This window comes from Colius striatus, chromosome 1, assembly GCF_028858725.1.
Source record: "Colius striatus isolate bColStr4 chromosome 1, bColStr4.1.hap1, whole genome shotgun sequence".
Lineage (NCBI taxonomy): Eukaryota > Metazoa > Chordata > Aves > Coliiformes > Coliidae > Colius > Colius striatus.
In genome coordinates, this window is record NC_084759.1 from 130,884,243 (window position 1) to 131,172,600 (window position 288,358).

The 288,358-nt window shown below is 37.8% G+C and overlaps 2 protein-coding genes and 1 non-coding gene across 3 annotated transcripts; 1 reads left to right on the forward strand and 2 right to left on the reverse strand.

The window, feature by feature from the left end:
• Nucleotides 1-4,284: 4,284 nt before the first annotated feature.
• ANO2 (anoctamin 2) lies at nt 4,285-190,152 on the forward strand. The gene is made up of 25 exons (XM_062007412.1): nt 4,285-4,303; nt 11,299-11,483; nt 15,533-15,931; nt 40,024-40,122; nt 45,082-45,233; nt 46,448-46,502; nt 49,252-49,300; nt 52,658-52,713; nt 52,875-52,916; nt 57,270-57,334; nt 73,766-73,900; nt 76,508-76,668; nt 80,274-80,356; nt 92,467-92,550; nt 145,977-146,051; nt 152,083-152,284; nt 156,785-156,896; nt 157,880-157,937; nt 158,791-158,891; nt 166,699-166,847; nt 178,572-178,724; nt 178,833-178,885; nt 180,734-180,915; nt 188,242-188,347; nt 189,871-190,152. The coding sequence occupies exons 1-25, from the start codon at nt 4,285-4,287 to the stop codon at nt 190,150-190,152; spliced, it is 3,057 nt and encodes a 1,018-aa protein (XP_061863396.1).
• A 12,823-nt stretch (nt 190,153-202,975) lies between these two features.
• Nucleotides 202,976-203,081, reverse strand: LOC133624717 (U6 spliceosomal RNA). The gene has a single exon (XR_009818068.1). It is a non-coding gene; the product is annotated as a U6 spliceosomal RNA (small nuclear RNA).
• A 33,729-nt stretch (nt 203,082-236,810) lies between these two features.
• Nucleotides 236,811-237,599, reverse strand: NTF3 (neurotrophin 3). The gene has a single exon (XM_010199676.2). The coding sequence runs from the start codon at nt 237,582-237,584 to the stop codon at nt 236,811-236,813; it is 774 nt and encodes a 257-aa protein (XP_010197978.2). The 5' UTR covers nt 237,585-237,599.
• Nucleotides 237,600-288,358: the final 50,759 nt, after the last annotated feature.

Here is a 288,358-nt window from a genome sequence, read left to right on the forward strand (position 1 = left end):
AACCAGCCAGATCCATGCCTCTCTTTGCTATTCAGTTGTGGATTCAACATGTTGAATTGTAAGCCCTTTTTTTTCTTGTTATTCATTCAAGACATCCACTGTTCCTGAACAGATAGAAGTGCAGGTGTTCTAAGCCTCTCTATTTCTTCTGCTATGGTACTGCAGTAGCCCCAGGAAGAGAAACCAGTTTTAATTGGCACCGACCCCAATTACTGTAGTAGAACTATGTCACAAATTTTCCTCCATCCTTGCATTGGTTCCCTGTTGTAGCTGTCTCTGCATATTAAGGCCTCTGACAGACGGATTTGGGTCACCCAGGTAATCAGTTGCATAGCAGCTCATTTGAAGCTGCAAATAAGCAATACCTGGAACAGAAGCCTGCGACATAAGAGAGGATCAGAGAAAAGAAGTGAGCAGGGAGTAAAAGCAATTTCTTCCTCTTCCCCTTTACCATTGCTGAGCTGCTCCTTTGTTTCTATCAGTGCCCTCACCCAGACTGACCCTTCTTAGCTCATGAAGGCTTACAGGACTGCAGTCTAAGGGCTTATGGCTGCAGACAGATCTAATCAGATAATTGTATTAGTCAGACAGTAGCTTATAGGACATACAGGAGCATCCACAGGGACAGAGAGCGCCACAGTTTCCTGGAGCTTCTGGAAAGCAGACACACACAACTAGTATGTTCCACTAGCAACAAGGTGGATGAACAAATCTGTCCAACAGAGAGGCAAACATTCCTGCTTTCATTACTTCTACCTCAATTAACAAGGAAAATCTTGTGAATACACGTCTCTCGAGAGAAATAGGCTAAACCAAACTGACTTTCAGAATGAAGCAATTAATATTTTTTCCTAAGGAGCTCCAGATTATTTATTGGAAAGCTGCTTGGTTATAGGATCGAACTCATAGCAGAACTAGCTCAGTGTAATTGCATAAACAGAACCATATTAAATCAGTTCAAGAATATGTGCCTACTATGTGGCTTGTAACTTGGTTGCAACTCTGCTTTCAAGCATCTGTGTCAGTGGATGGACTACAGTAGGTATGCAATACATCTCATGAGAATTTGCTGTATTTTCTTATAGAATAGAGTTCTGTGGTCTATATGGTTTTATTCGGGGATGTCCACCAACTGTATATTCCAAAGACAAAGCCCTGTCATGCTCAAGGCTAGAAGCAACTTTTTCCTCTAAAATCCTGTTATAGAAGCAGACAAGCAGGAAAGAGCAAGAGAAAGGCAATAATATCTCTTTAATGGACTGAGAAGGTACATCATTTTTTGTCTTTGAGTTGCTGGCATGAGAATCAAACTTTTTGAGGCAGCCTGCCCCCAAAGATCTGTCTGTTGTCTAAAGCTCTAGTGGTGGTCTTGGAATTCTTTCATGCAGGTTTTGATTGCTGTTTAATTTAGTGGAGCTCTACTGTTCTCAGAAGCATTCTTTCCTGTCCTGAAGCCTATAATGAAGTACCTGCTCAGTAGAGAGCTGTATACTCCAAGACTAGCAGTGTGCTAACACATCAGACAGTACTGTACGTCAAACTGCTTCATTGACATTCCCCAGCAGAATCCAGGCTTTGTGGAACATGGTTTGTACATACTACTTGTGAGCCTTGATGGCTTTGAGTTATCTTAGTATCTGCCTTTCCAGCAATGACTCAGAATGCGTTCTTCCACTTCAGAAGACCATCTGGATCATTGAGCATGCTGCAGGATAGATTTACAGGAACATTAAATGGATTTGGGGAGCAGTCTTATATAACTCCTTAATTATTCAAAGCATCTAATCTCTCTGCTAACTTTTACAGACTTGTAAGCACCACTCCTCTACAGCAGGTGAAACACAATCTGCTATGTTGGTATTATTTGTCACAGCTCTGTATTATCAACCAATACCATACCTAGGTACCTCATGATACGCAGTGATGTCAAGATAGGATTTTCTGCATTGGAAAATGTCCTTAAAAATAGACCACAGACATAGTTCCATTTTAGTCAGATGGATATTGCTTCCTATCATATGGCCTCCTGTGTATATTATTTATTACCTGAGCTAGATGTATTACCTGTAACAGACTCATCTTTATGGCTTATGAGAGCTAGTAATTTGAGTCCATACAGGCAGAACTTTGTGTCCACAGGGATCCCAGCAAGACCTGGCTCTACACCGCCATACTATTCCAAAATTAGTGGATGTGACTTTCTGGTTTAGCATTTAGTTGCTGCAGCATATATCATGGTTTAAAAATGCCATAATTTTCAGCACATTTTCATTAAACTCTCCCAGACAAAAGTGTACACAAACCAATAGGTTTGTTCTCTGGACAGAGAGCAGATTAATTGGTTATAAAATATCAAGGCAAAAAGCAACCGCTCAACTTCTGCTCCCCTTGGAGTATTCTCCTACTTTGTCAGCAATAACTTACCAGGAGCTATATGGGATTGTAAAACGCCCTATACCAGGTAAGCATGAACTACACTGAGATTTGTGCAACTGTGGATATCTGAGCAAAGCAATCAAGCAAAGAGCAATTCTTTGTTCAAATGAATGAGATGTTTATGCAATAAAAAAAAAAATTACACCTCAAGGCTTGTACTCATGGGCTTGAGTGCAAGCAAGAGCCTGTTTGAAGTAGTATCTCTCCTGCTAGAAAGCTTACACACAGCAGGTGGGGACAAGTTTTTAAGATTTTGTTTGCTTGTTTTATTTCTGCAATCTAATAGTTTTTAGATTAGTCGGTCCAGAACCTATGGCATCTGGATAGTCCTTGTTTTGTAACTGAAGGCAGTTTCTAAATGAAGCTGACATAAGATACTAGCAGGGTGAAAAGAATAAGTATTTGATACCTGTTGATACATCACCAAGAAGTTAGGAAATGCCATTCCAAAGAAGGGACTAAGAAGAGTGGGGCAATTTAATTTTTCCTATCTGAAGACATTTTTCTAATTGAATACTAAAGCAATGGTTAAAAATTGTTCTATGACATTTAATCTACTCATCTTCCCTGTGTGCACAAGGACAGACTCTCATCGTTACTTTTCACTTTTCATCAGGAGTAAATCAGAGTACAGAAAACTTTGACTGAGCTGTTGAGGCCAAGTAAAGAGATGAACACAGCCATCTAATTTAATCTCTTTGTCTTTGGTCTGCCTACGGTTGCCCTTTTAAAGAAACAGCTATCTAGTGACAATTTGTCCAGAGTTTAAAGTAGCATGTGTATTTCTTAGCCTCACTGGGAAATTTTTACAGCTCTCAGGCCAAGTTTTGGGACACAGTAACCACACTCTACAAATGCAGTATCTTTAATAGCTTGGCACAGTGCACCAGTATGTTTCTCTGTGGCATAGACAGCTGGTCATGACACAGTGTGTGATCCTAATTCACAGGCAAGTAGAAACACTATACACAGTCATTGAAGAAATTTACTTCTGCATCTCACAATACAGAGACTGTCCTTGTGTCACAAATCTGTTAAAAATATAAAGATTTTAAATCCAAATAATTACACTTCCCTCCAATTACCATTAAAAAATAAATCTTTCCTCAGATGATATTAGTCATCAACAACTTTTCTTCCCAAGACATCATTTAAATTGTAAGGTTGAAGGCTAAGCACAATTCATCACCTGTTCTGATTAGACAGTTTATTATAAGATAATCCCCTGAATATTTCATGCAGGAATGGCAGTGCTGGATCCAGGTAGTAAGGTAATGTGAGTAGTTGAGATAGAGCTTTACAAAAAGGTTTCTGCACTTACCTCCTACCTGTAAGCACTATAAAGCTTTGCAGATATAAAGACACTTTTCCCCACAGAAACCGCCTCCAAGATGATCTAATCCTTGATTAATGTTTTTTTTTAACAGAGCGGGCTCTGTTGTAAAGCCCTGGTTTTATATTAGCTTTTTTTCCTTCTCTCCTACACTATCTCTCCACTGCCTTCTGTGGAGTCTGGACAAAGTATGCCTGTTATTATGTTGTTTGCCAAGGCATTATGGAGCACAAAGACAAGACGCTGAAGTTCCAGCAGATAATTACTGTGGCCTCTCAGGTCGAGGGAATTTTGCCTTTTTCCTTCTCTTTCCTCCGTGATGGTAATCACCAAAACAGAAGTTCTTGCTAAGTAGCTTTGGTTTGTGGTTTGCTTAAAGCAGGATCAAGCCAGGATGGAAATAGCTGCTAGTGCTGTCTACTACTTAAGCCAGTACAGAGGCAGATTGTGCACCTGATCAGTGTAGACTCATCCTATTAGCACTGATGCAACTTCCAGCCAAACCTTCAGGCAACATGGAAACATACGTGCCCGGTAAGTTTATTCTCTACTTCACTGTTAATTGCTGCCTATGGTATTGACTAGGTGGAAAGAGGGTGGGTAACAATGAAAGGAATACTTTGAAGTGATTTTCCTGTCTCCTTTCAGGGCATTTAAAAAAAAGGTAATTAAAAAAAATTCTGTGTCTCAATTTACATACAGACCACTCAAAGATAAAACATTCAGAGTTTGTTTCTTCTGAAGCCTCAGAAATGTGGGCCAGCATTGTGATGCATGTGAAAAAGACAATCACTAGACAAATGCCTTGAGCTGGACTTCTGCTGTTTCCATCTGCATTTGCCTTATTGCAATGCAACCGGGGGATTGAGTAATATCCTTTTTCAGAAGGCAATGTGTAGCAGTGAGCTTTCAGTTCCCACACATCGGGAACAAATCTGCTCAGTGCATAAAACCGTTGTATTTGAGTTGCTAGTGTACAAATGCAGAATAACTTTCAGTGCTGATATTGTGTCACTATTACTTTAGTGATAGCCAAAAGCTCTGTGGTTGTTTCTACATTGTCTCATTGTTTCTAGGGCTGTAGCTCTGCTGTGAACTCTGAACTATCATGCAGCACACTGAATCCTACTGTTTCTGTGCTCTCTCATCCAGTCCCTTTCCTAAAATAATTTCTGTAGCAGACCACAGTGTGCAAAAGAGCCATTAGATTTAATGCCCACTGATGATCTTTGTTGAGTTATTCCAGCATCCTTTTCCTGTCTCAGATCCTTCACTGTTGAAGTTAGCCCTAATATATACTGTGTGTCAGAAAAATCAGGTACTTTCTGTAATCTTCACATGCAGAATATAATTAACATAAACAAACAAAAAACCAAACAAAAGGGGAGTTTATAAAATTACACACATGGTTGTATTGTGTAGATAATGCTCCATTAATTCTTCAGGTAATGCAAACATTAACAAGGCAGCTCAAGTTTTTGTTTAATACTCTGTGGTTCTCACATCTCTGCAATTCTTCTCTGTTTCCTTCAGTCTTGACCTTTCAGGTTCATAGCCTTCCATGCTTTAAGAGACTTAGCTCATGGTATGTGCCAGAAGTGAGTGAGCATCTCCATTAACTCAGTTGCATTCTTCTTGCTCCTAAAGCCAGAGGAGGTGGGTTCTGTGTACAAGGGGCCACCAAGTGAGCACAACCACAGGTTTTTACAATTTTGTCTGTGACCATAGCTGTTCAAACCACTCAAAGCCAGCAAGCAGCCATGCTCTCCCTTGCCTGCCCCTGTTTGAGGTGCTGCAATGCTGTTGTTTCTGGCAACAGTTCAGTGACAGGTTGTCAGGGCCTGGATCACATGATCCCATTTAAGTGTTTAGCTGGTCATATTAAAAAGTTTAGCTGACTGAGACCAAGGCCAGCTCCTTCACTGATCAGAGCTGCTGTGAAGAAAGCTGGCAGTAAGAGCCTACCCTCCTTTCCCTTGGGAACTGCTTTTATGCTGAAGCTCACTCACCGCAGCTTGTGCTGTAGTCCAGCTGAGCTTTGTCAGCACCTGGTCTTGGACCTTTGCCAGTTTGGCTCTGACCCAGACCCAGAGGCTCTGCTTCCCAGCTTGACCTCAGACCTGCCTCCTCACTATTGCCTTGCAGGGGAATCACTGAGCTGTGCTCAGCCTTGATCACTGTCTCCAGCCCCAATCCTAACCCAAACTTGCTGCTCTCTATCTGAGCTCTCTGTCAGTAGGCTCATTCACTGCTCTGTCCTATCATACTCTGCTCTAGGTTCACCTTCCCCTGTGGAGAAAATGGGCATAGATCTCATTTTCCCTAAAATGACTGCAAGGGGATTGTTATCATCCTTTGTGTCAGCAACTCTTCCCTTAAAAAAAAAACAAAACAAAACTGTAAATGTGCACACACACAAATAGCCAGAGGGTTATGTACAAGTCACATGTTAACAGTGTCCTGAATCATTATAGTCTCAGAGTGCATGGTGATACAGGAAGAAGCTCAGTTTGTGCCAGAATGACTTGTAATTATGGCTCCAACAAACTCAAGAGTTATTTCCTTTGCTGTGTCTTCAAGGCTACCAGTAGTGCCTTTTAAGAATCATAGGAATTAAAAACAGAGAAGGCTTTTTGGATTGTCTCTAAAGCACCATGGTACAAACTAAAGCAAATTTCAGATTAGAGATTATGAAGCCTACCACATACAGGAGGGACTTAGAAGAAGATTCTGGGAAACAAAAGTATGGGTGTGGCTTGCAGGACGTAACAAAGATCAGAGATGGAACAGTCCTGCTGAGGCTTATGGTAGTCAGCACAGCTACACACAGTTCCCTGACTAGTTTCCATCTTCATCACATTGTCCCAACCCTATGCCCAGGGCTAGCAGTCCTCATGAGGAACGAAACTGGGAATACAAGCAAAGAGAAGAAGAAAGGGAGATAGAAGTAAAACCCATAATTTTTTTTTAGGTTTGCCACTTCCTACCTGTTCCCTCCCAGCCAAGTTTCATCAAGAGACAAGAGACCCAAATTTGCAGCCTGCCATTTTTGTGCTTATATAGTACTTTCAGACTCTAGATGGGAAGGGAAAAAAATTTAACAGTCTGGGTGCATCTGACTATCTGGATGCTATTCCAACATTCAGTTTGGAACACCACGTCTTGAGCCTCAGCAAGAAGAATCTCTTGGGTAGGAATAAGTATCTCCACTGTGTCCTTTTACAGTTGGCTGTACATAAGTATTTTCCCTTTTCCAGCCTCTTAAATACGATCAGAAAATAAATACTCTTTATAGAGAGATCTAATGCTGAGTCTAGTTATGGGACTGATACAGTAGAAGCATTTAGGTAGTAAGGGACTAAACATCTAAATAGTTCTTAAACCAACCTGAAGAAAGAAGTATCACATACCTTAAACTTATTAGTAGTTAAATAAAAATGATTATTCAAATAAGGAGTTGGAGAACACTAATCTAAATTATCTTTAATAAAAACTAATTAACCTTTTCCTTCAAGTAATATTGAATAAAGAATGGATTTCCTAGGCAAAAATTTATTCCTAGACATTTCCTCTGGTGGCCTGTTTCCTTTAAGCTTAACCAAGGCTTATCTAATTAGCATGAGTTCCCTTGTGTCTGAAACTCTTTAATTGAAATATTAAATAATAAGTAAGTAGTACTTTGATGAGACAAAAGGTGGCAACCTAAAAAAGAAAACTGCAGTTAAAAAAGAAAACTGCAGTGCCATGGAAATACTCACATACTTATACATGTGTGACTGGCTCTATTGAAGCCAGCAATTCTAGATGTACACGTTCAGAACTAAGGAGTCATTAGCTTAATGGGGACCTGAAAAACACACATACAAGCATGGCACATATATCTCTACTTTACAGAAGTTATGTTTAAGTCAAGCTACCTAGAAACTATTAAACTCAAGTAAGTTTTTTTCATATATACTGGGGAGGGAAGGCATAAGAAAGTTGCCAAACAATACTCCTAAATTGCAGATGTTTTGAACTGCCTTGCAGGAGAATGTGTTTGAGTACAGATATTCTTTTGACTGTGCTGTCTTTCAGAAATGCAGCTCATTTTTGATACTTAACTGGAATGAGAGGAAGATCTGATCTAGATGAACCTGCTTCTGATCTGCGACCTGATCTAGGTGAACCTGCTTCTACAGGGGAGTTGGACTAGATGATCTCTAAAGGTCCCTTCCAAACCCTAGCATTCTATGATTCTATGATTCTAAATGAAAGCAGACCAGCATCTGTGCCCTGGGAGGCCAAAGCCTTTACAATGTATTCTACAAGTAGTTGTGCCTATAATAGTCTGACCATCTGGATCACTCAGATTAGATAATTGGCTGTTACTCAGGATTTAATACTGAGCTCCTAATTAGGCAGACTCCCTTACTGCATATTTCACAAGCAGTATGGTTGTTTAATACACCCTCTCAGTCCTTCCACTTTTGGCAGTATGTGCAACTTCTTCATCATTGTACTTTAGACAAGGAACTATCAACTCAAATGTTGAGATCAATCGGTGGACATGCAGCCAACCCTTAAATTTAAAAAAAAAAAAAAGCAAAGGAGTTCAGAGATACTGAGCAGCTAGATGACTACTGGCTGTGAATTGATGCTGGAACCAGAAGAGCTGGTCACTGATCTCTGTGCTGGAGGTCCCTTGTCCTTGGAAACCATTTACAACTCAAAGAAGTTTGACTGGAGGGTTGGCTCCCAGGCTACTTTTCTAGAATGAATGCAGTTCTTGAACATTTGCTTTCCACGTTGAGTACAAGATTCACTCTACTGCTGTTCTCTGGGGAGATATATATAGATATTTATATATATATGAACCAAAGCTATGCATATGTGCATGTATAAAAATTTATATATATATATGCACAGAAATACACACATACAGCTTGTTTCTATCGATACTAATTCCTCTGGAATATTTACAGAATGAGAGCATGTAAGGCCAGATGTTGTAAAGGCTTACAGGGTAGAATGAGGTCAGGCAGCATCTGAAGCAGAAGCCCCTGAGGCCCTCCAGTACCACAAGCAAGCACTGTCAAATGTGGAACTCATTCAGAATAAAATGTTTTGGTTCAGTCAGTTTGATTTCGGAAGATGAGAAGCTTTTGGGACAACAAGAGCATTCAGAATTCAGACATGGAAATTGCATTTCTATCAAAAAATCCATTCCGACTGGAAGTCCCTGACTGCCTCACCTGCTTACTAGTGTTAACCTCAGGTTCGTGACACAGTTTCTTAAGGTTGGGAAGCATAATGGAAATGAAATCATTTTATTGTAAATGAACTGCAGAGTTTTTTTCTTAGTCTCGGTCAAAAGGACTGGGAAGAAAAAAAGGCTTTAATTGACTACACAACGATCTTGAGAGATATCCCAGGCTTAGTCTGAAAATACTGGAGAAACACTGTGTGTAGCCTTTGGGAATGAAACCTTCACTTATTAATTATTTTCCTTGGAATTTCCCTTGTGGCATCATTATATGCTTCATTAAAGTAAACCATGTACAAGTCTCCTTGAGAGATCAGAAAAGGAAGACTGGTGAGGCAATCTTCTGTATTGTTCAAGCACTGCAGGACTCTAATCTATTATTGATAGGAAACATAAGAATAATCATAACATTTAGGGGTAATGTCTGTGCATTTCCTTCTTTAGCATTTTACTTGTCTCTTCTCTTAACACATAATTGTGGGTAAGTAGATTCAGCCTGGTTAGAGGACATACCAAATCAGCAGTAAGACACAATGTCTGCCTTAGACACTTGGAAAAAAAAAAAGAAAAAGAAAAAAGAAAAAAAGAGAAAGGGATTCAGTTGAGGGGAAATATGACTTCCATATTTTAGCAATAAACACCCTCCTGTCCCCAGAAAAAAGGAAAAAGTTTTGCTATCATCATCTATAACAATGTATCCTTTTAGATTTTCCTTGAATTATTTCGAGATGCTGATCACTGCACAGCTCCATAGGTTTCCTGCATACAATCATCTCTTTTAACCCTCCATCTTTTAAGATGAAATGCAATGTATTTCTGCCACCAGTTGGCTGTTTCAGGAGTGCAGGAGAAACACTCTTCAGTCACATGAAGACTGAGTAAAAGCACTGTATCTCTTCCCTCCTCCTTTATCTCCATCACCATGAGGAAATTGTGGAGGATCACTTTCTTGTTGCAGAGAAAGGTGAAATCACTTTTTTATAGTGCAAATCTCATAGATCAGTTTCTCACAGATCAGAAATTACCTACACTATGCTATTGAAGACTCTTGTTTCCTTAGATAGAAGGTGACAGTAGAGGAAGACAATACCTAATAATGTCTAGTAAGTCGCAAGAAGAGCGGCTATGGATGCAGTTTTTCCCTGAATGTACAGGAGCTGATAATGTTCCAGTTATTTTTTCCTGGGGAAGACAAAAATTCTGACTAGTGCTCTGTCTCTTCAGTGGTAGCAAGGCTAACGACATGGGCAGATGGATCTACGACACCTGTTTTTTCTCTCTGGTAGAAAACACTAATGCTTGAAGGGCCAAGCCATAGTTTTTCTCGCCAATAAATATCTCAAAGAAACCATGAGTGAAGATCAAGCAACCCCATTTCAGTTATTGCACCACTAGAGGGGGAAAGAGTATGAAACATTGATTTCTGTACCCATTACTTTTTATAATTATTTTTTTCCACTTTTGTACTGTCTGTATGGGATTCACTTTTTCATTTCCTACCTGTGACTAAGCATTATTCTCACAATCTGTTATTGCTGTTCCCTGATAAATGCAGAGATATAGACTATGCATGGTGGTGAACATGGAACCCTCCACACACTCTCAGTTGTGCTGCATTGTGACCATTTGTCAATATAAGAGATGGGGAATGCATCTAAAACTAAAGGGTTCAAGATGTTAGTCAGTTAAAACATGTAGGTATAAACTTAGACACACTTTATGAATAAGTATCACATCATTATAAGTGTAAAAGTTAAGAGCTCTTAGTGGAGAATGACTGTTAGCCAGAAGTTTGTATCTGTACCTGATGCCAGTAGAGCAATTCACGTCACACTAGAACTGAACCACAGTCCTTATCAGGCCTAGTTGTCAGCCACAAGCAAACACGACTCCGTTCTCAGCCATGTAGTTTCCATCCGGCATGAATGCTGCACCCAGAGAACCAGTGCACAGCCACTGAAGACACACAGATTGCTCATGTTCTGGGAGGTGCTTAGCTAGCTGCAAAGTACAAACTTTGCAGGTCCTGGCCTTCTGAATGAAGTGCAGGAGTACACACACTGTTCACCAACCAGGGTAGTGCTAAGTGCAGTGTTTTTCATTATTATCCTGTCACCAGTGTTTCACACGGGCAAGTGCTTGTAGTTCCTCTGCAGTTGTATGCACCCCTCTCTCCTGAAATGCAGCATCTGAAGTTGAATAACATCTATCAACTGCAGTATTTCCCATTCCTTTAGGAAACTACTGTCACAAAACCTGCTTTGTATAACAGTGCTGATCTCAGATTTTCCTCTAGCCTCCTCACATCCAGCTCTGAATGGACAAAAGACAGCAAAACCAGCAAGAGGCTCTTTTTCGGCATACAACAGCAAATACCTCACAGTTCCTCAAAACCGGACTTCCTCTCACAGCAGTAGGATCAATGGAGCTTTTGAAGCACCAAGCTGTACGGAGTCCTTTGGCAGTTCTGTAAGTAGGATTTTATCTTCTTTAACTTACCTTTAATGCCTTTGAGGTGAGGAAGAGGCTCAAAGCAGAGTGATGCACTCCTGTGTCTTAGGCAAATCTACTCTGTACTGGGGAAAGTGACTATGCAAGTAAGCTGACACTACAGCTTTAGTGTACAGGAAAAACTAATTGCTCCTGTAGTATCACCAAGCTTTTCTTAATTATTTACTGTAACTAAAATCCTCACAGCAGGAATAGGGGGCATGCTCTTACCCTTAGTGTAAAAGAGATCTGTGGGTTGATGACAAAATTGGCTATTCTTGTGCGAACCCTGAGCCAACATGTGCCCAGGTGTTAGTGTGGGCTGGATTGGAAGGCAGTAGTGTGGCTGTGGTTTTCAGAGCACAGCTGTTGTTAGAGCAGATGCCTTTTGGGTGTTTGTAGTGATATATTGGCTATTAGAGGACTAGAATAAAGTTGTCATGAAATGTAAATCCTATCTTCCTGATTTCTTGACTGCTTGTCTTGTAAATATCAAGAAGCGTGAATATGAGACTGAAGATGGTACTTTAAATCACCGATTCTGACTTTTACAATGACTGTGAGAGGGTAAGAGTGAAAGATATTGAAAGTTTCTCCAGTGACATTTTGGAAATTACAACTCGTGTTTCCTCCCTAAGAAGATTTTCCATGTCACATGGGGAGGAAAGCAGTGCAAATTTTAGGCCAGAAAATGTCCTTGATGAAATCTGTGGGATTTTTTATTTGTTCTCTGTGCAATAGACACCTATAATAATAGGGATGGCGTTTTGCTGCCAAAAGTGAGGAAAGGAGTCAAGAGAAGTGTGTGGGGAAAGAGGCATTGTTGTATCTCCTCATCTTATTACAGAATCACAGAATCACTATGATTAGAAAAGACCTTTAAGAATGTTGAGTCCACCCATTAACCTTACATTGCCAATCCTATCACTAAACTAAACCATATCTCTTAGCATCTCATCTATGTGTCTTTTCAATATCTCCAGGGGTGATGACTCCAATACCTCCCTGGGCAGCCCATTCCAATGCTTAGTAAACCTCTCAGTGAAAAAGATCTTCCTAATGTCAAATCTAAGCCTTCCCTGGTGCAACTGAAGCCCATTTCCTGATATCCTATAATTTGTTACTATCGATAAGAGATCAACCCTCACCTCAGTAGAACTCCCCTCTAGGTAGTTGTAGAGAGTGATCATGTCTCCTCTCAGCCTCCTCTTCTCTAGGCTAAACATCCCCAGCTCCCTCAGCTGCTTCTCATAAGACTTGTGCTCTAGACTCTTCACTAGCTTCCTTGCCCATCTCTGGACACACTCCAGCACCTCCATGTCCTTCTTGTAGTGAGGAGTCCAGAACTGAACACAGGATTCAAGGTGTAGCCTCACCGTCACCAAGTACAAGGAGACAATCACTTCCTTGGTCCTGCTGATCACACTGTTTCTGATATAGGCCAGGATGCCACTGGCCTTCTTGGCCACCTGGGCACACTGCTGGGTCATGTTCAGCTGGCTGTCAATCAACACCCCCAGGTTCTTTTCTACAGGGCATCTTTCCAGCCACTATATCTCAAGCCTGTAGTGCTGCTGGGGGTTGTTGTGGTCCAAGTGCAGCACCCAGCACTCGGTCTTGTTGAACCTCATGTGACTGGCCTCAGCCCATCGATCCAGCCTGTCAAGATACTTGTGTAGAGCCTTCCTGTCCTCAAGTAGGTCTATGCTCCTGCCCAGCTCGGTGTCATCTGCGAATTTACTGAGAGTGCACTAAATTCCCTCATCCAGGTCGTTGATAAAGACGTTAAATAGAATATGCCCCAGCACAGAGACCTGGGGAACACCACTGGTGACCTGCTGCCAATTGAATTTAACTTCATTCACTATGACTCTCCGGGCCTGGCCATCCAGCCAATTTTCCATTCATCTCAGACTGGGTCCATCCAAACCACAGGCAGACAGTTTCTCTAGGAGGATGCTGTGGGGAGACTGTGTCAAAGGCCTTACCAAAGTCCAGGATGACCACATCCACACCCTTTCCCTCATCTACTAAGGCGGTCATCTTGTCATAGGAGGACATAAGAATGGTCAGACAGGACCTGCCTTTCACAAAGCCATGTTGACTGGGTCTGAACCCTTGATTATCCTCTATATGCCTCAGAATGGCACTCAGGATAATCTGCTCCATAACCTTTCCCAGGACCAAGGCTAGGCTGACAGGCCTATGGTTCCCAGGGTCTTCATTCTGGACCTTCTTGCAGATGGGTGTCACATTTGCCATTTTCTAGTGTGCTGAGACCTCCCTGGTGAGCCAGGACACTTGATAAATGATGGAGAGTGGCTTGGTGAGCACATTTGCCAGCTCCCTCAGCTGTGTAACTCCAGCAACATCAAATGTTGCCATGGTGCTCTCTCAGGTGGCTGGGATGTGCCAGCCAGCTGGGCATGGTAATAAACAGGAAAACCTCTTAGAGACTTGTCATGTTTCTCAACCTCCCTGTTCCCTCCCCCTCTTTTTTATGTGCTTCATATTTCTATCTACATTTGCCAGTAAGAAAGGAGAGGGTACTTAGAGCCCATCTTCTCTGAAGTCAGCTAATGAATTGCATTGTACCAGTGAACTGGTCATGGTGACATCATTACCTCTGCACTATATAGCGTGAAACCCTCTGGAAGGGAGACTAGAAATCTGCAACAGATTTTTCTTCATTGTGGCAGAGATGGATCCAGGAGGTCTGCATGGACTGCCTGTGAGTACTACATGAAAGTGTATCGAACTAGGAAATGGGGAGTTGCAATAAAATGCTGTCTCCCAAGCAGCTTTATATTCTGCCAGAACGTATTGCTGAGTGTAAGTTTAGATATGCCTAAGGGGACTATATATACACTTTACACATAAAGTATTTGATAAGTGTAATGTGCAGAACAGATTATTTGGTGATAATTTAATGAAAGAATGGAGGATGTAATATACATATAAAACCAAGACTTTAGTGATATGATGGCTGAAAGCTACTTTGTGGGAAACTAAAAGTGAAGCAAAGCAATGTGAAACAAGAATTTGGGAGATGCTGGGGTATATCATAATATGCAGATTTATATAATACCTTCAAAAATTCATATTGTGTTAACAAACAAGAAAATTGTTATAGAGCATGGTGGTTAAATTTGCTGTAGACAGCTCTGAGAAGTGTTTTAAGCTACAGTATGAGCTGGAAGTGGAGGTTTGGAAAACATATGAGCTATCTTAGTGAATGAGAAGTGAATGTCTTACATTTGGTATCAGAGCTCCAAATGTGCCACAGAATTGCTGTCCAGGCAAGTACCTTCAGCTCAGAAGGATTCAGATACTGGAGATAAGGAGGCAGGGATGGTCTGAGGAGGTAACTGAGTGCAATATAAGTGCTTTGAATTATTTTAGTCATTGATTTCCTTTTGCAGCATCACTGATCAGTCACATAGTCCTTTTATAAGATGTTAAAATACAGGTCATTAGCTGTTAGATATTCATGGAGTCATATCAACTCTAATTCCTACTGTTCCAAAGCATTTGTCTCTCTTGCTGTTGAACTACAGTGAAGATATATCTCCTGTTTTAGCTCACATTAAGTTCTTCCCTTCCTTCTTGTGATTTTTCTTCCCTTCCCTTCACAGCTTTGCCCCACAGCATATCCTTTCTCATATTCCAGTCTCTAATGTGATCCTTATTCTCACTTCTCCATCCCATTCCAAATGCACATGTCTTCTCTTGAATGGTCTGTGTACATGCAGGACAGAGAGTGTTGGTGTGTTCCTCTGTACCTAACCATACGGAAGGTATCCCCTGTGTTGGGATAAGGCTGCTACCTTTAGTCACTCCTCTTGTTTTTTTATGGTCAGAGGAAGTCAGCGTGACTTAATCTGGTCTGCATATTTGTGGGTCATCCTCACCCCTGGCTGACCTCCAATTTTGACTCTGTGCAGCTTCACACACTTGTGTGGAGATAGACCCCAGGCCTATCTTCTTCTTGGACTCTTTCCTGTGAGACTCTCATGTTTCTCTCCCAGATTATAAACAATTACCTGGATGGCATGCAAGAAGGGACCATGCACAAGGTGTCCTCAAGTATCATGCATTTCAAGGACAGCAAGAGAAAGGTCGACTACGTGTTAGCCTACCACTACCGAAAACACCTTTCTCAGCACCCTCCTGGTGCAGGCTCAACAGAGCCAACTTGTGGATCCAATTCCTTGGCCCCAGTGTCAAATGGAGGGTCTAGGAAAGGCCATGCAGAACTCCAGCAGCAGCGGCAGGATGGTGGCCAGCGTGCACTGCAGGGGCGGCCAGGACCGGAGGTGATTGACCTCAGCCCACTGGACACCCAGGAGGAAGAGAAGCAGCTGCAGCGGGAGGAATACGAACACAACCTGATGGAAGCAGGGCTGGAGATAGAGAAAGACCCTGAGGTAAGAGGGGCAGAGTTGTACCTCATGCCTGGCACTGGGCAAGGGTCACTTTGATGTGGGAAATACCTATGTGTAGGACATAACTGTGGGTGGGCCATGCTAGTGGGGAGGCCAGGAGTCTGTCTGCAGCCATGCAATAGGGCCCATCCCAGCCTGCCTTCATTCCTGCCATGCGTTAATGTTAACTGAGAGGCAAATCACATTCACACTATCTCTTAAAAATATGTGCCACTTCTAATACAGTCTCACTGGCTCCTCCCTGCCATTGTTTCTGCAGACACAGCACCTGCAGGTTATCCTGGAGGTGTGTCTCATGACCAGCTTGAGGAGCTAATCCTGTAGACTGCTGAACAGCAGTTCAGTACTGGACATCCCCGGGTCAAATGCTCCTGCTGTAGCAACACTCAATTAGGGATCTGCAGAAATATGTTGTGCAAACTATTTTATACATAAAATATTATGTATAGCCAAGAAGAAAATGTCAGGAGTGTTATTTCTGTGTTGCTTGGTTATTTCTGTGTTGCTTGGGAAATACATCGTCATTATATTGTGATGCACTATTGAGTAGCAATTTCAATCATCAGTATAAAACATCTTTCTTTATATAAATGTTTTTATGGCATGCAGTGAACATGCTTTTATTACCGAAAAAGAAAAAAAGTGCTTACCTTTTACTGTTGTTAAGACAAAGAAAAATTCTCAAGTAATTTACTGGAATACAAAGCATTGTTAAGACATTTGATATTTTCTCAGAACAACTTGTTGATTTTCAGCTTTCTTCACAGCCATATGTAAGATTTTTTGTTACTTCTTCATTCCACCCACAAAGGGAATGCTGCAACAGGAGAACCTCCCAGCCTTTAACGTATTTATTCTCACCACATGTGTGTGATGTTGAGTAACACTATGGTTGTACCAGCTGGGAGCTGTGGTTAGGTTACCTGACTGTGGACAGTCAGTCAATTGAGTATGGGTCTTCCAAATCCCATGTTGATGCACTGAGTACTGTGCCATCTCTGGCTTCTTCGAAAGCCACAGATATTTATATCTGTTGAAGGGAAGTCCCTGCTGGGTTGTAGTTTTCGGTGCTTTATTGGTTTTGACATCAAATTTAAGAAACTTAGGGCCTCTTTTCAGAGGTGCTGAGAACTTAGAGCTCATATTGCTTTCAGTGTAACCATTCAATGCTTCCAAAATATAGACCAAATCACAGATTGTGTCTGAAAATTGGAGTCTAGTTGGCTTGGTATAGCGTACGCACATTGAATCACTGGCAAGAATAGAAAGAAATAGAAAGACCTTTTGACTCTCAACAGTTTTTTCCCTGCTCGGTTTGCCGAGTTGCAGGTGGCTATGAGTTGTATTTCACTATACAGCCTGGCTGAACCATCCTTGCACTGAATAGAAAGAAATGATCTCAGATTCTGATTCTTTTATGGTAAGAATGGGGACTAAGGTTCAGTAGTGCTAACGCATGACTATCTTACCGCTATGATTTTTATGAGAAAATTGCATAAACCCCATGAGAACAGCTGCTTTTGGAGGCTTCTTTCGGTTATACTTTTCATCAGAACCTAAAATATCTAGCAGTAGATTTGGATTTGATTATTCATTTCATTACCTACTAGAAGTCCAGCTGGATTCAAACTCTGGTTCAGACCCCTTCCAAGTGATGATCTGAGCTCTTAAATAATACACAAAGTAATAAATGATATCACAGATTACTGATCAAGAAAAAAATCTTTTTGTCACAATTTTCCTTCTGAAGAGGAAAAGATTATTTGTAAATGATCCCAAAAGTTCAGAGGAAATTATTTGGTGAATACTTCTTTTATTGGAAAAATGAATTGATTTTGAAAATTACAAAAAATGCAAACTTGTCACTTCTCTATCTGTATATGTGTATGTAAACAGGCACTCCTGTCCCTGCATCACACAAGGTGTAAAATCAAAAGGGAAAGGTGTTTTACCCTCCAGAATCTCCTAAGAAACTGCAAGAGGCTATGCTTTACCTTCTTAATTCTGTGCCCAAGAAATGTGGCTATTGTTTCCTTTTCTGTGAAGGGTACAGTTGATCTTATATGTTGGTTACAATTGTATGTTGAGCTGATAAGAGAATAAGATCTGATTTTAGTCCTTGGAAGAGCGTGTGTCTGTAGATTCATTTAACTCGGAACAGTCTTAATCATAACATGCTGTATTTTTGGTGTGTAACACAGTGGGCTTTCAACTACTACATTTCTAGTGGTTTATGCTAAACATGCATGCTTAAGTTTTTTTCTTGTTACAGTGCTAGTATAACAAGTGGTTCTTTTTCATATAGTATTGTTGGAAGCTGAGACTTATTCTCTAAAACATATATCACTTGCCATATATTTTGGACCAGGTCCTAAGGTGAGTCTGATCTGCTGCTCAGAGGGTTGGCTATAAAAGTAGCTCAAAACAGTCTCCTGTGCTGCAACTCCTGTATAAGAAATTCCACTTTTGGACCTGTGGGTTGTAGCAGGCCTTGGTTTCTCTACCTTGTGTCACCTGCATATGGTCTTGCAAAAAAAAATATTCATTTAAGAATAATGGGGAATATATAAGTAATAATAATAATAATAATATTATTTATCCATGTTAATGAGTACCTCCTGGAGCCAATGAGAACACATACATACTGAAGTCTTTTGTGCCGTAGGTCCTTGGATTTTGTATTTCGCTCTCAGTACAGCACGTGGAACAAAGCAATACTTCTTTGGAGACCTCTTAATGTACCAATTTTATAAATGTTTAATGGTCATTTTTCAACGACTCTAGTTACAGAAGCATTCATTAGCTAAAATATGTTCTGCTCCTGTATGTTACTTATATGGGGCTGAAATGTAATACACAGCTCTTATAAAATTAAAGTTGAACAGGCAAGGTAAGGTTTTCAGTGATAGTGAAGCAGACGTGATGAAAATATTGGCAAGTTGATTAACTATTTATGAGGAAATTGTGTCTCTCTTTTAGAGAGGAATTTGGATTATCCTCATGAGAGTAAGGTGTGGTTCAATCAGTAATAAAATAATGATCTATGATAACAGGTGGTAAGAGATAATGGCTGTGCTGTCAAAGCTGGAAAGTCCATGCTATGAATCCTGTGTTTTAATGATTGCATTCTGACTTGAATAGATGAATGGGCAGACAGACTCTGTGTATTTTAATTAACATCCAGACACTTAATGTTCAGCTGTTAAGTACCTTAGAAAAAATGTCTTCCAAAGGATTTATAGAAATTGAAGTGGTAGAAAAAATGGGCCTGAATATTATCAATAACATTTATAGAACTCTTGGGCCAACAATGATAAATCTCATCAGTTGTCTGTATGTTGGGAAATGGAGGTATCAATACTTGAATTTCATGTGATAGTAGATCTGGGATGTGCATTTTGGTGATACTTATAACAGGAGCCAGGCAAGAAGCATTTGATTTTTACAGATATTTTTGTATAATGCTGTTTTTATCAGACTTGCCCGGTAGGAATGGCAAAAAGCCTCCTGAATTTGTGACTTTATTTCATTGTATTCCTGTATTGAGTTCTGTCTACCTGCTGAAGGAACTACTTCAATTTCTACAAACTCCTAGATAGATGAGGAGCCCACAGAAATGCACGTCTGCTAGGGAATAACAGGGAAAGAACTGAGGACTTGTAGCATAGGGGATGAAAAGTAACAAAAGTAGCTGCTTGGCTTGTTCTTTATGAAGAGGATTATTAAGTATTGGAACAGGCTGCCCAGGGAAGTGGTGGAGTCATCATCCCTAGAGATATTTAAAAGACATAAATGAATTGCTGAGGGACATGGTTTAGTGGTTGGGCTTGGCAGTGTGAGGTTAGTCGTTGGACTTGATTTGAAAGGTCTTTTCCAACCGTAATGATTCTATGATTCTAGAAATACATGAAAACATTTTTTAATTAACAACGGTCATATTTGCAGCAGAAATGTTAATCTGCAAATTAAAACCATGGAGTCAATTAAATAGCAATACAGGAAGCCCTGAGGGATGTTGCACTGCACTGATGATGCTAGCTACAGTGCCTGCAAAAGAGACTTGAAGGCTGAAGTAGTGATAATTTCTGTAAGGTGATTAGGACAATGTAGTTTGAATTCATGAAAATAAAGTAGTAAAAATTGAGTTTGAGGATTTTAGTCTGGGATTTGTTGCTTTTCTGATATTTTAAAAGACAGAAACCATGCTGCTGTTGATTGACATGAGGAATCACATCCTATAGGTGCTGGGTGAGCACTGGTCCAACTGCCAGTACCTACTGCCTGATACAACTTAAGCTGTTCTTTGGCAGAAGAAGAAATCCTGAATTTCAGAGATTCTTCTTGTAGGAGAACAGGAATATGCTTTGCTTTGGTGTCCCCATGCAACTGTCTGCTTTATCTGTAGCAGTAAACAGCCGTACAGGTACCTCTGATACCAGAGGAGTGATCACTTCTGCATTTCTGCTGATGGAATACTTGCTGTTTGATTTTGAGTTTTTTTGGTAGCATTGCTTCCAAGACACGATTTTGTACTTCATACAAAGGAAAACAGGGAGGTCTGCCTGCAGCTCCTTTGTGTAAGCAAGAGACATTGAGAATTCTACCTGGGAGTGGACACAACACTGTAGACAAGTGTTCCATGGTTTTTATATGTTGCTTTTATATGTATATATATATATATATATGTTCATTTATGTTTTATCCTGCTTCTATTTGGCCTTTAACAGAACTGAATATGGAAAAGCTTTCACTGTCTTGAGGCTCTGGATTGTCATAGTAAGCATCATTCTAGTGTTATTTTTTTTCATCTCACAAATCAGAACAAAATCCAGTACATTTTTATGGAAATGAAAAATAGGTGACAGAGAAGGAGTTAGAAATCAGAAATGAAAACTGGAATATGAGAGGGAGAAAGAGAGAGGGAGAAGAATAATTAAAAGACCCTGAAGGAACATAAAAAGGAAAGAAAAAAATCAACCAACCAATGAACCAACCAACCAATGGTACCATGGCACCTGTGCCAAGGGAATTATATAAAGTAGCATTCACTAGCTTCTGTCATCTCAGATGTGCAAATGAATTTCATCAGAGAAAAAGCTGTGGGGTGTCTGACTGTGGAAATTAGCCTTTGAAGAATAGGAATGTTGTATGGGAAAAAAAAACTGTTTGGGTATGTGAGGGAGTGAAATTTGCTATCCTTCAGCAGATCCAGGCAAAGGCAATGTAAATAACGACTCAGGATTCTGTGATTCTTTTAATATGTTTTGGACACTTTTATGGTCTTCTTGCTTTATTGATGACTCTAATGGCTGTGTGTGTCATCCTTCCCAAACTGAAGTTATTGAAATATCAATTGCTCATGACATTATGACTAGACAGGCAAGCATATTGTCCCAAGATGAGAGTCACTGTAGGGAAGAAATTATTCTGTTCCAAGTGAACAACTAGACATTAAAGCTTACTCTCCTCTCTCCAATGTGGACTGGGCAATGGACTGTATCAAATTGTCCCTTAAAAGGGTCTTGCCTCGATAATTATTTAACATACCACAGGTTGGGACTTCTAGATGATAAAAGACTAAGCTGCAGCTTAGTCAGACTGAAATTTGTTCTCTATATAAGCCATGTTTTTGCTAATGCCTAAATCTTGAAAAAAAGGAAACTGTGAAACATTAGTCATATAGAAGACTGCAATCAGATTGTTTTCATTTAGAAGCATCTTTGCCAGTTACCATAAGGTCTTTTAACTCATAGATCAAGGCAATTCATTCGAGATTCTATCACATATTTGTTTCTGCTGTACCAGATCAGCAATTACTTTGGCCTGAATAGAACAAGAAGGAAAAAATAAAATTAACAGAGTGGCACCAGTCTGTACAATTTCCATTAAGGTTAATGGGAGTTTGTTAACTAAATCCCCATGCACAGCACGAAAACATTACCCTTTGGGATGAATTCCCTTCAGGGCTAATAACTGTGTGCGCAGTAGTAAGTCTTCATTATTTGTACAGGTATGTGCTCATGGCGATAGGTGTAAGAAAATCGTGTAAGAAGTGGATATTGATTTTTGTGCAGTTATTCCAGGATATCATTGATGTAATAATGATTTCATCACCTGAAACAGAACAATTGGACAAAATTATGTATTTTATTTATTGTTTTTGTAGGACTTCCTCTCTCTCTCGCTTTTTTTTTTCCCTTCTCTTTTTTGTTTCGTTTTGTTTTATGGGGATGATGAATATATTTGCTTTAGTTCTATACTCAATCTCTATTATATAACTATTAACTCATCATTCACTACTGGCTTCTACTTTCACTTCCTTGATATCTGTAATAATTTTAGAGCATTATTGAATTTGCTAAAATGATTGATGCCTATATATTATACTTTAAGGAAATTCTTCATATGAATTTAGGTTGATGACCTTGGAATTTCACAAGACATCTAGTAGTGAGAATGTAGAGGTGGCCATTACCTTCTGTAGGTTAGGGCCAACACTGAGTATGCTCTAATACCAACGTCTTTCTCTTCCAGAGGAGCACAGTGCATGTCCTTAAAACATGGCATCACTTTACCAGCTTGGAGAATGGGAATTTTCTGTAGGTTCTGTCTACATGTACACCAAACACAGTCATGTTTTACCTGGAGTTATTCAGTAACACAAACAAAATTTAGCATCTCAGAGATGGAGAATATATTTAAGGTCTTGCAAATAGTTAAGGAGACTGTCCAAGCTGTAACCTCCAAAGTGCAAATCCAAACTACTGTTATTCCTTAATTCCTTCAAAATGAGGAAGGAAATCCCTGCCCATCCTATTCTTAGGAGTTTTCTCCAAATCACTAAGAGCCCTCTGTTCCCATTGAAGCTGGCCACAGGACTTGAGGGATTACCTTTCTGTCATAATGCTTTGAAACAAAATTGCAACTTCACTACAAGTTCTGTAGGTCATCTTCAGTTTTTCTGGGTAAATTTGCAATTGATTCTATCTCTTTCTGACCATATTCGTCTTCCACTGTCATCACTTATTTGTAAGTTGTAAACCCCTGATCCCTACCTTATTTTCAACTCTCACACTCTACACTTCATTTTACATTTATTTAAATATAAACAATCATTCTTTGCTTTCTTTGTAACATTTACATCTGTCTAATTGCCACTAAACCCTGTTACATAGTCAAGACAAAGTAGCATCCTGAAGATCACCTATTGAAGGTGCTTGGAAGGCTGCTACATTCTTTCATTGCCCACACTCTAGATAGTGAAACCTAGGAAATTTCATATGATATACTTTGTTATGTAAGCATACTTTCAGGCTTTTTCAGGATAGGTCAATAGGCTGCAATGCCCTGTACTTCTGGCAAGCTTACTTGCTTATCACAGGTCTCTGCAAGTTCACTGGATAATGTTTACCTCCAAGGGCACCTCTCGGATTTCATGGGTCAATGCAACTGCTTCACTTCACCAGTGCCTGACCTGCTCACCTATGTCTGACTTCTGTGTATTTGTCACCATACCTTCACAACAGTCTTCTGCAGCACCACTCCTCTATCCACTACAGGCCACTACTCTTTCCAGGATTCTCTATTTCTGTCCATGATGCTCTTTCATCTTCATATTCAATACCTGTAGCAATCCTGCCACTCGCCATGACTGTTTATCTGTCTTTGGTCTACATTAAGACAGTCCTTCACCCTTCCCCGCTGTTCACCAATCACAGTCAGTTACAGGCCTATGTGAGGTCATAATGTCCAAGATATCTAGTCTTCTGTGAAAATCTGGGGAATGCTACGTACATGAGGACGTCATACTTGACAACTACTTGTCCGTCAAAGACTGCTGTGAAAAGTTCTGGCTTTCTATTATTCTCTCCTATTTTAAAGTAATACTGCCCTTAAGAAACAGCTCACCCAAAGCTGGTGAAGCTCAGCTTCAGTTAGGCACCAAAGTTTGCTCATTAGAGGACTTGCTTTACTTTTCAACTGCTCTGTTCCAGGAGGCATTTGAGAGCACGATGGAAACAGTATAAGTCACAGCTTGCACCGCAAGGGATCCTAGTTTGTTTTTCACCTGTGTGCCATGGTTTGCAAACGATTCTCCTGGAAAGTATTTGTTGGTTTAGGAGCACAGTATCATATCTGGCCACCAACTGGCAAGTCTTTTCACTGAAAAGTTGACATGAAGAATGAAACTAATTCTTCTGCTGTAAACTAATGTTAGTTTCCAGATCTTCATAATGGTCGACTAGCCTTATCAAACTCAATTCCTGTCAGGACAAATCTCACATATTAGAAACCTGCTGGATTATGTTATTAAAGACAGCTCATTTTAGTATGAAAAAAAGTAGGTGTAGTTTATAATACAGTGACTGGTAACCCTCCCAATATCAGTATAGCCATTCTGTAGTAATGTACTGTGCTCCTTGTAATTAATTCTCTATTTCCATTGTTTCATAAAAGATGTAAATATAATTATAGGGTAAACCCAATTTTATTAATGTTGCAGAATTTTAAGTACCACAAAAGACTAATAGGTAGCTCTAAAATGTATTCCTTCATTTGAATGTGTCAGTGGTAATTATCAAAGAAAATAATTGGCATATAATTATGGAGCACTCCAGTGCAATTAAAATCACAATAATAAGTGTAGCCAAGGAACTATATATCAAAAGCTGCAAGCCAAATCCAAGAAGTGATGCAATGAGCATCTTTCTGCTCCCCGGACCCTTGAAAACAGATGGGAAAGTGGAAGAAATACAAGAAGAAGGCAGCTATTTCCATAGTATAAACCTAAGCGGTCTTTCAAGTTGTGGTTTTGTCCAGCTGGGGACAAAGAAAGAGTGTTCACTCATTCCTCCCCCTCCTGGTTGAATGGGGAGGGAAACCAGAAAAAACAGAAAAAAACCCACATAAGTTGAAATAAGATCAGTTTACTAGAACAACAAAAAGAAACTAGTTAAGGAAAATCAGTTCTAACAATAGATGAAGAGATATACAAAGGGGATGGTGTGTGACACACTTGCTCACCAGCCAGGACCCAACACAATGTCTTTGGACCAGCAGCCGAAGCTGGGATTCCCAGGTACCCCTCCCAGCCAGCTATATGTACTGGGCATGACGTCAGTTTGGTATAAAATACCTGTTGGCTGGCCTAGGTCAGCTGTGCATGCTGTACCCCTTCCTATTTTCTGATCAAAGTTAACCCTATCCTAGCCCAAACCAGGACACAAGTAGGAACAGGACAGGGTCAATTCATAAGGTATGATTCTGTCCATGTCCAATGTCAGTGCCTGTATTGAGATATGTGCTCAAATAATGAGTATAAAGTGGTAGGCACCTGTGAAGAACAAAGTTCATCCTGGCTCTCAGCTGCCTGTCCAGCCTCATCGCCTCATTGAGAGGAATAGTAGGAGCTTGAGTACTTGCTGTTGCCTCCTTAATGTGAACTACTCCTGCAGCTTGTCTCCTTTGGCTCCTTGAAGTAGCAGCACTTGCCTTGTGAAGACTGACTGCTAGGCTGAAAATCTGGCAAGATTCATACCCGTGCCTTTCTCCATATCAACACCAAAACTGCTGTAAAAATGTTAGACTTTTAGAAGGACTAGAACTTAAAGTAACTGTCATTAAATGGAGGAGAACAGGGCTAGGAATAAAACATGACTAGGCCAAAAGCTATCCCATGTCTCAAGATATCAGTGGGGACAAGGTCTCCTGTCGCATTGTTCACGGCATAGTGTCTCGGTTCCTTGTAATTCTGGTTTCCAGTTTTCATGTCCTTTATTGTTGAACCAAAAACAATAGAAAAATGAAGGTGAGAATTAGATGAGTACTCTTTTGTCATGGTTTTATGAGGAGCTGCTTTTGCTTGTTAAGGGCGGGGGCGGGGGGGCCTGCAGTGGAGACCTGCTAAAGAGCTCTCAGAGTTTCCCCTGGCTCTGGGGTTCGGACTCACCTCCAACTCGGTCAGGCCAATCTGGCACCTCTGTGATCACTATTTAAAATATTTAAAATATTTGAAATGCATAGAGGGAGTTTGAAGGGAAGAGAAAGATGTAGGTGACCACACAGACCCTACAGCCAGGAAAAGACAGAAGTGATGCTGGACCAGAGATGTCCTTGCAGCTCATGATGAACAGTAGAGACCCAGTGCCAGAGGGGATGAGAGCTGGGGACTCTGGGTCAGAGGGAACGAGCAGTTTAGACCCCAATCCAGAGAAGATGAACTGGGGTTGCAGTGCCCGGTCAGAGTGGCGTGTGTGGGAGACCCTTAGCTGGATCAAGGGAGGACTGGCGAGGAGCACTTCTCCTAAGGAGTGTGATAAGCAGCAAGAGAAAGTCAGGAAAGGACTGACTGCACCCCCCCTATTCCCTGCCCCCGGCACTGCTTATGGAGGGAGAAGGCAATGATACCAGTCTCAGGGCTCTGAGCCTGGGAAGAGAGGAGGGGTGGGAGTAAAGGTGATCTTAAACAGTTAGTTGCACTTCCATAATTTGCCCTACTCTCTATTATTTTTCCGTTGGATCTTTCTGTTTGTTATGTTTTATTTCAAGGCAGATTAAATTACCTCGCTGTTATGTCCGAGACCACAAGCAGAAATTAAGCCCTCCCTGTCTTTCAGGAGTTCCGAAGTCTGTGTTACATTAGTCTAATCATGGTCTTTTGTCCCTGGATGGATTTAAATCATGACATCTTTTCACTACTAAATTTTCAACATACAAAAGCATTCACATGCAAGGGAACAAGAACGAAAAATGGAAAGTTGTCTCTTGGCAGCATTTCTGTATTAATCTTTATAGTTAATTCTCATTACTGAAAACATACTTCCCATGGCTTCTGTCTTGACATGATTTTTTTTCACCTGCATACAATCTCTGTATTTGAGCTTTTCTTGCTCTCAATGGATTTCTGTCTTTATTCTGTCATGTTCCTGTAACAGTAGCAGCTGTATTTATTATAGATTGCTTTTATAACTAATTATAACACTTCAGTTATTAACCATACAATAAACACCAAATAAATTCTTCATAATTTTATAGCTATTAATTATTGCTTACTATTTTGTTCAATTGATGGTAAAAAGTGCACTACAACTCTAAATTGAATATTACTTTTTTTTAAAATGTGAATCTATAAATATATCATAATTAGATATTAACCTATTTCTGCTAACTGTAGGAAAGCAAACTGTATTGGAATGAGATTTTAATGGAAAACACATTTATGACTGATCAAAAATATTTTGGGATTTATATCAATTCAATTATTGATTTCAGGGAGAAATCCCCACAGTTCCAGAAAGATGTGCTGTTTGCAGTACTATTTTTTATAGACTATATTTTTTTTCTGATTTAAAATGCTGTTTCAAGATGAAATTTGTCTACATGTTATTAATACCTAGGTATTTAAAAAATCAAAAGACAGAATAAAAATGGTCAGACATTAAAATTGAGCCAAACAAAAGGTTTTTTCTTGCTGCTGTTTTCATTTTTGCAAGCACCCTGAAGGTACAGGACATGCTGATCTAAGTCAGACTGGGAGGGATGTTGGACTAGATGATCTATCGAGGTCCTCTCCAACCCTTAAAATTCTGTGATTCTATGTGTGATTGTGGGAATCTTCTTCTTTCCTGCCCTGAGCAATATGTCTTGCATGTTGCTCTCATGGTGCTTCCAGTAGTTGATCATTCAAGTGTGGATCTAGATGAAAATTAATTTCTCTTTAAAACTAGGATTTACTCAGCAGTAAACAAACTAAAGAAACTCACTATCCAGTCACGTTAATGTGACTGCTGGCTACAGGGGATGGAGGAGTAGGTGTGTAGCCACATGGCTAGGGGCAAGGAGGAATTTGGGACCACAGCATCTGTAATTTACACCAGGCTGAATTAATAAGAAATGGCAACCTACCAACTGCCTGCATGAGTTCTGAACCTGCTCAATGAGGTGCTCAGATGGATAACAGAGAGAGGACCAGCAGAGGCTGCCTTAGAGAATAATAAAGCATGATATTCTGGCTCAGGACTCACTCTCAGTGCTACTCTCTGTATTTGCATACAGCTCTGTGGGAAGACCAAAAGCTGCTTTTTCCTTTGGTGAGGGCAGAGGCAGAAGGTTTGAATACCAAATCAATCTTCCTGGAGGGTCAAAATTCAAGCAAGGGTTTCTAATATAGGTATATATATATTAACATATATGTATATATATCTATGTGTATGTATACTGTACATGTGTATACATCTATATCTGTACTAACGTGTGGACCATGGGGAATTATGGTGGAGTTATATAAACTTGTATATGTGTGCTTGCTTTTAGTCAAAAAGAAGCATTGCAATTAGTTGTATTTTTTTTTGTAAACCATCTCTATAAATATTTGAAAAGAGCTAACACATGTTGAAAATATTTAGTTAACAGTCTTTGTTGAAACAAAATTTAAGAAAGCTCTAAAATGATAATATCCTACCAGTATTAAGAGGTCATGTCATGTATGTGTGAATGTTGCAGTTGAAGCCTGTTTCAGCCAAAACATCTGTCCAGTTACCTGTGACTAATGTGTGCATTTTTTTGGCAAAAGCCCCACTCAAAATTTTTAATAGTGAATGATAAAGTTATATTTGTAAAGTTTTAACATCATGTGCAAAAGTTACATAGCCATATCTGGATCTATGTGGTTACTGCTATTCATACTACTGTTGGTGCATGAAACGTGATAATCCAGTGTGTTTTGAATAAACACAGAAGATAGATCCTGTATTATCAAGATTATCATTCAAGTATAAGAACAGAGCAACAAGATAAATTGCAGTGGGAATACAAAGAATCAGTACTATGGACCGTGCTCTTAAACTTTTGTAAGTAAGATTTCAATCAGACCAAAGAACTTTATAGTTAAAGATATTACAATACCTTTAAATGATCCTTGGCCACAACTGCAATATTTGGGAATATTTGTGTAATATAAAGACCAATAAGGATAGATAGTACTGCAAGGCAAAGACAATTTTCTGTATTGTTTTTTTAGTAAGCCAAAATATGTTACTAATTTGTTGCCATGCCTTGGTCTGATAACTTCTTGTTTGACAAATGCTGCTTAAGTCTGCTACTTTTTTTTCTTCTTTGGTTTCCATGACCCCAGTTTTGCAGAATGACTCTGGATATCTCACCCCAGAATACTCTCCCTACTGCATGTCAAGAACAAAAAGCATCTTGTAATCAGTATTAAACAAATAGATTTGGTGATGTCTCCTACAAATGGACCAGTTTTGCTTGAGATATTTACTGAAGACTGGTAAAACACGTAAAAGAAACACCCAACTCAACTTCCCCTCTTTTTTTTTTTTTCTTTTGATCTCAATCCTGATAAACTGATAAACTTAGTTAATAGTATCATTTGATGTGTGATGACCTGAGAACTGTTCATGTATGTTATTACTTAACCCAGTGATATTAAATGTGAGGAAAGTGAATTCTATAGCAGTTTGTGTTATGAGATCATATCCTGAGGTTCTTCCTCAAGCAAGCAGTCACTGAAGGATCACACTATACTGAGGCACTTAAAGCTTAGCATAATGCGAGTTTTTGCTACAGGAATTGCTTCCTGTATGTTCAGCTTCTGAATGCTCCTGAAGAACAAACTTAGGATACAAGTTTAAGTGTGTGAATTTATTGCAGCTTTAAAACCAATGGCTAGATTCTTCAGGCCTTAGTAACACTAGTATAAAGAGATATTTTTTCCCCATTAATTTAAGACATCTTTGACACCACTCATGAGTGGTTATCATAATGTATAGAGGGAGATATATTGGAGAGTAAATGCATTAGAAGATATAACTAAGGATTGTAAAGCCTAACTTATGGGAAAGATTAGGTTTGGGTATCTTTTACCTCTTAGAAATAAGCAAAACTTGTAAAACTCTCCTGAGAGCAGCTAGCTTTTTCTATGCAAGATTTGGGTATTTTGTTCTGTAGCATGATGTGTGTGTGGCTTTGTTACATAAGCTCCTTTTTCTGAACTTGTAATGTTTATCAGAAAATAATAGTACTTGCTAATGCCATTCAGTATGGCAGAGGTCTAAGAAAAATTGGCAGAAATATGCTGATGCAAAGGTACAAAATGTTCAATATGCTGCAATATATGTATAAAACTGTCTAGACAGATAAACTATGTGATTTTTCAGTGTTCTAATGTAAAACAAGCACAAAGATTTATGAAAATGACAAAATAAGCATTACTTCTAATGAGACACAAAATGAATTTTAAGATGTGGATCAAGGTACTTGCTGCTATGGGTATGTAGCACCATATTTATTACAAAAATCTGGTAGTGATTTCCTGTAAATTTCAATTTGTATGATACCATCAGGTTTGGACTAACAAACGTTACATTTTTACTTTGCTAATTCATCTCCCTCAAGACACAAAAAACTTTGGCATTGTATCAGGTTAACATTCATATTCTACATTCTATCTGCTAAGCGTCTTTTTCATAGTTGAAAGTTAATAGCCCACCCAACTCTTACAGCTCTAGAAGTGATTTTTTCAACTTTCTACATAAATTTTCATATTTCAATGTCAACGCAAAAATAAAATCTTACTAAAATATGTTTTTGTTGAATGTCGTTGAGAACCTCCAACTTTATAATATATCAAGCTTTACCAAACATAGCTATGGTAACAACATTTGCTGACAGTTTATTCCCCATCTAAAGTTAAATTCTGTGTTTTCTAATCTCACCTAAGAGAAAATAACTCAATATTCTTGTAGTATTTGATCATTGATGTACCTTGACTTACTCAGTCATAGATCTATGGGTTTAAAAGGAAATGACTTTTCAAAGCTGGCATGGAGCATGCTGTACTTAAGTTTTGTTTCTGCTTATTCCTGATGAGAGCTATTAAGAAGAGAAATGTTTTTTTTCTCAAGTAACCAGAGTATTGGGACATATAACAAACCAGCATCATTAGCTTTCCTCTGTCTGATTGATATTGAAAGTATATGAAAATACTACTGACTCTTAAGTCTAAATAAAAACAGGTGGTTTTTTTCCCTTAATTTGCTCTTTCTTCAATCAGCACATTCAGATTCCAAAATAACTCTGACCTTTTCATCTTGCTGACAGACTGGCCTATGTCCAGATTCAAGTGTGTTCAATTTTCAAGTCATAACCTTTAATGATTCCCATCTAAATAGCTCTGTTAACTTGGTGTATCTGTGCCAAATTACATCATTTAACAGCCTAGCCTGACAGTCTTGTTAAAACATCAGGAGGAAAGCAATTGTATCATAATCTGTATTATTTATTATAAATTAGTCATCAGACTGCAGCACAACCTGAAGAGCAAGGAACTACTCAGTGGTGAGATTATGAACTAATGACAACTCTAGAGTCCCCATTACTCTCTAGACCAGAGGTATTGTAGCATGCGATATGATAGAAAATCCATGGTAGAGATACCTTCATCAGTCAGGTTCCACTCCACTGAACAGAGAGCTGTTAAACAGACTCTTTTTTAACTGACATAGAGGTGGCCTGTGTGACAACAGTGAGTCACAGCAGCCTATAATGTTAGGCACTTCGATTGCTTACTGTGCTATGCAGTTAATTGGAGAAGACTTGATAGTAGGAAGTAGGATGTCAGATATTGGGGAGAAAGAAAGGCATAAAGTCTGCACTATTAGCTTTGGAATAATCACTCTAGAATGATCTACCATTTGAGACAGTCCATAAACGCAGTACTGTGCCTCTAGTAGTTGCAACGATAAAATGTTTAGGAAAAAATAGGAACAGTACAAACATTTATGACACTTTTACTAATATGCTCCAGATTGCAGCTACTTTCAGTTCATACTCCTTGCACTTTGCTTATCTAGTAACCTCCTGTTAATCTAAGTCTGGTATAGTTTCTTCTTGAAACATCATAGAGTAGTGCACCCACAAAATCTTTTGACAAGAAAAATGTACTACTCACTTCAATAATATCTATGTCTTTTTGCTTGTTTTGAGTCTTACTCCCAATAGCTTACCACGGCTTTGTCTAAGGCTCTTTAGTTTTTGTCCTGAAAGAGACAACAACCAACCCATTCACATTGCCTTTCCTTATGTCATAAAATTTTATACATTTCTTCAAAGTTTTCCTTAAGATTGCTCTTTTTTAGAATGAAAGACCTCAGTCTACTCACTGATTCCTATGTAGCTGTCATAGCAAAGATTTTATGATGGTTCTTGCTCTCATTTGAACCCATTTGTAGTCTGATTTATCTCTTTAGAGATAAATGGAGACTGCATATTGAATTCAAGATGTGCATATAGTGTAAGTTGTTGTGTTTCAACACTATTTTTTTTGTTACTATTCCTTTGCTAATGGAACATAATGTTTGCTTTACTTCTTGGATTTTACAAAATATTGAGATGATATTTTCAAGGAACTTTCTGTTTCAACCCCAAGATATTGCTGCTGACTGGTATAGGTGAATTCAGACTCCAGCATGGTACATTTGAAACTGACTTTAACCCATGGATATTGCTTTATATTTATTTACACTGAAAGCCATTTACCATTGTTCAGGCTTTTATGCTTATAAAGCTTTGCTACAATATTTCACAGTCTGCTCTTATCCTTGCTACCCTGAAAATCTTCATCAGCACAATTTGTCTTCTCACTGCTTATCTCTTTTTCCAGGCCACTTTTGATAACTCTGTACAGTGCTGATTCTGTAAAACTGCTTCCATGACTTCCTTTCAACAGTACAGCAACTCCTTCTACTTTGTTTCCTGTTGTTTCCTGTTTACCAATTATTTATCCACCTCAAGACCTCTTGCCTTATCTAAAACGTCGCATAGTGTTACCGTGTTTCTTCCCTTTCTTTAGATGTTTATGCTAATGCTGTAAGTGTCCAAGGAGGTTTTGAATTCCACCCTAGCAAATAAGACAGCCAGAACACTTTCATTATCTTCATCTTAATCCCCTCACAGTAAAGCCTCTGCAAATATAACCAGCCTTCTTTTTACTGCTGCTGATCTTTGGTGAGAGATTTCAAAGGGAGACACCATGCTGAAAGGGATTGTAACATGTGATTTGGAGAACACACTTAGTAAATAAAATACAAACCCTTCAAAATATTTGTCTTAAGGGTGATTCAAAATTGAATCTTTCAACACAAAATTAATTTCCCCATATGCATATTTGTTAATATCCCAGATCAAAAATTGAGTGATTAAGCAATATTTTAAGATGTCATACCTCTGTTTTTCAGTTTGATATCCCAACCACTCTCTTTTTTTAGATTTTATTTTTTCTCCCACTCCAATTTTTTTTCTTGAGATTGAGTCAGCTAGAGTGGGGATTCAGTCTCTATTTCATTAATTCTCCTGCTGGTAACATGCCTGTTATCTGGTCTAAAGATTGACTTCCATGATCTCTCAACTTCATCTGGAAAATTGTTCACGGTAGAAATCTCTGTACACATTAGTATATCTCATTCTCTCAAGAGGAATTGCATTTTGCCCTTTTTAATGTTAACTCTTTGACCTCAAGAAGTTTGTTGATTTTATTATTGATAATCAAGTTTACTAGAATGTATTTTACAGAATATTGGCTTATTTGCAAGCTAATCTGGCCCTGAACATAGTCAGGCCAGAAGATTACGTGTTTTTCCATTGACACTGCCAAAATACAGGAGGTGGTAGAGTAGACATCCTCTTCCATTTCTCTTTGAGGAAGTCTGGTTTGGGTGGCTTTTTTTCAGTTTTACATTTTATTATTATTTCTGGTAAAATTGTGATATGCTTTTGTAGCAGGAAATATGTGTCGTTGAAATAGAAGAAATTTAATGATAAAGTTATTCTAAACAAATAGGGAAGATTTTGCTTTACATTTGAAAGTCAAATTTTTCATTCCATAGTAATTAGTGGCCATAGATGAATATTTGGAAAACAACCAGGAAATTTTACTAATATTTAAATCCAAAATGTACATTCTTAAGGAAACCTGAAATATTTGTTACCTCCATGTACGTTCTCCACTAAGTACTGTGGTAATGTATGGGCCTGTGCCTTTTTTGCATTTGTCAAACTTGACAATCTATTCTACATTTGTACTTGAGTTGCTAACAGCTCATTTGCATTATGTTGTGTGCTATTGAATAGTTCCATCTTCTTCAGGGGAAAGATACCTGTGTTTTTAGGCTTCCTGTATAATTTTCCATTTAGAAACACTTTCTGTCTATAGATGAGTGGGAAGATTTTGTTTGGAGAGGTTGTAATGCCATGAAGAAACTTTGCAAAGGATGTGCAACGCTAACAACTTCATTCCACAGTGCTTTATCTAAGGAATTAAGTTTATATAGGTTTTTTTTTAAAGTGTTTTGGACAGATCGCTCATTCCAAGGTGTTCTGTTCTATGCTTATACACACTAGTATATTCTTTAACTGTTTAAGTTGAGGTGGGAGTGAGTTAAATAAACAGGATATTAACACTGACACTGTTGGTGGAAACGAAGAAAGATAAAGGCAAACTGTCAAAATGAGTAAATTATTGCAGCTTTGCTATGGTCTGAAATTTGGATTTGAGTGTGTCTGTTTCGTATATTGTCAAACAGTTAAAAATAAACCTAGTTCTGTGAACTAGATGGAGTTTACCTTTCCTGTCAGTGAATGTCTGTACTTTGCATCTTTATACTTGTCCTATGTGTGATTGGATGTCAGGAGTGGTACAGCTTCTTGGAGCTGTTAAGGATTGTACTGCTGTTGCAAGAGAATCTGCAGCCATTAATGAGGATCTTATTTTGCTAGGCACTATATGGCAATACATTAAAGTAATATATACCCCAGATAAATAATTACAGTAGAAAAGAGGAAGTTTGGCAAAAGGTAAAAAGACCAGTTTTTTAAGGAAAATATGAAAATTGTAAGATGTAGCCATACACTCATATTTGTTTACTGTATTATTTGAACACCTCTCAATCCATGATATATTTATCTTCACAAACAACTTGTGATAGACAGAAGTTCCATTTTCTCAATTTAATCAGTCACAGAAAGAATATAATTACATCTCCATGTCAAGATGTAGGTCTTGACATCTCATGTAGACTAGTGCAGTGACCTTCCTTTTCACAGTATAACTAATATACATTTTAATATTCATGCTTTGAAATACACTGATTTTGTGTCTTGGGTACAAGAACAGAAAAAAGACAATCCTTGTAAAGATAGAGATTTAAGATTTTTTGCACAAAACATAGACACTTTCACAGTCACTGTCTGAATCTGGCAATGCCATCTCATTCCATCACATGCTGTCCATGCAGGGGGCCAACAGTTCAATATTTGACTCAGCTTTTATCAAATGTATGTGACCAGAGTACTGTGCTAGTAACAAGAAATTGCATTTTATTTGCATTATCACATCGCATTGTTATTTACCTCAATTTCCAGGGCTAGTAACAAGAGTGTAGACATTAATTTTGAACAATTGCATTTGCAGACATGACTGATCCATTTGGTGATGGAATAAATGGAAAAATGATTACTTTTTCTGAACTAGCACCTGTCTCTTTTCTTTTCTTTTCTTTTCTTTTCTTTTCTTTTCTTTTCTTTTCTTTTCTTTTCTTTTCTTTTCTTTTCTTTTCTTTTCTTTTCTTTTCTTTTCTTTTCTTTTCTTTTCTTTTCTTTTCTTTTCTTTTCTTTTCTTTTCTTTTCTTTTCTTTTCTTTTCTTTTCTTTTCTTTTCTTTTCTCTTCTCTTCTCTTCTCTTCTCTTCTCTTCTCTTCTCTTCTCTTCTCTTCTCTTCTCTTCTCTTCTCTTCTCTTCTCTTCTCTTCTTTTTTCTCTCTACAAACTGTCTCGTTATTGCTTTTCTAGTGTGACTAGTATTACCAATGTCAGTAAAAGCTGTCTGATTACATTAACTGAAGTCATTAGAAGCTTGCTGTCTGTGTGTGCTTGGTATTTTTTATCTATTTAGTAATCATAGACGGATAAAATGTTTAAGGCCCAGATAGTTTGTGTTTTTAAAAAGGAAGTTTACATGTTTCAGATTTTATATTTTATGCCTTTCTATTTCCAATGTATGTTCTTTTTTAAATCATAAGAAAGATTATCAGACTCAGTCAACAGTTAATTACATCTGTTCAGCTTTTTTCTACCCTTCAGTGTTTCTCTTTTCTTCATAAGAAGATACACAGCAGAAATATATTTCTTTGGACACATATTTTAAAATAACACTTACTTTAATATATGCCTTATATATAACTATGTTCCTTTAATGTAGGATGAGTAATGAGTGATTTTATTGCGAGAAAATCATTGAAATACAGAATCATAGAGTGGTAGGAGTTGGAAGGGACCTTTAGAGATCATATAGTCCAATCCCCCTGCTAAAGCAGGTCCACCTAGATCAGATCCCACAGGAACGCATCCAAGAAAGTCTTACTAAAACGTAGCATTTAACTGTGAATTTTGTATTTATAGAGTTGCTAGTAGCCATATGCTAACCACAGCAAAGTCTGAGTGTCTCTCAGTTTATTGGTTTTGCTCTTTTTGTTGTCTTGACTGTGACACACAAATACGATGCCCTTAGCATCTTATGCTTTAGCTCACATTAGAGGTGTCTGAATAAATTGTTACTTCATCTTGAAGTGACATGACTGTCACTTGAAAAATGCATCATTGGGATGAGGTGAGATGGGAGTCAAACCGGCTTGGCAGAATAGTGGCACTATGAGAAACCTTTGATCTGGATACACGGTACTGCACCGTCTACATACTGTGCTCTTATGGAGCAACAGGACTTCTCCACAAGCTCCTATTGCAACAGAGAGTTTCATAGAGGTGCATCTCCTCAATCTGTTGCCTGTCCTGCAAGGGCTGGAACTGAAAATCTGTGAACTGAAAGAGATTAATAAAAGTGTGGTAATTCTGTTATAGTGGTTCAAAAAAATCCCACATTATGGTTGGACAAATATACCAGCCAAAGTAGGTGAGAAATACAGATATGCTGCTAACTGTAGAATGACAAAATACTCATTTCATACCTAACTTTTGTAGAAACCTGAGTTCAATGATAAATCGAAATTTTTAGGCAGAGAGAGTTTTTCTACTTGTCTAGCTATTATGCTTGTCTGGCCATGTTTCATAACATTCAGCTTTTAGTTAAAAAGAATAACTACCTACTGAGATTTCACTAGTCAAATTATAATCTGCAGGAGTATATTATTTATAAACATCTATTTGAGCTTTCATAGTTATCATATTTTTTTTTTTCTACTATAGCCTTGATGATGAGAATTTTGCAATAAATCTTAGACTTTCAGTTCAAGGAAGTGTTAATATATTTCACTGTTAAGACGTGAAGGAGAAAAAGTCTCTTGGAAAAATCTGAATTTTATTCAGCCTTACATTTCCACTATAAGACAGAAAAAAAAAGCTATACGGAGTGCTGTTAAAGTCCTGCTTTAAACTACTTGTACATATTAGACTGAAAGAAATTAATTATTTTTCTTCATGTGCTGATTGAAAAGCGAACTGGACCTTCTCAATTTTCTTTCCTTTGACTTTAATGCTGAGTTTTCTTATTGAAATGAGGAGATCTAATTCAACTTTATAAAATAGAAAAGAAGCCAGGATATAAATATATCTTGAATAATTCAGAATCAGCTTCCACTTTTGAATTTTTATTGGAAGAGCTTTGCAATATGGAATATAGATTTGATGAAAAAAGGATCATGAAATCTGTTATCTACATAGCAGTACTTAGTCATTTGAGTAAAATAATCAGGAAGTGCAATGCCATAGACATAGAACAATGCATAGCTAAGAATAAAGTGCTGTGGGACATAAGCCGTAAGTGAAAAAGGACTTGACTAAGGATGACTATATTAAGTAACAAGTGAACGGTCAGACAAAAATGACATTAGCCAGCACAATGCACTAGCTTTAATAACACATCTAAAGTACAATGAATAAGCAATGGTGATTATGAGTTTTCAAAATAGAAGACTGATAGCATTTCCTTAGAGAAAATATTCAATTATATGCACTACCACGTGTATCAGACACTATTTAGTGGATGTCTCTAGTAGGTGGTTATAAATCTACTCTGACAATGAGAAAAAACAAGTTCTAACTTTTAGTAATGTTTGCAATACAACGAGCACTCTGGGAATAAGTTAGCTGAGCCAGTCGTCATAACAATAATGATAAAAGGTGCATACAAACAGGCAACTGGAACTACTTAAAAAGTGGGGAAAGGAGACTTAACAGAGGAGTAGCTGGTATAGATCTATATTTTGGTGTCTCAGTAGAACTGAGTATCTGATATTAATTCATGAAAAGCACAGCTTTCCAGCATATTTTTGTTCAAATATACAAAGGTTGTATTCTTCATCTCGTATTTTCTCTCAACTTATCTGATTAATTTTATTTGCAATCTGCGCAGTCATATGAACGTAAGCTGGAAACAACTAATTAGATAAGACTGTCTTTCCACTTGCCAATGTGGAATATAGTCCCTCAGACAGAGGACACATTCTTGATTTTAGCCAAAAGCTGATGAGAAGCTTCCTGATGTTCACACATTGAAATTTAAACTCTCATCTGTTATTATTATATTTACAGCAAATGATTACCAGAACATCTGCTCATGCCCAATACATTTTTACTTGCTTCTCTTAAAGCTGACTTCCCCAGTGGACTGATGAAAGAGACATTCTGCAGCTCATTCTACTCTTTGAAGTAACATTGATCAGCTGAAGAAATGTCAGCTGAAAGTGATGTGGTGATCTTTTGAGTTCATGTTGTAGCTATAATGGAAATGAAAGCAAATTGTTGGCAATAAGAATAGTAGGATTTCCATCTAACTCCATTTTTTCCTAAAATCAGGAACCATTATGAAACATTCAGCAAGTGCATGTTTGGTGTTTACATGAAGTTGCCTGCATTTATAGGCTTGGAATAGATTAAACACCAGCTCTAAGATATGATACAGCTTTATTTGGAAATTGATATAAATTAGACGCAAAACAAACAAATCATTGAGCCTGAGAGTAGAGGCTTTTCTGAGGTAAATGAGTAAAACAGTCTTTTAGACTTAGACATATGTTTAGACTATGACTCATATGTCTATTTAAAACTTTTCTTAATACAAAGCTTTTGAGAAAAAGAGCTTTCTGGGAGGCAATTTTCAGCAGAAGATGCTAAGTTTCCATGGATATGGCTTATGTTCCCAGCTTTGAAGAATAACATTGTTGATTGTAGTGACATTAAGCTATGTCTATTAACATTACTTCTCTACACATATGCAACTGTTTGTACATGTAACAGTTCCTGACAGGTGGGGCACCTGGGTTTTGCATTTAAACCCAATATGTAACCCAGCTATATTTCTCATCAAAATGGACACTCCATTTCAGTTTTCTTGTCTCACTTCTAAATTTCAGAATATATGAGGGAGTGCAAATAGGGGTTCCTGCTCCCCTGAAGCAAGGAGACTGTCCTGATGCCTACACACATATGGGTCGAAAAGTGAAAAGTGTTAGTATGCCTTAGCACCAAAGCCCCAGCATGCACAGAGCTACAGAAAAATCATTAATTTTAGACTCTAAAGTCTCCATCAACTTCCACATCCTTCTCAAAGTATGTCCTCATAGCTACTTTCTAATCTCCCTCCCAACTTCTGTTCATTTCCAGAGTGAAGCATTCATCTGAATAATTTACTAATGTAATTTGTTTGTGTGCACTGATAAAAATTCTGTATCAACATGCCTGCATTTCATTCCATTAGCGTTACTACTCCAACCTGGGTTGGGCCTGCTCACTTGTAAGCAACTATTAAGCTTTGGATAAAATTGAAAACAGGAACTTAAAGCAAAGCCCACTCAGAGCAGAAGAAATGGTTTTGTCTTAGTTGGTTCAAATAACCACTAAAGACTACTAATGAAGGCAGATGACTTACAAAATATCTGAGTGTAGAAGCCTAGTTGTAATAGAAATTGGTTATTTACCATGATTGTCTACTGTTGCATTATTGAGTTAGAGCTGACATCTTAAAATACATTGTTCTCACTATTTTATGTTTCAGAATAAGAGCCAAGGATTAAGTTTTGTCCGTATACATGCCCCTTGGCAAGTACTTAGTCGAGAAGCGGAACTCCTTAAAATAAAAATGCCCACTAAAAAGGTAAGAAATTTCCATCTTTGGTCAATTAGTTGTATTAGTGGAGGAGGAGGAATCAGAATTGTAGTTGAATGTATAGAAGCCCATGGAATTAGTTTATTTCAAAATCAGGGTGAAAGTACTATCAGGCTTATTCTACCACACTCCCAATTATTTGGAGGTGATTTATATTCAGAATTGTATTTAAAATGGGATTTTCAAAGGCCACAGAGTTAGCTGGCTGGCAGTCTGCATTCAGAAGAGTGATGGCAGAGGTGAGTTTTAAGAAGGGCTTGGAAAGCTGAGAGGATAGTAGTTATTTGGATTTTCATCAAGGAACTTTCCTCAAAGGTGAGATGCAGTATGGGGGTTACTATGACAGCCGGTGATTGCTTTAAGATTTCTCTAAAGTCTGGGTATTCTGAGAGAGTTAGTCTGTTTTGGTGGTATCAATGACTTATCTGAATTCAGACTTACCAATTGTCATTAAAACTGTCTGACTGTCTTCCTTACAGTCTTTACAGTCTGCTTTCATCAGAGTTGCTGGCAAACATTGTAAATTCTGAGTAGGAGATCCCAACATTTTTAGTCTTGAAATGATTTAGCATATCTAATAATTCCACTGAAGTCAGGGGAACTGCCTTATGCTTTCAGTTAATAATACTAATCCATTGCACTATTAAATGCTTATTCCACCCCATTACCATTAGAATGAAAGGATAGACTAATTTTACTTTATTCCATGGAGTACTTTTGGTTTGTTTCTTTGTTTGTCTTTTTCAATATTGATTGTTTTCACCTAGCAAAAGCTTCAGTGTTATTCACATCTCATGGTATTAAAATCTCTCACTGTCAGAAGCTTGGCTAAGCTAATCTTGCATACTCTTCCTGCATTGTATTTGCATACCAGGAAAAAAAATTCTAGTTTCTTCTAATCAGACTTTGAAAGTGAGTGTCTTTTGGACAACTATGGTACCTCTGTCCTTTCTGACACATTGATGAAAGTGCAGGATCTTCCTAAAAATAGACTTACATATTAATCACCTTTCTTTGATCGCTTCCCAACTTCATTTCTTTTGTTCAGTTTTAGTGCCTGTTTGCTTCTTTTTCCTTCCCTCTTAGGAATTTTCCCCTCCTAGTTTTTTGCAGATACATTGAACCAAATTTTAAAACTATTTTAATTGATGAGTGTTGTCATCATATTGTTCTGACTTAAGATCAGGAGCTGATAGTTTCCAATGTCTGCTCTAGTCATTCATGAACAGATTCACGTACTCTTCTCTAAGCTGAATATGCAAAAATAAAGCAGAGTATGTCATGAGGCCCAAAGACACTGGATCATCTGGGATAAAGACATTTTCAAATATTGACAAATCACTTAATTTAACCGCTATATAATTTACATTATTTATAGCTTCCTTTCCTTTAAAGCAATAGATTTCAATGAACAAATCAGAAAATGTGCATACTTCATTTTGAATGAGACTGACATATAAATGACTAATTTATTGAATAGCGTGACAAATATTCAAAGAGTAAATGAACGTGCAGTCATTGATTAAGCAGTTGTGAAAACAGTATTTGGGTTTGTACTTAAAATTTGTTTTGGTGTGTAGAAGATGACAAAATATGGCTACCAAGAAGGAAAATAGATCTCAATTTTCCCAAAAATTCACCCTAGATAATATATTGTTTTGTATAACTTCACAGAATCACAGGATGGTAGGGGTTGGAAGAAATCTCTAGAGATCATTTAGTCCAACCACCCTGCTAAAGCAGGTCAACCTAGATCAGGTCACACAGGAATGCCTCCATGTGGGTTTTGAAAACCTCCAGAGAAGAAGACTCCACACCCTTCCTGGGCAGCCTGTCCCAGGGCTCCTTCAACCTTACAGTAAAGTAGTTTCTCCTGTATTTTCAAACTTTAAAATGCTATATCATTTTGAGAAAGATTGCTGACAAGTTTCATTGATTATATTATTTTTCTATTCTCTCATCTGCAGAAATGGAACACTACCAATGCAAACATGACAGGAAAATATTGCTTATGTGTAATGATTTTTGCAATTAAAGATAGTTGGAAGAGAAATTTCCTGTGAAGAAAGAAAATATTCACTTTGAAAAACTGAAATCTTGTTTTTTTGGGGACTTAGCAACACTGAAAAATTCTTTCAGTCAACCAGTAAAAATAAAATTCTGGGTTTTTTTTTCAGAGAGACAAAAAAGTTGTTTTCAAGGCAATCATTGAGACTTGGTGGAATGCATTGCACAACTGGAATGCTGGAATGGAGGGCTATAGCCTGTTCAGGAGGTATAGACAGGACAGGTGACATGGAGTATCTGTACTTTATGTAAGGGAGAAGTTTGACTCTACAGTCCTTGCAGTTAGGGATCATATGGTTAAGAGCCTCTGGTTGAGGATTAGGGATGGGAAAACAAAGTAGACAATGTTATGGGTGGCTACTATTGATTTCCTATCCAAGATGATAATTTTTTTTATAGGAAATTGTGAGACATTTCTGGATTGGTAGCCCTTGTCCTTATGGGAGATTTCAACTTCCCAGGCATTAATTGGGAATACGATACTTCAGTGACAAACAAGTCTGAGAAATTTCTACAGTATGTTGAAGATAATATTTTGTCAGAACTATTCAGTGAGCCAGCTAGGAAAGATGCCCTCCTAGACCTGAAGTTTGTGAACAGAGAAGGTCATGTAAGAGATACAATTGTAAGTGGCTGTCCTGCACACAGTGATCACAAAATAGTTGAGTTTAAAATTTTCAGTGTCATGAGAAAAGATCAGATTTGTTATGCTAGGTTTTGAAAGAGCAAACTTTAAGCTATTCAGGGAGCTAGTTAGCTGTGTCCCTTGGGAATCTACTTTTGAGGTCTTAAGAGATCTAATAATGCTGGTCAATTTTTACAAACCATCTTTTAAAAATACAAGGATTTCAGTGTGTCAGAAGTCAAGCAAAGGAGGCAGAGTCTAGCTTGGCTTAACAGGGAACTCTTCATGAAGCTCAAAGAGAAAAAGAAATCATACCACCTCTGGAAGCAAGGTCAAGATTCACAGGAATATTACAGAGTTGTGGTTCTCATATTCAGGGAGAAAACAAAAAAGGCCAAAGCTCATCTAGTTGAAACTGCCTAGTATTATGTTAGACAATGAATTTTTAAAGTATGCTCATAGCAGCAGGTCTATGGAAGATACTGGACTGATACTTATTGAAGATGGACACCTGACAAATAGGGATAAAAAAATGTTACCTCAGTCTTTAATATTAACGATAGACCTTGAGCTGCCTGGTTGCCTGAGCTGGAAGACCACAAGTGAGGAAACGATGACTTTCTGTGTGTGGACAATCTATTTGTCAAGGCCTATGTGTATCAGCTGACTGTCTATAAGTCTGTAGGGCCTTATGGCATTCATCCCAGAATGCTGAAGGAGTTAGCAGATGTTACAGCAGTACCTCTTTCAATCCTTTACCAAAGGTCTTGGGAGCTGAGTAGATCCCTACAGACTGAAAGCCAGATAGCATTATTTCAATTTACAATGAGAGTGAGAGAGGAGACCCGAGAAACTACAGATCTGTTAGTCTAACCTCAGTATTGGGAATAATTACAGGGGAGATCGTAACAAGATGCTACTGAAAGGCATTTAAAGGACAATGCAAACATCAGGCACAGTCAATATGGTTTCAAAAAGAGAATGTCCTGTCTGACTAATTTTATACGCTTCTAACAATGTTTTCCTGCCTAGTGGATGATGAGAAGGCAGTAGATGTTTTGGGTTTTTTTTTTTTTTTCCTGAATTTTATTAAAGTTTTTAGTAGTGTTCCTCACAGTATCTGTCTGGACAAGTTGTCCAACTGTGAGATGAACAGGTTATACAGCATGCTGGGTGAACAACTGGTTAAATGACAGGGATCAAAGAGTTGTGGTGAATGGACCTACAGCTGGCTGGTGACCAATCACCAGTGATGTTTAGCAGAGCTCAATTCTATGGCCAGTTCTTTTCAATATCTTCATCAGAGATATGGATGCAGGAGTTGAATTAATCATTAGCTAGTTTGCAACAAGTACAAATTGGAAGAAGAGCTTCTGGAGAGCAGCCCTAGAGGTACTGGTCTATATCAGACTCAATGTGAGTCATTCAAGCACCCGGGCAGCCGAGGGGGCAAACCACATACATCAAACATAGCATAAACGGCTGGTCCGAATTGGTGATTATCTGTTGTATTCAGTGTTGACGTGACCTCACTTTGAGTGCTGTGTGCAATTCTAGGTCCCACAATTCAGGTAAGGATGTGAAGGTCCTTGAATGTATTCAGAGGAGGGCAACAAAACTGGGGAAAGGGCTGGAAGGAATGTACTATGAAGAAGACATAAGCTCATGTTTGGTGAGATTGTCTGTGTTTCAGGAAAAAAACCTTTCATATCTCTGAGGAGCTCACTAGCATTTCACATAATTCTGAATCAGCAAAAGCTAAGTCCTTTCACTTAAAACTGCCACATAGTCTTGAGTCTGGCATCGTTGCTCCTAATGGTATGTGTTCATGTACTGTCAGACCATACTAGCAATTATTACTCAGGAGTAATTTATTCTGATGCAGTATACTTAAGAGCAGGTAAAAGCCCTTCCTGCTTTGTCTGCTTCCTCCATTCCCAGTTACAAAGTGAAAATGGTTACTGTGCATTTCCATCATCTCCTTTCAGGTCCTAATTTAGTTAATCAGAATGTCTCTTGTATTAAAAATTTTCCACTGAGTTTTCTTCTGGAAGTAGCTTGAGAAAGACATGAACTTCTAGGAATTGAAACATTTACGGATTTAGGTCCTTGCTGTTATACAGGAATATTTCTTCAGAGAAGGCACTAGTTTTAATTAGAGATTTAAACAAATGTGTATAGGAAATTTAATCTTTTTTTTTATTAACTGGATTTTCAGAAGTGACATGCTAATGTACAATATTTTATTTACTCAGATGTATGAAATCACAGAAGAAGGGGGAATACTCAAAAAGTTAAATGAAATATGGTGCAAGTTGACTGAACCTCTGCAACCCCAAGTGCCACAACAAGGAAGTATCAACATGAAAAACCTGTCTTACCCGTTTTCCAGAGAAAAAATATATTTGTGAGTACTTCAAATTATGATGAGCAATGAACAAAACTGTAACTTATCATTCCAATGTTGTTGTTTTTTTTTTCCTATCAGTATTTAAATCAGAATTCAGGAATTCACTGAATGTTTCTGGAAGTCCTAAGGAAATAGCCAAGTTGTCAGATTATTCATGGATAACTTTTTCAGTTATAAAAGCATATGTCTACATGAAAGTAAATGAGCATGCATTGGCATCAAGTCCAGTTTCAGTGGCTTAATAGAAATCTAAGTTGCAGAGGCTTTCTACCAGTGTTCTGCTGGATAAGGCACTGGAACAAATGTAACAAATAAAATATCTTAGTTTTGAGCTTGAACAGTAACAATCCTACCACCAAATTCCTGATTATTTGATTAAGGATATTGCTACCTGTTTTGGAAAAAAAAAAAAAGAAAGAGATAGTAGAAATATGTAATATTTTTTTCTCTTGACAGATTTATTATTATAATTAAAATTTGGCTAATAATATTCAGATAAAGACTCTTGACATCTGCCCTTTCACTCAAAATAATATTTCTGGTCTCAGTTTGACATTAAACACTGTTTTTTCCTCATAGGTGTCTCCTTGTATTTATATTTGATTAAAAAAAACCCCAGTAATAAATATAATGACACATCATATATTTGTCCTCTCTGACAACTATCGTTAATACTGAATACAAGTCAAATTGATTGAGGTGAACAAACTGGGAAGCTAATTTCACATATGATGATTTTAAGGTTTAAGGGAATACTTAATTCCAGTGGAATGGTTATTTGAAATAAAGTATAATGTTGACTGGTTAGTCACCTGGAAAAGGGTAATGAACATCTGCATTAGGCTAGTTGAAACCTAACAACATAACCTCAGAATGTTACAGTGTTGAGGGTATGTTATAAGGAAAAGATTAAAAGATAATACAATAGACAAGCTCTTCTTATCCAAAAGGCATTTTATGTTAGTTGATATTTTTGCATTTTTATGCCCACTATCATTGCAATCCTATACAACTCTGAATTACTAGGTCTTAAACAGTCTACTGTCTACTATGTCTACTATGCTGTACTATTTAATCTATATTTCCTTTAAACATCTGATTTGGTAATTGCTGTGGCTTCTAAATGAACTCTAAATCAGAATCTTGTGTTATCTTACTTATTACTGCCACATCTGAAATATAACTGAAGGGTTTTTTTCTCAATGTTTTAGGTATAACATTAAAGACAAAGATACATTTTTTGACAATGCTACCCGCAGCCGAATAGTAAGTAATCATAGACTTCTTGTGATGAATCGGATTTGTTTTAATAGTGAATCTGGTGACTACTTTGCTAATTTCATCTGCATTCCTCTGTTCCTGCAAAACACTAAGCAGTCATAAATATGTAAGAAATGCCCTTCTGAAACTGCTCTGTGAGGAGATGCTATGTAGGGAGAACTTGTACTCAGTTGTTATTAAATCCTTCTTCCAAATCTTTAACTAGATTTTATATTCCATAAAAGGATCTCCTCTACAATCCTATAGTAACTTTCTAGCTCCCATAGCCTTTGGTGAGAAACTTTGTATCGTGTTCCTGAGATCCTGCTAGGTCTCCACAATGTCAGTGAGGCAAGATTTCTTTTTACAAATGCAATGCCAATTCCTTTCTAACATGCTATGATTCACCTATACACACTTGGGTTGCATACATACAGCTTACTTACTGATCACTTTATGTGCACCTTAATGTTCCATTTCCAAATCCAAAAGCTAAATGTTTTCTTACAAAGTCAGATTTTGTTGTGATTTTCTTTACTGTAAAATTTTCATTCTACTTGAAGTCCTTATATTTCACAGAGTTTTATGAGGATTTGATGCAGTAGAGTTTATCCTACAAATCTCAGGCCACATAATCCATTACTAGGACTGATCATAGCGTTTTTGAATGGTAACCAGTGGCCTCAAGCCAGGCATTTATATATGGCCTCCATGGATGAGCAAGGATCTGCTGGGACAACTCAGGCAGAAAGCAGCCATCTATGAGAGGTGGAAACAGGGGCTGGCTTCTTGGGAAGAGTATAGGAACATTACCAGGGCATGCAGGGGTGCAACTAGGAGGGCTACAGCCCTTTTGAATTAAATTTAGCCAGGGATGTTAAGGACAGTAATGAGGCATTTTTCAAGTACATCAGCAGCAGAAGGATGGCCAGGGGGAATGTGTAGTGACTGCTAAACACAGAGGGTGCCCTGGTGACTGAGGATGCAGAGAAGGCCGAAGTACTGAATGCTTCTTTGCTTCAGTCTTTATGGGCATGGCTGGCCCTTGGGAAGCCCAGTCCAGCAAGGGTAATAGGATGGCCAGGACAGCAGAGGACTTGCCCTGGATGGAAGAGGAAGAGGTTAAATACTTGTTGGCCAAGCCTAAGGCTCATAAGTCAATGGGTCCTGATGGGATGCATCCTAGAGTGCTGAGGGAGCTGGCTGATGTGGTTGCTAAGCTGCTCTCCATCATTTTTGGACATCCATGGAGGAGAGGTGATATGCCTGAGGACTAAAGTAAGACCAATGTTGCTCCAGTCCTCAAAAAGAGCAAGAAGGAGAACCAGGAAAACTACAGGCTGGTCAGCCTCACCTCCATCCCTGGAAAGGTGATGGAACAACTGATCCTGAATGTTATCACTGAACATATGAAGGAAAAGATGGTTATTGGGGGAGTCAACATGGGTGAAATCCTGTTTGACCAAGCTGGCATAAGTTGATGGCTAGATGAGGGGAGAGCAGTAGATGTCATCTACCTTGACTCCAGCAAGGCTTTTGACATTGTCTCTCATAATATCCTCATCGGAAAACTCAGACAGTGTGGGTTGACTGAGTGAACAGTGAGGTGGATCAAGAGCTGGCTGAATGACTGAGCCCAGACGGTGGTGATCAATGGCACAGTTGGAGGCCTGTGGCCAGTAGAGTTCCTCAGGGATTGGTTGTGGGGCGAGTTTTGTTCAATATCTTCATCAATGACCTGGCTGAAGGGACAGAGTGTACCCTCAGCAAGTTGACTGATGACACCAAACTGGGAGGACTGGCTGATTCCCCAGAAGGCTGTGCTGCCATTCAGCAGGATGTTGACTGGCTTGAGAGTTTGGCAGAGAAGAACCTCATGAGGTTCAACAAGGACAAGTGCAGAGTCCTGCATCTGGGAAGGAACAACCCCATGCACCAGTACAGGCTGCAGAAGAGCAGCTCTGCAGAGAGAGACCTGGGAGTCCTGATAGATAATAAGCTAACCATGAGCCAGCAATGTGCCCTCGTGGCCAAGAAGGCCAATGGCATCCTGAGATGCATCGAGAAGAGTGTGGCCAGAAGGTCAAGGGAGGTTCTTCTCCCTCTCTACTCTGCACTGATGAGGCCTCATCTGGAGTCCTGTGTCCAGTTCTGGGCTCCTCAGCTCAAGAGGAAAAGGGAACTTCTGGAGAGAGTCCAGCTCAGGGCCACCAAGATGATCAGGGGACTGGAACATCTTTCCTATGAGGAAAAGCTGTGGGAACTGGGGCTGTTTAGTCTGGAGAAGAGGAGATTGAGGGGTGATCTTATTAATAGTTACAAATATCTAAATGGTGGCTATCAGGAGGTTGGGACATCCCTTTTTCTATTATATCTAGCAACAGGACAAGGGGTAATGGGATGAAGCTTGAACACAAAAAGTTCCACTTAAATATAAGAAAAAACTATTTCACTGTTCAGGTGAGGGAGCAGTGGAACAGGCTGCCCAGGCGGGTTTTGGAGTCTCCTTCCTTGGAGGTCTTTAAGACCCACCTGGACATGTTCCTATGTGACCTGATCTAGGTGAACCTGCTTCTGCAGGGGGATTGGACTAGATGATCTCTAAAGGTCCCTTCCAACTCCTACCATTCTATGATTCTATGATATGAGTGAAGAATATTTTTTGTTTGTTTTTTAAGAAAAAAAGTTTTATTGCTAGCTTGATGAAAATAATGCTAAAAGATGATTTGTGTTATGTCACTGTTCTTCTCCACAGGTACGTGAAATTTTGAAGCGCACTTCTACGAAAGCCAGAAATAACATGGGTAAGAAGGAGGGAAGATAATAATATATATTGTTTTGAAAAGAATTGTTTAGGTATAGAGTATAATTCTCACAGAGCACAAAAGTATGCTGGCATATCTTCACAAAAAATATATATTGAAACGAATGCTTTATCCAAGTAATAAAATCAGAATTTTTAGTCCATTATTTGGATAGGACATAGTAATGGCAACTTGCTTTTCATTTGTACAGGTGCAGGATCTGGCACATAACTCACATTTCATGAGTTATCATAAAATTAGATTTGATCATTCTGTGATCTGCTTTTGAAAATTCAGATGTCAACTACAATGTGTTGTATTATTTCTTCCAGGAGTAGATTTTTCATGCCATTTCAATAGAATAACACATCTTTCTTGGTTATTTTTATCACTCCAGCTTTAAAAATTGTGTCCATAAGCTGCATCATAAAATATATGACTCAACTGACTGTTTCAAAGATTCTGTGTTATACTTTTAGAGTAACCCTGAAATATTTGTAGTTTTGATTTTCTTGAGGTTCAGAAAATATACAGATGTATTTACTTTCTTTCATTTTTACGTTCTTTGTGATATCACAACACATATTTCCCCAGTGGAGAATTGATACTGCTCCTTGTCTGGCATGTTTTCTGGAAGTCCTTCTGTAGGCTTGACCACTTATGTGCAGATCACAATGTCCTAGGGTAATGTGCTTGCAAAGAATTAGTATACTGTAACAACAGTTTCCCACAAGGGTCTAGTGAAGCTTTGAACAGTGAAGCTTCAGTAAGAGATTATTTTGGTACAGCAACTGCAGTAGAAAATAGATTAATTTAGATTTCCCTGAAATGGCAATATATTTTTTCCAAATTATATTAAAAAAAACCCCAAAAAATGAGATATCTGCGCTTTTTCAACCAAAAATACTTGGCTTTGCCTAGTACAAACTTTTATATTTATGATTATTACATGGTTTCCTTTAAGAAAAAGAGATAACTAGCTGAAAAAATGTCAAGCATTCTTCATTTCTAACGAATGCTACCTTAATTTACTGGATTGTCTCAGCTGGCATTCAGAGAACTGTCCTGGTGATTGGGGAGGCCATGCTTTCTCTGGGAGCTGTGGAGCCTGTCCAAGAAAATTTCTTTGAGTGAAGTCTTTTAGAGACAAGGCAGTGTAAGGTATACTAAAAAAGAAGCCTGAAGTGAGAAAGCTTGAAAGAAGCAATCCACCCTACAGGAGACACAGTAGGAAGTGAAAGAGCATTTTATGAATGTTTTTTTGTTGGGTTTTTTTTTGCCTCTCACTGAAAGTTTTCACTACTTTAATAGCTTGTTCTGGTTTATGATATAATAAAAGCCATCATTAGAGATCAAAGCATTAGTAGTGATTTTTCAGGCTTTTTTTTAACTCTAAGACAAAAGTACAGGTTGATCGACTTCAAGTTCAGGTAAGATCAAGATCTCATTTGATATAAAGCAAATATTTTAACCTTCCTGTCCATTCCATCTTTCTGGCCCATAGCCAAAAGTTGAACATGCATCAGATTTTACTTACATTCGCTACTTGTTTTGATATTCTGAGATCTCCCCTAAAAGTCCTATGCTTTATATGTTGCTAAGGTATTCCCATCTCACCAGTCTTAGGACTTAAAACCACTCATAATTTAAAGTGTTTCTTTAAATACACTTGGTAGGTTCTGTTTTTTTATGATTCCATTGCTTATTTTGCATGAGAGGTAGGACAATGATATTGGAAGTACTTATAGCAGTTTTTGGTTTTCATGAACGTGTGCTTCAGAGTATAATAGAAGGGATTCTGGATGAGTTCTTGTGTGATCTATTCTAGGTGGTCCTGCTCTGGCAGGGGGATTGGACTAGATGATCTTTCAAGGTCGCTTCCAACCCTTAAGATTCTGTGAATCTGTGATATAAGAACACTTCAAACACATTTGCTCATCAAATTTTACATCTGTGTAAAGCTGAATCTGGTTCCACTTCTATGACATTATACAAGGAAGACATATTTTCTTCTAGCACTATTTTAAACTTTCCAAACATACAGTGGAAGACTTGACATTATAAAAACATGAGGATTTCCTGATTCTATTAATGTATGTAGAAGTGAGGGTATTTGGCTTTGTAACAAGGCAGACATAATGCCCATCTAACATCTCTAAGCAGAGGCTTTTCCTTGGATGTTTCAGAATGATCACTGTGCAATTTGACTGTTTGACTGTTTTTTTTTTTTTTCTATTTCTAAAGACAAGTTAGCTGTTTACTTTTTACTGAGCATTGAAAGCAAAGAGGTCTGGAATAAGCTACTATTCTTAGTTTTAATCATGATCCTACAGAATAATCTTATTCACCTGCAGAAACTGAAGATGGAATAGCTATAAGAGTCATAAGTCTTGAGGGTCAGAAGTAGTCTTGTGTATGCCTATAGGTGCTGTAGTTATTAGCTCAGGATTTTTTCTAGCACCTTTGGTCACTCTGATAGTGCCATGTCCCTTCATCTTAGGATCATAGAATCGCTATAGTTGGAAAAGAACTTTAAGATCATCGAGTCCAACCACTAACCTCACACTATCACTAAACTTAACCATATCTCTCAGCACCCCATCTATGCATCTTTTGAATGTCTCTAGGGATGGTGACACCACCACCTCCCTGGGTGGCCCATTCCAATGCTTAATAACCCTCTCAGTGAAAAAGTTCTTCCTAATGTCCAATCTAAACTTTCCACCTTTCACCAGACTTCCTGTTTGCAGGACTCAACGGTTCTGGTCCTGTTGCTTCTGGCTCTGAAGTATAATTATGGATTTGGTGAGCACAAATGGATCTAACTCATGCAAACAAACCAAAATTGTTTCAAAATCAGAAGAATGGCCTTATATAGTGATAGGAGGAAGGGTAGAAAACCCAGCAGTTGGTTCAGTGAAAACAAGATCTGATTCAATATTAGTCAACAGAGAGTGAAGATTTCTTCAATCACCAACTTCTGTGAAAGTGTGTTTTTTTTTTTTTTCCTTCTGTTTGGATGTGTCAATGCTGATCTATGGTTCTGATCACTGTAAAGCTTAAAGGACTTCCCAGACACTTTATTCTTCAGTTGCATGACTCTTTGCTATCAAGAAAATATTCAAAACACTCTTTGTACTGCACTAGTTCACTCAAAGAAAATAAGTCTTTCTGTGAAACATGTTTTCCATAGCCAAGTACTTCTAGGTTGGTATGTAATCATCTTGACATGACTTTTATTATTTTCAGTAATACGTCTCAGTGCGCTTTGTAATGTCATCACATGAAATCTGTAATAGTCCTCTCTGTTTAACTATGCCTAGCTATTGACCATCTTATTTTTTTTTTTCCTTTTAGGTATTGGCACATTAATAGCAAATAATGTTTATGATGCAGCATACCCACTTCATGATGTACGTATATATTAAAATATCATTCTCTGATAGTATCACTCAATAGTGAATATACATTGTTTATTGCCTGTGACAATGAAAATATACTCTGCGTGTGAGATTTTTATTGAATTTTATGTTTTTACATCAGTTACTGCATTATATGTATTTTCTTTCTTTAGGGTGAATATGAAGGCCAAAATGATGACATGAATGAAAGAAAGGTAAAATACATTTAAAAATTAATTTTGTATTAGATGTAACATGATACATGTCAATTAATGTCCTAAATGAAATTGTAAAGCATTAGTCAGTGTACAATCAAGTAAAGTTTTTTACAAATACATCTAATTTTGCATTACTTTATTTCTGGACATAAAAAAATTTCACAAGACTTTTTTTAAAGTCTTCTTATGAAGTATTTCATTGAATTTAATATTTACACCTTGAAATGCTTCAAATTTCCCTTCACATGCATAAACAAAATTTTTCAATGTCAGGAATCAAAAGTTGTTAAATAAATTATATGATTATTTTCTTTCTGCAGCCGGATGGTACTGTAGATCAACGGTTACTAGGTTAAAAAATAGTTGTATTTTTCATTTGACTGTTCATTCAATCGAATTACATGCAATTTCTACAAATATGCTTCCAATTATTTTGTAAATAAAAAGTTTCAAGCTATCAAAACACTTTTGAAAATATGTCACCCATTGTTTGCACAAGAGAAATGGATGCATAATAAAAGACTGCCTGAACTCGGTATTTTTAACACATATGCTCACTATTAGAAATGAGAATGCCTGTTTAATTGCTGTAATACATTAAGATCCATTCCATGTTCTCTAAAGTTTGTGGATTTTTTTTTCCTAGATATGCAAGCACTAAGATAGGAAATGAAAAGGGAAAATTGTGGGTAAAGAAAGGGGGAAGGGAAGAATTGTGAAAAAGATAGTATTTGGATGCCTAAAATACTTACTCTACTAGAAACTAAATTGTATATGTACTTGGTGACTTGTATATTATTTCAGAAATGTCTGTAGCTCTGTGGTATTATACGTTGGTATGTGCCATTTGTTACTTTAAATAAGAAAATTTGGCAAAACACAATGTATTTCTCAAGAGTGTAATTGCCACACATGATGATTATTTGAGCATTTGAAGTGAAGTTTCAATTCATAGGCCATATAACTAAATTAATTTTCTCCAATGCTGGGTTAGTAAACATTTGAAAACATCATCTTTGTAGTTTTTGGTAAACAGTGTTAGCCTTCAGCCACTAGATGTCTTCATGTACCATATACAATTTAATTTAGTAAGCAAAAGAGACAATGTTGGAAAACAGACTATAAAGAAAGAACCTTGTATATTTATGTCTGTGAATTTGAACTTTTTGTTCATGAAGAAATTTTCTATTCTGCTCTGGAAGAATTTTCTCTAAGTTACAATAGTGATGCAGTAATGGACTCAGAAAGTCAACAAGCATAATTTACTGACTGATAACGTTAACAAAATTTTTAGAGAAGAAAGAAAAGGAAATATTAGTCAATCAAGGCAGATTATATATTGTGGAATAGGGAAGAGGAAGGCCTAAGTGAACTAGTGTCTGGAAAAATATTCACCCCACTTGTTGAATTTTGTGCTGCCTTCTTTTTATTCTGCCTATTAGACTCAGTTATGAAGTGTTAAGTATTAAAAACATAAAAGTTCCTTTCCAGAAATACTTCATTGATTATTCACATATGTCTCTGCTGCCTAGCCATTTAATCTGCTGTAGTATTTCTATGCATAACATCATCTGTTTTCTGTCTGAATCTAATAGTCTCAGTGTTTAATTTCCTGAAAGGCCCTGATCAGGTTTAAAGGAAAGTGGGCATTTTTTAGCTTCTTTTTTTTTTTTTTTCTCTGCCCCTTTTATTGTGCCCATTTTAACTTATCTGTATCTTCCATTCCAATTGTCTGTTGTATATGCCAAAAAAAAATGATGAACTGAGCTTCTCTGGGGTACTTACATCAAGAAATTAACATAAATAATTAAGGTTTATGAACTGGTTCATAATATAAAAGATTAATCCTTACTAATCCTCTTCAGGATTTTCTTGGAGAAAATGCACAGTAAAATAATCTTTTTGCCACATCCTATGAGATTTAGAAACCAATAGTCAATGAAACCCACTGTTTTCCTGGGACTGTTGATTGGAGCAAAAGAATTTCCATTTTAGTGTGATTTCTGCTCTAGAAAAAAACACAAAAAACAAAAAACAAACCCACAACAACTGTATTTAAGAAAGATATTGCACAGCAGTATGATAAAAACTTACTATGAGTATAAACACTGACTTGGTCTTTTTTAAGCTTCTAGCCCACTGGCAACTTGTAATTCATCACTGCTAGCAGTGTGTTTGACATTGAGAAATATATGAAGGATTTTGTTCCTTATCTGGGAGATACACGACAACACTGCAAGAATATTTGAAGCACATTGGAAAGTGATATTATGAACTTACAGAAAATACTGCATTTAAATGAAGCTGATAAAATACAATAAAATATATTACAAGTCTTTTCCTAGAATTCCTTTCAATTTAACAAATATAATAAAAAAATATACATTCCAGTTTCCAGATTTAAGCTTAATCTTGAAAAATTGCAGTGCTGATACTGTAGTTTACTGTGGGCAACATAAATGAATGGAAAATATTAATGCCATAAACTCACCTACAGTGTTATGGCTTTTGGAATCAGAATAACCAGTGTGATTCTATAGTCTGACATAATGTCATAGCAACCTGTTCCCAAACTTACTGCAACTTTAGAAAGAGCTTTCTTTCTGAACTTTGAATTCCATTCTGTAGCTACGTTCACAATAGATTTCGAGTCGTTGAAAGAATTTAATAACTCTAATGTTCTTGTTCTGTATATCTCAGTGAATTCATTTATTAGAATGATTTTTTATGAAAATATTTAAAATGGTAGGTAATGCTTTGGGAAGTGCTAAAAGGTGATTTTTAAGAAATAACTACAAGCATTCATATGACAATATCAATATGGTAGCCAGGGCTCTTCAACTCTTGTTGGAGCCAATGAAAATAAAATGAAATCTCATCACTTCTTTCCACAAGTGCAAAGCATTTTGCAAGACTGTGCTCTGTAAGAGCAATATTCTAAAAACCCAGACTCTTCACTCTTGAATCTCATTATTGAGTTCCCAACTACTTCAGCAATGTAGGTTTATTCCTTCATCTTTGAACAGAAAATGCTTTATGTTGTATCTATAATGAGGATGCAATGGCATAGCTCTATTCACTTCAATGTTTTCAAGCCAGTTTCTGTATTCTGAACCATACCACTTTTTCAGAACATGTTTGCAGGATTTGGGTCTTAATTGCTCACTTGATATTTATTTAGTTCTTCCACATAGCATCTGCGACAGGAGAGGCATTCAAGATTCCAAAATATTAATTCAACAATTACTCTACTGCACATTAACTGCAATTTCCATGAAACAGGTAAGGGACAGTCAGTGCTCACAGCAAGGGAGGAACTAGAATATGAGGGCATCTCTGGGAGCCAGCACATATTCCACACAGAAGCTCATTCTCAAAACACAGTTTCATCACTATTCCAATTTTACTAAGAATAATGTGCTGCTTTATTCTAAAGTACCTGACCCCACCTCTCAAATGCCACTCTGGACCCTCTCTACCTCTTTTTTGAACAGTGAAGAGGCTTGACAATTGTCTTTTTGGATGATACAGATTTATAGTCCATAAATAATGATATGGTTAATTTGTTTTCATTTCTCATCATATTCTGGTTATTTGTTTATTTTTTTTTATGCACTCTGTACTTCATGCTGACATTTCTCCTGAGCTTCCTTTGCTCTTCACATAATTCTGGAAAGCTTTTTTTTTTTCCAACAATCTTTCTGGATTATTAATGTTTATACATAGTTATAAAATGTACTGCTATCAAAGTAACTCTTACCGAATTGTTGCTTGATAATTTCAATCTAGCACCTGACTTTAGTTTCAGATTACTGTGAGATCTTCCACATCATATTTATTGGTTTCTTTTACAGCCTCTCAAAAGAGTGTCACAGGTTTCCTTTTCCTTCTTGATAGTTCAACGAAGTTGTATCACATTGATCACAGCAATGAAAAAGGGAATGAGGAAGACTATCCTCAGTCCGTTGCCCATTGAAATTGAGTATATTGTGGTTAAGGTACCACAGGTCTTGAAATGTTTCCCTTTTAACCCTGACTCTGTTCCACAAGACTTCAGCATTTGTTATTTTTCTTTTTGAGCCCTTCTATTTAACATCAGTATCTATTAAATGTAGAGGAGAGGGCATAGGTATGTGGAAAGTTGTGTATACACCATTCTTGCATTGCTAGTTTGGTTGGAGTCTTCTATAACTGTCTGGAAAAAAACATATTTGGAAGCTTGTATTGAAGCATGGGAAACTGCTTTTTATAGTATATATATTTTTAACTCTTAGAAGATATTCATAAAAACAGATGGGAGCAGTTGTGTCAAGCTAATTTTCTGTTGTTTATTTTTATTTATTTATTTAGTTGCTGTATCGAGAATGGGCAAGATATGGAGTGTTTTACAAATTTCAGCCTATTGACCTCATAAGGTAATATGGTCTTGCAGAAAACATTAAGGAACCTGTTTCTTGCTGATGCAGATTAATTAAATTCCAGTTACTTTAGCAAATGAAATCTTGTATTGATTAGAGTATTGAAAATAATGCTCTCACTACTTTTCTGTAGCTGATGATAGTTTACTGCGACAAAAGTACACTAAACAATAATGTACCTTTGTTTTCATATAGAACTTACCCTTTGAAGAATGTCATACTTCAGATTTTTTTCTAAATGCACTCATTCTTTCAAAAAAGAGGATATTTTGTAATAGAATAGGTAAACTCAGAACAAAATTACAACATCTTGTACATTAGAAAATATTACAAATGTTACCTTAAATCATGACTGGCTAGAGGAATTATCAAGTTTTCCCAAATCCAACAACTCAACTGAATTGAAAATAGAGGTACATCTGCTTACACTCTATCTTCATTTGTATTTTGCTGTGTCCATTATAGTGTTTCACTACACTGATATGATTTCATAGAAATTATGTGGTTTAAATTTCTGTGAGAAAGAAAAGAAGAATGAGACATGTGTAATTCATTCTCTGTTCTCAGAGATGATTTTTCTTGCTTTTATCTTCCATACTTTGCTTGACTGCAAGTTTGACTGTTACCACTAAAATAAATGTGGTTTTTATTCTCTTGGATATGTTAGAGCTTTAAGATATATATACCTGGAGAATTACCACCCTTTTCTTCCTGCAAGTGAAAAACCAGTCTGCACTTCTGTACCCTGGGATGAATTTGAGCCCAGTCGCAATGTGGATGCTTATTCCTTTGGCAAACATGAGTCACATTTTGATTTTGATAATTTACTGTGATCCTTCCTTATGTTGATTAGATGATATTATTCTTCTCTTTTTTTTTTTTTTTTTTTTCTGGTTATGAGAGCACTGTGTAACTTCACAAGTTTATATTTAGGCTTTGATGGAAGGAAGCAGAAGCACTTATTATGTCTTACATACAAAGTCCGTTCTAGTTGATATTTTCAAATATAACTCTGTTGAAGTATGTTGTTTACATAATATTCACATCCTCAAATTAATTTAACTTTTTAGTGTATTTTTTTTTAATACGACTTGTAGCAGAGTATATCTTTCTAATCCTGTTTCACCTGAATCCTGTTTCAGTATGCAAATTGACATTAACTCTTGTCATGGTTTTGCCCAGCCAGTAATGAAGCACCAAGACAGTCTCTTGCTTGGTGCCCCTATTCACCCCCATCCTCCTTAGGATGGCAGAGGCCCCAGCAAAATGGGAGGAAAAAGATAAGCAATATTTGTGGATTGAGACAAGGGCAGGGAGGGCTCGCTGCCAATTACTGTTCCGGGCAAAACAGACTCCAGTACTTGACTTAGAGAGGAAAGTAGGAAAGTTTATTCTACTAGAAACAGAACAGAACAAAAAACGAGTAGTATTATGAGAAAATTACAACCAGTACTTTAAGATCTCCCTCCTCCATCCCTCCTTTCTTCCCAGGCCCAGCTCACTGCTCCCAGTATCTCTACCTCCTCCCCCCTCAATGGCTCAGGAGGCTAGGAAATGGGGGATGTGGTCAATCTCTCACAGATGGGCTCTGCCGCTTCTGTCTTCTCAGATGAGGATGACTCCTGGTATTCTTCCTCTGCTTCAAGACAGAGTCCCTCCCACAGGACACAGTCCTTAAAGTTCTCTGGTGTGGGTTGTTCCCAGCAGCTGTGACTTCTGCCAATACAGGGTCCCTCACACAGGACACAGTCCTTAGTGAATATCTCTGGTGTGGATTCTTCGTCACGGTTGCAATTTCTGCAGATACAGGGTCCCTCCCAAGGGGCACAGCCTCTTCTGGGCATAATTTTAATGAGCTGCTTTGTCGTGGGTTCCTCTCCACAGTTACAGCTTCTATGAATATTGGATCTCTCCCTCAGGACACAGCCTCCTGCAACCACAGTTTTAATGAAGAGAATCACTGCCCCTGGATTGGAGTCTATAATGAAGTGATTGGGTCCCTTCCACAGGACACGGCCTACTCCGGCCATAGTCACTGTCCCTGGCTCAGGGTTATTAGCAAAAGGAGTCACTGCCTCTGATATGGGGTCATTGTCAAAATAAGTCTCTACCACTGATGCGGGGTCTTTAGCAAAATGCAAACAAATCTCAGCTTCACCAGTCCTCTTCTTAGAAAGCAGGGGAGTCTGCTCCAGCACACCACTTCCTCTCTTTCATCACTGACCTTGGAGTCTGCATGGTTCTTTCTCACACTTATCCCACTCCTTGCACCACCACCAGCTGGAAAATAAGAAAAGACAGAAGTGAGGAGAAACAGGAAGAACCATGCTCTTCCAACTTCGTCTTAAAAAGTGATTCGTGGAGGCATATACTGGCTCAGCCCCACAAGTGGGTCTGGCTCAGAGCTGGGGAGAGTTTCGAGCAACTACTTACAGGAGCCATCTTTACAGTTCCTTTCCCCTTTACCAGAAAAGATTATCATGTCATAGAATCATAGAATCATAGAATGGTAGGGGTTGGAAGGGACCTTTAGAGATCACGTAGTCCAACCCCCCTGCAGAAGCAGGTCCACCTAGATCAGGTGGCATAGGAACATGTCCAGGCGGGTCTTGAAGATCGCCAAGGAAGGAGACTCCAAAACCCCCCTGGGCAGCCTGTTCCACTGCTCCCTCACCTGAACAGTGAAATAGTTTTTTCTTATCTTTAAGTGGTACTTTTTGTGTTCCAGCTTCATCCCATTACCACTTGTCCTGTTACTATCTACAATAGAAAAAAGGGATGTCCCAACCTCCTGACACCCAATATTTAGATATTTATAAATGTTAATAAGTTCACCCCTCAATCTCCTCTTCTCCAGACTAAACAGCCCCAGTTCCCACAGCCTTTCCTCGTATGATGTTCCACACCCCTGATCCACCCCTGTTCCACCCCTGGTGGCCCTGCACTGGACTCTCTCCAGCAGTTCCCTGTTCCTCTTGAGTTGAGGAGCCCAGAACTGGACACAGGACTCCAGATGAGGCCTCACCAGTGTAGAGTAGAGGGGGAGCAGAACCTCCTTTGACCTGCTGGCCACACTCTTCTTGATGCATCCCAGGATGCCATTGGCCTTCTTGGCCATGAGGGCACATTGCTGGCTCATATTTAGCTTATTATCAATCAGGACTCCCAGGTCTCTCTCTGCAGAGCTGCTCTTCAGCAGTTTGACCCCCAGCCTGTACTGGTGCATGGGGATTGTTCCTTCCCAGATGCAGGACTCTGCACTTGACCTTATTGAACCTCATGAGATTCTTCTCTGCCCAACTCTCAAGCCGGTCAAGATCCCACTGAATGGCAGCACAGCCTTCTGGGGAGGTTTGTCATGTCAAACCATGACAATTCTTTAAATGAAGTGCCTATGCTGGAAGACTAGATATAGCACTGTATAATTACTATAAATCATTGTTAGTGCCTCAGTACCTTTCTTCTGGTCAGACAGTTGTTACCAGTTTCCAAGTGATTGTACATCAAAACTAGGAACTATGTATTTGTTATGCTCAGTCTTGGTACAGACCAGGGAATACCGACCACAGATTCTCCGAGGTCTTGTAGAATCATAGCATCATTGGAATTAAGATCATCAAGTCCAACCACTAACTTAGTGCCAAGTCCACTGCTAAACTATATCCCTCAGTGTCCCACTGTAGGTGGGAAGACATTTCTTCTCTCCAGAATAAGTTTTCCTTGATACAGCTTGCAGCCATTATCTCTTGTCTTTTAGCAGTGGATCTCTAATGAGTTAGAGCAAGTCCAGAAAATATACAGTAAGTATAAGAAATACAATAGAATTTCAGGTTGAATGCAACTTTTATCAGTTAGGAGCTCTAAATGACCAATGAAGCAACTATGCTAAGATTACTGATATCACAAAGAAATGAGAGATAAAAAAGCTCATCTAATTCCCAGAAAAAAATGACAAGTTATCTCTTAATCAATATCTTGAAACCCCTGCAGATGTGAATCCATATATGAACTGAAATTCCAAATAGAGAACCATCAGCAGAGAGGAAAGATCCCCTTTTATTATCCTGTTATTAATACAAGACTGTAGAGCAGTCAAGCACAACTGCCTGAATTTTAATTGTGGTGGAGCTTATTTTAATATTAGTGCTTCTAAAAGGTCCCAGCTCATGAGCTTCTTCTAACCTGTCTCATTTTTCAAGTTTGAATTCCTATTTCGTATTGCTAGGACTTCACCTAACTTTGTAAGAACTAACAGGCTACATTATCTATGGCATGATTACTTTCAAAGCTCCAAGTGCCTATGTCTTGATGTAAAGACTAAAACTGGGAAGATGGGGTCATTGTAAAGATTAAGACAATATATACAGTAACTCTTTTTGCAGGAGTAGGTGGAAAAGTGTGTTAACCAAAATATTATTTATAGTGTATAGCACGTAAATCAAAACCTGGGAGTTTGTGTTACTCAAGCTGTCTGCCTAATATATTTCCTCCTTCCTGTTTTTTACTGTGTTTTTCTTTGGTATGGAAAATTGTTTCAACTTTGTGTGTAATGAATTCTGACCCTTCACTGCAATGTGCCTGCGTTGAACCTGCTCTTGACCGAACAGTCACCAGTTCCCCCCATTCCTGTATTTGAACACTGTTTTCCTAAAGCACAGCAGCCTGTGACTTTCTCTTCCTGGAAGTTTTAAAAGTAGTGACAGACCTGTGATGTTTCAAAGTTTGATTTTCTTGGCTCTGGATACTGTTGCCTTGACTTTCAGTGTCTTGGGGGCTGTGTAGTGCAGTGTTCAATGTAAGCAATCAGTCCCCAAATGTGTATTACTGGTTTGCCTTTTTACTCTTTTTTTCTTTCATCAATCACCACAAAAAACAAAAGTGGGTATATCTGTTTATGCTACTTAGGACAGATTAGTTTTAAAGGAGCTGTTGATCCTCAAAGCTCAGATTATCCTTTGCAATTTAATTCTTCTGCTTCCCTGTCACTTTTCTGTTACTGTTGATTAACCAAACCAAACATCTGATCTTTATTTTTTATGCAATGTAACCACTTTGGCAGAACATAACCTTGTAATATGTGATTATCTTGCAAGATTTGGACAGCCTGCTCTAATGCTTTCCTCAGAGCTAAACCTAATCAGTCCAGACTAAAAATTTATGAGAGCCGTATATACAGTGTCTCACTTCGTGATGGACTAACTGAGACAGTCAGTCAGTCTTGGACTTCCCAGATTTGCAACAAATACCTGTATCTTTTCTGAAAACCAGGTTTCAAAGAAGGGAACTCTTTCTGCACTCATATAAAGCCAGTAGTGAGAGTAGTGAGTTCCCTTCACATATTCCCTCTTCATTGCTCAAATGACTATCAACAGCTTCCATAAGGCTGCAGAGAGAAAAGCAAGCTCCAACATGGTAGATGTGCAGGGTAACACTCAGTTCCTAATGCCTGGAGAACAGTTATGTTGCTAACTTTTCTCTCTATTGAGGCAACTGCTAGATCAGATGATAATTTACCACCTTTTGAGTAATTCATCACTTACAGTGAGGAGTCTGTACACTATTACAGTGAGGAGCTTTTCTCTGACAGTTTTATTCCTCAACAGAAATGCCTTTTCAGCAGAGTTCAAGTATGTTTCAGATTTACCAACTGATTCTTTTATTTTAGAGCCCCCTTTCTTCACTGTCTACCAGTGTAGTGCTCCTCATATTCCAGGGTTTCCTTTCTCTTTGAGGCATGAGGGACCTTGCTTTCTTTTTGGAGATTAGTGATTAGCATGTTTAGTGTTGTACTTTTCCCCTTAGTTTCATGAAAACAGTAGCATTCCTCTGAGATGACACTGATTCGTGGAACCATAAAGAATGTCCCCTTATGCTAGGTGATTAATGACAGCAAAAAACAGAATTTTTCTCTGTCTTTAGTAGGCATATTCTCAACATTCATAAAAATGCTGAGGCCATATGCAAGGAATTGGTTATTAGAAAAAAGAGGAACCAGCATTAAGCCTGGGAAAGTGCAGCAATTGAGCAAATATAGCATTAAGTAGAAAAATGCCCATGAGCACTACTAATAACTTTGGCAGTGGTCCATCTAGCTCCTTTCCAAATCTCTGCTGAGAACATGCCTGAGGCAGTAATCTGCCCTTATCTTTTCACTATAACCCTTCTGCACTTTAAGACCAACATCTTTTTATAGTTCCAAAGAACTATACAGCAAAGATTTATTCCCAACATGGGGTACATTCAACTTAAAGTCCATCATTATTAAAGCAGTAGGTATGGTGGGAAGTGCAATGCTAGCATCCACACCACCTTGATGTTGTCCTCAGTACCAGTTTTTACAGCAGAGAACTTCCTGGAGGGAGTCAAAAGCAGATGGGACCCTGAAGCAGAGTCCTAGTTGTTGAGAAAAGAATACTTTTGGGGGTTGGACTAGATGATCTTTTGAGGTCCATTACAACCCTTAAGTTTCTTTGATTCTGTGATTCTCCATCATTACCATCCCTCTCCCTTTACAGTGTCTATGTGATCTCATTACCCCTCACACACCCAGTTTATTTATAAGTGGGCTTTTGCGTCACATCATATGTTCATTAAATGACCTGCAGATTAGGTGCTTGCTACTAGGACAGCATTTCATATCTGCAGTTGTAGGGAATTTCCCCTTCACCCTGGGAACTTCTCATCACAGGACTCACATGAGTACTCTGTCCTGTGTTTACTGCAAAGCAGAGAGTTTTTGCTCATGGTGCATAAATCACAGAAGAATTTGTATGGAATTATTCTTCTAGATTGAAGGCCTGTGACTGGAGTGAGATGATTTACTTACAGCTCTGCATTTAATAGGCTTTGCCAATCCTGTAGGAAGTGGTTCTCTAGCTGTTTTGGCAAGAGCTTGGTCTTATTTATCGGTGCTTGTTTGAGAGATGGAATTTCAAACCAGTAGGTTTGTATTGCAGTGGTGAGGAAAACCAGACCTCTGCTTTCTGATAAACATAATTCCCAGGCTTCAGGTCACTGTCTGAGCACTAAGATCCTCATTACCATCCATATTTCTGACTCTTTTGATAGGATTTTCAAAAGCTAGATCCAGCAAAGGATGTGCACATCTACATCAGTACTTACATAGTTCTCTGGTCAAAATAGTCTTAGCTCTCGGCTTTTCTGACATGTGAATGGTGTCAGTTCATTAATCATCCCTGTGACCCTTCACTGTACTATCTGGTATGTCCCTATTTCTCTTGTACTGAATACAGTACAGTACTTCCACTGTGGTCTCCCCAGTGCTGACCAGAGGGGAAGGATTACCTCCCTTGACCTGCTGGCAATAATTTGTCAAAAGCAGCCGAGTATACCATTCACTTTCTTTACAGCACCTTGCTCTCTCAGGTTTGAGCTGGTGTGCACCAAGACCCCCAGTTTTTTTCTGCCAAGCTGTTTTCCAATTAGGTGGATGCCAGAAAACAACTGGTGCAGGGGACAGCTCTTCCTTAGGTGCAGAACTTTGACTTTCTCCTTGTTGAACTTCATGATGTGCTTGTATCATAGAATCAGAGAATGGTAGATGTGGGAAGGGAACTTTAGAGATCATCTAGTCCAACCCCCCTAGCAAAGCAGATCCACCTCGATCAGGTCACACAGGAACTCATCCAGGTGGATTTTGAAGACTTCCAGAGAAGGAGACTGCACAACCTCCCTGGGCAGCCTGTGCCAGGGCTCCCTCACCCTCATAGTAAAATAGTTTTTTCTTATGTTTCAAAAGAACAGTATTCCAACTTCATCCCATTACCCCTTGTCCTGTCAATAGATACAATAGAAAACAGGGATACCCCAACCTCCTGGCATCTATAATTTATATACTTACAATATAAATATTAATGAGATTCCGCCCTCAGTCTCCTCTTATCCAGAATAAAAAACCTGCAGCCTTTTCTCATCAGGAAGAAGTTTCAGTCCCCTCATCATCCTGATGGACCTGCATTGGACTCTCTCCAGAAGTTCTCTGTCCCATTTGAGCCCAGAACTGGACATAGGACTCTCGATGAGGCGTCATCAGGGCAGAGCAGAAGGAGAAGAGAATGTCCCTTGACCTATTGACCACATTCTTCTTGATGCACCCTGGGATGCCATTTGCATTCTTAGTTATCAGGGCACATTGCTGGCTCGTGTTCAGTTTATTATCAACCAGGACCCACAGACTCTGCAGAGCTGCTCTCCAGCAGGTCAATATGCAGCCTGTACTAAATATGATCCAGGACTCTGCACTTGTCCTTGTTGAACCTCATGAGGTTCCTCTGTGCCCAACTCTCAAGTCGGTCAAGATCCTGCTGAACGGCAGCACAGCCTTCTGGGGAATCAGCCAGTCCTCCCAGTTTGGTGTCATCAGTGAACTTGCTGAGGGGACACTCTGCCCCCTCAGCCAGGTCATTGATGAAGATGTTGAACAAGACTGGCCCCAGAACCGATCCCTGTGGAACTCTACTGGCCACAGGCCTCCAACTCGATTCTGTGCCATGAATCACCACCCTCTGGGCTCTGTCATTCAGCCAGCTCTTGATCCACCTCACTGTCCACTGATCCAAGACACACTGCCTGAGCTTTCTGATGAGGATGTTATGGGAGACAGTGTGAAAAGCCTTGCTGAAGTCAAGGTAGATGACATCCACTGCTCTCCCCTCATCTAGCCAGCCGGTTATGCACTCATAGAAGGCTATCAGGTTGGTCAAACAGGGTTTCCCCTTGGTGAAGCCATGTTGACTCCCTCGATAACCATCTTTCCTTCATATGTTCATATAACATTCAGGATGAGTTTTTCCATCACCTTTCCAGGGATGGAGGTGAGGCTGACCATCCTGTAGTTTTCCTGGTTCTCCTTGCTCTTTTTGAGGACTGGAGCGACATTGGTCTTACTTCAGTCCTCAGGCATATCACCTGTCCTCCATGGATGTCCAAAAATGATGGAGAGCAGCTTAGCAACCAAATCAGCCAGCTCCCTCAGCGCTCTAGGATACGTCCCATCAGGACCCATTGACTTATGAGTGTTAAGCTTGGCCAACAAGTCTTTGACCGCCTCCTCTCCCACCAAGGGCAAGTCCTCTGTTGTCAGACTGTTGCTGGACTGGACTTCCCAAGGGCCAGCCTTTGCCATAAAGACTGAAGCAAAGAAGGCATTCAGTAGTTCTGCATCCTCGGTCACCAGAGCACCCTCTGTTTTCAGCAGCGGGCCTACATTCCCCCTAGTCATTTTGCTGATGATGTACCTGAAAAACACCTTCTTGTTTTCCTTTACTTTCCTGTCCATATTTAATTCTAAAAGGGCTTTAACCTTCCTGGTTGCACCCCTGCATTTACAAAGGCCATGCACACATCACAAAATGCTCTGTAGGACCACTGAAGCTTTGTATTTTCCCAAAACAGAGAGGAGGATGTAGTGCTTCTGTAGGGATGGTTGGGCTTCTGACTAACCAGCATTGTGTGGCTTGCTTATACAATTGGCAGGTAGTTAGACGTAATTTCCATCTGTTTCATCCCATATCTACTTATTATGCTTCTATTATTCTTTCTATTACTATAAGTAAACAAAAGCATTTTTGTCAGTTTATAATATACCACCACAAACTATGCCCTTCCAATTGTATTCTAATAGATTCTTGGAATGGAAGCAACAAGGTTTGTCAAATTTATGAAGCTCTATGAATGACATTTTTAACTTCTTTCAGGGGTAAGGTTTCATCTTTTTCTCTTTTAATTGTAGTTAGTACACAAGTTCTGTGATTTTTATTCTCGGTATTTTCCCCAGGATTTTGAATACATTAGAATTTGAGAACTTGTATATTCCCATTGTCCGCGCATACTTTCTCCCTAAAACAATGCTCTATTACTGTGTTGAATAGTATTTCTTAAGAGACAAGAAACTGGGAGAAGTCATTGTTCTACATCTAAGTGAATATAAGAATATCTATTCTCTAGGGAGTTACAATATTTTGACAGTAGGTTTTGGGTTGTTTTTTTGTTTGGATGTTTCTCCTGTAGTAAATCTCAAATAATATTTCACAGTGCCTTGAAAGAAAATGTATTTATGACTGGTACAATCTGTAATTTAGACAAGTTTGGCTCCAGACTTCAGGTAACATTAGAGGATACAACAAATATTTGTTAACTAATGTTTTCCATCAATAACTTTAACTAAAAGGACTTGATTAAATGGCTGTTGCAGCATCTTGCTTCATTCTGCGTTCAGGCAACAAGGGTCAGATTCACAGTTTCTTTGTTGGTCTTTGGTGAATGCTCTTAGCTAGAAGCACTGCAGATGACTCAGTGCATTAATTACTAGAGAAAATACACAGGGTATGACATCTTTTATAGAAGTCAAAAGCCAAGCTGTGGCTCTGAACTTGTTTCTAGGTCTTATTGATTTGGTACCAAGTGTTTACAGCAAATGAGACACATTTGCAGATGTGGACACAAATATGAACTTTAGAGATAGCTTTCAGCATTTAGGAATTGATTTAGAGTTCTTGCATGGGCTTGTTAACTGTTTTCACAAATACCCTTATAAACATTCTCTATTGGCCAGTCTTGATCTTTATCTCCAGCTTAGGGAAATCTATGTGCTTTCAGCTTGGACGGAGGCTCCTTTTTTGTTTTCTATATCCAAAACCATTTGGCCTCTAACCGACTTTTTCTTTCCTACCTCAGATTCAGCTGCATTGTAATTCAGCTGAAGTTCCATAGTCATGGTTGGGGTTTTTTTTTCCCTCTTCTTGAAATTTTAATAAAAAAGTTTTTCAGTCTCTTGGCAAGTTGTTCCAAAGAGGGTTGTTTTTTACCAGGAGTCGTTCTTGGCTTTCATATTGCTCTGTTTGGTGCACTCTCTGTATATCTAGATTTAGCACTGATACATTTCTTCTTGGGACTGTCTGGATAGAATATGTGTGTATGTGCTGTCAGGCAAACCCATGGTAGAAATCTCTACGATCTCTGCATGCACAGCAGCCTCAGTGCTGCTGCTGAGCAGTAATTCCACCCAGGTGTCCCAGATGGTTGTAATAAATGCTTGAATCCTGCCCTGAGAAAATTTCCAAGTGGAGAAAATATGACAAATCCAGAAAAGTCTGGACATAGGCAACTCTACCTGGAGTGAAATGATGGAATATACAGAGATGTTATGTCTTGTTCCTCATTCTGTAATAGTGACTGAGGTTTTCTCTATACTTCACCAGTATTTCTGAAATAAGTCTTCACTTCTGAGATGAAAACTTCAATTTGGTGGTAACTATTACCTCAGAAATAAGGGAAAAATCTCCTTTTTCTGAACTTAATACGTGCTAGAAATTAGTTCAATGTTTAACCTCCAGTTTAATGATGGATTTTCTTCTGGTGACAAAGTCCCCTGAAGGACTTGTGTTTCTGACCTCTGCAACAGATTGCCATTTTCTTCACTAGTCTATCATAGCTGTTCATAAGACCTACTCTGTTAACTGGTTTCCCGGAGTCATGAAGGTAATGCATGCCTGGGCTGGAAGGTAGAAAGGGAAAAACTTTTTAAACTGGTAGAAGACATGTTCTGACATAAACTCATACTTTAAGAGGATTGCTTGTCCTTCCTCCTTACAGTAGAAGCACCAGAATTTTGTCTGTGCAAATAGATCGATTTTGAAGGCATAAGCAACATGTTACATGTCTGACCATTTGCACAGGCAAAAGCCTACCCAAGAAGCAGCTGTAAATCAGTTTAGTTGTGCATAGAAACTATGCCATCACCATAGGGGTGGTGGAATGAATCGTTGCAAATATGAAACAACATCTGTCTTAGAATGGGGTATGGAAATTTAAAAAACTGAAGAGTTTTGAACAGATTTCTCAGTTAGGTGACTCAGTGTTCACAGTCTGTTCCTTACTTTTTAAACTTTGTTCCTGAGCTACTCCAGAGTTCTTTCCAGTGTGTGTCACACACCACAAGATTTATTCACATTCCAGGTATCCCACACTTTTTTTTTCACAGAATGAAAAACTTAGGGCTTTTTTTCCCTCTGTCTTTCTCCCTCCTTCCTCAAATCTTTGTCTATTTATAAATTGCACAACTTGGCATGGAAGTGCTGTGACCGACATGCAGGCATAGAGTTTAATTATCAATTATTCTTTTTGATGTTGTTTTGGCAACCAGACAGAGGGAAGTGTATTGCAGATGTCTGGTTGAAGTGTTATATGGGTGAAGCAGAGGGAACTGAATAAATATTTTCACTATATCCTTCTCAAGACTTTGTCTTCTAACTCTACCATGCGACAGAATATGCTTCCTACAGGTGGTTGGTGGTGGTGCAGTTTTTTAATGCAGTTTCAGATTATTTGCTTGATTCTTCAGCTCCTGAAGAAGTTATAGATTATTTGGCCATTATTTCTTTCCTTAAAGACATGTTTCTTACCCAAGAGAACTTAGCGCTTGGTAGAAGACCATTTTACTAACATCCCAAAAGTTTTCCAAAGTGAATGACAAAAAATTTCACCTTGTACAGTAACAACACCACACAGCACAAAATGCATAGCAGCAGTACACATTCATTATCATTTGCCTTCTGCTTTGGATGAGAACTGCTGGTCTCGTTGCATATGTTTATATAAAGGCACATTTCTCTACATTAGAATACAGCTAATGAGGAAATAATGCTTATGCATTGCAGAAGTCATACTTTTTTTTTTTTTGTGACACTGCAGTGCCACAGTTGCACTCGGTGAGCATACTTTGGAAAGCATTAGTCCTTAGCTTTGTCTGGGTATATGTGAACTGGCTATGAGTTAGCTACTGAAGCAGGACAGAATTCTCATCTCAATTCTCCTGTTTTTCCTTGGCAGTGTAAATCATGAGTAATTTCTCAAGGATGATAAAGTGTGACTGGTTTTATCCCAATGTAAACAAGAAAAGATGCCAAGTTCTTGGTGTAAATATAGACAAACTTGTAAAAATTCCTTTTCTTGATGTGCATCTAACTCTGCCCTACACATTTTCTTCTTTTCATTCGTAACAATCACCCTATTTTTTTCCCTTTAAAAGTGAAAAAATAGAGAGAATAGTATGTTCACATTTGAGAAAACATATCATCCTGATTTCAAAGTGAAATACCATTGCAACTTGCTAACATGAAATTATTGAACTTGAATAGGAGTGGAATGCTTTCAAACCTGGTAATATTATGCTGATGTGCATTTTTAAAGAGACTTTTATCAGGATACTAGAAGGAAATTCATCTCATGGTATTCTTAAAGTCTGATCCAAAAATCACTGAAACCAGCTGTGACTGAAGTAGGTGTTATCACAGGTGGTCACAGGTGTTTGCAGAGATTGGATGCTTGTTCAGAGCAATGGGACAATAGTTTTTGGGACATGTCAAAAAAGGAAGGAGTATGTCCGCATCCTGTATTTTTCTAGCTTGATAAACTCAGATGTAACTATATCATCAGGCTTCCAAGCACTGTCATTGCTGCTTCTTAGATTATTTCACTTTCTGGCCCATTGGTGAACTGAGCTTGGGCACAGAAGTCTTAATTTTTTTCTTTTTTTTTTCAAAACAATTAAGCCACAGAACACTGTGTCATTTTCGTCTTGGCAACTGCTTTTTACCATGCTCCCAGGACACTGTTGAATTCTTTTCACTTTCTCTTGGCATGGATTCAAATAGCAACTCTCTGCTTTGTAGGTTACAGATCACATTTATCACTGGAAGGCTTCATGATTCTAGAGGAAGCCTCATGAGCCATAAGCTTCTGCTTCATTGACCCTGGTCTTTAATGATTTTGGGATTTGAACACTTTTTTTGTGCTAATTTGTGGCCCTTTGTCAAAACAATAGACAATTTTTAAAAGCTCAGATTATGTGCTATTTGTCATGTCTGATTTGACCTGTTTGGAACACTGTACTTGCTCTGAATGTGTCCAACTCTACAAATAAGGAAGGTGTAAGATGACAGATAATCAGAACAATTTCCTCCTTCTTGTTCCTTATTGTTTGGATGTATTCAGTGATGTTTGCCTTACTGTCAAATGCAAGGTCTGTCACTTCTCAGTTAGGGAAAAACTTGAGAGTAAATGAAATCTCTCCTATCTTGTGCTGCTCCAAGGCCATTGCTGCTATATGTTGAGTGACACAAGAAAAAAAATAGGATATTTTATTATTTCTATGTTTTAATCCAGAATTTCCTGTTTCATTTCATATTTTAAAAAGGTATTTCAAAACAACTGTGAAAATAGGGAAAAACTTCCTCCTAAAAATTACCTCCAAAATTACCTGGCATATGCCAGGTTACAGGGTAGTCCCAGAGTATTCAGATTATATTTGCATCATAAATATTTACATTCATAATTTTATAAGATTTACTGTATCTTGTAATATTTCCTTATATTCTATGCAAATGTGATAGTTCTTTGTCACAAGATACTTAGAAACTATACTATGGTGTGAATGCAGTTGCTAAGCTGATAAATATTTTTCTTTAAGATTGATTACTGCAAATAGTATTCCCATTCTGACTTGTGCAAGTTGTCTTCCTGAAACATCAAAGAATTACACAGCTAATTAAGTTATTACCATTTAGGTCACTCTGTTATGATTCTACTTGTGTTGTCAGGAGCTTCACACATCTGTCTGTTGCATATAATAGCTTTATAAATGTCAGGTATAGGGGCTGTACTCCTTTCCCAGAATATTCCTGAAATTTCTCTGGTTTTTTTGCTGGGTCTGCAGGTAATGACATTGCCCTATACTGTAGATAATGTTGTCTGTGTATCATCTTAAAGTACTTTAGTTCTGTTTTCCCTTTTATGACTGCATGTGAATAAATGGGGTTATTTAGACATAAGCAAATATAGACGTTTATGTAAAGAAATACTGAAATAGACATGACTGCACTGCCTACTTTCCTGTGTGAGAGTCTAGGAATGTGAAGTTAACTGCAGCAGTAATGTCATAAAAACAGCAGAAACTGTAATAATAAAAAAAACCCACTGTTGCTACACTTTTTCCCTTCATCTGAGCTGGAAATGACTGTGGAGGCTTGTCTTGATGTCCCATGGCTCCTTGTCTTGGTTTCACTCCTGCCCCTGTCTCTCTGTGGCAGGAGTAGCCTGGCTGTGGGATATAGCTTCTGAAGTAGAGCATTTCTGTTTTGCTTATGCTGCTGAAAGGATTTGAGCTCAGCTCTACAGACATGGAAGTTTTTCATTAAATTCTGTCAGAATAGAATTATATTTGTTAAAAGAAGCCCTGGACCTCCACAATTAACCACTTAACCTCTCAAATTAACCATTTAACCATTTTCATTAGGAATAATTTATATCTAGGGTGCTAAGCTTGGATGAAATTTTCGTAATATGTGTTCAGAATCCATCTCAAAGTGGGATTGTGCTCAGCTTTTATGAGGAGTTAAGTCATACCTTTCTTTTATTAGACATGTTATCTTAGAGTTCTTCTTTTTCCTGCCACTACAGTGTGAAGGTATGTCTCACTATTTCAGATGCAATGTGATGCCCTGAGTGCTCTCTGCATAGCTTCTTTCTGTCCAGCATTCCTCCATCTTATTCTTTGGCTTGTGAAATGTTTCTAACCATGTTGTTTTTTGTCTAATTTAGTTTCATTTAACTGACGATAAGTTCTTGAACTTTCTGAAGCTCTGGGTGTTTTGCAATATTTGTAATCACACCTAACAGTACTTTGGAATGATCAGTGATTTTCATCTATGTTTAGTTTACTTTTTGCAATGTGATTCACAAAGATGCTGGACTGAATACTAGCACATATTTATCAACATTTACAGTGAATAGTTCCTTGGGGTAAAAATTGTTTTTTCAAAGCAATTGTCCAAAGACTGTTACTTAGTAAAAAACATTATTTCTGAAAAGCCAATGCTAAGTGTGCAAGTGATCCTCCTTTAACAGCAACTCAAGGTTAATAGTCTTTTCAGATATCAGAGGATGTTGTCAGTATATTCCCATAGATGTCATTTCCATGTCTCTCAACAAATTAAACCAAGAGGACTACAGAGGCAAGAAATAATGGCATATCTAGATACTCTTCTGAGGACTTGAATCCTTTCCATTGTTTTCTGCTAAGCATTGGTTTGATATTCTACTATGCTTGATGGAAATAAAGAATATTTGCCTGACTGCATTTAAGAGATGTAAAAGCTGCAGCCTTCCCTGAGCAGATATTATGTACTATGTTGACACAGGACTGTCTTCAGCTTCTCAAAATGGAAAACCTTAAACAATCCAAATCACTGTCTTTGTTTCATTATACTGACTTCAAGATACTCAGGGTTTTCATCCATGTCTTTGACATATTTTAGGTTTCAAGGATTGTTAATAACATGTACAACACATTTGAAAATTATAACCTCGACACACTGGATTTTTTTATTTGTTTTTACTTTTCTATTTCAGAAAGTATTTTGGAGAAAAGATAGGACTTTATTTTGCATGGCTGGGTTTATATACAGAATTCCTCATTCCGTCTTCAGTAGTTGGGATTATTGTATTTCTTTATGGATGTATAACCATTGAGAGTGACATTCCTAGGTAAGCATCTCTGTGATCAAGAGTTTGTTATTTGAAAATTACAAGATTGTGCTTTTTGTTTGTAATCCATAGTGAGAGTTGGTTTTAATTGTTTTTAACATGCCTGAGGAGGACCTATGTATCATTAACAACAGTGAACATTATAAATACACATATATTGAGTAGATAAGACATTTGGATGACATTTATTTGTCTGTTCAATATTGGAGATCTTGAAACAGAAATGTATAGTAAGTCTACTACACTATTCAAGTTCTTTTTTTTGACATCTTGTTGTGTTTTATGAATGCATATATCTTTATGCTTAACCAGAAAGACATCATGCAGAACTCACTGCAGTTAATGAAAATACAGCATTCAGTACTCTTGGATTGCTTTGTTCTTCTTAGTCAAATCAGGCTATTTGCACAAGATAAACAATAGTTAACAGATTTTACATATTTGGTATCCAAGTATGCTCCCTCTTGAGAGTTACAAAAAAAATGTTCTGTTTTGTGCTGTGTCCAGAGGATGTTACACTAAATAAAACCTGTCACACTGACACAGTGATGTTAATGTCAGCTTTTCAGTGGGAAAAAAAAAAAAAAAAGAAAAAAAAAAGAAGTATTCTTCCTCTGTTACTTGTGTTTGACTTCTGGTGGGCACTGGATACTGTATTACTAGTAATGCAGGTCACATTCTTTGTGGCAGCTCCTGTGTTCTCTCAAATAAATTGGCAACTTTTAAAGTGGACCAGTGCTCTAGGACATTATTACTAATAGTTACACGGCATCTAACAACATAACTGAGTCAGGGTTTTTTTTCTTAGTCGGATCCAAATGAATTTTGATGGGCTGTGCTTGCCAGTGGGAAAGCTTGTACTGACATTTAAATATTAGATTTATGGCTAAAATGTATCTGCAGCACCCTCTACTGCCTTTTGAAATAGAAGAGAACATTACTTTAATAGTTTGATAGCTGGGAACAGCTGTATGCCTTTCATATTATATAATATTAACCATATTGATACTACAGTTTGAATAATTCCTGTTTTCATTTGAAGTCACAGAAAAAATACTATTTAATGATGGTTAATACAGGAACTATTATAATCACAATGTGTCAACTCTCAATGAAGCAATGTTGCAGGTCTTTCCTTAGCTCACAGTCCTCATAAGCAAGGACACTTGAGCTTTGAACTACTCAGTTCACCTGAGTAAGACTGTGCAGGTTTGCAGGTCTTTCACACCCAAAACTTATGAGAAAATATGTCAAAAAGGGATTGGTTAGTAAGAGAGATGGTGATAATGATTTTTTAAAAAGATTTTTAGAAACTTGCTTAATACATAACAATAAGACTAATAATTAAACGATGACTTTAAAGATTTAAAAATCTGTAAATCTCTTACCTCACATTTTCCAGAGGACATCTGAACAAATGTAATAAGCTGAGGGAAAATAAATTTAACTTAACATCTGAATATATGAGGCAGAAGTAAAGCTTTCTATTTTTTTTACAAGATCTACTGCTGGGGGAAAGCAGAAGTGAAGCTTTCTAGTTTTTACAAGATCTCCTGCTGGGGGAAAGGGAATTTTTCCCCTATTTGTAATTTTGGAAAATTAAATTAGCACTATAAACTAGAAAAACAATGAGCTATGGGGACCAAGAGTACTACATCCATACTCAGCATTCAAATTTGAGAAGCCTGAAATATAATGGTATCTGATCTCCTGAAACCACTGTGCACACGACTTCTGGACACCTTTAGTTAGTATGGGTTCCTAAAATAACTACTCACATTTGGAGAATTTATCCAAAACCTTATGGCAGACAGTGGTACAGATGAGAATTGGTGTTAAAACTCTGTGCTGGAAACACTCCTCGCTCCCCTACCCCAAACTACTACTTAAGAAATAAAAAGCAGAGTAGAAGTGAATCTCAAAGTAAATGTTGTGCAATATAACATCCTAGCTAAGAATGAGACTCTTGGCTGGCTCAAGACTTTTAAATTCTGCACTCATAGATTGGTTTATATCAAAACCTAGCATATCTTGCAAATGACATGACATTTATTGTGTCAGCAACATAGACCAATCAGCATGTGCAGGTGCTTATTCTAGCCTTTATGCAGACTTAGATGGCCAAATCTGACACACTAAACAGGATGGTATTCAATGAGAAGTTTTATGTCACCATTTTAAAAATATGTGTTTTGTGAAGGACACTTGAGAATTCTTTTTTGTGAATTTAAATCTGGTCTGTGTCAAATCACGTAACTGACTGTAGAGGTGACAATTTCCACTTTGACTGTGTCTTTATTTTCTTTTAGTGTGGTTAACCTGTCTTCAATAGTGAAGTCTTTACTGGTTCACTAATTCAGTGTGGTGATTAGTTCAGTTGCTGTGTTGCATTGCTTTTCTGTAGATAAGGTGTCAACAAGCAGTTTTGAATTCCAACTGATTGCAACATGACTTGAAGAAACACACAACTTCTGTTCTCTGCAAATGCATGCCACATATGTTGTAAATAGCTTGGAATAGCTATGATGTACTGCTTGATATCACTGTTGTACATGTCCCTTTTCTGAGTCATAATACTCTAAGAATATGTGCATTTGTAATTCGTAGTAAAGAAATGTGTGACCAAAGCAATGCCTTCACAATGTGCCCCCTGTGTGACAAGTTTTGTGATTACTGGAACCTCAGCTCTGCTTGTACTACTGCTCGAGCTAGTCACTTATTTGACAACCCTGCCACAGTCTTCTTCTCCATCTTTATGGCTCTCTGGGGTGAGTATTTTTTTGCCTGTTAACAGTGTCATTTTATCTTTGGACTCAGGAGATAAGTGAGGGCTGCAATATGCAGTAGTAGAACATATAATATAGTTCATATAGATATATAGAATGCATATAGAATATAGCTTGAATGTGATACCTATGGCTTTGTGAAACTGGCAAGCCTCAGAAGGCCAGTGACAAGCTGGCTGTGCTGAGCCTGAACAAGGCAATATTACAAGGCTTTCTGCTGTCAACAGAAATCTTTGGAATAAACGGAGAGAAGTTGGGTAGTTCAGGGAAGAAAAAGGTGTCCTTTCTCCCTCTACTACCTTGTTTACCGGCATTTTGAATCTTTGACATTTCTTACATCATTTTTCTTCATTTTCCATTGATGTAGCAAGTCCCTTTAACACTTGCATTTTGGACCAGAATGTATTTTGGGGATTAATATAGTGCAGGCAACAATGGCAATATATAATTTTACATGTATATCTAATTATATGAGAGAACATAGATAATATATAATATCATATGTTAAATATAATAATATACAATATAGTATATATTGTATGCTATATATGATGATATATGATACCTTCTATACTACACATATATACTAATACTCTCTCACTGAGAATACCAAAGCATTTCATGAACACTAATGAATGCTTTGTAACATTATTGTTTCTGGCCTCACCCCTGAAAAGTGTACATACTGTGCATGCATGTATTATTATCGGTGTTATGCCCTCATTCACTCTGGATCTTGTTTCTTGTGAAAGTTAAAGGTGTAATTGTTACTCTAAAATCATTTTTACTTCCCTACTCAGTGTTACCAAAATAAAATTTTCATTCTTAATATGACATCAAGCAAATATGTTATTGTATTGTAGCAATCCTTCAGCAATTGATGTTATACTTTAAAACCCTATTAAATGTTATACTAAGTGTTATAAATTTAAATAAAATTTGAGCTTCACAACTGGTTTTAGAAAGGACTGATTAGTGGATTGGTGTTGGACACGGATAGCACAGGGGTTTTAAAGAATTTGCAGATAGAATAGATCATGGAAGTAAGATTTGTTTACCAGTTCCTGGAAACCAGAAGTTGAAGAATATGTAAGCACTATGAGAGAAAGATACTGCAAAACAATGATTAATGTAGAGACTCTTACAATGACTTATATTCCTACTTCAGGTTGATGCAAATTACAGAGCTGACTGGCAGATAAATGTCACATTCTACCTGCTGCCATGAAACATATAACACACTACCTTGTCCAAGTTTCTATGTAGCTGTTTGGATAGTATGTGTATGACTGACCATTTATTTACTCTTCCATAAGTAAAATGATATGTTCCTGACAGAGAATCTGTACTATAAACATTTCCATGCAGCCTCATCCAAAACAATTATATTTTTTTATCAGCAATGCCTTGTGCAAAGCAAAATGTTGATACATCCTTGTGCTGGGATAGAATCTCTAAAGAAAGAACAAAAAGTTCCATATACATTGCTTTTAAAATAAGACATATAAAAATAAAATTCTTTCTGAGCTATAGTGTGTTCCATGCCCCTCCAAAACATATTTCCCATAGATTGGAAAAGTCTGTTCTTGGGACCATGATAACTGAGCTTGTCAGTGCAAGAAAATACAGATGTCATATGCAAAGAATAGCAAAGTGAAATAAAGTATCCCTCACTAACTCTGCCCATCTTGCCTAGAGAATATTAGATTACACCAAATATTGCTGTCTTACTACTAGGAGACTGTACTGGTTATTTTTAGAGCTCTTTTTGATGAATGACAGATTTCATTCACACACCTAATCAGCTTGTCTAACAGTATCTTGAGTAAGTATTGCCTGAATGTTTCTTCAGTTTTGTTTCGATAGTATAGTGATGTGGAAACTGACATATGACTTAAAATTGTATGCTTAAAACAGGAAAGTATAGTAATTTGGACTGACTTCATTTAATGGTGATGTTGGACACAAGTTTTTCATCCTCACTTGATTAATTCTGACTTACTATCGTTAATTATGATTAATGTCACTGGTGTTCTGGGGTGCTGAATTACAGCTGTCAGATGTGTTTATTAGAAGGAAAGTGAAATATAATGGAACTGGTTTTTTTATAGTGTAAATCAGTCCAAATGTGTTGAGTTTAGAACAGTTACTGCATGCACCAAATAAGTTCTTACAGAGCTAAATGAGGAAATAACTTTTGGAATAACAGGAAAAAATGGAATGAGTAATAACACTCCATAAAATAATCAAATGCTTTTGTATTTAGGATATATAAAACCCCCTGAGTTTTTAAAACACACTAAACATAGCTTTTAAAAGTCCTCTCCTCTGTGAGGAAGGAAAAGTGAAAGCAACTTAATTCCTTAATGTCATGATTTACTTTCAGTGTATTTTCAGTCCTATGTTTAAATTATATTTGTTTCTTCCATGATGGGAGAATACCTATGCAGAAAATATTTGCAGTTGTCAGAAGAGATTCTGTCTTGTACAAATCATGTTAGTTTAATAGTAGTCTAAATTTCCCAGCATTATCTTACACCATGTGTAAGATAAGTAAGGTGGATCTAATTCTACACTGCTATGTATTGTGCAGCTATCTACAAGATATTCAAAGTAAAGTAAATGCTGCCATGATCCATCTCCTTTTCACCAATGGAAAAGATGAAGTGAAGCATAAGAAAATGGAAAACAGTGCCCACAGTTATTTAGAGCAATAACTTTTATTGGTATAATGGGGTTTTTTAGTTGGTATATTCTGCTTTAATATTGACATAGTCATTTGCAAATGAGTGTCCACAAGTCAAAACTAATAAGTGCTATTTCTAATAAATCTGCAAGTCCACAAATCAAGAGCAGCTAGGCAAAGATCTAGAGGAAACAGTAATTATGAGAGAAAGGACAGGAGACTGTAAATGTGAGAAAATAGTACATCTGTTCCTTCATATTGATGAAAAAGGAAAAGCAGAAGACCAGACTACTGACTAGTCTTTTTAGAACAAAATCACTATGTCTATGCAGAACAAAACTGTGCCATTATATTTCAGAAGAATATTATTTTCTGCAAATTACTGAGAGTCTTAGTTTATGTATACTTATCAATAATTTATTTCAGTAGCAGTCTACACCTACCTTCTTCACATCTTTCTGACTGATTAGGATCACAGAAACAGCAAAATCAGCTTGGCCAATTAGAATGTTGCAGATTAGTATTTAGACTTAGATTTTGTTTCATTATGTTTTGTACTCATGTATTATAGAACAATTCATGATAAATTTAGAGAGATGATATTCTTGTGGTGGATGCCAGCAGATGGGAGTTCAATATCATTCTCTGAAAAGAACTTACCAATGCCTTTGCACAATCCATTCTATATCTTTCTGTATTTTATTTGTAAAAAGACAGTAATTATAATTTCCGTGCTTTGCTTGTGTTGTTTCTTAAAATTTGGCTTGGGGCTGTTTCTTAGTGTTTATTTATAAAAGACCTAGCATAATGAGATTCAAATATCAGGTATCTCTTACAAGTAATCAAAATATTCATCACAGTGCATTCTATTTATAATTTAAATATTATTTTTTTTCTAAAGCTACTATGTTCCTTGAACAATGGAAGCGTTTGCAGATGAGACTGAGTTACTTTTGGGATCTCACTGGACTGGAGGAAGAAGAAGTAAGTTTCCTCTCTCTATGCTAATTTACTGTATAAATTATTCTATATCTGAAGATATGTATTGATATTTATATTTCTCAAGGGTGTTCTCCAGTCTAATGCGGTTCATAGCTTTGTTTTTCTAAATGGCTATAGTGGATACAGTCTTGAGTACCAATGTATCAGTAAAGAAGTCATCACCTATAGCTTGCTGATCAGCACTCTAATTTTAATAACTAATATTGAAAAGGATTGATATGTGTAGATCATTCTTTGCTGAGAATACCCATATGCTACTGTACAGAGTTCAGTAACAGAACAGTACAGAGTGCAGTTAACAAGAAGATACAGAATAAGTACTTTGTCATATAGAAGTGATTTAATTATGTAAACAAAAATTCTCTTGTGATGATGATTGTGACATGTCAGGGTAACATAAATAATACGGATTCCATGCCTGTACTACATCTATGATGCCTTAGATAAAACACCCTGAGCTCTAGGTATTCATCCACAAAGATGTTGCAAAAACCAAATTGGATTAGTTTCTTCAGAACTATTTTTAAGTGTCTTGCTTCTAGCTCTGCCAGAGCTGACTAAAAAAGTGAGATGTATTTTTTATTAATATTTACAGTATCCCTATTTTTTTTTTTTTAGCTCTATTCTTCTGCATTGTTTCACGACATGAGCTGTGTTCTGTTTAGGATTAATTCTCACCAGATAATTAATTTTTAACTCTGACTAAAGAGAGTGCAATTACTAGCTGTAAACATCATACTAAGAACAGGCAGACTTTGGACCTTGCATTACATATTCCCTATCAACAGATGATGACATAGCACTAGAACAGTGTCATAATGAGTAATTCAGAATTGCAGCAATTGTATTCTCACTTATTGCAAATGGTGAGCTGAGTACTTGTATGGGACAATTCAGTATGCCTTGATCTCTTCATTGACTAAATAAAACACGTCAGGTTCTTGGAAGGTGAGTTGTAGGCCTACCTTGGTTTGTTTGAGAGGGTTTGAATAGATTTCTTTCTTGATAAACCCACTAGTTTTTACTGAATTTCACGTTCATCACTTGCAGTACAGAATCCTAAGGTTTAGCTCAATATTTGCAAAATGCTGTGAAAGATTTGTGAGGTCTTTTGATGAGGAGCTATCAAGTGGTAAATGCTTGTGGACAGGAACTATGGGATAAGCAAGAATACATTGTTCATGACAAGTGAAGGGGTGCTAGACACATTTCAGCACATGCTGAAGAATTAGGAACCTGGAATCATAAAACTAGGCCTGGAATGAACCTTGAGGTCCATTTCTTGTGCATGGCAATATCAATTCTACTTAAACCATTATGAAAAGATGTTTACCCAATTAATTCTTAAATAAATCTAACAGCAGAGATTTCAATTCCTTCCTAGGCAAACTATTGTAATGCTTATCTATCTGTACTGCTAATAAACTTTTTCTAATGTCTAACTTAAATCTCCTTGCTAAATGTTCATTTCTTGTTCTTTCTTTCAAAGATAAAAGATTACCTCTGTCTTCTTAGCAAAATTCAACACAATATTATATCTGTCATAATTTTTTTGAAAGTTGAACCAGACTCCGCTCTTTCAGTCTTTGTTTTCAAATCCTTTTCTAGATGTCTGTTTACTCTTTTTCCCTTCTGTACCTTTTGGAGTTGATTCAGCTTTCTTGAAGAATAATGCTTTGAATGGATGTTTCTTGACCTGACATCTTAAGCAAAAAACCATGTGCTGTATCATCTTGTGACAGATTTTGGTACTTAGCAAAAATGAAAGTTAGACCAGTATGGTTCACCTGCTATCCAGTAGATTCATAAAGTTCAGGATGAGTTTGTCTTTAAGATAGACACTGGCACTATGTTTCAGTGGTTTTGAAGTCCTGAAGTCTTTACGAAATTGAAAATTGTGATGGAAAATGGATAATTGTGTCTGATCAGGTTAGGCCAAAAGGATCTAGAAATTGAATGCACAGGATCACTAAACAGAGCAAGAAAAAAAGAGATAATAAAAAAGTCCAGGAGATTTAACAATTTTAAGGCTAGATGGGGTAATTTATTGTTTTAAATTTCTTTAGAAAGAATTTCTGGAAACAAGGAGGAAAACATACATAAAAGTTGAAGAGCTGAGAAGTACATTGTGACGATATTGAAACAAATGCTTCAGTATCATTTTTGTGGACTTCTGACTACAATGTTTTCAGTAAAATTACTTTCTTTAAACACATTGGAGCAAATCTTTTGCTTCAAAAGAGATTAATTTAGTCAATTTATTTGTAAATAGCTTGGCAAATGTAGTCTGAGAAAGGAGACTCCCAAAGGCTTGCATATATATTTGCTGTTGGCAGCTGTACAGACGTTTTGCATTTCTACATCCAAAATCTGCAAAAAATAATAGGTAGCATTGGGTAAAAATGAGTAAAATAGAGTGCTGAAAGAACTGAGCAACTGATAACTAACTGACAGAGGGAAAGAAAAGAAACTAATGCAGATCAGAACCACAAAAACAAAGACAAGGTATTACCATGAATGAGCACTCAATGTGTTTGTGTAACTCACTTTAACAATTTGGGCATATATTTCTTTTTCAGGTAGTGTAATAAGGCATACAGACATCAATAAAGCAGGGGTATAGGTGGGAGAATCCATACTCTCTTCTACTAGTGAAGAAACAGGTGAAGAAATACTGAAGGAATGATAAATGATCTGAGGAGCAGAAATCATTGGCCTTCAATAAATTTTTATAAATTGTATTTCTAAGACCCAGAATGTTCCTATGTTAGGTGGAAGAGCTTTTACTTCATTTTACAACAATTCTGTGTAAACTGAAATAGAAATGCAATTATAAAAGATGAAATCTTACAATTTGGAGCAGGACTCAGACGAAATGCCAAAAGTAGAGGTCTTGTTATTGTTCAAATACTCATGCTATTATACTGTTTCAGTACAAAAAGGAGGAACTTAAGAGTCTGTCTTTGTTAGAAAAAGATGTGATAAGTTATAATTTTAATTTAAAATTGGGTGCTCTATAAAATGTTTGGAAGCCATCTTATTCATTCTCTTGCTGTTTGATGACTTTAAAAGAAATAAATACCTTTCAAAGGGAGTCTTTAAGATACTCTGTGGATCATCACCAAGTAAACAAAAAGTAATAAGAAAGATAAATTTGGTAAAATAGAATTAAATAAGAAGGACACTTGGTGATATGAAATACACTTACAGATACATCCAATTCTCTCCTAACTTAGTCATGGTTTATCTTCTCTACTACATTTTCAGCATCTGTTAAGGTATGATAAATTTGATGTTTTCACTTCTTCTTTTACCTTGCAAATTATAGGAGCAGACTCCTTTTTTTTTCTGAAGTTTTAATAGTGCCTATTGTAAACAATCAGTACAAGATATTTTCTGAATGTTGTCACTAAACATATGAAGGAAAAGATGGTTATCAGGAGGAGTCAACATGGCTTCACCAAGGGGAAAGATAGCCTTCTATGAGAGTATAACTGGATGGCTAGATGAGGGGAGAGCAGTGGATGTCATCTACCTTGACTTCAGCAAGGCTTTTGACAGTGTCCCTCATAACTTCCTCATCAAAAAGCTCACACAGTGTGGCTTGGATGAGTGGACAGTGAGGTGGATCGAGAGCTGGCTGAATGACAGAGCCCAGAGGGTGCTGATCAATGGCACAGAATAGAGTTGGAGGCCTGTGGCCAGTGGAGTTCCACAGGGATCGATTGTGGGGCCAGTCTTGTTCAACATCTTCATCAATGACCTGGATGAGGAGACAGAGTGTACTCTCAGAAAGTTCGCTGATGACACCAAACTGGAAGGACTGGCTGATTCCCCAGAAGGCTGTGCTGCCATTCAGCAGGATCTCGACTGGCTTGAGAGTTGGGCAGAGAGGAACCTCATGAGGTTCAACAAGGACAAGTGCAGAGTTCTGCATCTGGGAAGGAACAGCCCCATGCACCAGTACAGGCTGGGGGTCGAACTGCTGAAGAGCAGTTCTGCAGAGAGAGACCTGGGAGTCCTGATTGATAATGAGCTAAATATGAGCCAGCAATGTGCCCTTGTGGCCAAGAAGGCCAATGGCATCCTGGGATGCATCAAGAAGAATGTGGCCAGCAGGTCGAGGGAGATTCTGCTCCCCCTCTAATCTGCACTGATGAGGCCTCATCTGGAGTATTGTGTCCAGTTCAGGGCTCCTCAGCTCAAGAGGGACAGGGAAGTGCTGGAGAGCATCCAGCGCAGGGCCAACAATATGATCAGGGGTGTGGAACATCTTTCATACGAGGAAAGGCTGCGGGAACTGGGGCTGTTTAGTCTGGAGAAGAGGAGACTAAGGGGGGATCTCATTAATATTTACAAATATCTAAATAATGGATGTCAGGAGGTTGGGATGTCACTTTTTTCTACTGTAACTAGCAACAGGACAAGTGGTAATGGGATGAAGTTGGAACACAAAAAAATCTATTTAAATATAAGAACAAAATATTTTCCTATGAGGGTGATGGAGCAGTGGAACAGGCTGCCCAGGGAAGGTGTGGAGTCTCCTTCCTTGGAGGTCTTCAAAACCTGCCTGAACACGTTCCTATGTGATCTGATATAGGTGGACCTACTTCTGCAGGGGGGTTGGACTAAATGATCTCTAGAGGTCCCTTCCAACCCCTACTGTTCTCTGATTCTCTGATTCTATGATTTTCGTTTGCTTGAAAAATGAAGCAGTGAAAAGCTTAATCTAATAAAATAACTGTGTATTCACAGCTTAGTATTCTTGGTGGACAAAAAAAAGAACAGCACTGGTAAAATAGTTTCACTACAATATTTTGGATTACCTGAAATCTCTCCTTTCATCCTGACTAAATCCTCAAAGTTTCTGGTAGCAACGAGATCTTTGATTTGGGTTATTTTCTCCAGATGCATTTTCTCACATTTTTTCCAGGTTTATTCCGATTTTCCTGTTTGAACTACATTTCCAAATATTTTTGACCTATTTGTATGGTTTCTTTACTAATTTTTCTTCGGTTTCCTCACTTCTTCCAGTGAATCTTCTGTCATCTTCATTAAATTCTTGTTAATGCTAATTATTTAATGATCTTAGGATAGCCATGGTCTTCTGAACAAGTCCTTTTAACACAGTGCTATGTTTTAACAAAGTGCTATGTTTAAAAAAATGAGAATTTTATTAGGATAGTTGGGAAACGAATGTTGAAAACTGTATGCTAGCCCTCAGGCCTTAGGGGAAACTATTTAGTACCATCTATTGCTCCATGAAAAAATTACACATGATGGCAGACTTTAAACTTGTTTTAATTTGTAAATTTTAAAAAACCAAACCTTTGCTTGCCAAGAAGTTAGTAAATATATATTACTACATTTTTTTCATTCAAAGACTCTTGATCCAGGGATGTGCCACAATATTCTGGGTCTCTACTTAATTGTCCTTTATTCATTTCTCTCTAACAGATATTCGTTTCCTTTCTTTTATTACTTTTCCATTCTCAGTACCTCCCGTGTCTTTACCAGGACTGATTTATCTACAAGCCTCAAAACTATTAGATTCCTTATGGGTAGTCTTGATTCCTCAGGATGTTGCAATGAGCCACTCTAAAGACTGGACCACCTAGTGTATCAATTCTTTCTTCCTACAATCCCTTGGATTGAGAGGAGAGGCTCACTTCTTCATATTCTCTGGTGTAAGCACAGAGGTGAGAAGTTGCTTGGAGTATGATGCTATGGAGGAGGAGCTGGAATGAGGTCTTCCAGTCTTTGCAGCACAGCTCTATACTGTGGTTGGTGTTGCTCAGGGCATGGCCATGGCCAAGTAAAGTGGACTATGTTTGTAGCATAAAGGACCAATTAATTAGATAAGCTTTCACACAGAATAATCAGGGCATTAGACAGCGGAAGAGAAGAGTATGTGGGTTAGAAAGATCTTTTTCGTAATGGTAAGCCATTAAATCAGATCATTTGTAGCGCATAACTTCATTTATAGATTGCAACTGCATAGCAGATTAAGCCAAACTCCACATTACCATGATACAACTGTTCCAGCCATGCAATCTTGTTCTACCTCTTACATGCATGCTGTCAGTCAAACCACTGAGTTGTGAACAGTTTAGACATCTGATAGAACTGAAGGGTAGCTGGAGATAGGAGAGAGATGAAGTTATGAGTTGTTATTCTGGTCATACCATGCAGCTGTATATGTGCTGGTGTTAGTGTAAGGACAGAAATCGAAACATGTTGCACAGGAAGGAATTAGGTCTAAAAGTGTGGGAGTCCAGGCTTAGATTGGTTTATGCTGCTGGGAAACTCAAGTCATTAAATTCAAGCCTCAAGTCTAAAAGATTTTGCCTACAAATTCAAAGTTGATATTGGCTTCAAATAAGTTGTTTTCATGAATATTCCAGGCTGTAAATCCCATCATTACGATATTTATGGGAAGGGGTGCTTGTACTACTGAAACAAACTAATAAAGACTGAAGAAATATTTGTAGTCAAAGAAATTTTTAGTTCACATGAACTAAAGTATCTGTATTTCTCTACATTAGAGAAGAGCCAATGCTCTAATATGGATCATGGTTCAATTTAAAAAATTAACTAAACTTGGTTGGTGAGAATAAACATCTTCTGGAATGAGATTATTCTGGAAATCATAAAGTTTTTGTTAGCTTATGTTTTTTAGTAAGTGTACCTTAGAATGCTGAAATGTCATTCCTTTTACTGGGAGAGATTGATAGAGACTTTGAGATCTGGCATGCTAGAAACATTATTACCTTATGTTCAGTTATCTATCGCTGGTAAGTGAAAGACAGTGAAATTAAAGACATCAGCAGCTACTTGCCAACTCAATCATAGATTTAAAATCTCTGACCTCTGAAGATCTGTAATAACCTGAAACTACAGAATGTTTGCCTCTTTTGTGCATCAGTGAACTCCCCTTTTAAGCTTCTCTCTGAGCTTCTTGGTTTCATTGCAGTGCATAATGTGCAATAAGAAACTTTGGACCAATGACAAGTTCAAGGCTTGGAGTCTCAAGATTTTCGTCTTGCTTAGAAGAAAAATACTTTATCTTAGTTGAAGCAAACTTGATTTCTAACATCCCTAATTTGTAGTATATTTTGTCTTGAGACCATAGTGTTAGGATTTGTGAAATAGCTATTTTAGAAAAAAATTAAAGGCTTTTGCAGTATTTATTTTATTTTCTTTTGAGAGCTACAAATCTGTAATCCATCCAAAGTACACTCAATCTTAAATATTGACAGAGAAAAATTACCATAAGTGCACTCCTCTAAAGAGAGCCTCCAGAGCCAAATGTTCCCACAGTTACACATATACACACACATACACACACACAAAAGCGAACAGCATCTAAGGAGGAAAAAAATCCATTCTTTAAGAATATTTCTTTGAGGAAGGGGTTTTGTGCTTGTATAATAGCTAAAGTGATGGTCCTAGTCCATAACTGCAAGTACTTGATGCTAACAGAGGACAACTAAAACAAGTAATATATACAGACATTTAAATTTTCCAGATAATACATAAGTGAAGTTACAGCAATAGTGTTAGTTGGATGTTATTCCACTGACAAGCTGGATGATGTGCCATTTAAATGACTTAGCACCTAGCTTTATGGATTGTTTTCTTTATGTTTGTCAGCTCTTTTGTTTCAGCAATAGCTTATCATGCAGTAGGATAAATAATTTTAAGCCAGTTTTTCAATACCATAGTTCAAGGGACATCTGGCTTCACACAATGATTTCGGAGTATTTAGATGGATTAGATTTGAATGAATATCTTGATATTGCAATGACAGCATTTGGTTGTTTGATCCTAGCTTAAGGGCACTTGAAAATCTGAGGCAAAATTTAAAAATTCAGTTTTGCATGTAATCCTTTAAAGCACTACTGCTGTTTTTACTCAGTGGGGGCAAACAAAGTCATTATATCTATTTATCTATCTATTTGGAAAACATGTTTCCATAATATACCTTATGGATTCTTTTGTTTTAACTCCTTCAGTTTTGTGTTGCTTTAGAATAACCTCTATGACTGAGTTCCCAAGTAGTTGTACTGTGGCTTTTGTCTTTTAACATCCCTAAACTTGTAATAATATTAGGTGACTTTTTCAAGCTTTTGTTTTAATTTTACATAAACCAAATGTGTTGTACAAGTGTTCTGGAATAAAAAGTTTTTGAACATCTACCAGTGATTCCTTTATATGTTCTGAGATATAAAATACTTCTCCTTGAATCAGTATCTCATTACTAGGACAATCTAAACAAATTATTGATGTGAATAACAATTTCTTCTTTACACTTCTCCCCATCACCTATTGTGTCATCATCATAACAAATAGAGGGTTTTAGTCCTTGATTTGTAATAATTAACCCTCTTGTACCAGAGAACAGCTGAACTCCCTGTTCTGTTCACACCAAGTTTCCATTTTGATTTCATCAAAAAGTTTCAAAAGTTTCATTCCAGTTCTCATTTGTGGAAATCTTCCCTCCTACCAGTGTTCACTGCTTTCCTGCTCTGTTTGTGTTCAGAGTATTAGGATAAGGCTGTTCAATAACTTTGCAGTTTTCTTTGATTTTCCTTAAGGTGTAAAAAACTGAAGTATGAGCTTTTTTTTTTTTTTTTTTTTTCCAGATAACTCCTTTGGTTTGTTAGTTTGGTGTAGTTTCTAAGGTTCAAATTTTTTCTTAGCAGTCCAGATGTGTTCATCGTGCTTGGTTTGTAAAATTCCATTACCGCTTTCTTACTAAATCAAAGAGAAATTAAGGAGAGATTGGTTCATGTGATATACTCAAATCAGACTTGATGATTACCTACACAGCTTTAATTTGCAATGTATAGTGGATACAGATACTGTATGTTTGAGACAAATCCTGGAGACTGTTCTCAGGGAAAATTCCTACTGACATCAATATAAGTTTCTTCTGAGTAAAAATTTCATGATTTAGCTCTTTGTTTTCAGGATGGGAACTATCATTTTGTACTCTGAGCACTCATTTGGCCTCAAAGTACCTTGGCTCACACAGTTTTCAATAAGTGTCTGGCAGCTGTACTGGCAAGCTTCCATCATCGTGGGGATCTGTACTTATCCCTACACGGACATTTGGCCTCCTTCAAGTCATCACAACTATTTCTAGCTTATTGTCTTTAAGTGTAGAACTTTTCCCATTTTCAGACAAAGAATTGATCCTGAATCACACTCTTTTCAAGCAGAGTGGAATTGTTCCTTAACATCCATGTATATATGATCAGGACCAAGTGTCTCTAAATCTGTAAAGAAATTTTTCATGCAACATACTCACACAAAAGAATATATAGATACACACATTTCAAAAGGCTCTGTGGTCTCTTCAGTCAAGGGTAAGATGACTTGGCAGATTCAGTGAAGACAGATCAACTTTTCCAATCCAGATGTTGGTGTATGAAAAGCAGTTAAAACAACATGGAAATGTCTTATTAGGAAAGTGAAATGATCATATTTTAACAGAATATGCATTCAAAGCAAAACTGTCAATAGCAAAAAAAGTAAGTTATGGTAAAATGTTCTGCTTGGCATCTCATTTTCTCACCTTGTTTCCTTTCAAGACAATTTTCAAAAGTTGCTCTGATCTCTGACAGCTGCCCCTGGTGTCCCAATATGCTTTGCTTGGCAGAAAATAAGAAAAAAGGAAGAAAGCCAACTCACCTCTGCAGGTGCTCCCATTAGATGCCAGTTTCTTACAGCTTCATTTACCTCATGTCCTTGCTTTCATCAAACTATCTCCATTCACATTCCCATCCACGCCTGATGCCTTCATTCTTTCTTCATTTAAGTCTGAAGATTTTTTTTTCAACTATCTCTGAACCTTATCTAAGGAAGTGTGACAAATGCGAACCAGCAAGCTAGTGAAAACTTAAAAAACATCAAGACACATGCTTGGACCACAGTATATTTAAACATTCATTATATCTTTGTCTTTCCTTTTGCCATCCTGCTCACCACTTGTTTTGCTGCTAATCAACTTCAGTAATGTCAGAGATTATCTATGACTTATTTCATAGAGTTACACTTATAGCACTTTGTAAGTAATAACAACAGTGACCCTTGTGACAAGAACTGGTAAAGTGATTCTGGAACTCCATTCATTGTGGAATTGATTTTTATGTGAGGTATAAGTAATATGAAAGAACTCTGATGCAAAGAGTCTCACTTGCACCCTTTAGAATGTTTTAATAATTTGAATAGTACATGAAATTACAAGTGTAAAACAAACTGTCATGCTAGCAATTTCATTATATTTGCTTGTTATAGTGTTGTAGTGCTGGAGTCTCAAAGGTGTAGCCATGTTTGAGCTTTAGAGAAAAAAGGTTTGTTCAAACCTCTCATGTTAGTACCAGACTCCCTGGGAGCAGTAGAATATGTGTACAATAGTGAGACTGCCTTTAGGATAGACATACATATGACTTGTTAAAAATGATACAGAAATATTTATTTAAGGCATTTATTTAAATGATAGTGTGCTCACATACCTGTTCAATGTATCAGGAAAATCTCATGATCAGGATAAACAATACATTGAAAATCTCACTCTGTCTACATACTGGTGTGCCACAAAGAATGTTCAAGATGATATCTGATGTAGTGAAAAAGTTACAGGTAACAGAAAATGAAGAGAATAAGTATTCTCCCAAGGAAGACTGTTGAAGTTCCATGCAATAGCTGTTTTTTATTGCCCATGAGGATTAATTATTTTTTTTAGGTGTTTTTTATTTTCTTCACAGCTATCAGTTTAATTGAAAAGTGTTAGTAGGTCAATTTTGTGACTGGACTGATATGCATATGATCATATACATATAGTAAGGATAGATGGTATGACCAATGCCATAGGAATAGCTTTTTTTGTGTGTGTATGAGATGTATCAAATTCAAGTTCCAGGCTCTGAATGAATTCAGAACTTGGTGCAAATAAAGAGATACGCAGCATTTGCCTTCATGAGCTACTCTTTAAAATCCTGGTAAGTTTGTGCTATTATGCCTGATTTATCTTGTAATTTGGAAAAGAAAAATACAATTTGCAAGTAAATCTTAAAGGCTTTTTTATAGGGGAAACTAGGCCAGATTTGACAGCCCAAGAGAGATGAGGCAGCCACAGCTCCATGTCCCCAGGTCTAACCTGTAGTGAGGCTGAGCACATATTCCCAGTAGGCATACATACACAGAGCACACCTATACACCAGATATATGCATATACACATGGCCAGCCACAGGGATCACAGAGACAAACACAATAGGCACAAAAAACACACAGATCACAGTAGTCTCATCCTGCTCCTCTCCCTGGCTGAGCAGGATGAAGGTCTAATAGTGAGGATATATATAAGCACATATGCACAATACGTATTTCTGGAATAGTAGGAATTGGTTGGCCTGGTAGCTTCCCCTCATGTACCTCCAAAGCTGTGACTCCCCTGGTCCCCCAGCAGCCAATCCACCCTGGTCTTGACCTTGAAGGACATGCACTCCAGTAGGTCACAATCCTAGAGACTCCCAGATCCTGTGGTTTCTCTGACAGCTGAGATTCTTCAGGCCCCTCTGACATCTAACTTCACCATGAGCTCAACCTCAGAGACTGACACATCCCTATCACCCAATTTACTTGCAAGATACTCCAGTACTCTGGCTTGAGCCCCACTACTGCTTACATACTCAGTCTCATACCTGCACTTGCTCCAGTTGCTGGTGGTCAGACTCCAATACAGACCAGCAAACTATACGCGACTAGCCTTTTTTAACCCCTTTTGTCTCTATTTTTTTCACAGTTATTCCTCACCAAGTGACTTAGATCCCTTCCTTCCCACCTTTGATTCCTCCCCTAACATCCCATAGTAAGTCCTATGCAATTCTTAAATGCCCTTCACCTGTATCCCATGATGTATCCGATACCTTTAGGCAGTGGTCCCTCTAGTCTGAAAGGTAAGGTGCTGTAGTGTTGAATTATCGTAATGTGTTGGATTGTGAATAAGTGACTTGCATTCTCCTTTTTTTTTTTCCTTCTCTCTCAATCATAACCACACATTTGGCTGTTTTTTTTCCTTTTTCAGGAGCATCCCAGACCCGAGTATGAAACCAAACTTCTGCAGAAAAAGCTGAAAAATAAAAACATCACATCAGAAAGTTCAAATGAAGTAAGACATAACTTGCTTTTTTCACTTATGCAGGATTTACACTTTGTTATATTGCAATTATCTTTTTGTCTGTCTCCGGTGGATAGTATGTTAAAGGCACTTTTTGGTACTCTTAATCAGCCTTGTAAGTTGCTTGCTAGGAGTCTGGTATTATGCAACCCTGCAGTGCCATTGAAAATCTTTGTGGTGATCACTTTCTTAGCTCTCTAAAGTAAAGCAATTTGCACAGAAATATGGTTGACAGGTGATTTGGGATATAATCTGTAGAGTGATGAATTATAATTAAGATAATCACCAAAGGAATTCTTATAGCAAGGACCTAGAGTTTCAGTACTCTGTGGACAATAAAGAAAATAGCTTTTATTTAAATTATTTCATTTGCATAGGTAACACTGACATGTCAGTATTACACAGATAGGAAGTTTTTATGGCTTTTCCAGTGTAAACTAAAAAATAATAATTGATGTATTATTTTTAGACTGAAACGTGTTTATGCTTTGTATGTCTACTTAAAACACTTTTTCCCCCCAATCCTCTCTTATAAAATGCTAGTAGAGGTCTACTTTGGCTTGGTTAACCATCGTTTATTCCCTGCATGCCCCATGAGCCAGCAAAGTCAAAGCATTACAAAGCCATGTCCAGTTTTCAGGTAGAAAGAAACAGTTTAATTTGTTTAAACATTGAAAAACGTTGTTTGGTGTGGAGAAAACTCCAGTTTTTAGGTTTATTACAACAAATTTAGCCTTGCAGAGTATTAAACAATTTAGCTATCTCTTTCTTCTGTGATTGCCATCAGGACTGTGAAGTGTTTCCAGTGAATCTTTCATCTCAGTGAGACTGCCTTTCACCTGTTGGGCCCAACTAAATTCCACATAAGATGATGGAAAGATTCTCAGTTACTTTAATGAGCTTTGGATCTTGCCCAATACGAGCAGGGACACTCACGTAGAAGTATGAGGAGGTCTTCCTTTACACATTAAACAACTCTCTAGGCCTTCCAAGTGAGGGATCAAAGACTATAAAAGACGGATAAAGCAGTTGCTGCCATTCAGTTTTTTTATGACTTAAAGTAAGTGAAATCTGGAAACAAATCAGCAATTAATGCTGTAGAATATTGGACTTCTGTGGTCACGAGGCAGTGTTAGGTGATTATCCTGCTTAAATGAGACACAGAAATCATAGCATTATAAATTAGAAATTAAGGTAAAAGAAAGCAATGAAAAATGCTGAGAGTGCAGGTGGAAAATGAAGTACAATATAAAGGTTCAGCACTATAAAAATGTGAAAAAACTCTTTTGAGACATCAAGAAGGGAAAGGTTTTCCTGAAGTATTTTTTCTCCAACTATATTTTGTGCCAATGCATATGGAAAAACAGCACTCGGAAAGAAAATATTTGCTTGAAGATTTTGGGATATCTGTATGCAGATTTCCTCCTATATCCTTATAGGAGACAAAATCCTATTTTGGAAATTGATGCAGATGTTTTGAACTGCAAAATTCCTGATTTTTAGTGATATTTAATTTTGAAGCATTTTTGAAAACAAAAATTTTGTTTTATTGAGTCATCTAAGTACTTTTTGTAAAAATTTCCCAGAGTCATCTCAATCTTTTTTCTAAAGTTCATTAAGATTAAAGTATTGTAATATTTACCATCAAGGTTATTCATAGGTAGCAAATACTTATTCCTTTGTCAGAACATTTCATTTGAGTTGATAATTCATCTTACAGTTTACTGACTACTATCCCTCCCCATATTACTGAAATACGTTCCAAACTTCTGATCAATTTTTCATCAGTCAACACTTTGCTTCCTAGTTCTGTTGCAATTACTTTTTTTTATTTTGCTGGAATTCTTTCCAGCAGATAACACATTAGTCTGGGTTTCAAAGATATTTTGTTAAGTGGTTTTACCTTAATGTCTTATGATATTATAATGGTGATAAATGTTTGTATGTGACCTACTAAAGAGGAAAAAGATCAGATCTTTAATTGAAGTACAATTATGTCCTTCATGTTGTGCTTGATGTAACTGTAGAAATGTACTGTTGCATTTTGCTTTAGAAGATCCTGAAAAGTTAGACACAAAAGTGACTAGTATTTAAGACTGCAATAGTTCTTCCGTCTAATTTGCAGAAATTTTTAGCTTTTCTTTTTCCTGCTTCAGATGGCTATATGTTCTACCCATTGCAAGATCATAAGCTCAGGAGCTTTTGCGTGGCATATTAATATTAAGGCACAGGTTTCTGTGTGGTCTCTGGCTCAGTACATCAGTCTTGTTGGGTGGAAGCCAGGGTGTAGGACTTCATCATGTTAATAATGCAGATTTAGTGTCTGGATGGACATGAAAGTAGATGTCTCTCTGTAGTTAAAGATTCAGTCCTCCTAATTTCTTGGTTTTGTATGAATATACAGATGTCTGTGAGGTCTCAGTCTCATCATATATTGGTTGACAGTGTAATGGTATGGCATAAGTCCCTGTGAAGTTCTCTCCTGAATATTTTTAGCTAACTAGTGTAGTTTAAAGGCATATCTTTTGGGTGTAGTTGATCAACAACTGTGCATATTGTGGTGATATCAAAGGCTCTGACATCACTGCCTAAAACTTCTCATTACTTATCCAATGTGAAGTCAGAAGTCTCCAGTTCAGCAGCTGTAGCTTGTTGGGATAGAAATTATGCCAAAGCTGTGGCTATTATGAGAATATGGATTTAGAGCTTACTTAAAGGCATATATTTCTATAAAATTACTGGCTTGTTTCCAGTGTGTTAATTCCTCTGTTCCGGTGAGGATGTGACTGGTTTTATGGCAAGAAATAGAGCTTTTATGTGGAAAACTCTATGTGCAGTTCATTTTTTTCTTCTTGCCTCACTCCAACAAGGAATCCCTATAAAGCTAATTGGGTTATTTTTGCAATGAAGGAACAGGGATTTCATTGTGGGTTGGTTTTGTGATTGCAGAAGAAAATCAACATTACTTACATACTTTCTTAAGTGACAACTTGGGAATACCTGTTAAGAAGAAATCTACTTGAATATAGAATATGTTTGCTGTTGAAGTGATTAAGTTTAATGAGTGTGGAAGATGCCCAGCACCTGTCAGGGCCAGTAAACAAATGAGTCACTCTACCCAGGCAATAAATTCCAAATCAGTTTGATGAGACTGGCAATAGAAAGTATTGCAGATATAATGTATTACTTACCTAATGGGATTTGTGTTATAGAATATAGTTTTCATATTTATGCTACTGTAATCAGCAAAGAACAAACTTTCAGCCTGCTCCACCCTATGTGGTTCAGGCTGTTTCAATAAATATTTTATTGGCTCTTTTGAGAGTGGGAAAGAAACTGTGAGGGCTCAGAGCACTTCACAAAAGGTTGGTATGAAGTTACTTTTACAATAACACCCTAAGGCTCTATTATTTCAGAAGAGAATTTATTTAAGGATGAAGGAGTTGAAACATTTACATGAAATGCCTCAGGCTAAGTAGCAAATGCATAAATAGACAGTCCTTATGTATCATGACATTAACTTTTAAAAATAACAAATTCTAATGGATTGATTCTGGAAATCTGCAGTGATGTGGCTTATAGTCAGTAGCACTATGATTCTTTGCAGGTACAAATATAAAGGCTTGCAATGCAGAGCTTCTTGATTCATATACATTAAAATACGTCTTTGTATTTGCTAAAGGCTTATTTATACATACATGAATACATGTGTGTGACCATTTGTGGAATTATGCAGGTTTTTGTAATAAATTTTTGTATAAAGCAAATTAATATTATTTTTTGCTGTCCAATACAGTATATAACATCAAAGATGAGGGCAGAATAATTAACAAATAGGTTAAAGTTACTGTGTCTGCAAGATGTTAACTGAAAAAGGCGTTGGATATTACTAATCTTCTGATAAGCTCTCTGTGCAATAGTAATGTTCTGAATGGAAATACATGTAGGTCAGGAAATGAAGATTGGTCTTGTGCCTGAAAACATCCAGATGGGGCTGATCCAACTCTCACTGGAGCTGATGGAAAGAAAGCCTTCCAGACATTTCTTAGAGACATGGATAAGGCCTGGAGTCCTTTTCATTAAAATATCCAGCTGATCTGGCAAACTTGATGCAACATCATATATGTTCTTATCTTTCCTATTTGGCAGGAAGATGAATAACACCTTCTACATATTTCTCAAGGAAAATTATAGAAAAATAGGGCCTGCCTATTGTCTTCATGTCGTTACTTGAAGCAAATCCTGAGACTAAGAGAATTGGACATTCTGCCTTGCCTTTAATTAACTTTAAATATGAAAGTGGCAGAATAAGTTATTTAAACTGTTAATTCAGCTGATAGTTGAAACAAACAAACATTTCTTTCTGAATCATTGTTTCAGTTAACAACTGAATTAAAGCAGGCTGGTTTGAAAAGGAAGATCTCTAGTGTAAGGATAATACAAGTAATTATAAAGTAGAATTGTACATTGCTGATTAATACTTTGCATACATATTTTAAAAATTTCAACATTGAAAAATATGAAATAATAATTCTTGCTACTAGTTGATTCCTTATCCAGTTTTGCATAAGCAAATCTCCCTCAAGGCCTCAGAAACACTTCAGATGTAGAAGCACACTTCTTAATTAATCAAGTCCTTGATTAACTAAATCCCTTCCTTTACTAAAGTCCTTTCCTTAACTAAAGGAAAAATCTCTTTTAATGTATTAGTTGTAACTCTGTAGAAGAGATCAGAATAATGGATTATAAATACCAGTTTGAACAATCAGAACTGTAAAAGAACTATGAATAAATCCAGAGTTCCTTAATCACTGAGATGACTTATTTAGCATTTTTTGGACCTTGTTATTAATGTGATTAAAATACAATTTTTGATGCAGTATTTCTTACGTTGGCTAGTGTCTTTTCAGCCTCTTTCATTGATTTGTTGCTTTACTTTGACAAATAACTTCACTTTACAAGTATTTGGGATAATAAGATGAATATGTAATGATCGATTGTTTTTTTTTTCCTTTTCAATTTATTCTTTGAATCTTTAGCTATTGAAAATAAAAATGGAGAATGATTGAAGATGAATAAGAATACTTACGATTATGTATTAGAGAGAGAACTATTTCTCTTTATTGCACCAACATTTGGTTCACTAATGAAATCAAGCAACATTTGAAGGATAAATGTTACAATTCTGGTTATTTTAATATTTATTTAAGTTCTGGCTTACACTAGTTTTATACTAGAATATTCATATACAGAATTTGTGTCTTCAAAAGACTTTTGACATGGTCTTTGACTATTTTTCTTTGACTGTGAGGTATATGTGTACTCAAATCTGTACTGTTTTCTTGGAATTTGGTTATCATATGAAGTAGGGCAAAAAATGCAGTTAAAATTGTTCTACTTTATCCCCATGTGGTAGGATTTTCTCATTTGTATCAAATGAATGAACTCAATGTATAGGCACAGTTCTTTGCTCTAGTGTTTGGTTAGTCCAGTCAGCCATCAGAAACAGATAATTCTTCCAGTACTCCTGATATGACAAAATAGTATGCTTAAAAATATACTATTTTAGAATAATTCAAGTTGGAAAGGCCTTCAGAGTTTTCTTCAGTCCAAACTGCTGCCCAAATGAGTGTTAGCTATGATATCAAACAGGATATTATCCAGCTGGATCTTGACAATATACAAGGGTTAAAATGGTAAAACCTTTCTGGACACTGCCTGACTCATGATGTAAAAGCTTCTCATTCTATCCAGCCTGAACTTTTCTTCTTTCAACTCAAACCCATTGTTTCTTGACCTCCTGTCTTGCACCACTCTGAAAAGCTTGGCTCTTCTTAATCACCTACCTCCTTAGACAAGCTGAACAAACTTTGTTCCTCAGCCTCCCCTTTTTGGACAAGTGCCTCAGGGTTCTGTGCTAGACTTACATAAATAGAGCAATTTTTCTTTTCTACTGGAGGGTCCAAAACTGGACACAATTTTAGATGGAGACTAAAGAGTGCTGAGAAGTGGAGGTAATCACTTCTTTGGATGCACTGGTTAAGCACTGGTTAATACAGCCAACTGTGCTGTTGACCTTTGCTGTCAGGGTACAGTCCAGCTTGCTGTCTACCCAAACACCAAAGGGCTTTTCAGTAGAGTTTATACTACTGCAAGTAGTTTCCCATTTCAAAGACAAGACCTGTTCCTTTGGGCTATCTAGGTGTCCTTGAATGCTTGACATGTACTTGGGCATATTGATATCTCTCCAGTTTGATGTCTTTCTGCAATCTTGATAAGCAAGCACCTCCTCTTGGTCCTTCTTTGAAGATGTTAAATAGAGCAGCCCTAGTACAGACCCCAGCAGTATTTGAGCTGTTACAGGTCTTCAGATGCAATACGACTAGTTAGGTAGTACTCTCTGAACCAGACCATAAAACTTGTATTTTGCGGAAGTCAAGGCAAATGGCATTGACAGTTCTCCTGTTGTCCACAAGTCTAGTCATTTTCCCACAGAAACCAGACTAGAGTGGCAGGATTTACCTTTGGCAAACCCACAACAACTGTTTGCAATCACTTGCTTCTCCTTTATGTACTCAGAAATGGTTTTCAAAAATCTTTCCAACACCACTTTCCAAGAGAGCAAAGTGAGACTGACTAGATTATCTTTTTGTCCTTTCTGTGAAGATGGATAGGGTTGTCAGGGCCCTTCCCTGATCTCAGTGCCCTTCCAGACATGACAGAGATCAATCTTGTAACAACACCAGTTTGCTCCTCTAGTTTCCATCCCTCTTCTCCAAAGTTACAGGTAAACAAATTACTGGTTATATTTTCTAAAGGAATGAATCATCATTTTGTCTAGACATCAAGATAATGTATAACTATGAATACTAGATGCTCTTTTATTCATCTGTTAGAGGCCAAATAATGCTGATCAGAGCAAAGATTTTAAGAAAAATATATCTTATGCTTGTGAGACTTTCTGCTAAAATAAAAATCAGTGATCTTTTTCAGGAGAGAGCTTTGAACTTAGAAACAAGAAGGCAGGGCTGCCATTTGTAGGTCTTATTTATGTTACTTAAGATTTTGTCTTCATGAAGCATTCTTTCTAGGGCAATGTTATTGCTTGTGTTGTTTAATCATGTAACTGGAACTTAAGCATATGATTAAAGTTAAGCACAAGCCTCAGTGTCCTGAATACAGATAAAATTGTTTTTTTGTTTTTTTTTTTTTTTAAATTGAGGCCTAAGCTTCTTATTGACAACATTAAAGATGCAGGTCTCTTTCCTATTAAACTGAATGGAAAAACTCATACCTACAGTGGAGTTCTGCCTGACTAAGTAATAAAGTATTATTCCTTAAGTCTGCACTTACTCCAGATGACTTACTTTCACATTGTAACCATTGAAAGACTATAATGACAGGTTAAAGCACTACAGCAAAGTCTCCGATTCAAAAATAAATCTTCAGAAGTCTGCTGGGTTTTAATTTAATGCAGATACTTGAACTTAAGAAAAACTGGAGTATTTTTCCTTTTCTATGTGCTGGTGACAAACTCCTATATCTTGGAGTATATTTTTTACCTTTTGTTTGACAAATTTATAGGATAAATTTGATGTTATTAATCTCCACGGTAAAAACAGGAGCCTAGATTTGGGACAAAATTGACACAAATTGGCTGTGGAAACAACACTCAGTTAAGCTAGTTGCCAAGAATTTTTTATTTGATGCATACTGCAATCCTGTCTGCAATTTTAAAGAAATAAACTGCATTTACCTTAACTTTCTTTGGCCATCCATCCATGAGGACTGACATTCCACATACTCCAAGTTTAAAGAGCTAAAGAAGTCACTTTGAACTGCTCACCTTTTGCAGTTGTTATTATGCTTAATTGAAAAACACTTGCCTGCTGATCTGCTGATTTTCGTGATTTACTTCATTTGGGGATAAGATGGCACTGTGTTTGGAAGCTACTTCACACCATATTTCAAGTAATAGACAAACTTGAATTCTTACCAAGTTATTCAACTTAACTTCTTCTCCTATTGATGTCACCTGGGTATCACGCAAGTAAATTTAGTGAGAGTATACTTTTAATTATCAATACACAATGACATATTCACTGTTTCTTTCATTCTCTACTGTTATGTCATGAAAACTTAAAGTTTGGACTAATTCAGCAACTAATTTAACAACTTACAATGGCTACTCCAACTCCGACCTCAGAAACTAGTGTGTAGCTAACTATATAAATGCAGAAAGAATATTACCTTTTCAAAAATGGAACAGAAACCTCTAGTGCATCTCTTTTTCCATTAAGTCCACTGAAAGATGATGGAGTGGTATGTATATGCCCTTGGCTATTCCTTTGTAGGTAAGCATAACTATTAAAAAATCAACCCTCCATGTGGTTTTAAAGTTTCATGAAATCAAACCAGAAAATCAAAGGGGAATGCTACAAAGCTTTTACATACAATTTCTGATGCCAGAATGCATGATCTTTACTGCCACTTTTGGCTCAATTCCCAAATTTATCTAAAATACAATTATTAAAATCAGTCTCATGTTTAACATGGACAACTTACTGGCATGGCAGTTTGTATGATCCTCCCTCCTCCAACTCCTCTCCCTCTCAAATGACAGTGAAGATCATCTGGATGGGATAGTCCTTTGAATATCAGTCTTTAATCTTCCCTAACCCATAGTTACCATCCTTTCTTGCATAACAAATTACAGTGGCTTAGAGAACACATAGACAAAGTGGACCACCTTGTTTTGGACCCAATTGTCCTGTCCTTGATTTTCTTATTGAGATTAAATGCTTGGAAAATCAGTTGGACCTCATTCCATGAAATAAATGTTTTTTGAAAGTATTGATACAAGTAATGTAGATTTATAGATTCGTTTTGGTTGGAAAAAGACCTTTAAGATCATTGAGTCCAACCACTAACCTCACACTAGCAAACATGCCACTAAATCATACCTGTCAGAGTCATAGAATCTTTAGAGTTGGAAGGGACATTGAAACACTACCTACTTCAACCCACCTGTCAGAGCAGGATCACCTAGAGTAAGTCACACAGGAACTCACCCAGGTGGGTTTTGAATGTCCACAGAGAAGGAGACTCCATAACCCACCTAGGCAGCCTGTTCCAGTGCTCCATCACCCTCACAGTGAAGAAGTTTTTCCTTATGTTTCTTTGGAACCATTTATATTCCAGCTTATACCCATTACCCCTTGTCCTATCATTGGACATCATTGAGAAAAGCCTGACTCCATCTTCCTGACACCCTCCCTTTATGTATTTGTAAACATGAATGAGGTCACCCCTCAGTCTCCTCTTCTCCAAGCTAAAGAGCCACAGTTCCCACAGCCTTTCATCATAAGGAGATGCTCCACTCCCTTAATCATTTTGGTAGCCCTGCACTGAACTCTCTCCAGCAGCTGCCTGTGCTTCTTGAACTGAGGGGGCTAGAACTGGACACAATATTCCAGCTGTAGACTCACAAGGGCAGAGTAGAGGGGAAGGACAATCTTTCTCAACCTGCTAACCATAGCCCTTTTAAGACATCACAGGATGCCATTGGCTTTCTTGGCCATGAGGACACATTGCTGGCTCATGGTCATCCTGCTGTCCACTGGCACACCCAGGTCCCTTTCCCCTACACTACCCTCTAAGAGTTCATTCCCCAAACTGCATTGGTAGATGTGGTTATTCTTTCCCAGATGCAACACTCTACACTTGCCCTGTTGAATTTCAATAGATTTCTCCCTGCTCAACCCTCCAGCTTGTCCAGGTCTTGTTGAATGACAGCACAGCCTTCTGGTGTGTAGGCCAGTCCCCTTGGTTTAGTATCATCAGCAAACTTGCTGAGTGCCCTCTGTTCCCTCATCAAGGTCACCTCATCCACATGGCTTTTAAATATCTCCAGGGATGGTGACTCCATTACCTCCCTCAGTAGCCTGGGCCAGGATGTAACAATCCTTTTCAACGCAGAAGTTTTTCCTAATATCCACTTTAAATCTCACCTGACACAAGGCCATTTCATCTTGACTTACCACTTGTTACTTTGGAGAACAGACTGTCTCCTACCTCACTATAACTTCCTTTTAGGTAGTTGTAGAGAGTGATCACATCTCCCCTCAGCCTCTTTTTTTCCAGGCCAAATGACCCCAGCTTCCTAAGCTGCTCCTCTTAAGGCTTGTGCTCTAGATCCTTCACCAGCTTTATCACCCTTCTTTGGACACACTCCAAAACCTCAATGTAGTGGGGGACTCAAAACTGAACACATTACTTAAGATGCACCCTCATCACAGGGACATAATCTGGTCCTGCTGGTCACATTATTTCTGATGCAAGTCAGGTTGCCATTGTCTTTCTTCACCACCCGAGCACACTGCTGGCTCATATTCATCTAGCTATTGATTAATGCTCCCAGATCCTTTTCTCTCAGACAGCTCTCAAGTCACTCTACCCCAAGCCTGCAGCATTTCCCGGCGTTGTTGGCATGAGCTCAGGGAAGAATCACTAAGCTAATTAAAGTATTGGAGCATCTGGCATACTTCTGCATAAGCCTTTGAGAAGGCTGAGAGCTGGGGTTCTTGAACATCAGAAGAAGTTTCGAGAGGATCTCAAAATGGGAGTGATACCTGAATGGAAGAGATTGAAGAGGAAACCAGCCTTATCTCAGGGGCGTCAAGTAGAAGGACAAGAAATAATGGCCATCAACTGAATTAAAGGAAGTTCCTTTTAAATATAGAAAAAACTCTTTATGTGTGGCCAAACACTGGAACAAGGTACCCAGATAGTTTGTGGAATCTCCATCCCTGGAAGTCATTAAAGCCTAACTGGACAAAGGACTAAGAGCCCTACTCTAACTGATCTTGCTTTAAGCAGGGTATTGAACTAAGATGATCTTCAGAGGCCCTTTCCAACTCCAGTTATCTTGCAGTTCTGTGAAATGCAGGAAAGAAATGATCCAAACATATGCAGACAAATCGTTTTTACTGCAATAGATTGATTTTGAAAAAAAATGTAATTTGAGTTTTAATAGAAGTACTTGAGAAACAGGACAAAATGTGACATGGGTTTACTAAAGTGAGATTAATAACAAAATCATCTAAACTAATGCCTTCCTTTAATGATATGATTAATTCACTAAGGAAGTGTAGTGTACTTCTGTAAGCTCACTTAAAGTTATGCCACAAGGCGAACATCACATATTTAATAGACTATAATATTTTTTTTTCACTGGAACTGACTGGAAAAAATGATTATTATAATTTTAATTTAAAAGTAAAAAAGAAAATATTATTTTAAAAGGGTTAATTTGGCAAGTGCCTTCCAGCAACTGCTGTTTGGTGCCTCATGCCTGATTCTTCTGTACTGTACTTCATGTGATGATTTTCTATCATCCCTTTTTTCTTTCTTTCTTTTTTTTTTTTTTTGTTTGTTTTTATGAATCAAACATAGAGCATAGTGTGCTCTGGATCAGGGATCAACTGCTTACCCAGCCAAAGCAGAGAGAAGAGCATCTCTCTTTGGGTGTCTGAAGAAGGGAAATTCTGAATATTTCATATACTTTCCTACTCTTATCCCTGGCAAATAGCAAGGGGTTGATTGCATAATATTATCACTGCAAGGCTAGGGGAGATGATCTTTTTGTTTTTGAAAGTTTACAGGAATAGTTGTTTAAAAAGATTGGATTAGATCCAATTGGTATTCTCTAATGTATTTCTATGATTGCTTTTCCACTGCTTGCATTTCAAGTGGAGTACCATAAGGCTTTTTTCCCTTTGTTATTGTTGCCGCTTTCTGTTCCTGATGTTTCTTTTTTCCCTGTCAATCTACTTTTTCACACAAACCTGCAGCTGAGTCTTTCTAAGTGTATAGCATGGCTTATTTTTCTGTTGTTGTTCTTCACCTTTCTATGTGTTTCAGTGCATACCTGTTGCTTCATCCAGGTGAAATGTGATAAAATATCAGTATCTAAAGTATGTAGTGGAAAAGATGTCATGCTGAATTTGTCTACATCAACTTCAACATATATTTCCCCTCCTCTCTGACTTTACATAGACTATATAGATTTGGGAATAGCTTGCTTGAATAAATCTTTTGTACAGATTGTGGGAAATGTTACAGTTGACCTGATCATTTTTTAAATGCTTGAGGATCTAAAGCTTTGGAATGTAGGTAAGTCCTATACTTGAAAGGTTAACTTTCTCAACAAATATGATATAACAAAAATATTTGCTCCTTAATTATTTCTAACTCAGGCTGGTTCACTTATGAAAACCAGTACAGAACAACTGAGTTTTGCCTGTCTGTTCTTCAGGTTCTCATATTAAAAATCTGAGTTTTCATTTAATATAATTTATTCTAATATAAAATTAATGTTGATGAAAATTAAGCCCCTTTCCACGTAAATGCTAAGCCAGGGAGTATCAGGGACTTTAAGTCCACTTTTACCAGTTTGTTTCTCCTTATGAAATGGAAAATCAAGAACAGATTCAGGGAGAAAGAAACTGAATCAGAAAAGTTAATTCAAGCACAGTTTGACTAGATTTTTTCACAGGTTGTTGAAGAAACAAAGTAGACAATTGCTATTTTTTCTAACTTCCAGAATGATTAAGACTGAATAGCTGATGAAGTATGTATTCAAGCATAATTTTTAAATTACATTTGGATTTTTATAAAATAAAAATGTATTTTTGTAGGTTTCCACTGTATGGTAAGAGATGGTCTAAATGCTCTTGCATGGGAGCTGGGGCATTACCAGTCTGAATTATTAAGTTGCAGTGTTAGAAGCAGGCCTAAATCTAAGGACAGAGAGGAATATTATGAAAGAATATAAATACTCACAGGCTTTTGAATAAAAGAATAATTATGGACAACTTAAAGAACTTATCAATTTAGGAAACATAAGTTCAAAAGCAATGTAGACTGAACTATTTTAAACCCATAGTTCTGTGGGTTAAGTGTGAATATAATCTGCTATAGCATTCTCCTACTCCATTTTCTTGTGCCAGTGTTTTGTAAGGAATAAAAGGAAAAAATCTCTTAGGTAGTGAAGCAAAGAGACTGGACTCCAAAAAATTCTTGTAACTGACTTTGTCACCATGCCCTATTTTGTCCTGACTAATAATGCCAAAACCAGCCTTTGACTAAGAACTGTTTTGTTGTGTGATACTGTTGTTATAAAGTTGGTAATTTTTTCCTTGTCTATCCCTTTTTTTACCTCTCCCCACATACTTTGCAGTTTTGGGGTATTTTTTAATGTTTTAGTGTAGGTACTAGGAATAAATATTTCTTTCCATCTTGGATTTACTTTTTCATTGGTGAATGCCTGATGTGTTTATTTCTCGTCTCGTATTCTACATCACAATTCTCTGCCTTAGAAGTGGCTAAACATGCCTGAAATCTTATACAGCACAGAATCACAGAATAATAGGGATTGGAAAGGATCTCTAAAGGTCATCTAGTCCAACTTCCTGCTAAAGTAGATCCACCTAGATCAGGTTACACAGGAATGCATCCAGATGAGTTTTGAAAACCTCCTGAGAAGATTCTACACCCTCCCTGGGCAGCCTGTGCCGGGGCTCCCTCACCCTCACAGTGAAATAGTGAAACTTTTTGTGTTCCAGCTTCCTTCCATTACCTCTTGTCCTAGCACTGGACACTACAGGAAAAAGTGCTACCCCATCCTCTTGAGCTCCCTCATCAGTCTTCTCAAGGCTGAACAGCCCCAGTTCCCTCAGCTTTCCTCGTAAGAAAGATGTTCCAGTCCCCATACCATCTTGTTGAATCTAGTTTAGAAAGAACTAGATGATTGGTCTTGGTTTAGAAATCAATGAGTGTTAAAACTTACTACAGTTTCTCTTGGGTCTGTTGAAAAGACTATAATTGCAGTCCCACTATGCAGACTACTTACATGCTGCTCATTGAAAAGTAGGAATTAAATGCAAATTAAATTTAAAAGCTAATCTGCAGGGATATGCTACCATGAAGTAATGTAGATGATAGAGGAGACACACATCACTGGTTGCAAAGATGAAACACTCCCTGGACCTAAGAGGTTCTGTATGTGAAATGTAGATTTTGGGATTGGTTTCTAGTTTCTGCCATTTCCTTTGTTTTGTGTGGAGTTAAAATTAACTAATCACTGAAACTAAGAATAGCACATACTGTAATCAAAATAAAACCATTAAATTTTATCCAAGAATCGCATAAACTGTATATTGACAAGCATGCCAATATAAGCTTTAAGCAACAGAAAAAAATCAACATAAGTTCATACGGCTTGCAGACTACAAAGCAGAGATAAATCTTTCTTCAAATGAAATTCTAACTTGTCCATTGATAAAAAATGAAGCTACCATTGAGACTCCTGTGTAGCTATTTGCAATTCCAAACGTTTCAACAGTATTTTTCACATTTCTCCATTTTTTAAATTTTTTTTTTTGATAACTAAATACTTTGTAACAAATATTAAGTGAGATATTGGTTGCTTCTAACTCTGCTAGGTCCTAGTGTGGCTAGTCAGCATAAATAAGAGTTAGAATTGAGTTTTTAATCCTCAGTCAAATTTTAACAACACTGATTGTATCTACTCATTATTACTGTTTTAAACAAATGTCTAATTCATATTCTTGCTAGAGGCAAATTAAATATTTCCTTGAAACATTGTTTTCAAAATCTATGTCTCACAGAAGGTTACCATTTCACTGTAGTGCTGTATTTAATTTAGGGCCATATTGTGTAATTATTAGTAAAATATTTTTTAGATTTTCTGATGGGCTTAGAATCACAAGTTAATCCATTGCTCTGGAGTAATTTTGAACATCCTTCTGCCTCTCTCTTGAGTCTGTTATAACTGGGTTTTGGGGAAATCATTATAGGTGTTTAAATGCATTTGAGTTACATGGGCAGCTACATTGCCTACAGTGATAGCTGGATTGATGTAGTGAGTCATTCCTAGTTATCTAAATATTCAATTTTATGGAACAAATAGTTATGACATCATAGAAGAAGTCCAAGGCTTGAAAGGCCTTAGATGGTCTGTTAATGGTACAAAGCTATTCTACTTGATAGTTGCATAAAATTATGCATAAAAGAGTATGAATCATTGACATAACTCTTCACTTTCATGCTTCCTACCTGCTTAACAAAGGACTGTGAGACACTACTGGCTGTTGACAAGGACCAACATCCTTCCTATGATACCTAATGGAAAGATCATTTCAAATGAGAAGTGGGTCAGGCATTCAGAAGTATTTTGTAAGGAAAATAACTGTATTGAGGTTAGGAGAAGGCTTTAAATCCCTGGATGGCTTTTGATGAAAGTCTAGAAGGTAGAAATTTCAGGTAAGGAAAAAAATGCCCAGCGAGACAGATTAAACTTAAGAAAGGAACCCTAGCAGGCCTACCCTGAAAATCTGGAAAGTCCTAAGTTTACAGCAAGCAAGCTTCTCCAGGTTTCTCATTTTGCTCCTGCGACTGTGTACAGATATGTTGCTGTTCTGCACACATTCAAACTAAATGTGAAACATTGCTTAGAAGTGGCCCGGTGCAATAATTTAGCAGTAAGAAATGAAACTCATCAAGGATTATGCTCTATTTCAGCTGAAAAATAATTGAAGTCAATACAGCATGCCAAAATATTTCACTGCCAAACCATGAGAGTGTATTGGCTACAGCTTTGCAAGGAAGAGAAACATTGAGTCAGTACCAGATGCACTGTGTTGATGCTGGTGGAGCCCAGGTATTCAGCAGAGGCTGCTGATAAAAACCGAGATGTTATGCAGAATGACACATTCCTCCTACAGTCTCGGAGGGTCTACATTTGGGCTGTTCTCAGGGAGGGATGCTGCTCGTTGATCTGCAGGCTTGAGGTGTAACACTTTAATCACAGCTGTCAGGAATGCAGGCCAGAGAATGAACTGAATTCAATTTGATGCAATTTTGTACATGGCTATGTTTTCAAATGGGCTTGACAGCTGCTAGCTCCCTCTGAGAAGAGTGGAAGCTTTTGGGAGTTGAGCACTTTTGAAAATCTGGCCAGTTGTGGCTTTTCAAAAAACATTTCTAAAGATTTCTTATGCTGAACTGATGGAATGAACTCCTCTCAAAAATTTGGTCCTGACAGGCAGCAACTAGAGCGGGACTTTTTTAGTGTGCTTTGACCTTTCTGTCTGGCCAGTGATTATGGCCCTGCAAGGTGAAGATGTACCCACATCACTGAGAGACAGAGACATTGGGAACAGTTCACTGGGATATTTCTAGGGATGAAATGTCAGATGTCTGTAGCCCATAATTAAGTGTAATTTTCAAAGCTCAGGTGAACAGCCTCAACGCATCCCTTCCAGACTTGTTTCAAGGTTTTGTTATTTCCACTGAGATCATACAGGTAGGATAAACTTTGGGATTGAGTCCTTCTCTCTATAGAAACAAAAGAAGGGAGGAAGGCTATGTTATTTCTCTGCCTTAGATATTTCAGAAAAAGAAGAAAAAATTATTCCCTTTGAGAGACAACCTAGAGGTCAATGTTTGAAGAGATGTTCTTTGATGGCAGATAATACAGGGAGCAAGCAGCAAGTATTAACACTCTACCTGTAGAAAACGATGGGTTCTAATGTGACATGCTGCCTAGCATTGCTAGCCATGTAATATTTTTGTTTGTTGGTTTTCACTTCTTGATTTGAGTATTTGATGGACAGAAATTGCAACTGCTAAAACTGAATAACTATTTTTACAAATACTGTCCCACAGTAAATGTCAAAATGAATATATCAGATGAAAACAGAGTCAATGAAGAGAATGCAGCTATAACTAACCCAGCTGGGTCTCATGTACGTATATCTGGTCAGAGAAGTCAAATGGATTATCAAACAGGGAGGCAGATACAAAGGAATGGCAAAGTAGTAGTGAGGAACACCTAGGGTTTGATACATTCCCTTTTCTTGTCAGACGTGCATTGTGGATCATGTTCCACATGGGGATTCAGGAAATGTCGTGCTATCTAGATGAACAGCAGTACCAAAATATATAGGCTATTCCTCTTTCTGTGGTTATCTATCTGGCATGGTTTGACATGGAACTTTTTTGGTAAGGGGGAAGGGACTGTAAAGATGACTCCTGAAAGACATTGCTCAAAACTCTGTGCCAGACCCACTTCTGGGGCTGAGCCAATTAGATGCCTCCACAATCACTTTTTAAGAGGAAGCCGGAAGAGGAAGTTTCTTCCTATTTCTTTCTTCTTCTGCTCCTTCCTTCTTTTCCAGCTGGTGGTGGTGCAAGGAGTGGGAAGAGAAAGAGAAGCAACCATGCAAACTCTAAGGTCAGTGAGGGAAGAGAGGAGGAGTTGTGCTGGAGCGGAGACTCCCGTTTCATCCTGCGGGAAGCTGATGAAGCTGAGATTTGTTTGCATTTCATTAAAGATCCTGCAACAGGGGCAGTGACTCACTTCATTAAAGACCTCATACCAGAGGCAGTGACTATGGCCAGAGTAGGCCGTGTTCTGTGTGAGGGACCCCATACACACAGAAGCTGTAACTGTGGGGAAAACCCACACCAAAAAAGTTCATTAAGATTATGCCCAGAGGAGCACGTGTCTTATGTGAGGGACCCTGTATCTGCAGAAGCTGCAACTGTTGGGAAGAATCCATGCCAGAGATATTCACTAAGGACTGTCACCCATGTGAGGGTCCCTGTATTGGCAGAAGCCACAGCTGCTAGGAACAACCCACACCAGAGAAGTTCATTAAGGACTGGGTCACATGGGAGGGACTCCGTATCAGAGCAGGGGAAGCATGCAAGGAGTCATCCTCCTCTGAGAAGACGGAAGGGGCAGAGATCATCTGTGAGAGACTGACCACATCCCCCATTCCCTGCCTCCTGAGCCATCGAGAGGGGAGGAGGTATTGGGAGCAGAGAGCTGGGCCCAGGAAGAAAGAAGGGATGGAGGAGGGAGATCTTAAAGTGATGGTTACAATTTTCTCATCATCCTACTCCCTTTTTGCGTTTTGTTCTGTTCTATTTCTTGTGGGTAGTAAAATGAACTTTCCTTCTTTCCTCTTGAAGTTGAGTACTGGAGTCTGTTTTGCCTGGAACTGTAATTGGCAGTGAGAACTGCCCTTGTCTCAATCCACGACATCCTTGGTTATCTTTTTTTTTCCTTCCATTTCTGTGGGGCTTCCACCATCCTAATGAGGGTGGGGGTGGATGGGGGTGCACCGAGCGAGAGACCATCATGGTGCTTCATTGCTGGCTCAGCAAAACCACGACAGTGTCTTTTCTTAGGTCTGTTGAGAATCTACATAACTTCACTGAAGAGAATCCAGACTTTGAATGCTATGTCAGTAGTTATGCTCTTGAGTTGGGCAACTATGCATCTTGAATATGTTTACAGCAAAAATTCTTCACATTTAAAATTTAATATTCTGTGTGGATTTATCTTACTGATGGTTCAATTTTTTTGTCTTTTGTTTTGCTTTGTTTGGTTTTTTTTTAATTGAGTAGTGTAAAGAATATTCATTCTGCTTCCCAACTACTGTGCTCAGCTTCTTTTATTCTGATTTGTTTGAGCCTTAAGACAATTGCTGAAATGTCTTTGGATAGAGAACTAGTAATGACCAGTTAAAGCAGTGCACCACTATAGTAGCAGGCAAGCAATAACTCGTCAAATAGAGAAAGCCCATAAACCTGTTTGCTTGCTAGCTAATACTCTAGGAAAGGGATTTTTTGATGCTTTGAAAAAAAGAATCTGCTTGCGTTTTGACCTATAGTGATTGAATAATGAATGTTTTACAAAGAGGTTAATTAGACTGACTAGAACTTAGCAGCAAAATGCAATGACAATGACAAGGCTGCTCAGCTTCATACGGGCTTGTTAAGACCTTTATTTAACTCCTTAGTGTTCTACCTTATCTTGCAGTGTCATCTGCATGGAGAATGTCCCAAAACATGTTATTCTATAAGCATGTTTAAAATAGCCCAGTCATCCTAATATCAGAACAGGCTAGTCTTTTTTTTTTGCTTTCTTGAACTCATGTAGTTTCTCTGTTGAATCCAACTGACAGCCATTGGAAACTTTATCAAATAAAGCAGTGAAAAGACAGGGAGCTATGGTGTTTTATTCTAAATTATGAAATGGTTTGCACGTTAAAAAGCCCAAATATTACTCCTTAGATTTCTTTAAATATAAATAGTGCACTTTAGAATATTGTTTAGCTGGATAAGGGTAGAAAACTCTATCAAGGAATAAATACTAGTTCAGCAAGAATTGTCAAATAAAGTTTCTGGAATTCTTTCTTTTGCTCCTGAAAATATAGAAGCTCAGATTTTTGAAACAACAGCACAGTAAGCTATTTTTTCTCTGCAAGGAACTGTGATAATACCATGAAAAGAATGGAATGATCCAGAGCATGGTGCCAGAATGGCTGCTGATGAACAAATTCTACAACTGAGGAAGAAATTAAACTCAGAGAGATTTTATGACATGATCCCTAGTCACAAATCCCATAACAAGTGGTCCTAATAGGTCTGTAAAAGCTAAGTAATATTATGCAGCATTAACCTCCCCTCTCTCCCTACTCTCTTCTCTCACGAACACACAAATATGCATATGATGAGTGTCAGGAGTTACCCAGGCTGATATCATGTCTGAGCACTATTTGAGTGTTGTTCCGAGATGCTGAATAAATTTAAAGCTATCAATAATTAAATGCTCAGAGTTAAAAGAAAAAATGAATAAAACAGTTCATTAACTTACCATAAGTAGATTATGCCTGACCTATCTGGTATCTGACTTTGAAAATAGAACATTTAGAAACAAAGAAAGATTGAGAGGAATCATCTACCTGAATTTGATAGGCTGCTGAGTGGGAGATTACAATACTGAATAACTCTGGAGAAGTAGATCGATTGTGACGTGTGACTATATTGAAGATTTTATTGAAGTTACTGGTGGAATTGCAGATAGAGAATTCCTGGTAGAGTTCCTAATGGAGGTTACTGGTAGAATTTTATATTCATTATGAGAAATGAAGATATCTTTCTCTAGAAAACTCTCTGAACTGTTAAAGGAGACTGTATGGAAGACTATGGCTTAGAACCAGATTTTCTATTGCTTTTTACCTCTACTTTTACAAGTACATATATAGGTAGAGCTTTCATAATATTTTTCTCCCTACATATGTCCAGTTGGATATGAAGCAGTGGAAAACCCAGTCCTACAGAGGAAAATGGTTTAGGAGATATGTAAATGGGTTTGTGAAAACATTTAGGTATGCTTTCCCCAAGGATAATCACCATGAGAGAAAATACATTTTAAATCATATCCGATTGGTACTTAAAGGTGCAGAAGCAGTCTGTCCGAGAGGTACTTACAGAGAAGAGGGTAGACTACACCAATATAGAAACCCTCAATTTTCTAATTATGCAGAGCTTAACTGTTAAGCATTTTTTCCCTGTTAATGTAACTCTATCATAGGCTTGCAGTTTTTTTCTAGATCATTTGTTCTTGAATCAAGGTGTTTAGGAGGTGGGTTGAGAAATGGGACCAGAGATCACTCAGAACTACTAAGCTGCCTCTTTTAAGGTTAAGCTTAATAGATGCAGGGATGTTGTGCTGTGAAATGTCTCATCTCATATACACCTTAAAAAAGAGATGTGCTAATAATGTTCACTCTACAGGACTGTGGTTTACACAGTTAAAAGGTCTTACATCTGAAACAAAGCAGTTGCAACGCAGATCAGCAGGAAAAAAACAACTTGTCTCTATAATAATACAGTGTGAGATGGCTAGGAAACATGATCTGAATTTGTACCGTTTTATATCAAACAGGAAACTTCAAAATGGGCAGAAATACATCTACCACTTGAGGGAAGACCTGTACCATCAAATGAGATAAGGATGATCCTACTTTATAGAAGCTGGGATATTACAATATTGCTGTGGTTTTCACAACTTGGCTAATAGCATGATTGAAAGTTGCTGGAAAGTTCTTCAACCAATTAGCATTGTCTTCACATTATTAAATCAGCAATAGCTGTAGATTTAATTGCCCCATTTTCATTTCTAAGGCTAATACTTCATACTGACAGACGGCACTGCATACAGTAAGTTTTATGTGGTGAGAAAGAAAATGTTTTATAGGGAATGTAAAAGCTCTTACGGAAGGGAGAAGTATTCCTTAATTGGGTTGTACATCATCAGAATTTTAATAAATGTGATTAAGGATTTGATTATGCTGTTTCTTTCTCCAGAGCCCTTACTGAAATCAAAGGGAGAAACTACAAATGGAGAGCTTACAAGACAAGTTCCTGGCATGAGAGAGCATTAAGGGGAGCTTAATCCTAGAAAGCAAACATTTAACATCTGTTGTAAAGAGTTACATCAGATGTAAAGAGTTTTCAGGGTATTAAAACTATTATTATCCATATATTGGAAGTTACTGACTTTACCGTAATTGTTCAGTAGGAATTACTCTGTAATAAAAGTCCATTGAAGTTATGGGTTATTGTTTCATTTCACCTGACTAAGTCAAGTTGCTATAGATGATGATTCTACAACTGCTATAACTTTTACAGATTAAAAAAAAAAATTACTTATGAACAAAAACTATTAAAGCCTGAACATTTTCAAAAGGCTTTTGCATGTGAATAATTTTACCACCAGAATGAATCTTGCTAACTGGCAACGAGTCACAGTGGTAAAAATAAACAAATATAGAAGGAATTAGATCTGTGAGTCTTAAGGATTAAGACCTGAGAGCTTCCAGCAATTTACTGAGTCAGTTTATTTTTTTAAGAGGAAAGTGACAAAATCAATATAATTTGATTCCAAATGTATTGATTTCAGATTTTAAGTATTACTTAGGTAAGCTTTTTACTCAACAGCCTTCATTTATAGGACTGTTTCTGAGAACGTGGATTTTTTCAGAAAGGAAGGAATAGTTCTTCTTATCAGTATTTTATGTCCATATTTTAAAATAATTTATGTGAAAAATATGTCAACGGTGACTTATCTTGGAGTGGAAGTGCATAATTACATTTTTCTGTACATAACCATGAATGGACAAGTTTGTAAGGATCACATTGCATTTAGATCATACAACACTGAAATAGTAAAGTAATGCATGATCATGGAATCACAGACTATTAAGGGTTGGAAGGGACCTTGAAAGATCATCCAGTCTAACCCCCCCTGCCAGAGCAGGACCATCTAGAGTAAGTCACACAGGAACTCATCTAGGTGGGTTTTGAATGTCTCCAGAGAAGGAGACTCAACAACCCATTTGGTAAGCCTGTTCCAGTGCTCTGTCACCCTTATAGTGAAGTTTTCCTTATGTTTCTTTGGAACCTCTTATGTCCCAGCTTATACACATTGCCCATTGTCCTATCATTGGACATCACTGAGAACAGCCTGGTTCCATCCTCCTGACACCCACCCTTTATGTATTTGTAAACATTAATGAGATCACCCCTCAATCTGCTTCGGATGATTCTAACATTGGAAAGATTAGACAGTGTTAATGCACAATACTGTTTGTAGCGTTTGATTGTATTGCATGGCTGCATAATCCCTGCTTAAAAACTGTGTTAGACCCCTAGAAATTTGAAGTAATCTAGGCTTGTACTGCATTCTAAGGCTGAATTATTAGATACATATTTAGTTTTCCGTAAAGCTGAATATATGGCTCTGCAAAATATAAAAACATTACTAATATATATTTACTCTTTCTGGAACACTCAAGGCATCTTTTTTGTATCACAATGTAAAACAAATTGTGGTAGTTTGAGCCTGGCTGGATGCCAGGTGCCCACCACACCGCTTTACCCCCCACCTCCTCAGCAAGCCAGGGAAGGGGAGAAAATAAGATGGGAATCTCGTGGGTTGAGATAAAAGCAGTTTAATAAATAAGCAGCAAAGCCGCGCGCGCGGGAAGCAAAGCAGAAGCAGATAAGCTGTTACTCTCTACTTCCCATCAGCAGCGATGTCCGGCCACCTCCCGAGAAGCAGGGCTTCAGTACGCGTAGCGGTTGCTTTGGGAAGGCCAGAAATGAATCTCGCCTCCTCTTCCTGCTCCTTTCCCCCAGTTTATATTCCTGAGCTGACGTCATATGGTATGGAATATCTCCTTGGTCAGCCTGGGTCAGCTGTCCTGGCCATAGTCCCTCCCAAGATCATGCCCACTCACAGCTATTGGTGAAGGTGGGGGAAGGAATGCTGGAGGGACAGCCCCGATGTTGTGCAAGCGGTAGTCATAATATTGATATCAACAGTAAGCACAGCACTGCAGGAGCTGCTGTGGAAAATCACTACCATCCCAGACCCACTACAGTCTCCACCCCTTATTCCATACCATTTATGTCATGCTCAGACAAACCATCTTAACAATCCATATACATTCTTATATACTCTCATTAACCAGTACCCCCACTCTTCAACAGACAAACATCATTCTTGTATTCCCTCTTGCATCTTGCATCAAACAAACAAACAACATTCTTATATCTTTCATCCTCTGTAGATGTTCACTGGAGCAGGTCATAACTTCTGTCTCATCCATCAAGATGAATATCCAGGCCAGGGGAAACAGTATGTTCAGTGTTGGGCACCAGCACCGGCTTGGTTTGTCCACTTGTTTGGTTTTTCTTGCAAAGTTCATCTACAACAGATAACTCACATAACAGGTTATTTTTCCCCCAAGGTTAAGTCTCCTTGAGGTACACATCGAGTTTCCCCATCCTTTCTCATCACCCACCAAGTACAGCCAGGCCCTTGAGCAAAGACAATCCCACGAATGGGTTTGCCTTTTCCCATGGCAGGTGCAACCCATACTGCCTTCCCCAGCCATTTCCCTGGGTGCACTACGGGGACCTTATCTCCTCCCACAGTATGTAGTGGTTTTGTTTGGGCAGGACCAGGACGGTTAGTTGAACCTCTGCTATTGACCAGCCAAGTGGCTTCTGCTAAATTTTTATCCCACTGCTTCCATGCCCCATTGCCCAGTGCTCTCAACATGGTCTTTAGTAACCCATTATATCTCTCAATCTTTCCAGAGGCTTGTGGGTGATAGGGGATGTGGTATATCCACTCAATGCCATGTTTCTTTGCCCAGGAGTTTATGAGATTATTTCGAAAATGAGTTCCATTATCTGATTCAATTCTTTCTGGAGTGCCGTGTCGCCACAAAACTTGCCTTTCAAGACCCAAGACAGTATTTCGGGCAGTGGCGTGGTTGACAGAGTATGTTTCCAACCAACCAGTAGTTGCTTCCACCATGGTGAGTATATACCGCTTGCCTTGATGTGTTCGTGGTAGTGGTCCAACATAGTCGATTTGCCAGGCCTCACCATACTGAAAACCCAGCCATCGGCCTCTGTTCCAGGGAGACTTGATTCGTGTGGCTCGCTTGATTGCGGCACATGTTTCACATTCATGGGTGACCTGTGTGATGGCTTCCATGGTCAAGTCCACCCCTCGATCACGAGCCCATCTATATGTTGCATCTCTTCCCAGATGTCCTGATGTTTCATGGGCCCATCGAGCTATAAATAGCTCACCTTTACGCTCCCAGTCTAGATCTACCTGAGCTAGTTCAATTTTAGCAGCTTTATCTACCTGTTGGTTATTCCATTGTTCTTCATTGGCACGGCTTTTTGGCACATGAGCATCTACATGACGTACCTTCAGAGTCATATTTTCCACCCGAGCAGCAATGTCTTGCCATAATGCAGCAGCCCAGATGGGTTTACCCTTGCGCTGCCAGTTGGTCTTCTTCCATTGCTGTAGCCATCCCCATAGAGCATTAGCCACCATCCAGGAGTCAGTGTAAAGATAGAGTACTGGCCACTTCTCTCGTTCTGCAATCTTTAGAGCTAGTTGGATAGCCTTCACTTCAGCAAACTGACTTGACTCACCTTCTCCTTCAGTGGCCTCAACAACTCGTCGTGTGGGACTCCACACAGCAGCTTTCCACTTACGATGATTTCCTACCACGCGGCAGGATCCATCAGTAAACAAAGCATAATGCCTCTCATCTTCTGACAGTTCATTATATGGTGGTGCCTCTTGGGCGCGAGCTACTTCCTCAGGCAATGCTCCAAAATCTCTGCCTTCTGGCCAGTCCATGATTTCTTCCAGGATTCCTGGGCGATTAGATTTCCCCAGCCGAGATCGTTGTGTAATCAACGCCATCCACTTACTCCACGTAGCGCTGGTTGCATGATGTATAGAAGGGGTTTTCCCTTTGAACATCCAGTGTAACACAGGCAGACGTGGTGCCAAGAGGAGATGAGCTTCTGTGCCAATGACTTCTGAAGCAGCTCGAAGTCCCTCATATGCTGCTAGTATTTCTTTTTCAGTTGGGGTGTAGTGGGCTTCCGATCCTCGATATCCTCGGCTCCAAAACCCTAATGGTCGACCTCGGGTTTCTCCAGATGTTTTCTGCCAGAGGCTCCAGGTGAGACCATGCTCTCCAGCGGCAGTGTAGAGGATATTCCGCACATCTGGTCCTGTACGGATGGGCCCAAGGGCGACTGCACGAGCTATTTCCTGTTTAATTTGTTGAAAAGCTTGTTGTTGCTCAAGGCCCCACTCAAAACAGTTCTTCTTTCTGGTGACTCTAAAGAGAGGGCTCACAAGCTGACTATAACCTGGGATATGCATCCTCCAGAATCCCACAAGGCCCAGGAAAGCTTGTGTTTCTTTCTTATTAGTCGGTTGAGACATAGTAGCTATTTTATTCACAATATCCATAGGCACATGCCGACGCCCATCTTGCCATTTTATGCCCAAAAACTGTATCTCTTGTGCAGGTCCCTTTACTTTGTTTCTTTTTATAGCAAAACCAGCTTTCAGGAGAATCTGTATTATTCTTTTCCCTTTCTCAAACACTTCTTCTGCCTTGTTGCCCCATACAATTATGTCATCAATGTACTGTAAATGTTCAGGGGCATCACCCGTTTCCAGTACAGTTTGGATTAGACCATGGCAAATAGTAGGACTATGTTTCCACCCCTGGGGCAATCGATTCCAGGTATATTGGACACCTCTCCATGTGAAGGCAAATTGTGGCCTGCACTCTGCTGCCAATGGAATTGAGAAGAATGCATTAGCGATGTCAATCGTAGCATACCACTTGGCTGCTTTTGACTCCAGTTCATACTGGAGCTCTAACATGTCTGGTACAGCAGCACTCAGTGGTGGTGTCACTTCGTTCAGGCCACGATAGTCTACTGTTAGCCTCCACCCTCCATCAGATTTTTTCACAGGCCATATGGGACTATTAAATGGAGAATGAGTTTTGCTAATTACTCCTTGAGCCTCCAGTTGATGAATCAACTCACGGATGGGAGCCAGGGAATCTCGGTTCGTGCGATATTGCCTCCGGTGCACTGTCCTGGTAGCAATTGGTACCTGTTGCTCTTGAACTTGCAGCAATCCCACAACAAAAGGGTCTTCTGAGAGGCCAGGTAAATTAGAGAGTTGTTTGATTTTCTCTGTATCTACAGTGGCTATACCAAAAGCCCATCGATACCCCTTGGGGTCTTTGAAGTACCCTCTCCTGAGGTAATCTATGCCAAGAATACAAGGGGCCTCTGGACCAGTCACAATGGGGTGTTTTTTCCATTTGTCCCCTGTTAAGCTCACTTCAGCCTCTAATACAGATAATTCTTCACATCCCCCTGTCACTCCAGAGATCCAGACAGAATCTGTGCCTCTATACCTTGATGGCATCAATGTACACTGTGCCCCTGTGTCTACTAAGGCTTTATACCTTTGTGGGTTTGATGTGCCAGGCCATCGAACCCACACAGTCCAGTAGATTCGGTCATCCCTTTCCTCCTCCTGGCTGGAGGCAGGGACCCTCTATTTCTGTTCTTCATCAGAGTATTCGCTATCTGATCCTTGCAATTGCAGACCTGAAGTCTCCTCATTGGCTTCGAAGGAAGTAGTTGCAGTTCTTCTATGTCTTGGAGATTGTTGATTGTCCTCTTTTGTTTTGGCAGCCACTCTGCTGACAGCCCTCTTGGGCGGTCCTTTTCTAACAGCTGCCTTCCCCCTTAGTTCACGTACACGTGCTTCTAGCTTAAAAGTGGGTTCACCATCCCACTTCCTCATATCCTCTCCTTGGCCACGCAAAAAGAGCCAGAGTTCATTTCGCGGTGTACTCCTGCGTCTGGGACTTCCCTTTCCCCTGGTCGGGACAGTGGATGACTGAATTCTTGAGGCAGATCTAACAATCAGGCCATCATCCCACACTGATGAGGAGGTGCAGAGGCTCTCTTCATAGTTCTGTAACCAAGAAGATACCCTCTCCACTGTTGGTATGTCCATGTCTGGATGATACACCATTGCCAGGATATTAGAATATGTAGCTGGGGCACTCTGGATCACTTTTCTCAACATGGCCCGTGTACACTGGACATCGTCTGGATCTGTGGAGGCCTCGACATTATCCAGATCACCATAGATGACTTCCAACACAGCTAATTCCCTTAGATATTGGATCCCTTCATCAGCTCTAGTCCACTTTCCTCGGGCATTTACAAGGTCTTCCTTGAATGGGTATCTTGCCCGTACACTTGAGAGGAGTCGTTTCCAGAGACTACAAACTGAGGTTTTCTTTCCAATGCCTTTATCAATTCCCCGGTCCCTAGCAAGAGATCCTAGCTGTTGGGCTTCTCTGCCTTCCAATTGTTGACTGTCAGCCCCGTTATCCCAGCATCGGAGCAGCCAGGCACCAATCCGCTCACCTGGCTGGCGACTGTAATCTTTTCGCATATCTCTAAGTTCTGTTGAGGTGAGGGACCGAGTAGTTTCCATTTCCTTTTCGATTTCTCTCACTTCTCCTGATCTCCTTACCGAAGGACCAGTTTCTTCTTCTAGCCTTTCCTCTTCCTCCTCGTCTGCCCTTACTAATCGATGATATGGACTTGACCTCCTTATCCACTGCTTCTTTTTCACTACTGGGGCAACCACTGTGGTTGTTGTTTGGTTCCCTGACTCAACCATGGTAGTCTCAGGTATAGTTTGAATTTCCACCTCGGCCATAGTTCTCTGAGAGGGCTGGACTGCGACTGACTCAACTATGTTGGTCTCAGGTATAGTTTGAATTTCCACCTCGGCCATAGTTCTCTGAGAGGGCTGGAATGCAGCTCGGTAGGCAGAGGCTAGGCCCCAGTATAATGCCTGAACCTGATGGGCCTCATTAGGGTAGGTAAGACACCCTTCTATCAGGTAGCGTGTCAGTAAAGCAGGGTTTTTTATCTGTTCAGATGTAAAATCCCAGATTACAGGAGGTGATAACCGTCCTAGGAATTTGCCTAAATTCATCCACATACCCTGCCACCCAGGGACTGGCCGCTTCAGGGGGCATTTTAACATGTTTCCATCGCAAATTTGTACTCTCTGATACCCAGATGACTCCAGATTCCACAAGATATATAATATACCAACCATGTTAATTAGTAATATTAAAACTCTCGTATAAGGGTGACTAAGGACCTGGGAAGTCTGTGTAACAGAATTGTCTAGATCAGTCCGAGCTGAGGAGAAAGAGGTGCTTTGCCCCATGGCCTCCACAAGATAGCTCCCACAGCACACTAAATTCATCAGTAACAGAATGAGACTTGCTATTATTATTTGGGCCATCATGTTCCCAGGCCCTTTCATCCTCTTCACAAAATTATATAGCCAGCTTAGCAAAGCTATTAAGGTTAAAGCACAGCCGAGAGTCAATGTTAGGAGCATCATGTTCCCAAACATTAGAAAGTGTAAGATAAGCTGCATAACAGCAAGGCTCCGTGACCAGCACAGGAACTTTGCTCTCATTGGTTTACTGTAATTGCAATGCAGTTAATGTAAATCTGCTATTATCTCGCCCCACGTTGGGCGCCAAAAGGGCTGTGGTAGTTTGAGCCTGGCTGGATGCCAGGTGCCCACCACACCGCTTTACCCCCCACCTCCTCAGCAAGCCAGGGAAGGGGAGAAAATAAGATGGGAATCTCGTGGGTTGAGATAAAAGCAGTTTAATAAATAAGCAGCAAAGCCGCGCGCGCGGGAAGCAAAGCAGAAGCAGATAAGCTGTTACTCTCTACTTCCCATCAGCAGCGATGTCCGGCCACCTCCCGAGAAGCAGGGCTTCAGTACGCGTAGCGGTTGCTTTGGGAAGGCCAGAAATGAATCTCGCCTCCTCTTCCTGCTCCTTTCCCCCAGTTTATATTCCTGAGCTGACGTCATATGGTATGGAATATCTCCTTGGTCAGCCTGGGTCAGCTGTCCTGGCCATAGTCCCTCCCAAGATCATGCCCACTCACAGCTATTGGTGAAGGTGGGGGAAGGAATGCTGGAGGGACAGCCCCGATGTTGTGCAAGCGGTAGTCATAATATTGATATCAACAGTAAGCACAGCACTGCAGGAGCTGCTGTGGAAAATCACTACCATCCCAGACCCACTACACAAATGCATATCTTTATGGACTCATAGTAAACTTTTGAATATTTGTATGCTGTAAAAGTTTTTGTCTCATAACAAACCTACAAGTTAAAAGTAGAATATTTTCACCACAGATTTGTTTATGTATTTTAGACTCTAGGTAAACTTCTGGTGAAGACTGAGAGAAAAATAGGTGATATTCTTCTTTTGCCAAATGGTTCCAAATTGTTTGCTATATGAACCCAAATGAACTAAATGTTTTGGCTGGGAAAAGGTTTTATGACTGAATTCACAAAAATGTCCTTGCTTTTTATCTAAGATTTTATATTCCAATTAGCTGAAAAGACAACTACTAGTTTATCACAAAATCCTATCACATTTATTGACATAGTATTAAGTCAATATAGGTTGACTGGGGTTTTTTTTCAGGTATTTCTTCCAAGACCATGAAAGAAATTGAATAGCACTTAGCGTTCAGGTTCAACACATCTATTTTATGTAATGACATTACTTCATATTAAAAAGGGAATATTATGGCCTCCCACTGACTACAGAATAACTTCTGAGTATTAGAAGATGTAGCTTTACAGATGTAAATTCAGCAAAGTTTATCCTGACCAAAATAACATTCCACGTTACAGATCCTCGCAGTACTTTTGAGTGGTATGTCACAAATAAGAACAGTGGAGGTAAACATTTACATAGTCAAACCCACCAAACTGGTAGTGCTCTTTTAGTTGAACGGTACTCTGACGATATGTTGTTTTTCCTCTTCTGTATTCTTTAAACAAAACAAAGATGTCAAACACATTTTGCTTTTGCTGTGGAAGCCAACAAGAGAGATACCACAAGAATTTGTGTCCAGAAGTGAGCTTCTCCCTCTGAAGACTGAACAATTTTTTGTTGAAGTGAACTAAAAATGAACATTTTTAGACAATGTGGCATATGAAGAAGTATAGGTGATTTTTACCACTATCCATTGTATCTATTTTTTTGCCACGTCTGGCAAGCTCAGGACAGCAAATTGAGGCACGTCCAGGTTGCAGCTGGGACTGTTCTATTCTGAGAGAGTTCTTAGATGGGCCAATCTTCTTAGAATTTTTTTTTTTTTTTTCCTCTGTGCCTTCCTGGCTTCCAGTTTACCTATATGGACATGTGTGGATGTATGGAGTATTGATATTCCCTTTATTATTTGAAGCATAGAAGCAGGACTGATTTTCTTCTGTCTGCACATAAATCTTCTTTGGACTACCTAAATCTGTTAACTTTGATGAGTGTGAAGCTGTATATGAGCTTGTAGTTTCTGATAGTGATCTGTAATGTGGTTTACAGTTGCTCTATGACTCTACTGCTAAGATTTGGCTAGCAGAAAGATAATTTTCTCTGTATTATTCTGCAGACAGTACTGGCTCGTAAAAAGAAGTGAAATCTTTTTTCATGCATGGAACGGTAGGAGAACCTTGTATAATATGACAAGGGTTCATTCTATGCTTTTGAGAAGGTGTAAAGACCTTCCTAAATTTTAAGGAATGTTACTTGTGCTATGAGCTGGAAGAGAAGGTTAAACATGGGGAAAATTTGAGGTACACAGGTCTGAAAGGAAGACCATCTAGCTAAGATGCTACTAACAAGACAGTGATCTACAGGAGATGTCAAGGTGCTGCTTGAATACATGGAATTGTACAGGCATTCCTGTGTTTTCCATAAGCAGTATGGAATTTTACTGAACAATATTATCGGAGATCCACTAAGCCTCAGGCGACAATCTCTCAAGACTCTTTTTACAGTGCCTCTTGCCTATCTTATTGAAAGATAAATATGAGAGTCAGAGCTCAAGTCTAGGAAAAATAAGATCTGTCTATTGAAATGAAAATCATAACAAATTGTCTAGTGTCAAATTGCAACTATAGAAACATTTTTAATACTCCAAAGCTCTTTCAAGAGAAGCGTAATTTATCATAGAAATGACTACTGATAATTTTATAGTTGTATTTTCATTAACAAGTAAGGATAAGATAAAAACGACAGTAATTTGTACAATCTTGATTGTCCTGTGAGTAGGAAAAGTGTTTATTCATGTTGCCTTCTGCAAAAAAGCAAAAGGAGAAGTCACACCTTTATGAAACCTGCTTCTGGCCTACTAGTTGACCTTTTCTTTTTGTTGGCAAAACTTATAACCAACTACAGTGCTAAATACACTTTATTTCACTGGTTGAAGATGCAAGCAAAGTCATTTACTATGCTATGAAAGTTGTCACTAGAGAATCTGAGTATGAAAATATGCCCCAATTATTGAAATATTTTTTTATACTGCATGAAAAAATTGATTTAGAAATAGCCTTACTGTCATCTGAATAGCACTGCGATACCTTTAGAAATACGTTTATTCATATGTTCTCATGTATCCGTTTATTTGTGTGTGTGGGTGTGTTTGTAGGAAGATGACCTGCACTTTTAAGAAAAGCTTTTGTTAAAGAGAGTTGGGAGAAGATCCCCTTTTTAAACACTCATGCATTTCCTTGAGGTTAAAATCATCTCTGCTGTTGTTGCAGGCCTACATATGCTGGTCTGAATCTAGATGTTGTCTCCAGATCCCTGTTTCTGGCAAATAGAGTTTGTATTTTACTCATATTCAGGCACATACTTAGGTTTCTACTTCAATATTTTGTGCATATCAACATCCTTACTCAGCTTGTTCAAACCTTGGTCATTTCACCACAGAGTTCTGCACTCAATTTAAACTTTAATAGTAATGAAAGTTAGAATTAGAGGAATTCTAGAGAATTAGAGGAATATACTTACTTTCCTGAAATTTCAGGTTCCTGTAACTGTAAATAATATAAGTACATACAAACTGTAATTATCCCATTCATTGCAATTGTTCTGACTGATATAAGCTACCATTTCTGAACAAGATCTTGATGGTATAAATTTGGAGTTATTCACAAAGCTTAATTGAAAGTCCATCTAATTTACACACGTGGAACCGAAGTGTATATGTTACAGTATAAGAAAAAAAAAACCCAAACCAAACAAACCAAAATTGTCTTAAGAACATGACACTTTATGACTTAAATTCATCAATTTTCAGGTTCTAGGGCATGAGTTTTCTTTATAAAAAATAATTTAAAAAATTTAAAAAATACATTACTCTGAATTTCTAGAACTGTTTATACATGTGGGAGTAAAGGCTTTAAATTTTGATCTCTCGTTAGGAGACTATTTTAATAGCTTGAACTAAACTTTACTTCTTAGTTAAAGTAATATCATCTGTATTAGCTCTTTCACTATTAAAGGTCTGGTCAAGTTAGTGAGTTATGCAGTTACCAATCCAAAGACACACAAAAGATGTTCCCGATTCACGTAGTATAATTTAATTATATATTTTCTACTTGGACTCGATTAGCAGGCATTTGCCAAATATATATGTGTCAGAAATTCTCTACTAAACAGTGATAAGATTGTCATGTTATTCTGCAAAGTTTGAAAGTTTCTTAATGCATTAAATTAAAGTAGAAGGGAAGCTGTTTGACAGTGAACTATTTCCCTTGTAACAAGAATTATCTGTATTACTTAAGCAGAGTATCAGATTGGCAACAATTTCCTAAATCAGGTTTCTGAAACATATTCTCTTAGATAACTCTGCAGAGAAGAGATGATTCCTCCAATACATGATTATTCCATCAATTTCAAATCACAAGAGCTGTTCTGATGGAAGGAGTTAGCTCAGAAACCCACACTAGTTTATTTTTCAATGTGTTTTTCAAGCTAACGGCCATGCTTCTTTTTGTGTGTTTAGAATACTTTTCTGATCTTCTAAAGTGAGTTTAAGTTTAGTTACTTTTACCAGAAATAGCACACTTAGCTGGCAGAGCACAGTCCACAGTCTGATTATGTGGTATCCTCTGGTGTCTTTTTGGTACTAGGAGGTTTTTAAAAATTTAATAGGGGTTTTGTTTCATTTGGTCATATTGATGGAAGTCAAGGGGTACTTACATATATTGATAGATAGTAATGAATGTCCATATTTCTGCATATTTCTTGAAATCAATAGTGTCACAATACAGTAAATTATGATTGATGACAGTGACAGTGTTTTTCACTTTCGCCGACACTAACTATACGTATTGTGAAATCTTGTCCTTCACTTCATTGTAAACAGGATCCTCTGCTTTATGTGAAATTTTATTTCTCCTTACCTTATAAAAAAGTCTCATGTTACTGATCTCTTAATAAAGCAAACAGCTTTATGTGGCATTGATTGGATACTCAGGTTTCTATTGGGCACATGGACCTCCTGAATAAGTTACACTTTGATGAGATCCTATTGCAGACTGATTCTGTTCCACAGAGAATTTTCCAATCTATATCTCCTCATTTTGGGGTAAAGTGATCATTGGCTGCTCTGTATTATACAAAATGATATATTTACAAAAGTATTCATGGCAAGTATCACATCTGAACTCTGGGACTAAAAGACATTTCTAATACTAGTAAGTACCTCCTTTAAGTAGCTACTATTTTGATGTTCCATCCTTGCTACACCAGAGCTCTTTCCTTGCCTCTTTCTAAATGTCGTTGTTCTTTGAGGAGAGTCACTATTTTTTTCTCTTCATTTATAACCAAAGGAATGGAATTTCAAGGGTCAGAAACAGGTTTTGCCTTTAGAGGTATGTAGAGCACAGCCCCTTTTTGTCAGGATAAGAATACAGAGACATGTGCTTTAAAGATTTCTTTTTCCCTCCCAAGTAGGATAAAATAGCTCTGAACTAGAACTGAGGACTTTCTTTTATTCTGATTATAATTAGATGTTTTCACTTTCAATACTGTTTTCAAATGCTCAAGGACAATTACAGACCAACTCTAACTCCATGTTCAACAGCATTCAGCTCCAGTTTCAGCACTTAGCCAAACTAAACTTATGTTTATGTTAAGTTGAAATAATTCAAACTTCCTCCCAAGCCCTGATGCATATAAAAACTAAATGAATATTGTTCAATTGTACATTTTGGCATCAAAATAACATACAAAATACCAAAAGAAATGTTGTTTTCTATGATTTTATATGTTCACAAAGAAAATGTTAACCAATTGTGTATACTTTGCTTGGAGTTGTTGGCTCATGCAATAACAAAGATAATAAGGATTTTGACATCAGCCTTTGCAAAATTGGAGAAAGTCAGAGGAAACAGAGCATGCATAGGCCACATTTTTTTCATCAGGAAAGGATGTTAGAGATTAATTTTAATTTCTAGTGTGCTATTTTCCTTCATTAAAACAGAAAGGGTGAACATATTTAGAACAAATTGATATGTCACCCTTTGGCCCACATGTAGAAAAGTGTCAGAAGCCTTTTCCCATTGTCCACATCTCAGGGGAGCATGTAGCAATCTGAGCGCTGAACTGTAAGTCCAAGGAGCTAGAGTTCCAGCAATCTGTGTGCTAATTTCTGTTTTGCACACGTGTGAATCGTGACTCTTCAACTCTGATTTTAGGTGACAGCTCTAAATCCTTCATCTGTAATCCTGGAGCATGAGGGACCTCTGTGTCTGTTTCATTTCAGTTCATCTCACTGAGGACCATCTCATTAGGTTAACTCAGTCATTTTTAAATAAGCCTTTTAAACTTATAATCTTAAATGTGAACACAAAAATCAGATTAAAATATAGAGCTCAGTAACACTAGTACAACAACAAAACACATGCTTGACTATAGTTTTCCATCCAAGACTTTGTATTGGAAAGGGTGTACTCCAGTAATCAGTTTCCATTCCCCTGACTTCAGCATCTGTAAGAGTTGTAGCCTAGATTCAAGCCTTGGAAGAAGAGAGCAACATGTCGAACAGTCCAGCACCAAGTCACCTATAACATTCATAAAATCTAAACACTGTTATAGACAGTATGCTGAAATAAGCTGCTGGCTTAGCAGCAACATTGGACCCAAAGCACATTATAACCTTCTCTTCATGAATGGTTATCATCTCCACAATCCTCCAATAAAGTTCCAGGTTTATGAAATCTTGAAGTTTTATACCTACCTCAGAATATCTAACACTTTGTAAAAGTCATGACTTCCTGGAATCATGTTAATAGAGAAGAGGTATCATGTTATTTTGTTAAACTGTTAGATATCCTGATGAGGAAGAAAATGTGAAAAATAGTGAAAATTAAAAACCCAGACAGGAAGTAAAAAAAAGTGATAAATCCGTAAGGTTGTAGTGTTTAGGAAAAAAGATTAGATGATTTTCTAACATTACATTTCTGTACTAGTTGCTGGTCTTGCTGCCCTCATATCAGGTTCTTCTAAATCCATGTGTGTCTCAGAGACCACTTTGCTGTAACTGGTAAGACCTGTGAATAATCATCTCAAAGGCACTTATCTTGTTATACTCAGATTTCTATATCATGATCACTTTATAAGTCTACATCTCTTATCCATATCTCTTTCTCATCTCTTCTCCATTATGTGATACTGCTGTGGCGATTGCTTCTGTGCTCGAGCACTATATATGTTTCTTTGCCTAATGCAAATATTTCTGCATAGATGTTAAACAGGTCAGATCTCTGACTTGTGCCCTAGCACATGGGTTTTACATGGTTATATATGGAAGAAGCAGAAATAAATCTAGTACAGTTGAGAAGTGTAATGATTAGGTGGATTGATGAGCAACTAATTGATACTGTGAAAAAAGACTTAATACAATTAACATTTTACTGACTCTACAGTTTTCCTAAGTCAAGCATTAGGCATAGAGTACATGTATTTATTAATACAAGTTTTATCAACCTATTAAACATGCACTAAAAGTTTGCTTCAGACGAAGTATGATATCATAGCTCATAATGCTCTTTCCAAAAGGTCAGGAAATGTATCAATTATTGTGATGTGTATGAGATCTGCAGCAGAGGTTCTCCAGACGGTTAATTATTACTTTAGGCTACAGATTCTACTAACTATGAAATCATTAGAAATAATTAAAGAGATATTTTCAGATTTGTTCTGTGGCTATTTGTTTATATAATGGCCAAATGACAAACAGATAGCAGGCAAAGCATGAATCCTCTTGTATGTGGAGAATCCAATAGGAGTCCAAATCCCACAGACAGGAACAGAATAGGATCTGATACCAAGTATACAAGAGATGAAAGCACTAAACAGATGAATTGATGTGTCTTTCTGCTTTTCTGGATTGTAACATGAGGAGGAACATGATTGTGACACAGTTGAATTTTCTGTACATCTGCTCATGGAATAAGAATGTATGTGTGACTTCAAGTAAAGGATTTGTCCCACTGTGCTCCCTTTGAGTTGTATCAGTGATTGCCATTGAATGTAACTTTAGCTTAGGTGACCTGCCAAACATTCAGGACACTCTGATTTCAATTACAACTTACATTTGCAGAATGAGAGTGCTGAATTATTAAATAGTGCATGTTGCATGAAACAGCCACCAATTTAGAAAATCAAAGTTAAACACAGAAGTTCCAGTTCTCTCAACAGACTGTTACAGCTTGGAATTTAAATGCAATGACTGGACACTACAATGAACTTCAGCCATAGTAGGGCCTTTGTAGTATCATTTTTGACATGATGTGGAATTTTTAGTCAGCTAAATAGATATCAGATAAAGATCAGCTTTGTCACTGTATGTTCCCTCTCTGTAATTGCAAGCATTTAACAAGATGTTTCTTCTTATATGCTTGTGATAAAAATTAGATCTTTCATTACTATTGCATAAGGTAGACTTTTGCTGTTTTTCTCTCAAGCTTCTTTAATACAAATATAGACATATATTATGGTGTTGCAGAGACTACTTTTCTATTCTGATAAAAATTGAAATTTTTTTTCTGAGAGAATACGTCAGCCTTTGCAAATGCTGAATTTTTGCTGTGTTGTCACCATGCATGCCTGGGTTTGGTATAAAGTCCTTGCAAGTTTTCTTTCTCTTCCTATTACCTATTGTCTGCTTACCAGTCTCTTCAATGCAGGCAGGAACCAACTGACACATCTGAACTACATTTTGCAAGGTTTCATTGTTTTTCTATCAAGATATAAGCATCAAAATTTTGATCAATATTTGGGAGACCTTGGCAAGGGAAAGAAGGTCTTTCAATAAGACTACAAAGTATGAAAGGACATAGGGCCAGTGAATTTTGGCCTGAGGTTCAGACAGGAACCACATCAGATGCAGTGGTACTCACAGTTCCTCATAGTTTTTCAAATTTCATCAACAACTGATGAAGTGGATGGAGTATGTCTGCATACACAGGCTGTGGGTCTATGAAGCGTTTTTTGAAGGGTCAAGTGTCAAACCCAATAAGTATATACTGTGTAGAATCTTACCATTACCAGTCAAAGGCATTTGACATGACAACATATGACATGCATGATAAGAATTAACAGCAGGGTATTCACAGGTAGTGAAAGTCCAGAAATACCCCTGTGATTCTTTCCTTCCACTGACACCTGTTGGTACTGTGTTGGAAGAAAATTGAAAGCAGAACTGTAAAAAAAAATAACGGAGACTTGAAACCCCTTTCTATTGGAAAATATTGTTTACTGAGGGTTTTTTTTGTAAAACATGTTTGGATTTTAATGAAATATCTCAGTTCAACTTTTATAGGGTGAAGAGTTTCCAACTGCTGTTATTAAATGAATTTTTCTTTCAAAATGTAATTTATCTCAGAGGGTTTTTAAAAATAGAATAATCCAAACAAAATATTTTAAGCTCTTGACGTAAAACGTTTGGTTCACAGTAATTAAAAACACTTTTGAAAACAAACACTATAGTTTTTCATCCTAATTTGGGACATATCTTCTTCCTTCTTTTTTCTCTTACTGAAATGCTATAAAGCTTTCATTGGAGGGAAAAAGTAAAATAAAATTTTTAAAAATCACTTATTACTCTTCTTATCTTGCTTAAGTGCCTATGAAGCCTAACTTTTCATTGCTGATCTGTTCAGAACAGATCTTTTGACTCCTTTTTTAAACTGAGATTGACTATCTGGTTCATGTTCTTCTTTATTCTTATCCTTATGAACTCACCCAGGTTATAGGACAAGAAAATGAATAGTTTTGCTACCATCATTAAGATTATTTTTAACAGATATTTTTGAAACAGGATTTTTTACAGAACTCTATGCCAAAATAAGATCCCTGTCAGTAAGGGATTCCTATCCAAGATGAATACTTGAAGAGAGGAGGTGAAAAACATGGACATGTGAAGAAGAGCAGTGAGAAAAATAATAGGAGTAGAATGCCTATGTATTGTAGTTAAATTCAGGATTCTGTGATTCTGCAGGTAGAGTAGAAAGACTGGGCAAAAATGGAAGCAAAGACAGAGACCTTGCAAAGAGAGGCAGTGGAAATGGAATGAAGTAGAATTTGATTTGAAGGAGTGAACTGTGTGCTAAGAAAGGAATTATGCAGACAGTCTTTGGTAGGTTTCCTGGGAGACATCACTGCACAGATCCCTGCTTCTCACTCCAGAGAAATCTTCTAGTGGGAGGAGGATAAAGGAAATATCTGCCTTGCTAAAGAATGAGGCAAGAATGGAAAAATGTGCACTCCAGAAGTTCTGTGAAAAAGGTACTTTATTGTATCTGGGTTATTTCTAGAGTAGCAGAAATCCACAGGACTAGAAATTATGAAAGAAATTCTTTTGTAATTGCTGGGGAAACATCCTACTCACTCATTTTCCACAGATGACATTCTAGATTCAAGACTGGCAGTCCATACTGAATACCATCCCTGAATAACTTGTTTTGCATTAAAGCCACCTGGAGTTACTGACAATGGGATAAATCAGCAAGAGAGAAAGGGGTAGATGTGGATGGTATTCATGTGGTTTCTCTGAAGAACATCTGCCTTAGGTATGCCAGGTTCCATGTCTTAGGACAGTAGTAGGAAAGTGGAAGCTGAAATTCCTTGTTGGGCCTCCAAAGGCTCTAAAGTGCAATGCTGGCAATTTGAATTTGTAGGTTAGAGTTCACAGAGATCACCAATTTCCTTTGAACCTATCAGTGTTTTATCACTTCCAGATCTTTCTAAAACAGATTTCAGGGGTCAATTGACCAACCACTCACAGATCAAGCCTGGCAGGATTAGTACAGTTGATTCTCACCTTATTTAAAATACAGAACAAATAGTTAATTTATTGAGCAAACAAGCGAACTGTTTTCTTTTGGCTGTTTCTCCTGCTGCCTGATGAAGCTCATCTGTGGTGAAATAAATATTAGGCATAAATCTCAATAGAAGAAAACACATCTTTTCTCAATAATCCAGCGCATTTAGTCAAATTATTTAAAATGTTCCAGATGACTAAACTGTTGCTAATTTGTTCCTCCTTCTTTGGACTTAAATGAAATTGCTTTATTTCTGATGGAGCAGTTCCATCTTATTATTCACATGAATATATAGTCTTAGCTCTGTTATAATCCTATAGTTTCAGTTAGGCATTTTACTAAAATGAGAAAAATGGCATATATGTATTTTAAACAATAGATTATGCAATTTTAATACCTACATCTATTTGAAGTTGGTGAGTTTTGCACAGGGCCATGAACTATGTAAACTGTAGTAGAACAATTTCACAAAAATGAAAAGCAAGAGCGAATGTAATATGTATCTCCTCAGGACTTTGGGGAACTTGAATTAATTGTAGTAGCAGATTCAATTTGTTATCAAATATATCTGGGACAAGGATGCTGCATTATCTTGCATAGAGGGACCAAGGAATAAACTCCTAAAGTTGGAAAGAATACATTTTCAATCTGAAACAATAGCTCACTAATTAAACTCACTGCCTGGAGTGTGTATGTCTTGTGTGTGTGTGAGTGTATGTATTTAGTTTGTGGGGTTTGATGGGAAGACATGCTCATAAACCCTCTAAGCGAGCATCATCTCATTCAACATCATTATCCAGTGGCTCCTAAGATGTCATGGACTAGTGAAAAGTGATGGGATGGAGGGAGAATGAGCTCCCTCAGAAGAAGAAAAAAGGGAAGGTTGCTCAGAAAACACAATTCCTAAAGCAGGAGCTGATGTCTGAGACATCATACATTTTTTTTATTCTCTCAGCCAATTCCAGATAACAAAATTTTGTGATCTTGATGATTTAGATGAATTAATTTTGCTATAGTGTTCTAATTTGGCTATTTCCTCTGTCACCCAAGTTATGGGACGTCATTAAATGAACCCTGCAACAAATACATAACAACTGATTGAATTAAAACAGATAGAAAAATAGAGAAAAGCATATGGCCTTGATTTCAAACTGAAAAAAAAAGGATAATTCCTCAGTATTTTTTAGATTCCAAAGATCTTTTTTTCCCCCTTCTCTTGTTTCTGCAGGTGTACCAATGAACAATGCATATTCTATCAAGGGTGAAAAACAAACATGCCCTTTGCCTTTTGAAAGATGTCAGGCATGTAGAATGAAACGCAAATGCAAGGTCTCTATACAAGTTCTCTTTTCCTCTGTGCTGCCTTTCCTTCTATCAACTCATGAATGAGTGGGAAGTTCAGAGGCTGACTGTCTAACACAACAAGACAATTTGGGAAGACTGTATATTTTGATACTATTTCGTCTCAACGGAGAACATAACTGTTTTCTGTGTATGTGGACGTAATGGTAATACAAAGCTCCAACATTTCCACAGATGCCTGTCAGAGATTTTGTTCCCCAAATCACAGACCACTTTGCTGAAACTTCATCCAAAGGTGAATCAGCAATGTAGGTGATCTAGGCCATATTTGTCACCTACATTTCAGCCACATATCATATACTAGTCAGAGGAATGGGACATACAATAGAAGCTTTTATATCAGATTTGTGTCAACAGAGGATTCCAGACAAATCCCCTCAATTTCCCTTGGACAGATTCTACCTTGAAAGTCTTCCAGCAGTCCAGTGTAAAATAGTTGCAGCAAATGAGAGGATCAGTCTGCATATTTCTGGGAACTTAGAAGAAATTCTATATTGATGACTTCACATTGAAAACTGTTTCCAAGAAGAAACTCTATTTCTTAACTTCTGTTGAAATTTGGTTATAAAATAGAGCTTAAATGAAAGATTTCGTGTCACTGTATATACTTTGTGGATAGTAGCAAAATATGAAGAGATGTAGATAAGCTTTGGTTTGCATTGTAGTCTTAAATTCTTCTATGCTTTGAGGTAGGAACTCTGAATCTTTTCTGTAGGCCAGTGCAGTGAGTTGTGATGCCTCAAAAGGCAAAAAGCAGATCAGTAGTCTAAAACCACAGAAGATGCATAAAAATAAAATGCTGCATGAGAGGCCTCCCTTGTAGCCTTGCATCTTATTGAAAGATGTTTATTTTTCTTAAGTATTTCTATCCCTGTTTTCACAGCTTAGTTAAATGACCTAGTTTAAGAATAATCTTGTTGACAGGATCTTGTCCACTTTCTGTGACAATGTCAGAAGTTCAGAAAATCTTCAGCTTATTATGGGGACTTTGAACAAGTGTCTGAGGTAAAATAGAACATCTCAAATCACCTTACTCAACTCATGATACTTTACAGAGGTTGTCTCAGTGGCTTCATATCCAAATATCTTGGAAATCCTTCCTCCTGTGCATCTTTGGGATTCTTTCTCTTGTTCTGGAAATAGCATAGGTAACGTCATGCCAGGTCTCTGATCACCCAATGGTACATACGTATCCATACTATTCTTGTACTTTTCCCCATGTAAACAACTGTCCTAAACATGGCCACATCCTTCACTATATGTGAATGTCTTTTTTTTTTTTTTTTTTAACCCAATGCATTAAAAGGTTCTTTTTTTTTACATGCCACTCAGTTCACTTTGTGGAATTCAAGAATGTTGATTTTTCTCCTGTGCAGACTGTGCACGCTTTAACACATTCATTTCTTCACTACTTGTGAGGATAACCCAAGTATAAATTAATACCATTTGTCTTCTCTCCAGACTCCATTTTCACACAGTAACTCATTTCTCTCCAAGTATCTATTTAATATCACTTTTCTTTGTTTGATGAACATTTTTGTTTCATTTTCCTGGTTGTCCTAATTTGTCTTACTTGGATCTTATTCTGTTTCATACTTGTGTTTTTAACTTCTCAAGCTCAGCAGGTAAGTCTCTGTTCACTTCACTATTCTCAACATCCTAATTTAAAATCATCTGCAAATTCAATTGACACACCTTTCAGAGTTGATGCTTTTTTAAATACAGGACAAGCAGCATACTGATCTATGACCAGATGCCACCGTACAGTTTCATATATAGATTGCCACCACTTTCAATATATTTCTGGTATGGGACTACAGAAATTTGTCTTGTTAATGTACCATTTTTATTAATGACAAGAAAGAATCGGATTAACATCTTCAAGGGAATTAAATGTGAAACATTGATTCCCAGTGTTTCCAACTTTACCAGCTTTTTTTATATTAAATCCAACTGGGACATTTCAAGGCAACTTTCAAAAGATCTGCAGTTTACTGCCAACTACCAACACAACTGTTTCTTAAAGACAAAAAACCAAAAAAAAGTGAATGATCTGGCATGCTGGTGGGAAGGAGCTCCCTTGTGATCTTTGTGTCTTTTTGTGGTGGATTGACTCTGGCTAGAAGCCATGTGCCTGACAAACTGCTCTGTCACTCCCCTCCTCAGCAGGACAGGAGGGAGAAAATACGATGAAAAAGTCTTGTGGATCAAGATAAAGGCAGTTTAATAAAGCAAAATTCACGTGTGAAAGCAAAGGAGAACAAAAGATTTAATTCTGTATGTCCTATCAGCAGGTGATGTCCAGCCACTTCTCGGGACAGACTTCAGTATGCACAGCGATTATGCCAGAAGACAAACGTCACAAATAATGAATGCCTACTCTTCCTTCCTCCCTCTAATAGATTTTATTGCTGATTAGGCATCATATGATACAGAAAAATACTTTGGTCAGTTTAGACCAGCTGTTCTGGCTATGTCCTCTCCTGAGATCTTGTCCACTCTCAGCATACTAGTGAGGAGAGGTAGGGAAGTTAGAAAGACAGCGTTTTTGCTGTGCAAGCACTGCTCAGCAGCAACCAAAACACTGGTATGTTATCAACACCTCTCTACCTACCAACACAAAGCACAGCACAAGGAAGCCTGCTATGGGAAAAATTAACCCTATCTCAGCTTGACCCAATACAGTTTTAGCACAGATATATACAACTTGAACAAATCTCACCTAATTCAGCTGAGTATAAGGGTGGTTATTATTTCCCTGTTTGGAAATCAGAAAGGGTTTGGTATTAGAGTGCTAGGAACTTTTAATCTCCATCTTATTTTCAGATATTGGAGACCTAAATAACTTTATATGAACTTGTTGTCTTAGTGGAAAGCAAATAAGATGTCTTCATCACTCAGCTTTGGTCTAATATCTATACCCCCTTGCGTTGGAAAAGAAAAAAAAGGTTACAAAAACTCCACCAGAAAATCGAGGGATTTGGTGGATTGAAACTCCAACTTTGGGAGCTCCGAGAAGTATTGTACCTCATGAGAAGTGACTGCCAATTTTACAACGTAAAAAATGTATATAATTAACAAAAATTAATTTATCATTGAATTTACATTTTGGAAAAATTAAAATTGATACAAATGATGATTGTAAATCCCTGAAATCATAGCTCTCAACATTCTAAAGACAGTATAATAGTACCATAACGTATGTCTCTCATTCCTTCTCTAGCTCAGTTAGTCTCTGATTTCTTTCTTTGCCTTCCAGTGTTCATTGATTTCTCTTTCTTGCTCTTCTATACTCTTCCACTCTTGCATCAAGTTTTGAGGGGAGATGTGCATGTTTGTATGAATGTGAAAATACAGAGGTGTTTGTTACAGATATCTACTCAATATAGACTTTCTCCATAATGAGACAAAAGAAATATTCTTGCTAAACATGGACTCAGGCCAAGAGCTAGATTGATGTCTCTGATTTTTCTCTCTGGAAGTGCCTCTTTCTGCACTGATAGCAAGAGGAAGCTTTTAAACTATTACTCCCACCATACCGAAGAAAAGCTTTGTGAGTACTTGCTCCTCTCATACTGCTTCTGTCCCTGTAACACAGCTGATGTCTCCATTTCTCACCTTACAGTCCTTGTTAATTTTGGCTGCTCATGGTATGGTCATGCATATCTAATATTGGTTAAAGAGATAATGCAGAAATTGTAAACCAATAAATTTCACTGGCTCTAACCAGTTCAGCAGGAGAAAATGCATGGGCAGGACTCTTGTGCCTCTGAAATATGGTTTTTTTGGAGCAGACATGGAGAGAGCTGAAGGCTGCTTTGCTCTTGTACTCCTCCCCACCCTTCCAGTCTACTAATTGTTTACTGTTTATCCAGAGTTCTTCTCTGCATGTCATCTATATATTATTGGCAAAGTTTTGTCTTTGTAGATTGTGTTCTGCAATTGAGTGTCAATATTCATAGCGTATTCAAATGTTAGAATACAAACTTAATTAACATTTTACAGCTGATAACAAATGCTCTGGAGTCAAGGAAAGAATCTAGTATAGCCACATCCCCTCTAATTCTTTCTCTGCTTCTCAAACATTTCATTACCAGCTTAAAAATGTTACTAAAATTTATACCACTTCTCTGCTGTTGGTGTGATCATTCACAGTTTGTGTAAGCTAAATTTGAAATTACAACCAAAGGAAGCTGGTAATGTGTTGCATGCCTTTTCTTCCACTTTTTGTGGGGATAAGTGACTTCACATGTTGTAAAACAATGGAGAATCTGGTTTTAAGTGTACAATGCCAAAACCTTAGTGTGAGACTCTGTTTCGTTGAAGTCACTATAAGTTTTAAAATTGATTTCACAGGAAAAAGAATTTAATTCTAAATTCTTCAAGCTGGGACATTGGCCCAGATTTGAGCCAGACAAGCTTCAAGGAAACAGAAAGGATATCTCTGCTCAGAGTCTTGCATTAAATGCGTCTTATCCAGGACTGAAATCGTATGCCTAGTTAAATTTTTTAATTGTGTTCACATTAAGAGAACTAGTACATGCAGTTTAGGAAAGTAACAAGACTGTTAAATGTTACTAAGAGACTTTCCCATAAAGAATTGTAATTTGAGCCTTGCAAATTGCAAAGTTGCCAACTCTCTTAGTTCCGCTGGCCCTAAGTTGTTTATATTAAAGTATGTAATGGTGACTAAATGAGTGATTTTGCAGATAACTGTCAGGTAAACTGTTATCTATCTGAGGCAAATAGAATTGAAGTTACAAAAGATAACATAATTTTGGACTTTTTCTATTCTAGGGAGAGGTATTGTAAGGAGCTGCATGTCTGATTGTGTAACTGATACCTTTTAAAGGACTTATACCGAGAAGATAGTCCTGTGCTTAAAATAATAGAGAAACTTTTAAAATTACTACCAATATTAAAAAAGTACTGAATTATGTGAAGTAGTAAAAGGTCCTTTTTTTTTTTTTTTTTTTCCTGAAAAATGATACTGGATAAATTGTTTTAAAATGTACTACATTTTATATTCCATTAACTTCTCCATTAGATGTTCACAATTTGCACGAGAAAGAGTGAAATCAGACTGACTATAAGATTAACAATATTCTTCATTCCAGGATACAAAGTGGCTGAAAATCTGGTTAACTCCAGGACAATGTAAAGGAGTGAATGAGTATTGAAAGTAATTAGTTTCTTTCTAAAACCACTCTTTGAAACTCATTTTCTTTTCCTTTTGCTTAGCAGGATGTCTAGTTAATATCAAAGTATATTAAATTGATCTAATAAAGCAAATTAAAGTAGACATGTCTAGCTCATAATCTGTATACGTAGCTGTATTTATATAAACATATTTTAAAGCCAGGTGTGATATTTCTTTACCTTCTTTGAGAGAGCTCAGGAGATACACTAAAACCCAAAAACTGAGCAGATTATAGGGTATCCCTTCATGTCACATACTTAATTTGTGGCATTCCACTATCATTTTCCCTATTAAGACAGACCTGTGTACCACTGTCAGTCAGTTGCTTTGCAAATCCCACCAGATGTCAAAGTGTATTTGTACATCTGGCCCTTTGCCTCCTCACGATCAGACTCATTATGATTTATTAATCATCTACAAAGAGCATCAATAAACAATGAATATTTATGACTACAGATGTAACCCTATTGTTTATGTGAATTGTAGTGTTTTTCTGGTAATGTTCTGAATGGCTTCAAGTTTATATAAATAATTCATACGTGTAAAGCCATATGTTAAACTGTCATTGTAAAAAAAGAAGTACTGCCAGTTGTCACTTCAACCACATGTAAATATGAAGAAGTTGATTTTAAACAGTGACATAAAGATTAAGAACCTTAATGCTATTTACACAATAGTGAGTGCAATATGCTACAATGCATTAGATGCATTAAGATGAGTATCAAAGGCAAAATAAGTTTTAAATAGAGCAGAGAAAGGAACCATTTTTTATTTCTGAATAAACTACAGTGAATTAATCAAGTCTAGCTTTACATATTTAAAGCAGACTTTCAGCCTTTTGTCATTATTTTTAAGTGAATGAAACACCTTGGAATACTTTCTTGAAACTACTGCAAGGACCATTATTTGTCTATCTTTGAAATTAAGGTAGGACTTTCAGTAATATTGTCATATGTATATGCAATTTTGAGATCTTCTCACCCTACACACACATTAACCATAAACTATGTAGTACTATTAAGGCTGTTAAGGACTATAAAGGACTTGGATTAGTAGATCCTTTCCTTCATTCTGCCAGTGCTTATGTTGACAGAGAAGAGTATCCTCTGCCAGTAGATGCTCTTATCTGACAAAGTTGCAGCTAAATGCCAAGTTTAGTAGATGCAGATAGACAAATTCAGCTTGGAAATAAGCCATACATTTTCAACAGCTAGGATAATTAGCAACTGGAATGACCTAATAAGGCTTGTGACAGACTATTCTTCATAGTAATGCTCAAGTTGTGATTAGAGATTTCTATTAAAAAAATAAATAAATACAGTTAGTTAAAACACATTTATTATCCTTATAACAAAAATAATCTCATGGAAGTTCTATGGTTACAAAGGAGACCAAGACTAGGTGGTTAACAATAATGTTGCCGAGTATTAAATTCTATTATTTACCATGATCCTAGTACTAAGCCTTGCATACACTTCTTACAGTGCTCTATTCACTGAAAGATGTGTTGTCTGTGCCATTTTCCATGTTTCAAACACAGCAAAAGATTTTTAACTAATTTAATTAAAAATGAATTAATTTTAATTTCAAAGACATTGAAAAGTTTTTGTCTATCTCCAAATGAGTTTTTTCAGTTCATTTTCCATACACAAGCCTGAAACAGAACTTTGCTCACAGAACAGAGCCATGTTTACTGCTACAAGATCCTTTCTGCTTTCTAAATGAGAAGAGTAGAAAATGTTGTTCTCTTAATGGGTCTTAAACCCAGAGTTCTCTCAGCTTCTGTGACACTATGAAGGCAGAACTCCTAGGGACAGATTCAGATAGTGATAGACACAGGCATTGATAGATGCCAAGAGTGGCAGCAGTTTTGTCTTTCTTTTTGTCTTTTTTTGTCTTAAAAGTTTGAGGGCTAGTGGTCCCTAGTACAGGTTGGAACAGTCCCATTAACTTGTTCAAAGCTTCTTTGCTGTTGTTACCACTATGCGTCACGGCAAGATCCCAGAAATGCTGAAGTGTCTTCATTGTGCCTCCTTTTGTGTTACCATCCTGGGACTGTCTTCCAAAACTTTCTGTGCTTCAGGCATTTTCTGGCTCTTAACTTCTTTAAACCTCCAAATAGCTCTGAAGTATTCTTTCATCTTGCTTTTATTTTATTTCATGTCTGAAGTAAAATTATAGAGACCTTTCATTTCAGAAAAAGATCACTTCATTCCTCATGTTGAATCTGCTGTGCACATGCAATATTCTGAATTTTATACAAATGCAAAGAGCTATATTTGATACCACAATTCTTATTTCTAGATGCTCATTTGGACAACACATTTTTAACACAAATCAAAGTTTTTGTTTCCACTAAAAAAACAGTTTTAAAAACAACATTTTCTTGTTTGGTGCTTTCTGTGTAAGGGATGAACTTTTGGATTCTTTCATCAGAAATATAATTTTGCATCTTTTCGCTGTTGCTAGCTGTTCAAGACCTGAGAAGTTGAGATCCTGGATTTTGTTATTCACTAAGCATCTTTTACTAAGTTCCAGTCAATTACTGAAGTTCTGTGCAAATCTAGTGAAGTCATTGGGGTTTCCCAGGTGCAACCACATCGAAGTCTGAATTTCAGAACTGAAGTTACAAAGCAGGATGCAGAAGAGAGAAAGTATGTTGCTTTCCTCCCCAAGTGCAGGTTGAGCTGGCATGGCTGATGCTTAGAAACACCTGCTTTGAGGAGGTGTTGTCTTGTGGGAAAATATAAATAAATAACTGAAATACTTGTGATCTGAACTATTTTCACAAAGCAGCATGGTGCTCTCCAAGTGTAGTATATTTCCAAGTTTCCACAGCTCAGAGATCCACCTAAGTTTGCACACGTTGGAGCTTTGTGGTGTTAGGTAACTCATGAGGAAGTAAACGATTTAGCATGACCTAGAATAGTGCTTTATATTTTTTTTTACTTGATTGTGGTTTTTATTGTTTTGTTGTTTTTAAATTTTTTAATTTGTATTCTAGTAGGAAAGAATTGTATTCCTGCAAGGAATGCACTCAAGATCACATTGAACATTAAAACAAGACAACATCACTACACCTGGAACAACTATTTTTCACCATAATATAGTTGTAAATACATCACTGTATTAAAGAAATGGAAAGAAAGATTTTAATATACATCTTTTAGCTTATTCACCAGAGAAATGTTATCTGTCGTGAGGTTTTCTGTCTGCATATAAATGTATCTCTGCAATACATTTTTTCTTGGGGAATGTTCTATAGTGTAACATATATGTCATTGAGATTATTCTTCTGATGATCAGTTACATCTTGTTATGTCAATGAATGCATTCATCTCTTGGACTGCCTAAGATAGATTCCCAGATCGTTTGGCTGAGTTACCGTGAACCTTTAGGAAAGCTTTCCTAACCCTGTCCAAAATCTAGGCAATGTTCTGGACTGCATGTTACTGATTAGAATGGGGTATGTGCCGTATCCTATGAGAAATCTATGAATGAATTCCACCAAATTAGAACAAAACACACATTCTGCACTGTGCAATACTTTGTTCGCAGTCAAGGTGTTCTTGGTACCTCACAGTACAGTCTTTTAGCGGCTAGATGGCACTATTGCCAGAGAGTAGAATCAGGTGTGACAAAAAATACCAAACGAATTTACAGATTGGGGATTTATAACGACAGACGTAATAGAAAGTAGCTTTCAGTTGTCTTTCAGCTTATTTTGATTTCAAAATTTAGTTTGTGCCATGTATGCTTTCTAGATAACCCGATAATGTTTTCATCCAGCTTTTTCTTTCTTCTCATAATGGCATAGCAACTCAGGCATATTGCTCAGATCTCCCTTTGGCTAAGTGTTTCAGAGCATGACAAACATGTCAAAGTCACTGAAGGTTAAAAGAAGCACATGAATGAAAAAGATGGCTGTGTAGATGACAAGCTGATCTCTTCCTTCATTATCCACTTGGTTTTTCCCATGCACAGCCTCTCCTGTCTCCTTTTCCTAATTCCCCTCTTCGTATCATTCATTGCAAGAAGAGATGGGAAAGTGTCTGTCACTCCACTGAGCTCTATTCAATCTCTGTTGCTTTGTTCAGAGATCAAAAGCAGCACACTACCACTGTAAATGTTCCGAGTGCCTATGCCCAGGCACTGACAGCAGTGGCTGCAGAGATGGCTTCTGTGAGGAGAGGCCAGGGCCACTCCAACAGGCCCACTACAGGGCACAGCTGAGCCCCTCTGCAAGATGGTGGCACTTCTGGGAAAGTGGGTGTAAAACTGGGTAAAAGACTGCCTTGCAACTAGAAGAGAAGGAGGAAAAGTGTGAGAAACTGCCCTTTGAACACCACATGGGAGCACGAAGAGGGGAAGAGGTGCTCAAGGTACCCGAGGAGAGATTCTCTTGCAGCACCTGGAGAGAACACAGTAGAGCAGACATCTCCCTGCAGCCTGTGAAGCAGGATACCGTGGAGCTTATACCCACACTGAGACGTGTGGAGGATCTCATGACAAAGTGGGTGAGTATTTCCTGAAAGAACATCAGCCCCTGGAGAGCCCACAGTGGAGCATGTTTATCCTGAAGGACTGCAGCCCATGGAAGAACTCATGCTAGAGGAAGGAGCAGAAGAGGGAAGCTATATGGACTGACCCATAACCCACCATTCCACAACCTTCTGCACCACTTGAGAAGGGAAATAGAAGAGTCAGGAATGAAGGACTTAACTTGGTCCTGGGAAGAATTTGTGAGGGAGGTGAAGTGGAAGGAGTTTTTAGCTTTCTTGCCATCCAAATCTATTTTAAGCAATGATAAATTAAATAAATTTCCCCCAGTCAAGGCTCGTTTGCCTGTTGCAGTGATTGGTAAGTTGTCTTCCTGTCTTTATCTCAAACCACAAGCTTTTTCATCTTAATTTCTCCCACCATTCTTTTTGTAGAGGGAAACTGAGAGAGTGGCTGGGTGGAGATCTGGCAGCCCTCCAGTGTCAACCCGCCACAAGATAAGGACTTTTTTTGTCCTGTTCAGCAAGATAATATTTTTTTTTAGTCAATCCATATTTCATATAGTTATTTGCCGTAATTAACTGATATTTTAAGAATTGGTTGTGATTCTAGATCTTTATTCCAGGATTAGACACAAAGTACTTTTGAAAAGCAATAATTTATTTAAAACAAGTATTCAGGTGCTAGACCTATGGCTTCCAAAATGAATGCTGATGCTGGACAACTCACTATTCTTAACACATGTGCTGAGATGAAAGAAGGCAAACACTTCAATAACTACAGTCTTTAAACTGTCCTGAAGTTGGGACTCTTAAGTGGCTTAATCCTAGTGTCTCTTAATGCCTCAAAATGTAGGTTTAGGCATACCTTAGCTTCTGAAATTCATACCTAAAAGTACATGTCACTTATTGCTCTAATTTTCTATGCCTGTAACTATCCATTTCTATTTTACTAAAAAAAATAAAATAGAGGTAGGACAAGAAGAGAAAATAGCTATCCCTTTTTCATAATGGACAATTGGTATTCCCTGATTTCTCAGTTTTGTAAATTGCTATGGTGTTATCAGGACCACTAGCCCTCAAACTTTTAAGACAAAAAAAGACAAAAAGAAAGACAAAATTTCTTGGTAATATTTGTCTCTTCCTGTCTCTTTTGCAGAAATTACAATTTCCTCTTTCCACTTCAGTATGATTATGGAAGATTCTCTTGTCTCCTTTAACTGCTTTGGCTAGCATTAACTCATTCTGCCATTTTACTTCTTTACTATTTTCCCCTCAGTGAGATTGTTAGACATGGTGTCCTTTAAGCCTTCTTGGAGTATAATCCCTTAGACCTTCTTTATGTTCTGAACAATTGCTGAGTGGTGAAAGCCAAAATGAAATGAAATGCATCTGTGCTTTCACAGAAATTCTTTTAAAGTAGCCTTCCAGCTAAAGGATGGACTTCATTTATGTACTGTATGGTGTATTTATGTACTGCATACATTGGGCCAAATTACTTGTGCTTCTGCTTGGGTTTACTCTGACCCTGTCCTGCCAGCATTATCCCAAAGGAAACATGCTTAACTTGTGTGTTTGAACAGCTGAGCTGAGAAGAGAGGATGCTGAGTAATGCTACTTCCCACAGTGTTTGAGGCACTACCAACAATGGCAATGTCTATGTAGATAGGATCGTGTCTTAGGTTAATTCCATGTCCCAGAAAACTCCATGAGAAAACTCATGGTTGCATTTCTGCACTTGAAGTATGCACTGTATTCCTAGTGCTGCTCTAGGAAAGCTTTTCACAAAGGCATAATACTCCTAGATTTTTATTTTTATCTCCAGACAATTGTGCTTAGAAATGGTTTATGTGAAACTTTTGACCTAAATTTCAATCTGATTTAAATTCATTTAAATTCCAAATGACTCTGGGTTAACTCCAATATAAGTCCATGGGATAGCAATGGTGGTTCACAGAAATGCAAACAGCAGCTGCATCTGTGTCCATAGTTAATTTGATTATACAGCTTTAACTTAAACAAAGTAACGACCTTATTATTATTTTAAGAAACCTATTTTAAGAGGAGAGAATCGTATTTCTTATATAAATCCATTTTAAAATATCTTCTTTAGATGTACATATTGCTAGAGGAGGAGTTGAGTATGTGTGGGGAGAGTAAAAGCGTACTAGATTTCACTGATCACAGTTGCTTTGAATTATGCAATGAAGAGAGAGATGCTGTTTGCACATGAAGAAAACAATGTTGGCAGCAGAGATCACAGAAGGGGCTTGCCTTTGTAGTTTCTTTCTACTATAGACTAAATACCAGCAGAAGGATTGTAGTGTTTGCAATAATTATCTTAAGGGCCCTATTCAGCTAAAGTAACCATTAGAAAAAAAAATCTGTTTTAATGACAGTAAGCATTCTTTTCATGATTTCTGTCTCAATCACTATTCTTCTGAACTGTTAAAAGTAATTCAAAAGAAATGATTGAACCTTGCTTTGCCTAAATGTAAATTAAGGTGAATCACAGGGCTTTCTGCTAATACTATGAAATTGAATAAGAGCTGAACAAATGTTTCAAATACTAAAAACATAGTTACATATGACATTTTCTGATTTTTGCAGACATTCTCTAGACGTGTTATTTACCCTACTTTCTCTCTAATTAAAGTCTAGTTTAAAAAAGTAATATTCTAAATCTTATATTCATCTTCAAAATTTCAATAGTAGTAGAGAAATTCAGAATATTTTTCAGCAACTCTAACATTTGCTATTTTACAGTTCTGTAATGTCTGTAATTTATCTTTGTGTCTTGTAACAGGATGAAAAGGAAAAGCTGACATGGAGTGACCGTATGCCTGGATATGCAGCAAACTTTGGATTGATTTTATTCATGGTAATGTAATCTGCATTTCTGCACATCTATTAGATGTGAAAAACTTTGCAATGAGTATATTGAGTAGAATCCTGAATTAGGCTTCTCAAAGATGCTAAAAATCTGAAGAGAACTAAGGTTGTAACCTATAGTTCATGAGAAATATTTATCCTACTAGGGAGATTTATAGACCATGGTGCCTACCTCCAGCTTTATCTTTTTCCAGAGTTTGCTTATGAGATGTCCATTGACTGGATGACTTATTGTAATGACAGCAGCCTGTTACTATATGCTGTCTCTCCCACAGGGTTTCTCTTCCATCCTGCATTATCTGATGAAGAGAAGCCCACTGTATACTTGCACAGTATTGCATATACTCTGTCAGAACAAGGTTCAGAACTTGAGCCTACTGAAAAGGTGACATAAAGATTAAATAAAACTGTTGGTGGGAAGTATTTGTCCTATACACATTCAGGAATGGACTATACTGCAGTCAAGGTGTGCAGGACAACCAGCCATAAAGTTGGAAGCTGCTGTTCTAGTGAAATTTCAGACCATAAACACATTATCAAGCTGCGAGACTTTATAGACACCAATGGGAAAGCCTGGCTAACAAACCTTAGAATTCTTTGTCAAGGATCCCGTTATGACTCTGGTTACAGAAATTATTAAATGAAAGAATGTTTTCACACCTAGAGCGTATATAAAATGGTAATGAAATATGTTGGTCTACACCACGGGAGCATCTGATGTGGGCAATTTACTTAGAGACTGAATTATTTTACAATACCTGAGTATATTTTTAACTTACTGGAATTTGCAGATACTGCAGTAGATATCCTGTGAAGATTTAATTTCTTTTTCTGACAATCAAAACCATTTCATATTCACATTGAAGTTAAACAAATGTTTGTAGTTTTATAAATATATGTGTGTATATTTATGAAGATATGTATTGCTTATTAAGTATATTTTCTGTACATATTTGGTGTGCCATTCATATATGTGTATATATATATGTAGTTATGACATTTTGAGTGAGCTTACTCCTGAGGCCATGTCAACCATTTTCTTTTTAGACAGAATCTCTAATTGACATCAATTGAATCTTTGTTGAAAACAATGTGTATCAAGTATGACTAAGCACATATGTATGATTTAGCTTTTACAAGTCATTTTTCTGCAGACAAGGTGCTTTACATGTGTTCTTGAGTTTAACCACATGTTTAAATCTCTCCTAAGCGTAAGTTTAAAGTGGTTTCCTGAGTCATAGCCTATGCATTACACTCACTGCTTACTGTAACATTTCAGATTTATAAAGGTAAAATGTAGAGTTCCCATTCTTCAACTTCTGTTAGTGACTTGTGGAACGTCTTTCATCATTTGGAGAAATGGCCACAATGATTTTTTTAGGATATTTTGAGCATTCATAGGATGTTAGAGCCTATAGGATACAACTTACAAACCATGCATGAAATTCACCTCAGCTCTTGATGAGGGAGAGCCAGCTTTGCTTTCCTAAGTAGAGATTACAATCTACTCTTTACTTTGTGTAATATTTATTTTCTGTTTTTTTTTTTTTTTTTTTTTCTCTACTAGATTAGTTAAACAGGGATTGGAAATACCAGACTACAGTTTGCTGTCAGTCTGTACAAAAGAATTGCACAGAGGAAATGAAATTGGTCTCATTTATCTCCTTTATTATTATTCACACAGACGAATTGTTTTAGCTGTAAGCACTACATACATAATATGTGATGAAATCTTGAATTTACGTGTATATGTGCACATATACACTCATTAGACACAGATGACTCAGACACAGGTATGCACTCAAAACTGCAATTTCTAGCTCTGCAGAAGTCTTTCCTGAACTTTTAATACTACCTTTTCCAGGTGTTGTAGTTAATCCCAGTCAGCAACTAAGCACTCTCCAGTGGCTCAATCATTCTTCCCACTACAGTGGGATGAAAAGGAGAACTGAAAAAAAAACCCCAAAAACTTGTGGATTGATATAAGAACAATTTAAAAATTGTAATAAAATAGAACATTATAGTAACAGAAGCTATAACCATCATCATAATAAAAAAGAGATAAACAAACTCCAAGAAAAACCAGAGCTGTTTAGTCTAGAGTCTTTTTCTATTGTAGCTAGCAACAGGGCAAGGGGTAATGGGATGAAGCTGGAACACAAAAAGTTCCATTTAAACATATGAAAAAACTATTTCACTGTGAGGATGAGGGAACAGTGGAACGGGCTGCCCAGAGGGGTTATGGAGTCTCCATCCTTGGAGGTCTTCAAGACCCAGCTGGACATGTTCCTATGTGACCTGATCTAGGTGACCCTGCTTCTGCAGGGGGGTTGGACTAGATGATCTCTAAAAGTCCCTTCCAACCCCTACCATTCTATGATTCTATGAAAAACAAGTGCACAATGCAATTGCTCACCACATGCTGAGTGATGCTCAGTCAGTCCCTGGGAAGCTATTGGACCCTCCCGGCCAACTCCCTGAAAGGATCTGGCAGCCCAAACCCATAAGGCATTTTCCATGAAAATGTCTGCATTGCTATAGAATGATCCTGTTGTGTTCTGTTCCTCCTTCCAGCTTTACATGCCATGGCTGATGACTTTTTCTTATTCATTTGTGCACTTCTTTTGTAAATCATTTTTGTCGATCCTCTTTCATGAACTGTGTTGTGGGATTTTTTTGTGTGTTTCCTTACGGCTTTTCTTCTTTCTTTATTAAGCTAGGCATGATGTTTGTTTCTTTAAAAATGCAGATTGAAAAAAATAGATTTGTCTCTCTTGCTCAAACTTTCTTGGTGGTTTACATTATATGATTCCAAGGATTATTTGACACATTTATGGATTCTTTAAAACCTCATTGCTGTTCTGTTGTTGTTACCAAAGCCTCATTTGACTGCAGAGAGGGCCGAAGATCACACAAATTTGCAAGTCTTATTTTTGCTGAGTTAGACCAATGGTAGCAGGACATCTAGGCTCGACTGGGCATACGTTAGTTTGTCTTGTGTATATTTACTAATAACACATGTCACAGTTTAAAAACTCCACATTTAGAAGGTACATGTTTTGGCAAAGGTTTCTGAGTGTGTAATGAAAATGTTGGTAACTATTGGAAGAGAGTAGGATGGCATTGGAGTAATACCATCACTGGAATCTCTGTGTTCATTGTGTTTAGCTCAGTCACAGAAATGCAGAAAATCAATTAGGGTCATAGCATAAGAGTTCAGTCTGTTCCTTCTTTTGGACCCTATGGCCCTATTCTTACTCACTTGCCTCTAGAATAGCTCTACTGCTGGGAAGCAAAAGAGCTATTTGGACATTAAATTTCTATCCTACTTGGATGGAGGCAGCAGTCTAGCCCACGGGGTTTTATAGCTTCCTTCTCAGATCTAGAATGCTTTCCTGTTTGTCTTCATTCATACCAGGCTCAGTAGGTGACCTTTTCTGCAGCCAATTTTCACATCTGTTTCTAAGCAATTCAGTCCTTTACAGAATAGTTTAGATATTCAGTGAAGAAATTGTCTGCCATGGTAGGGGTTAGAAGTGGCCACATGAAATGATGATGATGACAACAAAACCCAGCACTTCAACATTTCGATAAAAGGTGACCATCTGATCTGGAATTTGTTGGAGGTAAATAAAAGTTATTTACAAGAATGGGAGAAACACTCTAAAGATATAGGAACGTCTCAGTGATTGTCTGGGGATTGAGAACTATGCTTTCTGTTACTGTGCAGTCCTACAAGCCCTCCTCAATTTTCTCTTTTTACTGGATGCACAGATAATGAAGACTCCTAAAGGAGTTTTTCCATCTGCGTCTAAGCAGATATTTAAAAACAGCTGGGCAACCAAGGAGTTTCTGAAGCCCTGGTGTTTTTTAAAAACAAATATCTTTCCTCTTTAAAACAATAAAACATTTTTTTTGGTAACTTTCTATGTATTGCTATGGCCCTACGTGAAGTGAAAAGGTCACAGTAGTGCAAGCCTCTGATAGCAACTAATCCTCCAGTAATCTTACTTGTTGCTACAGATCTCTTAATTCTTTTGGTCAGATTTAAGAGTTTGCTATTTAGATTCCATGTCCTGAAATTCCTCTTTCTCTATTTAGTGATGACAGTCTTTGATGACTCTTCCTCCTTTACTGTCAAGATCTCACATCTAAGCGGAAGCTTGTGATGAAGTTAAGTGTCTATGGAGGCCCAGAGAGCTCATTATCTCCAGAATTATAAATCCAAGTTTACTTTGCTGATTCCTCTTGTCCACAAACACAGTAAAAATTTTAATGAAGTCCACAAAAAGAAATAGAAAATATGTATTTGGAAGGTGATTAAGAAAAAAGAATCTTTGACCTAAAGTAAGAAAAAAAAAAAAAGTAAATGTAGAGGTGGAATGTGAATTTGATTACTACCAAGTTGTTTTCTCTCTTTAATGGGAATATTACTCTCTACTGTAGTAGTCTCTTCTGCAGTGGGTAAGTTAGGAAAAAAATCTGATCTTTGTGTTCCTGCATCATTTCTGTCAAAGCAAGAGGTGAGAAGCTAGTACAAGATGAATCAGATTTTTATCTGCATGTTTGGTAGATAAATCAAAAGCAAAAAGTAGGTAAAAAAATTAGAACTGTTTTCTCAACACAATAAAAACTACAAAAGGAAAGGAAATAATTACTTTTTGCCATTTGAAAAGTTTTCATTTAAAGTGTTTTATTTCTTTGGACCAATATTGAATTAAAAATATTAGCATGAGGCTAAATCTCACACTTTATCTATTATCTATATTTAATTTAAAATTAATGAAAGTTTTCTATAAAAAGGAACATTTAGATGTTTTAGTAGATCTGACATTTTATTACTATTTTCTCTCAAAAAGTATTTGTGAATTTCATCTGATATCTCCAGGAGTTTCTCCAGATCATTATTTTTTATTATGTTCACCTTCAATCTTTAATATAACTCCGATTCTTTTGCAATAGTACTTTTTCATGAGAAAACCTTCCTATTTATAAAGGAATTCAATAAAATATTGCTGGATCATTAAAATAAACTTACTTTTACTTAAACCTGTGTTGTGAATCTGTGCCCTTAAGCCCATTAAAATAATTACAGTAGTCTAATCTTTCCCATTTAGATAGTCTCTTTAGATGAAAGAGACTCTCAAGATGTTTTACCTAAAATAATGAATGTACTTTGGAATTCTTGCCAAAGGCAAAATGAAACAGAAAAATGCACCCTCTCCCTCTTTCCTACTATGACTATGAAAATTTTCTAATTTTCTAATTTTTATTGATTTCCTCTGCATTGTGGGGTTGTGGGTTGGATTTTTTTTTGGAAACCAGAATACCGTATCCCTGTGAAGTTTCAACTTCTGCTTGTGGGAACTTGACTCTAAGTAGCAAGGCTGACTTTCCTCATCTCATGGGTCAAAGCCATCCCATGAAGGACATCAGGATATCAACAGATTTCTGGGACAGAAAAGTATAGTGAAGCCCTAGTAACCCTGTTTAGGTCAGTCGCAAAAGAGTAATAACAAGGGAAACTTTTTATTTTATTTTATTTCTGGCAGCAATTGAGCAAACACATTCGGAAAGTAAGGTGTCATGTCTGAGACATGAAACTGTTTCAGCCATTAAAGCCAATTTACTTGAGTGCATATACATGTAGACCTTTCAGTTCAAGCCATTTGAACATATTGCCAGATGAAAGACCTTGCTTAATACCTTCATTTCAACTCCAACTACCTGATTTTCACCAGTAGTGTGTGAATAACATGTAGAGCTCTGATGAGAAAGGACATGCATGTCTTCAGTGTCACACCAGTTCAGAGTTCTGCATCCATTTTATTCATTATACTCCTGTTATAGAGTTTTCAGTTCTCCAATTTTAATTTGATTATCTCCATATTACTGTGTTGTTCTAATAAATAATCAACCACTATCAACTAATGGCATGTAAAAAACCCAACAACAGTCAGAGCTACCGTTTAAAAGCTAGTATCAAACTTGAACTAATCAGTCTGTACATTTCTTTGCAGATCATGCTGACGTTTTCAGCAGTGTTTGGTGTGATTGTGTACCGAATTACTACAGCAGCAGCTTTGTCATTCAGCACAAATGTGACAACAAGGTCAAATGTTCGAGTGACTGTGACCGCAACTGCTGTCATCATTAACCTCGTTGTGATACTTATACTCGATGAAATTTATGGAGCTGTTGCCAAATGGCTGACAGAAATTGGTAAAAGCATCTCACCACATTCCTCATTAGTACATTACATGTATTGACATGAGAGTATGTAAGGAGGCTCTAATAGGAATATTTACCATTGAAGAGTGCCAGTGAAAATATTCAAGCTTATAGAGTAAGATGCTCAGACATGCCTCTGTGAACTCATAGTCTAAGCCACAACATGCAGTGTGCCACTAATAGGACTAATTTGCCTGGCCGTAATGCCAAGTTAACACAGCTGTGCTATTTCCAGGATCTCAACTGGTATTTCTGCATTGCACTGGCTCTGTGCCAAGATCCACTTATCTAGAGCTGGTTGAGAATTTTTGACCTGGTATGTATTTTGATATATATCTTTACCTCTAGATGCTTTGTTCGTGGCAAGTCATTGGATTGTTTCAAAGATGTTACTGCAAAGCTACACTGGCAAATGCTTACCATGTCATTTTGCCAATGTGATTTTTACCAGGTTCTTACTACTCAAATTTTTTTTTTTACCGTCACAGGAGCATGTCTGGGATGGACTTTTTAAAAATAGTATCTAATTCAGTTAGGGCTTAGATTTTTTTTCTTTTTTTCTTCTTTTTTTTTTTTCCAATGATGTCATATAGTTACAAGCCTGGCAATATATTTAAGTCTTTTAAATGTCAGTCATTCCTTTGATTATTATAGGATTTTAGGCTAGAGTTTGTTTTGTTATATACATTAGGGCAAAGATGTTTTCAAATACAAGTGTAGGCTTGAGTTTTCTTTTGTTACGTAACTTACGCCACAGATGTTTATTGATGGGGTCCAAACATGAGATTTTTACAGCTTTCATTGTTTGCCACATACATCGCCTCTAATTCTAGAACCTTCCAGGTCTAGGCATCTAAACCTAGGCCTGACTCAGTTGTTTGAAATTGCAGATTCTTTCCTTGTAACGTCTATAGTGATGTGAATCTGACTGGAACTGACAGACTTCCTATTAATATTTTAGGAACTCTTAAGACTTGTGTTTCTTGTTCTCACTTTCTCAGGATATTTCAGTCACAAGTGAAGATATATCTTTTAGTCCTATTTTTTGAAGAACACCATAAACTGAAGTTTCATAGCTGACACAAGAGACTTCTAATCCTGAATTTCTTAAATACAGCCCCATGGTTTTACCAGTAAGAACAGATTCATAGTTCAGATTAAATTCTTAAAGTATTTAAAAGAAGTGCAGATGAAGCAATTTGTTTCACAAAATGCTACCATATGGGGTTAATTTGTCTGTTTATTTCTGTTTTGCATCAGGCTTTGGGCAGAATGTAGCAGGGTTACACAATGAACTCTGTTCTAGTGGCATAAGGAAGCTCACTTACTGTCCAGGCCAAAATTGTACCCAAATGTTCAGCTTTCATATAACTGACAAGCTGCTAACTGTGTCTGACTTGATCAATTTTGTCCACTGCACCTGCCCAGATATGAAAGGGCACAACTGTTGAGGTGTGATACTACTGTGTGGAAACTGTAAGAAGAGATGAAGGTGAAGCTTCTCCTTTCTGACAGTTTCTAGGCAAAAGCTAAGAAGTGCAAGTTATTGTTATGGATTCTCAGGGGGAAGAAAGAAAGGTTGGAAGGAGAAACTCTCCCTTTGAAATATGTGACACTGAATCGTGAAAGAAACTTGCTGATTATTGTCCCGATCACTTTGCGTTTAATTCTAACCCTGTAATCTTTATTTAGACAGCATTCCTAATTAAGCATCAGATATTTTGTTTAAGAATGATCCAGTCTGAATAATCTCTAGTGCTACAAATTTCATTAATTAGAAAGTTCATTCAGCCAGCTTTCTCCAGTGCCTGATGAAAGATCAGGATCTGAGAAAATCAGATCCTGAATTTAATCAAAATGTTTTAAAATACTACAATTCATTCATGCTGACAATTGTTTCTTACCTTGTAAAGTTTCATTTTGCTGAGCAGGGAAAAACACATTAAATGCTCTTTTAACATTTCAGTTAATAGACAAGGTGAGGAATGTGCTTGTTGGGCTGGAGGAACAGCTCTTGACTGCATAGTTTTTTTATTCCAACCCCAAGTATACTTTAATTTTGTTTAATGAAAAATTACACCTGTAACCTGAAGAACAGTACCACTGATAGCAATTGCATTAGTCACAAGATCAAAGTAATGGATCTGTCTCAATACTTGTTGAATCAGTACCTGAGTGAAAGACAGTAGTAGTTTTGCTGCAATCAATACAGAGAAGACATAGAGGATTCACTAGGACTCCACACATCTCTTGTGGACCCAGCAAAATGGGAGACTGATGCCCTCTTATCATAGATCAGACCAGCAAAAGAACTGATCACATTCTGTTATTCTCAAATTGAATAGTTCATATTCAGTAATCATTTGATGTCAGACTTTATTTACAGTTCATTTGCTCATTTGTAACTTCACTGAAGTGAAGGAAGAACTATTCAAAGGGGGACTAGATCAAAACGACTTGGCAGCAACTCTTTTAGTGAACCATGTCACAGATACCTCAGTTCATTCTTTACCTGGAAAGTTTCATCTGCCTAATTTTGGTGTAATATGTTGCACAATCAACCATATTTTATGAGTGTATTGTTTTTTTGGGGAAAGTTTTCTCTCTTACTAATGTATCTATTCTTGCTGTATGCATTTCTCATGTAGCAGACTCTGCTAGCTAGAGGACAAATTCTATGCATGCCTCTATTGGTATGGTATAGTATATCTTGAGTGTGGGGAGGGAGTGAAGTGCTGAGTGAATCTCTGGTACCATATATGGTGTGCAAATTTTCATCCAGGGGCTGAGCTCATCTTTGTGGGAGTTCTCCATAAGGCAAAGGCTAGGATTTTTCTCCATTAAATAAAAGCTACATCTCTGTGATTCAATATTCCTGATGCCCTGAGCTGTTGTCTTGAGAATATATCCAGCATATGAAATCACCTACAAATTGCTCAAATCCTTTGAAATTTTAATTTTAAGTTTTTTAAGTTTTTCTATATGTATAGATGAGAGATAGCTTAGGGATCATCAGATGGCATGTTGACATTTTGTGAAAATATGATTGAAAGTAATACGAATAAAGCTGGGCAGTGGGGAGTTTGGCTATTCCTTTAGTGCTCAAATAAACACCATTCTTTCTTTTCAAGAAAAAAGCCCCAAAGCAATCAAAACTCTCAAACTCTGCCCGAAAACAAAACTGTACAACTACAGTAATATTTTTCAATGAGTACTTAAAGCCAGAGCTCTTGATCTACGTTATTATTTCACTCTTCTGTTGTGTTATGGAAATTCAGTTGAGAGCATATCACAATAAAATGATCTGCTGTCACATTAATTAACAGCATGGTATGATCATGGCAATACAAGAATTTAACCTACATAGAATCTTTGAAAAGTGTCTGTCATATCAATGTGTTCTGTTGCTAGAAAATTTCCATAGAAATTGGAAATAAATCTGGGAACAGAGTAATTAATACTGAAAAAGTTTAAGTGCCACACATGTTTTCCAAAGAAGTCTATCAATATAGTATATCTATAGTGAATGGAGAAGAGTTACCAAAAATGTGCATTTATTTTGCATGGTAATTAACAATTTACTTAATGCTTTGTTCAGAAAGGTCTATGTTTAGCATTAAGCACATTAACAGTCTCCTTACAGAAAAGAAGGCTTGTGCATATGAAGTTAAGGTATTTTTTCTTGGTGGAAGTTAGTGTACTTTCCTCTCATAATTCATTAATTAGGAATATTAGTGCTTTGTTATTTCAGTTGGGTAACTGATACACATGTGTATGTTACTATACATGTGCTTAGAGCCATTAAAGCTGTTTATACTGGTTTAGCTTTATGAAATTGGAGAGAAAGATACAATTATTTTTAACTTCAAACTCCAGATAGTGAGAAGAACCATGTAAATATATATCAATATTATTTCTAACTATTCATATAAGTAATAATAAATACATTGTTAATTTATTTAATGATATTACCTAATTTAATAAATGTCAGAGTAAATGACAGAGGGGATCTGTGCTAAGATTTCACAGATGTGGCCTAAAGCAGAGGAAGGTGATGTGATCTGTCCAGGTCTCTCAGCAAGGCAATGAAACAGACTGGAAAAGTGAGGTATGGTCAGAGCCAGGCCAGATGTCAAAGTTGGGGTTTTTGCGACTAGGGTATTGGATAAATAGTCAATAGCAACTTGGGATAAGCTGTCAAGGCATTTCAGTCCATTATGTTGTTCATCAAGTTCATTATGTTGTCATTATTAATATTTATATCAAAAACTCTTCAGTTTCCATCGGAAAATTTGGAAAGACTATCTGGAAATGAGGAGTCAGAAACAGAGATAGTATGCATTGGCACAAACCAAAACTAAAAAGAAAAAAAATATTAAAAGCTCAAAGGTTGCAGTTTGATTTTGTAATTTGGGATATCAGGGATGTTTACATATTTGCCAACCGATTTCTCTGGTTTGCTTATTTTTAAAATTTATTCATTTCTCACAGAGATACCAAAAACAGAGAAAACTTTTGAGGAGAGATTGATTTTGAAGGCATTCCTGCTGAAGTTTGTGAACTCTTATGCATCAATTTTTTATGTTGCCTTTTTTAAAGGAAGGTAGGATAAATGTCCTTTAGTTGTATTTATGTGTATAGATATGTATACATAGTGCAAAGGGCTACCCAAGTCTGGGACTGTGCTCCTTCACCAGCCATGAAAAAGTATCATAAAGTGGATTGTCTAAGGCATGTTTTTGAACACAGGGCATGATGCTGAGTACTGTCCTTTCTCTCTTCTAAGCAGAAAATTGTTCTGAAATGCAGCCATTTCAGTTTTCTTTTTAAAGAATAATGCACTCCTCAGAAAATACTTCCTGTTAAAAAGGAATGTAGAATTCTTTATGTACTTAAATGTACTTAAAAAAAGGATATAGAATTTATAAGTGAATGGTATTGCTTACAAGTCTTCATGTTCCACATTTTAGCAATTTTTTCTTGAAGCGTCATTTAGCAAAGAAAGATTTTGCTCTTTAATTGAAAACTACTTTATTACTTTTTCAATATTTTTCACTATTTGTCCATATTAAGTTAAGAAATAGTTACAAGCAATTGAAAGTTGCATGTTTTGGCAAATTGAATGATTGACCAAAAAGCTAATTCAGTTGTCCTACTAAGTGTGGTTTCCTACAGGTTCAGGATTATTGTCTTTTGGGATGTAGTTATCCACAGTATAACACATGCTTTTGAATGGGAATCTTGAAATGTTTGTTTGCTAAAACTTTTGGCAAAAATATTTTAAAACACTTGTAAATATTGTAAGTCATTAATGAAAAAATCACCAATTTCTTTCTTTTTTAGTTTTTAATGCAGAAAAATATTTTATTACTGTTATTTCATTAATGTAGTAAAAAAAAGCTTTGTAGAAGCCTGCTACTTTGGGATAATTCTAAATAAAATAGAATAGGTGTTTAATCTTTTAAAAATCATGTTTAAAAGATTAGTTATGAAATAGTTTTAGCTAATATCAATGAACAGTTATGTTATCAAAGTTGGATTTTTTCTCTATTTTTATATTATTTAATATATTGTTATTACTTTCAGATTTGTTGGCCGTCCCGGTCGTTATGTGTATATGTTTGATGGTTATCGAATGGAAGAGGTAAGTACACATGAAATTCAAATAAAAAAAAAAAATCCCTAACATATAGAGATATGTGCAGTGAATTTCAGTATAGTCTAGACAATAAGTGAAAAATAGCAAGTACATTAAAACAAGATGTTAAATCTTTAATATAGACAAAACACGTATTTTACATCTAAGGAACCGGAATGTTCTTTCTTTCTGTAGTTCTGAGTACTTCGTGGTCTGTCTTAGGTGATGTGTTGCTATTTTTGTGCTTTGCAACTGGGCACTAAGGCACAAACATTGCATAATTTGACTGAGATCCTTGGGAAACCTATGACAAAGCTGGAACTTGAATCTCATGTCTCATTCTGTAGATCACTGGAAACCTATCAATTTAAGGAGCCTAAAAATAAGCTTGTGTTAAACCTATACACTTTTTTTTTTCAAATTAATTTTAACAGTTGCGAGTATTTCTTTAAAAATCAATAGAAGTACTCAAGGTTTTACAATAAAGCTTACACATAAGCCTTTGCAAGATTGAAGACTTCCCTCCCCCTTGGGAGACATCAGATTGGAAGAGTATTGGTGATACTGCATTATGTTTATTACATTGATTATATAGTAAATATTTTAAAAGGATATATAGTAGCCCCAGGGCATAGTAAGCTATTTCAGAGCTCTGCATATTTTCCATAATGCAGTTTTATGAGTGGAGATGAAATACCTTGTTAAGCATAGAATTGCAATGATGGATGATCTCCGTGCTCCTGCACAAATTGACGGTGGGGGCGAGGGGCACATATACAAATCGGTAGCTCTCCCAAGTGGGTACTTTTAAATTAATTCTCTTAATCCCTTCACACTCTATGGTTTTGTTTAATTACAGTGTGCTCCAGGAGGCTGTCTGATGGAACTCTGTATTCAGCTGAGCATCATTATGCTTGGAAAACAACTGATTCAAAATAATCTGTTTGAAATTGGAATCCCGTATGTATCCCAGCCTTCTCCATTACCATGCATTATTGCTATGACACAGTAAATTAAAGGCTTAATCCTTATTCAACTGAATGGGACTTTTGCCACTGTCTTCAGTGAGTTCTAATTGAATATGATGATAAATCACATTTTTGGTTGTGATGAAATGATCTGGTTGTATTTTATATTGAATAATTGGCTATATCTGCAGTAAATGGCTTAAAGAAAGTAATTGAATGTATTAAATAATTGATCTAAATTAATTTTAGAAACCTGCGAAAACAGGAAAGGTATGATAGATCTCTTGGGAAGTTTTAGAGAAGCTTTCAGGGTAGCAGTACTGAATGTAAATGAGTATAAAGTGGAGAAGACATGGTGTGAAGAAAAGCAATAGCTCATAAAAGATGTTAAAATTTACTGCTTGATCTATGACTATTTTGTGGGTTTACAGATGAAGTCCAAACATTTCTAAGATGTCTGTATGTTACCGTATGATGCAGGAGCTAGAGTATATGAGAGACATGTTGACATGCTTCTCAGTGGCTGCTTGTCACAGAATGCTTAGTGCACAGTGTGCTCAGCTCCAAATACAATAGGAAATACCTCTTGGACTGTCTCCAGTGTCAAGGGGATTTTCAGGGACTGAGAATCCACTGAGAATGTCCTGCGCCTGCCTTTTGCGAGATTTGGTCTTGTTTCTGTTAACTGACTCATGCCTGTTCGTGGCAGCGATCTGTGACATGTTGTAGTAGATGAAGAGTCTGGCTTAGATGCAAAGCCCAAATCCACTGAAGTTAGTAAGAACCTTTCAACTCTGGTGTCAGTAGATTTTGGATCACATTCCTAAGGAAGGCCTCGATGAATGCTAACTAAAACCAAAACAAAACATAGAAAAGATGAATGATGTTTTAAAGACTATGAAATATTTTTTAAATGAGCCCTTTTCCTCTCTTTCCCTAGCAAGAACTTTTTTTGGAAGTAATTTAAATAGAAAAAGAAAATTCCCAAACAAATCAAATGTGGGTTATGGATGGTTTCATTACTCTTGTGTCAAAGTTCAATAGGGAGGCCTGTTTTCTGTCTACATTTCACTGAGTTTACAGTTTGTTTTGAGAAAAAAAGTGGTAAATCATTCCCTGAATATCTGACATGTTGAAGGCTTAAAGCTTTCTCAGTGTAAATCTGGTGTGATTTTTTTTTCCTATCTTCCAAAAAAATTACTGCTATTGGACTTTTTTTATGTGGATTTTACGTTAGAAATATTGCATTTGTTATTTTTGACTCATGAAAGCAAAGGCTAATCCAGTCCAAACAAAAACCTCCTGTCAAATTAGTTCTTAATTCCATCACTACAACTCTTGGTGCAAGCATGTGACAATATCCTCTAATTTTTCTCCTTCGTTTCTGCTCCCCTACCCTTCTGCCAACAACTTATAGTGGCCTCAATTTTTAAAACTGAATAGCTGTTTAAAACAAACATACTTTCATCCTATCCTTTCCATAGAAATATGTCATGTCAGCCACAGTGCTATCTTGTCATCCTGAAATAAGTGTATTGGTTTTTCCTTTGCTTGTTTGCATTCTCAAGAAAACCATGTGTATATCTGTAGGACTCAGCCCTTCTCACTGGATCTGTTTGTACCAGGAGTAGAGTTAGTCTTCTATTTCTGCTTGAACTACTCTACGGGTTTGGACTAGATCCTTAATGGTACTCTATTCTCCCTCATGTACCCCACATACACAGGCACACAGACACATTTTGAGTTCTAATCAATCAGATTTTCAGAAAGCTGTGTATACGTCTGCTAGTCCAGACTAAAAGAGACTCCAGACACGCACATGTTGCATTGAAGTAGTAGCTCTGGTATGTCTCTGGCTCACACGTAATCTACTACATTTACCCATGCTATCCATAGGAGGTGTGACAGATAAATGTACCCTTGCTTTCTGCCATCCAGTCTTCACATCCTACATTCCTACTCCGTCGTACTCTCTCTGAATTGTTACCTGAAATCTCTTGCAGTCAGCTCATCTCCTCTGTTAGATAATTGGTTTTCTATCAATAAGGTTTGGGGTTTTTATTTTCCTTCCCAGGATGTCTTTGTCTTCACTGGGCTTTTGTTTTGTTTTCCAATGTCTACTTTTGCACAGGCTTATTCACTGTGATGAACAGTCCTTCTGTGACAGAAAGACAGCTCAATCTTTTCTATCTCTAGTTTCAGCAGCTGCATGTTTTTTTTTCCCCCTTGCCTTGTGCCTCTTTGAAGGGAATGAAAGTCAGAGTGAATAACACAGATTCTTCCATTGGCTCCCTGTATTTCACTGAGGGCAGAGTACAAGTGCTGCAATCAATCTTACCCATATGGAAAAGCAGAAGGAATTGGTGATTGTTCTTCAGAATCTGGAACTGTCTTCTATATGCCTGTAACATGGAAATATCTCTCTGCTAAGTTATTTGATGACTCAAATCAGAAGTGTTTTCTTCCTCATTGAAATCTTGAGATTTCAGGTTTGTTTTCAGAAAACATTTTAATTTAATTCCCAGTGAACCCCAAGGCATTTTAATAGCTTTGCAAAAGATCACAGAGCCTTACTTGTATTTACTTTTTCCCTCAAAAAAATGGTACTAAATAGATGATAGATTATCATGCAGTGCTGCTGCAATAGGGAACCATCACTTAATGCCTTCATTCTGGCTCATCCATGCTCACAACTGGATGAGGAGTCATGGAGTTAAGCTTTAGATGGCAGTCTTGCATTGTTTGGGGTCATTGGGATATATATTTCCTTTTTCCTTCAATGTTTCCAGAGAAACCATTGTATGGCTGTGACAGATACGATGTGATTGTCTTTTAAACCTTTCTGTGATTTCTTTCTCAATTTCTGCACCCAAGAACACAAAACCAGAAAAGCCAATGCAACACTTGAATTATGGAAAAGTAAGAATTGAAATGTGTGTTCTGTGGGTCTGGAACTCACAAGTTTAACAGATGTGAATATACCACAGTTCACTCAGATGTGTCACATACAGTAATTCTTTTACTCCTATCCCAGGAATTAACCCTAAAAGGCTGCAGGGCTTGAGAGCCTTAACCTAGGGTTTCTGTAAGGCTCCTTTTCTTCAGTTCTGTTTTTCTGAACTTAATAAAAAAAATCCATATGGTTATTTTATTACTCTATGTCTTTGACCTTGGTGATATACCCTTAGGGTGAAATCCCAGACCTATTAAAGTCAATAGCAGAACTCTTGAATTTAGCATTGCCATGATTTTGGCCATTTTACTTTATTTATTTTTTTTTTTTTAGTTTCCATCGTTTACTTCAAAATGAATGTAACTATGCTGGATGAGAATAATAAGAGTTAATAAAATAAATTTAAAGACAATCTTTCATAGCTATTATCTTTTATGTTGATTTTCACATTTAATAAATTATTCTTAGTTAATACGGAGGGGTTACTTTTTCTTTCTTTCCAGTTTTTGAGGGATTTTTTTTTCTTCTGTTGAAAAAAATCAATAAATCCCAAACAATTGAAACTTCCATAGAATCCAGGAGGTCTGAATGTGCCAAGGAAGCATGACTATACCATAAATCTGTGGAACAGAATGAGAGATTAAAGTGCTTTTGTTCTTCCCCTTCCACCTTCTTGTATCCCCTATCTGTGACTATGAGGTCTCTCCTTATGTGAATACACTGTAGGAATAAGACTGTACTCCCTTCCGAAAGCATTAAAAAAAATTACAGACAAGGACACAAGGGTCAGAATCGTAGAATTTGCTCCTCTCTAGACACAAGTGCTCCAGCTACTCAACCTAATAGTCTTTTATCTGTAGCTTTCTCCCTGTACTCTTTTCCATAATGCTACAAAGAGAAAAAAAAAACCCATCAACTGGAAACACAACCTTAAAAAACACCTGATATAAATAGCCATTCAGCCCTGGCAGATGGATTCTAGGGTTTTTCTGTCTTTTTGTGTAAAGTATCCATTTGCACCTTTGGTCTAGCAAACATTGCCTTGCAATACTTCAAATTGAGTTCTTGGTGACCATCACAGGTGACCTGCTTCTGCAGTACCCTAGAGCATTTGTTAACTGAGAGCCTTGAGAAATTGGTAAACTGGTCCTCAGTTCCAATCTTTCTGATAAACTCTGGTAGAAATAGATTGTGAAGGCTGTACAGCCAACAATAACACAAAGACTTACCCCAACAAAATAAGTTTCCTACATCTGTCTTATTTCAATTTGCCCCCCCAGCTGCACTGCATCTCCAGCCTCTATATATTTCACTCTGTCTCACCACAAATTTCTCCTTTTTTCCAATGTCTTCTCCTACATCCCTCAAATCCTGATACTCTTTTTTACTGTATAAATAGAGTCATCTGTCTGTTTTTTTTAAAAGGAGTCTTTGTGCAAGTGCACCAAGTTCTTGCAGCCCAGCCAGGATCACTATGGTTTTGATTTGTCTATTCCTCATCTCTATTTTCTCAAAAGCCTGTAAGTTCTCCAGGGACATTTTCCTGTAGTGATTTTGTGCTCTCTTCAGATGCTGATCACCTTGCATAACATGATGCTTATTAATAATATTAGGAATTATGAACAACGTAATTAAAGTACCCCTTATCTAACACAACAGTTTGGTGACAATCCCTTGTGAGAAACTGCAGCATCGTTTTCAGCTGCTCTAGACATATCCTTCTGACAAAAAACTGTTCTTCATTTTCTCTCTCCCTGATCCTGCATTCATTCTTCTTTCACGCTCTCAAATCTCCTTAACAACATGTCTTGCTTTTTTTAATGTTCTCTGGCAAAAGGACCAGAAAGAATGGCTACTCTGCAATTCTATAGTTTTCTCTGTTTGTTCAGATTCGTACGGCTACTAGTGATGTCATGAAACTTTTCAGTATGTGCCTTTTCAACACAAAGCTTCTCAGAGGCTCATCCTGAATGGGCAAACCTACCTCTTTCTCACTGGTGGGACTGTCTGGCACTCAGAAATCAGAAGATAAAACATCTCTTGATTACCTTTGTCAACTTTGTTGGAAAATGTTGATCTGAATAATTAAGAAACAGGTTTCACACAAGAGTATTTAAAAAAATTATTCAGTTTTAATAACATGATCATATGTGCATCCATAGAGTTCTGCAAAACTAATTTTTATTACCCCACTGCTGTATAGTGAGAGAATAAAACTGCAAATCCCTGTTCTCTGATCCTTTAACTCCCTGACAGATTTCTGATTGGTCTCAAACTTCATATGCTTGGATATAACACAAAGGTATACTTTTTTCGTGGAAACTTTGAAGGGATTAGTTTGACTCGTTTTCAGTTAGTTGGTCTCTAAAAAATGTACATAAAAATAAAAACAAGAGCATTTGTCAAAGCTTAACTCAAAATGTTTAACTGTGTCGTTCCTCAAGTATGACTTATAGATAGCCAGATGAAAAACTAAGATTTTTTCTGAGTAATTGAGTCCTGGATTTAGTGCATTACCAGTTAAACATTAAACCAACAACTATTGTCTTAGTTACAGGGTTCTCAGGGGAGTTATGTGTATACATAAAGTCTGTAACTCAACTCTGTGATGCTGTAACCAGAGCATTAGATCACACACGTATAGATTTCACATTTAACACATCCAAATTTTATCTCAGATGTTGCACAGTGACAATGAGATGCTCTTCAATCGCATCTACCCAGAGAAGTGTGAGGGACATTTATAGCTCATATCATTTTATTGGAACGGATGTCAGCACTATCTTGAACATATTGTCCATTGTCTTCTGAGAGTCTCTCACACTAGGAAATTAATTGGGATATATTGGAAGAGCGCAATCTGGATATTCTTTGATTGTTTTAAATGCTACCTTCAGTTTCTTACTCTCTAAATACTATATAACTTCTGTCACAGTTCCTTTGGTTGCCATAAAAACAGAGGGGGAGAAAGAAAATGTTAATGTTTTGAAACAGCATCATGAGTTTGCATGATTTAGGACATAAATGTCTTTGTGAGGATGCATCTAATTCTTTCTTGTGAAGTACTTTAAATCCCCTCACTTTTTTATTAAAACTGTGTAAACTGAATGTCCTGGGTACTAATAGTGTTTGGTTAGCCCAAATATATCTCGGTATTGTAAAAGTACTGAGGATATTACCATTAGACTGAAGAGCTATGTCTTAGTTGTATCTGTAAAAAAAGCTGGAGTTAATCCCTTGATTTTTGTAGCTTTGTGATCCTAGAATTGACAGGGCCTGATGCATTCTAGATCTGTTTTAAGAATGTCTGCTAATCCTTTTTTCCTCTGTACTGGTGATGAAATGCAATGGGCCCTGTAAACACTGGTCTATGTAGAAATTCTACAGCCACTGTGGTCATTTCCAGGCAGCTATAAAGCCTTGTGCTGCCTGGTGATACAGTATTCATGTGTAGCTTGGTGTATATTCAGGAACAAAGCAATAAACCCACCCAGAAAAGCCTTTAGTGTGTTTGCCAGATAGCATTGCCCTGCTGCTTCCCTGTCTGAGAAAATGTTTCTGCTTAACTGGAGCTACAAGTGAAAACCCCTACCATTTCCCCCATACCCTCCTGTCTCCAGGCCACACACCTCTGGTTCAAAGGATTTACCGCAAGCTGTGGGAGAAAAAGTTTGTGGGAGAGAACCTCCTTACACTACTGGCAGAACATCACTGGAATTAGTCTGGATTTTCACTCATATGGTACATATGTAAGGAGCTATAAAATAATGTCATGTACATTTGTGAAAGATAAATTTCATCTGCAAAATGAAGACATATGATATATATAAATCTTGATGTTTTATGCTAATTCAACTGTACTTTGCTTCTTTGATTGTGAAGAAATATCTCATTCTGTTGTTTTTTCATGTTGCATATACATTTAAATTGTCATGTGTGAGAGACACTGGGAATACTTTTATTTTAGAGATGGATCCATTTCACTCCGGGATTATACTGCTTCTGAAATACATGTATTTGTCAGTGTCATTAAATTTGTATCCCTATCTCAAGGGGACAGTGATTGATGCTACTATGACTACTGAAGTTCAAAGAAATACTTGCACGAATAATTTTTCATCCTTATAAGTAAGTTATAGTCTGGCCAAAATGGACAATGTTACTGTAAAATATAGTCAAAATGAGAACCTCTAACACAAACTCTTCTGATCTGTGAGATATGTGTTTACTTAAGAAATGGTAGGAAACTTTTGATTTTCTGCTTCAGTGCTAGTGAAAACACACCAGCACAGCTGGTCTTACAAGACATATTTTTTCAGGTAGCAGAAATATTTCCTGACTGAAACTGGGAATTTCCAAGTCTCACCATAACATTGGTTGTTTACCAGCTCAGTGTTCCATCTTTATACACACTGTGGCACACCTAAAGGAAAATTCAGAAACTCTCTTATGAGAAATCTCTGAAGGAAGATTATACAACTGTGCAAGTACATAAAGCATCTAGCTCCTGGTGAAGTAAGTTTTTCAGGGTCTAAATAGATCTGCATACTTTGCCTTATACTTGTTTAGAGAGAAATAATTATGAAAAAATACTGGATTTAATTCCACTGTAACAGTGTTATGACACCGTAACTTTCCTCTTGACCCAGGAACATAAGATCTCCTTCTCATATCAGCCTGTCAATTGTCAATAAGCAGCATCAGAGCTTTAGAGGATGGTATAAATTAAGTCTATGGGGCACCAATATAACATTATATACATTTTGTGTTGCTGCACAAAGACTTGGGCCAAATCTTGAAGGGACAAAAAGAATTACTTAGTTCAATCTTAACTTTTCTCCCTCAGGAAGCTAAAGAAGCTCTTCAGGAAGCTGAAGGATGAAAGAACTGAGCCAAAGGAAACGGACACCAACCAATCAAAGGACCCTCAGCAATGGGATCTTGACTATATCTTAGAACCTTTCACAGGGCTGACTCCAGAATACATGGAAATGAGTAAGTTTTCTACATCCCCTTTCTTTTTGTACAATAATAATAACTTTACATAGGACCAGTCACTGTATATGATATGACTGTGTGTAATAAATTTTCATAATAAAGGGAGGAAAAAAACCCAAACACTTCTACTTTGCAGTAATTACATGCACTGGAACTAGCTACCAGGGTGGGTTGTTGAGCCTCCATCTCTGGAGACATTCAAAACCCCCCTAGATGAGTTCTTGTGTGACCTGTTCTAGGAGGTCCTCTTCTGGCAGGGGGATTGGAGTAGATGATTTTTCGAGGTCACTTCCAACCCTTAAGATTCTGTGATTCTGAGGCAGCAGGACTATAAGACTACCACATTACTAGCATAGAAACAATGATAAGTTCTAATATCTGTTAATACTTACACTGTGAGAGCACATTGTTCCCAGATGAACAGGTTACTCAGGGACTCGGCCTGTTGCTCAGCTGCGTTTTCAATGTTTCCAGGGTTGCAGACATTGCATCTCTCTGTGCAGCCTGCTCCAGTATTTCATCACCTTCAGTATTTCATCATCATCTTTAGAGTTTCATCACCTTCACATCTTTCAATTGATTTTCCTATATTTCAATTTGTGCCTGTTACCTCTTGTCACTGGGCACACTTGAGAATAGTTGAGTTCTGTTTTATTTAATCCACACAAGAGTTATTTGAACAGATTGGCAAGATTCCCATCAGACTTTTCTTCTTGAGGTACAACAATCTCAACACTCTCGACTTCGCCTTTATGTCAGATTCTCCAATCCCTTAATCATCTTAGTTGCTCTTCACTCTATTCACTGCAATATGTCCATGTCTTCTACTGGGGAACATAGAACAGGAAAGAGCACTCCAGATGTGTTCAGTAGTGCTGAATAGAGGGGAAGAATCCCCTCTCTCGACCTGCTGTCAAGGTTCTTCCTAATGCACCTCAGAAGGCTATTTGCCTTCATTGTAGCTATGGCACATCTCTTATTCATCTTCAACGTGTTCTCCACCAGGACAGTCAGACTTTTTTTGAAAAGTTTCTAATGTCTTCTGGTGCTTGGAGTTTTTCCTCATCACGTGCAAGACTTGGTGTTTTACTTTGCTGAACATTGTGAGATTCTTCTTGGAGCATTTCTCCAGCCTGTTGAAGTCCTTCTCAACCGCAGTACAACCACCTGCCAAAATCGTAATTGCTCATTAATGTTTCAAACATAGCAAAAATATGTAGATTTCTAAATATTAATGTCTATTTTCTCTTAAATCATCCTTTAAAACAGAAAACTACGGGAATATATTTTTAAATTACTTAATTCATGACTGAATATTCCATGACATTGAATCATGTATACAGCTGGTCCAGTTATGCTTAAATTAAAATCCACATGCATATAAAACTGGAGAGAGCCTTCAACCTGTAAGAGCTTCTTGGTCCACTGAAATAGACAGTAGAATGGAGGACTAGTATTCCCGTTATACTTGTGGAGTGCTAAAGCATGTAGGCTTTGAGTTGATCACACTTTCTAAGGAAATTTGGGATACACTTGGGAATTATTTCTCAGTCTCGTACCTTTCATACTAGTTCTTTATCCAGCATACTCTCCAACTTTCTAAATAGCATGTGTATACATCCTCTACATGCATCATCCTGCAGGAGTGACTGATGTCACTGATGGTGTTCACTGCCAGATGTTGGGTCATCTTTCAAACCTGTATAAAGTAGAGGAAACCCCATTAAAGTCAGTAGGTTTCTAATTTTGTAAAGCTGGTGCCTCTATGTGTTCATATGTGCTTGCTGGTTTACAGGATTACTTAAATTACTACTAAACTATGGCAGAGATCAGTACATTTTCAGGGTTGCTCCACAGTTTGGTTTTCTGTGTTAGAGGAGATAAACACGTTGGTGGAAACCCAGATGGAACTGGGAGCAACTCTTTCTTGAAGTGTCAAGATGCCACCAGTTTGGTAACCGCACCATCACATCATAAAGGCAGCTGATTTCCCCTAGGTAGGATCTGGGAGTTGGATCTACTGCTATGCAGAAATTATTTTCTCACAATGCAATGTCTTATGAGAGAGGAATAGTAGGCACTTTTTGTTATCTGTAAGTGTGGACTGCCAACACTTTTTACTATCTGCAAGTGTGATTGTGGCTTGATCCATCATTTCCAAATCATTAAAAGACTCTCTGATTTAGGATCTAAAGTCAGTGTGGCCACTGTAAGTCATTTGAGACGTAGCATTAGAGTGGTTTCTGCTACCTAGAAAATAACAGTCAAGAAAGAAACTTTAAGGTGCTGAGTTTTTTCAAACAAAATATCGTGAATAAATTTTTATCATTTAAACACATTTGACATTGTGCCACTGTCCTCAGTAGTTATAATTGGAAATCTAGTCCCTTTGGCATCTTGATTGCACTTTGTTCAAGATGTAACTCAATTGTCTTAATTTGCACTGATACTTATGAAATGCTATTTGAAAATCTGAGTACAGTATCTGGCCTATATAAATGAATTCAGAAAGGAAACCCAACTACTAGGCATTTTTGGTATAATTCTGTTTTGTAAGGAATTCTCTTCTGCCTTTTCAGCTTTCATTGAGATCGTTTGATCACATTCATCTCCATGCATCCCCCTTCACTCATCCAGTGATCCAGCAGGAGCAGGTCAAACACTGGGATAAAGGAGTACACTACAGATGAATTAGGTGCTGACTATCAAGCATCTGACTGAGAATAGCAGAGTGAAATATATATATCCCTTCCAAAGTGTGCCTTTATGACTCAACAGAACCCAGAATGACAGAGATGCAAATAACCACCAAATAAATCAGTCTTGCAGCCCTGGGACAGAATCCAGCTTCATCTGTCCTCAGGGAAATGAACCTGAGAGGAAACAGCACACGGGGATGCTAGGAGTATGAGTCCAGGCTCTTCACAGCACATAAAAATCAAAATTGCTGTGTATGCCTCCGCATTGTAGCTGCCCCATGGGTAGACCCTGGAGAAACAGGGAAGGAGAAAGTGGGAATGGTATTGGTGGGGGAGGAGGAAGGAGACAAATAATCTAGGCAAAAACAAGCTTTAGGGCATAAAAGTATTCAAGAGAGAACCACAGCTTGTCAAAGGGCATGTTGTCTAAAATCAGACATCTGTTAAATATTGTATGTGACAAGTTCTGTTTTAACAAGCCACTAGTCTCAAAATATCTGAAAGAAAGTGCATTTATGACAAAAAAAGGTAAACACTGTATATGGTTTATCCAGCTATATATAGAAATAGCTATATTGATTTATAGGCATAATTTATAATATATTTATAAATGTATACAAGGTTTTTATATAATGATGGATTTATGTAAATATGTAAGCATGTGTGATATTTGATATAATGGTAGATTTAGGGATCTGTTTTATAGATATTTTTATGAACCTCCACCTTGCCCTCTGGAGTGACACGAAGTTGACATAAAGAAGCCCCCATCTGCCATAATGTTGTTCTCAATTGTTTCAGCTCACCTTAGGATCTGACTGTGTGTTGTTGCAGCCTCTACTACTTTACCCCTTCTGCACATGATGAAATTTTGTTGAAAAATTCTCTTTTAGGATTGTTTTTTTTCCACTCAGTACTTCAGGTTAAGATAATATTTCCCCAGGAAAGCTTTAAGTAAACTTCTTTGCAAACTTTGAGCTAAACAATGTTGAAAAAACATAGAAATTTTCTATGTTTTTATGCTCAGGCATAACTCAGAAATGTCTGTACTTTAACGTGAAAAATTTCCTGGTTAGCTAGTTCTCTCTAAGGACAAGGACCTTTAGTTATTGGTAATAAACAAACAGAATGAATACAATTGTTTATAAATATTTAATTTCTTGTAACTGCACATCTGTGGTAGTTGATCTTATTAATTCTGAGAGCTCGAGCACGTGATCAGTTGCAGCATGAATGGCTGATTACAATGAACAGCACTGGAAGGGTAAGAAGGAGTGGGAGTGCTTTCCAGTGATAATGGGTTGGAGACCACTGAGTACTCTCTGTGATAACCAGGAAGTGTGGCTGACTCATATAGGAACAGGATGGAGTCTTAAGTGAGTTCTGAACTAGAGAACTAGAATATTCCACTTTCCAAACATCGTATTCTGGTGCTTTCTCCTAATTGTAGTTGGACTTCATGTAAAATGTCCAGGTAGGGAAGAAACTCTTTCTATTCTCTGTTATCTGTACATTGCATGTTAGATGACGCTGTCCTCCCGCTTCTCAGTGCCTATGTGGAGATCACCCTTGATTCATTGACAAGAGCACCACTTAGATGCAAAGGTCTACCTTGTTAGAATAATTTATAGTATCAGGGTCTAAGCTACTGATGTTATAAATCACTGTCCCCTAAGCCTGTGTTTTAGTCTCTTGCACCTAGATCATAAGCAATGTTGATTGTCTCTTCCTGCAGCCATTCAGGGATAATTAGATTGATGCCCTGCAAATGAATGCATAAATTACTAATCTAAACATTTGCTTACAGCAGGAGAATTAGCTTCTCAAATGAAGAGAGTAGCTCATTGAGCTTTGTAGTGTGCCAACAGTGAGTTGTGTGATTGAAGACAAATGTGCAGCAAATGAAACTCAAGCTGCACTTCCCCAGCCTGCTTGTTGCCCCAGGTCCATATCACTGCATTCAGCTGTCAGATGCACTACAGAGTGACTCAGACCACCCACTTTGTTCAGCTCAGTGCTGAACCTGTCAGCTGGAATTATTGTGAAGGCCATCAAGCTGAAATGATGAGGCAACAAGCAGTTATACAGCTTATTTACCTGTTTTTCTAAATTTGATTTGAGAGCGGGGGCAGAAAGTAAGATAATTCAGTAAGTGGAGAGGAAGGTTGTTGCTTTTTTTTCCTGAATTACTTAAAAAGGCAAAATGGCTGTGATGTAAGAAGAGGTGTGATACTAAGGAGAAGAGAGACATGACAGCTGTTTCAGAAGTTAGTTCTTAATTTCACACTGGTTTACTAGGTCAAGCTCCTACTGGTATCTGTTCAACCAGAAATGAAGCAGATGAATAAGAAACTACAGATTGGGTTTACTGTAGCCTTTGGGTTCCCCCATTCAGATGATTATGTGGTTTCAGGGAGAAATGTGCAGGGATAGATTATGTATCAGTGTGTAAATATTCACCACATTCATGTTTGTCCTATCAGGACGTTCCTACTTTTAAAAATGTGTGACATCTTTCAAACTATACAGAAAGCCTCTGTTGAAGCTGACACTCTTGACTCTGGGTCTGTCTAATCCCAGGCAATCCTTGCCTTTTGTACTCATATAGAGTCTCTTTTACTAATTTCTATTAAAGGTGGCCTTTCTGATGGAAACCTGGAGCCTGGCTCAGTCCTATCACATATTTTCTTTGCATTCCCTTATGAAGCAGATTAGCCTGGTGAGGCACCATATGCTTAAGGGACAGTGTTTGGAGTGATCTCAGGTTGTGTTTTGCAGCATGATATTCCACAGGTAATGAGTTTTTTGAATATAACTCACTTCAAGTTTGAAATGGCCATTTCAAAGCTACTGGAGTTTCCTTTTGTTCTGATTTCTTATATCAGGAAGTCTACAGGCCTCCACCACCGTTTTTTAAGTCTAAACAAGTTAGTAGTAATGGTGAGATTTACTGTTTGGGGTTTTATTTCTTTATTTTTATATATATATATATATTCTAAATTTTCATTTTGGGAAATTTATTTCTGCCTTTGTTGACTGACATTTGATTCTGTAAAATGGCAGTCACTCTAGTCCATGTCAACAAAGTCATTGGCACAATTAAAACAAGAGGCAGCATGACGGCTAATGGGAACACTGAGCTGGTACCTCTAATCGTGATTGGCCTATTAACAATGAGCATAAAAAACCACAAACATGAAAGGAGGAAAAGCTGGTCAAATCCAAGTTGTTCTCACTCAGGCTACAGCCATGTCTGTCTCAGAGATGGCTTATGTTCAAGTGCCTCAGGAGTGGGACCTTTCATTTCATGCATCTTTCAAGGGCTTCTAGAGCTGTTCAGTACTTTAAATGCAAATCTGGGTTCTACCAGACTAGAGTGTTTAATCACATCCTAAGTTAAATCTGTGGTTGGTGAGCCTTTTCTCTAAGAATCCCAATTCCTGCTGTCTCTGAGCCAGTACCCATACCATGGCTTCCCCACCACCTCAGGAGTGACCTATAATCCAAACTAAATTTGTCTATATAGAATCATAGAATGGTAGAGTTGGAAGGGACCTTTAGAGATCATCTAGTCCATCTCCCATGCAGAAGCAGGTCAACCTAAATCAGGTTGCATAGGAACATGTCCAGACAGGTCTTGAAGATGTCCAAGGAAGGAGACTTCACAACCCCTCTGGGCAGCCTGTGCCAGGGCTTCCTCATCCTCACAGTGAAATAGTTTTTTCTTATATTTCAGTGGAACTTTTTGTGTTCCAGCTTTATCCCATTACCCCTTGTCCTGTTGCTACATACCATAGAAAAAAGACATGTCCAAATCTCCTGACACCCATCATTTAGATATTTGTAAATATTAATAAGATCTCCCCTCAGTCAAAGACACTCAAAGAAGCAAATGGACCTGGTTTATTAACACAGCTCTGTAGCTGGTGTCACTTCCACAATTTGGGAGGTTTTGGTATGGTCTACATGGATGGGATTCATCTTTCTCAAAGAGGGAAGAAGATCTCTGTTCATGAGCTATCAAGACTCATTGACAGACCTTTAAACTAGACATGAAGGGGAAGGGGGATAACATGAGGCTTCTCAGTGACAATCTGTAAGGTAAAAGTTATACATAAATCTAAGAAAAAAGAAAATATGAGAGGATGAAACCCAACGTCTACAAGTCAGGCAGACTTCTGTTGGTTTCAATGGCATTTTATAGATACCAGTAGAGTGGAAGAAAAAGTGTAACCCTTTACCATGGCAAATAAACTTTAAATTTCCCTTTGGAAAAAGTTTTAGTGGGTCATTTCTTCAGTGAGTTAAACTCTCAATCTGTTTTCAGTCAGAAGACTGTGCTGAACTTGTTTCTTAAACAGGCCTTGTCAGTCAATAACATGTCTACACACAGTTTTCATTTGCACCAGTGAAATTTCTGATGACTGTTTGTTTTTATATTATTAACTGATATATATTTGTATTTTTTAGCAGATACTCTTCAGTAGAGACCCTCTTAATGTCCCTGAGTGATCAGGAATTTTTTCCTCAAGGGACCCTGAAACATAAACTGTCATTGTTAACATGTGTCAAATATGTCATCAGTACTTCCTGTTTCTAAAACTATACAATGACTTTTGACCCAGCCCAATATACCAGACCCCATGCATTTCCAAAGTAGGTAGGATATATAGCAGTTTCCTCATCCAGCTGATAGCAAGCTTGCGACATATGTTTCTAGCGTGCAATGATAGGGATTGGCAAGAAATTGATGTTTAGAGTAGTAATAAATATTGCTAATGAGAAATGATAGGATCTCCAAATCCATCTAAATGATACATGTGAATGTGTGAAATTCATATCACTACTGTTTTCTTGAGAAGCTGACATCAGCAATGACTTTCAGATTCTTTCTTTGTTCTATCTTCCCTTCTCCAGTCAAAATCCTCTGAGTCCAAGATTCATGTGGCAATTTTCTAAAGAGAAATAATAACAAAGGGTTTCATCCTCCACTTTCTTTAAAAAAATCTATGGCAAAACTCTCTTTTGAATTCAAAGAAGAAAATTATCAGAAGCAACGTCTGTTGCTATTAACTTCTGTAAGGATTAATCTTGGAGGTTTGGAAGAATTTCCCCTAAAGCAGGAAAAGCCATCAAAACGGCAATGTGTGAGGCAGCAGAAGAAAAAAAATAGATAAAAGGAATCATTGAAGAGAAAACTGTATTTTTCTCTTCATTATCATGATAAATTTGAAAATATCAACTCAACCTGTTGTGTAAACTTGTTGCATATATTTTTTTACCAAGCAGTAGTACATTGCACATTTTAGGTAGTTTCTCTGCCAAGCTTCACTGTATATTGAAAAATTTCTTCTTAGGACTTAAAAAGTTGCTTAGCATGGGAATAATTCTTTCATTGTTTACTTCCAGTAACACATGATCCTATGACAGATATCGATATAGAAGTAAGGAGAAATAAAACAACAGAATCATTAAAAATTACCTTCTTTTACTTTAGGTTTTGATGTAGAAGATATTAAAGTTACTTACACTACTCAGTGAGTAAATCTCGTAGGAGCTGAATGATATTCACTGTGCAAGGTTTTATGCTGAGGACTGATTCTCTGAAGATCCATAATGTAAAAGCCTTTATCTCTGCTCTTAATCATAACTTTGAGGTCAGAGTTAGGGGGACAATGTGTGCTATGTCTCTGTTGGGATCAGATTCTGTTCAGACACTGTGCACAGAGGAACAGCTTGAAAAGTGGACTTCTGAGAAGCACTGTAGTCTGAGAGATTTCTCTTGATGTTGTTTGTGTTTTATAGTTTTTGTCTCAGGGCCCAGCCAGCCTAAGTCTGCATGAGATGTTGCAGATGTGGCATCAGATGTTGAAAAACTCAAAGGCTCTGAGGCCTTTGCCTCTTTCCTGATTAAGTTGGACGGTAAAGTTGACTTGTACTGAGCACCAACAGTATGTGGTTTGGTTTTTTTCTCTCATCAACAATAGAGATAGCACATCTAGTCTCAGACTTTGATGCCCTGGGAGAAGGTATTCTTTCCTGTGTTTTTGATTGCTCTTTATACTTAAACTTCAATAATTTTGTCCCCTAGCTTGTGCCATGAGGCTGGATGATGTTCATCTCATCTCCAGGCTGCCTATCAGATAAGTAGAAAGATATGAAAGAGGCCGAATGTCCAGAGATCCAACTCCTGGCCCAGATCTCTTTAAGCTTTTCCTCAAAGCATGGGAGAAAAATCAGCCAAGTCAGGTAGAGCTCTTATGTGGGGCCACTGGGTTGTGCCATAAGTGTGACTCCAAAAATGGTATTGCAGGATTACCTTCAAGTTCTCCAGACAAAACCAAGACGTCTTGGTGTCTGTCAGCTGTTCTTAATGGAATAGTTTTTTGTGACTGCCCTAGAAGGATTGTAAATATTTCCATTATGACTACACAGAACTTCAGGACTCTGTGACTATATTCCTTCTGGAACCCAAGCTGTACAGCAGGAATTCTTCTCTTTTTAATCCATGCAGTTTTGCTGACATCATATTTTTTCTAGAAATACTGACCGGACTAAACAAGTACCTTTAAATTGCTGAGGCTGTTCATAGACTGCTTGTTTTGAATGATTATTTGCTAGTTTACCACACAAAACCATCTAACTTATGGTATGCTTGGTTTTGCTTTTGTGGGGTTTTTGCCTGCTTTTTGCATCATTTACACTTTCAAAAAAAGGAGGCTAGAAGATTGAAGAGATTTCAAGATGGCCACGCAAACATTTCTGGCGCAGAGTTTTTTATGAAGACATATTTACACAATTGTCCAGAATTCCTTTTCATACCTTGAACATTCTTTCATGAACTTGAAAAAAAATCAAACTGCATTTTCCCAGGCAATGACTAAAAAGACTGCAAACAACATCAAAGCAAATGTGTGTGTGGTTTATACTTAAAGAATTGTAAATACATCTTTCTTTTTTTCTATTTTTTTTTTTACTGGACTCCTTCAAGATCTATTCCTGTTAAATTTAGTTTAAACCAAATAAGACATATTTTGGTACTATGTATTTTTTTCTAGGCATTTCACAGTTTTTTGAAACATTACTCTAACATCTGTTTTTGTTTCCTTGTTAATTCCTTTTCCTGACTCTGAACATAAAATATTAAGGAAAGTATGAATTCAAGGATAGGATGTTTGTGTGCTTTGAAAAAGCTCTGTCATAGTGTATGTTGGGATATACTCTTGTGCTTTTTTTGTGACTGAGAAGAGAAAAGCAGGAGTGTCAGTCAGAAGAATTGTAGTCTGCACACAAAAAAAAAAAAAGCATGCAAGAGAAGATCCTAGAGGAAGTTAACTTATTAGTTAGTTGTAGGTTGTGTCAACAGTGCTTAAAGAAATTATTTTGAAGTAAAGTGTTGTCCTCTGAAAACCCCTGTTTTTCACCAGAAGTGCAATGGATTCCTCCCAAAGTGGAGAGAGAAGTTACAGTGGGATTTGCCAAAAAAGAAGCCATAATAAATAGGGCCTCATACACACCAACTCTTTTTCTATACCACTATTTATTTAATTCTGAAATGTAAATCACAATTTGATTTATCAGTATAATCTTACTGGGATTACTGCCTTTGCATTTAGGCAGTATGCTTTTCAGTCTCTTTCCTCCTCTTCTACACCTCTTTAGTTTTCTGGTAATACACCTCTCTCACTTTCCTGAAGTATTATTTTAAAATAATGTAACATTTTTACAAGGAAATGATTCCAGTCTCATGAGTAATATTCACCGCTGGTGCCTCCTGCTTTCCATGGAACACATGGCCTTTTAGGAAATTTGTTAATTCCTTAGCACTTTGGAAAAAAAATAAAAAAGTTTTTTTTAAAAATCAATTATTTTCAGACACTAATTCTACCCAAATGAGATTTATGCAGATGAGTTAGATCCTGAAGTGCCACTGAAAGAAGGGGGAATTAAGGATACTGTTTACTCCAAATTGGAAGCTTGCTTAGAGGGATTTTGTTTTTACTACATTATTCCAAGCATCTTTGGAGCACTGAGACTTGCTAGAAAAACACCATTGTGTCAGCATTGTGGTTCTGTAGGGTGACATTGGTTCCTTAGCTGCTTAGAAGATAATTTGTCTGCATGAAGAGAGGTCATCCTATGCCCTAGAACAGAGATATAGCTCACTTAGAAAACAATGTGTTCTTTTTTTGTTTATATCAATATACTATGGATGGATGATGAGATGAACTCTGTGATGATAGTAGTCTAGCACTGGGAACAAGATGCTGAAAAATATGCTATCCACTTCAAAGTGAGAGGGCTTTCTTTGATTAATTTAGTGAATGATTGATAAGTTGTTTGTTTTTTTTTGAGCTATGGAATAAGCCAGGCTTATTAGTTGTGTGGACTAGTGGTTTCAATTTTTTTTCAAACTACCCAAATTGCAAACTCATAAAAAAAAAAAGTGACAACAACATTCTCCTTTGCTAGGAACTGCAGAGGGAGATTTCTAACTTTTAAGTTTGTCAGTGACATAAGGAGAGATGAAAATGCTATATGACACCACAGGTTCATGCATTCACAGATACTTACTGTTTTCCTGCTCTTAGATTGCCATCGAGTTTTCCAAAGGAAGCTATGAAGAAACAATAACACCTTGCTTTTTCCTCTTGCTTGTTTGTGAATAATTTTTCTCTATAAGCAAAAGGAAAAGGAAGAACAATACAGCCTTAATCAGTTTATTATGTGTGAATGCAGAAGGATACATCACAAACCCTTTGTCCTTAATTAAATTTATTCTTTACTTTGCCTTATGCTGTTGCTAGAGTCTAGAAGCACAATTAGAAACATTTACAAAGCATAGTGACAAGCCTTTCTCTCCTTCATTGCCTTGCTTTTTGATTTTTTTTACTGGGACCAAATTGTGAAATGCAGTTTTGTGGGTTTTTTAACCCACAAAATTTATTGACACTTTACTGTCACATGCAGATATCAACTCTGTTCAGAAGATATCAAAAAACATCACATATTTCTTTTTCAGTTATCCAGTTTGGATTTGTCACACTCTTTGTTGCCTCCTTCCCTCTGGCACCTCTGTTTGCTCTTCTAAACAACATCATAGAAGTCCGACTTGATGCAAAAAAATTTGTTACTGAACTGAGGAGGCCAGACACAGTAAGAGCAAAAGATATAGGTAAGTAATGTAAAAACATTGCAATGGAGGAAGATAACACCAAATATTCAGTAAGAAAGAAGAAAAATCATAGTAAATCCATTAAGAAATTCTGGTTTTCACTTACAGGAATTTGGTACAACATTTTGAGTGGTATTGGAAAGCTTTCAGTTATCATTAATGTAAGTATTTGGTTACACTAGTTTCTAACTATGATTTTGGGAGCTTATGTGGTCCACCCAACATAATTTAAAAGTGAAATCTAATTTTCTCAACAGCAATAAAATCTAAATTATCAAGTTCATTCTTGTGGAAGCATAAAACATGATTTAATTACAAAGAAGCTGACCATTCGCTCATCTCGTTCTCTCTGTCCTTGTGTAATGTAGGACAGGAAGACTAATTTATATAAGAATAACCAGTGAAGAGCATATAATCAGGCAACACTACAAATAATTGATAAAGATCTTCTCATTCATACCCATGTCTTTTTTCTGTTACTCTGCTAGTATAACTGTTCGCATGAATAAAAAGGATATCAGTGTAACAACCCAGATTCTAGATGCAGAAAGTCCTTAACTAGATCGCATTAGTATTTATTCTGATAAATACAGGTACAGTTATGACCCTGAACACAAGTCCTCCCACAGAGTATTTCTGTAAGAGTAGGTTTTATTTCAGTTGAGTTACACACTCCTCAAGCTAAAAAATCTTAATGGCTACAAAATCTTATTCTTTCACAGAACAAGAATGATTATGTGAACATTGTGAATGCCTGGTGTACAGATATGTTATGCTTATTGTTCTATAATGTATTTCATAAGTAATATTTTCCTATATATATTTTAAGACAAAAAAAGAATTATGCCCAAGGAGTTTAATCACAAAGCTATCCAGTGGGTGTATGACCCACAGATCGTATGGAGTCATTTAGGTTGGAAAAATCCAGCTGTAAAATATGGAAGATGCAAACTTTAGAAATGCAGATGATTGTCACTATTGAAGGGAAAACTTGTATAGAGGTGTCATGCAATTTATCTAATACATCTTCCAGCACAACAGCACTCTATATGTAAGCTATCATTACAACTGGGAGAACTATAACTCCTCCAGAGAGACAGGGTTTTTTGACCTACATGGAACATTTTTCACTTATGGCTTGGCAGTTTCCATAATTTAAGGTAGGAAACCTGTGCAGCCCTGCACATACCCACAATTTTGCTGTTGGGCATAGATTTCCATTTCTAGTATTTTCTGTGCTGTATGAGCAAATCTCTGCACACTCTCAGATTTATCTTAGTACACCTTGCAGATTTATACTCTTTGATTATTTTCTGTGACAAACAAGCTCTGAACATTTTTATTTCCTGGGGATTCTGTTAAATATCAGTTAGCTACTTTTCCTGACAGAAATGGAAATATGTGCATGCTAAATACCCGTTTCTGCTTCTCCATCTGAAGAACATTGATGGAGCAAAATATAGTTTTAAATTAACTTAATGATTCTTATTGATATGATCTACATACTTCTGTGTTTGATTCACTTCACAATTATACCAGGTCTATGCCAGTGCAAGATCCACCAATATCAGATATATAAATTCTGATATAGAGGGGAAAATGGAGGATGACGACCTTGCACTCAACTGATTTACCTCAGATAACACTGGAGAATTTCACCAAATTATACTTCAAATTATATGAGCTAGATAATACATCTTATGGTCTTTTAAAAGCAGTGATAAACCTCCAAGGTTTGGAAAGAGTTGTAGAAATGTACAGGATACTAATTGCTCTCACTACTCTGTGCTCTAAGGAGTACTCCACTTCTCTAAATACAACCTCCCTCTGGAGAGATAGAGCAGGTTATTGTGCATTTATATAAATTCTATTCCAGCTCTGGCCATTTAACTCTCCTTTTATCACCACTCTAAACTTACTTGAATATGAAAATTATCACTTGAATGAATCTGAGACACTTTAGACATAGATTCACGATGTTGTTGTTTGGTTGATTTTTTTCATCTCAGGCTTTTGTAATCGCTGTCACATCTGATTTCATCCCACGCCTTATGTATCAATATGCGTACAGTCAAAATGGAACCATGCATGGCTTCATCAATCACACGCTCTCATACTTCAATGTCAGTCATCTCAAGGCTGGGACACAGCCAGAAAACTCACCATTTGCACAGGATGTTTCATTCTGCAGGTAAAGTGCTTTTAATGACAATTTGCATAGACAAAATAATTTCTTTTGGTATTTTTTCAGACTTTTTTTTTTTTTTTCCAAACGGGAACTGATACTATTTATCCCTTTAAAAAGGTTAATTTAAAAATACAGTTTTAAGAGAATTTTCACAATGTTACAGGGTTCTTTTTTTGAGTGCATTAAGAGCCAAAATAAACAATTTAGCCAGACTTAATTACATTAAAAAATCCTTTCTTTATCAAAAGGAGTAACTTTCAATAAACCAATGAGTTTTTAAAATGGACACCCACTAACTAGAACCAGGTTTGCTTTTTCTTTTTGAAGTTCAATGCTTACATGAGATCTGAGTTTCCAATATATTCTGCCCATCTTTAAAAGCTGTGGTGTTCCCCATCTACTTGTCTTATATTTCAGATCCATCTTTTCAGATTGGGGAAACAAGGCTCAATTTCCTTTAGAATATGTCCAAAATGTCTAGTCCACTGTTCCCATAGTGCCAGCTACCTATGGAATAGTTCCAGTTTGCATGAGAAATCACTATCATGGTTCCAGGTCTCTCAAAGTAGCCTTTCTTTTTTAGAAAAATATACAGAAATTCAAAGAGCTTTTTTAAGGCCAGTACAACTCAAGGTTGTTCAAAACCAAGCTCCTCAGTTCAGTGTAATATTCAGTAGCCTGTCTCACCTTCCTTTTGGATTCCCTTGAAATCACATTATACTTAGCCTCAACAATGGTAAGAAATCCTCACAAAACTTACTTGTACATTTTCTTTGGAAGGAGAGCCCTGATTTGTATGTTCTTTACTGCACACAGGTCTTTAATCGGTTTCCTTGTTTTGATGTATAATATATTTGCATATATTGGCTGTCTTTTTCTGATATGTGGCAGAGTTTTTCAGTCTAGGACTGCTGACAGCTGCCATCTGAACCTGTCCTGGTTCTAAAACTAGTTTCAACTCTTTCCTGGTTTCTTTTCTCAGACTCAAGTCTCTGCTCTCATCCTTTCATTATGTGATTTTACCCTGCGAACAGTTTGGCTGAGGTGTCAAAGTGAGATTCTCAAAGCTATCACCATACTCTTTCAGAATCAGTGTCAAAGAAAGGGCACAAAATCAGTTACCAAGCAGAATGAAATAACGAGACAAATCTTACAGGTTACATTCACATACCATCTAGTATCAGACTGGTCTTTTCTTGCAATATTGGTTTATTGAATACTCAGATACTGGCAGAAAATAGTGCTGGTATTGCAGATAATGTAAATATCAACTAGTGTTTTCTGGTCAGAGCTTCAGAATTCTTTCTTCATTTCTCCTACTCATCTAAATTTGCTGTGCTTGATAAATCTGTATTCAAAACACAGAGTTCTTCATTACTAGTTCAAATGATCTCTACATTTCTGCATATCAAGCATTCAGCGTTTCTTAAAGGAATTGTGTTTACAGAATAGATAAAGGTAGTTAAAGCAGATGAATTTTTTTTATACCATTGTGTCTACTAGTCGCTTGTACAAATCTGAAAGAACAGTTCTTGGCATAACATAGAAGGCTTGTAACTAGAGCTAGTTAGAATGCTCATTTTTGTCCTACCAAAATCTTCATTTTCATGGTAAAGTTAGGGAGAGAAAATATTTCAAGTAAATCAAACATTTTGTTTTCAAAAAAACTCCACAAATTTTGAATATATGCTGATTTTACCCTTCTAAAAATAAATTAATTTCTAAAAATGGAGACATTTTAAAGCAAAATGATACATTAAGTTTGTAATTATGCTTCTAACTGGTGCTGTAAATTGCTCTTCAAAACATGTCACTACTTTTCACTGATTATTTACGGGATGATACTCTAGCTAAGTTTCTGACATAGCCAAAAACCTCCCCTTGTATCTAAAAGATTTCATATTTCTATACATAGATTCTACACATCTATGAAATCAGGGTGGATTTTTTTCCATTCTCATTTTATTAGGAAATAAGATGTTGTGTTCAAGTGGCTTCAGAAGTGGTAGATGAAAGTTCTTCAATGAGGCTTACAAATCAATACCCATCTTAGAGTATGTATTAAATATTGTAACCATTTTCAAGAAAGAAATCTTAAAGTTAGCATTATTCAATGTTTGTGCATGTTTATGTCCTGATCCTGTGCAAGCAAACCTTCATCACAATTAGAATACCGCTGATTTTAAGCGGGATATTTATCTCATGCAACTATAATCCATGAGTCCGTTCCAACCCTTGGGATTCTGGGATTCTGTGAAAAGTTATGCATCTCTGTTCCTTCATTGGAAACAGAGTAAATACAAAAAGAAATCCGGCCCCCTAACTCAGACAGTGCTCTTGCAAATGCCTTTGGGACCTTCTTACCTTGACTACAGTGAAGGCTAGATCAGTACACAGATAAGACTCCTAACTTTCAAGCAGGTAAAAAGAGCATGTAGGTCAAAAGAGCTTGCAGGTAAAAAGACCATGTAACTCAGCACAGTCACGTCCCAGTGTCAGGAACTTTGTTAAAGGAATCTCTACTGCCTCTTGGGAAGCGGTCATATGAGAGTTCAGAGCAGACTGAAAGCTAAAAAACAGCTTTCCAGTACTTAAAGCCACATGCTGTGCTCTACCTGCTCCTTTGCTTGTGTCAGATAGGATTAAAGCAACTTAAGCTCAGGGCCTGTCCTCTTTCTCTTCTCAAAATGCTCCCTGAGAGCTCTGCTATTCCCGATTTCAGTATATTTTGGTAACTTGCTTCATTGTATAATGTTACATGTGAGAGGATGCATCATATCAGTACTTGCTGATAGAATTGTAAGTTTGTGAAACACTTTCCTGCTCTCTGTTCCTAGCACTTTTCAATTTGTATCCCCAAATTAGCCTGTGTTTTCCTTCAGCAAGTATCTTGATCCATATGGATCTCCTACTTTACTGTGACTTTGCTGCTTTTGCTTTTCTGCTGCTTACCTGGTCTCGGTCACTGGCCTCTATGTGTATGACTGCCAGTGTATTTGGAAATGTGTGCATTAACTCCTCAGATTGGCATAGATTCAACAGAGACAAAATATAGGGAAAAGGCAATAATCCACACTGGGTATAAAAGTGGTCTTTGCCTGATAATATGAAGCCCATGCCACTGAGGAAAAAAAATTAAATAAATAAAAAATTGCAAACATGAAACATATACAAAATGTTTGACCATATACTAGTCTGAATGAGAAACAACGACAGCACTTCTGTTCTATTATCAGGAAAAAATTGGGAGAATAAAAAGTATCAACATCCACATGCTCTGTTTCTCATTATCACCAGCTGCACATGAATCTTATCAAAATCTCAGTTCTGGACCAAACTAGCACTGTGATAAAGTATGGGCTATCTAGCTTGTGTCCCAAGAGACAAGCAACAAACACTGTCCCTTAAGCTGGAAATAAAATCTGTTTTTCTGTTTCTGGCAAATATGTTGGGAACAAGCTGACCTCTCTTATTCTTAGATTTCTGTGACCTCTAGAGATAAATGTGGTTACAATAAGCTTGCATTTTGCTCCTTACGGGCACTGCCAGAGATTAAGGTATCTCAAAAATAACCATAACAGGCCAGAAACAACTCTCCCAAAAAACATCCAGAATACATTCTTCAAATATTTTGTACACCATTTTCTACAACCCTGTGAACTCTTTGACACTGCTGCGAAATCAACATTACTGTAACATCATCCTGATGCATAGCATTAGTTGTAATATTTTTTTTTTTTCAAAGCAAAACAACATTTGTGTAGCTGAAGGTGAATTAAAAGCAAACCTTGCTAAGTTATGGGACGTTTTTATTGGTTTAGTCTTTTTATTCTTTATAACATGGTATGGTAATGGACTACATGAAAGCATACTGATCCCACTGAAGAGAAGAAAGTAGCAGATACAGAGTCTTTAAAGGGACTTTTTTCTTATCATAACTCTGCTCCAATACTCAGAAAATATTTTAAGTACCTTTAAATTAATTAATTTTCTTAATGTTCTGGGATTCATCTCCTCTACTCCCAGTGATCAGTGGTGGATTCTACCGCGCTTCCCTGAACAATTCTAACATACTGTTGCATTACCGAAGCACTGCTTCTTTGTGATCCAGACATGTTTTCACAGAATCATAGAATGGTAGGGGTTGGAAGGGACCTTTAGAGATCATCTAGTCCAACCCCCCTGCAGAATTAGGGTCACCTAGATCAGGTCACATAGGAACATGTCCAGGTGGGTCTTGAAGACCTCCAAGGAAGGAGACTCCACAACCCCTTTGGGCAGCCTGTGCCACTGATCCCTCACCCTCACAGTGAAATAGTTTTTTCTTATATTTCAGTGGAACTTTTTGTGTTCCAGCTTCATCCCATTATCCCTTGTCCTGTTGCTAGCTACTATTGAAAAAATGTATGTCCCAACCTCCTGACACCCACCCTTTAGATATTTATAAATGTTAATAAGATCGTCCCTCAATCTCCTCTTCTCTAGACTAAACAGCCCCAGTTCCTGCAGCCTTTCTTAGTATGAAAGATGTTCCAATCCCCTGATCATCTTGGTGGCCCTGTGCTGGACTCTCCCCAGAAGTTCTCTGTCCCTCTTGAGCTGAGGAGCCCAGAACTGGACACAGGACTCCAGATGAGGCCTCACCAGGGCAGAGTAGTGTGGGAGAAGAACCTCCCTTGACCTGCTGACCACACTCTTCTTGATGCATCTTTGCATCTAGTTTTCATGTCAAGATCATGTGAAAAAGGCAAAACTAATATATTTTTCTAATAGTCTGTCTTTTTTGTCACACAATATACTTGTCAAATATTTTAGCATGTTTTTCTGAGCTCTGGCTTCAGTTTTGTTTGTTTTGAGTCTTGCTTTGTCTGCTCCATCCATCCTCATTTCCCTAACATTTCTCTACTCCGAGCATGTATATTTCTTTTTTACCTCAGAACTTTTATGTGCTCTATTCTTAAACCACATTGGTTACTTCATATTATTTTCATTTTCAATGGTTTTAGAGTTGTTTACCGCTTTTGAAACACATTGGTCTTTGCAACTTTCTTTGTTGTTCCTAGCATACTCACTGAATCAAATATTTTAAGAATGAAGAATTGAAGGGATGAGGGAAAAGATGATCTTTTATAGAAAGAAACTACCTGTAGAATGTAGTGGCTAGTAAAGGCCTGAGGTCTCATGTCCATAGAATAATTAAAAAAGGAAGGTAGGGAGGAAGCCCAGCTACCTTGTCTATAGCTCTGACAACATCTCCTTTCAGCATAAATAATTTGCTAGTGTTCTGCAGAATGTAGATTCAGGCATCACTAAGCAGTGTGATTTCCAGCTGAACCAGGTGACATTTCCATGGAATCTCATGTCCTGACACATTTACATAGTTTGTGAAGCCCACAGTACATCAAATGGAAAACCACCACAGCTGCTGACCCTTCCAGGTGAACTTGGGCTCTGTTTAAAGACTGGGATTGATTTATAGTGCTAGGCAAAATCCACAACAAACTCAGTGTTTTTCCTTGGCTTTGATGCTCAAACAGATTAAATTAAAGGGAACTGACTCTGGTCCTCACTGTAGCACTTGAACACAGATTTGAACAGAACACTGGAGCCCACATTGTACAGAAAGTTATTCAAGGGTGGGGGAATCTCACAGTGCAAGCACAGCATAGGACCAAACAGGAATCCCATGTAAAACAGAATGGAGAGCTTGGCTGCTGTGCACACACCACAGAATAAAACAAATAATCCAGTCTAACACAGCTCAGATAATGCTTTAACAGATTCATACAGTCCACAATTTATAGTTGTTTTCTCCTCCTCTTTCCTTCCCCTCTCTACTGTGGGCTGTACTTAGTGTCCAGTATAGAACTACATCCAGTACTTCAGACTGAATTTGGGGGGGTGTTGGGGGGCTAGGTAGCAGAATGGAATGTAGGACGTGTGTGGATTGTAAATGTGGGTAGATCCTGAAGGTAATTTTGGTAAGCACACCTGCAAAGTGAAGCTGACAGCTTTTATATATGAACCTTCTCCATTATCCCCTGACAGAGGCTTTTCCACAGTCTAATGAATCTTACTGTCAGGAAGGGTTTTGCGGTATTCAAAACAGATTTTCCCTTTCTTAATTTCATCCCATTACTCCTAGTCAAACATTGTGAACAGCACTAAATTATCCCTTTCAGTCCTAAGGGCACAATTTGTGCATGGTTATCACGTCCAACTGTGGCTGTTACTTACCAAAGTGGAGCAATACATGTGCTCTTCTTTAATCTTTTCTGGTGACTCAGTCCACTCAGTCCCTGGATTGTTTTGCTGAACCGCCTTCAATTTGTTGCTATCTTTCTTTTTTTTTTTTTTTCTCTCTGGAATCCCCATAGCTGAATGGCTGAATGCAACATTCCAGGTGTGGCTTTACCTGAGCTCAGAGCAGGGCGAATACCTGCTAGCACCATCCATCATCCATCATGCCTTTTGTTTATATAGGCACAAGTCATACTGTCCTGCTGCCATATTTCAAACTTGTGTTAACTTGCCAGCCACTGTAAACTCCAGGCTATTTTCTTTGCATTTTCTTTCAAACTCTATCCTTTCAATGATCCTTCAATCATTTTATTTTTAATTACTTTCCATTTCCCCAGATTATTCTCATTGTTTTTCCTGTCTGTATTTCTTATTGCTTTCTGTGTTTCCTGCTATTTGCAAAACTTTCCAATTTAGGAGCATCTGTGACTTTTATTAGCCTGTTGTTTACTCCCAGATGATTGATGATAATACTGAAAGCGTAAGTCTTTACACTAAACCACTAAGGCTCTGTTTTATCCTGTTTAAGGCTAGACAGTTAATTTAGAAAGTGCCTTTTCCATCACTTGTATGTAAATGTAAAGACAGGAACCACCAAAGTGTGAGTTGGATTTCACATGGTCTGAATTATTCCCTAAGTTAATCATGGTTTAGGTGAGATGAATGCAAGCTTGTCTCCTTTAGTCTGGAAAGGCCTATCTCCATGCTTCAATTTCAACAGTTTGTTCCCTGTACACTGAGATTAATTTAACATTAACAAAAAAGAGAACATTTGTAAATCCTGGAATATCTGGACATTTCCAACATCAGAACTATGTTTTGATTTTGGTTACAACTGTGAAAACCAGACTAAGCTTGCTAAATTCAGCTCTAATTCTAGAGTCGTATTTCATAATAAAGGTTGAAGTAGGAACATTTGGAGGATTTGATTCTTTAGGTTTTATGACTGAAAAATCATGTTAATCGAAGCAATTGATGCAGGAGGAGATTGCTGGAACTGTGTTATAACTGAGCTGTCTCCATTGACAGGTTCAAAGACTACAGAGAACCACCTTGGTCTCAAAATCAGTATGAGTTTTCTAAACAGTACTGGGCCGTCTTATCTGCCCGCTTGGCTTTTGTTATTCTATTTCAGGTAAGTTTATTGAGTTGCTGCAATCTCACCATATTATATATTATAGTAAATGAATTGAAACACATGTACTAAAGAAGCTCATGTCCAGTAGATTTTTTTCTGTTTGCAAACAGTCTAATGTGCTTGCACCCAGAGAACTGTGGCATACTTCCTCATCAGACATCTCCTCTCCCTTTAAGGAAGGGAAGCCCTGCAGACTGCATTAGCTCCTGGCAGTAGCAGTGATCCCCAAAATATCCTAGATTTCTTAATGTTTCAGCTAACTGGACTTGATCAACTTTTACACTCTTAGGAGCACCAATTGTAAAAAGCACATTAAGTGCTGTGTGCTCCTTAAATGCTATTCTCTACCTAAAGCAAGAAAAAAACCCCACAAGTAATAAATCCTCCAAGGTCTTTTGCAACTTTTTATAAGCAAATGAAGTAACTTCTCCCCAGTGTGGAGATTTCATTGGCAAGAGATCACAGTTTGCCTTCCGAATGGCAGAAACCTTTTTCTCTCCTCCATGATCAAGGATCTCTCCACAGTCAAATTAGGCCCGGCTCTCATATTGAAGTCATACTGTCTTTTCTCCTCACCTGCCAAGTAATCCTAAGTGTGACTGTGAGTCTTGCCTAGTTTATATTGTCCTCTTCTGCTTCTTTGCTCTGTCTTCAGTAATTTTCCACCACTGGCTGCAAAACATTTGAAATCAACTGGTTATGCTGGGCTTCAAATAGCCTGCCTGTTGTTCTGCCAGAGTACATTCCCTGGTTAATTAGCTCCATTGTCTCAGATGGAGACAGAGGGTTCATGCTAGTAGCCTTGTCAGCAAACATTCTCACACATTTTGAGGCATTACACAACACTGCAGTTTTCAAAGCATTATCGTGATAATATAAACCCCAAAGTCTAATCTATCTATAAATTTCACAAACAAGCAAAACTTTTTGCTCAGTCTGCTACCTGCCTCTGTGTTATAAGCATTGCCTGTAATGACCTTGACACTTGAGGCTCAGGGCTGTAGCTTGCACACTGCTGTAGAGTAAAATATGCTGCTTGTCAGCACACAGAAGGATTTGAGAACAGAATGACCATGAAAGCTGTCTGCTGTCTGCTCAGGCCACATTGGAAACACATGCGTGAGGTTGTGTTGGAGATTCCTTTCACTGATGTTGCCCTTATAGTAATGGATTCAGAACTCAGTCTCAGTGAATTTGATGTTGAGAGCTGAGCACCTTTGCGCACCTGCAAAGAATAAGTCTGGTTTAGCTACTTAGGCCGTGAATCAATTGATGAATCCAAGTCCTTTCACATTTCAAACTGAAGCAAGTATTTAATTCAGCTTCTTCACTGAGGGGAAATTGTGCACAAGCACAAGGCATTCCTTGAACTAAGGTCTTCCTCGACTGCTTACTATTACACACTGTCATCAAAATGTGTTTGATTCCTGCCCCATAAGTATTGCAAAGTTTTGGTTTTACACCAGTGTAGATATTTTGGCTTTTTCATACTTGCTTCACGGCTGATATTGTTTTTGCAGAACCTGGTAATGTTCCTCAGTGTTCTGGTTGACTGGATGATTCCTGACATTCCCAAGGACATCAGTGAACAGATCAAAAAGGAGAAGAGTGTGCTTGTTGACTTCTTCCTGAAGGAAGAGCATGAAAAACTGAAGCTGATTGAAAGCTTTATTGAACATGACAAGGAGAAACACAAAAATGAGACCAAAGGCAAAAGAATCCGGGCTGCCAGCTTTGGTCAGTTTAACCGAAGTCAGAAAGGCAGTTTCAACTCGTTTAGCTCACAACACACAGAAGTGTGACTCCTTAGGGAGGAGAAAACATACTGTGCTTACCTTTGCAGTACCTGCTTAATATGTGATGTGATTCTGAACCTGGAGCAAGGAGAAAGAGCAACACGGAGGCTTCTCTCTCTTCCTTAGAAACTCCATATGCAAGCGTATCTGTTATATTTTGTATGCTATGTGGGCTTCAGCATTTTCAGAGTTTTATACTGTGGCTGTAGCTGGTCCTCTTGGTGATACACAAGGGTTGAGTAGGCAGGCAGGATTTCTCCTCACTCATGCAGTCTCTGCTGTAGGACCTCAGCTGTTCCTCTTCCTGCAGATACCCTGTGGGGCACAGGGAATAGAATTGAAACTCCTACTCTAGTACCTACCTTTTGACAGATCTGACCAACCACGGCAAAGTGTGCACAGCACATGGTCTCATGGCTTGTAGCTGCCAGCAGATGGTTTATAACCATGTGGAGTCTCAAGGAGTCATTGTGCCTTCCTAATGTAAGCTGACACTTGGTGCTGTCTTTATAGAGTGAGCAGGGCTGCTGTTAAGGGTACAGAGCTGTAGGAACAGAAGGGCATTTTCATCTACAGAGGCATTGGGTTTTGCTTAGCAGGAGCTTGAATGCCCTTACTAATGAGCAGAGAAGCCACAACATATGCATCAGAATCAAGCAAAACTGCTAGAACCAGGGAATCTCATTGTTATTCATTGTCCTGAACAAAAATATAATTAAAAACAAAACAGAAACCCCAAACCCTGCATCTTTTATCCTCCTCTCACTTAGACTGGGAATTCAGCCAGTATCAAGAGGAACAGAGCCACTAAACCAACACCAGTGTGAAGACGATGAGTGAGAATGGAACCAAGCCCTGTAAATTGTGTGGCATTTTCATGTACCTTGCATGTAAAGTAACAAAAGTTGCTGCTGTTATGCATTTACTGAAAATTGAAATTTTTTTTCAGAATTGTATTTCATTGGAAGATAAACATACTCTTTAATCAAGCTTTCATGTACAAGCATTTAATAAATAACTACTCTGTTATGAATGAAAATAAAACTTTCTTAAAAAATCTATTTTTTTACTCTAGATTCTGTCTCTAACTCAGCTTGAAATTCAGTCTGGATAAAAGATTTTCTTCTCAACTTATCTTCTCAAAAACATTTTCAAAATGATCAAAACACAAACCAAAAGAAGTGCTTCATATTCAGGCATTGTATACGATACAATTTCTCTTTCACATTACAATGATATTTTCTATATTTCTATACTCTAAGAATTTAATTGTTTTCTTTGATGGAAAGATTTTCTTTTATGATAACTTGTGGTAATTTAATGTGAGATATGAAAATAATTGTGGGGTTTGTTTTCATTCAATGTCTAAACTAAAGGAAATGAAAATGGGAGTACTCTTTTAGAGTGGGCTAAAATTTAAAGTTTCATTTTGGATTTCCATTTTAAAAATTTCATTTAGGGTTATTTATCCTTTCATTACAGTACATCAAATTTGAAATTATAACATTAACTTGCAAACATTTAACTTTGTTGAAAAAAGTTCTGACCTCTCCAAATGTTTTCTTCTTTTTCTACTGTCAAAATTCATTTTCTGAGTTTTAAATGAATTCAGAGAGAGTTCTTTCCCCCTTGTGAAACTGTTTTCTGGGTTTTTTTTTTTCAATTAGTAATAATTTACTAGGGATGTTTCCCAAATCTCAGTTTGACTATATATGTTTCACTACAAATAGAGGTTGTAAATGTGCAAAGATGTGTAGCACTACAATGTTTCTCCCTTTATATATATATATATATATATATATATATATATATATATATACACACGTGATCTAAACAAGCTATTTGAAGTGCTCCTGACACAATACACTGTGTAAGCCATTGACTGTGTATACATTGATTGAGATAGGAAAGTTTTAGGAAAGTAGTCTTCTTCCTAACTACATTTTAAGCATTTTTGTAGTATGAAAAGCTCACTGTCACCTGGGGTCATGTGAACTCCATGCTTGTCAGGACAGAAAGTTATGTTATTGTATCTTAGTGAGACTCCAATGATGGTATTTATATGACCAAAACATAGCTATTAAAATTTACATAGATTCCCTCTTCAGTCACCAGAAAAAAAGCGTCAGCAGCCAGCTACTCATCCCATCTTGAAGCTGCTGTTTGAGATGGGCAGATGAATCACCTTGGAGTACACCATCATCTTCTTTGCACTGCAGCAGGAGCCTCAGTGGGTGTCTTTTAGATTGTGTCCTTGATCTTTAGGTTGCAGAAAATCAGCACCAAACCTTTGGAGAGTGGTTAAATTGTTTCGATCACTGAATTAGTGACTGCTAATAAAACATAATCCTTAGTTTCCCCCTTCTAAGATTAACATTTAAATGAGGCATTTCTTGAAAAATAAATTGTCTCATTATACTTTCAAGGGACCAGAGGCCTGTTGGGCATTTCTTGGTCTAATATATTAAGGCATTCAATACTAATGAAGTGTCTTCCCTTATTTACACTGCAAGGTGTTCTGATAGTGGACTTGGGACATGGGAACTGTCTACGTATGTTAGGTACAACTCTATATAGTTGATTGAAATATGATCAATTTTCTTCACACCAGAATGTCTCTCATGTTTCCTAACAGTAGAAATATCATTCTTGCCAGCCCTTTAAGTTATCATAACATTCTCTTTCTGTTTTTCAGGTATGTGAAAATGCATGGAGAAATGGATTTAGAAAGAAGCTTACAGGTTACATGGCAATGTCTTTTCCAGTGACTTGTTTGATGAAGGACATTCAGAGTAATGGCTCTTCTTTAAACAGAATCATTTTTGTACACCCTTGCTCTACTCAGGAAATAGCCTCTTGTCTTTTTAAAAACAGTGAGTCACTCAAAAACAGTCAGAAAAATTCTGTCCCAACGTTGAATGCATTTGGCTGTTGTTACATGGAATTTCCATAACAAGCAACTGAAATGCTTGCTATGGTCCAAAAATGATAATGTGTTTCTAGATTTCCCAGTAAAAGGAACTAGAGAAGCCAGCAGACATACACCGATGCTCTGAAAGTTCTCCTGAGGTTTATATATTTCACCCAAACAAGGCTGGGAAAGCAGCATAGCAGCAATCACGGCTGACGTCTAGATAGGATCTACCATGATATCACAAACAGGACAGACAGCTCAATTATCTTTATCTGTGATATGGTTTCTATTTTGCTCTTAAACTTGAGAGTTTCATTCACTGAGAATTCCTGCACATTTAGTACTTGACTCAGGTGCAATCCCCAAGGATTTCATCCTTTGTTACATTTCTATGGCAACCTCTGGATTCTCCTGACACTGCTTCCCATCAGCTCCTGTAATTTTAGATCACTGATTGGGCACTCATTCATTCCCAGTTTCTAAGTTATCTCTTTCGGACAAAACAAGACTTCATCTGATCCCTTTTTATCAGCATGATACTTGTAAATCTACCCACAAAGTGCCCCCTTACCATAACTTGTGTCTCAGAAGCAGAGAATGACTGTTTCAAGAGACGTGCATGGAAATGTCTCTCTAGGGAAGAAGAGGACAGGGATGCAAGTAGAAATACAAAGGTAATAAAACCTGTGGCTATTGTCACTTTTTGCTTTAGCAATGGAAATGAGCTAGCTTCTCTGCAAAAGAAAGGAAAAAAAATGTAAGCAGAGAAGATATTGCATAGACATTTCTGCACATTTAGTTCAGGATTTCACAGCCCTTTAGACCGTTCCAACTTTAAAGTAAGTGAAAAGCCCACTTAAAATAAATAAGCAAACAAATAGCAACCTACATGCCTTTGTGTTATGAGCAGCAAATATCACACTGTGTACTACACCTAGTCACAAACCACCAAACCCACACTGCAGGCTTTATATGGAGTCACATTAATAGGAATGTACGTATTTGCATATCTAATCAGAACAGTGAGAATAAGAAATAACAAAGGGAAAAATTAGACTTGTAGAAAACCTTAATGCAGATATAATTGGTTGTGACCTTTTAATTATCAGGCAATATAAGGTGTGTCCATCTTTGTGTGACCAACAGAAGCTCACAGCAACTGAAAGAGTCTGCTGCTCCATTTACCACAGCCTCTCCTTTCAACTATTGGATGCCATGTAGTTTCAAACAGCTTTCATAAGCTAATGCACAGAAGAAATTGATCCAAATTGAAGGAACTCCTTGCTTCTGAGATGCTGTGCTTAAAGATCATCAGTTACAGAATCCATCCAATTCATGCAACCAGACGCACCCTCTCGTGGTGGTTATCACTAGTTTTAAAGAGGGCTTCAGGAACTGAGTGAAGCTGCAGGACTGTTAGCCCTTTATGTTATGTTTTCTTCATGCAGACTTTGCTCACTTTTTTTAATCTTCTCACTAAATGTCTTTTCTGTGATGGGTATCATTGGCTTACCAGTACTCAACATTCCCCATATCTAGACAATATTACTATCTAGATCTCTTTTGCAATTTGACCTTTCATGACACTCAAAATTTATATTCCAGGAAGAAAAAGGTGGCCTATGTGGAAGCATGTCTGTTAAATTATTGCTTGGAAATATCCAATTCAACATGCACAATATTTACCACTGTTAGTAATAAACTCTTCTGACTACAATAATATAACATCTGTTGCTGTTATGCAGTCTCACTCTTTAATTAGGGACAGATGGTCTTCCTATTCCCAGTCTGGTCTAATTCTTTTGCTTTTGAGAAAAAAAACCACCAAGAAAACAGTTTTGTCTGTGACCTATTCTTTTAGGTAAATTCCTGCACACCATATACTGGTTAAGACATTTCATGTGTCCGGTAACACGTGATTTTCAAATATTCCAGTAGAAAGTGCATTTATTGCACAAAAAGGTATGAAGAGGAGGATGTACACTTGAACTCCCAGTTTCTACCTTGAAAACAACATTGGTATGTGGTTCATCTGAGAAGCCCACAGACGGGGGGGTTGAAAAATATTTTCAGCAAACAAAAAAATGTATAGATTCTGTATGCCCAACGTACAACCTTTTCAGGGAAGGTTCCACTTTACTTATTTTCTAAATATGTTTCAACATTTCCTGTATCTCTTAGTACTATCCAATCTCTGTATATTCACTACAGTTCCCATCCTTTCTCCATAATCTCAAATGTACTCAATTATTAATCAGTTATTAAATTATTAAGCACTGCATTAATTAGCAAGCTGCCTTACTGCCTCTTTCACACTGACAATGGAATTCCTAAAATTAATTACATTCCATAACAACTCCTGAGACAGCTCGATAATAACACTTTATTCATACATAATGATCTAATTAAATATTATTAAATATATTTATGTGTATCTTCAATATCTTGTCAGCACAGTCCTGCAGATTTACTTTTACTCGTTCCTAAGAAAATCACTAACAATGACTCATGTACTCACATATGCAGTGTTTTCTAAGTTGTTCTAAAATTATTAGTATCACAGGATACTAATCTGTCTCTCTTTTACTAGTCTCTCTTTAATGTAGTTACCTGAGACAAGATTGTCAGATGCAAACCTTAGTGAAACCAATGGAAACCTTTCTTTTGGCTTCAACGTCCTCTTAAAAAGACTGGATTTTTTTATGCAACTCTGTGTACAGCTTTCAGCCAGACAGATAGAGAAATGTGGCAGCAGTGAAAAAAATGTGCATCCACAGCAAACTCTTCCATTATTATAGTCTTCAATGAGTCCCACTATGTCAATGCTATGAAAAATGTGGGCAGTCAGTGGTTTGGGGTTTGACTCTTCATTTTCCTTGGATGGGATCACTCTTCAAAACTGACTAGCAATTTTGTCTAGATTCATACTAATGTCTGGTTAGGGCTGGCTTTAATAAACCTGATTCTCAGAACAGTTATCACTGTGATTCCATGTGCTATGGATTTAAGGGAGACATCTCTATGATTCACTTTTGATAATTATGATCTTTGAATTTAAATATATAAAGAATTAAAAGAGGAATTATTTTATCAGTGATATTCCAAGGAAAGAGGAGGTAGTACATGATATTGACATAAATTACATAATATATGTAAGAATCAGAGAATATTGATCTGTAGTCGAGTTAAATCTATGTAGTTTTTGGAGGATTCACAACTTCAGGTGACAAGATGCCTGTTATTCCATGCTATAGTGTTTGATTTCAGCAAGTTCAGGTAGCCCTCTAGCTAAACCACACATTTTGGGGAAAGACTGTTCTGAGAATGAAAGCTGTACCTTTAAAACTCGAAAGAAGCTAGCTAGAGAGGTAGAACTTGGGGAGCAGCAGAACAACCCCATGAAGAAGAAATGTTGTTCTTGTTTGAGTCTCTGTGTGCAGTTTGATGGCAGATACACGTGTTTCCAAATTTACCAGTATGCCAGTCCTTAGCCTCATCCTTTTCTGGAACTCTGACTACCACAACAAGATCAGAGGATAGGACTCACCAGTGTCAGTATTTCTAAATGTCTTGGTCCGCTCAGTATAAATTGCTATTCTTTCGTAGACTACTAATGTTAGTGCTAGATGAACCTTGACAAAAATACTAGTATTTCACAAGTAACAACAGTTTCAATTGAAATTCATAGACAGAGGAAAAATCTGTTCTCTGCTTAAAGGGAAATTACAGGAAGAAATCACAGTTCTACCTAAATCTGATGCACAAGGTAAAGTCTGTTTCTTCAATGATTCCTGACTACCCCACTGAAGTTTATGCACAAAAGACAGAAATTGAAGACAGAAACTGTTGAGTTTTTAACAGCAGAAATGCAGAGAGAATTTCTAACAATTTCTACCCAGCACTTAAATAGAAAGACCTACTCTAACGAGCCAGTTAACAGATTTATTTCCCAAAAACTCTTACAGTAGCTACTTCTTTAAATAAGGGACAAACAAACATGACAATAAAGTTATCTTGAATCTTACAGATGTGGTGTTAACTTTCCTCCAGCATCTAGTGGTTTAGCTTCTTTTACATCTGTTCTGAAGGTTTTTTTAAATTATTACTTTAAAAAGACAGTTACATATGAATGGTACAATGAAAATCTCAGCTAATTCCACAAAACACTCTTCTGTTGATGCTGAGAAAGAGTTTTTACTTGTTGTTTAGCTACATCTAATCTTTTGAGAAAAGCAAACATTTTCATAAGTTTGAAAAAACAAAAGGTCAGTAAGAACTCAAACCTATGAGGACTATTAGATCTCAAAAAGTATTCTTACCATCAGAGCTCTGATCAAGATCCAGAAAAAGGGGAAGATTTAGTTTAAAAAATGTCCACTTCATTATAAATCTGAAATAAATCAATTGTAAAAAATGGATTAGGAGGGATTTAGGCGTTTTAATTTTTTTTTTTTTGTTTAACAAGAATAAACAAATTTAGTTATCATATGATTTGTTTATTCAAATGTCATGTAGAACCAGTTCCAGTAGATGGAGCAAGAAAGCAGAAGGAAAACAATGTCAAGGTACTCAAGGGAGGTGGACACGTTCATAAGGCAGGACATGAAACGCACACACCTTCATCAAACATACTTCAATCCATGGGAGGGGGAAGCACTGCTAAAGCTGCTCTGTTCAGTCAGAAATACTTTTCATGTAACTGACACTGACAGGAGTTTTTCCTTGAAACTGGTTTAGTAGATGAACAAAAATAACCACTTGGGATTTTCTCCAAAACCAAGGAAATAGATTAATTATAATTGGCTTGTTATTCTCTTGGCTTTAGTAGAGATTAGGACAGCTTAATCATTCAATAAAAGCTAATGTTTTGAAGAAGTATTATATGAGACAGTCTTTACATATCTCATACAGTGTTTGGCCTCTTATTTTCCACTGTCTCTCTCTTCTGCATCTGTATGTGCTGTAGATTATCTAGTTTACAAATGGATTGTGCACAGTGGCAAGCATCATGTGCTGCAGGAAATGTGGCCAGAGGCCCCACACAGGCACAAGCCAACTGAGCCACAGCTTCTGGGAGACACCACAACATCTCGGGAGCTAAAACAAAGCCAAGCTCTTAGTTGGGGGTAAAATTACTGTTATTTTCCTTTTTTTTTCTTTCTGTTCCCAACAAATTAACATCTTCTAGGGGAAAAAATCCCAACAAAAACAAAACCCAAAAAACCCAATAACAGTTGTTTTGGTGAAAATAAAGGCGAAGAGCTCCCACATGAATCAATGATTTCTTTTTAACTGGAGTTATTTATCCCAGAAGCCTCCAGCAGCTGGCTAGCAATATCCATGAGGCCTGTGTCCCATCACCAGCCCAGGAAGTCTGTGGCACTCAGCTTAAGGGAAATGGGAACATCTGTGAGTGTGGCTCATTCTCCTACTGACAGGGAGGAGGAGAGTCTCTTTCCTCTTTCAGGCTCAGGGGAAGCCAGCCTCTCTTCCTCTTGCTTCTTAACTCCTAAAATTGAGACTTAGCCCTACACCACCATCTCTGAGCCCTGTGTGATCATTCCCACTGGCATGTATTTTCCACAGAAGACTTTTGAAAGTAGTAATCAGCTTGATGTTACTTTCCGACTTCATGCATTTGTAGTTTACCAAGTTCCTTTGCCAAAATTGAGGTGAACTGGCTATTCTGAAAGTTAGGTTAAAAAAACCCAAAACATTATGGTCAATTTCCTTTAAAAAGTATCTAGAAAAGCAAAAAGTAAACAAGAAAATATTGCAAAGATAATAAACTCCTTTAAAACCGTCTCCTTTTCAAAAGATATTTTTGACAAAGACTTTTCCTCTACTTGTCCAAAAGAAGGATCTTAGTAGGCAGAGATGTTTATACTGGTGCTTGACTACAAAGATGCCTCAAAGCTGTGTCTGGACAGGTTGTGACTGACAATTCTGATGGAGCACATGAACAACGGAAATATGGCTCCTGTGCTGGGGTTTCCACTGCAGAGCAAACATTAAATCCACACAGGTATCAGGACTGCTATGGGGAGCCTTTTGTCCTCTCCTTTCAGTGACATGCTTCTGAGGCTGCCTCATCTTCAAGGTACTCAGCTGTGATTTGTGACCACCATGGACACATTGATATATGTATGTGTGAAATCATGTTTGCATTAGCTCCAGCAGAGCAGGGTCTATGTCTTGAGTGTGTAATAGACAGCAGTGGTTCTTTCTGCCACTGGTAACCCCAGAAGGTTTATACCATGTACTCTTCCTTTTGAAAAAGTGGCTTCCCCTTCATCAAATTCACAACCCTGGACCAAGGCGATGACTCCCTTGTCACCTGCAAAACACATGCTTTACTCAGTTGTGTCCTTGAGGTCTGATGTGATCCTCCAGCACATATCTGCCATGAGCACAGAGAGAGCTGAGAGGTCTGTTCTTGCCTCCAGCTGCATCTGCAGCAGAGTGTATGAGAAAGTCCAGGGAAAGGTAGAGGGATGTTCCCACATACCAGCCAATACTCCAGGTGCACTCATGCACATTCACATATGGGAGAGGCAACAGGAGGACTGTGAGCACCTGATACAAAGAAGTAAACACATCTCACCACTCTCTTCCCCTCCCCCTTTCCCTCTAATAAAAGTAGAAGACATATGAATGATAGAGAAGGAAGAGAGCCAAGGAGACAGGAGACTGTGTTTACACAGAATTTTACAGCTGTTGGCTTCCACGGCAGGGACAAACAACTAACTGCATGGAGAACTCTCTAAGCTGTATAGGACTATGTCTTCTATGAAACACTAGGAAAGCAAAACAGTAAGCAAAACACTATTAGTGCCCAACACTATTAGCTTATATTTGTAGACATTTTCCATTCCAAGTTGTGGCATAGTTATCCATGTCAGTCATTGGTCATCACCATCTTGCCGAGCAGATAGTAGCAGAACACTGGTAGCACAACTAGGAGAAGCACAAGGCGGAAGCTACTCAACAAGAATTTTGTTCTGAATATCTGTAAATAATTTTTAATTAATATCAACTTTGGGGGAAAAAATGTATGTTTTGCTTGTAGATGCTTTGTGATAGGAAAGGGCAGGATTCGCTAAATAAATAATTCCTTCTGAATTAGTCACCAGGTCTAATTAAGAGATACCAAAAGGACAAGTAATCATAGGAGAAAGTTTAAAGGAATATCTAGCTAAAACATAAGATAAAAGTAGTATTTGAGAATATAAAAATAAACAGCATGTGTGAATGTTTTTCTTGGGATGAGCCAAGGGAAATATTTCCCTGGGGTTTGGCCCATACTGTATGTAACAGATGAAACCAATCTGGTTGCTCTTTTGAGTGAATTACACAATTAGTGGATAAAAGGAGTTATAGTCAATTGTAACATAAAGTCTGAATGTCATTTGAGCAGTAAAATGTTATAAATCCTGATGTTGAGGTCCTTCCTGCCTTATCTTACAACTACCTCCTTCGACTCCAAGAGGGTCGGACCTGATTCCACCTATTTAAAAGACATCAAGGCTTTTCAATTCCTGGCAAAAATTTTAAATGTGTCAGCTCTACTAGCAAGACTACATCCTCTTGCTTTTGGAGGAATTTTCATTTTAAGGAGAGTTGAAATTATCATCTTTAATCCAATCCTGAGGAAATGTATTAGTCATAAACTTGCTTTTCAAGCAATTCAGGCAGCCCAGGAGATCCATTGCTCTTCAGATTTTGTTAACAAAGTTTGCCTAAAGCCTAATGGGTTGCATTCCAACTGCTAGTAAACAGCTTAAAACACACATATGCTGAAGGCAATGCATGGTTTTGCAATACAGCGGCATGCATATGAAGACTAGGCATCCCTTTTCAGTGACCACTTGTCCTCTCAGATGCTGGCATAGATCAACCACATAAACAAAGCAGAAGTGAGAGAACTCTCTGGTTCAAAAATCCAGTAAGAAAATCCAGTTCTCATCCTCTCTGTATACATACTGCTGAGACACTATCCACGTCTATTCCTGCTCCCTTTCTGTGGAAACCCAGAGTAACTCAGGTTAACTTTGAAGAAGGAGCCCAGCAATACAAATTACATAAAATAAAACACAAATTCAAGGTGAGATATAAATGTGCAAAACACCTGTGTGGCAGTTGTTGAACAGGCTACAATACATCATTGTGCTCAGACAAGAGTTTCTATTAAAATTCAGAATTTAGTTCTCTCAGCAGTACTTTGCTACTAACAGTAAATCTCTGCTGTTACTGAATGTCCTAACACTGGTCTTCAGGAAGGATAGTTTTTTTAGTATGTGCTTCTGCATATCCATGGTTTGTGTGATTCCCAAACACAAATTTCCATGAAGCTGGGAGAAAGTTTAGAAGCCTGTACCAGCAACACGTGAACAAAAGGTTTATAAAAACAATTAAATGATTAAAAAAGCCATGTATATCAAGTTGGGGAAATTAAAAATTACTTTTAAAGACAAAAGAAGTACAAGAGCATGAATTAAAAAAATCGCACATAAAATATCTTCAGAATCTTAGCTCTACTGCAGGAAAAGTGTGTATAAGATATATTGTATTTTAACAGAATTTCTCTTAATGTGGACATTGAAGTGTATTAATGATAATCATATGATTATTGCATAAAACTGTAACTGCACAAACTTGCACATTCTCACAAAAGTCAATCTGTACTTAAGAGTGATAAAATATCTCCTGCTGTGGCTTAACTCAAGCATCCAACTATGAGAATGATGGACTGTATTTTAACAGTCTGTCTATAGAGACAGAGGAGGCAATCGAGTCTCAAAATTGAAGGTGAAACCTGAATAATAAAATAGAAATACCAGTAACGCATGATAGCTTTTTGCCTCTGCCCTGAGGAGCAAGGCTCAAAAGGATATTTTACATCTAGCCCTTCTCAGCTGAGACAGAAACAAAGGTATCCCACATTACTGAAATGAATAAAGCACAAAAAGGCACTGAAAGACTATTTTTTACTTCCCCTTTTCACACCTGCCTTGTGTATCCCCAGCATCTTGATGTTGGTGCATCTGAGAAAAGGAGTTGGAGAGTATTATCTGCATCAGTAGAACTAAACATTTGCAGGTAGACTGTCATCAGTATAATACACATCATTTTTGGTGACAGCACTGCTTATTGAATAGGCTTTTGCTTGGATAAGCCTAACCTGTAGAGCAATATAAGCAATATCTGATTTCTAACATTGCCACTGCTGAAGGCATGATGTAGAATCATAGAATCATAGAATTATTTCAGCTGGAAGAGAGCTTTAAGATCATCGAGTCCAGGCTTTGTCCCAGCCGTATTAACTACTTCCATAAGTGCAAAATCCAACTGTCTCTTAAACATTTCCAGGGTTGATGACTCCAGCACCTCCCTGGGCAGATCGTTCCAATGACTGACAATTCTTTCAGGAAAGAAATTCCTCCTAATTCCTGAACCTTCCCTGGTACAATTTGAGGCTATTTCCCCCTGTTCTATTGCTTGCTACTTGGGAGAACAGACCAACCTCGACCTCGCTACAACTTCCTTTCAGATAGCTATAGAGAGCAACAAGGTCTCCCCTGAGCCTTCTTTCCTCCTGGCTAAACAGATCCCTCAGCTGTTCCTCATATGAAACATATTCCAGATCCTTTACTAGCTTGGTAGCTCACCTCTGTATCCTCTCCAGCACCTCAATGTCTTTCTTGTAGATAGGGGCCCAAAACTGAACACAATATTTGAGGTGTGGCCTCACCAATGCTGAGTAGGGGGAATGATCACCTCCCTACTTCTGCTGACAACACTGTTCCTGGTAAAGGTCAGGATGCCATTGGCCGCCTTGGCCACCTGGGTACACTGCTGACTCATGTTCAGCCAGCCATCAATCAACAGTCCCCCTTCAACAGTCTCTGGTCCCTCAAAAATATGGAACTCTTCACAAATTTGTGTGTCACGTTTGTGCAGGGCCATGCTAATCTTCTCTGTATCCTTCCAATTTTAGTATACGTGTTGCTGAAGCAAGCACATGACATTATTGTCCCATCTTAGACATTGTACATAAGTTTATACATAAGTTTTGAAAGCAGATGGCAATGTTATTTTTTTATCCTTTCCATAAAAAGTGGTAGGTCAGATTCTTTGCCTAGGGCAACTGATAGAAGTCTACTGTTTTAAATATGAGTAGGAAGATTTAAACTAAATTACTCTTGTTGCTATCTCAGATCTTTTAGTTTGTTTATGGTTTTTGCTTTCCCCTCTTCATTTCTTCCATCTCCACAAATAAATACAAATTATCAGTGACAAATGTAAAAGATGGATTGTTTACTTCTCTGCTTTAGAAGTTTCTCTGTAAAACATTAGATATCTCACAAAAAATTATGCAGAAATGGTGCTGAAGTGTTACAGTGAGTGAAGAAAGTGTTCTTCCAGCCAGCCCCTGAGCTAGCTTGGAATATCCTTTCAATACTGGCATAACTTTCAGTAAAAATTGAGACCAATTCTCCATTTGCCTTATGTGGTATTACTCAAATGAATCTACACTTATCTAAATATGTTAAGGAAATATTCTTTTAAATCATGGCTAAATGTGTGGTATATGTATTATTTTACATGGTAACTAGTTATGGACAAATACGTGATGGTGGTATATGCAAAAAGGATAGGGTAGGTTCTTTATTTATTTATTACATATTATTGTTATCACATGAATGTTAAACTTTTAATATGTCTTTTGCATTTTCCATTCTTGTCCTCTTTGAATGTTTCTCCCAGGATTTTAAGTAAAGAAGTATTAGAAATAGATTAACCCTTTACACTGGTAGTATAAAATCTCCTACATCTGTCAATTGATTTGGAAACATTATTTTCAGCCAAAAAGGATACTGCTGAAATTAAAAGCAAGGAGACTGTGTCTGGCTGCTGGAATATGACAGGTAGTTCACTGTCCTCCTTTTAATTTTTTTTTAAATTAAGTTCTCTACTTTGACTACTTGTGTCCATCCCGTAGAATTCTGGTAGAGTTAAAATCCCAGGTACAAGTGTGCTGCCTCCATCACAGGTTACTATTGATGTTCAGCACTGGTTCACCAAGTTTTCATCTCTTCATCTTTAAAACACTGCCATCTGTTGTTTCCAGACGGTTCAGTCTTTTGTTTATCCAAAACTTTGTTCCAGGCCATATGGAAAAAATATCTATTTTCAATTAACCATCATATTTTTTTAAAAATATACCAGAGTGATGAGAAAAAATAGGCATTGCTTACACATAGATGTTCGTGAAGGGGATGATAATTTATTCCTAATTGTAGTTTCAAGATTTTGACCACGTGGTCATTCATTCAGTACACTCAAATGCCACTAAAGCTCATCAATTTTTTCATAATACAAAAATACTTAGAGCATTTGAATGCTGTTATCATATATAGGTTTTATTGGTATTAGTGTATTGACCTAGTACTTTCCATTGTAAGCTCTTGTAGGCTAGATCACTCTCAGCATTTTTCTTATGTGGTCAAAAATTTCTCCTGTCTTACTACAGACTATATGCAGCTTATTGCAGACTTGAATATGACTCCATAAGCTACTGACTTAGCCATTCTAAATCCTATGTATTATATTGTATTTGTGATATTAGGAATAGATTAAAATGTAAGAATGGAGGATCACGCTGCCTACACCAGATGAGGTAGCAGTACAGACCATGGAAGCAGATTAATAGAGAGAAGCAGTGAGTGCTGTAGCCTAGTTGTCAAACATACACACATTTGACAGGTGGGTTCCTTCACATTATTTCAAGCCTGGTTCTCCTGGCTGAAGTCTATTCATGGCTGGAGCCCTTCAGGCATAGTTCTGGATGTCTCTTCCAGGTTACTTTCCTCCAAAAGTAATCCTGTTTATGAGCTGTGAGACCATACTGTAGTGTGAACCAAAAGGCAGTAAACAGTTGCAATGAGAGCATTATCTCCAGCACAGAGATGAAATTAAGTCAGTAGAGGTATTCATCTAAGAATCATTTCAATGATATCAATTCCATTTTTTCTTTCCTGAATCCAAACTTCTGATATAAATAATTTTCAATGCTAAAAGTGAAGGAGATAAAGTGCTTTGTCAGAAATAGATTTCTTCTGAACTAAAAAAAAAATATATATAAAAGGTTGCTATTCTTAGGAATGGACTATGCATGTCATTCCCCAGTTCAAAGGAATATTTAAAAAGAGAAGTTGAATTTCCATTCAAAGCCATCCTCTTTGATGCAGGATAAAGGTCTGCTCTTCCATCCTTCAAACAACTGTAAGATCTTCTCCTGAGTTACAGTCTTGTCCTCCCAGCCGCCCACAACCACCATCCTCCCCCAGATACATGCAGATTATGACTGTGTAAAGTGACCCAAGTTGAAACTAAGGAGGAAAACAGGTGCCAGGTGGCTAGAATATGTGATAAGACACTGGTAAAATCAGAACAGAGCTATAGTGATAAAGTTGTGTATAAAAATGGAGCACAGATGCATCAGGACTCAGGCAAAACACCCAGACAGAGGGCATTTTTGATTACCCATTCGTAGAAAAGAGTAAGGGGCTTTGGCAACTGGTTTAGTAAGGCACTTCATGGCAGTAGGAAGGAAAGCCACCTCTGGATTTTGAGAGAAAGCTTTCTAAGGGGTGAAGGCAGGATGATGCAGAACTGCTTGGATCTTTTGAACTGTTCTTCACCTCTGAATTTACCAGTTATCAGTGCAGCCAGATAGCAGGCAGAAAAAGAAAAGACAGTGATACAGATGTGAGAATCTCATTAGTTAATATAAAAATCTAACTGCATGCTAGGCATACAGATAATATTAGCATGTGTTATGTTTAATTAATTAGAAAATTAGCAAGCCATACTTGAACACTGATTCTCTTTTGGTAGCTAGTTGCATGCTTCTTCTCAGCAGTAAACAGTATCAGATATATTTTTTTTTTGCTCATCACTTATGGTACTTCATCCAATTTTCATTCATTTGAGAGTGCTCAACTGTATATCCATTACAGTTATAAAAATGAAACTTTTGTGAATGCTGTGTAAAATGTGTTACCTTAGATGTAAGGCATGGAGAACCACATCTTTCTTGGTCTGTTTATATTATTTTAATTATTAAATGGTCAAAAAATCCCCTGCAAGTGAATACTTAGAATGATCTTAGGTTTCGGATTTTCCAGAACCTTTAACCTCTCAACAGCCTCCTATAAAGCTCATTTCTGTAGAATATCATGATTTTGATCAGCTCAATTTACCTTTCACTAATTCATTCAACTTCCTCCAAATCTACTTATAAGTCTTTGATGTTTCCATCGTAGTGTCAGGGAAGTGGAGAACTCTGAGTGATATGCTATGTACCCATTTTGGGGACAATTTTATACTTGTTCTCTGGCAGCAATGGTCTTAGCCTAGGTGTATGTTGTGCATACAGGGGTTCAAATTGTCTCAGGGAAACAGTCCTCTCATGTCAGCCACATTTTGTATTGACAGCACAAGCAGTGTACTTCTTTAAGAATATATTTTCCCTACTGACAGAGACTGCAAAGAAGCCAGAGCAAAACAGAATCTTAATTGTTTTTCTTTTCCTTTGGTAATTTGAAAAATGGCATATATTGCTAGACTGTTGTGTGATTTTTTTGGAATGGATTCTTGCTCTGGAGGTGAGAACTACATAGCCCTTTAAAAATAATTATACATCCCCAAACTGATGACAGTCCTTTGATGAGTCTAATGACGGACACATTTTCTCAATGTCTCTGCTATGTCAGTGAGCATGCTCATACCCTTCCAAATATCTCACCCTGTTCCCTGAAAAATGTCGTATTGCTCTTGAGTACCAGTAACATTGCTGATATCTCAGTTGTCTCTAGAATCATAGGTAGGAAAGCTGAAAAGGCAGTAGCCTTCCATTTTCAGGGCCTATGCTCAGGAAAGCCTTGTGAAAGAGCCTAAATGGGCCTCTGAATGAGTCTACAGTAAGGCAGGGCTGGCGTCAGGCAACACTTTTGATTGTGAAAATGTGTTGCCCATAGTACAGGAAACGTGCTGAGGTCTGTATTACCTTCAGTTCTTTGGAGATTCAATGTATTTACTATTTGTCAGTCTCTTTGTAAAGACAGTTCATGAACACACATGCAGGACTGCTGAAAGAACTGTGTTGCCCTTGGGGCCTGTTCCTATTCAAAAATATAAATTATCGATTTTCCTTTTGTCCTCTTGTTTTCCATCACATACTTTCATGATGTAACTTTGGTGACTATCACCAATCTTTTCTATTTTGCCTCATCCCTCTTGATAGTTGAGTCATTAGATTTCCCTTGTCTACCTGACTCGAATAAATAAAGCATCTCTTCAAAAGGAGCCTTTCTCCAGAGCTACTGTTTTGCCCAGTAGTTTGTGACTGAGACATTGTTATGGGAAGCAGGGTTTCCTAACATCTAAGCTGTTAGGAAATGAGAGAGATTAATTTGAGGATCAATTCCCTTACCCCCATAACAATCAAGTTCTGCTACCTGGAGATGTTTTGGGCTATCAGAAACAGTCTCATGGGGCTATTTGTTTTGTCACAAACCCTGTGAGAGACCTCTGCATTTCCATAAGGACAACAGGAAGTGAGCTGGGCTATAGTCTGAGAGCTCAAATGAATGAAGACAAGTACGTAAGGCAATGGAATTGAGCCATTTCTTTTTTGGTTTTGCCCAGTTTTCTATATGAATAGTGGTGTAACATATTTTACAGTCTTAGTCAGCTGAGGGATTCTTGGCAATGTTACCCAAAACTGAATTTTGCTGCCTTACAGGTTAGAGGTTACAGAATGGCTTCTTCTGCCACAGGAAGAGATGGAAGGGAGGAACATGAGAGAACCAGGAAGAAGCAAATAGGAGAAAAACCCTGCAAAAATGGGATTTCCAGACCTGATACCACAGGACATTGGAAATGTATGGGGATAGTGAGTGCTGTTTCTTTGTGGCACCGATTTTTCTGCAGCAAATATGGCTTTGCAGCAGAGATGGAAGGAGGAATTTAAATGATTGCCCAAGTACATCACCTTAGATAACATACACCTCAGCAGTAGAATGGATTTTTGAGAAGCTTGTGGGTATGTACATGTCTATGGCATTTCAGTATGGATGTGAGTCAAGTGGTGCAAACAGACATTGAAAAATCTGTGACATTTGACACAGAAACTTAAGGGAAAGGATAAGGGGAGAAAACCTTAAAGCAAAATACTTCATAAACAGGAGAAAAAAACTATAAGATTAAAGATTCTGTAAGCATTCCCTTTAATGAATTCAAACATTGCTTGAGACTGAAAATCAGGGAGAGTCAAGCTTATATTCTTTGTCTTTTTTTATAGGTCAGATTTCTCAAGCTGTTTAGTTCCTCATATAGAGAGATGAATGGCTCTTGTGGCAGTGGATCTTGGGTAACTTGGTAGTTTTAGTGGATTAGATGTGTATCTTTAGGCATTAAAATATTTTTACAGGCCTACTGGCCATTATAACAAGATGTTACTGTGGTTGCAAAGGAACTGAACAATAATGACTTCATATGTTTACCGCACAGATGTCCTGACCCAAAAGACAAAGATTGGGCTTTGGCAGACCTCAGAGTAATAGACTTTCACTGTCCTTGTGGCTGTGGGACCCCAGGTGGGCAACGGAAAGAAAATGCAATTTGGGGAAATTTGAAAATCTGGCAATGAGTACTGGGTGCTTCTGATGCTGGGGCTGGTCCTGGACTGCTACTCATCTTGTAGCGTATGTGAAAGCCTCTGATTAACTACTGGAGGTAACTAAATGTCAATCTTATTCTGCTATTGGCAACATAAAATAATCAATGGATATTCATTGCTTTTAGTTTTGTGCTAGAAACACCTAGAAGACCAGTGGTTAGTAAAGTCCTTTTTATGAAGTACTTTATGAAGTATTTAATGTCTTACACTAATTTAAGACTTTTTTTTGCCTACACAAGTGTGTATGATAAGTGGAATCTTGCAAGCAAGGATGATGCTGAAGTGAAATCTTAGGGGAAGAGAGAGAAATGTCACATTAAACTGAACTATCAAAAATTGGGACAAAAGTGTGAAGAGAAAAACTTGCAAGCATATCAGTGTCTTCACTTGTTTCAAGATGAAACTCATCCAAATATTTCAGGTTCCAAAATTTGAACAGTTTTGTGTTTCATAATATAAATTTAATTAGGGTTTTTATGGTAATACCAATCTCCTCTCTCAGCTGACAGCTCAATATGTGTGTTTTACCTGAAAATATGAGTTTATGCTGAGGGTGATATGATGTCTAGAAATAAAATCCATAAACAGGGATGTCAGGTAGAACATCTTTTTTTACTGCAAATGCAGTATGTATCTGGGAGTGTGAGGGGTGGAGGGGAAAAGACTGGCTATGATTTGCAGATATGCCATGATCTCAGAATATGGAAACATTGTTCATCCGAATGGACTGTTCCTCTGAAACCTTTTTCTGTGCCCTGTGATAAAAGAGTGTATTTGGGTATGGTCACTTCACAATGATATCCTCATAGAGGCAGAACCTAGTCTGCACTATTATTAACCCGATGGTAGCAGGAGACAAGGGTAGTCTTGTTGAGCATGTCTCTGCTGAATAAACCTATGGCCTTATCCTCATTGCCCCGCATCATTCCTTTACCCTAGCTTGTGTTTTATCCCCTGGTCCCTTTATTCTGTCTGTAATTAGCGTGTCAGCCTTTCAGGGCACTGACCACATCCCCTTATCTCTGTGGAGACTTTTGTGACCTTAGCATAGATGAATGGAAGACAATGACCTCTCTCATATCATTGCTTTGGATGAATTTGGCAATTGCTCCTTTCTGATCTAGAGTACATTTAATCATGTAATACATAGACTTCCATCTGGTTTGCATATCCTGAATAAGCTGCTGAAATGGAAGGGTTTTGTACTCAGCTGCATTCCATGCAAGGATTTTGTGAGCTTTGGTGCACTGATTAAAGTGGATATAACTCCTTTCCCTACCTTCATTATAATGAGATCCTGTGGAATTTGCCTTGGATGAAACCAATAAGCTTCAACACTGATTCCTTTCTACAACAGAAAAGTAGAGCACAGCAGAAAGGCAGGGGAGGTGAAAGTTTTTTACTCCTGGTCTGGTCACCGATCTCCTCTGTGACTTTGATGAAGCTGCTTCATTGCAGTAGCTCTCATCCCATACTTTTTGGACCCTGGCTATTGAGATTTGAAATGCTTTTCAGGCAAGGGTGGTTTCTGAATGCTTATGAAGTGTCTCAGCAGCCCTGATCTTGGTTGGTATCTTAAGGCTCCTTTGTAACATTCCTAAAATAAGAAGAATTACTAACAGGAGAATTAGCTTCTACTGACAAGATAAATAAGTTCTAACAGAAGTGAAGGGACAAACAAAAGAGCAGCAAAGCCATGAGGCACAGCTTGTCAGTTACCATAAGTGGTCATGTTACTTCTACAAAAGCTATGCAAGTTTCACAGTCTCTGCACAAGTAATTCAGCTAGTAATACAACATTGAATTTTATATTTAAAAAAAAAATAATCCCAAACAATACACATACAAATGCAGAACCCCAAATCAAAACACTTATTCTGGTAAACAACTTTCTTTTCTTGAAAAATTTCCTTTCTGTAATTGTCATAGTGACATAAATGTACTGGCTAAGTGACACCAAAAAAATCTAACTAAATATTGGTAAATATTAATTATTAATTATAACTTACGGAAGTTACTTAGGGATTCTCCCTATAATGAGATTATACTTTAAATCCTTTTTGTGCAGTAGTCTGAAACAAATTTTAAGAGATAAAATATCTCAGTGCCCATTAGATGTTGAAGGTCATTTTAATAGAGTCAGGAGAGTCAGTTCTGTGCTGTGTATCTCTAAATAGAGCTTTTAATGCTTGGATCTTGCAACTGATTACGTAGGCAAAAATTACTAAGGATGTGCACTCTTCGTAGAGATCTACATCAGTTACAAAACTGGGGCCTCAGACAAGAACTACTAGCCAAGCCTGCTTAAACAGACTTGGAGATACCATTGCTTAACAGTCTAACAGCCATGCAGCCAGAAAACATCTGTATTTTCAACTGAGCAGCTAAAGCTAGTTGCCTGCCTTTCCAGAAACAGCCCCTAATCCTATTTATGACCCTGTGACTGACAGGCATCTGCATTCCAGACGAAGTACAGAAGAGTTCTCAATTACAGGAAATATGTAGAAAGTTGCAGCAGGTTATTTGCTCATTAGACTTCCCCCTCAGTGACTGTGGGAGTGCATGGTATGTTTGTAAACCCTCCTGCTGCCGATCATTTGTCTGTCATAATGTGATCAGCCATTCATTCATAATGAAAAGCTAATGCCTTGACAGAATCCAAAGGTTGGAGTTCAACTGAGCTTCTTATGAAGATAAAAGGGGCAGAGCTAATTCTGAACGGATGTCATTTGTGTTTCCATGTGGCTCTGTCTGCTTTTATCTTTTTTTAAAACCTGTCCAAAGCAGTAGCCCTTGTTAGTATATGAGAATTTCTTAGTGTCACTAAATTGCCTGATAAAGGGTAGCAGAAATTTTTCATCTCACTTGATATCTTCTTTTGAGGGGAATTATCTTTCAAAGAATCAGTTGATGAAGCCCACCATGCTCTGTTCTTAGTGATCACAAAGCAATACTCAGTTCTAACATGTTTTTTTTCTGAATTGTACATTGTCCTATTCCCAGTTCACAGGTGGGGAACTGAGATATGGGATGAAGTGTGACTGGATCAATATCATCCAACTTCTCATTGCTGTGTTAGAAATTCAGTTCCCCATTTCCCAGTTTGATGCTCTCATTACTACTGCTTTTCATCCATTGGAGACATGAGCTAGAAGAGATAATTAGATGTTGCTTCCACTACAGTCTCTAGAAAGAAGTAATGAAGTTTTGTTCTCTGTGCTGACTTCTTGCCTTAGTGGTTATGAAGTGGCATGGAACCATAGAATCAGAGAAATAGAATGGCAGGGGTTGTAAGGGACTTCCAAAGATATCTAGTCCAACCTCCCTGCTCAAGCAGGTCCACCTATATCAAGTCCCTCAGGAACACATCCCGGTGGGTTTTGTAAACCTACAGAGAAGGAAACTCCACACAGAGAAGGAAGCTCCTGGGCAGCCTGTGCCAGGGCTCCATCACTTTTAGAGTAAAGAAGTTTTTCCTTAAGTGGACCTTTTTGTCTTCCAGCTTTTGTCCATTACCCTTTCTCCTATCACTGGACACTACAGAAAAAAAGTGTTGCTCTATCCCCTTGACATATAACTTTTAAATACTTTTAAGTATTAATGAGATCACCTCTCAGTCTCCTCCAGCCCCAGATCCCACAGCCTTTCCTCAAAAGGAAGATGCTCCAGTCTCCTGATAATCTTGATGGCCCTGTGCTGGACTCTCTCCAGAAGTTCTCTGTCCCACTTGAGCTGGGGAGCCCAGAACTGGACAGAGGTCTCCAGATGAGGCTTCTTCAGGGCAGAGTAGAGAGGGAGAAGAACCTCCCTTGACCTACTGACCACATTCTTCTTGATGCATCCCAGATGTAGTTGGTCTTCTTGGCCACGAGGGCACATTGCTGGCTCATGTTTAATTTGTTATCAATCAGGACTCACAATAGTTCTGCATATAGGCATATAGATTTTTTTGGTGAAGATTTTGTGGACATAGATAAGCTATTGGAGATAAGAGAAAAAGGTAGAATGTCTGCATGACTACAGAGGTTTTCTTCATAGAGAAAAGGCAACCTCTATGCAATTTAAATTTCTTCCCTGGCATGAAAGAATGAGATGAAATTGTAAGTGAGAATGAGACATTAAAGGAATGGATTGGAGAAGCGGTCACATGTAAACAGGGATAAGTACTGAGGCAGGATTCTTTCATCAGTTCCAGAAGAGAGTAAATTAATTAGAAGTGTGGTCTCCAAGCCACTTTTCTTCCTGGATATGACTTCACTGAGGTTTTTTTTCTGGCAGCAGTGTTCACTCAAGCACTTCCTCTCTTTTCAGGTATTGATTGTGCAGTTGCATAGCCAACTGAACTGCAACACTGAGCAGGACTGCTGAGAAATTTATTTTAAACTTAATTGAGTTCACCTGCCCAACACACTTGGCAGGTCTACAGACATTTGTTGGTAACACCGGAAACAGTGATCTTGCTTGAGCTGCTACTCCTGGTAAGGAAACACTCACAGAACCAAGTCAGCACTCTTTCTGAAGTCCTAGTCTGCCCTCAGTGAGGTAGTCATCTTCCCCTTGCCTCAATGCACACATAGCCAGGATTTCAAGATTTGTTACTGTCTCTTCCGGGTGGCCAAAGGTTCATATTCAGCCTTACTATTCAGCCAAACTATGTTTGCCTTTATTTTTTCTACACCAGCTCACACAAGAGAGTACAGTGATATTGTTATACTCACAAGTGTGTCTACATTTTTAAACCACTGATCTGGGATTTCAGTGTAGATGAATGTGCCTGCAACATGAGACCTAAGTCTGTGCTGATTGTTTGATGCTGAAGCACAGATGGAAGTTGATTTCTTATCCCTAGTTAGTAGACAAGTTTGGGAGTATTGAATAGTTCACACCCAGGAGCAATGGGTAGTTGTCAATAACAACCTGCACCAGTAGGGTGCAGAGAAGTAGGGTATGTCTACACAGATAGAGCAAATTACAGATAATTGTAAGCAATGGTGAGATCTTCTATATGCATTCATGCTTCATGGTTCAAGGGTGTTTTCAGTCCAAGCTAACTGCCCATCTTAAAGACTCGCATGCCAAGCATCTGAGTTAACTCCAGAAAAAACATACCATGAGCATGTGGCCATTTCAGACGATAAAAACTGAGGTGAGGCACAGTAGAAATGAGCTGTAAGTGCATAAGTAACTAATAACATTGTCTCTCTCTTTTCCCTTCTTCCAGCACTCACTTCTCTGAAAGACTCTGGGCACCCTGACAGAATTTAACTCAAACAATCTTTTCTAGATGGTCAGCATGTCCTTAAGTAAACCTTAAACCCACTGCAGAATTAGGCAAGAGAGGAAATAACAGATCCTGACATATCCTACACATGCAATGCCCAGAGCAAACACTCAGAGACGAATTAGAAAGAAACAAAAACATTCTGAACTTCTCCTTGGAAGTATTTGCCACAGTTTTGGCAAGTGAGAAGGAGAGGTTACCAGCATCATAGACCATGGTAGATGAAATTGTTACATTACTGGCTGATTCAAGGGTTTTTAACCTTAGTAAATACTATTTTGTTAATGCAATTAACTTTTTAATAGAAGTCCCCAAATAACTAGAGTTTTGTTCTTGAGAACAGTCAAGGCAGTGAAAAATGCAATTCCACAGTCCCTGAAGTATTCAGTAGATTTAGGTGCAGTTCACCAGAGGCTCAGAATTAGAAACTTTCAAAAAAACTTGGCTTGAAAAGCAGAATAAGTGCAGGAGGAGAACAGGAATTCAACTGCGTTTTGTTGTTAGCTAGCTGCTGTTGTATATTTAGCACCTGGTGCATTTGCCAAGAGTAAAGATTTTAAAAAGACATTAAACTGTCTGCTTCATGAGATATTCTCTACCTATAGCCATCAGGATGGAAACCTTACAATTGCCTTACAATGCCCTACAACTTTAAGCTCACAACAATCTATTTTGCATAAATAACTATTCTTCTGGATGTTTTTACAGAGTTAAGAAGAGGAACAGTGTTTCCCCTTCACTGCCTCCTCTCTTCATTACTCTGTAGCCTAATGGATATGGTCTTTCCTGTAAGATGCTTCTGGAGTGGGAAAAGGAGTAATGAACCCTTATTCTCATATCCTAGCTGAAAGTTGTATGAAATTCATGAGATACAGGATGAAAACCAAAGAAAGTGCATATCTTCCCATGGTGGTTTTGTGGAGCTAGTTCTTCCTTGCTTTCCCTTTTTTCATGATATTTCACATGAAATATTTCCTGTTACGTCAAAAAAAACAAGTCACATACAGACAAAATGAACTTCTCTGTGTACTTTGACATGAGAGAGGACAAGGGTAGTTGCAACTCTGTGTCTCTGAACTATCAAATACTTGGATAATTTAGGTAACCAAACAGAGAACAATTAGTCATCCTTAAAAGATTTCCAAAGCCCTGAATGAACTCATGGGCCTTTGGATAACATCAGATTTTTTAAAAAGTAAAGCAGTGGAATTTTTAAGCTGTGGTTCTGTAGTTGAGTCTGCTGATAAGATTCCTGATTTCATGAAACAAATCACTTCACTTACCACTGCCTGCTGAACATCAGTCTGACTTCTCTAAACCCCTCAAAAAGCCTGTCTATACAAGTAGTCCATATTGAGACATAGATCAGTCAATATTTGGGAGACAAAAAACAAACCCAAATGTTATCCCTGCTTCTGGAGACATCATAACCCAGAACAGGAATCTAAATCATTGTACTAAATATCTGTCAATAGGGCCAGTGTCCCTAAAAATTTTCTTGTTATATATCCATGGGATTTTCCTCAGTGATGTCCTACAACGATGAGTTTCATAGTCTCAATATAATGCTGTGGAAATATTTTGTTCCTTCCCTGTCACTTTGAGTCTTTTCCATTTAAAGATTGGGCTTTTATGTTTGTGGAGTGCCTTGTACCATAGAATCATAAAATTAGAGAATGTTAGGGGTTGGAAGGGACCTTTAGAGATATCTAGTCCAGTTCAGATTCTGAGGCATAAACCGCTAATAATAAATATTTTCTGACTTATCATTTAGATGGTGAAAATATCAGCTCCTGTTTGATATGACTAAAGAGAAAAAAGCAATAATTCAAACATCTCTTATTAACCATCCAGAAGTCATGACAATACAGAAAATTCCTTAGAAATCTGCTTTAGGAGCTTTAGGAGTAACATTTTTCATTAAAAACACTAAAGATTACATTGTAACACAGATTAAGAGATATCTCATCTAGCAAGAAGTATTGATGTTCTCACTGGTTGTGTATGCACAAGGTTCAAGGAGCCATGAGGACCATCTCTTACTCTAACGTGAAGTCTGTAGCTGCACAGATAAGCCTTGCTTATATATGCTTGCTGCCTGTCTGTGTGTTCCTGTGATGCTTTACCTAACGGAAAATCAGCACCTCATGAAGCTATATCCAGCATATTTGGGATGTGGAATTACCTATATTTCAAAGGTGGTCTCTGACTGTGCCTGGGGCTACACTTCTAGGTTTTCTGACTACTGATAGATAATCTGATCTTGGTAAATTTGATGTGCTTTTAAAAATACTGTAGAGATATGCTCAATAAAACCGCTTATGGACTACAACTGCTTCTCGATAAAATAACTTTTTGTCTCTTGACCTGAACATAACATTGCTTCAGTTAACTATTTATCAGCAGTGGAAAAAAATCATTGCCTGTAGCTATCATTGTTTACAAAATGCTTTAAATAGGGCTATCTTTCCATTTACAAGTATAAAATTTTAATTGAGCAGGAAAGCCAAAAGCTCTGATGAATCATAGAATGGTAGCGGTTGGAAAGGACCTTTAGAGATCATCTAGTCCAAACCCCCTGCAGAAGCAGGTTCACCTAGATCAGGTCACATAGGAACATGTCCAAGTGGGTCTTGAAGACCTCCAAGGAAGGAGACTCCACAATCCCTCTGGGCAGCCTGTTCCTCTGCTCCATCACCCTCACAGGGAAATAGGTTTTTCTTATATTTAAGTGGAACTTTTTATATTCCAGCTCCATCCCATTACCCCTTGTCCTGTTGCTAGCTACTATAGAAAAAAGGGATGTTCCAACCTCTTGACACCCACCCTTTAAGATATTTATAAATGTTAATAAGATCTCCCCTCAGTCTCCTCCAGACTAAACAGGCCCAGTTCCCACAGCCTTTCCTCATAGGAAAGATGTTCCATTCCCCTGATTGTCTTGGTGGCCCTGCGCTAGACTCTCTCCAGCACTTCCCTGTCACTCTTGAGCTGAGGAGCCCAGAACTGGACACAGGACTCCAGATGAGGCCTCGCCAGGGCAGAGTAGAGAGGGAGAAGAACCTCCCTTGACCTGCTGGCCACACTCTTCTTGATGCATCCCAGGATGCCATTGGCCGGCACATTGCTGACTCATATTTAGCTTATTATCAATCAAGACTCACAGGTCTCTCTCTGCAGAGCTGCTCTTCAGCAGTTCGACCCCCAGCCTGTACTGATGCATGGGGTTGTTCCTTCCCAGCTGCAGGGCTCTGCACTTGTCCTTGTTGAACCTCTCTGTCCAACTCTCAAGCTGGTCAAGATCCCGCTGAATGGCAGCACAAAACTTCCCTTATCATCTCTGAAGCCTGGCAGTTAGAAGAGAGGAACAGTTATGGTAATCCCTTGCAACCTCTACCATTCTATGACTCTGTAATCCTTTTTACTCTTTCTTGGCTTACATCTTGACCTATACTTTACCAAAGCCCAGGAGAGTCGTTCCATTGACTCTCATGTTATTGGAACTGGATCAGTGATCTGAGATGTGCATACTCATTTGTTTCTTGTCAGGCCTAAACATTTGTTTTGACTTCCAGGAGGCAGAACTTACAGGATATTAAGCAGAGCACTGATTGAAGGCATTTACAGAGTACCTTCACCTTAAAAGTGAAGCATATGTAGGTGCTTATGATCTCTGCTATTTTTAGAACCGCTTTGGCAGTTCTGTGCACGATAAGAAGTAGATCAACACTCATTCTCTTTCTTAATAAATAAATCTGACCATAACAATGTTAGAGGGAGCCATTCCAATTACACTGTAATATCTACTAAAACAGTATCATGTTTTGGAAACAGAGGTATCCAAAACCAATAGTAAGTTATGATTATTGTCATGATTATTTTGGAAGTCCTCAGGAGAAAATATAACTATAACTATAAATATAAAAAAGGTAAAAGATAAAATGTTTTAACCACTCTAAAACTGGGACTTTTTGTCAACTAAGACCTGATAACAGGGAGGCTAGTGCCAAGCTGGCAACCAGTACCCAGGCTTCAACTGGATTTGAATTTTTCTAATTGCCTTTATTGCTGGTAACTGACAAACAAGAACATAGCTAGCCTAGTATAAGCTGCATGCCAGTCATTAATTTCCTCTCATGAGCCAGTGTGTCCTGGGAGACTTTTCTCCTCTATCAGATCATTGCCCTGTAAGGAATGGATTTAAAATGCAACTATCTGTAAAGTGTGGTGTATGCTACTGAAGAAAACCTATTTGTTGTGGAATGTTAGAGCCTAATATCTCTTGTCCCTCAGTTTCTTTCCTCCTCCCATCATCAGATACAGAAAACAAGTGAGTAAACTCATTGTTATTAACTGCTATACCTCCACTGGGCACTTTCTCCCATGAATTCAGACAGGAGAAAAAATGTACAGTGGCTTTGGAGATCTGAGGTCGATCATGCAGATCTAACAGCAGGGTTTTCCCTTTGGCCTTTACATTTTCGTTCTTGCTGAACCATTTGGCCTGTATATAAGAACTTAACACACACCACCTTGTCATGCAGCAGGCAGGCTGAAGTTTCTTCTCCACAGAGCTTTGAATTTCTAAGTTTGTTAGGACAAGTGGCTAAGACAGAATGGATGTTGCCTTATCTAACTGATTGCATTTGGAATGGCTTCATGCTTCACAGTGCTTTACAGCTGCTTTTTTTAGACAGTTAAAGGAAAAGACAGCTACCAGAAGATAAGCTGTTTCTGGAGACATTTGGCTCTTGTGGCTAATTCATTTGCCAAAGAAGACTTTGTGTTCCAATTCTGTGAGAACCACTGGAAACATTTCCCCTGTTGTTGTCTGCACTGTTCTGATTTCTCAAGCAAGCTCCTGTTGCCTTCACTAGACAGGAAATATCTTCTATAGTCTTTCCTTTTTTTCGTCATCAGGACTGCTTCTTTTACTTCTTCACTTTTCCTGTTGTCAATACAACAGGCTTCCACTGCCAACTACTTTATTTTCTACTTTATCATATTGTTTTTCAGCCAATAGTCTTTACAGAAATCTTGTTTACCTTTGGAAATAGTAACAGTGAAGAGGCAATTTCACATAATCTAAAATAACCACCAGAAAATTGTATGCTAAATAGCACTTCCACCTTGTGTAGTGCATTGCCTGACACATTCCTGTCTGCTGGATGTTGCATATCAGGCATCAGTATATATGTGTAGTATAAGCATCTAATGTGGGATATGATAGCATTTGATACAGTAAAAGATGAATATTTAAGCTCCAACACCATAAAAAAGGTATAAGCCTACATAACCAAATTCTTATGTCTACATATATTCAAGGAAGCAGGAGTACAGCTTTTAAGCAATTAAATCAAATCTTATAACAAGCCATTAAGTGACTTTTTGTATTAAAGCATAGTTGTATCATGGAATAATCTTATTCTGTCCTCATGTGTAGTTGGACATGCACTCTGAGTTGCTTCATGTTAAAACAATGAAGAAAAATATTTTAAAACTTTTTCTCTCTCCAGCTAGTAAATCTTTTGGAACCTAATTTTTTAGGAGTATATATCTGAAAAGGACAGTCTGGCTCAGAAAGCAAAAGATTTCAAACTCTCTGAAGTTAGCCCTATTTATCTGCTACCTCACCCAGAGACATTTCAAATAATCATTGAAACATTTCCTGTCTAATTTTCTTAGTCCTGTATGGTAAATTCTTCCCACCTGTACTAATGTCTGACAAAGAACCTTTGTCTTCATGTCAGGGTATAAAGAAGTCCCCTTAAGTGAGTGCCTTTGAATTTTTATTAATAAAAAAGTCTCAATATGATAAACCTAATCTCATTAGTTGATTACAGAATACATGAAGTTTTCCCCTGTTAGTAATATTTGCATTATTTAATGCTAAAAGTAAAAATTCAATTTCCAATTATCACATATTCAGTATCTGTCACATCACTACAACATCTTCAGAGTTGTTCTTTGGTGTAGGATTCAGCCCACGACTCCCTTCTAATCTCACTCCAATGCACATTGCCTTCAGAGTTGCTGCTTTAGAGTAAACGAAGTATAAGAAAATGTAGGTTCTGGCCCAGATATTAGTTAAGAATCCAATTTAAAGTTATATCTGGCAAATTTTCCTGACATATTAATAACATGTAATCAATCGTGCTAATGACACACTGTAAGAAAGCTACAACCCACGCAGCTACACAAAATGTGAAGTGGGAAATATTGGAACTGGAGTCTGATATCGCCCTTCTTGAGATGACTGTGAACTAATACAAATTAGTGGTGTAAGTAAGAGCAGAACAAGACTCAAAATTTTTCAGGACATTTCAATTAGTGGGGAAAAACTTACCATGTTTCCTGAAACATACTGTAGCAAATGAAACTCTCAAAGAAATTTCTCTGGTGCTAAGATGCCTGAGAAGACCACAGCTTCTTATGTCTGGAGGCAATCAAACATGAATGGTTTATGGGTTCTGTGCAAGTCAAGAGTTATTGCATATATAGAATTTTATTTGGTGAAGCTAATTTAATGAAGTTTTATGAAGTAAAGTATCTCCAATAGACTGTAATGTTTACTTCATATTTGTGGAATCTTGAGCAGAGTATAAAGTCAGTGACTGAAGGAAAATGATGGCACTGTAAAAACTGCTAAGATTAGTTTCTAATCATAGGGGAAAATACAAAAAACTAGGGTTTCAATCCTGTCAACATTTAATGACTTATAAGTAAGTAAATCCCATCAGCAACCCAAAAGCTGCATCACTGTGGCCGTACAGGACAGTCACTTCATAGCAAGCCTGAGTTCAAATTTGTTATCTATTCAGATCACACAGTTGCAGAAATACTTTGCTGACTGTCCCAAAGTCATGATGTCATCTGTCGTGCCTGAAAGGAAATCTCAGATGTGTTGTTAAGGGTATCTGCAGTATACAAATGACTGGACATGCTGTAGAGGCTCCAAGTGTCCTTTACAGGCACACTGTAATGATCTCTGACAGCAAGGATAAGAAGGAGTCCTTCTTTGAAATATTCTAGTATCACTTTGGCACCTTCTGCTTTAAAAGTTTCCTTCTCATCTAGATCATTGTAAGAGTAAGTGCTAACACTTGAAATATTAATTAATCATGAATGTCACTGAATGTTGCAGGTAAGAAAAATGTTCCAATTCCTTTGATAAAGGGCAGAAGATTGAAGCAGAGCATGAATATGTATAAAATCACTTTGCCAGTGACAAGTCTACAAAGGTGCCCATACCCTATCATTGGGGTGCTTCTTCTCTCACTTCAAAAATATTGGCACCCTATTGACTGCACCTCTGTGATTCAGTTATAGAGTAAAGGGAAGCTTTATCAGTAATCAAGTAATTAAGGTTAGTTTCACTTTGATCAGCTGTGCTTTTGAATCGCTTTAATTAGATTGGGGCCTATAGTGGGTATTGCACTGAATAAAATAGAAATATTAGAGTGGATACATGGACAATTTTTTTTGCAACTATTTGATTTTTTTGTTTGTTTGAGACACATTTGAATTATATTTTCTCTTTCTGGACTCTGAGAATGTATCTCAACACTATTCAATGATTAGAGTAAATGACCAGGTGGGGAAGTAACTGTCATCATGCTCCACTCCTTTTGTGATAGAGCTGTCATAAGCACTATGCTAGAGTATTGCCTTCCTGGGTACCTTTTTGTATGTCAGTAAACACAGTCCTGCAGACTTTTATACACATGCTTAATTGTTTGTACAGGAATACACAAACTGAAGTCAATAGGAGTAGTCATATGCTTAGAGTTAAGGACATGTTTAAATATTTCCGGGACTGGGGCCTGCCTTCTCCCAGTGGAGAGTTATGCTCTTACACAGGCTTTTCCCCTAGTGTGCTTGTATAAATCTGGCCCTTTAAGTATTACAGAGCCGAACTGCTCCAGTCTTGCTGTAGCCATTTTGCAACTGCTAGCTGCTGGGTGCCTGTTCTACCTCCTAACTGGTTAGTACCTGTTATGCTTTTCCATGGCCCTCTCTCTCTTATCCCTGCATCTCACACATGTGACTGAAAAAGGTTCATCCAGTGGTAAGTCTGACTTTTCTTTTGTGTTTGATCATGGTGAAAAAGCTGTAATACATCATTTGCTAGTATTAAAAGACTGTCCATAGCCTTGAAAAATTGTCTCTATTTTTTTGCAGTACTCAAGAGCAGGGTCTGTTCCAGTATGCAGCATTTTGCCAGATTACTTTGATTAAGCAGTCTTCTGTAGGCTCTTTCCCTGACAATTTTAAGTAATATTTTTTGTTTTTCTCTCTAGCTCAGGCAGTTCAGTGCTTCACTATCATTGGCAAATCCTTAAAACAGGTGCAAGACAGGTGTTCTGTTTATTATATATGTGATTTTCATTTTTCACTCTTCCTGGATTTGAAAATAAAAGGAAGAAGTAGCAGCTGAAAGTGATAAAAGACACAGTAGCTAAAAGATGCTGCATCTCAAACATATGTCAATGTATGCTGTTCTCAGATCTCTATCATGCATTGATTCAACAAATTGTATCAGTAAATATTTCTAACCTTGAGGTATATCATACTATATCAGCTAGAAATCTGGATGCCATTGAATGCTTTAGAACTAGTTCCTAGAAGAATAATATGTAATAACACTGGGTTAATAAAGATATTGCAATTATAAGGATATTGGAACAGTAACTTTGGAAGAACAAAGAATAATATTTGAAAAATAAGGAACTAAATTTGGAAGCCTGATTTCTAGCACAAATCAGAAGTTTTATTGCAAAGAACTGACAGGCTTGTCTACAAATCTGTGTTTGATGAAGCAGAAAGAGATCTGCACGATGTTCTTGTATGAATGCAGTTAGTCTGAAGGAAATAGATAAGTAAGCCCAGTAAGCTATCCTTCTCTTCTGGTATGCCAACATCTTATCCCAGGAGAGCAAGTGAGCAGTCATAAAATAATCAGTTGTTACTCTGCAAAGTCTCTTCCTGCTTTGTGAGTCTTCCAAGTTTTGCAGGGGATTCTGAAATAGCTGATAGAACTGTAGAGATAAAAAGCTGTCCAAGTTATCATAGTTTTGCATTTGGATCTTGAAAGGAAAAATTGAGAGCTGTAAAAGTGGGGAACACTGAGATAGCAGAAAGAAGAGTGTGGAGAGGCAAACAGTATCAATGGCTGTGTCCTCTGCTGTTACAGACTGTTGATGGTTGAGGAATGCAAAGATGTTTCAGCTTCTAGCTTGCAGTCTCTTTCATCTTGTAATCTGTAGTTCTTCTGTGGTTCTTTGAGTGCTGGTGCTCCTTCTCAAGCAGAGGTGCCACTGACAGACGAAGAATTAACTCCTTGAAACAGCCCTGACATCTTGTCTGTATTGCATCGGTTGTACTTATGAACTGAGATGCACGAGCGCTACACAATTAATCTCAATCCTAGTGTATTTTATGTCTATGCTCTGTATTGGGTCAGCCACTACAATCATAGCAATCCTAAACTTGTAGGGCCAGGTATTGTTCTTGTAGTAGTGGAAGTGATCACCAGAGCATTCATCCCTACAGGGTTCAACATGCCTGTGGGTTTTATTAATTACTTCAAACACCGCTGGCAATGGAGACTGCTTTCTCAGCATCCTATCTTTAGTGCAGGTGCTGTAGAATGCTTTTTCCATGGACTAACAGTCCAAATGTTGCCTTTACAGGCAGCAGAAAATGTTATCTGGTACAGAAGAGATGCCTGTTACCAAGTGCATGCAAATGTGTTTTGATGTGCTGCCTTCCTACTCCTTGGCTTGTGTTATGGGAACAACATCAATATAGTGGGAAATCCTTTTAAAACGTCTAATATTTCATTGTTACTTTGAAGATTGCTGTGCTGGCCGGTGGGACAGAGCTGTGTTGCCATCTCAGAGGAATGTAACCCTGGCTTTCTCCAAACAAAGCCGGACAGGCTGAGGGTCTGGCAAGGCCTATTTCTGATAAAGCAGACGGTGTCTTTCCATTCAACCACCTTTCATTCAGCCACCAAAGAAAACTTTGTTCTGCCTTGCTGTACAGCTGTTATTTTACAACTCTGTGTTCCCACATTAAAGAATCAGTTATATTTTTAACTTGTAAAATGTCTTTCCCATTAGTGCTTCCCCATTTGATCTGCATGGGTGGCCTTCAGCTTCAACTATTCCTTAACCTTAGTCAATCATCTTGCTAGTTTATCCTGTTCCCTGCCCAGTCCAGAAATAGTTGATTGTGTTGTACCAAATTAATAATCTCTATTGTAAACTGCATATTTTTATTTGAAGAAGTACTTTGTCCCCACTGTCAAATATCCAAAGAAGTTGTCTCTTCCTTTCTTGCTCTCTCCTGCCCTCTCCTTCTCTTTCCCTCTCTTTTTTTACTCTTTTTTGCCCTAGAATTTCAGTATCCTATGTATGCTGTTGTATGATCTATTTCATTTTTGGTCTGTGTTGACAGCTTTAACTTCATTTTCAGAACTCACACTTGTGCTGAAACACCCGAGACTTCCTCTACACAGAACATCTTAAGTTGAAATGCTGCTCTTGTGCTTCTCAGTCCATGCCTCTTTCCTTTACCTAGCAAGGATTTGTAGGTAGACGAGAGAAACAAGTCTTTCAGTCCATGAAGGCTTCTGGAATTGCAGACCAAAATAAGTCTGTCAAAAAAAAAAAAAAAAATAGTCACAGCCATCTCATAGTCAATCTAGTACCAAGGGCAAAAGGGGATCACTAAGTATACAGAAGTATATTTAAGTGTGATAAACTATTGCATCTCTCACTATTGTAAGGAAAAACACATTTCTTTATGGACTAGATTCATGTTTTCTAAGAACTTGACTCCAATAGTGCCAAAACTTTTGATAAAATCAATCTCTTTTCTCCTCATACATAGTTCTTACTTTTAATCTGTTGATAAAAATTGGTCATGAGAGCAAGGAAAGTAGGTTGCAAATCAGATTTTGAACCTGACAGAAAAGGAATATATTTAAGTTCTGTCATTTTTTTTAAAGTCTGTGATGGAATCCATCAGTCACTGAGACAGGGATGCCCAGCCTTCAGCATACAAGCTGTTTCCAGCTGGCCAAATAATTCATCTCACATTCTGGTTTTGGCCACCTTTCCTCAGAATCGCTCACATGTGGGTGACAGACTAATACATTAATCTGGAGAACTAATTAGGAAGCAAAGGAACAGCAGTCTGGTTTACCCTGAGTAGCACCCTACAGCTCAAACTTTCATATAGAATTGGTTGGTTTTTTTAAAGAATCGATTGTTTCTTATGTCCAAGATGGTAACATACAACCTCATTGACTTCCCTGTATTTGTTGTGGCAGTTTCCCCCCACCTCCAAGGCAACTAAGAAAAATAGACACTTCTATCCAGAATTAGAAATTTACTGCAGAGTAAATTCCATGAACCTTCCAGGTTTTCTTGTCAGTCCTAACCAAATACTGTATTGAATGTTCAAAAATCTCCTTGCCCATTTTCTTCATCTGCTGTCAATAGAATAGTGTCTGTGCTAGACTGTTTTGCACTGGGTTAGGAGAAGATCTCTAAAGTGCCCTGTTAACAAGAACTTGCCTTTCTGCTTCTAAAGAGCTGGTCATACATACTTCTTCCAGCAGCCATCAAGAACTGTGGCTGAGCAAGGACCACGCACAAAAACAATTCCATGCTGGTTATCTGCACGGCACTCACCGCCAGCAAGGCAGAAGGCTGGTATGAGATATTTTTTAATGCAAACAGTGACACACCATTGCTTGATTCTAGGATGTGTTTGCTAGAGTTCTTCTATTTGTGATAGCACTGGATCCAGATTTAAGGATATGTACATTTATAACTTTCATAAATCTTTGCCTGTATATGTGAAACTGTGAGAGGGGGCGGGGGCAATTGTCTTGTACAACTGATACTTTACTTTGTCAGGCCTCTTTAGGCCTGACCCATTTTCCTCTAGAAGGGATGCATAAGCCTTTGTCCCACAGCACCTCATAAGGTGGCTTGGCGCAAAGTGATCAAGAGTGTGAACTGGGGTGGCCAAACTGTATATCTGTGTCCCACTATCTGTCACCCAAGCTATTGTAACAAACACATTTGATAGAGGAAGCAATAAACATTTTTGTACACTGAGGGTAGCCACCAACAGAAGTGGAAAGAAGAGAAAATAGAACCAGGTTTGCATATAAACCCCTCCATTTGTAAGTGGAATATGCTTAGTTTCTTTTTTTTTGCATACAATGTACATTTAGTGAAACAGTGTAAAAAAGGAAAAAATGCTTATCCTTGCTTTGGCTAACCCTACTCACATGTCTCTTATTGTGGAGGGAGAAGGAATGTTTCTTCTACAGCAAGGACTCATTTAGTCCAAATTCTAGACAAGCAATTTTGTGCTGGAGGAATCTCTCAGCTTTTGATGTGTTTTCTTTAAAGTTTCCATGACTTGCTGAAGCCATGGGCTTGGAAGGGCTTAGGACATCATTGTAGCAACCTGGTTAAGTCTTGGATGGCATATATTAATGATAAGAGGGATAAATTCAGAGAAATCATAGGGAAATTTCTTTGTGCGTGTGACAAGAATATTCATCCACAGCTGTAGCAACCTTCTATGTAGCTATATGAGTAAGAGACACTAAGCAACAACAACGTGATCTCAAATTATTACACAATCATAGAATCATATAGAGATCATCTAGTCTAACCTCCCTGCAGAAGCAGGTCTACCTAGATTACATCACACAGGAATGTGTCCAAGTGAGTGTTGAAGACCTGCAAGGAAGGAGACTCCACAACCTCCTTGGGCAACCTGTTCCAAGACTCCCTCATCCTCATAGTAAAATAATTTTTCCTTATGTTTAGATAGAACTATTTTTGTTCTGAATTCATCCTATTACCCCTTGTCCTAGATACAATAGAAAAAAGGGATGTTCCAACCTCCTGACATCCACCATCTAGATGCTTATAAATAAGATCCTTCTTAGTCTCCTCTTCTCTAGACTAAACAGCCCCAGTGCTTCATAGGAAGATGCTCCAGTCTCCTGATCATCTTGGTTGCCTTGTGCTGAACTCTCTCTAGAAATTCTCTGTCCCTCTTGAGCTATGGAGCCCAGAACTGGACACAGGACTCCAGACGAGGCCTCACCAGGGTGGAGTAGAGTGGGAGCAGAACTTCCCTCTGGCCACACTCTTCTTAATTCATCAAGATGCATCACTCTTCTTGATGCAGTAGAAACACTTTTCTATTTCCTCAGCACATGTTAGAAAGTGCTGATGTTGAATCCCTTAGTTGAAAGGATGTATCCAATTTGCTTTCAAACATGTGATGTGGGCACCTAAGTCACTAAGGTGGTCTTGATAGTTTCACACCAGGCCTAAAGCTGTTTCTGTAGTTACCCACTGAATGACTTCTTCCCCACTTCAGCACACTTCCAGTTATCTTTGCATGCAATTCTCATTCCTTTTCCCAGTTCCCTGTCCAGGTGACTGCATTCACGTCCAAGTCTCTTTGAATGAATTTCAAGTAAGAATTTGTGAAGTACTGCCAAATGCCTTTACTGGACTCCAGATATTACTTTATCGACTAATTTTGCTTTTTTATTTTAAAACCCATAAATGATCAGTTTTATTTGGTGTGTTTTTTCTTTGTCCTACAAATCCATGGCATTTTGTTGAACATGATTCAATTATTAAGCACATAATTCAGGACCCACTGGAAATTTTTGGAGCTTTTTACAAAATTCCGTGGACCTTGGATCAGGTCTTAAGTGTTTACAGATTACTTGTGCTTCTTTTTTTTTTTCCCTAGGAATTGTAAGAAAAAATTATGGGATGTGAACTACTAGTTTACTCATATTCTTCTTCTTTTTGTCTTTTTTACTGAATTGCTATTGTTTCCAATAATAAAATCACTAAGGAACTTTATTATTATCTTGGTACATAAAAGCATTTGACCATGTGCTTGGCTTTAAGCACAGAATTAATCTTACTACAAAAAATCTTAACCTCAAGAAAGCTATTCTCTTTTAAATTGGGCATACACTTTAAGAGCTATTTTGGATCAAGAACTATACAAGCAGACTGAGTGAACTACGTCCACTTAAATGTGGCCTAAACTGTGGAAATGGGTCTCAGTGAATCCTGTGTATTTTTTTTGAAGAATGAATCTATAAACCACTCTCACAGAGATTATTAGAAAAGACTCACTAAATATTTTAAGCATGAAAATCTCTCTGACAGCAGAATTTCATCCCAAGCTATTATACTTTATTTTCATGGGAAAGGAATGGATTTTACAAGAGAGTAATCAGAAAGGAACGACTTTAAGAAAAAAAAGAAAAATTGATATTACCAAAGGCCAACTGATCTTTTTTTCTCTGATTTTGACTTTCCAGTGAATTTCTTGATATTAGTTTTTATGCCATTTGTTGCGCTCACACCTCCTGAGCAGTAGTTCTTCACTTAAGAGCTTTCACTATTCCCACTAAGTAGATCATTGCTTGAGACAGTGAACTATTTAGTAAACACTTCGTGGAATAATTAATTACTTTACAGCTGACAGAAGTGGACACTTCAGATTATGTTTAGGGATTGTAAAATCTTTGGCATTTATGAAGACTCTACAGAAAAGCAGACAAAGAGAAAAATCTCAGAGAAATTTTCAAAGGCCACAAAGTCAAGCTTTGTGCCCTAGTTTGTAAATTTGTTAATTACTGAAGACTCATAATAGCTACAAAATTCAGGATGTGATGCTTACTCAGAATGAATCATTACAGTTTATTTCACATTGTAGTTCTGAAGTGTTTCTAATATAGTAAAGTTGTATTGTTAATTAAACTCAATATCTGCGTACTGAAAAATACTAGGGAAAGACAATTGAAGTCTTGTGTGAATTAAAAAAGAACTTGAGCACCTTGGTTCATCAGGACTTGATTCTTTGTTTTAGCTGACATTAAATTGCTTTGTTTTATCTAAGCAGATTTGTTTCTGAACATCTTCACTGAGTTTGTAGAATGTACATGCTACTTTAATTTTCCAGTACAACTTGCGTAGGCAATAGTTATGCATTTTATAATTTATTTCTGAGTGCCAATACCTGAAAACTTAACTTTTACTTCTTTCCCATAATTTCTTCAAGTAAAACAAGGCCCAATGAAGTTACATCTGAAGCAAGAAGTAAAGTTACTTTTGTGGTGGTTCTCAGGGGAGACAAATTTATCTGATGCCACTGGCTTTACCTAGTGAGCTACACTGAGTCACTATGAGATCTGACAATATATATCTCCATGCAGGGCAGATGTAACTCAAAGCTCCTACAGCATAGAAATGTAGCTCCCCTGCAATATAGCAGGTTAGATCAATTGGTATTCATCATATAGCTGTGCAGGCAGTAGCTACATGGTATATAGAAATTGAGATTCTGATCAGTCATCTGCTTTAAAATGTCATAGGAATAATTCTAAGCTTTACTGTATCAGTAAAAACAGGGACCAATCCTATTGAGGTCAGACATTGAACCTGTGTGAGGTTAGAATAAAATATCTATTACTTGTATGTGTTGTGGTTCCCCCTAAAACTACACAGATGACTTAATCCCTTTGCACTATTCAGATTGTATTTTTTTCTGTATAGTCTGGATGCCAGTGAAGCTGTTCAAGAGTAAATATTGCTAAAAAAACCTCATCCACTTTTGCTGTCTTCTTTAGTCTTTCACTTTGTGTGAACTGGGTACAAACCATTGCAGCATCGCTTTAATAATTCTTAAACCTGGTTTACAAAATGGCTGTGTCCATCATTCCCTTCAAAGATTCCAAGGGCCTGTTTTAGGATCAGCCTGTGAGGTGATGGAGTTGACCTCATGCTCTTTTTGCCCAGCTGTTGTGAATGGGATTGTGCCCTTTATTTTTGTGCCACTGACGAACCCCGGTCTCCATGGCATTTATTAAAAGAGAGGAAAGAGACACAGAGACTGCTGAGCCTCTCTCCTCAATCAAGTCATGGTACTGCAGTGCCCCTCTTTCTACTCATATATAAATACTCCCCACAGTAGGATCTATGTCAGCAGTCTTCACCATGCATTTTTGTAGTGAAACACCACCAAGGTCGTAAGATGAAACCTGAAGGGAAAACAGAACACTGAATGGCTCTACTAAAGGAAAACTTTCCTCTTTCTGTCTAATTTCTGTTCTCCAGAGTCCTCATATCCCTCTGAGAAAACTACATGCTGTAGGCCTTTCTCAGGAACCCATATCTTTCATTGCTGTGGAAAAAAAACAACAGAAAAACATGGGAGTTTGAGACAAAATTGTTCCCATGAGAACTCCCTTTTGCATAATTACTGTTATGTGATTATGGTGGGAGAAGGTCGTTTTTTCACCTTTACCCTCGTCTAGAGGGAGTAAAGCCCTAGGACAAGTACCATGTCCTGATGCCAAGTCTCAGGAATCCAAGACTGCCAAGATTATTGACCTAGGGCATATGTGCCTCCGAGTCAGATCCTGAGATCATGGTGTCTGCACAATCTATTTTATGCATTTGAACAGTATGATATTGCAAAAATTATTCCCCTACCTGTTCCCCTTCTTCTACTGTTCAACTCTCCAGACAGACAGTTTTTACCTCCTCAAGACTTCAAGCTTTGGTCCTTGTGATACCATGGTGTAGACACTCTGATTGTGGCAGCTAAGCTCTCGCTTTCCAGAACAGAAAAATTTCCTCCCTTGGAAGTTTTTCCTCAGGACATAAGTTCAGAGATCATGCTCTGACCTGTGACTTGGCTCATATATTGGGGTTATGGTGTATACTCTGTCAGCAGTGCAGATACGAGCAAATTTCTATCTTCTGAACTTAATGGGAATCACATTTAGTAGATTTGTGCAATAACAAAGTTGAAAAAAATTACACTCTGTACAAGTAATGGGCTGTGTCACATACAAATCTGACTCTAGGTATTTGTAATAACTTCACAAAAATTCAATATTTTAAAACATGTTTAATCGCTGAGCCTGAGAAATAGATTCAATCACTTTCATACCTTTGGTTTAACTGTCTTCTGTACAAATGTGTGACTTTCAACTTTTACATAGCCTAGCAATTTTAGAGCCATATTTCTGCTCCAATATCCACAAAGACTGCACACCTCTACACATCTACAACCACTAAGTTCAGGTGCTTACTATACAAAATACCATGTGTAAAAAAAAATCAGGATTTGTATTAAAATTCCTTTCTCAGATACTGACACAAAAATAGGAATCAACTAGACACAGTATTTTACTGTATACTTCCATTTACAGGGCTTTTTTTCTTTTGTAAATTGCTGCTAAATATAGGTTTACTGCTCATATCAGACACTTAAAAACTTATTTTAAAACTTAAATCCCTGGAACTAGATAAAGTAATGTACGATATTTATGACACTAGTTTTAAAATCTAGACTTCTTCTGTGTGATGGAGAACACTTTTAACTTAGGCCTTCCCTTATGCATTTAAATTTAATTTAATACCTTTTGAGCCAAATTCTTCCCTCACTTACAACTTTGTAGTCCCAGGTACTGACAAAAGGGGCTGCACAGGGTTAACAGAGAGCAAGATCTCATCATCTGTGCTCAGTGAGCATAGTTAATTCCTAATCAACTCAGTGGAATTGGCCACAACTAATAGAGGTTTTTCTTCCTTTTGAATTCATGTTTCAGATGATCTAATGGTATTTTTTTAACTCATCTTATAGCAGGAAAGTTTTTCATCTAATGTCATAGTTGAACAATCTCTCTTGCTTTCCTAAATCTCTTTAAGATTCTATGTTTCTGTGTTTGCCACCCAGCAATTATGACTCCATGTATTTTTCAACCCTTACTTTCCTTTTCTCCCAAGCTCCATGGAAATATTGTTGCTTAGAGAAATGCAGCATTCTTCTGCCTTCTTCCTTGGCAGCCTTTCCTGGAAACATAAGTGGTTTTTTGCCAGTTGGTCTCAATGTAAGTTAGAAATAATGGAGCTGGTTTATCAATGATGCTTCCTGCTCCCTGTGACAAAGGTGAAAAGTAACATCATGCTGTTTTTTTTATAGAGGGGATAATGACATGCTACAACCAGAGAATCTTGTTACAAGTAGCCTGTCCGGATTCACATAAAGCACACTTGCAGGCAGGCAAAAAAATGCAGCTGAGAAACTGTTCTTTTGTCAAAGGTCTATCATACATCTTAGCCCTTAGACATGCAGAAAGCAAGCCTTGATTATGCAGCCTACAGCTCAAGACTGAAAGCAAAATGGGAGATTGTGAAGGTGGATGTAAGGATAGCATAGGGATGCCTCACTCACTTTTTGCTCTTTTGCATCTCAAACATGATTTAGAACAGCCTGGTCACGATGTCACCTAATCATGTAGTTAATGGTTCCAAAATAGGACTCTATGATCAAAATGTCTGGAAAAGTGAAGTCATGCCATCAAAAGGCCAGTTCTGTAGTGAAAATATGACTTTCAGGTGCCACTGGCTTCAAGGCTCAACAACAAAAGAAAGGAGAAATCTATATTTGAGGACCTTCATGGAAAACATTACCATTTGCTGTTCATCAGAGGCAGCAAAATAGCTAGCAATTGCAAAAAAAGAAAAAAAAAAGAAAGAAATAAAATTATCCAGCTCATGGATGTAATACTTTTTGGAAAAAATACATTTTTTGCCACAAAGTCAAATAATTTAACTGGGAATGTCGTTGTTGAGCCCTGCAACAACCTGCACAGAACTACAGAACTGCACAGACCTACAGACGTAGCAAGTGACTGACTTTCCCAGGAAAGTTTTTGTTATCCTGATATTGCTTGAGTTTTTTTACACCACATCTGTGCTTGCTTCGTCATTCTGCCATCTGCTGTAACAAAATACAGGCAAAGCATTTCAGAAAACAACCCCTCCACACTTTAAAACACTCCTACCCAGAGAACAACTTTTTACTTCTCACAAGCTGTAGTGCTTAGTATCCACTCCTCCTCCTCCTCCTTCCTCATTCCCCCACCACCACGTGCATGATGAATTACATACACATACCAAGCATGGAGAACACAGAATCCCATTGATTTTGCCACAATGTTTCTATTAAATGAAATGAATGGTTATGCGCTTTACTTCACTGCTTAAATGTATTTGCCGAAAGGTCAGAAATAGCAGGTCATTATCATTAAATTTTTAATTTTAGAACTCCCAATCAGATTTATTTCCTGTTTGGTATTGTCTGAAAATACACAGAGTACAACCAAATGAAAGACTGATTGCTAAAGCATTGAAATAACAGAATATGAGGAGAGTGGTTTTGAGCACATACTGTATAGTCCAGTCAAGGTTTCTTCCTGGTGCAGCCGCACAAATCTCTTGGTAGCAGTAAACTCTCTGCACAGACTTCATTCCTGAACATATGTTCAAAGGTGATAAAATAAATGCAGATGGTTTCACAAAACCTCAGTGGAGCATTTTTTTACTGTTACTAAATGGATTGTAAAAAAACTAGGAAAAAAAAAAAGGACAAAATACAGTTTGACAGAGACAGGCAACTTCAGAATAGCATTCAGTCGTTTGGGAGAAGAGCTAAATAATACGTGTGTTTATAATGATGTATTGACAAAACAATATTGATAGAGCATCTGAGTTGCCTAATGGGAGTGAGTTTAAGAACACTTAAAATAGCATTGCAAGTTGGATATTTTTCTTAATTACTTAATATGCATACGAAAAAGTTGGATAGGAACTTTGAATTCATTGTGCCATGACAATAAAACCATCCCCGCTAGAGTGAAAACAGAATTAGGCCTTAACAAATTTATTACAGGCTTTGTTTACAAACTTGTTACAAAATTATACAGCATCTTATGGGTACACAGGATTTACAAGAATAAGTAACTGATGTGTGTGATTGTTCTGCTCTCTGGTTGAGATCTGCAGGTTTTTCTTTGCTCGGGGCCTGATCCAGCTTCAGCTGGAGAAGGTGAGAATTTTTCCATTGACTTTAGTAGAAACTGGATCAAATCCAAAGGGTAACACTTCCGTTCATTGTTATACTGCAGTGGGAAAGAGGCAATTGATCTAATAACCTTACATACCATGCTTCTTTCTCATTTAATGTGTTTCAGATGACAGGCACTGTATTTACTCTGATACATTTTTTGCTGGCTGCTTGTAAAATACTTGGTGCATTGGTAGAGTCGAAGACCAATTCCTGTTGCTGGATTTATGGTGGAAAACTACAGTGTTCTTTGAACGTGTAAAGATTGAACCTTCCTTGATTTTCAGTGAGCAGAAATAAAGGCATCAGGATCAGCTCTGATGTTGTTTACATTGCTGTAAACCTACATTCTCTCACCTGTCTTCAATAGAATTTATCTGGATTTACAGAGATATAAACAAATGTGTCATCCACACTGTAGGGATAAAGTAGTTTATGATTAATGGGATTTAACCAAACTAAGTTAGTCTTTTTACTTCATCTTCTCATACAGAGAGAGACATATGCAGCATACTGAAACATGGAGATCATTAGAGTTAATGATCCATGACAATATCTGCTCTCAATTACTCATGGCATGTGAAAATGATCTTTATTTGGGAATTTAGGGTGTAAAATTAGTCTTTCAACTTGCAAAAAATTTCAGTAGAGCAGGACTCTGAAAAGTATACTTGTTTCCCCAAGCAGAAAATTTAGCCAAAACTCTCTTGCTAGCAAAAGCCCTGTTGAAAATTTGTGTATGTGTGTGTTTGCTGAATAAGGGGAATGCTGCAAAAATTTTTGTCAGATCTATCAGAGACTGAATTCCTTGTTATTTTACATCTTCACTTTCCTTTCAATGACTACTTTGGTATTGAACCTCTAAAACTGTTACTGCTTGAAGCAAAGTTAGTGTGAAGTGATGATATTTCCTGTGAGGTAAATACCCCGGACTCATGTTGAAAACTGAGAAGGCTCTCAAAACCTTTGTTTACAGCCTTCCCTGCAGAATTTATACCTACACATTGTAACCTGGCTTTCAGAGATGCTGCTATTCCAGTGCTTGGCCTCAAGAGTGACCTGTCCTGTTCTCTGGTGACTTTATGACATGTAACACTCTCTGTAAGGGATTATGGGAGACCACACAATTTGCTGCCCGTGATGACCTGTTGCAGATTTGAAGCTAGTTCTCCAGTAGTGAAAGCTGTGTGAACAAAGGCGTTCTGCAGCCTAAATTTTGAGTGCTCTGATCTCATTTTCACTTGTGATCCTGAACACACTACAACAGTGAATGCTGTAATGTAAAAACCTAAAACCACTACAGCTGTAATGCTTTTTGAATGCCTGTCATTTTTCATCCCTGGCTGTGTGTTAAGATCTAACACACAGATTACACATGCAGTCCAGTCTTAATTCTGTTGATAGCCATGACAAGACTCTCAGTTACTTTTATGAGAGTGGGATTCCATCCAGGGCATTATACAGCTAATGCATAATAGAACATCTCTTCAAGTAGTGTAATTATTACTGGCCCCAGTGGAGCTACATGACAATATAAAAGAAGAGTTTGAGGTATATATATGCTAGCACATTTGTCTGTCCTAAGTAACAACTCACCTGTATAATTGAAGGTTTTCATTATAACTATGAACTACTTGGATTTTAGTCACCATACTGCTAAAAAAGATCTCTTATTTCACTTCCCTATGAAAGGTATCAGGTTTGTCAAGCAGTTCTACACATTTTTCCCTCTGTGATAAATGGAGAATGCATTGTAGAGGAGGACACCAGCTTCATAGGGGTGTGCAGCATTTATATTCACAAGATATCATATCTTTAATGCAATTTGCAAGCCAAGGGCTCTTTTAAGGTTAAAACACCAGAAGTTTTGCTTCTAATTTAAAAACTTAGACAGAGAGGAATGACCTAACAACAAAGGCAGAAGATAATTGATTCATGTGAGGAGGCAGAGGCTGATCACAAGAAATTGTAAATTGTGACAAAATCACTTTTTATGTATTGTATTAAAGATTCATTTAGATTCTTGGCTTTGGTAAGATTCTGCTACAAATATATTAGATTTTTTTCTTTTTTTTTTTTTCCTTCCATGACAAACTGGCAACATTAGAAACAGTTGCAAAACAAATGTGCTTCAAAGACATAAACAAATGTTACTGGATTATTACCAGTCAGTCTGAAATGTTAACAGAGGGAAATAAGTCATTTCACTGGCAAAACTGGCATAATGCATAGTAATTGTAATTTATGACTACTTGATGCTTGTAATGTTGACCTCATCTGCAGTCTACAACAGGTACTTTGGTCCATTTTCATTTTGGCAGTAAGGAGTTAACACTGCATCCAATTTAATGTAAATGTATAGAATGGGGAATATAAATATGTACACAACTCTTGACATTGATCTGATTTTTAACAAGTTTACTAAACGACAGTCACTGACTTGACAATACTGAATTAAAAATATTGATTTTACACAGATTTTACAGTAAGGTTATGGTATGCTGCCAAGAAGCAGTGTCACAAATATAGGCTAAAAAAACCTGGAGTCGCCCACAGCAGAGGCACATGCCCTTTGCTCTTGTTTATTGAGAGAGAAAGCTTATATACTGTAGATTTGCTGAAGTTTAATAAATAAGGTCAACTTATAATATATAAAACAATATAAACATTTATATGCTACATGCATATCATATAATTTAAAGTAATAACTTATATAGCAAAGAGATGCAGAATTATGTTCTTCCTATTTTCCTTGACAATGCACACACACAGGAGGTGTCTATTCTTATCCATCTCCAGCCTACCAGTTTATTGTTTTCTGAAGTCAGTGCTCTAACATAAGTTTGGGACGTCTTGCATTGGGAGTTCCAGTGCTTGTCATCAATGCCACGGCAGCCGTTTTTTACAGGCTTGGCTTCTTTACACCTTGTTTCATAAAAGTATTGCTTAACTGGAGAGTTGCCTGTTTTAATTTCTCCCAGAACAGTTACCTGGTGTCCTCTAATGTCAATTGCAGATGATTTGTCCGTGACCCACAAACTTTCACTGTCACAAACGGAATATTCCCCTCGGTGGCTCTTGTGCTCTGCGTACCTTTTCCGCCGGGAGGTTCTGTTCACCACCACTGAATTTCCAATATAATCCTCCATGAGGTACAGCGGTGGAGGTTCCAGAGGCGTGTTGTCACTCAAGAGGACTCGGGGAGAGTTGTAGCGTCTCTGCTGCCGTAAGAGGTCTGTATCCATTGAGATAACTGGCTGGAAGTCTGATTTCACATTTTCATCTCCATCCATGTCTTGCTGAGTGTCTGCTTTCTGCACTGTGTTTTGGTAGTTTTCCTTAATATCTACCATCTGCTTAGAAAGCTTGTTTTTCAAAATGTCTGCCTGAATGAGTTTAATAATAAGAGAATTAATTGAATCTTCTGGCAGACTCCTTTGATCCATGTTGGTAGACTGGATACCACGAAGATAAGCGAGAAATATCACATAAAACAAGATGGACATCACCTTGTTCACCTGTAAGATCTGCAAAGAAACAGAAAGATAACATAAAAACCAAGAAAGTTTACTAGAAGCTGTAAACATGAAAATTCAGAGTTGGTTTTATGAGTCCTGCGCTTTATCGATACAGACAGGCAATGTGTTTCTTTGAAGATGGTATTTTGTTATCCTTTTTAATGAGCTCAACTCTTTTCTGATTTTTTTTTTCCCCAGTGTTTTATGTGTATTTCATACACCTTTCAGTATGACCTTACTTTTTCCCTTTCCATGCATAGCGGCATATATGTCAGTTAGGTCATTTCTCTACAGAGGTAGGTAGCTCTTGGGATAATATGTCCAGGTATTGGCATCAGAGGGAGACCAAGTTACTTTTGCAGAATTTATTCCACAGGGTGGTTTGGTTTAAAACTTGAAAGATTATGCAGCATAGTAGACTATGTAACAGTGTAAACTGAAGAATTTCTGTCTTTACTAAGGGTTGTCAAGTTCTGTGTGTAGGATCCATCAAATTCCTCTTCATCAAATGGCTTATGTTTACCGTATGAGTATCATCATACAATGGAAAATAAACACTGTGCTTCAATAGCTCTTTCTGTCTTTCTCATTCACAAAGGGAAAGGATGCAGTCAAACAGCAAAGTGAGATTTCTTGTATTTTTAACTTCAGAAAGCAGCAGTTACTCTTCTTCAACACAAGTGAGAAATTCAGATGGATCCACAGATCATTTTGTAGCAGTTGTCTGCAGGTATGAGGCCTGTGTTTTGGGTTGTTTTTAATGAAGTTCCTTCATTCCATTTACAAAAAGTGGAACAAAATTGACAGTAGTTAAAAATATTCAAGGACGTATAGAGGGGACACCTAACCTCTGCCACACTCCACCCCCTGAAATGCAAGAATCTTGTTCAAAAGGATCAAAATGAACTTGAGATCAAGATTTTGAAAACTGGACCAGAGTCCAGTGCTTCTCTGTACTGTACTTTGTAATGCACTGCTCTATGTATATTCTTTTAATATGCTTGTAATTCTGTCTTCTGTGCATCTTCTAGAAGTGCATTTGTAATTTATCTTTAAATCTTTCTGTCATCCTGTTCGTTTAGTTGAGGACTGTGAGCATCCACCCAAGAAGATGTGGGTTTTTTTTATAGATATGTGTATATTTTGTATTTACACTTACATTTAAATCAAATTAATTTTCAGTGTAAAATACTAAATCATGGAAGCAAACAATTAACTTTGAAGCACATCTGTTTTATAAAATTGTTGCACAAATAGTGGATTGAAGGAGAAAATATTAAATGCATACTAGAGTACTCTCATACCATGAAGTAAGCCCTGGCTGCAGTACTGCTTCAGGTGACTAAGAACAGTCTTGAAACTGATTCTTCTGCAATTTAAACACATCCACCACATCAGACCAGTAGCACTCTCAGATGAATGCCCAGAGTTATGGAGCATGGAACAGATGCAGTTGGAAGGATTCTCAGGATCATCTGGTACAATCTCACTGTTCAAAGCTGGGTCAGCTAGAGCAGCTTGCACATGGCCGTGCTCCACCAGGTTTTTAATATCTCTGTGGATGGACACTCCACCACCACTCTAGGTGACTTATTCCATGACTTATACCACCCTTACAGTAAAAAAGCATCTCATGTTGCAGTAGTATTTCCTACATCTCAGTTTGTGCCCATTGACTCTTGTCCTTTTATGGATTGTCCTTTAGAAGAGTCTGGCTCTATTGTCTTACTCTCTCCCATCATGTTTTTCTACATATCAGTAAGATCCTCCTGAGCCTTCTCCAGGCTGAATTGCCCCCACTCTCTCAGCCTCTCGTCATATGACACATCTTCATCCCTTAATCATCTTTGTGGACACACTCCTATATGTTCTTATCTTTATTGTACTGGGGAGCCCAGAAGTGGATACAGCACTCCAGATGTGGTCTCACCAGTGCTGAGTTGAGGGGCAGGATCCCCTCCCTTGACCTGCTGATGATACTCTGGGTAACTGTGTTTTTCCCAAAAGAGATTGGAGAAACGTCAGACCTTTGAATAGAAAATTTTCCGCTTAAAAAAAAGTCACCATTTTCTGTTTAAAAAGCCAAATCACTTTAAGAAGACAAAGAAAAAAAAAAGAAAAAAAAAAATCCCTATCCACTCTAAGTAAAACTCCTTTTAGCAACAGTGAGTCCCCACTTCATAGTTTGGAACTGCAGCAAAATCAGAGCTACCCTCTGTGGATGTGTGATCTGTCCTTTTATGGACAAGAAATGTGTTTTCTCCATTCTCAGTTTGTCACAGTATGAGTTCACCTAAATCTAGACTGTTGCTTGCAGCAATGTTATGCTTTGGAAAAAAAAATCTAAGATTTTCAGTTACCATACAATTACTATCATACCTAAATAAATACTAGCTTAATGTAGACAGATCTCAGAGCCCAGACATGCTGTACAAAAAGACCTCTTCCTGTGCAATTTGGTCTTCCCTCAGTAAATTATTTACTTTTAAGAACAGTAAAAATATTATAAAACAGATGTCATTCAGCATATTTTTACAGCACTCAGAAGAGCTAATGCACACATAGTATGACATACAAGTCCAGAGGATGGTGAGCAAAGGTCTGACAATGCTCAGCTCAAAAACTGAAAGCATTATTCATGCCAACATGCAGCTGCATGTAATCACTGGTCTGCTTAGTTTCAAATCGAAGTGGTACTAGCAAAATACACAAGTTGGAGCAGGTGATGAGGTGGGAAAAGTAAGACTGGAGTTCCTGCAGACTCTCTTTAATGTCATGCTGCACACAAAAAGGAAGGGATAGGGATCTCAGAATTAGACTAGTTAAACTATTTTTTCTTTTCTGTGGAGGAAACCATGGGAAAAATGTTTACAAGTATTTTTCTGAACCTGACGTAAAATGCTGTTAAATTACTCTGAAATTTGAGTTGTAGTTTGGTTTGCACTTGGCAAAGTATTTGCTGCAAAAATAAAAATGATTCAGAATCAATCTCTATGTTTTCCTGAAGAGTTTCAGGATACAAAATTTGGAGAGGAAATGCAAATGCTTTGTAAGATAACAGTTTTCAAGTTCCTCCAAGACAGTTCACCTAGGAGGTTTGTAAGTGCCATGTCCAGAAAGTTGAGTACGTGACTCAAAATTTTCAGGCTGTTCATGAAGTCCAGCACCCCAGAATATGCTTAAGGCACTATTGCAATTAGGAGAAATTGATATTGCTGGGAAACTACAGTTGGCTTATTGCCTTGGCTCTATATTTGAGTAAAATTGTGTTGTAGGGCTCAGCAATATTGATTTTGATAAACAGCTCTTTGTCCAATATGGAACTTTGTGACTAACTAAACTGAAGATAATTTGCAATTTGTACCTCCTCTACTCTGCCTTTGTGAGATCACATCTGGAATACTGTGTCCAGTTCTGGGTCCCTCAGTTCAGGAAGGAAAGGGAGCTGCTGGAGACAGTTCAGCGCAGGGCCACCAAAATGATGGAAGGGAGTATCTCCCTTATAATGAAAAGCTGAGGGAGCTGGGGCTCTTCAACTTGGAGGAGACTGAGGAGTGATCTCATTAATGTTTACAAATATGTAGAGAGCGGATGGCAGGAGGATGAAGCCAGGCTGTTCTCAATGATGTCCAATGATAGGACAAGGAGCAATGGGTATAAGCTGGAACATAAATGGTTCCAGAGAACTACAAAGAATAATTTCTTCACTGTGAAGGTGACAGAGCATTGGAATAGGCTGCCCAGAACCCAGATGGATTGTTGAGTCTCTTTCTCTGGGGATATTCAAAATCCACCTGGATGAGTTCCCGTGACCTACCACCTAGGGTGGTCCTGCTCTGGCAGTGGGGTTGTACTAGATGATCTTTCAATGTCCCTTCCAACCCTTCTGTGATTTGTGCTTTGAAGCAACTCTGCCATTGTGCTGTATTGTTCCGTGTGCTCTTATAGATGTTAGGACATACCTTTGATACTTTGAGCTAAACATAGTTAAAAAGAAGTCAGGGAGCACATGTCTTTCAAATCAGCCCTTAAATGCGCCTGGAAGACACTCTGTTATGTTCAATTTGGAAAAGCATTGGACATAGAAGTAGGAAGACGTATTCATTTCTTTGAGTTGATCCCTTTGCATACTGGTAGTGTCTTCTTATCCATAGATACTACCATGGCTTTCAAAAGTGATTGCAAACACATCAGCAGAAGCAAGATGATATTTAAAGGAATAAGGAATAGAGATAAGTGACAAATAGGCATTAGGAATAGCAGAGGTTTTGTGGAAGTGTGTATCACAGCATGGCAGGAAAAACAGTATATATCGGAAATATAGTAGGCTGTTGATTTGCAGCAATCAAGTTTGACTTGGAGATTTCTGATATTTTGGGCACAGTGGGTAACAGTAAACACAACAGAAAGAAAAAGCTCATGCATTGCAAAGTTGTTTGATCTTTTAACTCTAGTTTATTTCTACTTTAACAGTTTGCATACTATGACAGTAGTTATAGGATTAACTTTGTCTAATATAGGTGTCTCAGGGAAGGCCTAAATTTTGGAGAAGTAAATGAGCTTACCTACTGCTTCCATCAATAACTTAAAGACTCTGGCAAATCACTTTCTACTCTTTCCAGACTCAACACTTCACATAGTGTTGGAAAGCTTTGTTTAGTTTTGTTTTATTCATTGTGATTTTTTTTTTTTAAAGTCAATATTGCTTTATTTGGTCAATCTCTGAACAGACCACACAGCTGAAGAGCAAAATGTTATTTAATATGTTCTATGAAGATAATGAAATGCTAGTACTGTGAGATACTGCCTAAGTATTTACTTTTAAGTCACTGCTAAGAGGAAGTGGAATAGAAGAAAAAGTGACTGGTGAATTTTACATTCAGCATTGTTATACCCAACGTGATTTATGTAAGTCAGCTTGAAGTATTTGTCACTTTCTAAAAAATCTAAGAGCAGCTTTTGTTGTTCAGACAGAGTAACTAATATCATTTGTGGTGGCTGAAAGCTTGCTCGGGCTTTTGCCAAAGATGACAGTGTAATTATTCTCATTGCTTCTTAAGCACTGTTTTCACAAACTCACAGAAAGCAACAAGTAGCAGAATGCCCTGTTGATTCCCTTGTCCTAATAACTGTCAAGAAGAAATGGAATGATTTTCCTCTATGCTTATGGGAGGAGTGAAAAGGTACAGAAAAAGAAAAATATTACTGCATTCTGAATATTCAGAAAGATGGGAGCATGAAATAACTACATATGAAAATTTGCAATGTGTTTCAGAACAGCAATGGACCACAATGTGCCTGTAGAATGATTTATTAAGGTAGATTGATGTGGAGTGCTGAATGTCCCTAGAGATGTTATGGCTCTCCTGAATATTTCCACTTCTCAAGATATGGAAATTTCAACACATACAGATTGAAGCTAATACTTTCACAAGAGCCAGACCCACTAAGAAGCTGAAGTTTTCAGAGACAATATCAAGTGGGACTAAGTTATGGCAGCTTGAAGTATTAATCCTCCCATCCTCAGGGCCAGCCAAACTGTAAGATACAATGAAAGAATTTGAAAGTAATGCATTCCTCTTGCAGATGGCTGGGGAGTGCAGCTACACATCGTATCTGAGGATGAGGCCACCAAAGCTTCTTAATCTCTGCAGCAAGTCAGCTGCTTTTAATCATGCATTACTTAAGGCCATTTTCAAAAGAGAAGACATCTGAGCACTGAGCAACATTAGTCTCCTGTGAATGGTATATACCTAATCTCTCATGGAAATGGACTTCAGCCCACTGAGTCACTGACATTTCCTTTTCCTCTTTAAATGACTGGCTGAGCAAAGCATAAACAGGACAGCTATTTACCAAAATTTGAAAAAACTCATCTGCACTTTGAACCAATCTACAGTACTTTATATGATTACCTTTGTGACTATGGCCCCAGTAATCATTAAAGAAAACTTTCCTGACTGGTGACATCTTTCTGAGGGATAGTTTTGTGATAATACATCTGCTGTGAGGAAAAATCTGTTTTCTGAACAGCTAAAGGCTCTATGTAAAGCAGCAACAACATTGGTTCATTTCAGACACAGCTGATTGCAACGGTATGTGTATATACATTTGATCTTTCCACAAATGCATCTTTTCAAAGATCAAAATGTGATTGCTCTACACATACCTGCCTGTTTCCAAGAGAAAGGTCAGGACCAGTTCCTCAGTGCTTACCTCACTACTTGGAAGAGCAGCTGCTTCTCACACCTTGTGCAAAGTTAATTCTGTTAGATTTTGGCCCTGCACCTTCCTCCCGTGTCACTGATATTGTCTGGAGTTCAGGGCACTTGGACACCCCTGGAGGCATTTGACACTCTCCAGCATCCTCTAGCAATCCCACTAAGAGACTCAACTATTAATAATGTCGGGTACAGTATCAACTGTCCTAGATACGTCCCCAGGTCTATAATCAACTGCAGAAGTAGGCAGGCTTTTCTCAGTTACAAGTAGGCCTTTTTTCTGTTTTAATTCCTTTCCATTGACATTTTTTGTGACATGATATTTACATCTGTATGTTCCTCTCCTGACTGCCATGGTTTAATTTCCATTAGTCAATTGATTAATTTATGTATTGAGAAGGTTGGAACAATGGTTTGAAAGGCTAGGATCCTGCTTTTCTCTGATTTGTTGGCAGGGTTTGACCAAGTAAAAATTTCTGTTCATTACTTTCTGCATGTGCAAAGTAAGGAACTCTGTGGAATGCTTTTGAGGTTTTATTACTCTAGATATAGACTCTGACATTTGTTCATGTTGATTTTTCCCCTCCAAGGGCTGGCTGCTTTTGCCTTACTAAGAGAGCAAAAGCAAAGGTTTCCTCTCTTCTAACAAGACACAATAGTACTGCAGTGAGATGTCCTACATGGAATGTGGGAGATGCCTGTCTGCTTTGAGAGTAACAACTCAGCTTAACAAACATATTTTCATACATATTCTCAGTGTAAACCATCCTCTGTTTTCTTTTACCATCACTGATATTTAAGCACTCTGTAATCTTGGTTAATACCGACAAATTAGGAAGTCTACCATTGTTCCAATTTTAAAGAGCAGAAACTGGAATACACAGAAGTCCGATGATGTTTGCAAAGCCATACAGGTACTCTGCTGCAATTTGGGGTTTTCATGACACACTGGCTGGATCAGGAAAGTCCATATGAAACACTGCATGGAAGTTTTATTGATCAATGACAAATATGAAATGGAAGGAGATGAAAATAATGACATTTGAGATGAGCAGTCAGCCTCATCTTAGACATGACAAAGAATTGAAGCCATGGTTATGTAAACAGTTTCCATAAAAGATGGGGTATTTCTACATATTATTCACTACGTAGCTCTGAAAACTGTCCGAAGCAACAAGAAATCTAAAGGTCATATCCTTTAGCCAAATCAGTAAATTCCAATGACTTGGCTAGACCTGTGCTAATTTAACAAAACCAGAAGATATGCCCAGAGCTTTGCACTTGCCTTTTTGGGTTTTTTTTCATTTTTTTTATGAAGTCATTTGCAAAAAGAAAAATAAAAGCACCAGAACTAAATGATGATATAGTGTAAGTTAAGCTGATAAACTGTGTGTAGTTAATCTTTTCATTACTGTTTGTTAACAGCAGTAACACGGCCAAGCAACAAACAAATTAAATTTGCAGCTGAATTTGGAGGGGATGCAAACAGCACTGAGAAAAGAGAAATACAATCTTTGTTGGGGAGATGGAGACATAAAACATTGGCAGAAAATTACAAAATGAAAGTCAAAGAAGAAATTGCAATCTTGTGTGCTGGGGGAATAGTGGTATTAAACAATGATTTACAGGGGGGAAAATAAATTCAGAAAGGAGCAATACCTGATCAGACCCATGAATGATCTAAAACTTTGGAATAGCCGAGTATTTGCAAATGCTACAAAAAGCATTGCATTGCAGGGCTAGAAAGATATTGCTGCTTTTTGTAGCATAGCAGAAAAATTAACAAAGTTGCCTGAAAGTTTGAAGGTATGGTCATATGAAAAGAAAGTAAGGAAAAAGCAGGAAAAATGAAGCCGATGAATAACTGACTGACCTTGGAGGAAATTGTCTTGAATGCATAAGCCTTTGCTATGAGCTGACAGAAAGAGCATGACAGAAAACCCAGTGCAAAGATCTGGAACACATAAGCATTGGTGAAAGAGAGCATTCACTTTAGGGTGGGGCAAAGGAGTGCAATCAGGAAAAATGGGATTAAACTAAGGAAAGGGAAGTTAGACTGATCATCAAAAGCAGTTTTTAAGCTCTGCAACATGTCTGTAACAAGCCCAAAGCCACACCAAAGAGGCCGGGTTTCATGTTTCGTTGCAGCCCTGAAACTTCATCTAAGTTGCTGTTTTTTTTAAACAGTTTGAAGATCCATTAACCTTTCAAGTCAACCTGGACCTACTTTGGCTCAACTAGATTTGATTAATTGTTTTGTATTAAAGTCAGGCAATAGTTGCCATTCTACTTATTTTTGCCAGAGAGATGTTTGAGGACTTAAGTTCTCCATAACTGAAACTGAGAGCAGTCTTTCAGATGAAACTCACTTCTTTCACCTCCCCACAGTTCTGGGGCAGTCGAGTCTGGCCTCTGGATATATCAGAGGCATGATTATATTTGGTGCATCCCTCTGGAAATAGTAGTGGAACTTAAGGAAAGGGTTGAGGTGAAGTGGTCCACATTTATAGTAGATTGCTTTCATTGTTCTATTTTTAAATTCCAGAGGTGGATTTTGTCTAACTTGGTAGCAGGAGAAGAAAGGGAATTTTGTCCTTCTGTTAGGCTATGAAAGAATACCCTCCTAGAGACTCTGTGATGTAGGATGGGCTGATCTGTTTTTACATTTACATTCCCACTGGACAACTCGTTTTGTTGGGAAAAAAATCATAGAAAAAAACAAGAGATATTTGTAAAATGGTAGGGTTTTTTTATTTTTTTTCTGATGTTAGGAAACTCAAAAACTGTTTCAAACTGTGAATTTCAATATATTATTTTGCTGGATTTTATATTGAAAACAAAAAGGTTTCTATTTTGTTTTGTTTAGAAACTGAAAACTTCTTCCATCTTTTTTAATACCTTCTATTTTCTTTTTTTCATTTATGAAGTAAGGAAAACAGTTAAATCAAGCAAGCAAACAAAAGAAAACAAGGGTTACAGCCTCAAAACGTTAGTCTTAATGTGAAAAATCTTGCATCCTTAAACCTAGTATATGGTTACAGATTGAACATATCCACAAGAAATTGAAATATGATAATAGGGAATGCTAGTTAGAAATGAAATGACCTTTTATTTGGTATGAGTTTTAAAAAAATAATGAAATTAACCTGAGATATTCTGTTGAAAAAAAAAATCTCAACAAACATTTCTTCAGTTTTCTGACAGCTGTGACGTGATCCTTGAATTCAGATATTTACCTTGAGAATATTGAATGGTGTGTTAGGGCAACACTACCTCTTAAGAGGCCCAGTCAAATTTTTAAGGTACCATTTGCTCAGAAGGAACAGCATTGCTGCTTGAGAATTTCTCCTAAGCATTGGATATGAGCCTTACTGTGATTCCACCTTCAATGCACTGCCACTCTGGGTGTTCTCCATGGGACTGGGATTGTGGTGAGCCATGGCGCAAGAAGCTTGATGGGTAAAGGCCCATTTCATTTCAACCAGAACTGCACCTGTGTTTGCTTTGCAAAAGCCTATGACTTTGGATTTCTTTAAAGCCACGCAGAAATCCATCCATGGCCACCTCGTGAATCAAAGTTTGCTTTCTGAATTGCCTCTCTCTTTCTCAAAGGTTCACAAATCTCCCAATAGAAAAGTCTTGTTAGATGTGCAGGTGCAAAGTATCCGATGTAGAGCTTTCAAGAACAGGACTCCAGGCCTGTTCCAAATACTTTAAAACCACCAATAGGACCTCACTGAATTCAGTACGAATTAGACAAAACTTTTGCATGGGAATGACAATGGGAATAGAGAGAGTTGATGTTTGGCCCTTATCTTATCTGAAATATAGCATACAACTGAATTGTTTGCATCAGGACCATAGTGAGAGACTAGCATTGCAGTATAAATTAACACCTTTTTCTGTGACCTTTGCAGGTGCAGTAGCTTGCTCACAACTAGCTTAAAACTATATTTTTAAAGTCATTCTCAGAGAAAAGGAATCCTGTGCTTCTTATAAAATACAGGTAATATTTTTAGGGAAAATAAAAGGTTAGGAGTTTGCTTCCTTGAAAAAAAATGTAAGTCTGTAGATTGAAAAGAACTTCTATGCATAAAAGCTTGTCTATTCTGACAAGCTAAATAAGCTGACCTAATATGAGAGATCACCTCTCCCAGCAACTTTGTACAGTTTTATGCTGTGAAATCATGATGACTTTCCTAGAACTGTTCCCAGCTGCATAGTGAGATCCCTGAATCTTTTTTATTGAGAAGAGCTCAGCTCACAAATATAGTGTGTGTCCATGAAAGGCTTGTGTTTTCTTCCATTGCATCTGAATCTTTTGAAAAGCCACTGCCTATTTAGACAAAAAAAGTCATTCTGCTAATTGGCATTACTTTATAGCAAATTGTTTACATGTAGGCCTGTCCTGAGGGTAAAAACTGTTCTGGTAAATCTAGCTACTCTGCATTTTTTAACTTGTAAAAATATGCCTGAAGTGGAACTTTGCTTGCCAGTCCCTTAGTTCATCAATGTGCATGTGGATAAAATTTCCAGTATGCAGCTCTTCTTGAGACATGGAAGTTTTCTAATTTTAACTCTCAGTTAACACTTTGCTGTGAATTTGACTATATTTAGGGATTAATACTCAAGGATGGTGAGAGTTTTCTGGTCTGAGTCTAGCAGCATGTACGATTTTTAAGCTGTGAGTTGCTCCACTGAAATGTAGATTGCTCACACGTTACGCTTATGGTTGAATGCTCAGCTAAACTGCATCCAAAGTGTCTGATAACTTGCAGAATTGAACCCTTCCTCCAAAAATCAAAGCCTGATCTTTGTGCCTTCTAACACAGGCTCTGCACCTCTGCTAGGTCCAAAATTCATCTGGAAACTGCCTTGGTTTTTGGAAATCACTGTACTTTTCCTTATCTTTTGATCGAGATGCCATTTTGCTGTTGATATGCAATGCTTTTCCCCTCCTCCTTGACAAAAAATGTTGAAAGAAGAATTTTATATATTTTATATAATTTAACACATGCTGTTTCTTGCCAGGCATATGATCTCCAGATATTTGATAGACAAGAAAGGTTTTATACTGGACATGAGAAGGAGATGTACAAATGAGTTGTAGAGCAGCTGGCCTTGCTTCTGCTTACATAGTAAATAACTAGTTGGTCTTTTTAAAAAAATTCTTCTTGCTGAAGAAATTCTGGTTATGAAAAATTTTATCTATAGAGAAGCAGGAATAAAGTAAGTAGTCTTACTAATAACTACTGGTAGCATTGGAACTATGAATAGAAACACACTAGAAACACAGACTTTTGTTCACCTCTTGCTGTATGCACACTTTATATATTCCATGAAAGAATTCTAGTAACATCTGATTACTAAAAAGGTTAGTTCCACCATTGGATAATTGACTAGCAAAGTAGATACAAACTACGGAGATGCTGCTGCAGTTAACTCCTTTTGTGAGAAATCAGGTTGTCACTGCGGTTAGAGGCAAGATAATCATGCTTAAACACACACGCTAACTGCAAGAGCTGATGCTGTGAATGCATGGGAGCTGACAGAGGGTAAAAGGCTCTTGGTAGTCTCTGCAGGCATAGCAATTATGCAGCATGAAGCTTTTTTTGTAATTAATAGTGTTTTTGGTGACCAAGTGTTTTTGCAGTTGTTTTACAGCTTGGAAACTAAAGCTGCGACAGGTTATGTGACTTTTTTAAGGTTACGTGCTCCCAAGGTTATATGAGATGAAAATAGGTTTGTGCCATTCAGACCTTCCTCTCATGAGATCTAGGCTATGGTTGGTTCTATTCACTGAATCATCCTCTTCTTTCAGTTTCTTCCCAAGGCTCTGCTGGCCTCAACCAAAGTCCATTGAGTTATATGGCCAAAATCATAAGTACTTCCATGCCATATTTCTTCCTATTGAAGCATTAAAAAAGGGAAACAGTTCTTACTCTAGTGATGCCAGAGTAACTCTGAAGCAAGTAGAGGGAAGGGAAGGGATATGGAAAATGTTGCCAAAGGTGTCCATAGCTGGCTTGTGCGGAAAATCTCAGGTGCTTTGAGGAATTAAGAATATTTTGGAATCAACCTCAAAAAAGGAGCAGACCATTGTAAATCGGCTGTAAAAGTTCAGTAGTTTTTTGCAAGAACCAACAAAACACTCAAGGGAGAGATTTTAAATTCTGCACATAGGAAAAGCCTGGTCCTAGTCTTCAGTTTGCACAGTAGAAATCCCTGATTTAAAAGGAGCCAAATGCTGTTGTGCTTCAGGAAGTGGGAGAATTAGGGATGCTTACTTTGGACGACAGTGTAACTTTACAGTGTAGCCTATAAAAGGGGAGATGCACAGCTGCATCTTCCCAGCAGCAGAATACAGAATATACTGAGTCTCAGTTCCTCCCTATCTTCCCTACACTACCATATGCACTCCCTTTGCTCTGCTACAAGAGTCAATTACTTCATCCTTTTTAATTTTTTTCTTCTTTTGGTTTTTTTTTTTTTTTTGGACTTTTGTTTTTTTCCCAAGGAGAAGTTTACTCTCCCATGCTCCCAGCCAGCTACTTTGGCTAGTGAGGAAATGGAGTGGGGTGAAGCTTGGGCTCTCTGCAATTCTGTCACCTTAACACCCTCTCTCCACCCACTTCCTCTCAGCAGGGAGTATTGGGTGAGCAGCCCTTGCTTTCCTTGCTGTAGGCAGTCGCACTGAGTGAGCTGAACTTGTAACAGTCATGGGAGGAAAGCTGGGAGGAAAGGGAGGATTGCTTCTCCTTTGCTCTTATATTCCTGACTACATACTGATCTCGGTAATGTGTTTGTGTGGTTCTAACACAGTATGTGTAGTTTGTACAGATTCTGAGTTAAAGACTCATGTTAAAATTATACAGGATATTACCAGTGCTAGAAAATGGGAGAACATGTTCACTAAAACCTGTGAAAGACCAGCATCTTCTTAACCTGATCCCATCCTGTTACTAGAAAATATGGAAAGCAGCTCATTGCAAAAACAAAACAAAACAATCACATCCTTAGAAACTTTTGAGAGGCAAACATATGGAGAAACTTTTTACTGAAGGTGAGAGGTCAGTCAACATCTTGGGATAACTATGTAAAGGGGATAATAAGTTGACAAGTCTTTTTTGTCAATGGGAACACAAAGAGTTCTGCTGAGATACAAGCAGGAGTAAAGGGCTTCTCCAATGGAAGACAACTTTTCCTGTGGCTGGCCTACACTGGTAAGAAGCCTACAAATACTCATAAAGTATTTCTTGTGCCCTCCCAGTAAAAGGTAAAAGCACACACATATACCTCTCCTCTGTCCCATGGTCCCATCATCTCACCCTAAACCAAGATCTGTGCGTTCAAAGCACATGAAACCTCAGAAATATTATCCTTGACAATGTCATGAAGGCCTGCTTCTTGTTAACACACATATGGGAGTACAGTTTGTGATTTCAAACTTTCAGTATAGTTTTGATTAAGATGTAGGTGAGTAGAAAGCAGAAGAGAACCTGACAAGTCAAGACCAAGGGATTCAGGTCATCTGTACTATGTCACAGAAGTACATGTGCAAAATACTGTGCTTGAGTTACTTAGAAATGTAAGGCACGTATTTTGGGACTGCTAGAAATGAAGTAAGGACGTTTATTCCCATTTTAGCTTATTAAATAGTGTCATGCTTGGAGGCAATTTTGTACACACAACTGTTAAAAACAGGCCAAATTCTGCTTTTGGTCACATAGAAAACAGGCGACTGCAGACTGAGTTGCATGTAACTGAGGTCATAATCTGGCATAGTATCTGAGTTGTCTTGGTTTTCTATTGAACTAATGTCGATACTGGTAAGCTGTAGGAAATCCAATAGGGAATGGGTCAGGTGTTAATGCTCACAAACAAGTGAGTCAAAATAAATTGGATAAATTTAAAAATGAAGTGTTTTCTGATTAAGTTGTTTGTTTAGACTTAAAGTAACTATTTACTTGAGTAGTGCTACTTCAGATTTACCTTGGTACAAGTTAGAGGAAAATGTGTCTCTGTGTTTAGAAGACTTTTCCATGTCAGATCTCTAAGAATAGTGAAGGAAGTATATAGAGATTTCTGAAAAACAATATGGCAAAAACATCTATTTTCTCATCCTCTTTACTGTGTTCTATGAACAAGTTGAAACTAAGATCATAATGTCTCCAAATTATTTCCTTTCCCTCAAATTTGGGGAAAATATGAGCCTATGCTGTGAAACTTAAGAGTCATCTGTTCTGCTGTTTCAGATGATCTACAGTTAAGTGAAAGGAAGAAAACAGCATTGCTGAAGGCTAGTTTGTCTACACTCTAATGGAAGAAATTCCTTAAAATGCAAGTATCATTCCACAAAAACATGTTGTAATTTCACTGCCTCTTCCTAACCTCAATTTTTTTGCAGTGGAAAAAAGAGTTTTATTCACAGTATAATGTGTTTTAATTTTCTTTTATTTTTTTCCAACTGAAAAGAAATTTTCGTACTACAATAAGGTCATAGGTTCAAGACTTGAAATTTAAGTTCTGTATTAATTTTCAATATTTTTTTCAATTTATTTTCCAAAATTCCACAATTGCATTAGAAGATTTAAATGCTTTCTGTGACTGAGGGTTAACTTTAAATCCTTTCACAGGTGCACACTGAAGGCAAATACCCATCCTGCCTATCTGTGCTGAATTGTCTAAATGATATGCCTGTGTTAGATGACGTACATCTGCACTACAGTGAATTAGCCATTTTTGAGGCTCTGATTGAAATCTGATTTCTCTCACAGGCTGAAAGGGTTGCCACTATGGCCTGTTTTAGGCTTTTCTGTTTTTCTACTTAGTTTAGTGTTCATATCTATCTTAAAACATTACATTAAAAGTTGACAATATACAGTAATCAAAAAAGCACTGTACCTCTTTAACCCAATGTGTAATTCAGGAGACCCTGAGAGATCTAGCAGGGAGGTTGAGTAAGAGCTTGTTCAAGGAACTCCAGTACAGCAGGATAAGACCAACCGCACTATCGTAAATTGTCCCATGGCTTGTTCTGATGATTGCTTGCTGGTGTCTAATTCTAGACAGACTAAGCTATGCGAACAATTTCAGGACATGAAGTTTTTCCAGATACATAGAAAGAAGTGTCCATTTTGTATTAAAAATTCTTCACATTCATAAAACTCCTAGTGAAAGCAAAAGAGAACACAAAGAATGAAGATTTCAAACCATTGCATATTGAAAGAAAACATATAGCATTAATATTTTATTAGCTGTTGTCCTTTGTATTCTGGGAAGGCAAAATTAGAGCTCTTATAATGAAAACAAAACAAACTAAATCCTCAAAACACCACAGTTAGGAAGGGGGAAAGAAGAAGAAATAATGCTTATAATAGTTTCCCTTCAGAATGTAGATAATGTTTGATTACTCTAAATAAATATATAAATAAATAGGAATTCTAGTCCTTTTGAAACTTCCATAGTTTCAAATTTCCTTAGGCAGTTCCCTGTTGTTTTCTTTCTTGAAAACATTCATGCTCCTTGCTTTAGTTACTCTTTAGGGTAACATGTTCCATATGTCACATAGCCTTTGTATGAAATAGTTTAGTCTAAATTCTCCTTTCATCCCAGTGACCTAATTTTAAGGTCTTGTTGCTTAGGAGGACTAATCTGGATCATTTTAATCAGATCTTTCTATTTTGTAAATGTCATTTAACTCACCACAACTTTTTTCTCCTTTCCACAACAATAAGTCAAACCAACTCTTTCTTTGTTAAGTGTTGGTATTATAAACTCCTTTACATTCTATGTCTTATTGAGAAATGCTGTCTCCATTATTATGCTGCTTACTTTCATTCAACTGGAATTTTAAAGTAATGCAACACAGAAGTTCATTATCTCCTTTTTTCTTGGTTATTGTTCTCTGGAGTAGGTGCCAAAAAGGATTTTTTTGTTGTTGTTGTTAACAGTGGCTTCTCATGTATTTTTCTTTGCTTTACACACAAGATAAATTTCTTCCTAGGTAAATACTTCCTTTACTTTTTATTTTTTTAAATAAATTTTATTTCGCATCTTGACAAATATAATTTTCTTTAAGCCATCCCATCAGGCTTCTGTCTAAGAAAAGTATACACGTAAAAATAGTCCAAACTCTTCTGATCACTAGCTAATTTAAAAATTCTCACCGTGGATTCTTGATGTCCCTTGTGCTTCATGTCTTTCTACACCACTAGTTTGGACTGAGAGAAACTCCACTGCAACTGATACTATGAAACTTGTGTATACCAAGCACGAGTAACAAAAACAGGACCTCCATCTCTTTCTCATCCTGTTCTCCCAGTATTCAAATACTCAAATCTGTAATCCTGTTACAATGTCTTTTCAGTGAGTTAATCTGCTTGGTATCAGTTTATTTTGTGCTTGTTCTACCATTGGAAAAAAAGATCAAAGAAAGAGTTTTAAAATGGGCCACACAGAAAGGTTGCACCAGTTCATCCATGAAGTTTTGACCATAGCTGTTTCAAAGATGCAATATTTTATAGCAGGATTGGTCAGAGATTACACTACTACTTCTTGCCTTTGACACAACTATATGACCAGAGGAATGTCTGAGTCTGCCTTAGCAAAAAATAGATTAAGTTTTTAGTCTTTAGTCTGCTTTACTTGTAAAAGATAGCTCTATCTATATGTGATCATACCTCTGGTGGTTGTTGCCTACAAGGAGTACTGAGGTGAAAGAGTCAGCCTGGTAACCACTCATCTGTAGACCCAGGCCAGATCTACAAAGAGCTTGTCATTTTGTTTTTTAAAATAAAAGTCTCTATCAAACTAGTTCTACTTATACAGCACTGACACACATATGCTGCATTGTGTTGTATAGCTTATGCTTGTGAAAGGGCATGGTTTTGTTGGTATCTTTTCTTGTCATGTGCTGTCATCCCATTAGAGAGCTTTATTGGCAGAAGCAACTGACAGAATCGTGGCTCTAGACAATCCCTTCCATTCTCCCCAACTTTACCAAACTTATCGTTTGATATCTTTATAGTATGTGCTTTCATGATATTCCCATGAAGTTGAACTATGCTCCTATTATTCCTGGTTTGGAGGTGCAAAATTGTCTAACAGACAACTGACCTGACAAGACCCTCAGAAGGCCTGTGGTATGACAGAGAGTTGTACTGAAATGAGTCAAGGTAAGCAGTAGCCAGAGCAGCTTCTGGGTTGGACCTGCCCAAATATTGCACATTGGGCTATCAATGGCTAAAATCAGCCTACTGTACTACATTTCTTCAAGTGAAGAACTATTTCACCAATAGTGAAGTTTGTTTTACTGTAGCTTATTGTCTTGTGGTTGGATTCTTTGGCGTTTTAAGAGATCAAATTGTAACTGAAACTCCTGCAGCAGTTCATATGATCTTAACTTTTTATGCGTGAATTGCCTAGTACCAAAGTCTCTGAGCTCCTCTCTCTTACATAGCACTTCCACCTTTTCTCTCTGGCCATCTGTTTCCATGATCTTTGCAAAAGCCAAACACCTTGAGGTCCTCTCTCAACAAGGCCCAAGTTCAAAATTTATTGTGAGGGATTTATGAACAGACATACAGAATATATCACTACATAAGCCTCACATATTACAGAGATTGCTAGAAATTTTGTGAGATGGGTGATGTGTTGCTAGGACATGGAGAAACACTTCAGGGTTTTGCCTCATCATCATCATAGCCTCTGGGATTCTGTAGCACACAACTGTTATTTCATTCTCTTTGCCACAACCATAGTTCCTCCTGATGCCTACTCCACCAGTAGTCCTGAGCAACAGTAGAAAATGTTCCTCTCTCCTGTTTCTGCAGAGCAACTTCCAGAAGGAGGAGTTATAAGCTGCAAAACATAGGCCCCTCTTCCCATGTTGTAAAGCAGGTACTTTGTGGCTCCAGAGAAGTTCCTGAAAATTTTAGCCCAGATGGACAAAGGATGCCAGGCCTTTGATGAAGAAAACAAAGCAAAGTAGCAAGCAACTGAGATTTATACCTCTACTTCACTACTTGAGCTGTTGTATAGTCACTTAGAGCTCAGCAACACTGAGAAAGTGCTATTTAAGGTATACAGAAGAAATCGGTGTTAGTATCTTCATTCCTTGTAGTGGAGTTTTTCTGATAGTGAGAAAGTTGCACTCAGACAGCTCCTTAAACTAGATTTCAGATGCACCATTTCTGTAGTGTTCAGGAATAGTGCACATCTTGTATCTGAGTGCAAATTGACTCTCTGGCATAAAGACAGGTAAAGAACACAATGTTTGTGTCAGGATTTTAACTCAGAGTGCCATGGCACAGAGACCGTGAGCTTTAATTTAGCAATTTCATTCCAACTTGAATTGTGTAATAATCAGAACCTGTACAAATTATTTTTATTCTTTATCATTATCTTGATTTGTTTTTGTAGAACATTTGATGTAAATCCCTCCATGACAGGCTGAGAAATTCTTTTTCACACTCAGTAGAAATATCTACTGCAATGCTAACTTATCTATGTATATAGCAGGACACTATCAGAAGACTGACCAGTCTTCTTTAATATAAAGAAGTGTAGAATATGCATTTTAAATACAATAAAATATCAAGAAAAAACACCAAATCAAAGTGCAGTTACATACTCTACTGGTGAGAAGAGTATAGGACCCTATATCAAGTAGATTTTCACACAAAGATTAAACACATAGAGCAAATAAACAAAACAAGTGGTTACTTCTTAAAGATAAATCTTGAGATTGCAAAAGGTCAAAAATATTTCAGCCACTGGAGTATGTTTCAGTTACAAAGGTGAAATGAAATGGGATTTGAAGTACTATTTAAAGTTGAGAAGAGGAATCCCGAAAGCTGAGGGAGTCTCAAAGAGTTAAAAGTCATGAATTTGGCAAGGAAAAACATGAGTCAATGTCAAAAAGTTTACAGTTGACCATCTGAAAATATTTTGCGTTCAACAGATCAAAACAGTTTGCCTGACTTGAACTTTAACAGAAATAAACAACTAAAAATAAGTTTAGAAACACAAATTGTTTAATTGTTTGAAGTGAATAAGCTTTCCTTCTACACAGTTTGAATTTAATTCATTAGACTTTTGTGATAGAAAAAGATTTTCGGATTTAGGAAGCCTGGGATGTAGAGTGGGGTTATTACAAAGTGAGAAACTTACATGATTGCTAGCTATTAGTTAATGACCTGAAGAATAATATCATTACAGTAGATTCTTAAGAACTAACAATGTTAGCCAAAGAATATGAGGGAAAAATATTTAAAAGCCTTGGAAGTCCTTTTTTGTGAGACAATATAGGCACCTGAATTTTGCCTATGGTCAGATTTTCTGTAGTATAGTATCTCTGACTAGTGTCATAACTCTGGTTTGCACCACTGTGAGGATCTGGCCCTTAAATGAAAATGTTCCAATTCTTTGTGAATTTATACCATTCAATGAAAAAGTCAACAAACCATGATTGTCAGCAGGTATCATGAAGGAACTGTTTTATGGATTGATGCCAGTACACTTTTTCACCAGTACTGAGACTGACAAATTTATTTCTTACTGATTTTGTAAAAAAAAAAGTCTCTCCTCTCTCCTACCCATCTTTGCTCTTCTCCCAGCTGTCATCACTGTTTACAGTTTGAGTAAGCAAAAATATATGTTTACAGCTAAAGCTTACTGCTGTGTTTGTTGGTATAGACTGCCTGAGGGCATGTCTGTGAAATGAGCACCCAACTACATATATAAATATACCTCCCTTTCTTGTCAGTTTTCCCTCTCCCCAGCCTTGTTTTCTTAAGCCACGTGTTAAATCTTTTCTGTCAGATTCTGAGCTTTGTGTATTGGAGGCTGACATATTACTTCATGCCTATAAGTGAGCTTTGTCAGCTCTTGAACACCACATGTGGGGGTCCTGAACTCACTCCTGATCAGGGAAGGTCAAACCTCCTGTCTTTATCCAACACTACTGTGGCCACTCTCGTGCTCTCTGAACCTACACACTGGATTTACTGAGGTCATAGAGCAGGAGAAACACCACGTGCCTGCATTGCAGCCGAGTACTTCACCTCATGGGGTTGCGTGTGAAAGCAGCCTTACGAGAAGATTTTATTTTCAGCTGCAGTCTAGTGCTATGGCTCTTCTTCTGACTGGACATGTGCCCATCGGACAATCCTAGAGCATCTTGGTTGCCTGCCAGCCCCAGATGCCAGAAGCATGTCCCCACTTCCTCTCCCCTTACATGATGAAGTCTGCAGGGTCTCATTCACTATAACTCAGAAAAGTTGCTTCTTACACAGTGTTGGGGCAGTGAGGCCAGATCTCAAAGAAGGCCTCCAGATGTTATTGCAATAGCAATAATAATAATAATAATAATTAAAAATCTACTATAGCTAACTGAATAAGGTACAATAAATTTGAAATCTGGCGTTTTCTACAGCTTTATAAAAATGTTACAAACATCTACGGTCTTATCAGGACTAGGCTTCAGCATCATGAAGAATAGATTTGTGGCTTTCCAAGTGCTCATGACTTCAAATATTGCCAAGGCCAACTGAAAGCTTACAGTTTCCAGAAATTTTGCAGGATTTCTTCTCAGTGTTCAACCAGTCAGAAAGGAGTGTCTGGTGATTAAGGTCACTAACCTGTGTTCCTGACTCCCCTGAGAATTGCCTTTATAAGTTTGGGAAAGATATTAAGGACTTGTTTATGCTGAGAAAATTAACTTCATTTTTTTTTTACGATAGACTTACTGATGAACATGTCGCTGCCACAATGTTGTATCAGTAAAGACAAAACATGTTAGTTTTAGTTTGAGATGTATTTGCTGGAGTTGATTCTTAGTAGCACAGCTGAAGTTTTTTGTTTGGTTTCCTTGCCTTCGTTGTACTTTTGGCCTTGAATAGCTAGAGTGCATTTAGTTGTTCTGAAGTAAAAGAAGAGTGCAGCTTTCCAAAGTTACTTTTCTACCAGTGAAATGGGAATGACAGTATTCATTAGCTTTGTCTCAATGATGCTGTTGAGTCCACTGTAAAAACTGAGAGACTATATCTGTTGTGGGAGATGCTATGGGAGATGAAGACGGCTCTTGTACCAAAAGCTCCCTGGATTTATTCATGTATGGGTACAAATATATTTAGATATTTTTCTCAACTGCATATTTCACTCATCTGTGTCACAAAAAACCTAAAAATACATCCTAGGGAAAACTAGGTCATTGCTTGCCACTATTTTCCTAGCTGCAGAATAGCTGTAATAAAGGTTTACATGAATATAGCTGTAAACTAGATGCAGACCTGGTAGACTCATGGTTGGTTTAGACAGTGATCAAGTGGTCTGTGGGTAGCCTGAACAGTGCTTGGGAAAGATGTGAATCACCCCTCACCTCTAGAGAGATAATGGGGTAATGGGATGAAGCTGGAACACAAAAAGTTCCACTTAAACATAAGAAAAAAACCTATTTCACTGTGAGGGTGATGGAGCCCTGGCATAGGCTGCCCAGAGGAGCTGTGTAGTCTCCTTCCTTGGAGGTCTTCAAGACCCACCTGGACATGTTCCTATGTGACCTGATCTAGGTGACCCTGCTTCTGCAGGGTGGTTGGACTAGATGATCTCTAAAGGTCCCTTCCAACCCCTACCATTCTATGATTCTATAATTCTATACTAACAGTGGCTTTTGCTGATGGTATGGTAGATCAAGTATTTAGGCTTATTTATGTAAACCAGGATACTGATTTTGCCAATAAAAGTTACCCAGACATCACTTTTTGATCATGAATCTTTATTTGGTTTTACAGACGGCCATGTGGAATCAAAATATGACCATCTTAATTCTCAGTAAATGTTTACATGACCATATGTAAGCACTGGAAATAATGTGTGTTGACTCCTTTTAGTTATGTCACTGTTTTTATGAGGAAATGTTTGTGGTGATCACAGTCATATCAGTGAAGTTTACTTGTGGATCTGAACCCTCTCCACCTAGTGAAATCCCACAGTTATAACTTAGCCAAAATGTGAGTTCAAGAGAGAATATAAACTTGTTAAATTCCTTTCAGTGAATCATCACCCCTGGAAACAAAAAGAAAAAAACACTATCATGGGTAGGATTTTCAAACTTGTTTCAGTTGCCAAAAGTGTTTTCTTTCCTTTGCATGTCACAGCACAGACTACCACAAAGCTTTGTAACACTCTGGGAAGTGGCAATAACTTCAGAGCCCTTGTTCTTTGGTGACATTTGAAAAATGATTCAACATTTTTAAACAGTATAGATATTTGATGATTATTAATGAGATGAGTGGTCTGTCTCTATGCTATGCATTTACCATCTGGACAAGTCATGCTACTGTGTTGCCTAACAAAGAAGCAGCTTTCCTGGAATGCAGAATTGAAAAAACTAGAATCCATTGTGATATTCCCTACCTGGATAAACTATAGCACAATGAGATTTAGCATGTGAAGTTTGTGTGGATCTACCTTCTGAAGATAATTTTGCTCTCCAAAAAACAAGTATCTCTCTTGGTTAGTGTGTAAAATCACTGCAATGTATTTCAGAAGGTCCATTCCTCCAGTTTTTGCACAATATTCAGACGACAAAGCATAAACTGTCTTTCAGTTACTGAAACCTGTTAGTGAAAAAAAAAATATATCACCCTAAAAAATGTGCATATAAAAGTGAATTGCAAGCATGAAGAGCATTAAGTGGTCATAGTTTCACTGGACTGGTCCCCAAGGCAGGTTGCACTTCTCCTTCCAAGTTACATGACATAATCAAAAACTGTGATCCTGTGCTTTTCTAAGTCCTGTATGCCACTTCTATTAGTGTTTAGTTTATAATATGACAGATAGAAGCATGAAAACAATTTGTGGAAAAATAATTCTGATTAATGAACATACATGCAGTTAATGGATCTATATACAGAATGCAGCACGTTTCAAGACCAGCCCATCTCCAAAAGAAATCAGTGGGAGTCTTCCTGTCTTCTTTTTGTGAGATGGAATTGGACTGATAAAGCTGTGAGAAACACAAGGGAAAACTTTGGAAGCATTTACTCAAAATTACATAATGAGTCAGCATGAAAATACATGATCCTTCTGGTATTCCCTAATCCTTCATGTTTTCATTAACACAATATGTCAAGATACTGGAGAGCAGAATTCATACTCTAAATCCATTATACCCACAACTATACCAAACGGTGAAAGCTGTTGTCTCTTTACATAATTCATCCAAGTACTGTGTCGAAGAGTTGTTAGTTCTGGGAATCAAAGAGTGAGGTCAGTCATGGCTCCTCCACAGTTTTGGTCCCTGATACTCCCAGACATAACTATATCCAAGATGGTATGGATCACCAGTTTGTGAATAAGTTAACTAATATGAATGGGCTCCTGCATATCACATTCATCCAAATCCTTCAGCTCAACTCTAACTTCTGGTACTTTCAAACACACTCACATTACCTCACATCTTTCCTATTTTGGAAGCTTGGGAGGCCTGGGATTGTATATGAATCTAAAATCTTGATGGTCTGTAGATATATGAACACATCCTTGATGTCTTTGCCTTTCTTCTTGCCATTGTTTAGCAAGGAGCAGCTTTTGCTTGGTAACAGGGGGAGCGGGTTGCAGTGAAGAGTTGGTAAAGAGTTTGTGGACTCTCCCCTGGCTCCTGGGTTCACACCCACCTCTGGCCCGGCTGGGCCAGTCTGGCGCCTCTGCGATCACTATTTAGGGATGGGAATTTGAAGTGCCAGTAGGAGGTCTAAGAGTGATACAAGATGGAAGCGACACACAGACCCCACAGTCAGAGAAGGAGGAAAGAAGGAGGAGCACCAGACCAGAGACCCCACTGCAAGCCATGGCGAGAATGCAGGCTGTACCCCTGCAACCCATGCAGGACCATGACAGGACTGAGAGCCACCAGCAGCTCTGTGTGAGTGCACCTGGACGGGCGAGGGACTGTGTGGGGAGACGGCCATGGCCCAGGCCGTGTTGGAGAGCCTGCGCACCGCAGAGCAGCCCCACACGAGAGGCAGAGAGGAGCTGCAGCCTTTGGGATAAATGCACGTTGGAGCAGCCTGTACAGGGCTGCCGTGTGTGTGAGGTACCCCATGGACGTGCAAGGAGGACTGGTGCAGAGCCCACCTGCCCTGAGGAGAGACAAATGGCAGAAGCTATCAGGAATAGACTGACTGAAACCCCCATTCCCTGCTCCCCTGGGCCGTTCAAGGGGGCAGGAGGTAAAAACACTGGGATCAGGGCTCTGAGCCCAGGAAGAGGGGAGGAGTGGGGAGAAGGTGGTCTTAAAGGGCTGGTTATACTCTTCATTGTTGTACCACTCTGTGTTGTTTTATTTTAATTATGTTTTGGGGTTTTATGGTTATATTTTAGTTGGTGTTGGATTAAATTATTTTGTTTTTTTCCCCAAGCCAAGTAGCCTGGTCTGTTTTGTCCTGAACCCTAAGGGACAATTAAGCTCTCCCTGCCCTTTGGCAATCCTCAGGTCTTTAGTACTTGAGGCTAATCGTGGTCTTTTGTTCCCTGATGGGCCTAAACCAGGACACCTCTTTAAAGGACCATTTTTTTTCTCCAGAATTAACATACTCAGATTGTAGCTTTTTTTCCCCAGTATTCTCTCATTAAAATGGTATCTTTATGACTGACTGTCACTCCTATTGTAGCTTGACTGTCTGCTGCAATGTGGCTGACCCACTTCACACCCTTAAATCATGCTGCCGGGAGCTCTGAAACAACAAATCAGAGTCTCATTTGCTTGACAGCCATTAGTTGTGACTACACCATTACAGCAGTGCAAGGGACAGTGTGGCATAGCAAGAAAAAGTGCTGCTTTATATTTGAACCATCTGGAAACCAAGGACTTCAACAAACATGTGTTTCCTTCTTGAAAAGGAAACACATGAGTTACTCTAAACAGTTATCTTTCAAAATAGTACCCTGAGTAAGTAAAGACAGCTACTATACCTTGCAAAACCCAGAGAAAATGAGCTAAGTAAAAATGAAGTTAGTTGGAGAAGAGTACTTAAGAAATTCAGTACAAACAAAACAAAAAAAATATGTAATTCTGCCACAAATAGGTCATGCTAATTACCTATGTACAATATTTTAGACTTAACAATGAAGAACATTCCTCTAAATTGAAGGAATTGTAACAACTAGTAACATTTTCATTAAAAACAGACTAAGTCTTGTCTTCATATCAAGCCCATTATACTGCAAAAGAGTAATTAAGTGAATTTCAGCAATTCTATACTTCTTAATTTATTTTTCTTTGGATTGGGCAATTTAGTAAGCCAGCATCATTGCAACTGTTTTGTGCTTTTAAGAACACAAAGCCAAACTACTGAAGGAGAAAATCTGCATAGAAACAATTTTTCAGTAGTCATTTTTACTTGTAAATTCAGTTTTCTAGGTTTACTCTATATAATGTATTTTTACTGTTGTTGTTATACACTATATGGAAGAGACTAATCTCCTATCAGAGAGAGTGTGAATATTTACAAATTTCCCATGCAGCTCCATTTTTATGTATACTCAGAAACAAATGAGATGAAATAGATTTAGTTGTCTTAACTCCCGCACTTTCAAAGGGAGTACAGCTTTTCCTTTTGTTTTCTAAAGGTTTGTATCATCAACAACAATTATCAATCTTCTCTTTTATTTTTCATGAGAAGTGATTACAAGAGCATCCTCGTCAAATATCCCAGAGATCCTGTTCTCACATACCAGCTCTGGTATCAAACAGAATTTGCACCTTCTACAGAGATTCCACCGTGAAGCCAAAGACTGTATTGTTTGGGAAGACCACATCCTAAGAGATTGTAGAATTTTCTCTCAATGCTGGCAAATCTTCAGATTTCTCATCCAGTTTTGGGTTTTTTTTTCACATTGCCTTCATTTGACTACAGCTGGCACACCAAAAGATTACAGACATCAAGTTTCACATCACAAATCGTAATAGCCATAATGCCTGTATTTAATGAAGTGACTCCCACTTCAACAGAATGAGACTGCTTTTACTACATTATTATGATAATCAACAATTAAGTTGGCATTTGCCAGCCATAACCACAGATGTCTTCTTTGAAGTGTGGGAGAAACAGCACTAATGTCAAATACCACAGTGTGGGAACACTTGGCATGCACCACCAACATGAGAAAATCGAGCATTTGGCCATGCTCCTGGAAGATACTGTGATTGAAGTGACATAAATATATAATTAAGAGAATCCATGCATCAACAAGAGCTGTATCCACTTTGTTGCAGAAGTAATGGGGGAAATTTACGCATTTTTATCCTTCTCTTCTGCCATGGAGGTATCCAAGGCAAACACATATCATCTGACTTTGATTTTAAAGGCGGCTTACAAGAGGCCTTCCTTTAGCTTTGAGCTCTCCATGTACAATAAGCAGAGCCTCCACAGCAGTGCCTTTGAGCAATGAACCACCTTTAAATCACCATCCAGTAGTAGTGTTCAGATTTGGCTAGTGCATATCTTGCTCAGTTCCAGTATAGTAAGTTCAATAGGCTTGGAGATGAACTGCTGTACAGTCATTAATCAAAAACCCTATAAAATTGAGTTCCAGGAATTTATAAATACATAATACAAATATGAACTCTGGGACTTTTTCTGTAGACACTCCATCTCAGCAATGCTTCAAGTCTCCCCAAGCATCATAACTTTACCCGCTAGTGTAGCTTGTTCTACCTCTTGATTTCTGCCTGCCTCAATAGCATTATCTTGCTTTCTATGCCTACGTTTCTATTCACAGTCACTGAGGAGGGAGGAAGGTAACTATTGCCATCACAAAAGCCAGCCTAGCTTTTTCATGAGACAAACAGGACATGACCACATAGGTCTGTGATCAACTGCTTGCATTATTGCTGGAATATGGTGGACAGGACTGAATCCCTCCTACCCACATGCCAGCAGCCTGTTCATGAAACACCAGAACTTCAGAATAACTCAGAAGTCCATCAAAGTCCTTAGGAATTCCTCCATGTTTTTGAATTGGTCTATATGGTCCCAATGTTTTCACTTTAAGTGTGGACAGAAAAAAAACATCGCTTTGATTTCTCTGAAGGAATGTTCTTTATGCTTTCGTTTTCTAGGAAAACTCCCTTTCTCTCATTCACTGCTATTCTGCATTAGAGCGTCCAATTTGACTGTCATAGAAGGAAGTCTGACACTGGAAAGTATTTTCATTGGTTGCATCTTCTAGTAAGACTACTTGATCTGACCTTCTGAAATACTGCTAAGTGATTATTTTGGAGAGGGCTCAAGATGGAGATCACTTTCTTTGCTTTGCAGAAGTGACCTCCAAAGGACTTTCCTAGTGAATTAATCTGCTTTCATGTGCTCTGTCATGCTTTGTTTTGACTTATCTTGAGCCAGACTACGTTGTGATGGCATGAGCATGTGTTGATTTCTGACTCTAAAAGTTTTGTAAAGTGGAGAGACTTGAGTATTTTTGTAGGTGTTTGGGTCATTTTTTGCTTTTAGTTTGGCATGAAAGCACATATCAGTAATTCATTAAGCAATGAAGCTATTCATTGTAGCCTAAGTATAAGAAAGTAATGTTTAATTTTTTCATTTTTAAGTGGTGATGCAGAACATAATACTGCATAATCAGTTTACAAGACTCCCACCACTAGCATTTGGACTCCATTTTAAACTCATAAATCATATGCTAAGTATAGTGCTTGTTTGCATCTGTTGAATATTTCCATCTTGTTTGTTTTTAACAACATCCAGTAATGATATATACATATGTCACATGAGACAGTAAATATGCAAAAGTTCCAAGGAAAACGTCAGTGCTGTATCTCTGCTGATTAATGCCTAAAAGTTTGAAAATATTATGAAATCTAGAACAGTGATAACCTTTAGCATAGTCCAGAGGAATGAGCACAGATCAGTGTGCTTCTATGGAAAGCACCACAGTAAAACTTATATGCCACCGAGCCTTCATTTCAAGGACTCCAGACAACTGTGTTCTCTAGTCTTGTTCATTCCCAGGTGTATTCCTCTCAATCTATGAGGCAGGAAATTACATTTTCGTCTCTGTTCTACTGCCAGTTGTAAGCTAAATCCATACATGGAGGTTGTAGCAAAAAATTCATTAAGTACAGGAGTCTCCTGTCACTATGCTTATCAGTCATTTTAAATCTGTGCCTCTATTTTCCACAGCTGTATCATATGGGTGAGGAGCCTTGACTACATGATTCAAGCGACAGAATTGGCAGGTGAGGTGTTGCACAGTGCTGTTGGTACTAACACTACCAAAGCATTGAGAAATGGAGGAAAACCTCTAGTGCATACTTGAGGATAAAGCTGAACATTACAATTGAGAATAAGAGATTGTAAGGAGCAGAAGAAGATATTAATGATTTGTCCAGCAAACTTTTATTATCTTTCTGGTCAAGTACTGTTACTAGTATAATCTGACTTCAGACTAAGATATGTAATTACACCTGTGTTTTCTAAATGTCTATTTGTGAAGAACAAAAAGAGAAAGATATCAGCCAAGAAAACATGATAATCAATGTGGATATTTCCAGAAGCCTCTCAACACAGGAGACAGTTTACTAAAGACCATTTGCCTTGTTACTGTGACAGAGAGCTGAGGGCTTTCCTCATGTGCTAATGCGTTGATGTCTGTTTCTATTTGACATGCTGAGAGGATTTCTGCATAACCTCCAGTAAGACACAATTCTCTAGACAGACATTGGTCTTTTCGATAAACTAGGACAAACTTTGCACAGATGTTTCAGCTATCTCAAATTACTCTAAAGACATTCAGAAAGTGAATTTTTCTCTATCTGTCTATGAAATAAATCCCAGTGAGATTGCAATGTGCAACCTGCATTCAATATTCTTACTTTATGGTTTGATGGCATATGGATATGGCATTGATAGGGTATTTTACATGAGATGAGCCATAGTTCAGATTTTCCAGATCTTGCCATGTATAGTTTCCCCACTGATTATGAGCTCAAATTGCCAGAACAGATTTTTGACCCTTTCATGTGACGGTGAACCAACATCAGTACTGCTTGGCTGAAGGATCAGGAAGGCACAGGATGTCTTCTAACAGCTATGGATACTACAACACAGCAATAGATTGCTTAGAAAACACGTACAGCTTTCATCATTGAAAGCCACTGATAGCAGGATAGATAGACATTTATTTACAAGAAAGAGTCTGTGAGCAAGAAAGTGGTGATCCCTTCATGTTCATTTATCAGGCTGAATTATTTTCTTGGCTGGATCTTTTTTGAGAAATCTAGAGCTTCTGTGAGAGGACAGAGAAATGTCTCATGTATAAGAATGTGTTCACAAATTTATGGATAATAGATTAAACAACTCTCACAGAGATGCTGTAATATATTATTTCAAGTTAAGCGTAAATGTCTGAATTCGATATGTTTGTAAACTCACTGGGAACCAAAATATAAGAGATCTTTAAATGTCAACCATTAAAACAATGAGTTAAATTTTACTGGATTTCCTACACTATAGGAAATGAAAACAGCATCTTAGGCTGCATTAGGCTACAAGGTATGTACTGATCTACCATGTTAATGGTATAATGCATGCCTGTCTGCATCTGTTTATCAAGATGAGGCTGCTGAGACTGAAGGAATGCCCTTGTGTTGCCCTTAAAGGTCTCAGCCTTAGGGGAAAGGTAAGCAGGTGGCAGTGCAAGATTCATGATGTTTAACACTAAGAACACAATGTACTTTAGTGTGGTCTGGCAAGGCAGGGGTGAAATAGTTCAGCATTTACATATTTATGCATCATTGTGCAAGAAAAGCCCAAGATATTGTACTGATTCTGTACTCATGCTGTTTATGGACAGAAATCCAGATTTGCCAGACTGACAGAGATAGATTTAGCTCTAAATCTGCCTGTCTTGCTAAAATAGTTATTGAGATCCAGTAAGCAAAATATATAATGATAGTTTCAGAGCTTACATGAATAATTGTGTGCAACCGTGTATAATTACAATTATCAAAAATGTCCTCTGTTTATATAACAGCTCAGTAGATCTGCCGAATTCCCAGCAGCCTTTATACGTACAGCACCGTGAAATGCAAATTCTTGTGTCTTGCTAAACAGCCACTAGCAAACACACTGTGAAAGACTGGGTGTGGAGATAGACATCAGACAAGAAAATCATAACCTGCATTTATAAGGATGAGCGTAGAAACTTTTATGTCTACCTGAGATATGGTTATGTGGTTACATCATAAGAAAACAAAAGTCAAGGAAGAATCTGAAACATACTACAAAATTATTAGCAAGCTGAAGTTCTTGCAGGAAAGGTAAAACTGGGATGTGCATTAACCACATTTTAACAAGTCATACTCACCATAAGTATCCCATCCTTGCAGAAAACTAGCTAGCTCTCTCATAGAAGTCTAGCACATAGCAGGTGTTGGAAATGGAAATGCATTTTCCCAGCTAGGCATATATCCAATATTTATGAGCCAAGTCTGTGGAAATAACAAACTGTCGATAGGGACAGAATAATTTAGCAGAAAATCAAGTTTTCCACTTCAAGAAAAACTGTCATTCACCTTGTGTCCGATCATACTCCTACTGGCATCTTGATGTCTGGTGGTGAAGCAGTCATACAGGATGCTAACACAAAGACATGAACAGCCTCGTGACTAGAGATGGTCACAAAGACTTAGTTATCTGTCAGAGCCAAGTGATGCATGGATGAGAAAAAGACAGAAAAAGAGCCTACCGACTTGCAGTAGCACCTCTAATACTTCCTAGGCAATGTTTTTGATCTGGATTAAATGCAGTTCAGTGTTAAATTTATAGTCTGATTTAATACTGCCACAGTCTTGTCAGATATGCTTTGAAATTCTGCCATGATAGGAGGAATGCACAATGGATGTTGCTTTGAGGTTTCAGGAGCATGGGAATGTGACCCTTGTGCTTTTGGACCAAAGTCAGAACCAGAACTGCAGAATTAGAATGGTTCTGGAGAACTGAGTCTTGAATACAGCTCCTGCCCAGCCAAAATCTGAAGACACTTAGCTATAAAGGGGAAAAATTGATAATTGCCATGCAGAGGGGTTTGTGCCTGTTAACATTCCTAAGTCAAAAGTCAACTCCCAAATTTGCTTGAGAGTTTTCTGTCTCTTGATAAAGCTCCTGTCTAATTTTGATAGACTGTGTACATTGAACTGCCAAACTATGCATAACAAGCTATGTTTCATGGGTGTGTGTGCAAATTTGGATACTGCTGGCACAACCACACGTGGTACAGACATCACTGGATCAATGCAAAACATTAAAGTGTGGAGAGCTAAATGGATATGTCCAATAAATGAATATATTAATTGAATTTCCCTTCTTCCTTCTCTCTGAAACTCATAATATTAGAAGACTAGTAAGGCGTCTGGGCCTAGGCTAAGCTCTCTGAATAATAGACCATAAGTGCAATCAAAGTAGTGGAAGGACCCATAGCTAACTCTCTCTAAGAGGTCAGCTTCAGCTTTTGAGAAGCGTTTTTATGTGGCTTACGACACCCCTGCCCCCATCTCAGTCTATTTGTTGTTCAGGCAGGTATGCCAAACAACCTTCACTAAGTAACTGCTTTTTTTTCAATTGTAACTTGTTCTAGGACAGTTTGTTGTAAGCACTTGGTCAGAGTCACAGTAAGACATTTTAGAGCCTGTTTTGGCAACCCTTCAGCCTCCTTTTCCTGTTCTTTGGGCTCCATCCAGCTGTTGCCAGTAAAGACTCCTACATCCCCTGAGATCCACGGGCCCTCCTTTTGGAGAAGCAAAACAGCTTTAGCATGCAGCCCTTTTGGAACCTCTCTGAAGTGACGGCCCTGCTCAGTCTGTCCCTTGCTTTGGCTGTATATGTACTGCTTAAACATCAGGCTGTGCTGCTAGATGCATTACTCAGATATGGAACGGATTGTCTTATCCTCTTCAACACTTCACTTTCAAGAAGTTTCTATGCAGATAGCAAGTTTTACAAATTTGCAATAAGCACTCTGGGCTCATAAAGTTCAAAATTCCTTTAAAAGTGAATGAACATGAAGGAATGATTATGAAAAGCAAAGCACTGCCAAAATGATTTTGATATGCAATTTTTTTCTCTTCAAGTGAAAATGTTTTTGTTTTCTCAGACTGACTTGTTTGCTTGTTTGCTTGTTTTTTGAAAGTAGATGCATCTCCTATATCAAAAAAGCAAGAAGAGTCATATCAATGCGTCCATAAATTTATATTTTTGGAGCTGTAGACATGAAAGCCCAAGAGAGCTTTTCAACTGATACATGAAAGATGAGACTGTTCCAGTTGAAATCACTCAAAACTCTTCTGTTCATCTAAGTGAATCAGCTTACACTCCAAGAGGTGAATATATAATAAATTACTGGGAAAATATATAGAAAATAAATCAATCTGCCCCAAACAACAAAAGAAACAAGAATGAATGAATGAATGAATGAATGTGAATGACCAAAAAGAAAGCTGTGCTAGATATTAGCAACACATTACTAATAAGATCTTAAAACACTCAGTATCTAGGTTCTAGCTAGCAATGCATTACTCATGAAATCTTCCTTAAAGCATTAATTCAAACTCGATGGATTATGAATGCATTTGTATGGAAATGATGTTGGCAAAACACTGCCTGACAAATTCTTATCCGAAAATATTTGTAATGCAGAAGTTCAGCATGAAAATACGTGTTTCAATAGGTTGATAGCAGTAGAACGTAGAGATATAAAAACATATGAATAAACAGATCCAATACTTTTTAAAGAATCCAGGGCTTCTTCTGTGGTGAACATTAACTGTCCATCAACTGGTATCTTCGGCTTATAATTGAAGACCCCTACCCAGCTATATGAGGTACTTAGTGGTGTTTATTTGTCATATAATATCCTGTGACAAGATCTCATGCTATAGTGCAACACAATATGCTGCTTCTTCAGTAGTACAGTTTTCTTTGGGATGTATACAATTGGGAAAAATGCATATTGGGATATGCACTTTTATAATTTTATTTATATTACCCATTGGGAAGGGTTGCATTATTCAGACACGCTCCTTTATGCAATCATATGATAAAAGGAATTTACCGGTTTAAAGCTGTGTGCTAGTGCAAGTTCCTGCTTGCTGTGGGACAAAACCTGAAAGCTTTGGTCCCAGTTTTCTTCAACAGCATGATGATGGACTCTCAGGGACTGCTGAACCTTTTGAAACAGCTGCACTGTTCATGAAGTCAAACCAGTACATTTCTTTTCTGAATTCACTGGTTTTACAGAGGTGCTAAATAAAACAACTGTATGAACTGAGCTGTCAGCATTGAAACTCTTGTTCCAGTACTGTGAGGTACAATAAATAAAATGTAACAGGAGAATAAAGTGACCTTTTTCGCGAACTAAAGTATAAAGCTACCTTTGAATTATTTTTGGGTAAATAACCATCAAAACTCAAAAATAATTAAGAGGTGACAGCTTTTCTAGAACCTCACAACACAGACACAGTCTGGTATGACCCCCTAATTACTCCTAAATAATTGCTAAAAATTATGTTGTATCACAAAATAAACATATATATTTAGAATAACAGAAATATTCTGCAACAATACAGGTGTTGTTTTACCCTGCAAGTCCCTCTGTGCACTACCACTTGTGCCTTTTTAGCCTGTTTCATCAAGGAAATAATTTTTCATGATCACATTGCCTGCTAATGCCTCACATTAATTTCTAAATTTTAATCAAATCTACTGGAGGTGCAAAATTCTCAAAAATGCTAAGTTTCTACAGGTTTTGTGATCACTGGTAGAAGACAATACTCAGGTTATTGACTGTCTCACTCAAAGAGCAAATAGGTGCAAGCTCAGTAGCTTTTAGGATGAATATTTTCATAGGCAGTACTTACAAATAACTAAAGCACACACTGACTTGTGCCAAGCTACGAGTCAGAGAACATGGAAAAGAGATAAAACACTGTGTAGATGCTTACAGAACAAGGAGTTGAGAGCAGGAGAGTAGGAGGAAGCTGAGGTATTGCAGAATGAAAGAGATGGAAGCTCATTTGAAAGAGTATTGACACAGGACACAAGTTCATAAGAAACCCGACTTCATTCATGTAACTGCCAACAAACAACTTGTTTTGGTTTAGTCAGTGTTACTTGGAAAATAATTTATGTTAAACGCAAAACCAGATGCTCTTATACCAGAATGAGATTATGTGTGCATGGACATACTGGTAAATTCATAGCTTGCTTTAAATTCACACTTTAGGCTTTACAGTAGAGTGGGGCTTGGTAATTTTGGGAGGGGGGAGGTTGTTTGGGATTTTCTTTGTTTTCCTGAGCAAGAACTGTGACTCCATGGGAATTAGATAGTGTTAAATACATGTTTGAAGAAAAATTGACAGAATTTTGATTCTGGCTACATTATTCTAATTTTGTAACCACTATAGCATGAGAACACTGAAATTATCAGGAACATAGCAAGGGTCAGAGTTACTAAAAGATTTTTATGAAGAGGGAAAGCAAGTAAGGAAACCAGTTAAATTATCATCTACTGAAGTTCTTTGCGTGTTCTGTTTTGAAAGCAGTTGAATAACATCAAGGTCACGCATTCAGAAATCTCATTTAAATATAATTCAATTCAGGGCAGCTGGAAAAATCAAACTTGTCCTCCTGAAAGGTATCTTTCTTCACAATTGCCTAGAATCATTTTGTGGAGGGTGTTTTTATAATTGAGACGTAGTCTAAATTTTGCAGCTTGAGTAGTGGGACACTGGGTTTAAAACCTAGCAAGTCTGCTTGCCTTCTGGATGAGATGGTGTCTACATACAGAAAATCTTTCACTGGCTTGCACTCTTAGATTATAAGTGAAATTAAGGACATAAATGAAATGTGGAAATGGCTGAGAAGCAAAGAAAGATAGGAGTACCTTTAGGAACTATGTCTACTATGTTTACTATTGCAATCATCCTTATAAATGCAGGAGGCACTCTTTAAAACTGGATTCTGCTAAGAAGTAAAGGAAGTTATAAAAGAGTTAAAGAATCATAATTGGGAAAACGCATACGAAAGAAATTGTGAAAGAAATATTTTTAACATTCAGTCTCAGAAGTGTACATTTTGGATTTCTGTTAAAATTGCGGTGCTGCATCAGTGTGCTGTTAATCTAATCTCAATACAATGTTCACAGTTTTCCTTTCAAAAAAAAAAAAGAAAAAAGAGAAAAAGACATAATTAACATAACCTTCCAATTAACTGGTTTGAGTTTAACTGAAAAGAACTTAACTAGTAGGCTATGCTGCATTCAGCGGGATCTCGATTGGCTTGAGAGCTGGGCACAGAGGAACCTCATGAGGTTCAACAAGGACAAGTGCAGAGTCCTGCATCTGGGAAGGAACAACCCCATGCACCAGTACAGGCGGGGGGTCAAACTGCTGAAGAGCAACTCTGCAGAGAGAGACCTGGGAATCCTGATTGATAATAAGCTAAATATGAGCCAGCAATGTGCCCTCGTGGCCAAGAAGGCCAATGGCAGCCTGGGATGCATCGAGAAGAGTGTGGCCAGCAGGTCAAGGGAGGTTCTGCTCCCCCTCTACTCTGCCCTGGTGAGGCCTCATCTGGAGTCCTGTGTCCAGTTCTGGGCTCCTCAGCTCAAGAGGGATAGAGAACTTCTGGAGAGAGTCCAGTGCAGGGCCACCAAGATGATCAGAGGACTGGAACATCTTTCCTATGAGGAATGGCTGCGGGAACTGGGGTTGTTTAGTCTGGAGAAGAGGAGATTGAGAGATGATCTTATTAACATTTATGAATATTTAAAGGGTGAGTGTCAGGAGGTTGAGACATCTCTTTTTTCTATAGTAGATAGCAACAGGACAAGGGGTAATGGGATGAAGCTGGAACATACAAAGTTCCACTTAAACATAAGAAAAAACTATTTCACTGTGAGGGTGAGGGAGCAGAGGAACAGGCTGCCCAGAGGGGTTGTGGAGTCTCCTTCCTTGGAGGTCTTCAAGACCCACCTGGACATGTTCCTATGCAACCTGATCTTGGTGAATCTGCTTCTGCAGGGGAGTTGGACTAGATGATCTCTAAAGGTCCCTTCCAACCCCTACCATTCTGTGAATTTCAAAGGGTCAAAACTGGCAGACCTTTGCTTTTGTTTGCTCTTTCACTTATACTGAAATGGTATCAGTGATTCCAGAGACAGTTAAATCTCTCAGAAAGCAGCTGATTCTCTTGAAAAGCCTAATGTAGGGGAGAGGGGAAGTTGTTCTAGCAGTGCCAATAATGAGGGAAACATTAATTTAGACCAGTTGTTGCTGTTTTCACCACCAAATTGTCTCCACGTGTTCTCAATACAGTGAGATAACATACAGCGGTGATATGGCTGATGTCAAAATTATCTACAGCAGTCTTCAATGCAAGAGCAAAAAGAGAGGAGAATTTTCCATTCCCTTTATTTTCTGTCCCCCATCACCAAAGAAAATAGCACAGGTGACATTCATTGCAGATGAGTTTATTCACCTGACTTTGAGAAGTTCATTGGCTCCTTCACAGTTAGAGCAAGAAACTATTTGCAGTGATACAACCACACTGCATGGCAATGATGTGGAGTGGGTTTGCCTGTTTCTCACAAATCAAACTGTGGATTAATGGAGTCTCACTGATAAAAGCAAAGAAATATCCCTTGCAAAACAATTTTAAATGATTGTGAAAATGATTGATAGTGAAAACTATGTACAAAGGGTACCTGGCTTGGTAGCCAGGTGCAGTCTGGCATACTAGAAGTGTAATTGTCTTAAAATTTCTCATTGTGCTCATGCAAAATATGCGTTCTGTATCATTTATGATCTCCATAAGATATTTATGATTTGGTAATATTTTTCTTATTTTCAGCATTAAAATCAGTCCTTGCAATTTTCAATGAATATTTCCTTTTTATTTTCTTAAGAAACTCAGCACATTCTGGTTTGCTACACTCAATAGCAAATTATGCAGCAACTCTCTGTGTAAAATTGCAGCAGTTTTATTCACAGGCATAGTTCTTCATTCTGATTTGAACCCCATAAAGATAACATCTCCAACTGCTGGTTTATTAACAACTCTCAGATCAAACTCTTGTGATGAATCATGACTGTATGTTTATGTGGTGCACCACTGGAGATACAATTTGGAAGTCTGATACAGTCATTCTCTTTCTGTGCCTCCAAAGCAAACGATTTCAAAAAATCTGATCATTAAAAAAATAGGTTTAATTATTGTTTTTTCTAAGAAAAGTATGTAGAGCTGCCTTTTCCTTTAATTCCCTTTTCTGTCTGAATTCTCTGTAACCATCATCAAGGCATAGTGCAGTGCAGCGTGAGAAAAACAAGTATTTGTGGAGTTTCAAGAGCAGAAACAAGCTGATAAAAGAGATGCCAAAGATCCTCAAAGTGCCTAACCTTTCCTGAAGTCATGCAAAAGAGATTCAAACACGAATTTGTCTTCTCACAAAGAAAAGGAATATTATTGAAAAAGAATATAAGCAGCTATAATTATGTCTTTTGTCTTCAGAGCTGAGTCAGAGGTCTTAGATTTGCTTCATATGATGGCATCAAGAGGGGAAGAGCAAGGGAGCTACCAGAAGTTAGTAAAGAAATTTTCAAAGTTATTAGCATCATATAAAGAAAAAAAAAAAGAGACAAAACTTTTTTATACAACATATTGGAGACTTCAAACAAGAAATTTCAGAGGAGCTTGTGGACAGTGTCTGCACAAAGGTGTCAAACTAAGAAATACAAATACTACAAGTTTTGATGATTTTGGGGTTTTTTTAAATGAAACAAAACAAAAAATTATGAGAAATTACCAGGTTTCTGCACACCAGAAATGAAAGAAAATGCATATTTCCAAGGGAAAGTAAGAGAAGCCCACAGCCAACTGGGTTACTAAACCCAAACGAACATGCAAACACAGGAGAAAATTGGGGACTACAAGCAAAAAATGACAGAAGGCAATCAGAGCCAGCTTGTAAAAGAACTATAAACATTGCATTATGCATGGAAAAAAATTACTGACTTATGTGGCTTCAGCTTTTGGAAAGAATTGTTTTGCGACTAAGAAGCAAAATTGTTCATTAAAAGATGGCAAACAGGGCTGACAGTATTTACCGAGAAAGTCAGTTTGTATGCATCCTGCATATTTGAAGAAAAGAAGTATTGGTTGTTACTGTTGAGTAGCTTTTTACATGTACTATTTGTAACATTACCTTGAATCCAAATTAAGCTTTATGACTTACAGATTTTGCTCCTTTGCCCAAGCTAAAGTGAAACTTAAAATGATGGGAAAGCATCAAGGAATGTTATGGTGTTGTGTGACAGTGTGTTATTCCAAGGTTGTCCCTAAATTTAAATTAAGATATTAATATGAATAACATTATTATTATTGTTGTTGTTGTTGTTGTTGTTGTTGTTGCTCTTCAGAGAAGCAGGTTCACATAAGTGGAAAAAGTGAGACAGAGATGCAATGTGTTTACCTCAAAGGAATGTAAGAAGATCAAAAGAGAATCAGAAAAAGCTTTAAAAAATGGAATTCACACCACCAGTGATGACAATTTCCCAAAATTTACATCTAGGCCAAGATTGACACATGCTGTTTATTTGTATTTTTTCAGGGTCTGTATTGCCAGTCTCATTGGTGTGCAAAAGGTATATTATTCACTCAAATACTCTTCACTGGAAAATTTAAAGCAAGAATACTTGCTTATGTAATCATAAGATTAAAATAAAAAATATTATGAATTCTCGTTGAAATATATTTTTAAAAAATTAAATCTAGTGAAATAAAGAACAGGATATCTTCAGTCTAGTTCTATGTACAGTCTGTGCACATATATATATGCACACATATACATGTACATGTACACACTGATATTAATGTATGATACACATTGATATGCATTTATATGCATGTATGCATGTACACATACACATTGATATGTATAATACATGTATATATGTATTTTACATATACACATGTAACTTCCAACATCTAAAGCATAAAAGTTTGTGGATTGTCATCAGACACCATCCAATTGGATTTCGGGCTTCTGATTTCCTACACTTAAAGAAGACTTACAGGTGGTATATGCCCATTTCAAATTGTTGTAAGAAAGGTCCAAATTACTCATAAAAAATCATAATAAGCATAATATTAAAAGATTTAACACAGCTAATGGATTTTAACTAGAATGTAGACTGAAGTGTTAAATGCAGTGTAGGGAAGACCAAGGCAGAGGATTTCCTATGATGTAAAAGGTAAAAGTTCAAATTTATTCCTTTTATGTTCCTGTGAATAACTATATAGTTTTCCAAATAGCAGAACAATTGGATACTAAAATGATACTGAAAAAACGACTTTCCAAAATCATTTGTCTTGTGTGTAATTTAGCCTTTGTTGAGACTAGGTTTTGATGTTGATAATTGGCAAATATGGGCTGGTGCTGAACAAACTTGACACCTGGCCCTTTTCATACTAATCTTTCAGTCTTCCCTACTGGCAGAATTTACTTCTGTTCCCATCTGTTTTCAGTAAGAAAAAGAAAGGGAAAAGTGGAATCACTAAAATATTTCACAACTTTTAGAAGGATCTTTGAGATTCTTTTCAAGTCCTTTATTCTAGACCACGTTCCTGTGGAAGGCTGGTAGTGGCCAAGTTTCATTTCTTTGGGTTTGTCTGAGATAATTAATCTGGATGAAGTTCACAGACAGAAAAATTGAAAAAGATGGTCATCACACCAGCACTTAATTGCAAAAAGAGTAAACAAAACAATCAATCAAGCAAACAAACAAGAGTGGCATCAGACTTGAAATTAGATAACATTTGATTTAGCAATAGACAAGTCAGAGTGGAACTTCAAATGAAATTATGTTAGTTCATATTTAGAAAACTGGTTTTATATTAAAAAAACTTGTTTATGCAGAAAATGAATTTTGTTTCCCTGGTTATTTTCAAAAGTTTCTCTGTTAAGTTCTCAGATCTTGACTCTGGTCTACATTTTCAGTGCCTCAAGATGAACTTATTCCCTGAGAGTCCATTAGGCTTCTTTCACATAAGTGAGGTCAGAATTAGGGTTCTGTTAAGCTAGTTACTTCCAGAGCTAGCAATTGACGATTCAAGAAAATTCAGCAGGAGAATGGTAGAAGCTGATCGAAGGGAAAAGAAAAAAAAAAACAAAATGAAATCCATCAATGGGAATTGCCAGGTAACCAGAAAATCATTTTGGATGCCACTTTGTAGTCTATGAGTTTCCATGTGTTAGTAAAAAATATAACTTCATCTGAAGAAAATTCAGAAAACAATTAGAACAAGTTACTAGGGATATTTATGCATAAAAATTAAAATAATCAAATTTTCAGATTGGCTGAAGGTAAGGTGTAGTACCCATATGTGCAGACGTTTGAATACCTTAAATAGCAAACTGTCTGTACCTCTCTCTTGCCAGTGATTTGACACAGCTGCTTTAGAGGACCAAGAAGATTTCTGACTCCAATTATCCTAAAAAAGCATGTTATTCTAGAGGGAAGTAGAAAAAAGTTGTAGCTTAGTTATCATGCCTCACCAAACAGTCTGAATATCTGAAAGGAGCCTCAGTGTGTAGGCAGGGACATGGCAGTGCAAGTGTCTGTCTTCTGCATGGCAGTCTATGCTCATGCTGCAGACACTGGAGGGTTCTGGCTCTGTCTTCTTCATCTGAGACTCTTTACACATGGAGATGTCTTAACACTGATCTATAGTTTCTTTGGGCAGTTTATTTCTGGAGAGCTTTTCTGCCACCCAAGCAGAAATAAGGCTAGTTATCTCAGTGCAGTTTTTCTAATTAATTAGAGGATGAGGAGACTCTCCCTCAGAAAGGTGCTGTATTGTGTAAACATACCAATCTGTATAATGTTACTTCTGATTCTCTGTCCAGATTGCTGCCACGCTACAGAAATGCCTCAGTTATCTTTGGGAGATGCTGGTAAGCCTTTCTCTTGAAAAAGAGCTGTTCTCCGAGAACAGATTATTAATTAGAATATTTTGGTTATTCTCAACAATGATATCCTTTATTTTCTCTTCTTCCTCAAAGAATGACGTCATAAAGAATTACTTCTAGAAGTTAACTAATGAAAAAATAAAATTGAGACCAAAGCTCTATTCTAGAAACACCTCTTGCCAACTGTCCTACTGCCACTCAGGACTGTGTTTCTGACAACTTTTATGTGGAAAAAACACTCAACACTATAATAATGAGTGACACTCAATTTGGAGGAGGGATGATATAAAGATTTTAAGTGATGCAATGGAAGACTAGTCTCTTGATGAATTTAAAATTAGGCATTTGAAGAAAATACTGTCTGTCTGTCTGGGATCTTAGGACCTCAGACCATATTAGGAGATATTAGTCTGTACTAGGAGATGGATTTTGTTGCTTTAAATTCTCCATTTCTGGGGAATTCCACTTGACATCCCAAGATCAGCATCTTTCAGAGTCCTTTGTGAGGAGATAGTATCATACCCTGGGTTGCTTCAAGTAAACAGTCTTCAGCAACTTTGTTATTATAGCTGCAAGTACCAGCTTCCTGGTCTGTGAATAGCAGGTATTTCTAACAGCCAATAGATGAGTAAAGAGGGAGACAGGGTTTTGAGTAAGAGAGAAGCTTGCCAAGTTTTTTAACTCTGGTGTCCAGGGGTACTTAGTTGAGATTTAGTAGAAGAAACAGGGAAATGTCTTTTTTTCTGATGAACTGGCAAATTCCAGAAAAGAAATGGATTTGCTATAATATTTCTAGTCAGGTATACCATTCCTCTACAGACAGATTCTCTTCCCCTCTCTGATTTCTAGGATTCAACACAGAAAAATGCTTTGGATATGTGTAAATGGGGTTCTTCTTTTTTTAAAACAAAACAAAACATCAAGACTCAAATTTGAGGTTTGATTACAGTCTTGCTAATTTTAGTAAAATTTCCTGAGTGCGACTGAGGACAGAATTTGGCCTGCAATCAAGTGAGTTGCCACATTTGCCCAGCTGGGGAGTCCTGCTCTGTAAATCAGAAATAAATTCACTGAGTTTAGGGAGGGCGCTGGTGGTTGAGTTGGTAAAGGCACAATCTGAATCAGAGACACGGACATGGTAAACAAATGAACTCACCAAAGAACAACTAAACCAATCAGATTGCTTAATGGTGGTTCAAAGGGCAGCAAATCCTGGAAAGACACTGGCTTTTATTTCAGAGGAATGAGGCAAATAAAAACAAGCTAGGAGAAAGAAAGCAAAATTATCAGGAAGCTTTCCTAGTAAAGATAGAAAAAATGAGAAAAAATAGAAAATTTCCCTGGTCTTTAAAAACATATCTGTTTCCCCAAATGCTAACTCTTCCAAGAGAGACCACTCCCTATCCTAGCAGAAGTGAAACGTATCTTTATCTTCCCAAGGCAAGATTTAACTCCATGAAGTTTTGTTTATTTTTTTAATTAAAAAATGAAGACACAACAACAACAACAAAATCCCCAATCCAAATGTATCTTGTAGTATCTAGATTGCTTTGCTTTTCTCAGAGCTGGCAATTGTTACTCTTTCATACAAAAGCTAAAGGCAGTTTGAGTACAGATAATGCAACCTCTCAGCGGAAAACTAAAGTCTCTGTCCTGATTGCTTCATTAATAGCTTTTGTATTAATAAATTGATTCAACATATTTCTCTCAGTACGTATAGAGCCTAATCAGGAGGAAAGACATACTAAAGCAACATTTCCTAAAAGTATTCTGATATGGTGAGGTGTTTGCCATCTCTTTCAGAAAGAACTTTATACCATAAAATTGTCTGTTGCAAATCATACCCGCTAACAGAAGCAGCCAGACTATACCAGGCACTCTATACCACAAGTACACAGTTGCTCTGGGGCTGACTTTCAAGTGGTATCTGTACTATTAAATAAAGCAGGGCCAGGATATGGTGTCAAGCACTGGCATGCAAAGTCTGCTTCATGTAGGCTGCTTTATTTGCAGGTGCCACGTAGAGGAACCAAGAGATGTGTTTGGCAGATGGTGGTACCACACACCCAAAGGGAAAGTGTGACATAGACTTGTATAAGTATTCTTATTCTTCTTTATAAGACTAGGAATATTTAAGAGTCCTAGTTTGTAGGACTTTCACATCATCACAGTATTGGATCAATTGTGCTTCTATTCACCTCTGAAAAGGAGTGTCAATCTTGTTTTTGAAAATTCTAATTTATGGGCCTTAGTGCCATCAGGTTCAAAAATGTGATAGCCCTCATTGGTACAAATTCAAAGCAGTTTTTTACTAAAGCAGCTCGAAGTTCTACAGGTCCCTGTGAAGAGGAGATGACTTAATAAAATGCATTGCTCATCAGATGAAAATATAGTCTTCTTTATTTTTTTTTTAAACAGAAGTATCTTTTGTCCAAAGTCTTGTGCAATCTTATTTCTTCCAGTCTAAGTTTCCCTGTTACAAAAGAAATCATTGTTTAAGAGAGAACTGAAAGCAGAAGACAAGTGAGTGGGATCCACAGTGTTCAGGAAGGACAAGGTGGCAACACTGTTGGAGAGATCATCTCATGAACATGAATGGCAGAGCTGAGATGGTGAAGGAATTACTCAGCAAGTACATCAAAGTGATAACAAGATGTCTGATTCCCTGACAGAAAAACAGGCATAAGTTTTTAGAAAAATTCCAAGAGGGGTAGTCAATTGGTCAATGCAACAAAGAACAGTCTTATATAGCCTAAAGAGGGCAAGGACAGTGCTATAAAGGCCAGAAAAAAGAAGACAAAGAAATAGGACACTGTTTTCAGAGCACAGACACATATTGACCCCTCCTCTTCCATTCACACACATGTGTACATGCATTATGCCAGCACATATGCACATTCAACTTACATGTGTCTCCCATCTACTCTGCAAAACAAACCTGGTCTGAAAACTGAATGTAAGCCATAAAACAGGAGCTGGTTAGTGATGGCTGTCAAGGCTATGATAGTGTCTGGTGACTTAACACTTTTTCAGTTGTGTCATTGAGCAATCTGAAAGCAGTAAGTGGTAAAGCTGTAGAAAAATAGAGTAGTGGGGAAGGAATCAACTGCAAATGGATGGAAAGGGTAGGGAAAAAATGTTATATAGGATAGAAAAATAGACAGAAGAGACTCAGAGGGGAAAAGCCTAAGATACTAGATCTAGGGAAAATCAAAGCAACCGTATCAAATGTCAGGGAGGAAGTGGAAAGTAATAATATTGAAAATGAGCTGTCCACAATTTAAACAATGTGCTGCATTTATTACATAGAAGTTCTTTTATTGTAGAAGAGAGAAAGAGAGCTAGCGAGTGCAAAAAGTCAATATATTTAGAGAAAACAAAGAGATGAAAGAGGTTTCTGGTTTTGGAAAGTCATCTTTATTCCTGAATGTCCTAGTGCCCACAAAGATGTGGGTGAAACTGAGAGAAGTCAGAAAACTAAAAATATCATAATTTTTAAATACAGAAGAAAAAGCTTAAAGGAAAAAAATCAAGTTCACTCTGTGAGACAAAGTATGGTATTAAACAAAAGACAGCTCGTGTCAAGTATTTCAGGAATATATTTCATAAACACCACCAAGGAGGGAAAGTTGCTCAAGATGTTGGGAAATCTAACTGGGAGAACATGCAAATATCATTAAATAGCAAAGAAAACCTAACCTATAGGGAAGATTTTTTTTTTTTTAATAATGTTATAGAGTTATCTGCATCATCTGTTTGGAAAGTCAGTAATGTAAAGTAAGACTGCAAATTGATTGAGAAATAATTGAAGGAAATAGTTTTATACTTGTCATAGGAACTGAAAACAACCAACTTAATAAATCTTTTCTAAGTTTTGAATGTTCAGGAATGTTTGAATTCAGGAAAGACCCCCAGCTCGTGAAATGACCTATTCCTCCTAATGACCATGGATTTTTAACCTAATCCAGATCAGTGTAAAATCTTTCTTTTTCTAAAATGGTGTCACAGGACTTTACTTTTGCAGCTATTTTGTAGTTTGGGTTCGTATATATCTCTTACATGCTAGTAGTGGGTGGGAAAGTGTGGGGAATGGTAGAGACACACAGAGACATGTTTCCACATTCTTACAAAACATTTCTTAAATATTTCCACTGTAGCCTTTGCATCTAAGGAATATTTTTTTGACTCAGATGACTATATATTACTTTTTTTATTCCCCTAAGGCATAGGCTTTATTATCATCATTTAGTATTTCTGAAACCAAGCTAATCACATATTTCAGCATCCAGTGGTACTACAAGTTTACCTCAAATATAGCATACTGGGAAAACTTGTTAAATGTCTCCATCAGATTTATGAAGCCTGTATTTGGTAGCTAAAACTCATAATATCTGATCTTGGTTTGGAATAGAAACCAAATGCTGTCCAAATCCCATCTCTCAAGGGGACAAAAGCTGCTTTCGTCTTGTGAGTATGTTTGTCTACCTCCTGGCTGAGGCAGAAGCCACAGGAGAGGATGCTATCTTAGAACTTGTCTAACCACAGAGCTATTCAGAAGCAGCTGTTGGATTTAAATTTCACACTCAGAACATGAATTCTCTTCTGAGTGTAGATGAGCCTTTAAACATTCATGTAGCGTACAATGTACTACTTCCTCCTCTAACTCTCCAGTTAACGGCCAGTTACCTCTGATGATACCAATTTAGTCTGTTGGCAAATGTCAGTAAATTTTTGTAGGGCATAGCCTAAAAAGATATATTTCTGAGTTAACTAGATTAACACTTTCTCACACGTTAACTCAGCTAATGTGATATAAACCACGTAAAATGTATAGCAGACATAAGCTCAACATAATTTATTGCTGAATGGTGTGAAAGAGTAGCTGAGAAGCAGCACATTTATTGCTGTGGTTCCATTATGGGCAACATGCACAGTTGAAGCACATAAAATGGCGGAGTAGTGCTGCAAATCTTACTCTGTAGGATGCAAGCCTCCAAGAATGTTTTCATCTCCTCTAGTACAGGTTTGTAGTAGATAACACAGATGGAACTTGGTCTATGAAATCTGTATATTTACGTGGCTAGGCAGGTGGTGACTCCCTCTAAAGTATAGGCAGAGTGGGGATGAGTCATGCATGCTGCTTTCCCAGCACTGCCTGGTGGAAGTGTGGAATTACCTGCTATCCTTTTCATGCCCATTGAATAACAACCAATACATTCCTTCTCTGAGCTCCAGGTGACTACCAATGAACTTTGCTTCAACACATACAGACACACAGCCTTGCCCAATGCACCAGTATCCTCATTCATTCATATTTTTATCACATATTTCTGCAGAGGGAAATTACAAATGTAGAAGATTAATTGGAAAAAACCTTTTTGCACCTGTGTGATGAGTTGGAAAAGAGAGAGAGGTAGAGAAAATTAAGAAGGGATCAGTATGTGGTCTTATTCTGATCTTTCTAAATGCTTGCTTCCCTGAAGGAAAGGACCATTTTGCCTAGCTTGCTCAAGCAGTAGGATGCTTGTAGCACTTGAAAGTAAGTCTTAACTGATCTGGATGCTTGGGTGTGTTTTTCTTTTAATTCCTTGGGAAGTATAATCTTCCTTGAGGCTTTCTGCAGAGGAGTCTCCTTCCCCTATGGACTTAAGACTCATGATACAATCAGGAACATAGCTCTGTATATTCCCTCTAGCACTCATTTCACAACCTTGAATCTACTCCACATCCACCCTTACAGCTTCTCTCTTCACACGCACATCCCATCTGTCCCCTCAGAAAATGACTTATCCCCGCATCCCCCACTGACAGATGTACTAACAGGGATGTCTGTCTCCCACACAAAAACAGCTGCCATCCACCTCTGTCATCCCTACCCACACACCGCTTCTTTCCACTGTCCACTCCTAGTCACCGTGAGGAGACACACACATGGCCCTGCACCAGCAAACATCTGCAGGGATCCCAGCAGACATCCCAGATGTTCCAGCCCTGGCAAACACATTTCTCTGGCTGTGTCAAAGCTACAAAGAAGCCCAGGCAGGAGCAATTACCCCGTGCTCTTCGGACTCAAACACAGATCATGCTTTGATCCTCTTCCTGCAACAACCCAGCACTAATTGTACCCATTAATCCTTTTCTCTTTTCACGGACAGCTGGCAAGTCAATGCCACCGTTTTCTTTCTGTTTTCCCAGCAGTTAGGCTGGGAGGAAGCAAAGCAGTAGGAGGCTAGGGCATGATCCTGGGCAACACTAGTGGCAGCATACTGAGCAGGCTGCAATCTGTGGATTCAACCCAGCTGAATCCCAGTGTCCAGGACCATGGGCTGCGGTCAGGTGTCTCCCCCTCATGGACAACAGCTCCACTGTTCCCCACTGCAGGCAACCTGGCCTGGTGGGAAGTTCACCACTACCAGAGGAGAAAGGGGCTTTTTGCTGACTACCACTAGCTTCAGGCACTGCCAGGAAAAATTATCCATCTGAAGAGCTTGAACTGGACTCTGTAGTGGGAAACCAGTGCATAAAGCAGAATAATGGGTTCCTAGCCCAGTCCATGGCTGCACAAGCACTAGCTGTCTATTAGATAGATATTTTACAGGCTACTATTTTATTCTATTTTATTTTATCTTTTGGTATCAATTGATCCCTGGAAAGGGATCCATGATCTTTCATGTGACTGATCCTACGTAATGTCTGGACCCAGAGGCTTCAATCTTCAAACCTAGTAGTTTAGTGTGATGAGATTCTCTTCTCCCAGTGCAAATGAAGTTTACTCACAGTCTTCTAATCAGTTATGGATGGAAACAAACACTTTCTTACCCAATGTAGGACAGTCCTTAAGACAATATTAAAGCTCTAGGCAAGCTGGACAATTTTAAGATGCTTGTAGAATGGACTTGAAGAGCAAATTTCATCAAAATATGTGATTTTTTTAAAAGGAAAGATGTTCAGTCTGACACCCAAAATGTATGCTGTGTTTTAATCCTTCAACCAGGTGCACATTACTCCAGTATTGCTTCAAGTCATGGAGAAAGCTAGTACTTTCTTGTTTCCTTTGACATCTGTAATTTCTTTGTGTACTTCAACCCAGTGGCTGTTCATCCAATAGCCCTGTTACCCACCTAGTAGTCCTACTAAGTGGTCCTACAGAAATCTGTCTGTCATTTTGTACTAGCAGTAGTATTCTGAAGTTTAAAGGCATAAAAACAAGGTGCATTGACATGCCTCCAAGTGAAGCTGCTCTAAATATTTTAGTTAGACATTCTGGGACTTCCTCAGGATTGTTCAGTAGTTTTTTAGAAAAAGCCTGCAAAATCTCTAAAGGAGAGTCTGCCTACTGTGCACATCATGCAGAAGGCAAGCACATCTAGCGTACGTTTGGTCCTATTACTACCCACACACCAAACCATCTCCTCAGTTAGTCATCTTTCCCAACCCTCCCTCTCAACGCAAACATTGCTTCTCAGCACTCATGAACCTCACCTCTGTTGTGTGTCTTACATAACTTATTTCGACACAGAGAGTTATGCCACAAATGCAATGGACATGTGATTCACCAGTTGGCCTCCAATAGCCATCCTACACATCAGCACTTCCTGGGTATGTGTGTGTAACTTCGAGACATGTCTCTTAAAACAACCCAGGACCCTTAGATGCCCCTCAAAGATTTCAGCTTCTTAGTGCAGACAGACTGTATCATTCTCATCACATACCTCCCTCTGCTACTCTGCCAGTCATGTAAATACGGTACTCACTGAACACATCTGCCTCTGATCTACATGCAAAGCCAACATCTCATATATCCATGCAACACATTGTCACTGACTATATGAATTTACCTCTGCCTCCTACTTGCTCTCTCCTTGCGCTTAGCTCCCAACCTTCTCTCATGTTGCTATGCATGTGTATACAACCCCTTGCACACTTAGACGGCCTCCTTTAAACTAAGAGGCAGATAACTACAGATGGCTTAAGCCGCTATAAACCTTTTCTCACTCCTCATCACTATTCCCTCCCCCATAAGCTGTTTTCCTTCTCCCAGGCCCCACACCCAGGTTTTTATTCCTTACCTGTAAGTCTCTCATTTATTTTGAGCATGCTATGTACACAGTTCACTCTTATCAGACACAACTTTTCACTGCTTTCACCTTCCCTTCCACAGCCCTTACTAGCGGGCACAAACTGAAAGATACCTTCCTTGCTTACACATCATTGTCTGTCAATCTACGCTAAGCTCCTCACTGCTCATAACGTGAATAGTCATTCCCATTTACTTCCACTTTGAGCCCTACAGATCCTAACTCTACTTGCCTCCCCACACACTTCACACTTTACTTGTGACCTTAGTATAGTCATATGGCTTATATGGCCCTCCAGGTAGTTATACCTCCCATTCCTTCTTCTCCCACCTCTTTATATCTGTAGTCATTTCTCCACTAACACATTTGTTCCATTCCCTCTTGCTGCTTCACTTAGCCAGTTATCTACCACAGAGATATTAGCACATTTTTTATGTCTCCCTTAACAGAAAGTCACTCCTTTTTGTATGTGTATGTGTTCTCCTCCTCCCACATCCATCATATTTTTCCTTACTTTCCATTATTTTCCTCAGCTGCTTCTTTGTAACATGTTGCTTGTTCTTCCCCTGTGTTATCCCAAGTACCCAGTAAGGAGCATCTCTATTTCTGCTGACCAAGTCACTCCTGCACCTTTGCACTATTTTCTCTCTTTGCCTACAAAGCAATACAAAGCTAAAGTTCTCACGCTATACTCTCTTGCCCTATACTTTGTCTAAACCATCTTTTGCCTAAGCATCTTTACAGAAAACTTAGCTCTTAATTTTATCTTTGTCTCCTACATTCCTCATTTTCCCCCCTTAGTGATTTTTGCCACAGTTTTATATTCCAGTCACAGTTCATGCTGCCCCCATGATTTTCACTATCTTACATTTCCTCATAGCACCTTCACTCAGGCTTTCCGTCAGTTCTATCTCTCCCTTGAAACCAAACAGCACGTTCCAGCAGGCTTCCAACTTCCTCTGAAATTTCTCAAAGCAGCTCTCCTCTCACATACCTTTATAGGTCCCTAAACCCTTTTCCCATCACCACACCCTATCTCCAACCAGCACTTTTTTTCCTCTACACTCCTCTTCTCAGTATGTGCTTCCATCACCACGCAAGCTTTCCCTTTCATACTGACACCTTCCCTGTGAATACATCCTCGTATCTATTTCTTGACAGAATCAAAGGTGTCTCCTTCAGACGCCCTCCACAAGCATCATGTAGCTGATTATTTTCCATACCTTTCTTCAAATAGACAACGGTTCACATTTTTCTTCCACCTCCAAACATCCTTTTTGCCCTGCGCTTTCACCTTTCTCCCACTCCATACCCTACCTCCCCCTTGCAGACCCTAGCATCCTTGTATGTCCTTTCCAGATCCTCACCCAGCCTCCAGTCTGTACCTTTTCCATCCCTGTCAAGTGTTACTTCCCCT

What these genes read in the sequence shown, in the direction of transcription:
- ANO2 (XM_062007412.1), top strand. An exon ending in CATCTTTATGGCTCTCTGGG is followed by an intron (nt 76,669 to 80,273) that starts GTGAGTATTTTT and finishes TTTTTTCTAAAG; the next exon opens with CTACTATGTTCCTTGAACAA. An exon ending in AGCTTTCAGTTATCATTAAT is followed by an intron (nt 178,886 to 180,733) that starts GTAAGTATTTGG and finishes TTTTCATCTCAG; the next exon opens with GCTTTTGTAATCGCTGTCAC.
- NTF3 (XM_010199676.2), bottom strand. Translation starts at nt 237,584, where the DNA reads ATGTCCATCTTGTTTTATGTGATATTTCTCGCTTATCTTCGTGGTATC.